This window comes from Ochotona curzoniae, unplaced genomic scaffold, assembly GCF_017591425.1.
Source record: "Ochotona curzoniae isolate NIBS_2020 unplaced genomic scaffold, NIBS_Ocur_1.0 scaffold_3208, whole genome shotgun sequence".
Classification (NCBI taxonomy): Eukaryota; Metazoa; Chordata; class Mammalia; order Lagomorpha; family Ochotonidae; genus Ochotona; species Ochotona curzoniae.
Window position 1 is genome coordinate 57,367,645 of NW_024467106.1, and position 288,358 is coordinate 57,656,002.

General features: G+C 44.7%; 3 protein-coding genes across 4 annotated transcripts; 2 read left to right on the plus strand and 1 right to left on the minus strand.

The window, feature by feature from the left end:
- Nucleotides 1-10,313: 10,313 nt before the first annotated feature.
- On the plus strand, nt 10,314-12,075 carry NFIL3 (nuclear factor, interleukin 3 regulated; the record flags this gene model as incomplete). The annotated part of the gene is made up of 1 exon (XM_040962982.1): nt 10,314-12,075. A coding segment is annotated over one exon (1,410 nt), but the record flags the coding sequence as incomplete, so codon positions are not given.
- Nucleotides 12,076-57,267: 45,192 nt separating this feature from the next.
- AUH (AU RNA binding methylglutaconyl-CoA hydratase) lies at nt 57,268-210,839 on the plus strand. 2 transcript variants are annotated; one of them, XM_040963423.1, is made up of 10 exons: nt 57,268-57,517; nt 75,010-75,077; nt 75,185-75,272; nt 100,976-101,062; nt 132,292-132,384; nt 134,205-134,261; nt 201,765-201,952; nt 203,193-203,243; nt 206,371-206,418; nt 210,363-210,839. In XM_040963423.1, the coding sequence occupies exons 1-10, from the start codon at nt 57,268-57,270 to the stop codon at nt 210,438-210,440; spliced, it is 1,008 nt and encodes a 335-aa protein (XP_040819357.1). In that variant the 3' UTR covers nt 210,441-210,839. The 2 variants fall into 2 exon arrangements, with proteins under 2 accessions (XP_040819357.1, XP_040819358.1); XM_040963424.1 differs by lacking the exon at nt 100,976-101,062.
- LOC121144850 (UPF0688 protein C1orf174-like) lies at nt 96,520-97,580 on the minus strand. Its single transcript, XM_040963425.1, has one exon. It carries the CDS (start codon nt 97,552-97,554, stop codon nt 96,868-96,870), a length of 687 nt encoding a protein of 228 aa, XP_040819359.1. The 5' UTR covers nt 97,555-97,580; the 3' UTR covers nt 96,520-96,867.
- Nucleotides 210,840-288,358: the final 77,519 nt, after the last annotated feature.

Here is a 288,358-nt window from a genome sequence, read left to right on the forward strand (position 1 = left end):
GCCGAGGTCGGCAGGGCCGGGGGGTTTGGGGGGGCACCTCTGGGGCCTGCAGGATGGAGCAGGAGAAGCGCCTCTGGGCGGCGGTCGGTCCGAGAAGGCTCGGTGGCCGGCGCTCCTCCCCGCCCCCTCCCCACATTCCTTTGTTCTGGCACGGGGGTCCTCGCGGCGCCGAGGCCCCGCTGCGCCGCCCACCCGGCGGGAGGCGGGTCTCGGGGAGGCGCCGTGTGTGGGGGGCGCGGGACCGGCGTGCCCAGGCCTGGGGATGTGGAGGGGGCCGCCCGGGAGGGCCCGGGGCGCTGGCCCCTTTCCTGACGCACGGAGCGTAGAGAGAGGCCTGGTCCAGACGATGGGCCGGCGAGGCTCTGCGACCCAGGAACGGACACCTTTGTTCCGGGAGTGCTCAGAATCCAGCGCTTCTCCCTTCCTGAAGTGGAAAGGCACTGGGATGGGGGTGGGGGCGTCCCGGGATTTACAGGGGTAGCTGTGGGAAGGAGAGAGGGGTGAGGGAGTTGTTGATTTCTTTTTTTTTTTTTAATCTTCAGTTTGTATGGTCAAAGGGGTAGTTCAAAATAAACCCAGATCAGAACGTCCACGGAGACGCCACCGTGCAATCTACCGGACAGTGCGTTCATTCCAGCTCGACAAGATCGAGTCGTGGAGACATCACACGTGTGTGCCGAGGGCGTGTCGCCATGCAGGCTCCTGATGGAACGGGCCCAGACCCCTTCCCCTTCTCCCCTCACCTCTTCTTACAGTACAGTAGGGAATGAGGCGGGAATCCAGTGGGGAGTCCCCGGCCCCCAATGTCCCAAATCCCATGGGCAGGCAGGGGAAACTGAGGCAATAACTCGCTGTGTAAATGGTTCTAATGTGGTTGCCCAGGAGCCAAGTCAGTCTCTCTCTCTCTCTCTCTCTCTCTCACACATTACTTGTGAAAGCTTGTGAGAAGTGAAAATAAAAGGATGATTTTATTTTGGTGCAAAAACTTAAAATTCATGGGGTTCACCTGCACATCTGTGCAGGGTTGCCTGGTAGGAATTGGTGTCGCCATTAAGCTTGCTGACTTTGTTCTTGAAGTCATTTTTTCTTAGGATGATGTTTTTTGTTTTGGTTTTTTCCTGAAAGCTATTTGCCCTTCTGATGGATATTGACTGTGGTTTGAAGGAAAGGCTTGATGAGTGGAATCTCAGAGCTCCCATATCTGTGGGTTATTGCCTTGGGGACCTGTTTGGGGGAATAGAGTTGAGTTAGTATGGTGCCCCACAACATGTCCCTGGAACTTTCTGTGGGCAGAGTTCTTCCCCCTGCACCATCTCTAACTCCCCACGCCCTGGCTGAGATGAATAGGAGCTGGGGAGACCCCTCCGCCCGACCAGGACCACCAACCCAAGTCAGCTGTATGCACTCATGGTTGAAAACGAACACCCAGCCAAGTGGAACTGTTGACATAGGACCCTTGGACTGCGAGAAGAAAATGCCATTTCCTTTTAACCGGAGGCGGGAGGTACTTGTGAAGGATGATGCTAGCTCCCCCCTCCACACACTCACACAGCCCTGCACCAGGCTCCCTCTCTTGAAGTGAAGTTAGGTGAGCCATTAGTCACTTGAGGCCAGGCATGACATTGAGCGCTCCGTGACCAATATATCCATTTTACAGAGGAGGAAATGGACGCTCAGAGAAACTGATCCACGTGGCCCACGTGCCAGGAGTCTGAAACCTACTTAGGCTCCCAGGTCATAGCCCCCATCACACACACACACACACACACACACACACACACACACACACAGAGCTTTTCTTCCTGTCTCTTTAATGAGTGTAAGTTCCCTGGTTTCTGAAACAGTTTCCTCTTCTGCGTTCAGGGCTTATCTTGGCAAGGTGCAATTATAACACAAACCTGATGCAACAACCTGGAAATTAAAACCTTTTTCTGAGAGCCCTTTCACACGTTGAGCAACAACGTGCCTGACTCACCAGCTGAGTGGAGTTTTCGAGTTGACCTTGCCGTGGTCATTAGAGTCAATTCCGAGATGTAAATAGCGATTGCAGCAGGGGTGGAAAAGGTGCCGTCATAGTGGCTCGCTGTGTTTCTAACCCAGTTAGAAAATCACACAGACTTCATTATTTCCATTGTAATCCAGATGGCATAGATGCTGTTAGAAGTTGTTTATTTTTAATCTGAGGAGTGACAGCACACTTGGGATTCAATTCAAAACCTAACAGAAACAATGTCGTTGAAATTTCCCTTAATGTCCATTTCTTGTTTTTGAGAGGTATGCCTGCGTTTCACAGGGTGAGCGCATTGTTTGGTATCCTGTTATTTTTCTCAATTATATTTGAGTTGATTTTTATCCAGCTCGAGGGCCCCTGGTTGTAGGAGAATGTCGAAAGATGTTGACCTTTGATCACAGGCATTACATAAGAGTTTTTCGGTTTCAAGATGAATATTTTATTACCACTACTCCCAATTAACTCTCAGATTTCCCTGCAAATGTCTTTCCTGTAAAACACACACACACACACACACACACACACACAACTGCTTCTCATCTGGTTTTAATTAGTGAGCATGCGCTTGTTTTTAAGTTTAGCGAGGGTTTACTAGATGCCATTCGGTAATACTGTGTGACACAAGGACTGTGCTTCATCGTAGTCAGTGACGTTTATAAGCCATTAAATTCTCAGAGGCACGGTGTCTTTTATGAACTGTCTAGGGATCTTAAACTGTAATGAAGTAGGCACTAAGTAAACACTGAAAAAGAAAAGATTAAAAAAAAAATCCCAGTCATCAAATAAATAACATTTGCAGTTCAGCCTGGAAAAATGAGCAAGACATTAAAAGGCCATGCTGGGGAGATCGGGGCCTGTTGCCCTAGGATCACATCTGGAACTTGGGAGAACTTTCTCTACCGTTCTCCCCACTCCTGAGCCCACACCGTCCTCGCCATCATTACACCATGTTGCGGGCTTCAACCAGGACAGACAGAGTGTACTCCAGTCAGATGTCTTTAGGATGTTGATATTCCTTTAAGATTTCAGAATCATTGCTGTGCTGATCAATTATCTTGTCAAAACACTTCAAGAATATTAATAGTCCCATATCACGGTTGCTGTAGATTTTGACCAGCACGGTCCTGCTGCATTCCCCAGCGCCCTCGCCACACCCGCTCTGCTGAGAGCTGTCTTCTGTCAAGCTGGGCTTGTTCGGCTGTTTGCATTTCCGGGCTTACTCTCTGCCCTCTTCAGAACGATTCCATTGTGCCTTGGGTTTGCAAACACAGGCCTCATAGAAAAGAAGGTCAAGTTCGACTGGTCCATGTTGCAGTTACTTCCATGACATCCATGCTGTAATAAAACGCTAAGTGATCATGGTCTTCGCTAGGTGCCAGTCCAGTGTTCAATTAGTTCTCTGTAGAAGTTGGGATATTTTCACTTATCATGGGCTCGATCAGACTTGGACACATATATTTACAGATTTCAGGCAATTAGATAAAGTAGGTCAGTATATTGATTATGATGACTTGCGACACCGTGTATGCGTGTGTGTGTTTCTGTCTGATTCTGGGGTTAGCTACTTACTAGACAGAGGATTGAGTTGGCCTCCCTGCAGGTTTACTGTGGCTTGCTTGATTGGGATGGCTTCACTTTTTCAATGTGTTTTGAAAAATCCTCTTGCATCTTTAGTGTTTTGTATGTTTGCCATCCCCAGTCTCCTTTGGTTGCGTGCAGAAGCTGCTGCTTTCTGTTTACTGTTAAATATTTGGCTCGTACTTGCCCGTAGAAAGGAGTAGAGTATTTCATTGATTTGAAGACCTTAGATTTTACTCATAAGAGGAAAAAGGAGGTTAACATTTGGCTGGCGCTGATAGTTTAAAAGTCAAAAGAGCTATGAATGGCTTCATTTTATTTAATTTTTTCCATGAAAATGATGCCTCAAAAACAAACAACTGCCTTAGGAGAGAACTGGTTTACAGTTTAACATAACTTAGGTCTAGGTTTACCTTGAAAAGTATTTTTCTTTCTTATGTAAGTCATATGTCTTAAAGTAAACAATATAAGGACACAGTAGAAACTTGGTCTTAAAAGAATTAAAAGATAAGTTGACTTCGGTGCAAAAAAATTGTTTTTTTGAAAGCCTAGCACGGGAAGGACTTCAAAACAGTTTGTGGAAAGTGAGTATTGTTAAACACAGATTTCAAAATCTTTGCTCTGAAAGAAACCTATCTTTTCATTCTGTTAACTGGGGACTTTTAAAGAAGTCTTAAAAGATTTTATTTTATTTTTATTGGAAAGGCAGATTTACAGAGAGAAGGAGAGACAGAGAGAAAGATCTTCTGTCTGCTGGTTCACTCCCCAAGTGGCCACAATGGCCAGAGCTGAGCTGATCCAAAGCCGGGAGCCAAGCGCTTCTGGGTCTTCCGTACTGGTGCAGGGTCCCAAGGCTTTGGGCCATCCTCGACTGTTTTCCCAGGCCACAAGCAGGGAGCTGGATGGGAAGTGGGGCTGCCTGGAGTGAACCGGTGGCCATATGGGATCCCAGTGTGAACAAGGCAAGGATTTAGCCATTCCACCGGGCCCAACTGAGGAACTTTCTTGAAGAACGCTCATATATTTGAAGACTGGAGGGAAAATGAGATATTTCCCTAAAAATCCAAGTCATTGGAGACGACAGTTAGTTCATCTTGTTGACAGAAGCTTCAAATCAAACTATGTCACAGAAACACAACTGGCAGCAAAAGCCTTTTCAAGGGGTAATAATAAAAGTTTCGAGTAGTAGAGTTCAGGATCAAATTACTGGTGCTACTTTAGATCCTCAGAACAGGTTGTTCGCTGTCACCCTTTTTGTGCAGAGGGGTGGAGCTGCCCTCTGTACTGATGTGTCTCTGGCAGATCAGGTGGCCAACGGGGGAAACCCAGGCCCAGGAGTGCCACCACTTGGCTGGCCGGAGAGAGCTGCTGAACAGTGAGCTCGGTCTCCGTGTTAGGCAGTGAAGTTGTTTTCTTTCGAAGTTTGTTTGTTTTTGTTTTTTTTTATCAAGTCTTACTTTGAATTAAAAGCGATATTTACGTCATCTGGACTTATTTAGGTCAATAAACTGGGTTTTGGAAAGACTCGCCTCTCTTGCTTGTAGTGAAAGCATGAGACGCTAGGAGAAGGCAGCAGGCAGAGATGGTACCTGCACACGTGCCGGGGAAAACCACGTGAGCTGGCAGGTGAGGACTCTGGCTCCCACATTTCTCTTTTTTTATTAGTGTTTTGAAGGAAGAAGCCTATCATCTAATGGGTGTAATGAAGTTCGTGGTGCTGCATGTGCTAACATCATGAAATTGGCATTTAGCGTCAATTATTCACCAGAAGAGAAACATAAGCAGTGACTAATGCAGCACGGCACTCACTGACTGTCGATTTGAAGAGCTGATGCACAGATGAAGTCATGGTTAATCATAAGGGAAAATACTGGGACTGAAGGTGCAGGCGCTAGGTTGGCGAAGGTGCTGACGCCTCGAAAGGCCCCGTCCACTCCTGGCATGGCTGCCACTGCAGTTCCTCGTGGAGGGAGCAAAGCAGGGATCCAGGACCCCGTCTCAGCTCTCACTTGCTGGGGGCACTTAGGAAAGTCGCTCTGACTTCACATCTTCTCTAACTCGTTCCTCATCCCTCTGCCACGTGAGAAGATGGATACACCCGTCCCCAACACACAAACGCCATGTTGAAAACATTCACTTTTGGTTTTGTTTTGTTTTTTTAAACTGCAGGCAACAAAGTCCACAGCTTTCTTTTCCTTTATTTGTCTTAATATAAATAAGACTTCCAGGAGATGAAAATTTTAGTAGAGCTGTGAAAATTATACAAAAATGGCTTTTCATCACATCTTGGGGGGAGGAGCAGAAAGGTTCTAGCTGGTACCTCTACTGGCATAAAGAAATTAGGATGACACTGACTGCCATCCTGTCCCCAAAGAATGAGGGTAAAAGGGTGTGTGGGGCTCAGAAAAGGGGCTGTGTCCCAGGGATACCAACAGCCCTGGGCATATCATGGGGACCCAGTGGGACCGGGTTCGTAGTTCTGCCATTTCATGAACTGTGCGACCTGGGCATGACAGCTCACAGCTGAGTCTCAGTTTTCTCGTCTGAGACTGATATTGTGGAGGTTGATGAAATAGACCATGTCCACTCTCATGGCCTGGGAGTTGCATAGTTGTTGTGTACTAAGTGTTTGATAAATGGCACCTGCTAGGATTGTTTTTCTCTTAGAACTAAAGCAAGAAAAAGAGTAACGTGGCTGGCAAGGAGCTGTGCTGGCTGGCAGAGCGTTCTTCATGCCCCAGGACACACGCCGATGGGACTCTGTGCTCAGTCTCCATCCCACCCTCAAGGTCCTGCATTACAGGGAGTTTGGGTTTCCCCTCACTTTTTAGAGGCTCTTGGCCCAGCTCAGTGCCTTCCATACCGTGGGTCTGCATATTTCTTGAATAAGCCAATTCGAAAAAAATAGCAGAAATTCTGTGCTTAAAGCAATCTATCTCCTTTCAAATCCATCCAGTACAGTAGTCTCCCCCTGCGTCTTGTTCCATTCTTCCACAACCCATCATCATCCAAAAAACTACTGTAATACAATAAGGAATTGAAGTGTTTTAAGAGAGAGAGACTACATGTATGTAACTTAGGATAGTGTTATTGTCCTGTTTTGTTAGTAGTTATTGTTGCCAGTATCTTAGTATACTGAATTTATAGGCTAAGCTTTATTGTTAATACCCATGAGTAGGGAAAAACAACCTTTAAGGTTTTGTGTTGTCGGCAGGCATCTGCTGGTGGGTCTGTGAACATGAATGGTTGAGTGTGGGAGGGGAAGCTACTGAATTGTAAATGAAGAAAAAAAGAAAGCAGGGAAAATGTCTCATTACCTTAGAAAGTTTAGTGGCTATTAATCAAATGTTGAGCACCTGATATCGTCAGTTTATGGGTAGAAGCATCCACAGATAGTTTAATTTCCTCTCTGAAGTCATTTGCAGTCTAGTCGGGTGTAAAAGATAAACGCATAGGAAGATACACAATGTACGAAGTCAGTACGTTATCTCACAATGCTGATCAACCGCGTGCTACACTGCAGGGTTATTTGATAAATATTAATACAGAAAATTATCCTGGCAGAGTGTGTGGTGATTTGCCAGTTGAGTTGCAGAGATGTTGAAGGTGTACTGAAGAGAGAAGTGTGGGAGAAATTCCCAGTGACACTCACACAGGAAGAAGCAGATTATAGAGAAGTGAGGTTTGAGAAGGCTGCTGTGTTGCAGCAGAGGTGTGGAAGTGATGAAGCAGGCATTGCCCTCGTTAGACACCAAGAAGGAAGGAGTTGAAGAATTGTTAAGACAAGTGGGCGGAAGTAGGACTCTTTTGTGTAAGCGGCGTGGCAATGTCTGCCTGCCCTCACTGGTACTAAAGACACTCTGAGCGAAGTTGCATACGTGTAAAACCACGGAGCTGGAAAGAATTTCCAGGCCCCTGGATGCGGAGTAAAAAAAAAAAATCATGAGAAGTTTAGAAAGGGTAATTCAAACTGAAGCCGTGGGACTCTTTCATAACCTAACTCTCAAAAATACTGATGAAATGTGGGGTTTCGCTGATGTTTGCTTTGTTAAAGACAAACAAGAAAATGCATGGGACAGAAAGATCCTCCAGTTGCTACCCATGATAATAGTGTGCAGGGGACCAGAGGATGTTGAGATCAAAGCTGTAAACGGAAGTGCCTGAAGATAGAACGGAAACTTGGAAGGCACCTTGGACAAAATCAGGTTCACCGTCAACTTTCCTCTGGGATTTCTCACTCTGTGTTACCACTCCTGTTCCTCTAGGGAATGACAGAACACAAACTGCAACCAGTGCAAACAGTCCACTCCAAAGGCAGAGGGTTTTTCGTGTCGGAGGACAAAAATCTGAATGGAAATGATAGAAAATTTGATTATGTGTAGATTTCAAAGGTTGGTGGGGGTTTTTGCACCAAAGTGAACTTAAAGACCTTTTGATTCCATTTTCCACCAACTTTTCAAAGCACCCTCACAGCACTGTGCTGTTGAGTGGTCAATAAAAAGATTCCTTTTCTATAACCTCATCGCCTGCCGGGTCCCACTCTCTACTCTGATTTCCCATTAAAGTCTGGTTATCAGAAAACAAACAGAAACTTGGAATTAATAACCACACATTTCTCCAGGTTGTGACTGGCTGGTCCCTGAACCATGCTGGTTCGATTTAATGGACAAAAACTTGGCATGAAACCTTATTCCTTATGATCCTGACATTATTACATCATTCCTCTTATTCCTTCTGGAAGAGACAAAAGCAGCCAGCAGGCCTTTCCCATTGATAAAATTAAACTCCGTTTCATTAGTCATGACACAACTATGCATAAGAAAGAGGCGGTGACGTAAAACAGAAACATTAAATCTTCTTAATATGGCAGCGCACAGCCACTCTGTGCTGAACCAACACTTGCTATACCGCATCTACTTTTTGAAAAGCATTACCAACTGGAAAATGAGGCAGACAGTCGGTGTCTAGAAACATGGATCCCAAACCACCATGAAAAGGCTGTTATTAGAACACAGTGTGAATTGATTATCTCATGTCAAGACAAATGTCAGGACAAATTCATACTATGAATATTCACCCGTGAGAGCTGGCTGATGACTCTATTTTGAGTTCTCATGTTTTATTTGAAACAAATGAGTAAGATTGAAATTCTTGCCATAATTATGTTCTCTGGATTTAAAATACTTTACGTTTCAAGGGTGAACTTTTAAAAAAAAAAAAAATCCCTTTGAATAGCATCTTTCTATTTTTAGTCCAAAGCCACTACATATCTGAAATGACCAAGGCAGAGTGTCCAGGGCCACCGCAGGGGTGGTGGGTGCTCCCACCTGGCGCGTCTGCTGACCCCGTGGGAATCGAATGAGGAAACGTTGCTGATCTCATCAGCACAGGTGCTTCTGTGAGGTGGCACCACGAGAAGGTGCCTCTGCACTCAGGTGTGGCGAGACGCCTGCAGGAATTCCCTGGGAGGGCAGCCCCCGGGCAGGCAGGGAGGTAGGGGCAGGTTTCTGTCCACATACAAAATGCTAGTCCAGACCGGCAACACCTCAGCTATTTGTGCGGCTTTTATGTTCATGTTTGTAAAGATAAAAATGTTGCTCCACGTGTGTTTTATCCCCTCCGTGATTGCAGGATTTGTTGGCTGGTGTCGGAAAAGTGTGTTAGGTAAGATTCCTTAAAGAGGCAAGCGCATAGAAACCTGGCATTGTGACTTAATGGGTTTAGCCAGAGGCTGCAACGTGCATCCCTTAAGGATACCTGTTGGAGGCCTGGCTGCTCCACTTTGAACCCAGTCCTCTGCTGATGCATCTAGAAACGTGGCAGAAGATGGCTCAAGTGCTTAGGCCCTGTACCCATGTGGGGTCTCTAGAGAGTGAACCAGTGAATGGACTCTGTCTCTCCCTTGCTCTGTGTAATTCTGCCTTTGAAATAACGCAATCATAAGATAGAAAGCAAGCAAGCAAGTTAGTGTGTTTGGGCCTGGCATACTGGCACAGCAAGGCTAAACCACCACTTGGATTTCGTACTGCTGGCATCCTGTATCAGGCCACTGGTTCCAGTCCACTTCTGATCCAGCTCCCTGCTAATGTGCCTGGGAGGCAGTGGAAGATGGCCCGAGTGCTTGGACCCCTGCCACCCATGTGGAAGGGTTAGGCGGAGTTCCTGGCTCCTGGCCCAGCCCTAGACCTTGCAGCGATTTGGGGAGTAAACCAGAGGACGGAAAAATGGTTGTCTTTCTTTGTGTCTATCTGTCCTTCGAATAAGTAAAATAAATTCTAAATAAAAAGCATTGTTTGATTGACAGTGATAGAAATGTTATGTGAGACTGGTCCCTGCAGGAAACCCATATCTCTGCTTTGGTGGGCTGGTTTTCTTCACTCTTCTGGACCATGTGGTTCCCTGCGCATGGGTCCCCACCTGTCCTACAAGACCTCAGAGTGTAGACTCTTTTGAGTCTTTCCGGGGTGAAACTGCACCCTTGCTGTGCCTTGCCCCAGTTGCTGAGCAGCTGAGCGTTAACTGGCCATTAACCGGCGAAAGCCACGTGTCCCACAAGTCACTAACTGTGCGTTTCTCTGAACGGCAGGTCTTGCACGCATCGTACCCCACGCAGACAAAACCGAACACGAGGAAGGCTCTTGATGGATTTTCAGCCAGCGTTTTCTGGGAGCTTGAGAACCCTGGGCGAGTGACTTGGCACACCCCTGCCACCTGAAAAAAAAAAATGCAGACCATCAAGAAGGAGCAGGCGTCGCTGGAGCCCAGCGGCCCCGCAGAAAAGATGACACTGCTCAACCCCACGCTGCCAGAGCTGCCAGGGGAGGAGCTCGCGGCGGGCGAGGAGCTGCTCCTGGGCGAGGGCACCGTGGGCAAGAGCAAGGCCGCGACGTGCCGGCGGAAACGGGAGTTCATCCCGGACGACAAGAAGGATGCCATGTACTGGGAGAAACGGCGCAAGAACAACGAGGCCGCCAAAAGGTCTCGGGAGAAGCGGCGGCTCAACGACCTGGTGCTGGAGAACAAACTCATCGCACTGGGCGAGGAGAACGCTACGCTCAAGGCCGAGCTGCTGTCGCTGAAGCTCAAGTTCGGCCTCATCAGCTCGGCGGCCTACGCCCAGGAGATCCAGAAGCTCAGCAGCTCCACGGCCGTGTACTTCCAGGACTACCCGGCCTCCAAGGCCGCGGCCGCCGCTGCTGCAGCCGCGGCCAGCGCTGCCTTCGCCGCGGACGAGCAGGACCCTGCCGCAGCCATGGCCACGGTGGGCGGCTGCGTGTCAGTCATCAAGCACTCGCCGCAGAGCTCGCTGTCCGACATGTCCGAGGCATCGTCCGGAGAGCACGCACACGGCAGCCCCGGCCAGGGAGGCCGCCGCAGCCCCGAGGACAACAAGTTCCAGGCCATCAAGCAGGAGCCCGTGGAACTGGAGCCCAGGGACGAGCGGGGCGCCTACGCCGCCGTGTCCATGATGTACCCCAACTACATGGGCGGCTCCTTCTCCGGCTACTCCCCTCCATTGCTGCTGCCCGTCACCAGCTCCTCCAGCAACTCCCCTCGGACATCGGAGACGGATGACGGCGGCGCGGTGGGGAAAGCATCAGATGGTGAGGACGAGCAGCAGGTGCCCAAGGGCCCCATCCACTCACCTGTGGAGCTCAGCCGGGTGCACGCCACCGTGGTCAAGGTGCCCGAGGGGAACGCGTCCGCCCTGCCGCACAAGCTGCGCATCAAAGCCAAAGCCATGCGGATCAAAGTGGAAGCCTTGGAGCCCGACTTCGAAGCCGCGCACAAACTGCCCTCGCCCGTGGACGCGACCCCCAAAAGACACTCGGACCCGGAGCAGCATGGAGGAGGCCCCGGTGGTGGCGGCAGCACGGTGCCTCCCGCCCTTCCTCCTTTCTCTGTGCAGGTGACGAACATCCAGGATTGGTCCCTCAGAGCTGAGCCCTGGCCTGCAAGGGAACTCAGCGGCCAAACTCAGAATGGTTTCAAGACGAAAGACGATGGCTATCCTGCCGCCACCGACCCCGAGAACTTGTACCTCAAGCCGGGCATAGCAAACTTATCCACAGAGGTGGTCTCCCTCAAGAGATTCATAGCCGCACAGCCCATTTCCGCCTCGGACTCCCGGTGAAGCCACCGCCGAGGGAGGAAAGCTGGGCGCTGCGCTCGGGCGGGTGTCCCCCCCACTCCAGCCACAGACCCGGACTTTTTTTTTTTTGTATCAGGCTTCTTTTTTTTTTTTTTTTCACTGGACCCGTGATGTCATTTCACTGTAATGTGCACACGTTATCTGTGTGGTGTCTTTTTTTTTTTGTGCACAGACCATGATGCAGATGCGGTTGTGTTCTCACTCTGCCTTGTATATATATAGTCAGATGCTCCGTACACAAGGCTGTATATATGGAACATTATTTTTGTTGTTCTGCGGTAAAGTGTGTAAGTTACCAGTTTCAATAAAGGATTGGTGACCAGCACAAAACTTGGGGCCCCCTTGCATTTCATTTGCAGGAAAAGTGATCTCAAAGGTCGCCACCCTCCCCCCCAAAAAAGATACTGAGGTGTCCTGTGTTTGACTTCTGTGGGGGAGCTTGAATAAAGGAACAGGGCAGTGTAGGTCAGCAGATGGTTCTTCCAGACAATGAAAACTTTTAAGGTTTTTCTGAAGAAAGAAAAAGAAGACATCCCAGGGATTTTTTTTTTAATTTGCATTTGAGACTAATGAAAAAGTTCTTTTTTTTTTCTCTCTCTATCTTAAGTAGAGAGATTGCAAGTTGTTTGGGATCAGCCTCTCCCGAGTCATCTCTTTGAAGGGTGACACGGGCATGCAGAGAGCTGAGTCACTGCCTGGCTTTATGAAATGAAAGGCTGTGTGAGAAGAGACCCAGAGGGAAGGTATTTTTAAGTTCTTTTCAGGCTCAGTTCTAGAGTGTAACAGTGCAGGGCATTCAGCTCAATCCTGCTGTTATTTAATTTCCAAAGTTTCAAATTACACGTCGGTGACCCCACATGCCCACAGAAACGCTCTGTGGCATGTACATGCTAGCTTTTTGAAGAAGCGCTAGATGTCAGTAATTAGTGGAAGCAGGCATGAGGCACGGAGGGGCTGTGCTGCTGCACGATGCGTGGCTGGTGTGTGCGTGGGCCCGTGGGGGAGAGGTAGGGCAAGTGTTTACCCAGCACGGTGCTCTCATAGCCCACACCTCTCCACAGCCCCGTCCAGCAACACCTGCTTCCGCACTGACCTCTTCCCTGTGCTAGAAGTGGGTAAAGATAGTAGGAAATCCGGCATGCTCTCAAACTATACTCACATTACCACCTTAGCGCAGCGTTCTGGCTTGACGATCTACCATCTTTATTTGGTCGCCCCATTTGGATATTCAAAACCTGATACTTGATGTGTTGAATGCCCTACACTAGTATGTATTTACACAGCATTCTGCTCTGAATTAGAGCCGGTGCCAGTAGCCCACACGCCATCCGTGTGGTCCTTTGGGCCATAGGCACCAGCTCCCTGAAAGGTCTTGGTCCCTGGAGCAGTGTGTGGCCAGACTTGATCTCCTCTCTGGAGGAGAGGCCGAGAGGCAGGCTCATCTCATCGGGAATGTAGTGACACAGATGAAGAAGGCTGAAGTACCAGGTAGAATCCAGAACCAGCAGCCCTTGTGTGACTTGCAGTGAAGAGGCTCAGTCATGCATGGAAAATAACAGGGACACATTGTAAAGTCAAGCTCTCTATGTTTAAAAAAAAAAAAAAAGACTATCAATTCACAACAAGGGGTGGGGAGCAAAGCAGTAACCACCAGGGGAGGGGTGGGAGCGTTAGTTCTTCAAGCTTCTTACTGAATCCACATGGGTGGACTGTTGGGGTTATGACAATGTCAGCAGTAACCAGAGCGGACACCACTGCCCTACATCCCTGGGACAAAACTGATAAATGCTCCCACTGCTGAAGACACAGCAGACCTGCAGCTGTGACATGGGAGAAGACAGTAAGGAGGAAATGTTGGCTTGTTGTTCAGACATGGGCTAAACCTTGTGCCCCCAGGGTGCCAGGAAAGGGAGAAATGAGAGCAGGTGGGTGACAGCCAGGAAGCCAGATCCAGAGCTGCTTTCAGAGCCAGCTTTGTGCCTCAGAGCAGAGCAGAAGCAAAGTGCCCAGCTCAGGCTGTGGCACTGCCCCCCATCCATTGCTGAGTGAACCTGGCTTTTCCCGTTGTCCACTGAGGACAGGCTGTTGCCTCTGCCAAGGTCCCCCAACGAGATAGAAAACATGGTTCAAAGTGGGAGCGTGGATAGCCGTATTCCAAGGAAAGGCCCAGAGTTCCTCGAGCCCTGAGTCTCTCCAGAAAGGTTGGGGATTCAGGGAAGCCCAGGAGGCAAAAGTAAATGAAGCCAAGCACCACCCAAACCCACAGCAGCTCACCCCAGTATGATGTAAGGTACAGAAAGTGCAAACAGGTGCCCCCATGCAGCCTGTCCTGCCACACATCCGTCCCAGGAGCTGGCTGTCTCATTGGGATTGGGTGCATTTTTTGTTTGTATCCACAGGAGATGCATTCTCTGACCGCCCCCTAGTAGACACCAGAAACCACAGGCAGGACCAAGTCATGTGTAGACTTTTCCTATACACACACACCTATGATTACTTAAAGATCAGGCACAGTGAGAGAGCCACAATAATAAAATAGAACCATTATAACTAATAAAATTTGTTTAACATTTTGGAACTTTCCACCTAATATATCCAGAGGACAGGTGAACTGCTGTGACTGAAACTACATGGGTTTCAGAGTGGAGGGTCTACTCACGCTGAGCAGCTGAGCAGCTGGTGGATGCCAGCCCCAAGGCCTAGGAAAGGGGAGGCCTGGGGAAGCTGTGACCAGGTTCTGGGCTCTTGCCCTGCAGTAACGTAGGGAAATGAGGATGGCAGGTGACTCCAGCCTGCAGGCGGAAAGAACCCAAGCAAGTGTCCAAATGGCCTTTCACTGTGAAGAACTGTGCAAGTCTACAGCTTCGTGCAGTGCTGTAGGTCTCTAGTGCCCATAGGTGTCTACACCTGTTACTTCTTTTCTCAAGCCGTTGTCCTTTCTCAAAGGGCACCTCTTTTCTACACAGCCAATATGAATTTAAACCTTTTTAAAAACTTTTTTTAATGGACTTATTTCAAAGACAAGAGATCTTTCTTCTGTTGGTTTACCTCCCCAAGTGACCACAAGGGCTGAGGGTCCAAAACCAGAATCCTGAAACTCCATCCAGGATTCCATGTGAAAGGCCCCCCAAGCACTTGGACTGTCTTTCCCAGATTTCCCAGGCACATCAGCAGGGAGGTGGATGGGAAGCAGAGCAGCCGGAACTTGAATAGATGCCCATATAGAATGCCAGCATCACAGATGGTAGCTTAACCTACTGTGCCAGACGTAATGTTAGATTTTTCTTTAAAGATTTTTATTTATTTCTATTGGAAAAGCAAACTTACAGAGAAAAAGATCCTCCATCTGCTGGTTTACTCCCCAAGTGGCAACAATAGCTGGAGCTGAGCTGACCCAAAGCCTGGAGCCTTCTCCAGGTCTCACACATGGGTGCAGGGTCCCAAGGTTTTGAGCTGTCCTCCACTGCCTTCCCTGACTATAAGCAGGGAGCTGGATGGGAAGTGGAACAGCTGGGACATAAATCCACACCTACGTGGGATCCTGGTGCTTGAAAGGAAGGAATAGCCAATTGAGCCATTGCACCAGGCCCCTTAATGTTAGATTTTTTAAAGTAATACTGATTTAAAAATAATAAAGAGCCTGATAGCTGTTGAGTTCATTTTCAGACATTAGAAATCATCTCTAAAAAACAAGAATTCTGGTCCCAGCATGATGGGCTAGTGGCTGGATGCTTGTCTTGCATGTCCTGGGATCCCATGTGGGCTCCGTGTCCAGGTGCTCCACTTCCCATCCAGCTCCCTGCCTGTGGCCTGGGAAAGCAGTCAAGGACAGCCCAAAGCCTTGGGACCCTGCACCCGCATGGGAGACCTGGAAGAGGCTCCTGGCTTAGGATTGGCTCAACTTTGGCTGTTATAGCTACTTGGGGAGTGATCAGCAGATAGAAGATCTTCCTCTTTGTCTCTCCTCCTCTCTGTATATCTGACTTTCCAATAAAAATACATAATTCCTTAACAAAAAATCCTTGGCAGCGCCTGCCTGGTTTGGTTTGATGGTCCAGGAATGAAGAACATTTCAGAAGTAGTATAGCATTGAGAAGAGACTTGTCTCAGGTGCCACCTGCACCACAAAAATCTGAATAAGAAAAATGCATTTCCCATCTCCTTAGTCCACTGTAATGAGCAACTATGTGAAGCTCCAAATACAATGAGCATAGGGAAATAAGAGAAAGTTGGGATTAATGAACTACAGTCTCAAAAAATGCAGGCTAACACATCTTACATCTCCAACTTGGTCCAGTTGGAAGTCATGGGCAGTGGCTTCCACAGAAGTGGCTTCCACTGATTCCAGTGAACAAAAGGAAAAATGTGAATCCAAGAACTAATGGAAATCAGGCGTATGGCAACAGAATGAGCCAAGAACATTTCACATTGGAAGGTGAAGGAAAAGCCCTGCTGAGTCATCAGGCCCCGCCCCTCAGGACTCTGTTGATATTTGCTAAGTATTGATGAGGTGATTGACACGATGGAGGAGGATTAGCCTCTGGAGGCTCACCAAGTGAACTGAGCTAAGTGATCCTGACTGGTAGAGGCTTCCGCTTGCCAGAGCTGCCTCTTACCCCTCGCACCTGCTTGAGTAAAGGGGAGGAGTACTTGAATAAAGTTCAAGGCCCTTTGGAAAAGGCACGTGGAGCTTAGGTAAAACCAGGAGGGACTGGGCGGGAGGGGGGAGCGGGGCGGTGCACTGGAAATCTTGAAGCAGTAACACACAGCAATTTACCAAAAAAGAGGATGAAACCTCTAAAGCAGTAACTGTCAAGGTAAGCATCTCAGGGCTAATAAGGTTAAAAAGAAAGTTGTTCTAAACGCTGTGTTGGACTTCCAGTGAAAGAGGGCACTTTCTGAGAAAGGTACTTAGGTTCTGTGCTGGGTTCACAGGACAAACCCTGACAACAGGGATATCTGCAGGTGCCTAACACAACCAGGTGAGTGGCTTGACAGAGAAAGTGAGAGGGAAGTTGGTTTGTGCAGCGGGATGGGGGAGGAGCTGAGTGTGGGGACAAGGTTTGAAAGGAAGAGGGTCAGGAGGGGACAAGCCAGTCACACCTTGTTCAGGGGCTCCCTTGGAGGGATCGGAGTGGACGTAGGCAGCCCCGGGACAAGAGTGGCCATGAATGGAAACAGACAAAAACAGTTATTCCATTTCCTCTCCGGACCAGAACTAAATTGAGCTCCAGCCTCCTGATCCAACACTGGCTACTGTAGGTGTCTGGAGAACGAACCAGTGATGTGAGCTCCTTGTGTATCTCTCTCTCTCTCTCTCTCTCTCTCTCTCTCTCTCTCTCGTGCCTGTAGTTGTCTTTCAAATAAAATGAAAATAAATTTAAAAAACACTTTTAAAACACAGATTTAAAATTAATGGCATCACTCTCATCAAACCCTATTCCTCCAACATAATAAATGAAGTCAGTAGGCTGTGAAGGAAAAGATCTTCTGCATACAATCCTGCTCAAAGGAATTAACACAAATGACAGCACAATGAACGCTTCTGCAGGGACCCCTGCCTCATAACTGCCTGTCCGGGCTCAGGCTAACATTGCCCTTGTTATGAATCCTGAAAGTCAGGGATAACCAATTCACAATGTCATGCAATCCTTCCTCATTTTGTCTTTATGAACTTCGCCTTGCCTCCAACTCTTTAAATAAGCGTGTACTTATTATGCCCCCTCTGCATCTCTGTATGCCAAACACATTTCTATTGCCAGTAAAACAGTTAACCAGGTTAGTGAATTAAAGCATAGCATTTTAAAGTTTTTATTTATTTATTCTCATTTTATTCGAAAGGAAAAGTGGAGGGGAGGGGAAAAAAGAGAGAGAGAAAATCTTCTACTCCCTAAATGATGCTAACAGCCAGGAGTGGGCCAGATAAGCCAGGAGCCAGCAGAGGTCCCAAGCACTTGGACTAGCTTCCTCTTCTTTCCAGGAGTGTTAGCAGGGAGCTGCATCAGAAGTGGGGCAGCTGGCTTTCTCAAACCCGTGCTGACATTGCATGCCAGGATCACGTGGAATTTCAACCTGCAGCACCACAATTCTGGCCTCTTCACAAACTTTTTGGACTACTTTTCATGCCACCTGCTCTGTTTTCTTCACTCAAATGTTAGAAACATGGGCTGACCCATTCTGGTCTTTGGACTCACACTCAAAGGCAAACAGAAGCTTGCTTCATTTCCCTTCTAAATTCGGGCCCAGCATGGTAGCCTGTGGCTAAAGTCCTCACCTTGCATGCCCTGGAATCCCGTGAGCGCTGGATCTAATCGCAGCAGCTCCAGTTCCCATTCAGCTTTCTGCTTGTGACCTGGGAAGGCAGTAGAGAACAGCCCAAAGCCATGGGAGCCTGCACCTGCACAGGAGACCCAGAAGAAGCTCCTGGCTCCTGACTAGCTTTGGATCAGCTAGCTCTGGCCATTATGGCTATATGGGGAGTGAATCAATGGACAAAAGATCTTCCTCTCTGTTTCTCCTCTTCTCTGTATATCTGGAGAATAAGAATAAATAAATCATTTAAAAAAAAATAAAGCTTAAACCATCTCCCAGATGATATGACAAGTCTTAGAGTTTGGCTCTAACTTCCCCAGATACATCAGCATCATTGAGAGCTCCAGCAATGAAGGGGCTGAGCCAGGGTTACTGACGAAGATGGATAGCAATGAATTGATTCTTAGTTTTCTACAAAGTTTGGTAAGAATCACAACAGGTTTGTTTCGCTTCCTTCATTTGTGGTTGCTTTTGTTTTGTACGTTCACATAATGCCCAGGATTGTATCTACATAGCTGCAGAACCAAATTGTGATAAGTATTTGGATAATTCAAGGGGAAAATTCTGATTTTTTTCATGTTGTAAATAAGTGGGTTTTTTCTTAAGATTTATTTTTATTGCAAAGGCAGATGTGCAGGGAGGAGAAGAGATAGAGACTAAGATCTTGTGTCCATTGATTCACTGCCCAAGTGGAAGCAAAGGCTGGAACTGGGCAAGTCTGGAGCAAGGAGCCTGGAGCCTCTTCCAGGTCTCCCACGTGGGTACAGGGTCCCAAGGCTTTCAGCCATCCTCAACTGCTTTCCCAGGTCACAAACAGGGAGCTGGATGGGAAGCAGGGCCGCCGGGGTTAGAACCGGTGCCCATAAGGGATCCCAGTGTTCAAGGCAAAGGACTTTAGCCACTAGGCTATCACACCAAGCCGGTAAGGGTGTTTTTAAAAATCAAGATAATTTTTTCTATTCCTCCACTTGACTTACCAAGAGCCCCCAATTGAGGCCTAAAGCTGGCGGTGCACAGAACACCTCCCCGGTCATGCAAGAAGGTAGAATAGGAAAAGCTTCCCTCTTCCCATTCATTGAGGTTGAAAGTGAATTCATCTCAGGCCACAATGATCTAGTTTGCAGAGAACTATGACATGATAACTGAATGCAACTAATGGTGGCCAAGCAGAAAACACCTGCTATTTTGTTTTTGTCACTACCTCACATTTTTGCCAAGTTCTCTTCTAAATACCATGATCAGAGGATCAGATATCAAACTTGGTACCCGACTTGGTAGCTTAGCAGCAAAGTCCTCACCTTGCACACGCCAGGATCCCATATGGGTGCCAGTTTTAATCCCGGCAATTCCACTTCCCATCCAGCTCCCTGCTTGTTGCCTGGGAAAGCAGTCGAGGACGGCCCAAAGCCTTGGGACCCTGCACCCGTGTGGGAGACCTGGAAGAAGCTCCTGGCTTCAGATCGGTGCCACGCTGGCTCTTGCCGTCACTTGGGGAGTGAAATCACCAAACAGAAGATCTTCCTCTCTCTCCTCTCTGTATATCTGACTCTCAAATAAAATCAATCTTAAAAAAAAAAAAAGACAGAAATGTGCTTTCAATGGGGAAAGACAAATAATGGGCTGACAACAGGCCATCCCCTGCCCAATTTTGCCTTTAGAAGTCCTGAAGCTGTTGTAGAAATTTAAGCACCAAGGCAAGAGTGCTAGAAGGATTTCCTGTGCATCCTCCTTCCTCCTCAGCCAGGATGCAGAAGCAGGTGACAGGAGGCCAGGCTATAGGCTGCAGATTCGGGACCCACTTCAAAGGCTTGTTCTGTCTGTGCAGAGGGAAATTGTCCTTCTCCAGGGAGTGAGCATGCGTGCCTGAGGAAGTGCTAGAGATCTTTAAAAAAAAAATCAATGGACAGTGCCCGGCGGTGGCGTAGCCTAGTAGTTAAAGTCCTCACCTTGAGCGCGCCGGGATCCCATATGGGTGCCAGTTCTAATCCCAGCAGCTCCACTTCCCATCCACCTCCCTGTACCCTGCACCCATGTGGGATGCCCGGGAGGAAGTTCCTGGATCCTGGCTTCAGATCGGCATAGCATCGGCTGTTGCGTGCACTTGGGGAGTGAATCATCAGACGGAAGATCTTCCTCACTGTCTCTCCTCCTCTCTGTTTATCTGACTTTCCAATAAAATAAATAAATCTTAAAAAATAAAAAAAGTCAATGGACAGTGTGCATATGAAAAAGCCATGGCATGCGTTTTGAAAAGTTTCTACACCAAAGTAAACTTACCTTTAATTCCATTTTCCACCAAGTTTTTTAAGTGTTCCCACATGAGTAGTCAGTCTGCCAGGGGATGCTTGGAGCTGCAGTGAGTACTATCCCACACGCATGGCTATGTACCGATTCTAATAGAGAACTAACCTTCAGCAAATTTTGTAGTTTTGAACCTATGCTATATGTTGGAGCTGAGGTCATGCTTGCTTCCTAAATTGCCTGTGACCTCCAAGTAAGCAGGAGAATGTGGAATCTGAGCCTGTTTCATTGGGCAGGGACATCTTCTACCACAAACTTTCCCTGCGCAACTCCATGAATTTGGACGTGGCCTTCATCAGGGGAAGTACTCTTGCAAGCTACCAGAATACCCCCTACGGAATAGAAGGCGAAGAATCTCAGCTCCCCTCTTCATAAAGTGACGCTGAAGCAGGCTTGGGGAGCAAAACAGCCACCTCATAAATAAAGCTTGAAGCTTCTCAGGATAAAACTTTTTGAGGAATGTCCATGTGGTTTTGATCTGTACAATTACAACTGACCTCAAAGTCATCGTGTTCAATAATGTTCTACCTTGAGTTTCAGCAGACTTCACAATATTGATAACTTTGATATTGACCATCTGGTATTGCTCATTCAGTCACAGGCTCCTGAAACAATAAAGGTATTAATTATTTTAAGTGGTACGTTTTTAGACTCCGTATCTCCTTTTATGAATGTCCATTAATGAATTCTGATGAAGTTATGAAGGTACGTAAGATCATTTATTGTCGCATTTTATTTTCTGTGAAATGAGAACAGCTTGTCTAGATTTGCCTGTATCATAGTAACAGAAGCTTCCAAAACATCTGCTTTAGTGTTAATGTCTAATGGGCCTTGCGTGGAGCAAGCTGTTCTTGTCTGGGTCTCAGCCACTACTCAAGCCCCTGAGAAAAGATGGCAGCGAATCAACTACTGCTGCTTTTGTTTACAGTCTTCTACACCGCCTTAGACTTTAAAACAACATTCATTTATTTTGCTTGAAAGTCAGAATTACATAAAAGGAGAGGGAGAGAAAGAGATCTTCCATCTGCAGGTTCACTCCCCAAATGGCTGTAATGGTCAAAACTGTTCTGGTCCAAAGCCAGGAACCAGAAGCTGTATTTTGATCTCTCCTATGAGTGCAGAGTCCCAAGGCGTTGAGTCGTCCTCCACTGTTTTCCCAGGCCACAAGCAGGGAGCTTGATGAGATGTGGAGCAACAGATGCTCCACATGGAATGTACCATAGGTGAAAGAGTAGCGTGCTACACCACTATGGAGGCCCCTCATTTTAGTTTTATTGTAGGTGTTCCATTATTGAGACATACTTGTTACTTGTAAGGTGTCTACTAAAATTCCACATCAAAACCTGAGACTGAAGTGTTCAATCAAGAAGAAACATTCCTAGTAAATTCAAAGGTGGCATGTTTTGCAAGTCCTCGTGGTGCTCTTGCCACTTGAGGAACTGTGTGTGCCATGAGTGGGAGCTCAGAATGCGTGGTCGACCTTTGCTAACCCACAGCGTGTCCGTCTGCAGGGCTGCTGTCGCAACAGGAGCTGCAGTAACAACTCACGGACAACCACTTTCCCGCCAGTTTCAGTTTAGCTGCTTTTACATTTTCTTCAACAACAGGAATCTGTTTTTTTGCTGTTTAGGCGGCTGGCAAATTCAAGACTGAGGTGTGGCCTGACTCAGAACCTGGGAGGACCTGGATCTTGGCTTGCCAATAGCCTGCCCTCGCTCTGATTTAACCCTTGGAAACCAAGACACGCTCAGGCCAATTTTCTTGCTTCTTGCCATGGATATGAACTTTTACAGCTCAGGATGTGGTCCTGGCTCCAACCACAAAAACATCACTCGGAAGCTGCTTGGAATGTCAACTGTCAGGCTCCTCCCAGAATGAGAAGCTACATTCTGATGTTGTTCCCAAAGCTGGTTCCTACATGCTCATTACAGTTTGAGAAGTATGGCCTATTAAATGGCCGCCATCAGTCCATCATGGAGAAATCAGTGAAAAAATGGAAATCAGAGGGCGCTTTCCATAGAGCTGGAGGTATTCAACTTCTTTTTATTTTTTAATTCTTTACTTTTCATGATATTGTTCCCCAAACTCAGGGATTTCCCTTTCTACCCTCGCCTGGAATCCCCCCACGAACTGATTTTCTCTATATTGTAACAATAGTTTAGTCCTTCAGCCACAGTCACAAGTCCGTCATTCTTCTGACATTATAGAGGTAGAGAATGGTGTAACATCCAGCATTCCAGTGTCAAGATATACTTAACAGTTTCATTGGGAGTCTGTTGTTTATTCAAAAGTGGATATACAGGATGTATTCAACTTTTTAAAGCTGACAATTAGGACTCTTCTATTATTGTTCCTTTTTAAAATTATTATTAGAAAGATAGATGTACAAAGAGTGGCCACAATGTCTGGAGCTGAGCTGATCTGAAACCAAAAGCCAGGAGATTCTTCCAGGTCTCCCACGCCAGTGTAGGGTCCCAAGGCTTTGGGCTGTCCTCAACTGCTTCCCTAGGCCACAAGCAGGGAGCTGGATGCGAAGTGGAGCAACCAGGACACAAACTGGTGCCCATATGGGATCCTGGCGCATGCAAGGCAAGGATTTATCCTCAGAAGCATTGAGCCAAGCCCTCTATTGTTTTTTTAATCAAATGGTGTTCACCTATAGATGAGAGTAGATTGATATTCTACCTTGATAAAATAAAAATTGTGTTGACCAGATGTCGCAAATGGAGACATGTTTGCTAGGTGGAAACTGATCTGTGGAAACGTGGTTGGTCCAAGAGGCTGCTCAGCTGACAGCGGTGTGCTGCTTCACCCTTCTTTGTCTCCATCTTTATGCAAAAAATAAGAACTTGCTCTCCCTCTCTGGACTGGAATGGAAGGGTAAATGCAAAGGATTATGGAAGATCCTCTAGACGATAAAAGCTAAAAGATTAAACATGTTGTTATACACATAGGAAGCAGCTTTCTTCACTCACTGGAGAGAAGCTGTACCCTGAGAGAGGCTCAGCTGTCTACATCAGTTTTCCAGGACAAAGCACTGTATTTTGGCAGCTGGGATGGGACAACATACCCTTAAGTTCTCGCAGCTCTGGAGACGGGAGTCACAGGTCAAGGCGTAGACTGGATTGATCTGTCCTCGGGCCTCTCTCCACGGCTTACAGATGGCGTCTTTTCTCTGTGTCCCCACAGGTTCATCCCTCTGTGTGTGTCTATCCTAATCTCCTGCTTGTAGAGACATTAGTCCAGATTCAGGGCCACCTTCATGATTATATCTTAACTGAACTTCACCTTGAAAGGCATTGCCTCTGTGTATAGTCATATTCTGAAGTTCCAGATTTTGGGACTCCCAGTCCAGGAACTGGAAGAAGAGAGGGCATAATTTGGGCCCTAGTAGTGGTTCATTTAACTTTGTGTGAGCAGCTGCCTTAGCCTGAGTAGAGCAAAGGTACTTCCTGTATGGTCTGTCCACTCCACAAACCCAGCCCTCAGTCATCCATTAGGGAAATACAAGACTATCAGACGAATCATGGTGAACGGAATGTGACTCAAACATGGCTCAGATCGATAAGGACGTTTTGAGGATATTCTTTTTAAAATAAATAGATTTTTATTGGAAAGTCAGATATACAGAGATGAGGAGAGACAGAGGGGAAGATTTTCATCCATTGATTCACTCCTCAAGTAGCTGCAGTGGCCAGAGCTGAGCTGATCTGAAGCCAGGAGCCCTTTCCAGGTCTCCCACGCAGGTGCAGGGTCCCAAGGCTTTGGGCTGTCCTTGACTGCTTTCCCAGGCCACAAGCAGAGAGCTGCTGGGAAACAGAGCTGCCGGTATTAGAACCGGCGCCCAGATGGGATCCTGGCAGGTGTAAGATGAGGACTTTAGCCACTAAGCTACCACGCTGGGCCCTGAGGATGTTCTTAAAGTCATCAAAATGTAAAAGGAAAATGCCACAAAACAACAGAAATAAAGTGCTTCCAATGAAACATATACCTCGAGAATGTGATACTAGATTTTCTACCCTTGACTATACCTACAGTGGCGTAATGCACTTACATAGCAGAATAGTAAACCTGAGACTGTTACGAAAGGACCATGCTAATGTAATAATATGGGGGAAATGGGGAGGGAGAAGGGGGAGAAGGGAATCCCCATATCTATAAAACTATATCATGGGGGAAAATAATAACAATAAACAAAGGGAAATTTAAAAAGAAAATGTAAAGGCTCCCTCTTCTCCAATTTGATCCTCCTAAGATGAACGATGGTAAATAGTTGAGTGTGTATTTTTCCTGCTGGAAGCATTTATTTATATTCAAGTATGCAAACGCATGCTGAAACATACACTCATATGGAAACTACATCTGGAGGTATTTCCACACTCTTTTTTACTTTTATCCAGAAGCCCATCATTCCCTCTCTCACTTCAGTCAAATTGCATTTAGCAACCCCAAACTGCGTGTAACCACACATTTCACCAGGAGAGTTGGTGCCAAATCATGTTTCCTTCCATTTGCTGGTGATCACAGGAAGCCCTCGTGCTGATGACTTGCTGGTGTAGACCTTGTCAGATGGCCACTGCAGTGCCTGACTGCTGTGTCAACCTGACATGTCTGAAGGATGCCTAGATAACTGGTATAATGTGATAGTCAGGTAGCACACAGTGACATTTCGACCCACAATGTATTGCACGTGTGATTGTGGTCCCATAAGATTACAGTAGAGCTGAAAAATTCCTGTCTCCCAGTAAGGTAGTGGCCATCAGAACATTGTGGCACACTTGTAATCTGTGATGATGCCACCGTGAGCACACTGTTGAGTTGCCAGTTGTATAGCACATCTGGTTTTATACAGTATACAACACTAGATTATGATAATAAACTGTGTTATTGATTTATGTACCTATTACACTATACTTTTAATCATTTGCTTGCAGTGTATACCTTCTTCTTATCATTATTATTTTTGCAACATACACGTGTCTACCAGCAGCAGCCATACAGAGGGGCACTTTAAAAGGTTTCTGGGAGCAGCTGGTCAGTGGTTGAACACACTGATCCTCCGTGTAGCGCTGGTATCCCACATAGGTGCTGTTGGCTCTAGTTTGAGGTGCTCCTGCTCTGATTCCTGCTATGGCCTGGGAAAGCAGTGGAAGATGACTCAAGTTGTTGGGCCCCTGCACCCATGTGGGAAACCCAGATGAAACTCCTGACTCCTGGCTTCAGATCTACTCTGCTCCAGCCATTGTAGCCATGTGGGGAGTGAGCCAGAGGATGGAAGATCCTTCCTCTGTCTGTCTTCACTTCTCTCTGCAAATGTGCCTCCCAAATAAAAAAGAAATAAATCTTTTTTTTTAAAAAAAAATGTTATTGGGAAAAAGAAATGATGAAATAAACTTAGAATAGCACTGTAGCTTGTGATGCCAGCACCTCATATCAGAGAACTAATTCAAGTTCCATTGCTCCACTTCTAATCTAACTCACCACTAACACATCTAGGAAGGAAACAGAAGATAACCCAATTACTTAGGCCCTTGCCCCCACGATGGGACACCATCGTTCTTAGCCCCTGGCTCAGACCTGGCTGTTGTAGCCATTTAAGGAATGAACCAGCAGCTGAAACAGCTCTCTCTTTCTTCTCTATCATTCTGTCTTTAAAATAAGTGACTAAACCTTTTTTTATGTAAAGGAATAAAGGATAGGGGTTGACAGTGTCCCACAGAGAATTAAACTCTTCCTGCCATGCCGGCATTATGTATGGGCAGTGGTTTAAATGCCAGTTGTTCCTCTTAGATCCAGCTTCTTACTAATGCACCAGGGAAAGTAGCAAAAGATAGCCAAGTTCTTGGGTCCTGCCAGCTACATGGAAGATCAAAATGAAGTTTGGGCCCTTGACCCAGTCATTGCCCTTGCAGCCATCTGCAGAGGACTGGGGACTAAACTCCTAAACTCACAGATGAAAGAGATTTCTCTCTCTCTCTCTCTCTCTCCCCTCCCCTGTTCTTCTTTCTGTAACTCTGCCTTTCAAATACAACAAATCCTTTAAAAAGTACAAGGTACATTTGTTTTGGTGCCAAAAAAAACTTGAACTCATGTATATGAACTTTTGCATAATATGCATTTCCCCACAAACTTTTTGAAGACCTCCTGAAATATCACATTTAACTGCACTCTCGATTACATCAAGAGTGCCTTGCAACATTTAGGTTATATATATGCCCTCTGGGATATTTGCACAACTGTGAAATCACCTAAGGACATCCTTCACTCTTCACAGAACTTACTCTGTTGTTCAGCACAGACTTGATTCTGGAAGATTTGGGAGCAACTGGCGTTTGAACTGGTGGACTGAGTAAAGAGAGCAATGTGCCCAGCGTGGGTATCTCCTCCGACCTACAGAGAGCATTGGTGGAACAGAAAGGCCCATTCACTCACTTCCTTGTGAGCTACCATGTTCACCTTTCGCTGTCCTTGGATTTGGGAGCTTTTTGTTCTCAAACTTATGTGATTGATGGGTTCCACCATTTAAACTGTGACTATGCCCCCTAATCCTCAGACCTTCGAACTCAAACAGCATCCCAGCACCGGCATTCCTGAGACTCCAGGTTTCGGATGGTGGAGTTCATCATTGAACTTGTTGGTTCTCCTACAGAGCCTTGACTAAGACACTGAGATTCATGACTCAGCAGTGTAATGTCTGCGGTTAAAGTCAGATGGTCTGACATCCTCTCATCCTCTCCAGAATAGAGAGGACAGAGCTGCAATGGCCAGGGCTGGGCTGGGCTGAAGCCAAGAGCTAGGAGCTTCCTCCTAGAGTCACCCATGTGAGTCCAGGGGCCCAAACATTTGAGCCATGCTCTGCTTTCCTCGGACATTATCAGAGAGCTGCATCAAAAGGGTTAGTTGGGTCTCAAACTGGTTCCCAAATGGGATGTTGATGCTGGAGGCCGAGGCTTAGCTTGCTTCGTCCATGGTGCCAATGTGGAACATGTTTTTAAGAAAATTATAAAGTTGTTCTACGATCTCAAGGCATGAGGGAGAAATAATAGATCATATGAAAAAAAAATCGCGTAAAGCACCTTAGGGGCCTGCGTTGTGGTACAGCATGTTAGACCACTGCCTGTAACACCACCATCCCATATTGGAGCACAGGTTCAAATTCTGGCTGCTCTACCTCCAATCCAGTTCTCTGCTAACCTGCCTTGATAGGCAGTGGAAGACGGCTCCAGTGCCTGGGCCCTGCCACCCACAAGGGAGAGCCCGATGGAGCCCGTGGTTCCTGATTTTGGCTGCCACAGTCTTGGCTGCTGCAGCCATCCCGGGAGTGAAGCCACAAATGTGAAATTGTGACAGAGAGTGGGCCAATGGCTGTTCTTCAGCAGCCTGAGCCTGGCCAACCCACTCAGCCAACAGATAGCCATGTTCGCTGATGGGCAGAGAACTCTAGATGACATCTAAGTGGAGGCTGTCTCCTTCCCTGGTACCAGCATCATTTGTCAACAGATGTGGGGAGGGGAAGACACAGAGCCCGGCCCATTTGGAAGGCAATGTCAACATTCAGTTGTGCTGTAGAAGACAAAACCAGTGGTCAATAGGAAACATTCGTGGCAACTCTAGGTGAGCATGTAATTCAAAAGGCATAGAGAATTCCCAAGATGGTTTTGATTTAGAAAGTGGTTAACAGACAGAGCTTGTGCGTGTTCAATTCAGAGACAAAGGAAGGGAAAGACTAACAGATACTTAAGACATATGGTTCTAACTATTCAAGAGACACTAAATATTTGTGAGATTTTTAAATTCAGCCACCCATTGATAATGCCCTTCCTGGCCTCATGGATCCTCTAAGAAATGCAAATAAAGCCACAGCTGTCCAGCAAGTTAATGAATATGCTGCAAAGGGGCCCAGCATCTTTGCCTTGAGGGAACCAGGTACCTCTTCTGATTGGCCTCAGGACCAAACCTCTATTCTGTCCTCATGGCATCATGGACTGGGACCACTGGTGTGACTGAGACAAACACAGTATGTGAACGCCTTCTCGCCAGGGCTTCGAGGGCATGGCCTGCCATCCTGGTGTACCACACTCTCCACTAACCAGTCCTCCCTGTGTGCTTTAGCAGGACTACATGAACAAAGCGCTCGGAGTAGTTTGATCCAGCCGGCCTTTCTGTTCTGTGACCTCCGGTACCACCTGGCTGCTGACGTCAACAGGGAGATCAGGATGGAATCAATATCAACTGAATTAACAGGAAAACAAGGTTGTGCTGCAGAAGCATTCACTGGCATTAAAGCAATGCTAGAAGAGGAAAACATCCCACCTCTGACTACGGACAGTGACTCAAGGTCTAGTGGAAAAAAGGCATGAAGCGAGAGATTTGGAACTAAAATCCAGATCAAAGCTCAATGGAGGCCTGACCAAATCCTGAAACCAAGAGCCTAAAGCCACGGGCAATAGCCTCCATCTTGCTGGTTCCTTTTAATGGTATGGATGAGAAGGGTACAGCCGAAAGCAGGCTGCTCCCAGCAACTGTCTAACTCCAGGGAGCTTGCTCTGGAATCTCAGACCATCCCCTCCAATCTCTGGATGGAGGATGGAAAGAGGAGCATTGGGTAGCAGGTGCTATGGCATGCTGAGTTTAGCTGAAGCTTGGGGTCCCCCGTGTCCCATCTCATCTTGGAGCTCCTGGTTCACATCTTGATTATTCTGTTTCCCATCCAGCTTCCTGCTCCTGCAAAATCTGGGAGGCAATAGATGATAGTTCAAGTACTCAGGCCCCTGCCAAACCTGGACGGGGTCCTAGGCTCCTGATTTGGTCCTGGCATTGCTGCCATTGGGAAGTGAACTTGCAAATGTAAGGCCTCTCTCTCTCTCTCTCATTCAGGTAAACATTAAAAAACAGAAGAGCCACATGCTCTACTAGTATCTGCTTCTGTAACCTGAAAAGCCAACCAATGGTCCTGTCACTCAAAACACCAAAATGGGAAATTTATATTACGTTAGGCTTTCAGCAAATAAAAACAGAATTTCTGTCAAATCTTAATAAACATAATGAACTGGCAGGAAAAAGGAAATGAAATTCTGCAGAGAGCTACTCTATCACTGTGCTTTTGTCTTCCCAAGACTGTCTTGTTCACGGAACCACCCAGTGGTTAAAGGTTGAGTCAGGTGTTTCTCAGTGAGCAAAAAGCCTTTGAGATGCTCTGAGCTGTGAGCATCCACAGCTGGCACCTCTTTCCTGCAGAGCAGGATCCCCCGGGACTGCGGAACCACAGCTCATTCATCCCGTTACTCATGGAAGGACACTGGGTTGTTTCCAATACTGGAGTATTGAAAGTCAAACTTATACAAGGTTGTTTGTGAAAAGGACTTTTCATTTCTCTATGATAATAACCCAGGTCATATGATAGGTGTATATTTAACTCTGAGAAATTGCCAACTCCTGTTCTGGAGCAGGTGCCCCACACTGCCCTCCTCAATGCGTGAGGATTCAGTTGCCCCGTGTCCTCATCCACACGTGCTATTGTCAGCGTTTTTCCTTTTAATCATTCTGACAGGTGACTAGTGGTTCTTAGCTGTCCCCTCTCTTTTTTTTAAAAAAAAACTTTAGGAATTTTGAGTTCATTTTAAGAAGACCAATTTTTTCATTACGATTTGAAAGAGAAAAGATAGGCTTGGAGGAAACATCCATATGACAACATGGCAATACAACTTTTAGGTGTCATCTCCAGAAGAGGCTTAGTACCAATTATTATGAAAAAAAAAAAAAAACCACTAGAAATAACAGCTTTTCTGTGCACAAAGCAAAGAGACAAAGCAGAGGTGAGTGCAGGCACTTCAGGGTGGAGGTGAACAGTGGTCTCTCAGTATCCCGGATCTCTCTGGGATCCCTTCAGACACCGACATGTGCAGAAACTCAATTACTCATATGCAGCAGTGTAGTAGTTGCTTATAACTTGGGCACTTGAAGTCACCTCTAGATGACTTGTGATTTTTTTTTAAGATTTATTTATTTATTTTTTATTGGAAAGGCGGATATACAGAGAGGAGAGACAGAGAGGAAGATCTTCCGTCCGATGATTCACTCCCCAAGCGAGCACAACGGCCGATGCTATGTCAATCCGAAGCCAGGAGCCTCTTCTGGGTCTCCCACACGGGTGCAGGGTCCCAAAGCTTTGGGCCATCCTCGATTGCTTTCCTGGGCCACAGGCAGGGAGCTGGATGGGAAGCGGGGCCGCCAGGATTAGAACCGGCGCCCATATGGGATCCTGGGCGTGCAAGGTGAGGACCTTAACCACTGCGCCACCACGCCGGGCCCATGACTTGTGATGTTTAGTACCAGGCAAATACGATGTAAATAGATGTTAACACTGTTTTGTCCAGCACATTATGACAAGAGAAGTCCATACATGTTCAGGATAGATGCAATTACGTTTGCTTGAATCAATCATGAACCTGCAGAGATGGGACCAGCTGTGTGGCTGCTGGGATATTGAGCCTTGAATGAGAACCCTAACCAAGCTCGGCTTTGAATCACAGAAATAGTCCTTCTTACCTTACTCCTGTCCTCACCGTCTACCTGGATGTGGCTGCTGCATGGCTAAGTGTTCCTGTCCCTATCTGACATCAGCAAGGAGGCTGTGGGACAGTGCAACTCTAAAATGTACATACATGTGTGTGTATAGGCAGAGCCTATAAGCCACGTGCTTGGACTGCCCTAAGATCCACCTTAAGGGGACCCTAGCTCTCTGACCCAGAGTAATCTCACAGAACGGCTGAGAACCTGTGTCATCTCTGATGAGCATACTAGGGTCTGACAACACTTTGGGAGCTTGGGGATGACCCTTGAGGAGAAGCCACTGGAGACTTGCTGTTTCAGGCAATGCTTAAATAAAAATAAAAATCAACTTGGGCTACTGAAGTGGCTCCGGCAGATTAAGTAGCCACCTGCAATGCTGGCATCACCTACTAGGGTGCCAGTTTGAGCCTTGGATTCTTTGCTTCCAATCCAGCTACTTGCTAATGCATCTGGGAAGGCAGTAAAAGATGACGCAAGTTCTTGGGCCCCTGCTATACACCTGGAAGATGTGGCTGGAATTCCTAGATCCCGGCTTCTGCCTGGCCCACTCTAGGCCATTGCTGTTATTTAGGGAGGGAATTAGCAGATGGAAGATAACTCTCTTGGGTGTTACTCTGCCTTTCAAATAAATAAAATAAATCTTTTTTTTTTAAAAGAAATCAACAACAAAATAAAAATACATGTGAGAATAACATACTTTAGCAAAGGTTCTGTGGTAGTAAAGGAAAAGATTGAAAGTGACCACATCCAGTCTTCCCATCTCTGGCTTCCACATGGAGGGAGAGAGTCACCCTCTTGGCTTCTTCTCTCTTCTCAGTTCTTTTGTTCCTCCAAGGGAGGAGGGGACATTCATCCAATTGGTTATTTGGGAAGATGGAATAGCCTGAGGCGAAATCTGTTGTTTAGCTAAAAGCTGTGTTCAAAGATATAATTGGTAACATGTTTCTCATTGATGCCTAAACAATGCCAAGTCGGGTAACCCCATTGGTCTGCAAATTGTCAAACTGCAAACTGAGATGTTGATGGCAGTAGGGTGGAGAAATCTAGCAAAGCAATCACCAAAATCCTCCATCCCCCAAAAAGGGCAGCAAGAAGGATAAATTAATCCTCATCTGAAAGGGAGTAACTGAAGCCACAACTCAAGAGACAAGGGAGGAAGTAATTCAGAAAATATTTGTGTTAATTGAACAAGAACAAATTATTCATGGAAAATAGCAATTTGGGATCCTGAAGCGTCAAGACATCCAGCAACAAATTCCCCGATAACAAGGATGATACCAGCACCATTGCTTTAAACAATGCTCCTGTTGTCACAGCTCTCCAAAAATACAATATGCAATGCCAATGGTATGAGGCTTTCATCCAGCGAGGAAGAAACTGCATTTTTGCTTACTTCTTTATTTATATTATTGGAAAGTCAAATATACAGAGAGAAAAAGAGAGAGAGAAGTGGTCACAACAGCAGAGTTGAGCCGATCTGAAGCCAGGAGCCAGGAGATTCTTCCGGGTCTCCCACGTGGGTGCAAAGTCCCAAGGCTTTGGGCTGTCCTCGACTGCTTTCCCAGGCCACAAGCAGGGAGCTGGATGGGAAGTGGAACAACCAGGACACAAACTGGCTCGCATATGGGATCCCAGGGCATGAAAGGCAGGGATTTTAGCCACTAGGTTATCGTGCCAGGCCCAGAAGCTGAGTTATTAGAGAAGATAAATGGGGCCAGTGAGAGAAGACAAGTTACAGACAGGTATGATGAAGAATCTTGTCATGAAGAAACGCCATTTCACTGCCATGACAAGTTCAGTGTCTGCCAAACGGCTGGATATGCCCTACTAGCCACTTCTTCAGGGATCCCAGCATTTTTCCAGATCACCTTCTGTTCACGACTGGAATGACCAGAGAGTATATTTCATGGTTAACCTCATTCAATAAAGGCCTTACTTGGGCTTATATATTTACTTATTCTAATAAAGTAAACAATAGGTTCTCATTTTTTTTTCAATGTTTAGATATTGTTTTGCTTTGCTTGCAAGGCAGGGGCAGAAAGAGCAAGAGCGAGAGCAAGAGAGAGACAACGCATGCATCTGCTGGTTCACTCCCCCAAATGCCTTCAATGGCCAGAGCCAAAGACAGAAGCCCAAAACTCAATCCAGGTCTCCCATGTGAATTCAGTTCCCAGTCACTTCAGCTATCCCCTGCTTCCTCCCAGGCATGCATGAGGAGGAAGCAGGAATTAGAGTTCAGCCAGGATTTATTTTTTTAATTTCACTTTCAATACTATTTACATGTCAAGAGGGATACACGTGCATGTTGGTCTCCAATTAGGGTGAAGAGGATAGGTATGGAGGAAGGCAGGTGGGACAGATGTTTTGATTTTTTTTCTCTTGTGTCCTCAGGGAGGAAAGAGAAGGGAGTTACTCCTTGCTGTCAAAGTACATCAGCACCTGGGATGGGGAACGGACATTTGATGACCCCCCTTGGAGACCACAATGTAGGGAGCAGTGTCCAAGAATGTTATTTGAGTGGTTTTGATAGTTTTGAGTTATTGTCAGCGTCATTGCTCCAGGGTTGAGAAAACCATTCCAAACTTCTGTTGGCTGACCAAGCGTACCTTAGTGCACCCATAGATGCAGACACTTGCTACAAAGCTTGGGCAACAGAGTAGTCCGACCTGTTCTGTTTTCCACCCTCTGACGAGACATTTGATATCCTCTGCTGCCCTGTCATGACCCCTGTGTGCCACTGGGCATGCTATCCACTGAATAAGCATCAGTAACTGAGGAAGCCCAGTCCCAACATGCACTCCAAGGTCAGACTACATATATTGTGATATTCCCAGTGGCTGGAGATTTGAGGCCAACCATCTAGTTGGGCATCTATTTGGAGTACCCCCCAAAAACCTCACCTGAAGTAACAGCTTGACTCTTCTGCACCAGCCAATACAGGGTCAAGTTCAGGCTCTCACCTGCACCAGCCACAGCATATACTGCTGGAAGCAGCTGTCTGATCAGTTCTGCTCCCAACCCCATAACCACCTCTGGGCCCACCCCAGCTCTGCTTTTTGCATGTGTTGGCATGTGCTATGGCCCAGCCTGGCCCATTACACATCCCATCCGGCTCTCATACACACTCATGGGTACTTCAGCTTAGCTCAGCCATACCCACTCCCAGGCCTTGTCTACACATATGTCAATAGGTGCTGTTGCCTTAACCAACCTGGCCTGCTCCCAGCCCTGGCTTTCATGTCCACCAGCAAGGGAGTGCCCACAGTTCCTTTACCAGGCCTGCTCCCAGCTCCAGGTATTGCTCCTGCCAGGAGCACTATGATCCAGTCTAATGTAACCCACATACATTCCTGGCATTTGCCAGTGCTGGCTTAGCTCACCTGTACCCATTCTGGCTCTCATGTGTACTAGCAGGTGTGGCAGCCTAGCCCAATCTGGCTCACTGCCAGATAACCCTGACCCACTCCCAGATAGCCTAGCCCCCAGTACCAGTTCTTACCAGCAGAAGCAGCAGCCCCTCTTCCTAGTCTGCTCTCAGCCCTGGGCCTTGCATGTGCCAGTGAGTACTGCAGCCCAGCCCAGCCTGACATGCCCCCATCCCCAATTGTCGTGCTTACCAGTGGGAGTTGTAGCCTAGTAGGGGAGTTCCCCAAGTTCCCTTACCAGCCCTGCTCCCAGCACTGGATCTCAATGTGTGCTGGTGTATGTGCAGCTGGAATTTCAATGCAGCCCCTCCAAGATGGGATACAGACGTCCCAAGCAGCATCTTAACTGCTGTCCCAGAAATGTGACCCAGACATGCGCATTGCCATGTGCCTTTTGCCTCCTCTAGAATTCCAACGAGGGGACTTAGATTATGTTTCTTTCACTAATTTAGCCTGTAGAGATTTAAGGACTTAAGATAAACCTAACATAATGCTGGAGTAGGTAACAAAACAAACTTCATCACTTTTCAGGATGCAAGTCTTTTAAAATCGTCTATTCTTTATGGATATGGTCAAGAAAGGCAACATAACCATGACTAGATAGCTGGATGACTAAATAAACCCAAATGCAGTAGAAATACTTCAAAAAGTCAGTACTTATAAATGTAATTTTTAAAAGCCATTAAATTTGGTTAGTAAGGATGGGCCCTGTGGAAAATCAAATTAAGCTACCACTTAGCATGTCTGAATCTCTTATCAGAGTGCTTCTTCTAGTTCCAGTTATTGTGGCTCTGCTCTAGTTTCCTGCTAATGTGCATGGTAGGCACCAAGTGATACCTCTGCTATTTGGACCAGTGTCACCCACGTGGAAGATCCAGATGGAACCCCTGGCTCCTGGCTTTGGCTTACCCAACCTTGTCTGTTGCAGCCATATGGGGAGTGAATTCATGAATGGAAGAACTCCTTTTCTTTCTTTCTCTCTGCCTTTCAAGTAGATGAAAATGAATGGCATAAATATATTTTTAAAATAAGCTGTGGTTGGTAATTTGATTAATATTGGCATGAGTAATATTCCAACATGAATGCTTGGATGAATTGCATTAGTTTGGCAATTCTGGCTTCAAAACCAGCTATTTTTCCTATTTCTAACTCATTATTAGATGCTTTCTAAATCTGCTACATTGGTTTTATGGATTAGATAAGTGGTCATTCTTTACAGAAAATACAAAAACATTAACATATGTGCATCAAAATTAAATAATAACTACTCTTCTGTTAAAAAGAAATTGTTTCTTGGTTCTGGTGCAGTGGTGTAGCCAGTTAATTCTCCGTCTCTAGTGTCAGCATGCCATATGGGTGCTGCTTCTAGTCCTGGGTGCTCTATTTCCATTCCAGCTCCCTGCTTGTGACCTGGGAAAGCAGTGGAGTGTGGCTTAAATCCTTGGGCCCCTGCACCCATGTGGGAAATCTGGAAGAAGCTCCTGGCTCCTGGCTTAAGATTGGTGTAGTTCCAACCATGGCAGCCATTTGGGGAGTGAACCATTGGATGGAAGATCTTTTCCTCTCTCTGGCTCTCCTCTGTAAATCTGCCTTTCAAAATAAAAGTAAATGAATATTCTTGAAGTTTTTTCCTGTAAGTTCTAAATAATAGCACAAGTTATTTTAACTTGATTTTTTTTCCCTGCTATTATCTGTATATTATTTTTTAAAACTTAGTTACTTGAAAGGCAGTTACAGAAAAAGACATAGAGAGAGAAAGATCTTCCATTTGCTGGTTCACTCCCCAAATGCCTACAAAACGTGGGGCTGGGTCAAATGTAAAACAAACCAAAAACTTCTATCTATGTCTCTTACGTGGGAAGCAGGGACCCAAGCACTTGGGCCATCTTCTTCTGCACTTTCAGGTGCATTGCAAAAAGCTGGGTTGGAAGTGGAGCCACCAGGCCTCAAACCTGTGATTTGGGATGCCAGTGTCTCGGGCAGTGACTCAACCTTCTGCGTCACAAAGTCAGCCATGGTACATGATATTTTCAAGCATTGCCCCTGTTATTCTAAAAATCAACATGATAATATCACACTTTAAGCACCGTTTGTGAAGCCCTAGAACTAATATTACACTCAATTAATGAACCACAATATCGGCTAAAATCCTCGGTGATTAATATGCACAACTATGCACAGAAGTGTACAGAAGTGATGGATCACGCAAGCACTCAGTTGCTTTTTAAAAAATTCCAGTTAACATGATAAACTTAGGTGTGAGGTATATTGCTTTGTAGAAGGCATTCATATTAAATTATCAACATTTATTTGGGAAGGCTGAGTCCCTTATTAGAGTACCTGGGTTCAAGGCTTGGCTTTGGTCTTGATGCCAGGTTCCAGCTGAAGAACACCAAGGAAAGCAGCAGACGAGGACTCCAGGACTGGGGTTCCCGTCACCTGCACGAGAGACCCAAGATGCGTTCCCAGCTCCTGGCTTCGGCCGAGCCCATTCTTGCCTGTTGAAGGTATTTGTAGAATGAATTAGCAAACGGAGTTCCTTCCTCTTCTTCTCTCTCCCTTTCTGCCTTTTCTTCAAGCATTTGAGAAAAGCAAAAAAAAAAAAAAAAAAAAAAAAAGGAAAAGAAAAAAAATTAAAATAAAGCTGAAATTAGAACTTAGGCAGTTTATGTAATAATATCAATGTATTTCCTTTTGTAAGTGAATGATTTATTGATTTGAAAGGCAGAGTGCCAAAGAGAGTGAGATAAACACGCACACACAGACACACACACACGGAAGGATCTTCCATCCTTTGATTCATTCTCCAGTTGTTCACAACTGCTGGGATTAGGTCAAGCTAAAGCTGGACACCTGGATGCAAAGTTCCATCCAGGAGGCAGGAATGCAGGTAATCTGGGCACCATCTGTTGCTTCCCAGGCACATTAGCTGTTAGCTACCTGGGAAGCAGAATAAGCACCTGTTGTGCCACTATACTCACCCTACAACATCTGTGTATGCAAACATACAGTGCAAGTGTTGAACTAAAGCTGATAATCCATTCATGAAGAAAAAAGACAGGTGTTAGAGGGATGTTCAACTGTCACGCAAGATGCCAGCATCTTCGTTACTCTGTGTCTGGTATAAGGGATGGTGACCCGAGTACATGAGTTTCTGTCACCTACGTGGGAGACCCATAGGGAATTCTTGGCTCCTGGCTTCAGCCTGTCGTGGCTCTGGCTGTTACAAGCATGTGAAAAGTGAGCCAGAGGATTTCTCTCTCTCTCTCTTTCTGTGTGTGTGTGTTTCTCCACCTTTCAAATATTTTATCAAAAGAAAGGAAGAAAGGAAGGTAAGGAGAAAGAGAGAAAGGGTAAGGACAGAGGGAAGGGAGGACGGAAGGAAGGGAGTGAACTAGAGAGCCTTTCCTTATTGGCAGCACAGTGGCAAATCACAGTGCTGCCAGGAATGTGTGCAAAGTTTGTTGTTGATGTTCTTTCGAGTCTGAGTTGAGATGCCCACTGGCTGGCTGACCGAAGAGGGCTACAGCACAAACAGCGAACGTTTAGGCAGAAGGCGGGCACTAGAACATGAACAGAAATTTGAGCTTGCTGGGCAGAGCTGTTCCAGGAAGACTTATTTCACAGCATTGTACTCAGCGAGCCAGACCACCACAAACAAGGAAAGCTGCCAGGGACCCATCTGAGTCAGATTCTTGAACAATGTACTGAGACTGCAAGAAGAAAAGGTCCCCCCGCACTCCCGTTTGTACATCCTGGGCATTCCTCCAACACTTGCCATACAAACTCTAGCAAGTCATTTTCTTAAAGGATGATAGCTTCCTACTTCTCTTTATCGCCAGGTAAAGCTGTCCTCTGAGCAGTTCCCAGTTCTGAACTGTTTGGGTGCTATCCCCATCTTGTGTCCGCTAGCATTGCTCTGAAGTTAAGGTCCTGAGTTATACCGCGCAGCCACCAGTGACACCGATGACTCATTTGTATCAGAAATTGACAAGTGGGCAGACTTCAGCCAGACAATGTGTACTAGGGGCTTGCACTTGAGCACAAGGGAGACAAGATAGGGTAGAAACATTCCACTAACTGGCTCCCCGAGGGAGCCAAATAGGTTTTTTAAAATATATATCAGGGGCCCGACGCAGTAGCCTGGTGGCGCAAGTCCTCACCTTGTATGCTCCAGGATCTCATATGAGTATCAGTTCTAATCCTGGTGGCCCTGCTTCTCATCCAGCTCCCTGCTTGTGGCCTGGGAAAGCAGTCGAGGACGGCCTAAAGCCTTGGAACCCTGCACCCACGTGGGAGACCCGGAAGAATCTCCTGGCTCCTGGCTTTGGATCGGCTCAGCTCCAGCTATTGTGGCCGCTTGGGGAGTGAATAAGTGGATTGAAGTTCTTTTCTGTCTCTCTTGCTCTCTGTATATCTGACTTTCTAGTAAAAATGAATAAATCTTAAAAACATGTTTATATATGATACATTTATACATATACGTCTATATAAATATATGAATGTGTATTTATGTATATGTCGGGCTGGAGATGAAGGGCCACCCTCCTGGGTCTCTGGTTCATCTTCCTCACCTCATATAGCACTTTGGTTTGCACCTGTTCAGTGCGCAGTTCCTCCTTTGGCACATGAGCAGGTGCAAAATGGTGGTGCTACTCACCCCTGGCCCTCCAGGAAAGGCCACCTAGTTCTCTGGACAACCTCTCTGGGCTGGGCTGCCTCATGGTTAGAGCCCAGCCACCTGCTGCCTGTGCTTGTTTTGGAGCTGGGCAGAGCCATCTCTCTGCGGTCTGAAGCTATCACATGGGCTGGTTGTAACTAGCTTGATTCAGTTGAGTCCTGTTTTTATCCTGTGTCACCAGGATGCATCATATTCTTGATGCTACAGTTCAGAAGAGACCTGGCATCCCTAAAGGTGAAACAGACATCTTTGTTGAGAAGATGATTGCCACAGGTCCCTGGGCATTGTCCAGGCAGAATCTCTATGTGGCAAACTCCTGGTGTGCAATGCAGGAGCTGTGGTTCATCCTGTTATGTGGAGCTCAAGGCTACAGGATCGTGGTATCTGGGATGCCATGAGAACAGAGGGATAAACTCAGAAAGTGTGTGGATATCCTGATGACCCATGATCCCTCAGTAATGACACAACGCTGTGTGCCATCAGCTGCCAAGACAGGGAGAACTGTGTGTCTGGGCTCAGGTCCTGTGGGTGCCCATGTGAGCATCATGGAACCTGAAGGCTAGTGGCGGCCACTACCCCATCTCAGAACACATGGTGAGGAGCCAGAGCTGCCAGTAATGCCCAGGAGTCCCCATAGCACCGTGGGGTCTCCACGCAGCCCCGTCTGGAGTCTGGATGTTGCTCTGTGAATTGTTTTAATACAGTCTTAGACAAGATAAGCTCACAGCTCATGTCTAGCTACAGGAGTTGATCTTGTGAGAGGCTGTTCTGTTTTGTAACTTTTTGCTGAAGTTTATTTATTTGAAAAGCAATTACCTCCCCTGCCACCGTTGACACTCTGCCCCCCACTCCCTGCAAACACACACATGCTCACACACACACACACACACACACACACACACACACACACACACACACACACACAAGGTTGGGAGGAAATAGAGAGGGAGAGATATTCCACCTACCAATTCCATCTCCAAATAGCTACAACAACCGGTACTGAGCCAGGATGAATCCAGGAACTCCATCTAGGTCTTGTACAAGAGTGACAGGGCCCAGCTGACTTCCTAGCTGCCTTCGTAGGCACACCAGTAAGCAAGCGGCCTGGGAGCAGAGTAACTCCAGGATTTGAACCGGGCACTCTGATATGGGGACGTGGTGTCAAGTAGAGGCATCATGTGCTGTACTGCATGCTTGCCTCTGCACATTCATTTCTAGAAAATATTTACTAGCATGCTTGATTTAGATACTGAAGGTTCTTTTTTTTTTTGGAGGGGGTTAATAATTTCTTGTCTTTGGAAAACCGTGACACACATTCATATTCTGATATGAGCAAATGTTTGACAGCACTGTTCCCCCCCCTGCATTTCCTTTTCCTAATTTGAGTTCCCAAATTTAACAAACCTGGACTAAAAAAAAATTAGATGAATCATACAGTGATAGAACATTTAGGATGCACATGTTTTGGAAATTATTTACTCTTAGATTGAACAGAAACTGTTTATGGTCCTGTTCAATGAGTGAGGCAAAATCGACAATGAATCGAGTATGCTTCTAGATTAAAATAAGAACAACAACACCTTAGGGGTCAGATGTCCCTCTGACCGGCTGCCTGCATGCCATGTTGGAGTGCCTGCTCTCCTGCCTTCAGCTTCCTTCTGATGCACAGCCTGGGAGGCAACCGTGATGACTCCAGGTTTTGGGTCTCTGCCAACCCTGACCTGGCACATCCCTGGCCATGCAGAGGTTCGGGGAATGTACCTGTGGATGGAACATCGATCTCTCTCCCCCCGCTCCATGAGTCATATAAACTTTAAGAACATGTCTTGTCATTTACATCAGCTCTTATATGCATACTGTGTGGATGATGGGATCTCTGCACAGCCATTGGTCTTCTCACTGACCACAAGGGCCTTCTCTCTAAATGATTATTGGCTAAATAAACCTAAGTAAGAAATTCTACATCTGTTTAAGCTAAGCATAATTGCAGAATCGTGCTTCTTTTCAGTCCTCTTACCCGTATGTTATGAACTGTATATATAAAAATTCTATTTTTTACAAGTGAGCAGGAAAAGAAGTTCTGACAAAGGGCAGAAGCAGGGACAGTATTAGAATTCCAAAGACTCTCTGTATGGAGCCAGAGCACTCCTTTCAGAAGACTGTTTAATTCACATTCATCAGCGTAGCTGACAAATGATGCTGACAACAATATCCAGGTAGGGTTAAAATAAAATTAACTCGTGATGCCATACCATAGATAGAAGTAATTCTTGTTAATGACATAGCTGTGATAATGGAAAATTCTTGGTTTCAGAGGCAAACATAGGAAAATATGTTTTAAAATCCTCAGAGAAATAGAAAAGACCAAAGAGAACAGAAATACGGTAAAATGATGTCCCAGAGTAGGAAGATATTCAGGAAGTACATAAGAAAAGTCTGCAAAGAACTCCTACAGATAAAGATGCCTGGAATAGGAATATTAACAAAATACTCCCAGAGAAGGGATTAAAATCTTGCATAATCAGGTGTGACAGTGCTCGGCCCTGTTAGCTGAGACACTTGCTGAGAAATGCAAATTTAAACCACAGTGAGTAATCATTTCATAGCTACCAGATGGGGGAAAATACTTTTGTACATATTATCTCTGGAGAAATGGAAACTTTCTTTTTTTCGCACTGATGATGAAATCATCAACTCACACAACCATATTAGGGAGAAATGTTCCAAAATCTTACGAGTACATGCAAATCTTTTGAATCGTGTCATGTTTTGCTCAGTGTTGGAAAATTGGAGGCGAGTGTGTACAGGAAGCTGGATAACAGAATGTCCACTGCAGTATCGCTGAAAATAGTGAGAACATTTGAAAACAACCTAAGTGTCCGTTAACAAAGAATGAACAAATAATGCTCTACCCACTTACTTAATTCCATCAATAAAAAGGAGAGAAGAGCGACATATAGCCAAAACGCTTCAAAATTAAGCTAAATGCAGCAAGCAAAAAGTACGCCAAGTTTTCATGATTAACAAGGTGAAAAACTTGCAGGAAAAAAAAAAGTGCATTTTTAAAAGTTTTCTCTAGGAAGGGACAAAGAGGAAGCAAGAAGATTTCACAGGGAGTTCCAATAGTTTCAAATCTAACACCATTGGCATAATTTTAGCTAAGACAAAATGCCAGCTTGTAAAAGCACTGGGTTATGAGTTCACGGATTCTGTTATGTTATCCTGTACGTTTTTTTCCTTAAAAAAGTTTTATCACAAAAATGCAGTAGAGGATTTTGTTCTCACAATAATTTCACTTACTATAATTTTCAAAACCGAATGTGGAATAAATTCTAGGCTTTTGTCTTTTATGCACTGGTACTTTGTAAGATTTCATTTTTTCAGGGTGTCCTTCATTTGGCATTTGTCCAATATTTTCTTGCGGTTAGAATCAGATCATTTAGATATTAAGCAAGTGGTGTGTCCCTCTTAGGGTGCAGACACGGTGACACATAATGTCATTCTTTGGTGACGCTGACAATGATCACCTCATCAGGCTGTGCCCAACTTCTTCATTGTATAGTTATCTTCCCGCTTAAACACAGTAACGAATTTGAAGGGAAATATGAGGATTTACTATTCATCACAGTGGCCTAGTAACCCAACTTATCTTCCACTGATGTTCTTTGATTGAATCTATATTTACTTAGACTACTATATTATGACGATTTTTTGACATCGGTATTCCTATATTTATCACTTGACGCTTAGCATTTAAAGGACGACAATGCAAATAAAGGTTTACCTTTATATCCGTTTATTTGCGCATGCGTCTAACCACACCTATCATTTACGCATTGATCCATCCGTTCTCCCATCCGTTCATTCTCTCCTCCATTCATCCATCTACCCAACAATCCATTTGTCACCTGTTTATATCTCTATCATCAGTATCATCATTCATTCCCATTTTCACACACCAATTTTGCTACTCAGATTATCTCAGATTTGTCTGTAGAAATCCCTGATAGCTTGTTTATGTGACAACTGTTCATCTTTTTTTTGGTCACTTTCTTTTTTTTTCTTGCATAACAACATATCCCAGAATCACCCTCTGTGTTTTTGTCTGAGTCCTGGCAGCTCCTGCTGTGAACCAGATATGCGAATCACACGGACACATTATTTTTCCTTTCAAAGTGATTGTGACATTCATTGAAATGCAGTTGGTCTCAATTTGCATTGAATTAGATTTATTTATTCCTATTTTTATAAGCTAATCTTTTGTTTTTTTCTCAGTAGGTATGGCATAAACATGCCTCCAGAGATCAAACTAATGTAAAAATAGTGTCACTGTTTTCTGTACCTCTTCCCTCACTCAGTGTTTCCTGGATTACACTTTTTGTGAATTTTGTTTGATTTTTAAAAAAAGATTTATTTATTTGTTTATTTGTTTATTGCAAAGTCAAATATACAGAGAGGAGAGACAGAGAGGAAGATCTTCCGTCCGATGATTCATTTCCCAAGTGAGCGCAACGGTCCAAGCTATGCTGATCCAAAGCCAGGAGCCAGGAACTTCTTCCGAGTATCCCACGCAGGATCCCAAGGCTTTAGCCCGTCCTTGGTCCTTGACCACTTTCCCAGGCCACAAGCAGGGAGCTGCATGGGAAATGGGGCCACAGGATTAGAACCGGCGCCCATATGGGATCCCGGGCGCATTCAAGGCGAGGATTTCAGTTGCTAGGCCATGCCGCCGGGCCCTTTGCTTGATTTTTGTTTGTGTTGCATACACATGTAGGTACTGTTTCTCTTCATTGTTTCCATTCCTCCTTATTGAAGATGTGGCAGGCAATATATGCCCATACTTCCAGCTTTTTTTTCCCCCACTTAAATGTGTGTCTTGGAACTCACATCCTCTATTCCAAGAGATCTTCCGCATTCATTCTGCACAGCACCCCTCTGAGCACAGAGCTTGGGAGCACTACAAAAAGAATTGATGGGTTGAGAACATAGAGGGGAGAGGGGCTGGAGACAGACTTTCTGCAGGGATAGAGAAAAGGGCTACTTCATTTACTCTAAAAGATCAGTCAGGGCAACGACAGTCAGTGTGCCCACTTGTCAGGACACAATTAGGAGGAGTTCATAGCTTCTCCATTCACTTTCAGACTTCTTTTGGGAGAGAGGAAAGGAAGCAAAAGAAAAATACACAGCCATCTGCTATCACCTTCTTCTCTTTATTACTATGGAATCTGGATTTCCAAACAGCAATTTGACGCAAACCTAAGTGTTCCAACACTTCATTCTTGGCTCAGGCTTAATAGTGTAAAACTTAAAGCCACAGTAATAAGGCCAACTATTTCTAATTTTTTAACCCTCCACTCCTCCCCTCTAAAATTTACGTTTACTGTACAATAACGTGGAAAAATATATCTATAATAACCCCTATACCATGGAATATTTAAAAAAATCACACTCTGCTTTGTTGTCTCTTGACATGGTGTAAGAGGTAAACCTAGTTTGGCTTCTTCGTGTAAGTTTAGAAGGGAGTCATACGTGCCCCTTCCATCATAATTAATTCTGTTTGTTGTCATCTTTCTCCCTGGAGAGTGAGGAGAAAAACTCTATAATTGTTATTGAGGTTCATGCTATGGAAATGAACCACCTGTGGGCTCCTGTTTGCTCCCCTTTCCTCAGAGTTTCACAGCACTCCGTCCTGTGAATTGGGCTGGCTCTCCCCAGCTCTATGAAAGCAGGGAGCCCAAGGGTGATGTCAGAGAAGCATCTGGTCCATTTATTAAGTAAGAACACGGCCATAAAGATGAGCCCATGTGATTATGGGAAGGTGGCCAGTGCGTTGTGATCCTGACTACTGATGGTAAGTGAGGCTGTGGAGTTCCGCCCTTGCTCGGTGATCCAGAGGGACAGCTTTATGCTCGGCAAAGCCAGAATGATTTCCTATTGTTTTGTTGAGCTTGCTTCCTGGGCACATGGGAATTATGAAGTGAGTAATTTTGGCCTCTAAAGTGACTTTTCAAGGATACCGCATACATGGCACCAATACCCAGGCTGTGTAAGAGCAGTAGTGCTCTGTAGCTGCAGAGAGCATCTGCTGAAACTAAAATTTCAAATAATCTTCTGGGCCCTTTTGAAAAGAAACTGTAGCTTAGGTGAGTGCAAGTTCGTAACAGTTTTTAAATGCCCTCATGCACTGTAGGAGAAGACTTTCAGAAAGGTCACAGAAAAAATCAGAAAATAAGTACATGTTGGTGTAAAAAAAAAATGCTGAAATCCGCGTGTGGTATTTTCCTCTGCAATGGTCACCTATCATGAACTTTGTGAGGGTCCTTAGGGCACAAGACAACAAAGCCTGAGAAGTTCTGCCTCCTCCGGGCGTACCTGAACATGATGGTTCTTAGTTGTGTCTTAACATCTTCTGGGGAGACTTTATAAATCCCTGTGTCCAGACTGCAGCCCAGAATAATTGTATCAGAATCTCTAGCAAAGGACTTCAGTATTTGAGCAGTCTGCTCCCAACAGGGGCTTCCGAAGTAAATGCAAGGACAGGAACCCCTTTCTCATCACCGCTACGTCTCCTTTCTGAGGGAGCCCTTGAGCAGATAACATACAGCTTCTGCCAGGGCTCTAACCCTGAATTCACTGTCCAGGCATCATGAGGGCATCATTGCACCTTCTCTACCCCTCGCTTCTCTCTGTCTCCCTTCCTGTGCCTAATTCTCTTTCCCCTCTCTCCTCTCTTTTCTAACTTCCTTAGATGATTCTAATGTGTAACTATGAAAGAATGGTCCCATTCGTGTTATAAGTGCACCCAAACACTGAAAACAGAAAAACTATTCCCAATATTAATTCTTTTTTTTTAAAAAAAAGATTTATTTTTATTATTTTTTCATTGGAAAGGCGGATATACAGAGAGGAGAGACAGAGAGGAAGATCTTCCGTCCGATGATTCACTCCCCAAGTGAGCGCAACGGGCCGATACTATGCCGATCCGAAGCCAGGAGCCTCTTCCGGGTCTCCCACGCGGGTGCAGGGCCCCAAAGCTTTGGGCCATCCTCGACTGCTTTCCCAGGCCACAGGCAGGGAGCTGGAAGGGAAGCGGGGCTGCCGGGATTAGAACCGGCGCCCATATGGGATCCTGGGCGTGCAAGGCGAGGACCTTTAACCACTTGCGCCACCGCGCCGGGCCCCCAATATTAATTCTATAAGCTGTAAAAATGGGGTTGAGTCCAGAGTCACTGGTGTCCAGTTTTGGCCACACAAAGTCGGGGGAGGCCATCAGGCGTGGACTTTGGTACCTGAGGTGTCAGATGAAAAGAAATATCAGCAAGACATTCCACAACCTACCCACTTGCATAATGGCCATGGCAACCTTATACAACCACGTACAAATACTCTGCAAAGATGAATATTCAGTAACTCTCCACATTGGCATGGGTTCCATCCTTGTTATTGTCTACCCTGGACACCACTGTTATTAACTCTAGTGGCCAAAGATTTTTTGTATCAATACAACTTGTTTAATTCTCCACATTCTGCCTTTAAAGATTCCCGCCCCCCCCCCACATCCCCGTTTTCAACCCCTTTGAAGAGACATGAAGCTTACTGTGGCATAGGAGTTCCTATTACTCCGCACTTGAGACTTGGGAGGGGCCAGTGCTGTGGCATGCTAACTAAGCCTCCGCATGTGGTACCAGCTTCCCACATAGACACCACTTCAAGTCCTGGTTGCTCCATTTTCAATCCAGCTTCCTGCTTATGACCTGAGAAAGCATCAGAGGACTGCTTGGGATCCTTGACCCACTGCACCTGCGAAGTGGAGCAGGAAGAAGCTCCTGACTCCTGGCTTCAGATAGGGTCAGTTCTGGCCATTGCAGCCATTTGCGGGGAGTGAACCAGTGGAAGGAGGATCTTTCTATTTCTCCTTCTCTCTGTAAATCTGTCTTTCAAATAAAAATGTTTGCTGTTTAGGCTGACCAAGTGATGTTTCCATCTATGTGGTACTCCTGAATTTGAGGCCTGTTTGCATCTGGGTCCATGAGCCCTATAAATCTACTTGGCAATTCTGTGCTTTTGCCTCTAGTTGTCATATTTTAACTCCAGCAGAACTTTCTTATAATGAAAGGGCACATTCTTGAATTAACATTAAGTCCTTTTCCAAAGAACATGGAGATCATAGGATTTAAGTTCATTGCACATATTTGTAGATGCAAAATTTGTAATAGGAAAATTGAAATTTGGGTCAGGTGTTTATCTTAGTGTTTAAGACACCTGTTAGGTTGCTTATTTCCCATGACCAAAGGCGCAGGTTCAACGCCAGAGTTGATCTCGTGGCTATAGCTACCTGCTGATGCAGACCCTGGAAGGTAACGGTGATGGTTCAAGCGACGTGGGAAACTTGCATTAAGCACTCCCTCTTGGCTTTGTTCTCAGCCTAGTCCCAGGTGCTGCAGACATGGAGGAGTTAATCAGTGGATGGGATCCCTCTCTGTATCTGTCTCTTAGATGAATAAGTCTTCCCCCAAATTAAAAAAATAATAATAATAACAGTAAACGAAAACAGACTTTTAGGTAAAATATCATAACATGGGCAGTTTTCCTACGTTTGTCTTCTGGAGATGGTGGTTTTCAGTTTACTTAAATGAGAGTCAGAGGAATCTTTTAGCTTTACGTGTTTGGAGAGAGAGAGAGAGCATGTGTTCCCATCTACCAATTCACTCCGCACATCTGCAAAAGCTGGGGCTGAAAACCTGGAGCTTGGAACTCATCCCAGGCCTCTCAGGTGGACGACAGGTGTCGTACTCCTTGGGTAGCACTACTCCCAGCATGTGGAATCAGGAGCTGGAGTCCGCGCGAATTTAGATGCCTTGATAAGGGATGCAGGCTTCCTGTTACCTTTAATCACTAGACCACATGCCCATCTGTATGTTAATTTCAAACAGTGCCATGTAGCCCATGGAACTCACTGAAGAAAAAAGAGGTTTGAAAATACAAGTAGAGCCTGGTGCAATGGCTCAATCGGCTAGTCCTCCCCCTGCAAGCACTGGATCCCAAGTGGATGCCATGTTTTTTTTGTTGGCTGTTCCACTTGTCATCCAGCTCCCTGCTTGTGACCTGGGAAAGCATCAGAGGATTGGCAAAGGCCTTGGGACCCTGCACACAAGTGGGAGTTTTGGAGGAAGCTCCTGGTTCCTGGTACAGCTCTGGTTGTTGTGGCCATCTGGGGAACAAACTAGCAGATAGAAGATCTTTCTGTCTTTCCTCTATAAATCTTTCCAATAAAAAGTAATAAATCTTAACAAAGAAATGCTATTAAACATGGGGTCAGCATTGTGAGGTGATGGGTAAGGCTACTGCTTGTGACACTGGCCCCCATATGGGCGCTGGTTCAAGACTTGGCTTCTCCGGTTCTGATCCAATTCCCCGCTGTACACTTGGGAAAGTCCTTGGACACCAGCTACCCACCTGGAAGATGTCACAGAAGCTCCTCGCTCCTGGCACTGGACAAGCCTAACTCTAATCATTGCAGCCATCTGGGGAGCAGCAAATGAAAGATCTCTCTGTCTTCCCTCCTTCTCTTTGTAAACTCTGCCTTTCAAATAAATGAATACATTAAAAAAAAAACAATTAAAGAAACGATGACTTAATTATTTAGTCTACCAGAAGAGGCCCAACAATAGCAGATTAGTATTGCTTGCTCTGTAATTCTAGTTGAAATGCCAGTTGTTTAGTCTTGATACACTTCTAAAATTAAATAGTAATTCGATGGGGTGGGGAGTGGGGTCTTTGTTCCTAGTTCTTACCGACTCCAAAGACAAACATGGATGCAACATTTTTGTATTGAACTAGATGAATGAAATTTGTTTGGCACACTTTGGAATGCCCGTATTTCGAACTGCGGTGCCTGATTTGAGCCTAGCTACTTGTAGCTTGCTAAGCAGCTTCCAGCTAATGCACCTGGGAATTCTGCAGAAGATGGCACAGGTCATTGGGATTTTGTCTCTTATATGGAGTACCCAGCTAGTGTTCCTGGCTCTTAGCTTTGGCTAGACCTACAGTTGGCTACTGGGGCATCTGGGGAATAAACCAGTGACTGGAAGATGCTCTCTGTCTTTGTCTTTCTCTGTCATTCTGCCTTTCAAAAAAATAAAAACTTTTTAAAAACCCATATAATAAACCCAGTAAACTGCCTAGAAACCAACAGTACTAAATAAATATTCGTGAAAAGCAACAAGCATTTTCCCAAGCAAGATTTCAAGCCTGAGTTTCTGTGCCAGTAGTAGTAGTACCCCAATGATGTGCTTATCTTAGTTTCATATTTAATAGGAAATGAGAGCAGCATTCTTTTTAGGGCTGAAAATGTGTTCTGGCTCTACAGGCCACCATACCCTGGAGCACTCACTGGCTTAGGAAAGAATCACTGTGATGAGGCAGACATGAGTCGTACAGGGTTCTGGGCACCACTCGCTTCTTCAGACCCCAAACAGTGAATACATCTTTAGGGTTCAGAAAAATAGTTTGTTTGATATGTATGTTTTTCTTGAGTTTCTTTCTCAGAGTTATTAAGTTTAATCTTTTGGCAAAATATTGAGCTGAACTGTAATTATGCGCTGCCTTTTTCTTTTTTTTTCATTTTTTTTTAAAGATTTATTTATTTTTATTGGAAAGGTAGATATACAGAGGGCAGGAGAGACAGAGAGGAAGATCTTCCATCCAATGATTCACTCCGCAAGTGAGCTCAACGGCCGGTGATGCACTAATCTGAAGCCAGGAACCAGGAGCTTCTTCCAGGTCTCCCACACGGGTACAGCGTCCCAAGGCTTTGGGCTGTCCTCGACTGCTTTCCCAGGGCACAAGCAGGGAGCTGGATGGGATGTGGAGCCGCCGGGATTAGAACCAGCGCCCATATGAGATCCCAGCGTGTTCAAGGTGAGGACTTTAGCTGCTAGGCCACGCTGTCGGGCCCACTGCCATTTTTTTTTTTAGAAAAAAAGAAAGGATAGTCTCCACTGTGTAGATAATTAGCCACAAATAGTCATCGCTCAACAGTGACAGATGCACAGGAAATGCAGATTTTTAAATAGGTTTCTTAAGTTAGACACAGGTCATGATCAAGTGACTCCAGATATGATAATATGTAGAGTACTTTTACTAAACACACCTATAGCTTAAAATAAGGTCTGACTCATTCCTGAACTATTTATAGATTCAATTTCTTAAAATAACACAAACATTGTAAGCAAAACCCCACACTTTCATTCAGTGCTACGGTTTGAAATTAAGCACATCCATGAGATCAAGTTTTTCTGGCCATACCCAAACATGGGCCTACACGGGCTACACCACAGGTAAGCATATCTTAAACAATAAATTAATGATTTGAAAATGTTTCATGTATTTCAAGAAGGAGATTTTACTTTGGGAATGAAATTGCTATAATAATTTATGTTTCTTTCTTTTTTTTAATTGAGTTTCTGAGACAACAGTCTCCATTCTCTTAAATCACATAGTCTATCAGTAAAAAGTGTTTCAAGGATGTAACTCCATGTATATGTAAATATGTGTGTTTGTGTGTATGTATCTATAGATACATATGTATATGAACACACATGAGTCAGAGTGGCAAGAGCCCAGTGGGTTAAGCTGATGCTTTAGACGCTTGCAATCCATTTCAGGTTGTCTGGATCAAACCCTGGCACGCTGCTTAAGATCCAGCTTCCTGTCAGTGAATCCTGGGAGTCCTTGGGTTTCTGCCACCTGAGTGTGAGATCCAGCTGGAGGTTTGGGCTCCTGACTTTGATTTGGCTCATCTGTGGCTGTTGTAGTCATTTGGAAAATGAGGTAGCAGATAGAAAAGTCCCTCTCTGTCCCTCTGATTTTCAAATCAATAAATAAGTAAATATTTTTTTAAAAAAATGCTATAGGAAGAGGGGAGATAGAAGCAGAATTCCTAGCATTTTCCCCTACCCTAGCATCATTGTATCGGATCAATGCTCAAGTCTTGTGCCTTCAAAGTAGCCATGAGTGTTGGTGCCTGCTGAATGTGCACAATGTGCTGTACTGAGGCAAACACTCTAGCTCATGTAACCTTCCAACAACGTTCCACATTCCACGGCCCGAGTGTTCTGTGACCACACTCTCGGAATCCGCCAGCATGGTGATTCTGGGATCATTCACCTGAGGTCTCTAGAGAACGTTGGGTTGTGAGAGGGGAGTGCTTGTGGAGGTGAGCTGATCAATAACTGTCAATCATTTAATCACTCAGGCCTAAAGAATAAGACTTCCACAAAAGCCCCAAAGGACAGGTTTCTGAGCTCTTTGGGGTAGCTGAACAAATCAAATTTCCTGGAGGGCAGCACTCAGATAATCCTCACTGACTCCAAATAAGAGGTTCCAGCTACTGCCTACTGGAAGAGATGCATGTCTTGTGTTCAGAGAATTAGCTGCCTGCCTTACAAAATGGAAAGGTGTTTCAGTGTCTTGATTTTATGAGGCTGGGAAAGCAATGTGCACTCAGTAGTACACTCAAGCTGGATGCGGAATGGGGAACCCTCCTGGGCCAGTGCAGTGCAATCCCATTTTTTCCTGGCAATACTGGGCAGCGACAGTGTGTGTGGCTTCCCGTCAGAGTCAAGGTCATGAGAGGAGTGAGTGAGGCTCTGCAGTGTGCTGTGCTGCTGAGCCAGCAGGTATGGGACCAGAGGGAGACTCAAGGCATTTTCCGCTTAAGTCATGAAGTCACAATGTAGCCTCATGTACTAGTTGTATAGAAATGGATCTTTGGGCCCGGCGCAGTGGCGCAAGTGGTTAAGGTCCTCACCTAGCACGCCCGGGATCCCATATGGGCGCCGGTTCTAATCCCGGCAGCCCAGCTTCCCTTCCAGCTCCCTGCCTGTGGCCTGGGAAAGCAGTCGAGGACGGCCCAAAGCTTTGGGAACCTGCACCCGCGTGGGAGACCCGGAAGAGGCTCCTGGCTTCGGATCGGCATAGTATCGGCCCGTTGCGCTCACTTGGGGAGTGAATCATCGGACGGAAGATCTTCCTCTCTGTCTCTCCTCTCTGTATATCCGCCTTTCCAATGAAAAAATAATAAAAATAAATCTTTAAAAAAAAAAAAAAAAAAAAAAGAAATGGATCTTTGAGTGTTCTCTCATTGTTATTTACAACCCTGAAAATCGAAGACTTCTTATTCTTGTACTGACAGATGAGGGTTTTTTAATTTATGCAGAAAGGCAGACTGATCCTTTCTTTTCAGGAACTCACATAATCTCATGAGGGCACAAGTAAAGAAATCTGCATATTCAGCATGATATTTGTACTCCAAATCTCTATTTAGCTGGATCACTCTTTCGTCAGCTGGTACAGATAGAATGAAAATAACAAACGCAAATGTGATTTGAAAGCATCTGATTGTGGGCACGTCTGCTGGTGATACTCTGGGACCTGGCCCACTTGACCCTGAGAGCCACCTGGCTGGTCCCACACGTACATGCAGGATCAGCGCTGCACCCTGTGCTGAGTGTCGCTGCTCTTGGAGCCTCTTCGCAAGGCTTATCGTGAACACTGGAGTGACTTTTTTTTCTCTCCATGGCACCAATGGGGAAAAAAAAAAAAAAACATTCTAAGAACCAATTATGGGGCCCGGCGCGGTGGCGCAGTGGTTAAGGTCCTCGCCTTGCACGCCCAGGATCCCATATGGGCGCCGGTTCTAATCCCGGCAGCCCCGCTTCCCTTCCAGCTCCCTGCCTGTGGCCTGGGAAAGAGACTGCCCAAAGCTTTGGGACCCTGCACCAGCGCGGGAGACCCAGAAGAGGCTCCTGGCTTCGCATCAGCATAGCATCGACCGTTGTGCTCACTTGGGGAGTGAATCATCGGATGGAAGATCTTCCTCTCTGTCTCTCCTCTCTGTATATCTGCCTTTCCAATAAAAATAAAATCTTTAAAAAAAAAAAGAACCAATTATGGCCCTGATATGAAAGTCCAAAAGGAACAGCACCGCAAAGGCTTGTGGCATGGAATCTACTTGGCTATTTTGCAGGGAGAGGAAAGATTTGAAATCCGAGAGTTGTGAATCAAAGAGGCCCACTCATAGTCGTCTTTGCTGTCTCTGCTGAAAGCACAGATGATCAGTTGATTAGTCACTGTCTCTTATTTGAGCAAAAGGAAGCACGCCACTCACAGGGCTTCAGCAATCCACGTGTCTTGCCTACGTTTGACAAAGACTCAACGAAACAATTTTACGTCCAGGGAAAACGAGTGCTAGAATCAAGGAGTGGGGGATGAGCTTCAAACGTGTTGAGGATTTGCTTAGGGACTCGTGGCTTTTTGGTGACGTGAACCTTTTTTATCTGAGGGACAGGGCCCTTGTCAGCACAAGGATAGGCTGGTGGCACTGCCTTCAGGTAGAGAGACTGCTGCAGGTCTGGGGCTGGGCGGGTGCCATGGGTGGAGAGCAGAGGGCAGCAGGATCGGTCACTACAAATTGAGGAAGAATGCTCTACCTGGTTATTCCCGACTTGTGTCACACACTGTCATTTCTGGCCAAAATTTGAGTCAAGCTTTGCATTCTTCACAACATGTAATTGCTGTAATCTGAAATGTCTATTTCATTAGTATTCTTGGACAGGTGTTGACTGCAGAGAGATAACATGGTGGAAAGCGAAGCCATGGGTAAAAGAATCAGTGTGCTTACCCTTTTCCCCTGTCTTGCTGGTGGTATCTCTTAGAGCAAGAGATGTAAGCCACGTGTTGGAGCATGGCAGAGCCATCCTACTCCCCCTGTACTCTTAACACTGCCTCCTAATCAAGCTGTCACATTCACAGGTGCCTTTAATACAGTGGCCCAGCCTCTGTGTCAACGAGTATAGTACTTTCTCGGTTTCACATAGAAGAGTTGTAAAACATATACTCACTGAAAGTCCCAAGTCTGCCCCCCATTCTCTGGGCTTGTTAGACTACTGGTGTCCTTGGTAACAGTTTCTGTTCAGGTGTGCATGGTAACACTTTCATTTCAGCTGTGAAATACAGGTCTCGTGCAGTGGAATTGTGTTTTAATCTTTCTTTATTTTCATTTTATTTGAAATGGAGAAAGAAGGAAGGGAAGTGAGAGAGAGGAGAGAAGAATATATATATATATAGAGAGAGGAGGGAATATGTTGAGATTTTTCCGTCCGCTGACTCACACCCCATTTGCCTGTAGCAGTGAGGGCAAAGGCAAGTCTCCCACGTGTGCTGCCGGAGCTCAAGCCTTTGAGTTACCACCTGCCGGCTCCCAAACGCTCATCAGCAGGAACCTGGCTTGGAAGCAGGGGATGCTGAACTGAAACCAGGAACTCAAGCTTGAGATATGGGCAACCCAAGTTGTAACCTAGCACCCAGGCACTGTGCCAAACACCCACTCCTGTGCTAACTTTTTTTTTTAAGACTTTTATTGAAAAGACAGATATACAGAGAGAGAGAGAAAGAAACAGAGAGGAATATATTTTGTCTGCTGGTTGACTTCCCAAGTGGCTGCAATGACTAAAGCTGTGCCATCTGAAGCGAAGCCAGGAACCAGGAGCTTCTTCAGGTCTCCCATGCGGGTGAAGGGATCCAAGGCTTTGGGTCGTCTTCCACTGCCTTCCCAAACCACAAGCAGGAAGTTGGATGGAAAATGGAGCAGCTGGAATTAGAATCAGTGCTTATGTAGGATTCCGGCGCGTGCAAGGCAGGGACTTTAGCCACTAGGCTACCACGTCGGGCTCTTCTGTGCTGACTGTTAAAAGTCAATTTCTATTACAGACCTTGGATATCTGTATGATTGTTCCAGACAAAGATGACAGTAACAAATGTTAGGAAAGGGGACAGTCCCCCCTTGCATTATTCCACCAAGAAACATGTCCATGCTTTCAGTGGGCAGTCTTGCCATCTGACTTTGTAATTTTGTATAATTCATGCAAGCTATGATCTCTCTACAGTTGTTCTAATCAGTCAAGTGTGTAAGACTGTATCAGTTTAAGTGGCACTGTGTAGGGTGTTCTATGAAACTCCCATCTTAAAATTTACAGTCTATTCATTAAAATCAAGATGTCAAAACACTAGAGACCAATAGAAATGACATCAAGGTGTCAAAACCAATTAAACATCAGTCATCAAATGACTGCGATTCTTGCAGTGGCTGAGCTGTAAAGAGAATTCACAGTTTTCCTAGCATAACAATTTCTCATAATTTTATGCTGCATCCATGTAGAATAACTTGTATACTAGAAGCAAGTCTAAGTCAGAGCTGGCAGCTTCTAATTCTCCCTCTCCCCCTTCATGTCGTCCATATTGATCTCTGTTTCATACAATGACCTCCTAGTGACCATCTCCCAGTGGGGAGAGCTGGGTACCATCTCCTTGACTTGTCATCCCTGATGTGGACAGGAAATGCCTCAGGAACCACCTTCAAGAGATTGGGTGATACTTTCTCTAAACGTGCCCATGGGACCCAACCCTCACCTCAACGGGAAACTGGTTAGGAAACACTGGGGTCCCAGGTAAGACTATAGCCCCAGCCCCAGCTGCTGTGTGAGCACTCCATTACCGTCAGACTTTGTACCCACCGTAAGAGAGAGCTCAAGACCAAACTGGGAAGAAAGTGTAAGAATGAATGCAATGCATGCCTGGCAGTCAGTGGAAGACCGCCACTAGAGGAGAGCAAGGATATAAAGCAGTCAATATTTCCCTTTCCTGAATGTTGGAACACTTCCAACTGGACGTTTTTCCAAAGATGACAAGTGCCTTCAAGGAGTTGCTACAAGCTGACCTGGCAAGAGGAATCCTATGGCTCTTTTTGTGTGTGACGTTTTTGAGCAGGAGCTGAGGCTGGGAGCAGGTGTTGTGGCGCAGTGGGTAAGGTTGCTGCTTGTGGTATCAACAGTCCTACGCATCCTGGCTGCTCTGCTTGCCATCCAGCTTCCTGGTAATGTGCCCGAGGAAGCAGCAGAGGATGGACCATGTGCTTGGGCTCCTGCACTCACAGGAGACCTGCAAGAAGCTGCAGCTCTTGGCTTCCAGTCAGCCCAGCCCTGCAGCCACCTACGAAGTGAACTCGCAGATGGAAGAGTTCTCTATGAATCCTTCTATGTAACTCTGCCTTTTAAATAAATAAAACACATCTCTGAAAAAAAAAACACACACTGAAGACATAACATGGAGAGAAATTGTGCTTACATTTTAAAAAGACAGGCCACTGGCAAGAGGATTCACAGCAGCACAATTTCCAAACGTTCTTTCTAAATACAGAATTTCCCATGGGAGAGCCGGCCAAAGCCAGTTGGCCTGGCCTCAGTGCTGCACACTGTGCACAGTACACCGAGTTCCTGCAAGAGCCACCTGTTTGAATCTCCGCCTCAGCCAATGGTTTGGCTGAACCCTTCCTGTGAGATGACAGTCCTGATCAAGACTCTGATGTCTTGGAGGGTCCCCTCACCCACAGGAAGGTGGCCATAGCTTTTTCTGGCCAGGCCTGGCCAAGGCTCTAAGATAAGGAAATAAAGCAGAGTCCCACACCTGATTGCCACACTTGCAACCAAACCAGTAGACAAAACATTTCAAGTCCCTTAGCCATTAGTGCAGAGACCCCAGGTGTACAGCCCAAGGAAGGAGGTTGAGATTTTTTTTTTTAAAGATATGTTTATTTTTATTGGAAAGTCAGATATACAGAGGGGAAGAGAGGCAGAGAGGACGATCTTCCATCCGACGATTCACTCCCTAAGTGGCGCAACGGCCGGAGCTGAGCCAATCTGAGGCCAGGAGCCAGGAGCTTCTTCCAGGTCTCCCGCATGGGTGCAGGGTCCCAAGGCTTTGGGCCGTCCTCCGCTGCTTTCCCAGGTCACAGGCAGGGAGCTTGATGGGAAGTGGTGCTGCAGGGATTAGAACCAGCGCCCATATGGGATCCTGGAGCGTGCAAGGTGAGGACTTTAGCCACTATGCTATTGCGCCGAGCCCTGGTTGGGATGCTTTTACGAAATACATTCCGTTGAATCCCAAAGCCTTGAGAACTCCTTCCCCGTGTGCACCGGGCACATCAGCTCAGACGGCTCCAGGGGACAGGTGCACCCACCGACCACCAACCAGGGCGGTGCTGCACAGCGCTGGAGAGCCTGCCTGCGGGGGCGTGGCCGCGGGGGCGTGGCCGCGGGGCGGGGCGCCGTGCGCGCACGCGTGTTGGCGCCGGCCGGGGGCGGAGGGCAGCCGCAGGCCCACGCCGTCAACACGCAACATGGCGGCGGCGGTGGCGGCGGGCCCGGGGGCTCTGGGCGCTCTGCAGGCGGGCCGCAGCCGCTGGGTGGCCGCGGGCTGCGCGCAGCTCGGCCCCGGGCTGAGGCTGCCTGGCTCCTGGGCGCGCCGGCTCGGGGGCTCTGCGCTGTGGTCACCTGCACCCCGGGGTGCCGCCCCGAGGAGGGGCTACAACTCTGAGGTGAAGACGGAGGACGAGCTGCGGGTGCGGCACCTGGAGGAGGAGAGTCGAGGTGAGAGGGGCGCGGGTGCAGGGCGCGGATGGCTCGGCCCTGCGCCTGCACGCGCCGTCCGGCCGGGCCCCTCCCCGCCCCCACCGCCGGCCACTGTGGGCGATGGGTTTTTTGCGCCAATTCGGGTCTGGGAAGACCTAAGCGTGTCCTGGTGCAGAGCGGCTTCCCTCTAAACTTGGCCGGCTTCGGCGCCAGAGGCTGCGATGCAGCGTGCGCCCTCCGCTCCTGACGGGCCAAGGTCACTGCCTGTGGTCGAGCCTTCTGCTTCCAGGTTTAGTTCTTGTGTAACGCCTTTCTGTCACCTCAGAGGGTCCAGGTGGAGTTGGAGCAGGCTGCCGTGGGGATATTAGGGTTTTAGGGTCCCAGCTCCCCCTGTCCGCTTTTGGCTGAGAAAGTTGCAACTGTGGGATTCCCGAATGATTTTGAACACTTGGTGTCTGTCCAGTACGAAGATGATGTTGCACTTGCCCTTGAGTCACCCGTAGTGGGAAGAGGCAGGTATATAGCAAGTCAATAAACACAAGATTCGGACTGAGTGCTAGGGAAGACAGCCTGGGTGCTTCCCCTTGCAGTGTTGGGTTCCTGGAGCGTGCACACACTGGTAGTTTGCCCGGTTTGACCCAAAGGACTGGTCATCGGGTTTGGCCGTGCATTTATTGAATACCTGTGGTCATAAAAGTGGACGTAAAAATGAGGGAATCACGGGGGGGCGGAGGGGGAGGGCTCTTGACACCAGCTGTTAGGGTAGAGGAGCCCCAGGTGGTTAGTAGGCTGTGCGGACTGGAAGGGCCTGGGGACAGCCAAGGGCTGTAATATCCTGAGGCTTTCGCAGGTGAGATAAAACAAGCCATTCTTCAAGCCATTCTTCAGTAAGCCAGCGATGTTGCAACCAGTGAAAGCCTTAACTCACCTTGTGCAAATCAGGAAAAATAACAACAACTTCATAGGATTGCCCCGAAGGTGCAATTCATAGGAATCTAGCCCCCAGGAAAAGGATGTTTTATTTTTTTTAAAGATTTACTTATTTTTTAATTGGAAAGTCAGATATGCAGAGAGGAAGATCTTCCATCCGCTGATTCACTCCCCAAGTGGCCGCAATGGCCAGAGCTGAGCTGAGCCAAAGCCAGGAGCCTCTTCCGGGTCTCCCATGCAGGTGCAGGGTCCCAAGGCTTTGGGCCGTCCTCGACTGCTTTCCCAGGCCACAAGCAGGGAGCTGGATGGGAAGCAGGGCTGCTGGGATTAGAACCGGCACTCATGGGATCCTGGAGCGTGCAAGTAGCCACTAGGCTACTGTGTGGGGCTCAGGATGCGTTCTTTTAATTGTTATTTATTATTTCAGTTGGACAAGAGCTTGGTCCATGCATGGGGGTGGGGACCTGCGTGGTGGATTTGAGAAGAAGAAGCGTAAGGCAGAGATGACTTGGCTGTAGTTTGTCAGCCAAAAAGCTGGAGTGCTGCTGTGGATTCCACGTTTCTTGAGTAAGCTTGATTATGCTGGAGTTTTCACTTGCATTAGGTGTACCGACAGTGTGATGCAAAGGAATTGCAAATACAGCTAATTGTAGTCACCATATTCTGTTGTTGTTTTGTCTTTGCAAGTTTATAACTTTAAAGGCATGCAAACCGAGATAAATAAAAAAATCTTGCAGTTGGGACCTGAATGGGCCAAAAGAGGCACAGAAAAGGTAGTTTAGTAAATTCACACGTTTTTGGTTTTGTTTTTTTCGCACGTGTGAGAATTTGCGATTAGGACATTGATCCAGGTTCGTTACAGGGTCGACAAGAATGACCAGGCAGACCTTGCCTTCGTTACTACGCAGTGCTGAGCTGTGGAGCCAGCTGTTAGCCGTGTGGAGAATAGCAGGAGGATATACGGGGGCAGCAGCCTTGTCCCAGGGAAGATCAGTCCAAAATTGATGTTCTCAGCAGCCGGAAGGAATGTGAGCACTCTGCCGGGTCCCGGGGGTCTCGCACTGGGCTGACAGCCCTGGGGGTGGAGGGTGGAGGTGCTGCACCTCGAGGCTCATCTGCTGACTGGGTCATGTGTTGCGATTTGTTACAGAGGTTGTGATGCCACTGAGTTTCTTTAGTGATTATTTTTTTCACTGTTGTCCATCCCACTCGGAGTGTTGTTGTTATTTTTTAAGAGATGTATTTATTTATTTGAAAGGGTTGGGGGAGAGAGAAAGAGAGAAACAGAGAGAGAGAATGATCTTCCATCTGTTGGGTCATTTCCCACACGGCTGCAGTGACCACAGTTGGATCCAGCCGAAGCTGCCAGGAACTTCATTCAGTCTCCCTTGTGGGTGAAGGGGTCCAAGGATTTGGGCCAACTTCCCATTCTTCATCTTCCCAGGCCTAGAGCCGGGAGCTGGATTGGAAGCAAAGCAGCTGGGACTAGGACGGCACACCCACACCCTCACCCAGAGTTCTAGAGCAACAACTCCTGGTCATGTCTTGTGAAGGTCTCATCCGGCCTTCTGTCATTCTCCTTCCCAGTCTACTTTGCATGTGAGTCCTGACTAAGACTCACTGCTCTGCTCTGTTAACAACCTCTCCTGGCTCACAGATGCCAGGCCCCACATTCCTCTCTCACCTGTGCCCTGCTCTTTCTGTGCCTGCCTTGCTGTACTTGCTGGAACCCTCAGTTGCTTAGCCTGTCTTCAGGGTTTATTCTTGTAAGCGTGTTCCCAGAGCTTCGGTCCTTTTTATTGATTGAATAATGTTTCATTGTGTTCATATACCACTTTTTGCTGATTCATCATCCATTGCTTCTGGGGTGTGTGTGTGTGTGTGTGTGTGTGTGTGTAGGCATTATGAGAGATGCTGCTTAGATCAGTTTGAAGTTTTGGTGGGAGTTTTATGAAGGACGTTTTCTCAAGTTATTCTCCCAAGTGGCTGTAGCACTGGAGTTTCCTGCCAGCAGCTCCGGCCGTGGTAATCATTCAGATGACACTGCTTGGTACAGTAGGTTTTTGCAGTAGGCAAGACAGATCCTGCTCAGTTCATTTTGAGTATCTTTTCATGTGTGTCTTGGTGAACCATCCCCTCAGATCCTTTGTACATTTTGAACTTGGGTAGTTTGTCTTTTTAGTGTTGGGTCGTAAGAGTTCTTTATATGTATTTTATTGGCTAAATGATTTGCCTGCATTTTTTCCCCAATCTCTGCGTTGTCTTGCCTTTTTTTTTTTTTTTGAAGTGTATTTTGAAGAACTAGCATTCTAAGTTTTGATGTAGTTCAGCTTATCTGTTTTGTGTTGTTGCTGCACTTTTGGGTCATGTCTGAGAAATTGGCCTCGCCCAGCATCACAAAGACTTACATCTAGATTTTCTTCCAACAGTTTTATGCCTACGATCTGTTTTTGAGTTGCGTGGTGTGAGGTGACGTCATTCTTTTGCTCATCTTGGCATTATTTGCTGCATGCACTTGTTTCATCATTGAATTGTCTTGGTACCTTTGTGGAAGGTTTATTTGACCGTAAATATAAGGGATTACTTCTGGAGGTTCACTTCTGTTGATCTACATGTCTGATTCATGCCAGTTACATGATAATTACTGCAACTTTGTTGTAAAATTTGAAATTGAATCTCATAACTTTTTTTTTCAGAAGTACTTTTGCTATTCTAGGGAGCTCTTGCATTGTCACTTGAATTTTAGAATCAGCTTGTGAATTTCTGTGAAAAACTGGTAGATCAGTTTGTGGAGTATTGCCCTCTTAACAATGTTAAGTATTTAGTTTACAAACTTGGAATGTGTTTCCATTCAAAATGCATTCTGGTTTGCAGTGTACAGATTCTGTGCTGCTTCTGATGGCCCAGTGCTTCTGACTCCTGGCTTCCGACCTGCCCAGCTGCAGCTGTTGCGGCCATTTGGGGAGTGAACCAGCAGATGGAGGATCTCGCCTTGTCCTTGTTCTGTGTCACTCTGCCTTTCAGGTAATAATAATAAAAATGCCACCCATGCTCATTTATGAAAAAAAAAAAGATTTATTTAACTTATCTGAAAGGCAGAGTGACAAAGAGGGAGAGAGAAAGCAGTCTTGGGTCCATTGATTCATGCTCCAGTGGCCGCGTGGCTGGGGCTGGGCTGTGTCAGAGCTGGCAAGTCAAGTGCTTCCCCTGGACCCGACACACACAGCAAGGCCCCCGTATTTGGGCTATCATCTGCTTTCCCGTGCGTGTTAGGAGGATGCTGGATTGAGAGTGGAGTTGCTGGGACTTGAACCGGTGCTCCTCTAGGGGATCCTCACATTGCAGGCAGTGGTTTAACGTGCTGCACCACAGTGCCAGTCTCTGAGTAGTGTAAGTGGACTTCTTAATATTCCTTGCATATGCAAAGACATGCAATTTATAAATAGTGGTAGTTTTAGTTTTGTTTTTATAGTCTGAATGCTTTTTTTTTCCCCTTTAATTTCCTTGTGTTAAGCTTCTGCTCTTGGGATATCAACATGCCTGACATTGCATCCTGCCTCCATTTCTGATGCTCCTTCTGTTGATGTACCTGAGAGGAGGGAAATATTCAAATAGCTCAGTGGCAGACACTGACCGCACGCAGTTCCTGGCTCCTGGGCTTGACCTGACGCAGTCGCCCCTGTGGGCACAGGGATTTGGGAAGTAAATCAACATGTGGAAGAGCTCTGTTTGTAGGCCATTCAAATAAATACAGACGAATAAGTGACACTAAAAATAACTATTGAAAGCCAGCACCATTTCCTTGTTCCTGCTCTGGGCGTGGAGGGGGGAGAGGTGAAGGGATTAATGATGACGTCATTAGTGATTTGGTTTTGTTGGCGGATACCTGTTATCATTTGTGGAATGTCCCTTCTTTTTGTTGTTTACTGAAGTTTCTTTACTGAAGCTGTCACATGCTTTTCCTGAGTTTATTGAGACGGTCGTATGCTTTTCTTTAGTCTGTTGATGTACATTAAATGATTTTTCAAGTATGGACTCAGTCTTGCATCCTTGGAGTCAATCCCTCGTGCCTGTGCTGTATGTTTCTGTACATTGGTGGGTTTGATTTGGGTTTATTTTGAGGGTTTTTGAACTTGTGTTTACGAGACATACTGCTCTTTGGTTTTTCTTTCTTGTAGTATCTCTGGTTTTGGCATGAGAATAATGTTAACCTCACAGAGTGAGCTAAAAATTGTTCCTGTTCTCTGGAAGACGTTGTAGAGAAATGGCGTTGTTTCTTCCTTGTTATTTTGGTAAGACTTGTCTGTAAAATCATCAGGTTCTGATGCCATTGGTTTGAAAGTGTGTGTGTATATATATATATATACATACATATAGATACATATGTATGTATACACATACTGAGCGAGAGAGGCATGTATGCTTGGCCTGGCTGTTTTAGCGCCCGCGGTGACTGGGCTGGGTCAGGCTGGCTGGGTCAGGCTGGATTCAGGAGCCAGTCTCCCCCAGGAGTGCTGGGATCCGGGTACTTGAGCTATCACCTGCTGCCACCCAGGGTCTCCATCAGCTTGAAGCTGCAACCCAGAGCTAATCCTAGCTTTGAACCCAGGCACTCTGAGTCAGGTTGTGATGGTCTTAGCCATGGTGCCAGATGCCTACCTTGTTTACTACTTGTTGATTCGACCTGTTGAACAGATACAGGCCTCTGCATTCTGTTCCTTTTTGTGTGAGTTGTGGTACACCAGCTCTTTCAAAGATTGATCCATTTAATCTAAATGATCATTTAGCTGCCTAGAGTTGTTCGTATTTCTTTATTGGGCTTATGCTCCCATAAGGAATGATAACTGGCTTCCTTAGACTATTTTAAAAAAATATTATTAATTGCATTCTCTTTGTCTTTTTCATGGTAAGTCTAGTTAGAGGTTCACCGACTTACTGCTGTTTTTAAAGAGCTTTTTTGATTTTCTCATTGATGTCCAGTTTTTAGCTGGATTGATTTCTGCTAAATTTTATTTCTTTTGGTCTTGCTTACTTTGAATTTAATTTTTTTTTACAAAGATTTTTTTTTTTTAAATTTCAGGAGGGAGCTTAGCTATGAAACTCCACTATTGTGCTGCCATGGCGCCTTTTAAATGATAATGTCCAGATCGTGGTGTTGCTTAAGCTGTGAGGAACCTGCCTCTAACTGTGCTACAGGGAGACACCAGTGGGACAGGGTGAGAATGGGGTCACAGTGTCATTTGCCTCAAAGCTTAATGTAGGAACTGATTTTCCTAGTTTATTTTTAACTCTATGGTACAGTTACATAGGCTACGTTGATTTTAATTTTTCCAGTTTTATGGTGGAAGCCTAGATGATTGATCTCTGGTGTTTTTATTATAATGCATCCAGTGGTCCATTTTTTCTTTTAACACTGCTCTTACTGTATCCTATGAATTTTGGTAAGTTATATTTTCGTTTTTACAAATTTCTTCTTATACTTATTTTTATCACCTATGCATTATTTAAAAGACTTTAAATTTCTAAATATTTTGACATTTCCAGCTGCTATTAATGGTTTCTAGTTTTTTCTTTTAAGATTTATTTATTTCTGTTGGAAAGGCAGATATACAGAGAGGAGGAGAGACAGAGAAGAAGATCTTCTGTCTGATGATGGTTTACTGCCCAGGTGGCCGCAATGGCCGGTGCCGAGCTGATCTGAAGCCAGGAGCCAGGAGCTTCTTCTGGGCTTTTTTCCCATACAGGTACAGGTTCCCAAAGGCCCGTCCATCCTGGACTGCTTTCCCAGGCTACAAGCAGGGAGCTGGATGGGAAGTAGGGCAGCTAGGACACAAACCAGCACCCATGTGAGATCCTGGTGCGTTCAAGGTGAGAACTTTAGCCGCTAGGCTGTTGCGCAGGGTCTTTTTTTTTTTTTTTAAATTGTGGTCTGAGAGCCCACTTGGTGTATGATTTCTTATAAATTGTTTAGTTGTGGTTTGATTTAGAACGTGGTCTTGGTGGGTGTTCACTGTGAGCGGGAGAAGCATGTGTGCGGCTGCTGTTGGATAGTGTTCTGTGATCGCTGTGCTGGACTGCTCAGTCAGATCTGGGTGATTGGCAGAGCTCTTTCAACTCTACCCTGACTATTTTCAGCTGGGTGAATCTGTCAATTAATAATAGGAGTGAGTTGAATTCTACAACTGTAATAGTGGATTCGTCCATTTCAGTTTGTAATTCACATGATTTTATGATCTATTTTTGGTGCAGGCACGTTAAGGATTATTATGTATTGCTGGAGAACTGGCCTCCCTTTCATTATGCAGTGTTCCTCCTCATCTCTGAGTCTTGTCTTTGCTCTACAATCAGCTTTACTCTGAGTCTTGTCTTTGCTCTAAAATCAGCTTTATCTGAGTGAATATAGTATTAAATAGCTATCCCAGCTCTCTTTAATTAGTCTATGTCTTTATGTTTAAAGTGGGTTTCTCAAATGTAACAAGGTATAGATAGGGTCCTGGGAGCATTACAAGTTCTGCTCGGAATGAGTTCTAGCACATTGACTGAAGAATCTTGATACTCAAAAGTAGGGGCTGACTTGCTTATAGTGGAAAATCACCATTTTAGAACACCAGTGTAATAATGGAGTGATTAATATGGCAGTATGATTATCTTTTATCTTTTTCCAGTTGCCATCTATTATCCCAACACAATTTATTTCTTTTTATACCACTACTTTTTTTTGAATGATTTATTTGTTTTTATTGGAAAGGTAGATTTACAGAAAGAAGGTGAGACATTCTTTGGTTCACTCCCCAAATGGTGGCAACAGCTGGAGCTAAGCTCATCTGAGCTGGCTTCCAGGTCCCCTCTCCTGCTTTCCCAGGCCAGAAGCAGACAACTGTATCAGAGGTGGGGCAGTCAGGACACGAACTAGCACCCATTGGGGTATTGGCGCTTATAGGTGGAGGATTAGTCTGTTAGCCACGCTACATCTGGTATACCTTTTTAAAGATTTATTTGTTTTTTATTGAAAAGTCAGATTTACAGAGAGAATGAGAGACAAAAGGTCCTCCTTCCACTGATTCACTTCCTAGTTGTCTGTAATGGCTGGAGCTGAACAGTTCTGAAGCCAGGAGCCAGGAGCTTCTTCCGGGTCTCAGTCAAATTGACCTGATTGATATTCAAGGGGATATCATTGAACTAGCATTTAAGTATTTAATGTTCTGTAGCTGTTGTCATTACCTTATAATAATAAAATCAACCTAATTCCTTCCTTCATTTCACTATCCCTTAGCACATCTAGCTGAGTGTGTTGTTGCTATTGTTTTGGGCAAATTTTTCATTGTGTCCTGTATTCCTGCTCCAATGCTTTTTGTTTTCTTTGTGGAGATCTGAGTGACTGACTATATAATTTTCGTTTTTTCCAAGGAGTTTATTGTGACATTTCTTTTATATGACAGGGAGGTCTCCTATAACAGTTCCCTCTGTTAAAATCTTTAAAGCATATACTTTCATTTTTTTTGAAAGACAGGAGCAGGAGGCCCCTCGGGGTCTCCCATGCGGGTTCAGAGTCTTAAGGCTTTGGGCCGTCCTCCACTGCTTTTCCAGGTCACAAACAGGAGGCTGAAAGGGAAATGGAGCAGTCAGGATACGAACCTGTGCCTGTGTGGGATTCTGGGCGTGTAGGCACTAGGCTACTGTGCCAGGCCCGGATGTGGGAATCTTGATTGGCAACTTACCCAGCATGCCAAGCATCTGCTTACTCCTCAGCTTTTATTTATCTGAGAAAGGCTTATTTTTCCTACACTTTAAAAAGGAGTTTTCCACCGTACACAGTTCTAGGTTGGTGAGTGTGTGTGTGTTTTTCCTGTCAACAATTTATGTAATAAGCATGTATCCCTTCCCTATGGGACACAGGCTGGGAGCTGTGTTAGATGGTCTGGTCATTTCACAACCATAATGGAATGTACCTGATACCCGCCAAGGCTGTGCAGTGTGGGTATTGCTTCTTCTGAAGGAGAAAAACACCACAAGATTGAATCGGGCTCATATCTGCCAGTAGGATGCGATCAAAAGATGTGGTGAGTGCAGGGTGCCTGAGGTTGCTTGCTGCCTGCAATGTACGGCATGTGGTTTTAGAGTAACTGCTTTATGTATAGGAGTGCACTTTCTGAAATTATGATAAAGGATAGAATAGTAAATACATAAATGGGCAACTAGTTTTATTATTGTCAAGCATTACATGCCGTAGTAATTGTATATGATATATATATATATATACACATATATTTTTTAAAGGTTTATTTATTTTTATTGGAAAGGCAGATATACAGAGGGCAGGAGAGACAGAGAGGAAGATCTTCCATCCGATGATTCACTCCTCAAGTGACCGCAAAGGCTGGAGCTGAGCCAATCTGAGGCCAGGAGCCAGGAGCTCTTCCAGGTCTCCCACGAGGGTGCAGGGTCCCAAAGCTTTGGGCTGTCCTTGACTGCTTTCCTGGGTCACAAGCAGGGAGCTGGATGGGAAGCGGGGCCGCTAGAATTAGAACCGGCGCCCAGATGGGATTCCGGCATGTACAAGGCAAGGACTTTAGCCACTACACTATTGTGCTGGGCCCATATGGTATATTTTTATATGACCAGTGCCTTTTTTATTACAGCACTTGCAAAATGTGTGAGTCGTGCCTTGTGTTGTGATAGTGGTACAGTGAATGACCATGTCATTAGCAGGTGGTGGGGATTTCTCAGCTCCAATATAAAATATCACTGCTTGACCAAAACATGGTTGCATGGTGCACAGCTGACTGCCAGCGGACTCTGTTCTCTTGTTTTGGTGTTTTCTGATGGAAAGTTGGATGTAATTCTTAAGTTGTTTTCTTGGCATTTGTCTTGCTTGGTCCCATCCTAGCTGAGAGGGGAAGTGTTAGTTTGGGGAAGCCATCAGCCATTATTGTTTCAAAGATTTCTTCCTTTCCCTTTTCTCCTTCTGGAATTCTCAGTAGGTGTGTGTTACACCTTTTATAATCGTCCTGTAGTTCTTGTCCATTAGTCCTCTTTCTCTTTGTTCACTGTGTTCCTGAGGTCTCCTCAAGCTCAGAGGTGCTTGTTCTCAGCCAGTGGCGAGGTCAGAATTTCTCCTTCAGAGCTTTCAGCAGTCCATCTGGACAGCTCGGTTCCTCACTCCTGTGTTAGGCCCTCAGAGCTTTGTGTTTGTGGATTTCTGCCCAGCCAGCCATGGATTCTCTATGTGTTTAAATTGCTCTCTCCAGGTTTGGGGGCAGATAGTCTGTCTTAGATTCTCTGACAGATCTAAGACTCTAAAAAGAGATGCTGTTTTGTTGTTGTTGTTGTTGTGTGTGTGTGTGTGTGTGTGTGTGTGTGTTTTCCAGGTTTGGGTTGAGGGCAGACTTCCAGCTTCTTACATGCTGAACTGGAAGAGACTTATTATTTTTGATGCTGTTGCAAATCAAGTTATTTTTAAATTTGTTTTTGAATTTATTGTAGCCATGTAAAAAGATAATTTTTAAAAAGATTTATTTTTACTGGAAAAGCAGATTTACAGAGAAGGAGAGAGAGGTTTTCAAATTACTGGTTCACTGCCCAAGTGGCTGCAGTGGCTGGGGTTGAGCCAAGGCTAGGAGCCTGGAGCTTCTTCTGGGTCACACACGTGGGTGCAGGGTCCTAAGGCTTTAGGCCATCCTTGACTGCTCTCCCAGGCCACAAGCAGGGAGCTGGATGGGAAGTGGAACAGCCAGGATTAGAACCGGTGCCTATATGGGATCCTGGCATGCAGGTCAGAGGATCAGCCAGTAGAGTGGTACCCCAGCCCCAGAAGCAGAGATGTTGATTGTAATCTCATCTTGTGGATTGTGACTTTGCTGAATGCATTTACTGCTAATGAGTTTGGGGAATTTTTTTTTTCCTACATAGGATTGTGGGGTTTTTTGTTGTTGTTGTTGTTGTTTATTTGAAAAGCAGAATTTCAGAGAAAGGGAGAGTAGGAGAGAGATAGAGAGAGAGAGAGAGGGAGAGAGGGAGAGAAAGAGATCAATTTATCTTCTTTACTGTGGTTCGGTCCACAAAATGCTGTAAGCAGAGCTCAAGCAGGCTGAGGCCAGGATGCCGCAGCTCTGTCTGGGTGTGCTGTAGAGGTGGCAGGGGCCCAAGCCTGGGCCATCTGCGGCTGCTTTTCCGGGTGCAGGGGGCTGCATGGGAAACACAGCAGCCAGGTGTTGAGATGTGGGTGTCACAGGAGATGGCTTAGCCTGCGGTGCCACGGCGCTGGCCCTAAGATTGTGTCCATTTCTGAGAGCAAGAGAGGGCGAGCACACACGAGCAAGAGGCAGTAAAGGACAAACAGACACAGGCCGTGTCGCAGAGAGATCCGTCATCTGCCGGTTCACTGTTAAAATATATCTGACGGTCGGGGCTGGGCCGGGTTGAAGCCAGGAACTGAGGACACAGTCCTGGTGTCACAGCAAGGTGGAATGGAGAGTGAAACCGCACCGGACACTCCAGCGCGGAATAGGTGGAATAGGCGCGTTCCGATGGTGTCCTGGGGCTGAGTGCCAAACGCCCACCTCCTTTTTCACTTTTTTCTAATCTGATGCTTGTTTTTTCCTTTTCCTTTGCCGAAGGGGTTTGACTAGCGCTGCTGCTCAAAGCAGACATTCCTTCCTGTTTATCTCCAGGGAAGGATTGTTAGGTTTTCTTTATTGAGCTGCTGGCTTTTCACAAATGCCCTTTATCATGCTGAATTGGGAAATTTCCTGTGTATTTCTAGTTTGTTGTGTGTGCTGTTCGTTTACTCTCTAGAGGAGTTTGGGTTTTGTCAAATGCTTTTCAGTTGAGACAATTAGATGGTTTTAAGAATTTTTTCCTTTATTCTAATTAATGTGGCGTATTGTTCCGATTTTTGTAGGTTAAAATTTTCTTTATTTTTGCATTCCTAGGCTAAAAATCTTACCAAGTCATGATGTGTGCTCCTTTTAATGTGCTGCTGCATTGGGCAGAGTCATTTCCTGAAAATCCGTTTTAGCTTCAAAATCATAAACTTTTTGAGCAGTCATGTGATACCAACAAGTCAGATACCATGCGTGAAAGGTGGCAGCCACAGTACAAATGCACTAAAAATATTGGGTTATGCATGGAATGTTTATGGATTTTGTTTAGTCTCATGTCCCATCCATAGATATGTCAATGCATATTCATGTTTATGCATATTGCATTCCATCATCTGAAAAATTTCAGAATCCATAACACTTTTGGTCCCATGCATTTATAGTGAGGGATATTGTATTTTGTTGTATAACCAAGTGATGAAATAATGGGAATATTGTCAAAAATAAGGAAATGTGTTATTTTGTAAGTGTCCTATACTGGATTTGCAGTTGTTACTGAAGTAAAGTGGCAAAGAGAATGAAATGAGAAATTAAAGCAACATTGGATCAGAAAATGTGCCTGTTGCTGTTACAAGGTATTGACTGATCATTTTCTTAGAAAATTAAAGAGGACAACTAATTAAACCTATTAACACTGCAGAAATTTGAAGAAAGTCCTAAGCAAACGTCACTCAGTTGTCCATACACTTGCAACATGAGATTAGGAGTGAAGTACAATTATGAACGTTCCGAAGAGCAACACAAAGCCTTCTAAGATCTGTGTAAGAACTTTATGAACAAAAGCCTGTCGATCTGTCTTCACTGACCACAAATCCAAGGTCAGAAGATGCAGAGCAAGACATCACATCCCGAAGCAGGAGGGGGCCATCTGGCCTGTGGGCTTTGAGATCTGCAGAATCGCCTGGTTTGGCCCTGCTGAGGCAGCCACATATAGGACTTGAAATTCAGTGAATCTACAGAAGGGCAACTCTTCAGCTGATTGTTGACTATGACCCATGAGTGATGTTACAAATATCCAAATGGCCCTTGGCAGAGAAAGTTCCCCACTGCTGGCCTAGAGGAAGAGATTTAACAGGCAAAAAATAGAATCATTAATTGTAAAAAAAAATAAATGTTTGTGGAACTTCATAGATTCTACCCTTGTTAAAAAAGTGGGGATGCAGAGTATGAAGTGACCTCACTTTCCTGCTTATGGTCAGATTCGTAATATTCAATGCTGAGTGAAAGACCAGCGGTTCTCAACAGCATTTCATTAAGTCTCTCTGTGGATAAGGCAAGCTGTTCATACACATCAATTTTTAGTTTTGGAAAAGATCATTGAATAGAATCCTGAGAAATCAGTGGGTGATGTTTTGTAGTAAAATAGTTTCAAAACTGCTGCAGGTCATCGTGGTAGAACGGCTGGATGACACTTCACATGCTCATCGTGATGTCAGCAGTGGCATCGTTGTGATGTATTGTGGTAGAATTTCAGTACTTACTCCATCCAAACTTCCTGCTAACGTCTGGCACTGTGGCACCAAGTGTTAGGCGGCTGCTGGCATCCAGTGGTCCAAGTGCTTGGGCTTGTGCTGTCCCCTAAGAGGGACCTCGTTGGAGTTTCTGGCTCCTGGCTTTGCCTAACCCTGAACAGGGGGTAGGGACTTGCAAAGGGAAAGTTAAGGGCCCTCCCAGAACACAGAGAGGGCAACATGGTGCAGCTAGTAGCTGTGTATGTTTGTATAACCCTATAGCAATCTTATAGTATTAAAGTACCCAGTTACAATGTATGTGAACAGGTAAGGGAGACAAAGCAGCTAAGGTTGTCATGTCAGGCTCTGTTCAGGGCTGCCTTTTGCATGTGGATCTACTATGCCACATGCCTGTAGGAGTGAAACTACTTCTTTGGTGTCATGGTTATCTGCCAAGAATTGTAGCATATCGTGGCCGTTTTGAGAGTGAGCCAGTCGATGGGAGAGCTCTGTCTCCTATGCCGCTTTGCTTTATAATAAATAAATTAATTTTTAAAAAGATTTATTTCATTTTTATTGGAAAGTCAGATACACAAAGAGGAGGAGAGACAGAGAATAAGATCTTCCGTCTGATGGTTCACTCTAAGGGTGGCCACAAAAGCCAGAGCTGAAGTGCTTTGAAGCCAGGAGCCAGGAGCTTCTTCCAAGTCTCCCACATGGGTACAGAGTCCAAAGGCTTTGGGTTGTCCTATTGCTTTCCCAGACCACAAGCAGGGAGCTAGATGGGAAGCAGGGATGCTGGGATTAGAACCGGCACCCATATGGGATCCCAGGTGTACAAAGCAATGACTTTAGCTGCTAAACTACCATGTTGGGCCCCGATTAAATTCATCTTGAGAAAGAAATGTTTCCTTGTCTGAGAGAACACCTAATGGCAGAAGATCCCGGGACAGCAGGAGGTTGGGAGGCCTTGGTGCACTGGAATGGAAGGCTGTGGCATCCTGGGCTACCATCATGGTGGGGCTCAGGGTCAGGGTTGAGGCCATGGGGCTCATGGAGGACAAGGCATGGCTCCTGTCCAGCTGGGCCTCCCTGTTCACCCAGGAGTCTGAGATCATTGACTTTTTCCTGGGACATCCCTCAAGGGTGAAGACTTAAAGATGGTGCCAGTGCAAAAGCAGTTGTAGGCTGGCCAGTGGACCAGCTTCTGGATTACAGTGTTCCTGTCAGGCTGGGTGGGACAGGTTCCAAGGAGGGGCCATCATCCTTGATAGGCTCTTGAGCGTGCCCCTTGGAGAGGCTACTGGGGGAACAGGATCAGCAGACCCCATCCTGTGCTTGACAAGGTGATTGTTCACCATACCCCTTTGCTGGTGAGCACGTTGCCAGTGCAGAGCTCCTGTCTCCAAGAAGTTGCTGCTGATGGCTGGTATTGATGATTGCCACACCTCAGCCAGGGGCTATACTCTGATGATTAACAATTGCTGCCCTCCACCCAGGCAACTTTGCCAAGCACACCTGTGATGCTGTCTGACTCCTCCCCAAACACCTGTCTGACCCTTAACCTCCGGAAAGAGGCTATGTTCATCAGGTATCCCTATCAGGAATGCACTGATTGCATTCCTGTGTCTGTGCAGGGGACCCAGGCTCTGGTCATGGTGTGTGACGTAGGTTCCTGTGTAAACACAGGAAAATAAGTATGTGTCAGAAGGGATGGTTCTAATGAGGCATTTGTGTTGTAAGCATTATAGGTATTATTTGATCTTCCCAGTACCAGAGAATTTGAGACTATTAGTGTATTTCAGCAGAGTGGGAAACGGGGAGTGAGCTGTTTAACTTGTCCAGGGTCAAATACCTGGGAACTGGCAGACCTGTATTGCAGCCTCAACAGACCGACCTCAGAGCCGGTGCTCTTCCTCTCTCTGGAGCCCCAGCTCTTAAGAGGCAAGTCCTAAAGGCACTTACGATTCACTTTGTTTCAAAACCCAACTCTTTACTCTCACTTTCACCATTGCTGTGTCTTAGTGATGCTCCGTTTTCTTTGTCATCTCCTTTGTGTGATTTTCTGAAACCAGATACCTGGTGTGCACTCTCAAATGCAGTCAGTCGTCATTCTACTCATCACTAACCAGTTCAAATTTTGCCTCTTGAAAAGCTCTTGAACCTTTTACTTCTCTTTATTTCTGCCACTGCCAGCATCCACCCAGACCTGTTACCTCCTTCCTGGACTGCAGCATGCACCTCAAAGTTTCAATCCCTATTCGCTTCAAACATAGACTATTACCCATCTCCTCCTCTCAGAGCCCTAGTGTTGTGTTGTATGTGTGTGTTTATACCTCCTTAATCTCCTTAGGATGAAGGGCAGACTTTGAAGCAGCACCTGCAGAATGCTGGCGTGCGCTAACCTGTCATCTCTCACGGACCACTGTTTTCCCTTGGAATGGCACTAGGTGTGGACCCGAGTTCCACCATCTTTGCTCACTCCCGTCTTGAAGTCCTCATCCTTCTTGTCTCAGCCTGAGTGGTTTTGTTTTAGATAAGCTTTCCCTGGCTGTCTCCCCTTGTCCTCAGACATGGCCAGCTAGGGCCACAGTGCTGTAACACTGTGTGTAGCACTTAAGACATTTTGATTGTACATTGTAATGATTGTTAATGTTGTCTTTCCCGCCTGGACTCTGGTTCCTTGAGGGCTGAGCCCCGTGACACATGTGAGGTATATTTGAGTGAATGACATGTGCGGTCTTTGCTGGTTAATTTTATCCTTGAGGAAACTTTCATTTTGTAGTATAGTTAGACTGCTGCTCAGTAGCTGCAGTTGGTGTTTAAGCTCTCCAGGGCTCCGTTTATCCCTTCACCTAATGGTGAAAGATTGAGTTCATGCTTGTAAAGCGCTGGGAGCCTCGCCTGAGCCTGAGCTGCAAGTGCTCAATATTGGAATCCACCCAAGGTGGTACTCTGGTTTTGTGCAAGAGCCTGCCATAGAAACCAGTTCTCCTTCCTGCTTTTTTTCCATAATGAGCTTATATGGAATTTTTGCAAATTTATTTTATTCGGAGTTGAGATTTTTGCAGTTTCCTTTAAAAATGAGTTCACACAGTTGCTTGCACAGAACCGCCTTGGGTACACGTTGTTGTCTTCAGTCTATTCCAGTTTCAAATAAGGAATGTGCCCACCCGGACTCAGGGAAGCAAACAGCAGAAACACTGCTGCAAGTTGAGAATTTGCACTTTTCAGGGAATCAGAGGTCTGAGAAGGTGAAAAAGAACTTTGCATGTCAAATTAAGGTCTTTGAATTCAGACAGGTTTTTTTTTTTTATTGATTACATTGTATTATGTGACACAGTTTTATAGGCACTGGGATTCCCCCCTCCCCTACCCAAACCCCTCCCCCCTTGTGGATTCCTCCACCTTGTTGCATTACCACAGTTCAAATTCAGACAGGTTTTTGAATGAAATAGTTAAAGGATTTTAAACATCAGGTGAATTCCATATACAGGAGTGAGTGTGGCAGTTGGAATGAGAATCCAGATTTAGAAGATGGTTTCTGATAAAAATTAGAGGAATAGGAGGGAAAGCTAGGTTTTGTAAGAGAGTAGTGAAGTTTCTTCTTTAGACATTGAGTTCGAACTGCAGACTGGGCTTCTAAGTGGAAGTGCTTCAGGGTAAGTGTGTGGGACAGAAGTCAGGAGTGATGGAAATCCTGAAAGCTGTGTGGTTATGACAGAAACAGGAAACAAGCTATTCACAGCTGGCTTACTAGCAGAAAGCAGGTCATGTAATAGGTCTTTGTGATAAGGTTTTGCCTGTCCTTACTTCTGTACAGTGTATATTTGAGGGTGATGAAACTACATTTTAAATAGTGTCTTAGAATTTGGAGTTTTTACTAAGTGTGGCCTTCCATTTAGTCAGTCTGATAGAGTGATGTAAAACCTAGTGAAATGTTTGCTTATGACTTGGATAATACATAAGAATAGAGAGATTGAAAGGGACCTTATGTCATGAACTTCTCCATGGAAAGATTGAAGGAAAGCTGTGACTGTTAAACACCAGGTTAGTTTTATAAATGTTGCAGACACTGTGTTAAGAGTAGGCTTGTCCTAAGAAAGGTCCCCAGACCAAGGAGGGAGAAGGGGCACTCCGTGAGGCGGCGGCTTTGTGGGTCCCAGGCTGACTAGAGCTGTGCTGTGGAGTCTGTTCTCTGAATATCTGATTAACTCAAGCGCATGCGTCCTTTTCTCCCCTTCCCTAGGAATTGTGGTGCTTGGGATCAACAGAGCCTACGGCAAAAACGCACTCAGTAAAAATCTGGTTAAGATGGTGAGTGTGAAGGTTAAACGTCTGTTTCTAATGTGAAGATACAGTGTTGATACCTACCTGAAATGAATTCTGTCTTTTCCTTCCCTACCCTCCGTGTTTTGGTTTAGCTGTCAAAAGCTGTGGATTCTTTAAAATCTGATAAGAAAGTGCGGACTGTAATCATCAGGAGTGAAGTCCCAGGGATCTTCTGTGCTGGTATGTAAATGACTTTCACTACAAAATTAAATTACCATTTATTGCTCCTCAAAAATGTCCAGTTTTCCATTAAAATGTTCTATGGTTTGACACCCGTTATCAGCTCTTCTTTGTCAGTATTAGAAAGTTCTGCAAAATATGGGTTGTTTTGCAAGTTGAAAATACTTGGAAAATTTGCTTATAGAGCATGAATGATATTTATGAAACAGTAGCTAGGGAGGAAAAACTGGGTCTCTTTTTACAGTGTTGTGTGCTGTACTTACTCATTACCTTGAAAATACTTTGACTAGTAATAACTGGCCCGTTTACAAAGTGTGAAGTATAGGTGTTTGCTCCAAAGATTGGGGGAGTAGTGTCCAGCCAAGGGCGTGCCCATGTGTTGTACAGTACTTTTACATTTGTGTCTGCAACAGTAAAATAATCGATTCACATGCATGTATTTTTTTCTTTGGGGTACGTTACGCAAAGCTAAAGATTAAGTCCGCTGGCATTGTCCATGTCTCAGTGTTTCTAAGCCATGATATTGAATTAATCCATTTGAACTAGCAAAAAATACAAATGATGAAGATAAGTACTAATGGCTTGCAGCTTCAGTATACCTTGTGAATAATCAAGTAAACATAGATATTGATTGACGCATGAAAAATAACTTTTAAGTAAAAATATCAGTGAGATAATTGCCTTGAAGTAATCAGAGTTTGAAGTAATCAAAGGGTGTGATGTGCGGTGTTTTATTCATTAAGTGATTAATCTCTGAGCCTTTTGAGTACATAACATCCAAAATTAATCTGAGAATATAAGAGAATATTTCTTTAGAAAACATTTTTTTAATGATGATTTATTTGAAAGGTAGAGTTACAGAGAAGGGAAAGACTTATTATGTTTTGGTGTACTCCCCAGATGTCCACGCCCACCAAGACGGGGCTGGGCCAGGGAGAAGCTGGGAACCACGCCCACCAGGACTGGGCTGGGCCAGGGAGAAGCTGGAAACCCCAGAGCTCTTCCTGTGTCTCCCATGTTGGTGGCAGGCACCAAGATACTTGACAGTTAGCAGGGAGCAGGACTGGAAGCAGGCAGCCAGGACACAAACTGGTGCTATATGGGATATGGGTGCTTCAGGTGGCAGCTATTCCTGAATGCTGCCCTTAAGGGCTCTTAATAAGCCTTATGTATGGCTTCTACCTTAGAATGCTTCAGAATGTAACAATGTTTCATGTTATTTGGGTAGATGAGTTCTCTGTTGGCTTGGCTAAGTGTATTGTAATATGTTTAAGAAGATAGGTTTTAACTATCTATGGGTGGTTCTGGAGGTTAACCATTTGTGCACTGTGGGTGGAGGCTGAGAGGCCCTCTCGGGGCTCTTATGGGCTGAGTGGGACCTGGAGAGAATGGTGTAAGGAAGGCCCACCTGTAGGAATCTTTAAAGAGGGATAAACTGTGATACCAGAACAACACTTCATAATTCAGTGTAAGTGATCATTCAGTAATTATCTTGTATACTTAGCTACTAGAATTCCTTTTATTTTTTTCCTGCATATCTATATTGGTAATATTAGCAATATTCTTTGAAAAATAAAACTTTAGTGCTTGCTTTGTTTTTGGCTGTTAGAGGTTGCCTTCTTCAGTATAGACCAAATAATAGGTCAAATGCTGCTTTTCATATTAATGAGTTAGCCTTGACTTTTTTCCAAGTCAGTAAAAATCTGTGCTTTTAAAATTTTTGCATCTTCAGGGTAAGGTAATCTGTGTTTTAACTCATAAGACTGGAGGTTCTTGTCTGATTTATAATGGAAATTGGCAAGTGGTCGATGTTCATCCCAGACGAGGTTTATTGAGGCTCAGAACCTCTGGCAATCGAAGCGCTACAGAGGGTTTTATCAGGATGGAGTGGCATAGCCATGCCCTCTGCATCTCTTCAGCACACAGTGTTTTAGTTTGCACCTGCTCAGAATTGTGCACAGGGATGGGAGCTCCTTTAGCGTGTGGCATGCTCAAAATGGCTGCGTTGCCCTCTGCTGCCTTCCCAGGAAGATTGTATTTGGGTTGCATTAAGCTGTTCTAGACTGTGCCCTGGGTTAGGGAAGTCCTTAGCAGGGCAATAGGAGGTAGCTATGGTCTGGACACTTGCTGTGGATGGGCTTTGAGCTGGACTTCGAGTCTCTGGTCAGGGATGGAGAATAGGTTTGATTGGTTGCAAGGGGTTTGATGAGTCATGTTTCTGTTTTGCACAAGTTATTTATATTGCTGTGTATAGTGGAACCATTTCCTTCAGATATTTGTGAATAATTGTCATACATTCAAATTAGGCAGGCTAGTAGTTGTATCTGTATTAACATGTACACTAAAAATATCCCTGGTACATCAAGTCTCTATATAGTTAATGAATATTTAAATTCTGCATATCTATAAACATACTCATTTTTCATCATATCACATTTATCAGTTGTTGAAAATGCGATGTTTTACTTGCTTAAGTTTAATTCTTATTCTGAAGTAGTAACATTCAGGCATGAATTACTCCAGAGCACAGCGTACGTGGTGGGTGTTAGACCACAGCCGATGCTGGGTGGGATGTGCGCACCCTCTACGGCAGTACCTGAGATCCTGCCCTTGCTTCTGATCCAGCCTCCTTGGGAGGTAGTGGTCATAGCTCAGGTGGTTGAGTGCTAACCACTCACAGGGCAGACCTGAAGGGAATTCCTGGTTGTCCGCTTTGGCCCAGCCCAGCCCAGCCCAGCCCAGCCCTGCCCTGCCCTGCCCTGCCCAGCCCTGCCCTGCCCAGCCCAGCCCTGCCCTGCCCAGCCCAGCCCAGAGCCCAGAGCCCAGGCTCTTTGGGACATTTTGAGAGTGAAGTAGTGGATAGAAGCACATATTCTGTCTGCCTTCCAAATAAAAATAAGTAAATCAAAAGCCCCACGTGTCTATTTGTTGATTATTGACACTTGTCCATCCTCCCAGAGTCTCTGATTTTCTTCCTCTTTTTTTGACTGTGCAAATACTTCTCCTCTCTGTAGATCTGTAGTTTGGTGGTACTGTGTTCTTTCCTAAGAAACTTAAAGCTTGCAGAGTGCTCTGACCTCAGATTTCTTGAGCATGGGCTATTCTCTTACTCTTTGAGAATTGCCTTTTGGGCTGTCAGAACACAGTTCATCATCGGGACGAGCTTTTCAGCAGCGCGTGAGGGTCCCGATGCTTTCTCAGGGGCTGCCGAGACGTATTACACAGTGGCTCCAAGCTGGCTTAGAGTCCTTTGTTGTGTGTTCACGGAGTCTCTGACCGAGTGCTTCCTACACTTTCTGAAATGCTGGGAACAGAGGTAATTAAGCACTGTTAAAGAGATTCTTAAATGGCATGGTGGTTAGGCCAGGTCCTTGTTTTCTTTTTTAATGATTTACCTATATGAAATGCAGAGTGACAGGAGAGAGAGATCTGCTGTGTACTTTCCAAATGGCCTCAACAGCTGGGACTAGGTTAGGGTGAAGCCAGGAGGCAGGAACTCAGCCTGGGCCTCACCAGTGGGTGCAGGGACCCAACGCTTGGTCTATGCTCCACTGCCTTCCCAGGTGCATTAGCAGGAACTGAATTGGAGGGCTATGGCGGCTTAACCAGCTGCACCCAACACCGGCTCTAGACCAGGGATTTTCCTGGCTTGACATTTAAATCTGTTGCTTAGAATTGGTCATCGTATTTCACTAAATTCTTAATTCTTAATCAAACTTCGGTTTAAAAAATTAGGGAATAAAAATGTATGGAAGGGTGTACCAAGAGAAGTCTTACTCTACCTTAATAAAAATGATTTTCATAATACTATTCTAGTGTTTTACTATTATGTATTAATATACACATGTACTCAGGGTAGCTATTTCAGATCATAACTTTGAAGACTGTTTCTGTGGTATGGAAGCTATCAGCCCTAACCCATGATTGTAAATGAAAACCATTTGCAAAGCAGCAATAATAGTGGACGGAACATTTTGCAAAATACCATTTTGCTAGAGAAGACTCATCGTGAAGCATTGGTCTGGATGTGTGTTGCTTCCCCTATGGCTTCTAGCAATTGTTTATTCATTTAAAAAGTGAATTATGTTTTGCATATGTACAGTGTTAATTTTTGCTGTTTTAAAATGTGCAAGTAGGCAGGTTTTTAAATGACTGCCTGAATTGCCACTGCACTAAATATAAATGTATCACAGCTATGTTTATGTTTGCTCAGCTATTCTTTTTTGTTGTTGAGATTTATTTTTATTGGAAAGGCACATTTACAGAGAAAAGGAGAGACAGAAATATGAATCATCCACTGGTCCACTCCTCAGATGGCTGCAACAGCCAGAGCTGAGCTGATCTGAAACTAGGAGCCAGGAGCTACTTTGGGATCTGCCATGCAGGTGCAGGGTCCCAAGGCTTTGAGTCATCTTCTGCTTCTTTCCCAAGCCACAAGTAGGGAGCTGGATGGGAAGTGGAGCAGCTGGGACATGAACCGGCACCCATATGGGATCCTGGCACATGCAAGGTGAGAATTTAGTCACTAGGTTGTCATGATGGGCACTGTTCAGCTATTCTAAAGCCAAGTAGCATGGTGCATATATATATATTTTTTAACCATAATGCCTCTGAAGTAGAGTTTTGTGAGAAATTACTGAGATTGATGATATTTTTCCTGTTGAAATTCCTAAAATAGGTGATAAAGAATTCTTAGTAATTGGTACTATTTGTAGAACTCTAAATTGAGTTTCACTGAATTAAACCAGTATGGACTTTTTTTTTTTTTTACAAAAAAGTGAAGATAGTTTTACTTCTGCTTTTGAATTCTAGTAAATTGTGTTATGACTACAGACTTCCAGCTAAACTCGTCAGAATACAGTTGTTGAACATTGTGTATACAAACTGTCAGAATGCATTGTTGAACACTGTGCATTGTTGACATAGATGTATACATCCTGAACATGGTCACATCGGTGGGAGCACACCAGTGACTAGTGGTCACCTGTTGAGCATCCTTTCAGAATCTTAGATGGTTGTGTTGAACTAAGAGATAACCACGGTTATCTTTGTATTTATTTGAAAGATTAAGATGGACACATTTCTCCCGTCTGCTGGTTTGGTCCTCAAATGCTTGCAGCTGCTGGGGCTGGGTCAGGGACAGGAACAGGGACAGGCTGGAGCTGGAAGCCTGGAACTTAATCTGGGCCTCCAAAATGAGTTTCAGAATCCCAACTGTTTAGTCCATAATCTGTTGCCTCCAAGAGGTGCACATTAACAGGAAGCTAGATTCAGGAGTCAGGCTTGAACCAGTGTGGGCTTTGGGTACTCCAAGTGATGCCTTGATTGCTCTGCTACATGTCTGCTCCTGTGATTTTCTCTTAGTTGAAAATATAGCGGTATAAGATTTTTTGAATTATACATAAGGCTTTGAAAAGCTTATTTACTTACTTGGAAATCAGAGTGAGAAAGTGAGAGAAGCAGATGCTCATGATTCATTCCCCAAATGCCTGCAGTAGTTCAGGGAAGACCAAGCCTAAGCCAGGAACCAGAAATTCCATTCAGGTCTCCCATGTGAGTGGCAGGGATGTATCATCTGGTAGTTTCCAGGATGAGGTTAACAGGAAGTTGGAAGAGAAGTAGAGTCAAATCTTCATCCCAGGCACTACTGAATTGGATGCAGGATCCACAACGAGCAGCTGAACCTTCTATACTGCTGTGCCTGTATGTGCCCTGCATGTAATTTCCAAACTGAAAAAAATATACATATGTGTGTGTGTGTGTGTGTGTGTGTATTTTATTGGAATGTGAATTCCTTGTCAGACAGTTTTGACATGTTCATGGACAGGATCATGGTATGGTCTGTGTTTTTACTTACAGGGCTCTTGTGTGTCTATCCTTACCCCGGCCCTGTAACTCATGGATCATCTTCCTGCACTGTAATTTTGCTTTTTCTAGAATTTCTTAGAAATGTCTGTCCCTATAGGTGATTGTGTCTAGCTAGCTTCTTTCACCTGACATAACACTTTGAGTTTGACTCATTTTATATTTCAGTAGCTTCATTTTATTGGTGAGCATGATTTTCATTTTATTGCTAAGTGTTGATTTTACGTGCTGAGCAATCCATTATATGGATATATCAAAATTTTACTTTTTATTTATTAACCAGGTAATAATTTCAGTTCTTACTTTTTTTGGCTTTTATGTATACTCTTTATGACTATTTACAAATATTCTTTTTTAGACAAATACTTATAAGTCAGCTGAGTTTAGTGCAGTATATATTTAGTTTTACAACTGCGAACTATTTGTTATCATTTTGTGTTCCCACCAGCAACATATATATATGTTTCAGGTTTTCTACATCCTTAACTACACTTGATATTATCAGTCTTTTTAAATTTTAGATAGCCCAGTGGATATGTAGTAATCTGCTCTTGTGGTTTTTGGTTTGCATTTCTCATGCTTCTTAAATTAATGGTTTTGAGAGTTCTCTTGCTGCCTGTTGCCTTTGTTTTTGGTGAAGGGTTTTTTTTTTTTGGTTTTTGTCTGTAAGTAAAAGACCTGAGAAGGACTGTTTAGGAAGGAAGCAGGCTGCCTCAGCTTACAGGTTGGTGGTCCACAGGCACTGCCATTGGCTGCATCCTTTGGTGAGACTGGAAGGTGGTGGAGGGATGATCACATGACAACACGGGAAGCCAAGACGGGAAGCACACCCTTCCTCTGTGTCCATATAAGGCCGTCTTGATTTATCCCAGGGTTCCACCCAGCAGCCCAATCCATTGAGTTACCCAAAAGGTCCCATACTCAGAAATCATGATTATATTAACCCTGAACACACTGAAATCACCCTTCACCCATTTATTATTAGTGTTAATTCATTAACTGTTAATGTAAGTATTGGAGTTTAACTATCCCTATGAGTTTGGGAGGCAAATCCCATTTAAACCATAACATGTTTATTCATATCTTTTTGTTTCTCTCTTTTAAAATTTATTAATTTTTATTGGAGAGGTCAAGTTAGAGAAGGAAAGACAGACAGACATCTTCCATCCTCTGCTTTACTGCTCAGATGGCCCCAATGGCTGGAGCTGAGCCAGTCTGAAGCCAAGAAGTAGGAGCTTGTTCCGGATCTCTCATGTGAGTGCAGGGGCCTAAGGACTTGGGTCAGCCTGCACTGCTTTCCCAGGCCGTAAATAGGGAACTGGATTGGAAGTGGAGCAGCCAGGACAGAAACCTACACCCATATGGGATGCTGGCACCCCAGGCAGTGGCCTAGGTAGTGCCACCATGCTTGCCCTCTCTGTTCATAACTTTATCCCACATTTCCTGTTGGAGTATCAGTATTTTCTTACTGAGTTGTAAGTGTTGGCATGTAGTCTTTGGTTTGATATGTTTTGTTAAGTATGTTCTTCCTCTCAGTGGCATGACTTCTCTATTTTGGAAAACAAAACTTTTTCAATGTATAACTGATTTATCCATTTTTGTTTCTTGATTTTTTTTTCTGCATGTGAATTAGGAAGTATTATCCCAAAGTCATGAAGATTATTTCTTATGTTTTCTTCTGCTGTTTTTACAATTATTATCTTTTATGTGTAGGCATTTGCTCCATTATGAATTAATTTGTACAGAAATGTTATAAGGGAAGGCTGAGACATTATGGTATAATAATATATTAAGCATTTGCTCTGGTTTTGGACACAGAACTCCTAAAACTGGGAATTTCCTGATGCTAAAGCATTTTACTTAAAAACCTGCGACAGGGGACCTACAGGTGGCTTCAGTGTGGGGCCCGGTCACCAAGGGAGAGAACCAGGGAGTTGGAGGAGTAGAACTTGGAGCATTCCCAACTTCGGGAGAGATTGAGTTCTTTGCTTCCTGGCAGTGTAAGTGGCATATCTTCTTAATTTCACTCTCAGTTTTTTGCTGGCTTGTGTAGACAGTTGATTGGTCTCATACCGCCTGTGAATTTGTTAAACTCAGAATTGTGGTTTTCTAGTTTTTTGGTTTTGTTTTTTAGATTGGGCTTTTTACAAAAGTAGAGTCATCTGCAAAGAAAGACAGTCTTGATTATTCCTTTCCAGTCTTTTTTTTTTTCTAATTATAATGATCAGGATTTGTGTTATAGTTTAGCTCTTGCTTTTCTGTTTTATTGACTTAATTTTTTTTTTCCATTTGTTTTTCCTGTAATTTACTCTTCCTTTCCTGGCTTTTTAAGCTGGAATTTTAGATCACTGACTTGAGGTGTGACTTCTTACTATTGCAATCACATTCATTCTCTTTATTGAGACTACCAGAGTTGCCATTAAAATGAGTCAAACTATTCATGCGCTTTCCGAGGAAGTGATAATTTGTTTCTGACTATATTTCCAGTTTTGAAAATCCTGCCTACATGAGGTGCAGAGGCTGTGTTCTTTTTTAGAGGTAGGAAATATGTGTCAGTAATGATCTGCTGACTCATCCCCTGCTGCTGCTCTTGCCCTCCCCACCGCACTTACCCAACATAGAAGCCCTAGGAACCTCCAAAACAATACAGCCCACGTCACCCTCTCCCTCAGCCAGTCCTCAGAAGTACAGCGAGTGGGAGGGAGAGTCTTGACCCTTGGAGCTGCCTAGTCTTGGGACCTATGAAGTTTACATGGAAAAGGGAACTTGGCAAGTCGAAGTTCAAGATCTCAGGATGGACAGATACCTCTAATGTCTCGGGTACTCTGTGGAAAGGTGAGGGTTCCTGAGAGAGAGAAGCAGAGGAGTCTCTGAGGGAGGAATGAAGATGGGAAGTTAAGTCCTGGAGCCTCCATGGAGTGTGCACAACTCCTGGAAGCTGGGAGAGATACAAGGAAGTTTGCTCTTCCATGGTGCCTTTAGAAGGAGTGCTACGCTGCCAATCCATTTTAGATACCTGACCTGAACTTAACTGTGTGCTTTCTGTAAGTTTAGAGTTGTTTGTGCAGAGCAGCAGGAAGCAGAATGTGAAATTCCACCTGTTCTGGCCACGTGATCTTGGCTTTGTTGCTGTCTCTCTTCTGTCTTGTCCATTCCTTTGAGTCCAGCAGCTGTGGTCACTCCCTACCAGACAAAGCTTGTTCTCCCTCATTGAACAGACCATTGCTCAAGTGTTCTCTCCTTACCAAATTGCTCCCTCGAACTGAAGTCAAAACAGGCCCTCAACTTCCCCCTCCTCTGTCATACTTTCCTATAAGCTTCATCTTCGCACTTTTCAGTTCCTGAATTTATTTTTTACTTATTCTATTATCAGTCTCCCTCCCCCACAAATGAGCTCTTTCACTGGAATTAAGGCAGGGGACTATTGTAAGAATAGTGCCTGACCCATAGAAAGTGCTCAGCAAGTGGGTCATGGGATGGTGACATGTGCAAATTGGATTATCGAGAGAGTGACATTGGCAGAGTGTCATGGTTAAGTCAGATATATTCTGTTGTATACAGAGCTTGTGTAGGTGACCTGTGTGACTATGAAAAGTAAGTTGTTGTTAAGATACCATCGGAGTGTTACAGATGGAAGGCTGTACCTGAAGTACCAGTAAATTCCACCATTTTCTTCCACTCGTGAATTCGAAGTAGGGGACCTGGGAAATGAAGACATCAGCTCTATCACTTACTGTTCACAGAATCTGAAAAATGAGATCTAGAGATATTCCCAAATGGACTTACAAAGTCCCCCCTACCCAGGCAAAGGATGCCTTGAGGAGCAGTGCTGCGTCTGGGGAGTAAGAGAGTGGGGAGGAGGGCCTGGGTCCCTCCGGCTCTGTAAAGCTCCCAGCTGCCGGGGAGGAGGGTGATGGTTGGGCAGCTCTTCCTTTCTGGAGGCCAGGGAAACATGCTTCAGCTCTTGACCCTGGGCCAGGTTTTATAGAGCTGCGATCTCAAAAGGCACAGTTGAGAAATATTAGAAAAAGATTAAGATTGTATCAGCCTACTTCTGGCGGTTGGTACCCAGCAGCCCAGTTTGCTTTCTTACTGTTTTCCTTGGCAACTGGCATTAGCCAAGTTTGGCGTCAGTAGACTTCCAGTCCAGGGTCAGATATTTGAGGCTTCCTAGGCCTTTTATGATCTTTGCCATATTTCTCTCTTTACCAAAAACAGTCCTTTAGAAAAAGAAAGGCCTTAGCTTAAGGACCGTGCAAAACTGGGTGAGAACAGCCTGTAGGTTGCAGTTCACTCACCCGTGTCTAGTATGGGTTCCTTGCTCTCCAATTTGCTTGTCCCAACTCCTTCCTTGGAAGCTGCCTCCTGCAGCTCAGGGAGTCTAGTTAAGGGGTGGAAGAGAATTTGGGAAGAAGCTTGAAGAGGCCAGGTTGTGACTGAGGTGACTCTGAAACACAGTAGATATCCACACTTTTATTTCGTGAGTGCGATGGTGTGCACACAACTGTGTACAGATTCAGTGATGTTGTCATTTAGGTGCACGGTAGATTGGAAGGCCAGTAGCAGTTAGTTAGAACACTCTGAGGTTTCGTTGCAAAAGTCCCTTGGTTAGCAATATCCACTTAAATAATACAGGACTTTTGAGGGTAAAGTAAGATTGAGAGAGACAGAAGTAGTCAGTAGTTTTATGTGTGCTAAAATAAAAGTGACATCATCAATAAATAAATAGTACTCATTTTGAAAGTTTGCTAAGTGTTGGATGATTTTCATCTTGCAATTTAGATGAGGTATCAATAGGTGGGTTTGTTGTGTGATACATGATGAAGCTGCTGTCCCAGAATGCACCAGAGAGAAGGCGCCTGCTACCAGGAGTCTGTCCAACCTGGCTGTGCTGCTGGTCCCAGCTTGAATGCCTTACTACCCAATATGGCCTCCAGCATTTGTGTAGATCACACAGCTCTCTGGTAGTTTGAATTTTGACTGTATTATGCAGGCTAAGATGACAGGGAAACCTACTGCAGCTACACCGTTTCTCTTTTTCCTGCAAACCCAGCCCCTTCAACCTTGACCATCTCAGGTTGGCAAGATCCACTCGGGGATTTCTGCCTGCACCCAACTGCCCATCCACATGTGAAGCAGCTGCTCATTGTGCTTTAAGGGACAGGATCCAGCACCAGTGGCCCCAGAAGAGCAAGGTCTGGGTTTCTGTGTGTTCCTTGTAACTTGGGTACCTTTGTTTCTGTGTTGTTTCTTGGGAAAGAACTAAGAAATGATTAAATAAATGTAATTATGTTTTATATGTGCACACACATTTTTTTAAATTTTTTATATATTTTTATTGGAAAGCCAGACATGCAGAGAGGAGAAGAAGGAGAGAAAGATCTTCCATCTGTTGATTCATTCCCCAAGTGGTCGCAGTGGCTGGAGCTGAGCCCGTCTGAAGCCAGGAGCCAGGTGCTTCTCCAAGATCTCACACCTGGGTGCAGGGTCCAAGGCTTTGGGCCATCTTTGATTGCTTTTCCAGATCACAAGCAGGGAGCTGAATGGGAAGTGGTGCTGCCGGGATACTAACTTTCACCCATATGGGATCCTGGCATGTGCAAGGTGAAGACTTTAGCTGCTAGCTACTGCACTGAGCTCATTTTCTTTCTTTTTCTAAAAGATTTATTTTTGTTTATTTGAAAGGCAGATTTTACAGGGAGAGAAGGAGAAACAGGAGGAGAGGTCTTTCATCCACTGTTTCACTCCCCAAATGGCCGAAGTGATTGGAGTTGAACTGATGCAAGACCAGGGGCTTCTTCGGGATTTCCATGTGGATACAGGGGCCCAAGAACTTGGGCCAGGCCATGCTGTACTGCCTTTCCTTGACCATAAGCAGAGATCTAGATCTGGAATGGAATAGCTGGGACCTGAACCAATGCTCATATGGGATGCCGGTGCCGTAGGTGGGGGAATTAGCTGGCTACACCACTGAATGAGTCCCAACACATTTTCATCTGTTCTGGTACTTACGTATTGAAAGCATTTATTCGTATGAATAGTTCACTTACAGTTCATCACCATGAGGTTTATTTTGATTCTCTCCCCTTCTGTATTTGTATTATCTGCTTTACTCTTCTACAGAAAACAGTTTCACAATTGCTGATCTTACCACTATGATAGGCACACCGATACAGAGCTCACTAGCAATTTATTTTCAGTAGTTTTAGCATTGTGTATTACTAAAGATAGTGTATTCATGATCACTTAAGTTCTTACATCTTGAATGTATGTGTTTTATACATTTGAAATAAAGTTAGACTTCCTTTCTTGTTTTATTTTGAATCTATAAGCTAATAGCATGACTTCAAAAGCCAAAACCGTACACAGAGACACAGTCATGAAAGTGAAAGACCCACTTCCTCACCCATGCTTCCCAGGCTCCTCCGCCACCTGCTTCCCACCCAAGATGGTGTGAGTGACGCTCAGTTTCTGGGTTATCCTCAACTTGTTTCTCTTTGCAGAGTTAAAGTTATGCTGTGTTCACTCTTATGTGCTTGACTTTTTGCAATTCTCAGTATATTCTAGAAATCATTCCACAGTAATTAGTTCACAGAGGTGATGGGAGCAGAGGTCTGTGAGGGTGGTGAGATGCTTTCATGGTGGCCATGTCAGCACAGTTGGCTAGCCTGTGCACCACTCTCATTCAGCAGGAGAGGAAGACATGGCATGGTTTTGGAGAGAAGCCTTACAATAAACTGGCAAGGCTATCATTGAATCACCAAACCCTTGTAGCATCAGATGCCAGAGCAAGTGCAGAGTTACTATAAAAGCTTGCTAGGAAGTTTTTTAGAGAGAGACATTTTGGGGTAAGAGATGGGTTCGGATCCTGGGTGAAGAGATCTATGTAAAAGTGTTAGGTTCTTATGAAAGTTCATGAAAAGTGCATATGTGGAAATGTTTTTGTTTTAATTAAGTAATTCATTTATTTATAGTAAACAGACACACACAGACCATGTTCCCATCTGCTATTTACTCTCACTTCTCAAATACTCAGTGTAGTCAGGAGACTGTGGGGTGGAGCAGGATTGGGCTGGGCTGGGCTGGGCTGAGCGCAGAACTCAACCCAAGTCTGCCATGTGGGTGGCAAGGATCCCGTCCTCTGTCAGGGCTCACTCAGTCAGCATTGACAGGACACTGGGGTCCAGATCTGGAACTCAGCATTGAAACCACGTGCTCTGTTGTGTGACCCTGACCTCTGAGCTAAGCCACGTGGCCTCCAATGGCTGAACTTATCATTCTCTTTTCCGTGAAGTTTTTAAAGCCACTCTCACACCTGAGAATTGGTTATATTACTGAGGATGTAAGGCCATAAGAATACTCGTGTCATACTAAGAAGGCAGTACTGCTGGTCTTCTTGCTATGCTGACCTTGACCAGAGATATCCCATTATCATTATGGCCAGCATGTGTGCCTCCATCAGTCAGAGACTAAGCCTTATAAACAGATGTAGACTAAGGAAGACCAGTTTTTAAACATTTGTAGTCATCTCATGTGGGAGGGAATTAATTCTCAGCTTCATGTAGCAGGGAAAAACTATCATGAATTGACTTAAACTCTAAGGTTAGTTTTTCTTGAATCCAGTGGTTCTGAAATCCCTTTGACTTGGCTTTGTTCTCCGTGCCCTGTTTACCTGCAGCTTGGGAGTTTGAGATCCCTCTAGCTGTGGGCTTACCTCCACACAGCAGCCATGTTGAGTGGGAGAGAGTTCTGTTCCATCGGAGCTGACACCTCCAGCTGATGAGCTCAGGCTAAGCAGGGCCCATCCCATCTCTTCATGTGGGGTCATTTCATCTTTCAAAGCACCAGGCCTGTGGGATGGGGGCAGGGCAGAACCAAGGCTACTGGTAGGAAGTGGGAGGAGAGGAGGCTTAGTAGATGACCAATATTTATCTCTCTCTCTTTTAAGATTTATTTATTTTTATTAGAAAGCCAGATTTACAGAGAGAAGAGACACAAAGATCTTCCATCTGCTGACTTACTCTCCAAATGGCTTAAAAGGTCAGAGTTGAATCCATCTGAAGCCCGGAGCTTTTCTGGTCTCCATTGTGGGCACAGGGGCCCAAACACTTGAGCCATTCTCCACTGCTTTCCCAGGCCTTAAGTGGAAGCTGGATAGAAAGTGGAGCAGCTGGGACACAAACTGGCACCCGTATGGGAGGCAGGCATTTGCAGGCAGATTAGTCAGTTGAGCCATTGTGCAGGCCCTCAACATTCAGCTTTTAAGAACTTTGTTATTTAGTGGTTGTGACTGCATGTTTTATTCATTAAATTCAGTAATTTTGGGGGAAGAGCCTGCCCTTAATTCTGTGGATAGAGTTGTATATAAAACAGAAATAACCTTTGCTCTCTTTGAGCCTCAGGAGGCAGAGACGCAGCATCCTTTGGGTTTGCTGAGAGGATGTGTGGAATATTCTTTGATCTCATCTGTGCCTGTGCAGTTACTTGACACAGCTTGTAAATGAAAAGTGTCAAAGGCAGATAGATATCAGAAATCGTAGGAAGGAAAAGGATGACATTGTAATAAAAGTAAATCATTGGATTGAGAATTCTTGCTGATATTTATAGATCTGTGAAAATATCTTGTAATTAAGGGGTGAAGAATATGGTGGCGCTGTGCTCAGCAAGATTGTGAACCGTCAGTTTTGTCAAAAACACTATGATTTACATTTCTAGTGCAAGAAAATCTAGAAGTAACCTTAATCTATTACATATATATTTTTAGTCTGTAATCACTTTTTAATAAAGCTATATGCAGGAACTACAAAAGTTTTATGGAAAATGAAGTTGAAAGCTATTTATTTTGGAAAAAGCTTGAAATCCATGCGTATGAAGGGTCTTCAGAGAGTTCAGGAAAAATATTTGCAATTGAAAAGCCACATGAATTTCAGAATATGTGTGTGTGTGTGTGTGTGTGTGTGTGTGTGTGTGTGTGTGTGTGTGTTGGTAAAGACTTATTTGAAAGGCAGAGTGACAGGGCAGGGAGAGAGGGAGAATGAGAGCAAGAGTGCTACTGTTTGCTGCTTGACTCCCCAGATGGTTACAACAGCTAGCTCAGGCCAGGCCATCTGGGAGCCAAGAACTCACTCAGGGTCTCCTACATGAGTAGTAGGGGTCCAAGGCCTTTTTTTTTTTTTCTGCTACTTTCCTTGTGCATTAGTAGGGAGTTGGATTGGAAGTGGAACAGCTAAGAGTTGAATTAGTGCTCTGAAATGTCGGAGTTACAGGCTGTGATTTAATGTGCTGTGCCACAATACTGGCTCCTTTTAAGTTGTTTTGCACCAAAATAAGCTTTGTGTCTTAATTCATTTTTTTCACAAATTTTTTGGAATACTTTGGTGTGTTTGAGAATCAAGCACGCTCATCACCAGTCATTGAAATGTAACAGCCCCCATTTTTTTTTCTTGACCCAATGGCTCAGTTGGTTAATCCTCCCCATCCAGCTCCAGGATCCCATATGGGCACGCACCCATTCGTGTCTCATCCAGTTCCTTGCTTGTGGCCTGGGAGAGCAGCAGAAGATGGCCCAAAATGTTTGAACTCTGTACTCATGTGGGCGACTTAGTGGAGACTCCTGGCTCCTGGTTCCTGGCTTTGGATAGGCTCAGCTCCGGGTTAGTTCTCGCCACTGTGGTAACTTGGAGAGTGAACCAGCTGATGGAAGATCTTTCCCTCTGTCTTTCCTTGTCTCTTCCAGCCTTTCCAATGAAAATAATACTAGATACTAGATGGTGAGGCCTCAGACAGACCAGACCAGTCTGCTGCACATACTGGCAAGTGCAGGAACTGGGGCATGGGGCAGGCCTGCTGGGGTTTTGGGGATCACTCCTTACTAGGTTGCATTTCCTACTGGTGTCAGTGAGGGTCGAATGTGTGCGGGCAGAGATGGGCTAGGCTGCAGCATCCATTGGTTTGCATATGAGATGGAGCTGGGGTCAGAACTGACCAGGCGACTGCAACCATCAGTGTGTGTGTAGGCTGATGTGGGTGAAGGACTAAGCCGGACCCCACACTGGCTGGCACACACCAGAATCACATCTGGGGTCACCTCTGGTGAGGTTTCTTTGCCTCCCACCCGCCCAATTGATACTGGAGTCAGAACTCCAACCACAGGGAAAATACAGAATCTGTGGTCTGATTGTGGGGTGCAAATATAGGAACTGGGTCTCTTCAGTTGTTGAAGCCTGTACAGTGGGAAGCATGCCCAGATGCTCATGGAGGACATGACAACCAATTCATTGAGTCCTGCAGAGGACATCTAGTACCATGGAAGGCAGAACAAATTGGACAGCTCTCCTGTCAAGCTGGGACAGTATCTGGGTAAGTGGAGGCTCTAAGCTGGACAGTATCTGGGTGAGTGGAGGCTCTAAGGTCAACCAGTGGACCTTGGAAAGATTTCTTCTACCTTGGAGCAATGAAATCAGCAGAATCTCAAAACTATCAGAACCACTTGAGCAGTTCCCTTGGAACATGCTCCACATTGGGGACCCAGGGAATGATACCCGGTGGCTGTCCCTAGATACTGTTGTAGTTGGGTTGCTTGGAGAGTCTCTCTCCCAATGTGTCCCCACTTACCCCAGACACAGGAAGAAAATAGGAGATTGGAAACAGTTGTCTGATCCACTTTCCCCCATTCCTTGACCGTCCTCACCCTGATCAGGGATCCACACGGACATGCATCCTTCTCAACTATGTAAACATTATCAAAAATAAAATGTCACTATACAGAAAAGAAAATCAAGACAAACAAATATGCAGCACTTTTCATGTAGGCTTATGAACGTAGAAAATCTGTTCATTTGTATTTGTGTATTTATAGCAATGTGTATATATACTTGATTTTACTAGCAAAAAATGTAAAAATATGGATTTGCTGCTGTTAAAGTTTCTAGTTTTTCGTTATCTTTATTGTTAAAATTATGTAAGGTAAGTGGGCATTGTGATCCAGTTGTTACACCACCACTCTTTGAGTACCTGCACACGCACTAGTTTGTGCCTCCGTTGCTCCTCTCCCAGTTTAGCTCCCTGCTTATGCTCCTGAGAAAGCAGCAGAAATGGCCAGAAATGGCCGTAGTGCTTGGGTCCCTGCTAACCCACGCGGGAGACCTGGGTGGAGGTACGGTCTGCCCACACATATTGTGGTCGTTTGAGGAGTGAATCAGTGGATGGAAGATACTTCTTTGTTTCTCTCTCCTTTTTGTAACTCTTGATTTTGCAGTAAAGAAATTGTAATTTCTTTGTAAAGTGGGCTTTACAATAAAATCAGAGTGAGCCACTGGTACCAGGTAATAGACAGGTAATACCAGGTAATAGACAGTATGGATTATTTTTCTACCCCTCTACTGGATGTAATACACCTGTGTGGATCATTGTCCGTGCTGGCTGATTTCTAGATGTTCGTTTCAAACACACATGGAATATTTATGAAAATTAACCATCTGCTAGGCCGTAAAAACTCCATAGATTTCAGAGCACTGCTATCACCCTGAGGAGTCTCTCATCACAAGCAGTTAATTAGAAGTCATCACACAAAGGTAATTAGAAAAAAAAAGTTCTCTGCATTGGGAAATTCAAGATAACTTCCAAATAACTTACAGCTCAACAAAGGAACCTTCATGGAAATTAAGAAAATATTCAGAACTATGTGCTAGCAAAACTGTTGCATGATACAATTAAGGTCGTGTTTTGGAAAAGAAGAAATGCTTAATGACAGCCACAATTACAGCGTAAATGTCAATAGGGCAGAGCAAGTGAACATACCCTGTTGACTTGTAAAGGAGGGTCTGCGGTGGAAGGGGGCTAGAACCCAGGCCTGGCTCTCCAACATCCAGTTGTCACAGCTTTGTCGAGGTTAATCGAGGGTGAGGGAGCAGAGACACACCACTCAGAGTGAAAAAAGGGAGCCCTAAGAAGAAATTCCACTGAGGTTAAGTGGGTTACACACATTCAAAAGAACTTTATACCATTCAGTTCAGGAATTTAGGTGGAATGCATAAATTACTGGAAAACAAAACCTAACCAAAGGTGATTTAAGAAATAGAAAACTTTAACAATCCCAGAACAGTGTGGAGGTTGAAGCAGTAGTGAAGTTCTTTCCACGGGAGAGAGTACCTGGCTGTGATTATTTCAGAGGAATGTGTTTCCCTATGCATGTGTGGGCCTGATAATTTCAGTTTTACATATATTCCTTGAGAAAATAGAAAAAGAGAGACCCTTTCCCAACTCTTCAGCTCTTTTTTTTTTTTTTTTTTTTTAAGACCAGGGCAAGCTTGGGACAAGGCAGACCCAAGAACAGCACCAGAAAGGAAAGTAGACTGGTTTCCTGAAGCTGGCTGGAACTTTCCCAGCAAACAGATCAAGTCCACACCACTCAGTGCCGCTTGTAGGCCGAGACGTGCATTTAACCCCTGGACATCACTGGTCAGCCTGACCTGATGCTTGGCCGGAATGGAGGGAATAAAAGCTTATCTGGAGCAGGACCAAGGATGGCTAGGGGCTTGAGTCAGCAACATATCACAAGCTGGAATAATTCAAACCGACGAGTTTAGACACTGTGCAATAATGCCTTTCAGAATTGTGAGGCCTTTCATCTTTCAGGAGTAAAGTGCAACTTGAAACTACTATTTCTCATTCACTAGATTGGCACCATTTAATGAGTGTGTTCGTGTTCTCCAGAGAAACAGTCGATAGGTTATGTGAACATGGTTGGCTCACAGACTAATGAAGGCTTCAGAGTCCTAGGGGCTGCTGTCTGCAAGCTGGAGGCCAGAACAATGAATTATGTAGTTACTCTGAATCAAAAGGACTGCCAACCAGGGAGCGCATGATGTAATTTCCAGTTCAGAGGCAGGAGAAGATGAGCTGTCCCAGCTGATGCAGTGAGGCAGGAAAATGAGGAGGTCTCTTCCTCTTTCCTCCGCCTTTTGCGTTGGTTGACCCTGAAGGAATTGGATGAGGCCCACTAGCAGCGAGAACACCACCTCCTTTACTTAGTCCCTGGATTCACACTTCCTGGCCTGGTGAAATTGGCACATAAAGCTAACCACCTCAGTAAGTATGGCGGTGCCATGCACTAAAGAAACTGTGGACCAGTACAAAGTTGGTGGCAGTGTGTGGGCCTGGAAGCACTTTGGAAAAACTTTCGACATCAGCTTTTAAATTAGTTAATTAAGAGAGCACAACACATGTGCTTCTGTCTTCTGGTTCACTCCCCAAAGACCCACAATGACCCCAAGCAAGAGGCGGGAACTCCATCCAGGTCTGCTGTGTCAGTGACGGAGGCCTAGTGACTTGAGTCAGAGATGATTAAGAAACTGTGAGCAGGGGCCAGAACCCAGAATTGAGATCCAAGCACTCTGATCTGGAAAATGGGTATGCCACTGGCATCGTAACTGCTACACCAAATGCCCACCCAGATACTGTTTTGAAGGTCATCATTGACCTTGTGTGTGAAAGAATGGAGGAAACGGAGAGGTGTCACCACCAACAGTGATTTTCCAGCCTGCGGTGGGAACTGCAGCTGGTCTCCGGGTTCAGCATTTTCCTTTCTGTGGTTATCTGTGTACAACGCAGAGGCTGCCTGAATTTTGCTTCATTACTTTCAGAAGGGGGAAAAGCTCCTACATGGTCAACATAGAGACCCTTAAACGTGTCAGCACTGAGAATTTCAGCTGGACTCCTGAATTTGGTAGCTTCTAGTATTTCACTTTCAATTTAATTCATAGACAGTTTACTAGAATCGTCAGGAGAATCATTAAATGTTTCTTGAGTTTGTGGCTTTTTGACAGAGTTAGCTGCAAGGTAATGGTATTGTGGAGGGTGAGATTCTTTTCCTGGTTTATGTGGAGAGGTTTTCTCAACATGAGTACCATTGATAAACTCTGCCTGTCTCTAGAAATAAATGATTTTCTTAGATAAGCCCCTAAAATGATGATGAGAAAGGAAATGGTCCCATTCATCTCATCAACATGCATTCGTAAAGAAGTTTACATTTCGCATTTATTAGTTATTGAATCTGCCATGTTTTATGTTTTAGTTTTGTACATGTAAAAAAAAATGTGTGAAAGAAAACATAAATTTAATGCTTTGTAGTTATAATGAATTTCACAAGCGGTAGATGTGTGTGTGTGTGTGTATGTATTTCCTTTTCCTTGAAGGAAATGTTACAGGGTGATCAATACAAGATCTTAAGCCATAAACACCAAGTGTGTCTAGGAAAAGAAACTAGAAGGCTGCTGTGGTTTGAATACAGTTTTCCTAAAGTGTTGAAATTTGATTGCCAAGGGTAGGTATTAGGTGCAGTGGTTAAGAGGCCCACTTCCCATATTGTAGTGCCTGGGTTCAGATGTTCGCTTCTGATTCCAGTGTTTTGATGACTCAAGTACTTGGGCTCCAACTATCTGCATTGAAGACCCAGATCAAGTTCTGGGCATCTGTCTTTGGCCTAACAGTCCTGACTTTTGTGGACGTTCAGGGAGTGAGGTGGCAGATGGAAATTCTTTCTGTCTGCCTTTCAGGTGAGTAAATAAATCAAAATGAAAACTCAGTTGTCATTGTGGTAGTGTTGGGAGGACTTTTCAAAGGTATTGAGTTCCTTCGGAGAAACCAATACCTTTTTTTTATGAAACTGGGACTAGGCTAATTCCCTGGTGATGGATACATTGCTTTTGCAGAGGTCTTGAATCTGTTTCACAGCATCAGTTTGTTACAAAGCTAGGCTCCCCTTCCTGTTTTCCCTCTTAGCTGCGTGCCCACTTTGTGCCAGCAGGAGCCACGCACAGCCCGGCACTGTGCTTCATGGCTTCTTCTACTTCAGGATCAGTTTTTCTGCGTCTTATTCCTTGATGGACAGTTTTGGTAAGGATCTTTACTCAGAAGAGGCTTGTTAAAAATGCACTGTGGTTGTAGATGGGATTTTTTTCTTTTTGCTTGTCAGTTTTTTTCTCTTGCTATTTTGGGTCATTTCTGTGTGCAGTGCCGGTTTAGAATTCATGCAATTTTTAGTAGATTATCCTCTTTTTTTTTTTTTTTTACTACAAAGTAACCCTCTAGCTTGAGTGTATTTTTTTTTCTTGCCTTAGATCTGCTTTGCCAGACGTTAGAATAATTTACCATGTTTCCTATGGGTTATCGTGCGCATCACTGTTACCCCTTTACTTCAGCCGTTGCGTGCCCACGTACATATGGGCCAAAACACAAACTGGTGCCCATATGGGATGCTAGTGCCACAGACGGAGGCTTAGCGTGCTATGCCATGGCACTGGCCCATGCCCTTGTATTTTATTTTATTTTATTTTTTTTTGATTTCCAAAATAATTTTATTTCTTTCTCATAAGTAGTTTGCAAAATTCCAGGGCAAATGTTAACTTCCTATACAGAAATAAAAGCAAGTCCTTTAATCATTGGCACAGCATCGATCACATGAATGATCAAACTCAGATCATGAAAAATACATCTGCATATTATAAAACTGACGCGCTTCCGCAGAGGGGCTCATTTTCATTAAGGCCTCGCTTACTGAAAGCTGTCTCGGAGCCGGCCAGGTCATCCTGGATGAGCACAGGAGCAGGCTGTGATGTTGGCATGGCCAGCAACGCCCAGCTGTCCCCGCGTGCTGCCCCGGCCGGTTCCAAGGCCTCACTCTACACTCTCAGGCAGACGCTGTCTGCTTGGCACCTGGCGGGCGTGTCCTCTACCCGTCAGCGCCATCCTCCTCCTCGTCCTCCTTGGCTCTGAAATGCATTTTCCTGAACTCTCGCCTGCTCATGGAGGGGCACGAGGAAGACGCTGGTGGCAGGTCCTGCATGAGCTCCACGTTGCCGAAGAAGCGGCTCACGGGCAGCGGCTGGTTACTGTCCTCATCTAGGAAGACACTGTTGTCCATGGCCAGCCCTGGGGCCCGGGCAGCCTCTGTCTCCGGCCCGGGCTCGGCCTGGGGGGCGCAGCAGCCCTGGGCATCTTCGTGGCCGGGCGCAGCCCCAGGCTGCGGCCTGGATGGGTTGTCCGCAGTCTGGGCTGAACGGGGACTAAGTGGCAGCCCGGCCACCTCCTCGTGGCCAGCGGCATCAGTCGCGGGGCCCGCCAGCGCTGCACTGTCCCCAGCGAACTCAGACTCCGGAGGGGTCCCCGGTGCCATTTTGGGCAAGGAAGCACCATCATTTTGGGGGACGAGTTTCTGTAATTCTGATTTCACAAGATGGCCTTTGTCACACTTGAACTTCTTGGAGGACCGTCTGTCTATGGCCTTGTGTGACGAGGAAGTCTGGCATGCTGTCTTGGCTGATGTGGCACCGGCGGCGTCCTGCGGGGCGGCCGAGCAGCTGCGGGCTCTCAGGCGTGCTGAACACCGCACCTCACCTGTGAGCTTTCGGCTCCTCATGGGGCTGAGCGGTACCCCGCGCCCGGCCCAACGCTGCTCGGCCTGCCCTTGTATTTTAAAGTACAGCTTGTAAGTGGTAGTTTGGCAAAATTTATCCTCGTAATGTTCTGTGTGAAGAGCTTGCTTGTGTGTTTCTTTTTTTCTTTTAAGACTTAGACATTTTTATTTACTTACCTTTTGAAAGAAAGAGGGAGAGAGAGAGGGACCTTTCTCTCTTCAATTCATTCCCCATGTGTTTACAGCAGGACTTTGCCAGGCCAAAGGTGTGGAGCTCGCAGCTTAATCTGGGTTTTCCATGTGGGCAGCAGGGACCCAAGTTCTTGAGCCATCCGTTGTCTGCTGCCTCCTAGGGTACCTGTGGGTAGGAAAAGGTTTGAAAGTCAGGGAGCTGGAGCTGCATGCACTGGGCTTGGGGATGGGGTTTCTCTGTGGCAGCTTAGCACTGTGCCAAATGCCAGGCTCATGTGTAGCTTTTGGGAGGAGCCGGCTAGCGATGAATTTAGTGTGCATGTGTGTATGTACAAAATCCTGTTTCACCATCATGTTTGAAGGATGGGCTTGCTTAATTGAAAATTGTAGATTGGTAGCCTCAGGGATCTCCCTTTCCCACAGGAGGACACGTGTGAGACTCTGAATGATGTTTGAATGGCTGGGTAGTACTGACCCCTACAAAGGAAACTGTGTTATGAGAATTATGCGTGTACTTAAAAATTTTGTACTAAAATGAACTTAATTCAAGTTCCAACTAATTTCTTGTTATTTTAAAAAGTTTTATGTACTTTGATAATCTGGTACCATTTGTTTTTAAAGATTTATTTTATTTTTATTGGAAAGTCACGTATGCAGAGGAGAGACAGAGAGGAAAATCTTCCATCTGATGATTCACTCCCCAAGTGGGTGCAGTGGTCATAGCTGTGCTGATCCAAAACCAGGAGCCAGGAGCCTCTTCTGGGCCACCCGCACATGGGTGCAGGATCCCAAGGCTTTGGGCCGTCCTCGACTGCTTTCCCCAGCCACAAGCAGGGAGCTGAATGGGGAGTGGAGCATGCCGGGATTAGAACCAGCACCCATATGGGATCATGGTGCATGCAATGCAAGGACTTCAGTCGCTAGGCTACCGTGCCAGGCCTGATACTATTTTTTTTTTTTAGCATTACTTATACGTAAAGTGCCATGATACACTTAAATAGCAGAATGTTGAACTTGTAACTGTTACTAAAGAACTGTACCACTGAAATAATAGGGGGAAGTGGTGGGAACAGAAAATAGAGATAAAAGAGGAGGGAAAATCCCTATGGCTTACAAGACTGTATCATGGCAAATAACAACGAAAAACTGAAAAAATATTTATTTATTTGAGGTAAGAGAGAGTGAAAGAGACAAGGAGATCTTGATCTTTTTGGTATTTTTAATTAAAATTTTTTGTAGTTAATAAACACACACACGTGTGCATGTTAGAAGAGAGAGAGAGAGAAAGAGAGCTTGTATTTGCCAGTTCATTCCCCATGCCTTCTACTGCAGGGTGCCATGACTGGGCCATGCTAAATCCAGGAGCCTGCAGCCCACTCCCCTTTTTCCCTCCCTCTCTCTCTCTTTCTCTCTGGGTTTCTCATGTGAGTGGCAGGGCCCTAAGAATGTGATTTTCGTTAGGGATTACTGTTCTTGAGTGTTTTTTAAAATGCCTGTTTGGCCATGTGAATGTCTTGTTTTGAGAAATACTCAAGTCTTTTTCACATTTTAAAATTTGGTTATTTGTTGTATTGCCATTGAGTTATTTGGGTTCCTTACAGATTTTGGATGTTACCCTATATCAGCTGTGTAGTTTATTAACACTTTGTTCTGCAAGTTATTTCTTCACTTTCTTGTTTGCTTTACTTTTAGTTTGGTTTAATCCTGTTTCTATAGATTTGATTTTGGCATTCTTGTCTCAAAATTTGTGTGAGTGGTTATTTTGAATATCTTTGTGTAATTGTACTTCCATTCAGTATTATTAGGTTAATCTGTGTTTATACTCTAAATTTTTATTTTTGTGCTATGTGTAAAATGTTCTGTTGTTTAAATTTGTCCTAGTTTTAATTATTCAGTTGGTGTGTGTTTTGTTTCTTTCTGTTTTTTCAATGTTGATGTCTAAATTTTTATTTTATTATTATTTGTATGATACAGTTCCATAGGCTCTAAGATTTCCCTTACCCACTTCCCAAAAGCCCTCCTCCCATCTAATTTCTTCTTTATTATTACAATAGTATAGTATGGTTTTCACAATCAGTCCTGAGTCCATTATTCTGCTATTTAAGTGTATCCTACATTGTAGGTATGGACAATGGCAGAGAGTCCAGCATCCTATTGTCAAGATATATTTAACAGTTCAATTGGGAGTCCATCTTTCATCTGGAAGTAGAGATGCATACTGCATTTAGTCTCTACTACACAGTTATTATACATTCCCTTAAATGAAGAGCTGTTAAACAAAATCAAAAACATTAAATGTATAAAGGATTTTCTTGGTGTATGTTTTAGAAATTTTTAGGGTATATGAGTATATAGCTGAGAACTGATGGGGGCTGCCTATCTAGCCTTGCTCTCAATGTATGAGATCAGAATGCTTTATCTGGACATTATATATCGTTGTGATTAATTTAAAACAGACTAACAGGAGAACACGCTGAGTGTATGCTTTTGACTATACTGTGATTTTACTTTGTTTATAAAAATGGGTGCCATCATTTTCTTGCACCTTTAATTTTATTTAAACAAATGTCTTTGTTGGTCTCAGAGCTAATGATCCTATGAGGAATTCCATATGTTTGCTTTTCTCTGTAATGAAGTCGTGATTATGAGATTGTCAGTTTATTCTTGAAAGTGAACTGTTCTCCAGTGTGGCTGTAGACCTCACGGAGGACAGTCACAATGGCACGGTGATTTTGTAGCACTGAAATGACATGGGCATTTGCGCTGATGGTCTGCACCGAGTTGTAGTTAGAACTGAGGGCATATGTATATATATATATATATTTTTAGGACAAAGGTAGGGGCCCAATGTAGAGACATTTTTGTGGATATTTGTATGTACTTCTAAATGAATAAATAAACATTTAAAACTTTTTGGGTTTCAACTTGTGATAGAGTAACTGTTGATTGATATGATGAAATGAAGTCCTTGTTTGTCAGCGTTTGAACAGGCCCTGAGGTCTGAAGAAGGCTTGCGAAACACTTTTTAAATTAAATGGCAAATGTTTTGGGCAAAAACAAAACAAAGTCACAAAACTTTACCTTGCTGTTGTTGTTATCAGGATAGTATAATTTACTTAAAAGATGGATTTAGCTAAGTTTCAAGTTATGTTAAGCTTCAGTGCATTTTTAATTATTTGCCTTACAGCTTTGTTTTTAACTAGAGTATATTTCTAAATAAAATACATTGCAGGTGCTGACCTTAAGGAAAGAGTCAAAATGAGTTCCAGTGAAGTTGGTCCTTTTGTCTCCAAAATTCGGACAGTGATTAACGATATTGGTAAGCATGAGTTCTCCTTTCAGCATGCTGACAGTAATCTTAAATGTCAGATTTTAGAAGTTACTGTTGTTTTTATGTATAGTTTTTTATCAAATAGTTACATAATTATGTAACCCTGATGCGCAGCAGTTTTTTTTAAGTAACACTTAATGCACATATTTGAAATATTTCATAAACTATTTTAGAATGATAAATATCTTCTCTGTGATGGTATGACATGTATGCGTACATATTTTAAAAGAGAATAGTTTGACCTAACCCTTTGACTTAAAAACACTTCTTCTTCAAGTGCATACAAACTTATGGATTTGAATTTTTTTTGTTTACTTTTACATAAATGGAATCATTGTTTTTCTGAAATTACTATGTATGTCAGTTTACTATTAATGCTTTATAACTACTGCATACTCATTCATAGTAATTTTTAAAAATTGTTAACATAGCACTTTTATTTGAAAGGCAATGAATGAGAGGAGAAATTTCTACTATAGCTGGGTCTGGGCCAGGTTAAAACCAGGAGTTTGGGAACACAATCCAGGAATCCCACTTGGGGATCCAGCTACTTGAGTCATTGACCCTGCTAATGTAGGAAATGCATCAGCAGGAAGCTAGATGGGGAATTGGAGCCCAGGTACTCTGCATGCGTGCAGGGGTCCTGAGCTGCGTGTTAATCACTACACCTTACCCACTAATTCACAGTGTTATCCAGAATATTGAGTTCTTTAATAATGAGCATTTAGCCATTGTTTTTGCTTTTTGTTCTTAAAGCTGTTTTGCAAGTTATATGAAAGTAGAGATTATTGTAGTTTATGAGGATGAATTTTTTATAAAGATTTGTTTATTTATATTGGAAAGACAGATCAGGTTTATGGAGAGACAAGAGGAAGATCTTCCATTCATTGGTTCATTCCCCAGTTGACTGCGATGGTCAGAGTTGAGCTGATCCAAAGCTGGGAGCTAGGAGCTTCATCAAGGTCTACCATATGGGTTCAGGGGTCAAAGGCTTTTATGCCATCCTGATCTGTTTTCCCAGGCCACAAGCAAGGAGCTGGATGAGAAGTAGAGCAGCTGGGACACAAACTGGCACCTATATGAGATCTTGATGGTTACAAGGCAAGGATTTAGCCATTGAGCCATCATGCTGGGCCCTAAGGATAGATCTCTAAGCATAGAGTTACTCTTCCAAGTATCCTGTGTTCATTTAGATTTTAACAAATCCTAGCAAATTATGTTCAAAGATTATAATAATTTGTATTCTCATTAATTAAATGTCAGTACCTGTTGCATCCTACTTCTGGCCTTCAGTGTTGATATTTTAAAAAAATATCAATTTGAAAAGCAGAGAGTTATGTATATAGAGTGTGTGTACCAGAGAGCGCTTCCATCTGCTTGTTCATTCCCCAGATGGCCACAGGAGTCATGTCTTGACCACAGCCAGGCACTGCTTCCTGGTCTTCCATGTGGATGCAGACCATCAGCACAAATGCCCATGTCATCCGATAGAAGATCTTCCTCTCTATCTCTCCTTCTCTCCATGTATCTGACTTTCCAATTATGAAAAAAAAAAAAACTTAAAAAAAATCTATTCTTTTCTAATACTCTGTTGGGATTGTGATTAAAATTTCCTTAAATATTTTGTGTGTGTGTGTGTTAATTTTTTTTGAATTTTTGAATTTTATGGTACAATTTTGTATAGAATGGATTCCCCTCCTGAAACTCCAACCCCCCGACAGATTTTCCCCATGTTGCTACAATAGTATAGTGCTTCATATGGAGTCATAATACATCAGTGTGTTACTTAAGTGTGTCCCGATATCGCTGGTACGGACTATGTCAGACAGTCCAGCATCCATTGTCTACACATTTCCAACAGTTTCATTGGGAGTCCATCTTTGATTTGGAAGCAGGGATGCATAGTGCATTGTATCCCCACATGTGGATATGGTAGTCTCTATTACTCCATCACTATACATTCCCATAAATGAGAAGCCATGAGATAAGGTCAAAAACTGGTGTGAATTAGAACAATAGCAAGGACAACAACAAAACTATAGCACCATGAAAAAAACGAGTCTCTGAGTAACACATGGGTGACAAAAAGAAAACACAAAAGTCTCTTGGGTAAAAGGATGCCACCATGTAATCCATGACCCAGCGATGAATTTAACAAGAGAAAAGAATGTATTTGGAATAAATGAAACTGAAATCGAAAGCATCAAAACATGGAATGCAGCAAAAAAAAAAAACAAACCCCAGTATGAAACAGGTAATTGAAGTAACACTTTGCATGATATTATCCTTAGATTAGATAGAACATATGATATGTGTTCTTTTGAGATTGACTTATTTCACTGAGCATAATGGTCTCCAGTTGGGACCATCTAGTTGCAAATGGTATAATTTCCTCCTTCTTAATAGCTGAGTAATATTCCAAGGAGTAGATGTACCATAGTTTCTTTAACCACTTTTCTTTGGACGCACATCTGGATTGTTTCCATGTCTTTGTTATTATAGATTGTGCTGCTGCAAATGTAGGGTTATGTATCCCTTTCTCACATGCAGATTTCACTTCTTTTGAGTATATTCCTAGCAGCGGGATAGCTGGGTCATATGGCAGATTTATTTGCAATTCTCCACTCTCCGTACTGATTTCCACAGTGGTTGTACTAGCCTACACTCCAAACAGCAGTGAAGGAGGGTGCGTTTCTCCCCATATCCACACCAGCAGGTGTTGTTAGTAGAGTTCTGAATATAGGCCAGTCTCACTGGAGTTAGGTGGTACCTCAACATGGTTTTCATTTGTATCTCCCTGATGGCTAGGGAGCCTGAGCACATTTTCATATGTCTGTTAGCCATTTGGATTTGTTCTTTTGAAAAATGTCTGTTCATTTCCATTGCCCATTTTTTCATTTTTTTTTTTTTCCTGTTCCTGGGTTTCTGAAGCTCTTTGTAAATCCTGGATATTAGTTCCCTATCACTTGTGTACTGTGCAAAGATTTTCTCCCATTCTGTTGGTTGCTTCTTCACTTTGTTAATTGTTTCCTTTGCTGTACAGAAGCTTTTTAGTTTGATGTAATCCCATTTGTTCATTTTGGCTTTGATTGCCTGTGCTTTTGGCGCCTTTTCTAAGAAGTCTTTTCTGTTCCAATGTCTTGGGGAGTACTTTCTATGTTTCCCTTTAACAGTTCTGAATGGTTTCTGTGTGTAGATTTAGGTCCTTGATTCATTTAGAGCTGATTTTTGTATAATGTGGCAGGCGTGGGTCTTGCTTCTTAATTCTGCAATCTGTTATCTCGTTGTCCCAACAGCATTTGTTGAATAGACCAGGCTTTTCCCCGGATTGTTTTCAGTTTTCTTGTAAAAAAATTAGTTGACTATACATGTGTGGCTCCCTTCTGGTGTTTCTATTCTGTTCCACTGGTCTGCTTCTCTGTTTCTGTACCAGTATTAGACTGTTTTGATAACCCTTGCTCTGTAGTATGTCTTGAGATCTGAAATTGTTATGCTTCCAGCTTAGTTTTTATTCTTCAGGATAGCTTTGGCTATCCGTGGTCTCTTGTGATTCCAGATGAACTTCTGTATTATCTTTTCTATTTCTGAAAAGACTATTGTTGGGATTTTGATTGGGATTGTATTGAATCTGTATATTATTTTTGGTAATATGTTCATTTTGATGATGTTGATCTTGCCAATCCAGGAACATGGTACGTTTCTCCATTTTTCAATGTCTTCTTGTATTTCCTTTTTTAATGTTTTATAGTTTTCATCATAGAGGTATTCTACATATCTAGTTAGCTTAATTCCTAGGTATTTAAGATTCCTCTCCACTATTTTAAATGGGACTTTCTCAGCCATGGAATTTTTTGTGTACACTAGTGCTATCGATTTGTGTTCATTAATTGTGTATCTTGCTACTCTGCCAAAGTCTCTTATGAGTTCCAAGAGTCTCTTGACTGAGTCTTTTGGCTCTCCTATGTAGAGAATCGTGTCATCTGCAAATAGAGATAACTTCAATTCCTCTTTTCTAATTTGGATTCCTTTAATTCTTTTATCTTGCCTGTTAGCTCTGGAAAGGACTTCCAATACTATATTGAAGAATAGTGGTGACAATGGACATCCTTGTCCAGTTCCAGATTTTAGTTTGAAGGCTTCCAGTCTTTCTCCATTTAGTTTGATGCTAGAATTGCGTTTTTCGAAAATTGCTTTGATTGTGTTGTAGAATGTTCCTTCTATGCTTATCTTGTTTGGGGTTTTCAGCATGAAATGGTGTTAGATTTTATCAGATGCCTTCTCTGCATCTATTGAGAGAATCATTTGGTTTTTATTTTTCAATTTATTGATGTGATTTATTACATTTATTGCTTTGCGAATGTTGAACCATCCTTGCATGCCTGGGATGAATCCCACGTGGTCTGGGTGAATGATCTGCCTGATGTGTTGTTGGATCCTGTTGGCTAGTATTTTGTTGAGAATCTTTGCATCTTTGTTCATCAAGGATATTGGTCTGTAGTTCTCTTTTTCTGTTGTGTCTATCTGGCTTTGGTATTAAGGTGATACTAGCTTCATAGAGAGTTTGGAAGCATTGCCTCTCTTTCTGTTGTTTTGAAAAGCTTGAGGAGGATTGAGGTAAGTTTCTGTTGAAACATTTGGTAAAATTCAGCAGTGAAGCCATCTGGTCCAGGACTTTTCTTAGTTGGGAGGGCTTTAATTATTGATTCAATCTCAGTGCATATTATAGGTCTATTTAGATTGTTAATTGCTTCTTGATTCAATTTTGGTGGTTTTTTGCATCCAAAAATCTATCCATCTCGTCTAGATCTTCTGATTTATTCACATATGTTTGGTTGCAATAGTTCCTAATGATTGTACGTCTGAGGTATCTGTTGTTACATTTCTGTTCTTGTCTCTGATGCTGTTGATTTGTATTTTCTCCCTCTTTTTTTTATTAGTTGGGCTAGTGGAGAGTCTATTTTGTTGATTTTTCTCAAAGAACCAGCTCTTTGATTCATTGATCTTATGAATGGTTTTGTGGGTCTCTATTTGGTTTATTTTTTCCTTATTTTGATTATTTCTTTTTAACTACTGATTTTGGGATTGCTTTGCTGTTGTTTTTCCAATTCCTTCAATTATGAGGTTAGCTGATTTACTTGACACTTTTCTGGTTTCTTAACATAAGCATTGATTCAGATGAACTTTCCTCTTAACACTGCCTTGAATGTTTCCCATAAGTTTTGAATTGTTTTATTGATGCCTTCATCTGTTTCAAGCAGTTTTTAAATTTCCCCTTTGATCTTCTCTCTAACCCATATGATACTAAGTTTGTCTGTTGTGTGATTAGTTTTCCTTTCTTGGGGTCATTGACTTTTTAACACTTTTAGGCAAATTGTGAACTTTGCTTTCTTTTGACCTTGGTCATGAATCTTTTTTTTTTTTTTAAAGATTTATTTTTATTTTTATTGGAAAGGCGGCTATACAGAGAGGAGAGACAGAGAGGAAGATCTTCCATCCGATGATTCACTCCCCTAGTGACCGCAACGGCTGGAGCTGAGCCAATCTGAAGCCAGGATCCTCTTCCGGGTCTCCCACGCGGGCACAGGGTCCCAAAGCTTTGGGCCTTCCTCGACTGCTCTCCCGGGCCACAGGCAGGGAGCTGGATGGAAAGCGGGGCTGCCGGGGTTAGAACCGGTGCCCATATGGGATCCCAGGCGTGCAAGGCGAGGACCTTAACCACTACACCATTGCGTCGGGCCCGGTCATGAATCTTAATGTAGTCACAGGTTTATTCCTAGTTACCTTACATCAGTTATTCCTTTGACTAAAATCTCTTTCTGTTGCTCTCTTGTTTTTGTAGGTCTGTATGTGCAAGCCAGCTCACAGATTGTCTTGTTCTTCTTCAGTTAATTTTTTTGTTTTCCAGGTGAAAAGTGTATCAGTAATTCCACATAAATAATGCACGTATTACCTTTGTCTTTCCGATGTTTTAATCTGATCGTGTCTTTTGTATTTTTTCCACATTGATGAAGGCCGTTTGTATTGATGAATACATACAGTACTCATTTGGCGAGGTGAATATGTTCAGTTTTAGTTGTGTTTGACTTTGGTATGCGCCTTTAACAGTCTCAAGAAGTTAGCAAGTTCAGAAAGTTATATTTCAATATCTAGGAATTAATTGCTGTTTTTCATTTAAGGATAAGTGTTAAAGTTTATTAAATGCTTTCAGAACATATAATTAAATGATAATTGTGTATATTTTTGATATGTCCATAAATGGGATTTCTTTCTGATTATACTTTTTTAGTTTGATGTTAATTCCTACTATTTTAGAATTAGGTTAAACTTTTTTTTATGCTATAGAAAGAAAGCATCTGATATTCGCAAGATTAATACAATTTGGCCATTAACACTTTTTAGGTTTTTATGTGGTTTTGTTACTGTTTTGTTCATCTTTTTAGAGCTAAAGGTTGAAGGATAAATGCTTTGATTTCTGTTATGTTCATTGAATTTGGTATGTGTCCTATTTGTCTTTGTATACTTGCAAAACTATGACAGCAAAAGGTAGAGACTGATGTTCTACCTGCTGGTTTACTTCAAGGTTTCCTCAACAGCCAGGGCTGGGCAAAGCTGAAGCTAAGAGCCAGGAACTGCATCCTGGTGGACCAGATACTTAGGCATTCTTTCGCTTCCCATTAAGAGGAAGCTGTATTAAGAGGAAGCTGTATCTGAATTGCACTACACAGGACTCAAGCCAGCTCTCTGTCAAGGAATTTCAGCCTGAATTCCTCTGTTAAGGGACATCTCAATTCTAGCTCCTACCTGTTTATACTATAGTGGCATAATCCAAGGCCTTTTTCAACTTCTCTTTCCAGCTTCCAGCTCATAATATTCAGATGTCCTGAACATGAACTTTGTTTAGAACTTGATCCAATTGCTTGTAGGAATATAAGTTGATGCTGCCTGTAATATTTTTCAGATTTTTTTAATTTAAAAACTTTAAAAAAATTTTTCTTTTTGATAATGCCCATGTGACAACCGAATAGGGTGGGAAGGGTTGAGGAGTAGAGGAAGTGGATGAAAACATTGTTTCCAATTTTCTTTTTCTTCTTTCTGCATAAGGGGTGGGGTAGGGATATCGAAACAGATGGATGCTGCAGCCCATCCCCACCCTGTCCACTCAACCGTCATGCACACCAGTGGGAACTGCAGCCCAGTTGGAGCCACCTCTAATAACCTCCCCTAGGCCAGCCCCCAGGCATGGTTCCTGCACAGAGTGGTGTGTACAACAGAGTGGTCTGGTCTGTCCTGCATCCCATTCTGTTTTTGTATACACCAGTAGATGCTGCAGCCTAGCTCAAACCAACCAACTCTACTTTCTAGCCCGTACTTACGTTGGTGGATGCTATTGCCTGTCCAGCTAGGCCTGCCTCCAGCCCTGGTTTTCATGTTTACCAGTGGGAGCTACAACCCATCAGAGGAGTGTCCACAGTTACCATACTAGAAATATGTGTTGTAGCTCTCCCTAGCCCAGTTCTCATGCTGACCAGAGGGAGCAGTGGGCCCAGCACGAGAATCCCTTCTACCTCCATATCAGGCTCACTGCCCACCCTGGTATTATGTGTGCTGGTGGGTGCTGCGGCCCAGTCTGGCATGGCCTGCCCCACCTTGGCATTTGCTTGTGGGTGCTGCAACCTGGCCTAGCCTGAAGTGCCCACTGTCCTGGTCCTAATGTGAACTGGCTGGTGTTGTGGCCTAACCGGCCTGTCCTGCACCCTGGTTCTCAGATCTGTCATTGTGTATATTATGAACTAGTCCAGCCTGGCCTGTCCCCAGACCTGACCCACAGGATTGCCAGTGGGTACTGTAATCTGGCCTGGTCTGGGCTACTCCCAGCCTTGAATCTTGCACTCACCTGAGGGGACTGCATCCTGATGAAGGAGTTCCCCAAGCTCCTCTATCAGGTCTCCCCCGAGTAGCAGATTTCTCACACACTGGTACATCCTTGGTCCAGACTGACTTAGTTCCCCTCTTGTCTTGACAGGAATAGTTGCCTTGCCTAACTGTCTCACGCCCATTCTGGTTCTTACTGTGGATGCTATAGTCCAGCCATACCTAGTCCATACCCAGACATAGCGCTTGTATGATTCAGTGGGTGCTGAGTCTTTGCTCAGCCTGTCCTACACCCACTCTGGCTCTCACAAGCACCAGTGGGTGCTGGAGTCTAGCCCAGTTTGGCACACCTCATACCCATTCCACACCCATGCTGAGGGACACTATAGCCATATCTAGCCCAGATTGCCACCCCCATTTTGGCTCTGGGGTTCACCAGTGGGAACCAGATCGTACCCGAAGCATCCCCTTAGCTTCCCAACCAGCCCTGTTATCCACCACATATCTTGCACATGACCTGACCCAACATAACCTATCCCCGTCTTTGCTTTTGCTATCAGATGCTGTAGCCTGGCCTGTCCTGGCCCTCCCCTAGTGCCAACTCTCACTGGTGAGTGCTGCAGCCCAGCACTGCCCAGCCTACTCCTATCCCTGGCTTTGATGTAAACTGGTAGGTGTGAGAGCCTAGTCCAGCATTTTCTGCTCCCCATCCTGGCTATTGTGCATGCCAATATGCTAAGGTTTGTACTGGCCTTGCCCCGGTCCACCCCCTTCCCCCCCAGAACAAACCCTCACTCTTGCTGACAAGTGGAGCTGCCTTGCCCAGCCTGACCAATACGCAGACCTGAATCACATACTTAGTTTTAGCTATATGAGCTATGGCCCACCAGGGGAGTTCCCCAAATTATCCCACCAGTCCCACTCTCAGATCCAGATCTTGTGTGTGCCAGTGGGTGCTAGGTCCTTACCTGGTGTAGTCAGCCCCCTCTGTCTCAGCCCTTGTATGTGTTGGTGGATATTGCAACCTGGCCCGCCTTTCCCCTATTCTTGGGTGTGCCTATGGGTGCTGCAGCCTGGACCACCCTGGCCTGTTCCCAGTGTGAAAGATCACCCCTGAATCTCTGTCTGCTACTTGGTGGATGTGACTCATGGCTAACCTGCCTGTGACCTGAAGCATGGCTTTCAGCTGTGCATGCAGAACGTGAGCGGTGATATGACTGGAGGGTCTAAAGGAATAGGTGTGCCTTCTAGCCAATGCCAGTGACATTTTTGGGTGAAGGAACCCTTCTGCCTTCCCCTTCCCTAGTCTGTACAAGTTTGTGTTTGCTTTACAATAAACTGACATGCCCCACCTGTAAGGAGTGATTTGAACATGCCATCTTGGACCTGGCACTATTTCATCCTCTTCACAGCTCACGGAATTCACGCCAGTCCCATCCGTCCACCAGTCAGACGTAACTTGGCATTTCACCTAAGAATTCTACCCCCAATCTCTCCCAGCCACTCCTCCAACACTGCCCACTTACCAATCATCCTTAGGCAATCATCTGTGACAGTCTCAGGCACCAATCCCCTGGGGCCTTGCCTGCAATCTTTCCCAGTCCCCACCCACAACACCTTGTGAGCTCACCTGAAACACAGAGTCCCCAGGTGCCGTGCTCTCCCTGTCTCTTTGTTGCTCTCCCACCACCTCCATCTCTTTCCTGCCCTGCTGGAATAAATCTCTAAAGTACCTCATGTCTGGTGTTTTGGCTCATGGTAAAAGAACTTGGCTGTGGGAATTAGGTGTGCATAACAACATAAGAACTTTATGTGCTTAAAAATCTACCACCACCAATCTGTCCCCAGTGGTTCCTGCAGCCAAAGAACAGCACCACCTCACCCCTCGATGGTTTAGGAGCCTGCTGGCAGGGAATTCCCCAAGACCCAACCCTAGTACCCATGAGTATTCAGGGTCAGGGGCAGGTTCTACATAACGGTCATACCTAGCCCAACTTGTCATCACCCCCAGCTCTTGAGCAAACCATTGGGTATTGCAGTTCCACAAAGGTGAGCCCGAATATCCCCCCACAAAATTTTCCCCCAGACCTGGTTTTCTCACATGCTGGTTAGTGTCATGGTCCAGCCTAATGTTACCTCATCCCCTGTTTCAAAACTCACTAGTGAGGTAGCCCTTCTAGGTAGGCTCCCAGCCCTAGCTTTAGTGTGGGTCAGTGGGTAGTAGTGACCAGTGATAGTCAATGCTAATTATCCCAGCTCAGGGCTCCCATGTGGGCAGGTTCATCAGTCTGACCCAGAAAGGTGTTCTAGCTTCCCTCCTTCCAACCACTCTGTCTCAGCCTCTTCACTTACCTACAGGCACAGTGACTATTGATGGAAGTCCTCCAAAAGTCGTTCCTCACTTGCAACATACTCGCTCCATGATCCTCCCTTCCATACATCCCCATTCTCCCTTCCCTGAACAATCCACAGTCCCTGCGCCCAGGAACGCATGGGATTCCCAGGCCAGTCTTTCCAAGCTCAGTCTTTTGGTGGAATGGCATGCTGACCTGAAGCTCTGCCCACCCATCAGGGACTCAAGATTGTAGATGGGCCCCCAGACCTGGTCCTCTGGTACACATGATGGCCTTGGACCTACCCCTCTACCCTCTTGGGACACGAGTGCTTGTGTGGACCCCAGGCCAGCCCACCAGCACACCACGCTCACCTGGGGCCTTTCCTCTCCGCTCACCACCCACCCTCGGCGCTGAAACACATGCGTGATCCCAGGCCTGCTCCGACAGCCTCCAGCTCGAGTCCCCATACAACAGAGATCAGGGAAGGGAGCTAAGCTGCTGGTAGCTCTGGCTCCACGTGGTGGAAGGAAGCCTCTGGGCACTCCAGCTCCTCAAGGCCATGTGATTTTATATGTATATGTTGGCAGGAATGGCTGAGATTGTTGCAATTACCTTGATGTTTCTTCAGAAGTCTTTCTGTTCTGTGAATGTTGAAAGTGAAAATGGTTTTAGGACTTGCTGTCTCTTTGCCATGGCATTTTAATTTTTCTTTGATTATTACAGTAACTTTTTCATTCTGGATCCTGAACCAGTCTCCCTAGTTCTTTGGTATTTGTAAATAAAACTTGGTACTATATTGTTATGACTTACTCTTTTTAAACTCTTTGGTAATGGTTAAAACTCCTGTAGAATCTAAGTATGTTAAAAGCCTGAGGCAGGCCAGCGTTTCTGAAGAGACACAATGTGATGTTTTAGACTTTCCAGGGCCCCAGGATCTGTGCTGCCGTTACTCAGTTGCAACGCTACACTGTAAAATCAGTCATGCACCACGTACAAACAAATAGGGCATAGCTCTGTTCTGATAAAACTTTGCTAATGCGTGTTGACATTTCAACTTAATATCCTTTGTTATATGTCATGGTATTTTATTTTTTAAAAATTATAAAAATGTACAAACTTGGATCTGGTATTGTGCCACAGTAAGTTAAGCTGTTGCTTGGGACCCTGTATTCTGTATCCCGCAGGAGCGCCTGGTTGGAGTCCCAGTTTTTCTACTGTTCCGACTGAGCTTCTTGCTGACACATCCAGGAGGCAGCAGACGAGGACCCACGTGTGAGGGCTCCTCTTACCTTTGCAGGGACTTGACCTGCAAGTCCAAGCTTCTGCTTTGGATTTGACCAATCCCAAGTGATGCAGGTGTTTGCAGAGTGACACAGAGAAGGAAGGGAGGTCTCTTGCCTTATGTCTCTGTCTTCCAAATAAATAAGTATCTTTTTAAAAGAAAGGTAAAGTTCATTCTTGGCTTACAGTTATAATAAAGCAGGCAGTGGGGGCTGATAGTCTTTCTGAAGTGTCGTCTGGCTTCCTTATGTTTCTCTGTTATTAGGGATTGGTTCTGCTCTTGTATTCTTTTTGTAAATAGGCAATCATTACCTTAAACAGTTAAGACTTGGAGGAAAGGAGCAAGGCAAGGATCAGCAATGAGTGAAGCAGATGCTGGAAGGACAGTAGCAAGATCAGCATTAGACCAAGCTCTTTGCATGAGTAAAGCAACTGCAGTAATCCGTGCTGCAGGTGACAGAGAACACATGTACAGATGTATGAGAAAGTATAGTAAGAAAACTTCATGCAGAAGCTGTGGGATTTCTGTCTTAAGAAAAACTATGGGCTGAAATAGTCATGTAATTACTGCAAAAATTGAGCCAGTGGTGATGTTATTTGATTTTATTTTTTACCTAAGAAAGCACCAGTCTCAGCTTCTAGGTGTTAAAGATGTGTGTTTCAGGTGTCTTATCTATCCTACGAAGAGCAGACCTGTGTAGTCTTACACAGATAATTCCATTCAATGTTAGAATCCACTGTTTTCAGACTACTATCACCTTTATAAGCACATTTGACAAAGCAGACAGATAAAGGAATATAGAGTTCATCTTCCTTTGAGAGAAATAAAGAGGGAGAAAAGAGAAAGACCTAGTTGGATTTTCTAAGAAATACAAGGATAGTTTCCATAATAAATCATGACAGAATTATGCATGATAAATGATGTAAAGTAATGGGTTCACCTCAGTAGTGTAAGAAAAAGTATTTGAAACGTCTGTTTTGGGGGAAAGCTCTAATTAAACTAGGGGTACAAGGAAATTTCTCTAGTCTGATGAAAACTGTTTTTTAATAGTTCAGTGTTAGAAGTCATCTTCTAAAATCAGAAGCAAGCTGAGAAGTGCCAATGTTGTCCCTCGAAATGGTCCTGAAGTCAAGACCATAAAAGGAAGGAAACAGAAATCAAACAAGACTGAAAACAAAGAAATAACAGTGTCCTTTTCGTGTAGTGTGATTGTCCATGAACAGGCTTAAAGGATCAAGAGGTTGTTAGAGATGAGAACAACACAAAATGGTAGGATATGAGATCTACATCAAAAAAAGGTCAGTTTCACTGCACCAGCAATGGACAAAAGATGTTGAGAAGAATGCTTTTTGCTAATAAGGACCAACAATGGCACTAAGCATATGAGCCGTGTATGAAACATTATGAAGGGTGTTTTAAAATTGAAGTGGGGATACATCATCCTCTTTGAATAGGAAACTTCAGTATCAAAAGATGATTCTCATAAATAATGTACAGATTCAATGTGATCACAGTTCAGTTCTCAGCATCCATTATGTGGAGGACTGGAGCAAAAAAATGACCCTCAAGTTGTCAAATACTCCTAGAGAGAAAGAAAATTCTTGCCTTATCAGTAATTAATTTATTTTAAAATTGTAGAAATTAAGGTGTAGATTATTGGATTAGTTTGGGATTAGTCATGGTGTCTAATGGGGCACAGTACCAAACCCCAAAGCAGACCCAGGCAAGTGGGGAAGCTGACACATGACAGAACAGCCTTTGCATGTTTCTGGGGGGTAGCAGTCTTATTCAGTTGAAGAAGCCAACATGTATGGTTTTGATGGGTTGAATGATTTTTTGAAATCCAAGATGCACCCCATAGAGAAAAAAAATTAGTATCAACGTAAGTTTAAGAATAGCTGTTTATTAAAGATATGGTGAAGCAGAAAGAAAAGTTAACAACTTTGAGGAAATATTAAAATAGCCAAAGCATATATGTCCATGCACAGGTAGGGTGTGTCTGTGTGTGTGTATACATGTGCACAGGTAGGGGTGTGTCTGCGCGCACAAGACGATAAAACATCACCAAAACCATTTACACCAGAAGGAAGAGAAGTGTGATAAACTTAGAAAACCAGGAGCAGTTCGTTAGTAGCCACGGAAATGCAGCCAGAGCCCTGTGGGATGCTATTGGGCAGGAAACACTTGAGCCAACACTTAAAGCTCAACTTTGCTAAGAGTTAGGTTTTAGTAGCTATCTAGGAAGGAAACTTTATACTCTTCAATTGTTATAACTCCTTAGGAAAGCAAGTTGGTATTGTCTTATAACTTTGACCATCCACTTTCCTTAAGACAAAGTACGTCACTGTTTCGTGGCATTTGCCTCTCCGAAGGGAGAGGGGTGACTTTAGGATTGTTTCTAGGATGCTCATAATTAAGAAATATACTCACAATTTATTCTAGTAAGCACACAGGAATCGGTGAATATTAAAATGTCAGGTTCCATTCTTGGTGCACTGTGGTCTGATATTTCCTGTTTCTTTAAGAAAAAAATCCTGGGGCCCAGCATGATAGCCTAGTGGCAAAATCCTTGCCTTGCATGTGCCTGGATCCCATGTGGGCACTGGTTTGTGTCCCAGCTGCTCCACTTTGCATCCAGTTCCCTGCTGGCGGCCTGGGAAACCAGTAGAGGATGGCCCAAAGCTTTGGGACCCTACACCCACGTGAGAAGAAGCTTGTGGCTCTGCTCAGCTCTGGTCATCACAGCCACTTGGGGAGTGAACTAGTAGATGGAAAATCTCTTTGTCTCTGTATCTTCTTCTCTCTGTAAATCTGCCTTTCCAATAAATCTTAAAAAAAAAACCTTTAAAATAAACCCTGATTTGACACTTTATTGCTGCTAGAATTTGAAATTGCATTATTTTGCAAATATTTTTTACATGCATTTTTAGAAAACTTGCATTTTTTCTTTATATTTAATTAATTCATTTATTTGAAAGAGAGAGAGAGGTCTTTCATATGCCAGTTCACTTTCTAGATGGTGCAGTGGCCAAGGCTGGGCCAGGATGAAGCCAGGAACCAGGACCTTCATCCAGGTCTCCAAGGTGGATTCAAAGTCCCATTCTTAGATCACCCTTCATTGAGTTCCCAGGCACATTTAACAGGAGCTGGAAAAGAAGTGGAGGAACTGGGACTTGAACCTGCATCCATAGGGGTTGCTGGTCTCGCAGGTGGTGGCTTTATGTGCTATGCTACAATGCCAGCTGTAGGGACTTAGATTGTTAATAATAACAAGCTGAAAACAACCAAATTTCAATACCTTGAGAATGGATGACTGTTTTGGTTTGTTTGTACAGTAAAATAGACAGCATTGCACGTCTAAGTAAATGAATAATGTACACCTGTAACAACATGAATAAAGCTCTGAAATACCACATTGAAATAAAAGCAGCCGGAAGCAATTTTTATAAAACTAGGTGCATGAAAAACTAAACTGCTGACAGTTTAGAGACATCTAACTGTGTAATCGAATCATAAAAATACAGGGGAAACAAGAGCATGGTCAACATGAACTCCATGGGCGTGGGCACTTTGATTTTGACAACAGAGGGCCAAGGGGTTAGTTCTAACCTATGTCTGCTTTGAGTGTTGCGTGTGTGAGTTTGTTACACTTCAGTAAACTTTTTAAGGATTTCTCCTTGTGCCACTGTCAAGTAAATTTTTAAAGGGTTCCTCTACCTCAGGTCTTGTCAACATTTCTATGTTGTGTTCTCTCTTTCTTTTTAAAGATTTATTTGCTTTTACTGTAAAGTCAGATATACAGAGAGGAAGATCTTCCATCTGTTGATTCACTCCCCTTGTGGTCGTGATAGCCAGAGCTGAGCTGATCTGAAGCCAGAAGCTAGGAGCTTCTTCTGGGTCTCCCATTTGGGTCGCAAGACCTTGGACCATCTTGTACTGCTTTCCCAGGTAACAAGCAGGGAGCTGGAAGGGAAATGGAGCAGCTAAGCTATGAACTGGTGCCCATATGGGATTCAGTAGCTTGCAAGGCAAGGACTTGAGCCACTAGACTCCTGTGCCAGACCCTTTTGTTTTCTTAATAGTTACCTTGCTTTTATTTTTTATTCTTTCTTATATTCAAGAACAGCCCAAGTTTGCAAGTTTGCAGATTTTAAAGTTTCTCAAAGGAAGCCTTTTGGGTACCTAACAGAATGGATTCATGGACCAAATATTACCACACAGCTTACTTCTTGATCCATTTCCCGGGTTTTCATTGTGTGTTCATCTTGTGCAAGAAGAGCTCCTTGGTTTATTTTTTCTATGCAAGGAAGTGGCTTGGCTGGTGTTGCTTCCTGTACAGACCTTCTGATAGGTGTGCTGGGGCTTGCCCACAGTCACTCAGTTACTTGTCAGATTTTCAGGCATTTGGCAGGGTGTCAAATCAGGGGATAGCCCTACCTGTTGAGTACTTCCACCTGAAGCCCTCGGGTACCATTTTGTCTCTTCTGCTTAGATACCTTTTTTTTGTGCTGGAGAGTCTCTCTCTCTCTCTTGGGTCTGAAAGGCATAAGGTTCGTCTTGGCCGTGATCTTTCTGGTTGTGATAATGTCCTGTTCTACGCTTGTTTCCAGAGCCTTTTTAAAGAAACTCAAGGATAGTTAATTCATGTAAAAGCTGTTTTGTTGGAATTGAGATGAGAAATAGGTTCTGTGTTGCATTCAGTCACTAAGTTGGTTTGTGTTCCTAGTTTCTTAGAAAGTCTTAAAGTGGTTACTCCAGAGAGCTGTAAAATTCAGTGTTACGTTTTTTTTTTTTTTTTCTTTTTCCTTAACAGCAGTCAGATAACTCTTTTGCAGGTGCTTCAGTTCAAAGGACAGAGTTGTACAACGTAATCATTGTTACAAATCCCCACCCCCTTTCAGGTATGCAGTGTCTAGTTGAAGTCAATGCATTAATTATTTTAAAATGTTGGATATCAGTAAGATGTGCAAACATGAAATGATCACACCCTGCTAGCTGTAGTTTTCTCATTTACCATCCTGTATTAGGCCTCAGGGTGTGCACATTGCTTCCAGGACTTGCTTGGGGCCCTGCTTAGGCCTACCACTGTTGCAACCTACATTGTGCAAGTTAGCAAGTATAGAATATGGGCACTGGCCACATGAGACGCCTCACAGATGGCATTTTTGTCTTTGATAGGAATTTGGATCAGATGTTTCATGAGAAGCTAGAACATATTTTTAGAATTCCCTCTGAAATAGAAACAATGGTGAGTAGGAGGGTTTGGGGCAAGTCTGCTTCATTGAGGCTGAGGCACTAAAGACCCACTCACTATCTGATAGGGAAATCCTACAGTAGGTTTGCGCTAGAATTTTAGATTGGATCTGGCATGAAAGGAGTATGATTTTTCCATGATTCCCCACAATATTCATTTAGTGCCTTGCATTTCCAACTTCTTTCTCCTTTCTCTGAGGAAATAAAACTGCAAAAGCTATAATTTAGGTTTGTAAATGTAAAGCTAAATTTGCATGGAAATACAGGTAATTAAAGAGACAGATGACACAATTCAGCTGCTGAAAAAAACATCTTTCTTCAGACTTTCTTATAAGGTTTTGTAAAAAGAAATAATTCAATTGTGGAAGTTTTCAAATTCTGTGGTTAGCTTTCTTTCATGTGATTGCAAATCTGTTCCTTGTGCTTTTTTTTTTGTCAGCGAAAGCTCTCTCTCTGGATCTAATAACAAAGAAGATATTTTTATACAACAGTAAGAAAAAAATTCTACATGAAAAAAATGTCATGTAAATTTTATGAGACAAACCTAGTCTCAGTGCTTCTCGTTTTTGTTAGTATGTTTTTCAGTGTTAGAATTGGGGCACATTGGAATTTTGGTCTTGAAAAGCTCAAAGTAACATAAAATTTGTCATTAATAAGTCTCAGACAAGCAGGACCATTACCCTATAATGGATGTGTACCTATATGTTAAACATTTCTCTTGAGAGGCCACCTTGCTGCTGAGGTTTTACAGTGGTGTGAGTGTTCAATGTTTTGGTAACTGTGTGCTAATTCTTTTTTTTGTTTGTTTGTTTTTAGCATCTTTAACTTATACTTCAAGTTACATTATATCACGTAATGTAACAATTGTCCTACTGTGATGTGTACTGTTGTGGAAGGTTATATTTTATACATGATCAGAATGTGATGAATTCCTGAATGGTTTTAGTGTAAGTTTGTTGAGACTTACATGGGCTGAACAGAATTTCTTGATGTGGACTTAGTAGATTTGGATTCTAGTCTTTCTGTGTCTGGCTCTTTGCTTCTCCTTCCCCATTGTAAGAACTGCAAATGAACTTTTAATTTTCTTCCTCTATACCTGCATGCAGCATTGTCACAGTCACATGCTTGGTAGCTACCAGATTGAAAGGGTAAATGGCCTGGTATCTTGTTGGTACAGACGCATCAGCCAAACTACAATTTGTTCCTCTTCTGATAAGTCCTTTCCCAGAATCCTTTTCTGTCTGTCTCAGTTTAACATTCCAAGAATCTGCTGAAAGTTGCCAGAGCCTGATTCTTTATTTTCTACCCTAGTCCTCCTCCCTGTTGCTTCTTGGTTGTAGGATGGCTAGGTGGAAAAGAATGGAGCAATTATATTGTTCATTGTGAGGCCCTGAGGACTGTGGCCCCTGTGCTGGATTAGGGTAGACAATGCAGTTCAGAAGGTCAGGTTTGTTTGACTTACAGCTCAAGGTAGTGAAGCTGAGTAGACATCCGTGTGGGTTGGCAGCTGGGTGGGTAGCAAGTTGGAGTTTACACAGGCAGTCCAGTCTCCAAAGGTAAGTTGGCGAATCATCAGAATGCTGATGCTGTGTGAATACCGCAACCCTGAGTGAGACATACGGGGACAAAGTATGGAAAGCAACCACTGTGAGACCTGTGAGCGCTGTGCCATGCACAGGCTGGGCTGAAGATGCAGCCAGAGTAGGGAAACAGGAAGAAAATAATGTGGTTTTTTTTCCCCCTTCAAGGTTTTATTTATTTATTTGAAGAGTGACTAAGACACTCACGGACACACACACGTGCGACACACACACACACACACACACACGTGCACGCGCCTTCTGCCTACCTGTTTGATCGCCATATGTTGCCACGGGCCAGGCTAGGCCAGCTGGAAGCTAAAAGACAGGAACTCAAGGGGCAGGTCGAAGTCCATGCTCCAGTGTGGGATGCTGACATTGCTTGCAGAGGCTTTAATCCCACCACACTACAAGGTTGGCCTGGAAAAGTGAGCTTCTAAAAGCCAAGTAAAGAAAATGTTTCCACAAGTAGCATTTAGACAAGTGCTGCTGATTAAGCAGATAAGGTGAACACTCAAAATTGGCTACTGGTTATCCATTGATGGCTTTTTTTTTTTTTTTGGCAGAGGTGTAAGGGTGTTAAAAGCTGTGTCCTTGTCTTGCAGATGATGAAAACGCTCCATTCCTTGGGCACTCACCTAAACCCCTAGTCTGACTGTGGAGGTGTAGGGCTGTTTAAGAAAGCACTTATCTGAAGCTTATCTTGGCTATGGACAAATACCTCCCATGACGTGGCTTCTTGTTGACCCAACATAAATGAGCGTGTTCAGAACACGTTTTTCATGTTCCCTCAAAAATATGTATGTACCTTCCGTAGAGAATGACTTCTGATGTATCATGGCTTGATAATCTTCTCTGACGTAAGATTCAGAGCCTTGGAGTATGAATAAGGCATGAATAAGTTTTTACTGAAATTTAAAGTGTTGTATTTATCAGTTGACACATTTAATCCTTGTCTTCATTTTAATTTCCCTGGAAGTTAAACAGAGAAATGTGCTTGTAAAGGTATAAATCTGTTTAAATGTCTTCCTTCTGTTCCATATTATGATTTAGAGATTCTAGAGTCGTGAATATAAAACAGTTGGCATAAATTCATATCCCTTTTAAGCTTCTCATTTGATTTGAAGGTATTTGGTGCTTACCAAAAATCCAGGCATGATTGATTGTTTATACTTTGTTTTTCATTGTTCGAGTTAAGTGTTTGCTCTTTTATATATTTTCATTTTGTTTTGCTTTATATTTAACTTATTCTGAAAATACTTAGATTTTCCACCACAGTGACTACCAATATGCAGTTGGAAAGATTGTATATTTAATGTGGACCATTTGCTTTTGTTTATATGTTGACTTGGCTTTTATTCTAGATATATTTTACTAAGAATTTCGTAACAAAGAACATTTGTAATGTTTCCGAGTTGTTTGGCAGTGTGCCAAAATTAGTTTATTTATGTTCACTGCAAGTTGTTTCTTTGAGGGTCAAGGAGATTTTCAAATTATTATTGTTGTCAAATTAGTTACAATTGAGCATGTATCTTCCCGATTTGAAGTTGGAGTGCTGAATGATGGTGTGAGAAAGATTGGTTGGTAGCACTCCCTTGTTAATTGTCTTTGTTTTCTGTGCAGTGACCTAGGGATCTGGGTTTTACTTTTCTTTATCCTCTTGCCAAGAATGATGGGAAATGAAAACGTCTGTAGGAGCCAATTATTTTGTCTTTTGAATTGTTAGCATCTCTTTCCTATTGAGTCGTCATTCAGTGTATCCTTGAACTTCATGGTTTGCAGTGTATGGTTGTCTCCTCTCTTTTTTGGAACCTTACTGACTTCGGCAATGTATGCTGGATGTTAATATCATTACGACTTGGGACAGTTTTTATGAAAATCATACTGTTTAAGCAAGAGCAGTGGGCATATCAACCATCTCTGTTACTTCCTCCAAAATCTTAATCTAGACTTTTCTAGAATTTGCCAAGACCAGAAGTGGAATTTACTTTCTTGAGGCCTTTCTGTGTTTGCTAGCTGTGGTTCCATGGGGAGCATCTGAGTATGTTCACTGTGAGCATTGAGAATTCCGCAGTGTTCCCTCCTTGTTTCTGTTGATTACATGAGCCATTATTCCTAATATCCTGAGTTCATATAATTACATACATATACATGTGGCCCTTTCTTGACTTTCATGTGAATATATTTGTAAGTAGAAGGACATCTTTTTTAAGATTGTGAGGTTTTGCTTTGTTTTGCTTTTCCATTGTACTAGATACCAGCACTCATCCTCTGCGTTTTCCATCTCTCCTTTTGTGTTTATCTGACATTCTCGTTGCAATTGGGTTTGGCTTTGTTTGTCTAGGTGGAGTTGTTTCTTTCTAGATGAATGCAGTTTCTTTCAGTGGACTGATGGAGGTGTTTGCTGTTAGGTTTGTCACTATGATTTTGTATGCCTTTTGATATCAGTGATTTTACAGTTTAAAAAAAAATCATCTTATGTATGCTTGACACTTGGCTGGTTTGTTCCATCTGTGGGTTAATTCCCAACATGTAAGAATTGTGTAACTATCTTTGTATCATTCAATATGAGTGCCCCTCTAGGCAGTTTCTGTTATCTTTTTTATCTTTTTCTGGTTTTCCAGGTCAGTTTTTGTGGTGTGAGAACAGAAGACCTGTGTCTCACAAAGGTGGGAGGCTTCCTGCTACCAGCAAATGGGCAGTCCTCTTTGCTTTGGGGGCATCCTCCAGTCAGCTTCAGCTCTGACGCTGGCTACTTGGAGATGGTGGCAGGCCCTGTAGGTGGCTCTGTCCCTAAGACTGCTTTTCCACTTGAGATTCAGATCACAGCCACAAAGAGACCTGTGCTTCTGACTCAGCATTACCTCTTCTTTCCTTTGTCCAGAGTACCACTCTGAGAAACAAGGTTCCTGGTTTATTAGAAAGATATAAGGGATAGAGGTAAGCAATCAGAGGACGAAGCCCCTATGGTGTGGTCCAGGGGTGCCCAGTGCAGGTCTGCCTTTGGGAATTAGAGTGCACCACCCTCCCTGCACATGGGTGTGTTCTTGTGCACCTTCCTGGAAATCCCTGTGTATTCAGCTACCCACAAGCCCTCTGAACTCCAAAGATTCCTATGGATGCTTCTTTCCATAGTCTTGGTTGATGAACTCATTGGCCATTGGTGATCAGCTTAGCCTTCAGCCTTGACAGTGGAATTGAAAGGCCCAGCACAATCCTCTCTTTGCAACTGCTGGGATTTTCATGTGGGTACTTGTTTGCGTCCTGGCTGCTCCACTTCCAATCCATCTCTTTGCTTGTGCCCTAGGAAAGCAGTAGAAAATTGCCCAAAGCCTTGGGACCCTGCACCCATGTGGGAGACCTGGAAGAATCTCCTAGTTCCTGACTTTGGATCAGCTCAGCCATTGCAGTTACTTAGGGAGTTAACCAATGGATGAAAGATTTTTTTTTCTGTCTGTTCTTTTCTCTGTAAATCTGACTCTTCCCCCATCCCTTCCTCTTCCCCCGCCTCCCCCCCCCTAAAAAAAAAGAAAAGAAAAGAAAGTCCCAGCCTCCTGAAGTTGTGACCATTCTCTGTCCTGAAGCTATCTAGGAGCTACCAGCCATCAGTCATCTAACTAGCAAAAGAAACAGTCACTTAGGACAGTCCAAGAATTTTGGAATTTGAGCCTCTAGAAATGAGAAGAAAGACCTTATACATATTTCACAGTATCGCAGTAGTGAGCTTGAGTCACCCTTTCTTTAGAAACTTCTGTTGTGCATACTCAGTTGCTTTGATAGTGCAGCCTTCTGGATAAGGCTGTTTGTGGATGTGTTGGAGACCTGCCACAGCAGCAGCCTCTCCTTCACGTTTTTCCCAAGGAAGAGTTGTGTGGTTGGGTGTTGGTGGAAGGAGATACTCCAGCATTGATCTTTCTTTCGTGGACGTTTGCTGGGGACACTGAGATAGTGTGGGCCGGGGGTCCTAGAGAAAACTCAAGGGAGAGCTCCCTTACAGTCAGCTGGCTGGTGCTGTGCCTGTGGTTCCCTGGTCAGACCCAGCAAACTGGTATTGCTTGTGGAGTACAAAACCCACCTGCTGCCAGCTTCCCTCGGAGTCCAGCCTCTCCCTTTGCTCAGGTGCCTGCTCACAGGGTCCTTAGTGAGAAGACCTTTCCTTGGTCTCTGATCTGGGATGGAGAATCAGTGATTGGCGGTAAGAATGATTCAGAGTCAGACCATGGGGCTTGCCAGACTACGCGTGTACAGATTGTAGTGGTCCCAGGCAGCCGATGACAACTCCGTGCCTTAATGTCTTGTAAGAAAGTGAGATGGAGTTGTCACTGTAACTCAGGTCTTGTCAGGCCAGTAGAGGTTCAGATATTGTATGAAAGGCTCTTTTTGGTGGTGACAATACAGCATAAGTGCTTTGTAGGGAACTGCTGGGTGCAGAGGTTCATAGCAGGCAGGTGGGCTCCTTTTCTCAGGTTTCATAGAGGTCACTGCAGCAGTTTCTGGCCTAGGATTTGACATCAGTACTCCCCACAGTTATGCTCTGCTGCTTCTCTGAAAGCCTTCAGCATGGAGCTTGGCTTCTGTTTGAAGCAGAGACTGACAGGAAGCAGGGACTTTGCCAGGATCTAATTTGTTGAAACACAGAAAGTATTGGCTTAGGCATAGTGCCGCCGCTCACTACTGCTGGATAGCGACTAGACTTGTCTCTGATGTTCTCGCTTAGGCAGTGCCCCTAATGCAGTGCTGAGAGTGTGTTCATGTGGAGTAGTGTTTTCAACCCTTAGTTATACCAAAGAAGAGACTCTTTTCAATAATGGGTTGCTTTTTTAAACATTTAGGTCTTCTCTGCTGGTTGGCTAGGGACATCCCCATCTGTTCATGTCATAGCAGGTTATTTGAGGCGCATTCTCTCTGGTTGTTCTATCGATGCTGATGGAATTAATGTCTTGATGTGATAGTAGTGCATTGCTGAATTTGTCCAAGTGTAATTTTACAGGGAAAACGGATGAAACTGAAGAGACCTTTTTTGCCTGAACCGTGTAGTATGCGTACTACACAGCATGCAGTCGAGGGTGTCGTCCGGTTTGTGTAGCTCAGTCTTAACCGAAGCGCGGTGTCCAGAAGTAGAACAAAGTGGATCCTACTTTGCTTTACCCACATTCCTTTGGTTTCAGTTCAAGAAGCTGCTACTTGCTTCAGTACACGGTTAGAGTACTTTTTTTGTTTTGTTTTCTAGTAAATAAAGAAGTAAATGTGTAATGTGAGCCATCACAGCCTGAAAGTAACTGTACTGGGCATTGTGAGGTCACATGTCAAGGGGCGTGCTGGCCTTCAGTGCTTGCTCTTGATTGGCCTGCTCCTTCATTCAGTAAGGAGTGCAGCTGCTATCCCTCTCTTCAGCACAACAATGTGTAGAGTTTCTGCACCTTGCTTGGACTGTGTCCTGGTGCTCAATGTGCAGTGTCATATTGAGAAGGAGTTGAGTTTGCTTTTGAACACGTGCTCTGTTTCAGGCTGCTGGGGCCCGAGACCTCGGCCTCGAAGGCTGAGCCTCCCGTCTCTGACCCCAGCTTCCCTGAGTGAACTGCAGGCATTGGGCTGCCTTCCCTGTGTCGGAGCCCAGACTGTGTTAGGGCTTCCTTTAGAACTCAGTGATAGGGATTGGGGAAGGTCTTTGAAGGCAAAGGTAAAGTTAGCTAAACTTAGGGATAAGTAGGAATTTATTATTGTCATTTTCAGCTGTTAAGGTTTTATTTCTGTTCTTAGTATTTGGATTCCCAGCACTCTCCTTGGGACATTTTTTTTTAATTGAAATATTTCTGTTTTTGCATAGTAAAATATTTCTGTTTTTGTTCTAGTAAAACCAAGCTTAAAAGACTGACATAACTGACATTGGCATTCTCCCATGTTCATTGAATTGTTTATATTTTTTCTAGAAGCTAAAAGATAACCAACATCATGTGTTGTAATCTCCTTGAGAGCTAAAAGTAGCTGCTACTGTCATTTTCCCACACCAACTTGTTGCCATAGACCATGCTGTCCAGAGGACTGCAGTACACCAGAGGCCTTCCTCTTAGCTGCTGTCTTTCCGTCTTAAAATAGAAAAACTCTTCAATTGTTTGCTTTAATTATATTTTTAGGAGCATTTCAAAGGATTATTATCTTCTTTGTCATACCTGGCTCATTTCCTGGTACAAAACTCAAAATAGCATCTGATCCTGTTGGTTGCATAACATTGAGTCATAATTTCTTCCTATTGCTGTGGGGACTAGCCACTGCTCTGAAATTTCACTTCCTGGTCTCATTCATTTGCACTCTTATATAACTGCCATTTTAATATTTCTTCAGGTCTTTGACATTAATAATCTGCCTTTCTGTGATGCCTTCTCTGATTATTAAGTGCTCCAAAGTAGTAGAAATGCTAGATGTAAAACAAGCATGTTAGGTAAATGTGAACGTAGCGGTACCGTGGGATGATACATATTTCCCTGAAAAATTAAAACAGGAAGACTGAGGCGTCCATGTTTTTGGGAAAATTTAAGAGTGTGAATTCTTTTAGTATTTGTAATAGTGTAAAGTGACTAATACTAGTTGAAGACTAAGCAAGCTGCTTAATTCTTTAGTAGGAAAAGTTTATAGATAGCTTTCTATGTTCCTAATTTACATTCATTAGTATTTAAAAGTACCAAGCAGCTAATCTATGTTAGTTTCCTGTTTTCCTTTACTCATGTTGTATAAGGACCCCAAATTCATTGTTATTTTGTGTTGTGTATTCTTTGTTTATTTGAAAGAGACAGACCGGAGAGAAGGGTGGGATCCCAGTGTGCTCTCAGTAAGCACTGTGGGCCAGGCCAAGCTTGAGCTCTCACCCGAGCAGAGATAGGACAGAAACCCAGGTGCTGTGATGTGGGATGTGGTGTCCTAAGCGGTGGCTTAGCTGTGGTGGCAATTGCTTGTTCTCTGATGATGCACTTCTTATAATGTTGAAGACTTTACCTTCCTTTATTTCAAACTATCAAATTTAAAAATAATTTCTGTCCCAGAGAGTAGAGACTATGATGAGAACATCTTATGTTCCAACTTTAGAATGTATGCCTTGGCCCATCATCCTATATATAGGAACATCTAGAAGGATTTAAATTGAGAAATAAACATACCATTTATGGTAACTTTGAAGTATTTGCAGAATTGGAAATTTGTAACTTAGTGAGTAAAGAAAACCTGAAGGTGAGCCAACTGCGGCCCAGATCCCAGGTCACTCCAGTGTTCTTGGTTCACTGCCCATCCTCTGACGCAGTGCAAAGAAAAAAAAAATCTTAGTGACATTTTATACCTAGGAAGAGATGATGTTAAGTGTCTTTTTTTAAGTGTAAAATTTATTAGAGAATATCAACGGAGAAATCCCATCAGCTCTTGGAGGCGCTGCCTCCCTTTGTGGTGTAGTGTTAGGGACACTGGAAATGCAAAGCCTCCTGACCTTGCTGTTTTTAACTCAGGTCGGCTTAGCCACGACCGCTCTTTGCAATTCAGTCAGGTTACTTCTTCACCCTTTTTTTTTCCCTACTTTGTATTTTCAGTACACGATACAGTGAAACAAAAATTGTCTCTTTTCCATATATATCACACTAATATGTTTCCATTTAGGGGAACAATCTAAGGAATGTGAGACAATACTTGTTTACTATGAATTAGGCTTTTTTTTTTGAAGCTGAAACTCGAATCAGTAATACAGATGTTTTAGGTCTGGGCTTGATTTTGGACACCATTTAAGCTCACTTGACTTTTTTATTTTTCTTGAAGGATTGATTTTAAACAACTAAAAGCACCAATATATTTTCTTCCTATTTTTGTATATCCTGTTGCAACAATAAAACACTTTTGTAGATGGATGTGACAGGGTTTCCCCTCACATACTGAGTAGGCAATTCTACATCAGCTTCAGTTCTGCCGCTTTCTCCTTAGACATCTTCAGGGTCCACCATGGACGAGCTCAGTCCCACTGGATGACTGGCCGCTGCAGATGCTAGCCCTGAATCGTAGGGTGGCACTTGTGCATTTAACTGATGTGCTACTGTAGGGAGAGGCCTACTGTACCCTTTAGTTCTTTTTTTTTTTTTTTAAGATTTATTTATTGCTATTACAAAGTCAGATATACACAGAGGAGAGACAGAGAGGAAGTTCTTCCGTCCTATGACTCACTCCCCAAGTGAGCGCCACAGCCGGTGCTGTGCCTATCCAAAGCCGGGTACCAGGAACTTCTTTCCAGGTCTCCCATGTGGCTGCAAGGTCCCAAAGCCTTGGGCCATCCTCAACTGCTTTCCCACGCCACAAGCAGGGAGCTGAATGGGAAGTGGAGCAGCTGGGATTAGAACTGGCACCCATATGGGATCCTGGGGCGTTCAAGGCGAGGACTTTAGCCACTAGACCAAGCCACTGGGCCCCCCCTTGTTTAGTTCTTGATGTGAGCTCTTTGATTGCCTCCAGGAGCCAAGCTGAACTTAAGGCTGATTAACAAGAGAAAAACACACCGATTTAAACAATTGTTTTTCCTACAAAGGGAACAGATTTCATATATACAATTTTAAGAACATGAAGTTACCAGCTGCCCTCTCTTTCTGCTTCTCTTGCTCCCACTCTTGCTCCTCCTGCCTTTCTTACTTTGCTTACAATTTGTCAATGGCATACTTCAATTTACTTTATGGTCAGAAGCTTAATCCTCCACTAAATAAAGCATTCAGCAGGAAGTAGAAGAGCCACTTCTGTTCCTCAGAAGTAGAGACAAGAGCCTTAGACAGTCATATCTCAAGGTGTCAGTTTCACTCGGACAAGCTATTTTATACACACACACACACACACATATACTTACACACGTATGTACATATATGAGTACTTATATACACACATATATATGTGTGTGTATGTATATGTGTGTATGTGTGTGCACTTTGTATTAGCTACCACAAATGAGAGAAAACATGGTATTTTTGTGATTGGCTTATTTCACTAAGCATGATGGTCTCCACTTGTGCTGGTTTTGTTGCCGTGTTATGGCTGCACACACACACACACATCACCTTTTCTTATCCAGTCATCAGTTGATGAACATTTGGATGAGTCTTGATCTTAGCTATTATAAAGTGAACTACTATGAACATGGCAGTACAGGTATCTCTTTCATATGTTGATTTCATTTCCTCTGTGTACCTTCCCAGGGTCACGTGGAAGATCTGTTTTCAGCTTTCTGAAGAATCTGCGTGTTGTCTTCCACAAAGGCTGTAGAGGTTGACGTCTCAGCAGAGTATTGGAGGGTCCCTCCTTCTCCGCAGTCTTGCCAGCATTTGTTGTGTTTTTATTTTTAGATGATAGCCATTCTCGCTGGGTTGAAGCGAAACCTCGTTGTGGTTTTTATTTCCCTCACGTTTAGAGATCCTGAGCATCTTTTCATGTGTCTTTTGGCCATTTGGGTTTCATCCTTTGAAAAATGTCTACTCATGTCCTTATAGTCCATCTCTTTCTTTTTAGATGAATATGGTTTTATTTTTACTCTTTTTTTAAAAAAAATTTAATGTTTATTTAAAAAGGTGAGGGGATTACAGACACATGTGGGCTGCAAATAAGGATGTAAGTGGGTTGGGAAGGGAAAATTGGGCGAAAGAAATGCTCAATCGGATTTTTTTGTTTTATTGTTGAATTTCTTGAGCTCTTTATGTATTCTGTATATCATCCCTTTATCAGATTTTTAGTTTGCAAATATATTTTTCCATTTTGTCAGCTACCTCTTCCCTGTGTTGGGTGTTTCCTTTGCTGTGCAGAAGTTTGTAGCCTGATGTAATTCCACTTGTCTATTTTTGCTTTTATTGCTTATGCTTCATGCGTCTTATGCAAATACCTTTGCTAAGGCCAGTTCCTTGCAGTTTTTCCAGTCTGTTTTGGTAGCAATGGTGAGGAGTGGGTATGCTTGTCTGGTTCCAGATCTTTGTGGAAAATACTTCCAACGTTTTCCCGTTTCATTATGCCGCTGACAATGAGTTTGTCGTATATTATTTTGATTGTGTTTATGTATGTTAATCTATATCCATTTGCTTACTTTTTTTATCATGAAATAATCTTACATGTCATCACATGCAGCTGTTGAGATAACCGGGATTTTATTATTATGTTTGTTTTGATTGTATCACGCTTATTAATTTGTATGTGCTGAATCATCCCTGTGTCCCAGAGGTAAATGTTAGTTGGGTGGATTATTTTTAATGTATTGTTGCATTCAATTAACTAGTATTTTTTATCTTTTTTTTTTTTACATCTATGTTTCTCAGCAATGTTAGTTTGTAGTTCTCTTATACCTTTTTCTGGTTTTAGAATTAGGGTGATGTTGCCATCACAGAAGGAGTTTGGAAGGATTCCCTTTCAGTTATTTTGAATAGTTTAAGAGTTGGGATTAATTTTCTTTAAATGTTGGGCGGAATCCAGCAGTGAAGGCATCCAGTCCTGGCCTTTTGTTTTTTTGGCAGCGTAGTTTTGACTAATTCAGTCTCTGTCTTGTGTGTGTCTTAGTGCCTCATTTTGGTCAGTGTTGTGTGTCCAGAAGCCTGTCCATTACATGTATACCTTCTAGGTTGTTGGTATGTAGCTGAGTGGAGCAGTTTCCTCATTATGGTTTTTATGTTCTGTGATGCACTATTCATTAAGGAGCATATTGTTCATCCAACCTCCATGTGTTTGTGTGTTTTCTAAATTTCTTACATTGCTAATTTCCAACATCATCTCACTCTGGTCAGAAAAGATACTTGGTTCAATTCAGTCTTTTTGAGTTTGTTGAGACGTGTTTTTTGGCCTAACATGTTGTCTGCCCTAGAGAATGTTCCATGCACTGTTGAAAGCTTATTCTGGGGCCCAGCACAGTGGCCTAGCGGCTAAAGTACTTGCCTTGAACACGCTGGAATCCCATATGTACACCGGTTCTAATCCTGGCAGCTCCACTTCCCATCCAGCTCCCTGCTTGTAGGTTGGGAAAGCAGTCGAGGACGGCCCAAAGCCTTGGAACCCTGCACCCGCATGGGAGACCTAGAGGAAGTTCCTGGCTCCTGGCTTCTGATTGGCACAGCACCAGCTGTTGCGGCCGCTTGGGGAGTGAATCATCGGATGGAAAATCTTCCTCTCTGTCTTTCCTCCTCTGTGTACATCTGACTTTGCAATGAAAAATAAATCTTTAAAAAAAAAAAGAAAGTTTATTCTGCTGCTGCAAGATGAGCTGCTGTACAGATATCATTTAGATTCACTTGGTTAATGGTGTAGATTATCTCTGTTCTTTGCTGATTTTTCTGCCTGCTTTATCTGTCCATTGATGCAAATGGGATGTTGAAGTTCCCCATTATTATGGTATTGGAGTGGATTTCTCTCTCAGTACACATTAGCATTTGTTTTAAATAGAAAGGTGTTCGAGCATTAGGTGCACATACAATTACTGTAATCACATGCACCTCTTAAATTTATCCCTTAATTAATGCATAGTGACTCTCTTTGCATCTTTTAACATCTTAAAGTCTGTTTGTCTGTTAAAATGGGTATTCCTGCTTGTTGCACTTTCTCTTAGCACAGCATTTCTTTTCCTAATCGTTCCCTTTCATTCTCTGTGTATTTTTGTTGATGAGGTTTCTTTCTTGTAGGCAGCATGTAGATGGATCTTATTTTTTAAACCACTCATCCCTCTGTATCTTTTAATTGGAGAATTTAGGCCTTTGCTTTCAAGGTTGCTACTAATATGTAATAACTTGGTCCTGCCATTTTTCTTGTACATGCATTTTTAACAGTTTTACATGCATATGGGTTTCTTCTCAGAGAGTGGAGTCCATAGAAATTACCAAGACATAATGCCTCCGTACGTTATTACTAAAGAATGAACTTGTGTAAGACTGTATGTGAACTAGAGCTCTGTCGCAAGGTAGCAAATTTTAGGGATATTGTTGACACATGTTTGAGGGCAATATGTAGAATTGAGTGGAAGATGAGAGTTGCTCCAAGGAGTGTGTTTATTTAGGTTCATGCAGCCAGTTTCCAGTGCTCCTGGGTAGGTTCTGATTTTGCTACGTGAGAGAACATCTTTCCATGGCTTACAGTAGGTGTGAAGCAACATGACCCTTGATGGAATTCAGTTCCTCATGCAATGATGTGTACACCAGCTTCACATTCTCATAGTAGAAAATAAAATTATTCTAACTTTGCTTCGTAGAATCCTTAATAATGTAATCACTTTCCAGCTAGTTATAAAAAAAGTCATATTTGTAATTTGTCACAATCCCAGTAGTAATACTCTGTTTCTGCTTTTGGGTTTTGAGAGAGGCTGGCCTTTCCTGGTCGTTCCTCAGGGCAGGGCTCTGAGCCTCACTTCTCTGGAACGTACAGCCCCGTTGCCCCTGACATCCTCCTCTGCTCTCAGTCGCAGTGTGTTGCTTTATCCAGGCAGGCTGGATGGCTGCCTTCTTGTTTGGTAGTGAGAGTCCTGAGCACTGAAGTAGCTCATAGAGGATCACAACATTGCCAGTTATGTATGTCATTTCACATTGAAATTTGTATGTAACAAGAATCTTAGCAATGGCATTAGGCGCTTAAGGTTAGTCATGGAACTGATATTCTGTTAATTTTGCAAAATATCTATGAAAGTAAGTATGTAGTAAGGGATGGCTTAAAGACATTATTCTATATTCATGTGATAGAATAGTATACTGTAATTAACTACATACTGCTTTGAAGGCTGATTATGAAAGTGCTTATATTTTGTTGCAGGTAAAAAAATCTAGTTCCTATATCCCATCTAGAAGTACATTCATGGAAAAAAAATATGACATGAATTACGTGGCACAATAATGATCTTATTGAAGAAACTTGAATTTTCTGTTTCAGCTAACCTTCCGGTGCCCACGATCGCAGCAATCGACGGACTTGCTTTAGGTGGTGGTCTTGAACTGGCTTTAGCGTGCGATATTCGAGTAGCAGGTGAGAATTCATATTGTGAAGGACACATTCCTTTGAAGTGGGTTGTGTTTTACTTTTCATGTGATTCTTAATATGTTTTGTCTCTCCTAATTGAGTGGAACGTTTGTAAAAAGATACTCGTTGGGCTTAATTGAGTCTACAATTTCTACCTAAGTCCTTGCTTAAGACCAGGGTTGGGCTAAGATGAAGCAAAATCTGCATCTTTGGTCTGGCTCTTGTCAGACCAGTTTCCTCTTCCCTGAAGGGGGGAAATGATGCTTGATGTTGTGAAGGTTAAGTGAATTAATCTTTTGCTGTGCTTCCTCTAAGCACTTAATTACTGTTAGCTCCAGTAATAATAACTTAGTGTCTTTGAAGTTCACTTTCTTCCTGAATAGCTTTCTGAGGATTGTGTGAGATGATTTTGAAAAGAAATGGGAACAGTCAGTGCCAGCCACTTACTGATTGCTGGTCCCAGATCCCTGTGCTGTGCAATGCCCTTGACATGATTCATGTCATTGCAAGCCTTGTACCTATGGTACCGGAGGAAACTGGGACAGAGAGAGGAGCAGGAACCAGCCTGCTGACTGAGCTGAGAGTGTGTGATGCGTGATGCTTGGCTGTGTGATATGTGCAGCCCACACTGCCGTTCTGTCCCAGCACACTCTGTGTGCACTCTTCTGCTCTGTTTACTGATGTGGACACCACATCCCCGAGTCTCAGCTCTGCCCGTGTCCCTGCGCTGCTAGCCTGAGAACCAGGCGAAGCATTGCTACTGTCCCCTGCTTCCCCTCTCTTCTGACATAGCTGCATATTGAAACTAGAGTCAACACAATTTGTGTTTTTTAAAAATTGTTGGTTTGAAATCCAGAGTGACAGAAAAGAGAGTCAGAGAGAAAAGGAACTTTATCTCCCGATTTAATCTGCCAAGGGTCACAACAGCAGGGCTGGACCAGGCGGAAACCAGGAGCCCAAAGCTATCCAGGTATACCACCTGGGCGGTAGGGGTCCAAGTGCTTGGCCATCTGTGCTACCTTCCCACGTGCTTATTAGCAGAACAGCTAGCACTCGAACCAGCACTATGATAGGATACATTGTATTTCATTGGCAGCGTAGCAGCACACTGTGCCCCGGCACTAGCCCCCATGAATCACTTTATAATACTCTTAGGTGGCTGATAGTTGCTAGTCTTTGTGTACATTTTCCTCCTTTCCACTTCTTTTTCGTTGCAGTGAAATTATTGGGTTTTAAATTGAAAAGATGAGGTACACCTAGTCTTCAGAAGAGATGCTGGTTTTGGGAGTTAGGATATGGAATGTTGTCTGACTGCATTTGAACAAATTTAGACATTGTAAAGACACCCTGAAAGCAGGTTGATGAGAGAAGCCCTGTTGTGCTGTCCATGGAGCAAGCCACGTGCGTGCTCGTTGGGGAGTGGTTGACAGGTGGTCTGTAGAAGCTGCTCTGTCTGATGTGATACGTGCAGTGTTGAACCCACGGCACCGTTGGGCTTGTCAGACACTTTCCGTCCTGATCCTGATGAATTGGTGGGATCTGAGCTTTCCAGTATGACTTGGCAACGAAAGTTCTCGTGAAGTGGACTTTATTCATTGAGAAGAATTGACCACTGGACCATTTGTAGTAGAAAATGTGTGTGAGTCCACTAGTGTGTCAAATGGCATGGTTTGTTATGTCAGGACTATCTTTTGCAATGATCCTAAAAGAAATTATGACAGTAGTTTAATTATTAAGCAGAATATTCTGATATGTCTTACTCACTTTTGGGGTTGTCATATTTGAATATGATGATATAGATGTTAATTTTCTTCCTTTCCTTTTAGCTTCTTCTGCAAAAATGGGACTGGTTGAAACAAAGTTGGCCATTATTCCTGGTGGAGGTATGAGTTATTCACACCCTTGGCTTGCTTGCAGAAACAGTGGTGAAGCAAAAAAACATGTTAATGGGAAAGGCAGTGTTTTGGGTATGAGTCGAGCTCTGTGTTCTTTGCTCCTCTGGCAGAGACCCTGTGGCATGTGTGCCCTTCTGCCCAGGCTGATGGGGAAGACATTGATCATGTATTGAGTGTTGGTTTCTCTTGATGCTATTCCCCCGTGCTTTTCTGTATTCTTTCTTAACTTATTTAATGGTTCTGTTTACATTACTATCACTGGATCCATTTTCTTTAAAGAATTAACACCAATTTTGAAACTTTCTCTTTTATGTATGTTCACACCTCAGGTAAATAAAGAGAGAGGGTTCCCAGATTCCGAGTACCCTTCTTATATTCCTGTGCAGTGGGACAGAGGTTGGGGTTTGTGGCAGCCTGAATTTGGAGCTGAAAAGGTGGTGTTTCTCAGTTCTTTGAAAAACATAGGTGACGACCTTTCTAGTGGAAGTTGTTTAAGAAAGTGCCTTCCTCACATTGATGTTGATCTTGCATTTCCTGATAAATCCAAATATTTAGCTCTTTGTCTCAGAGAATTTTAGATTGTATTTTGTAAAGGTTCTTTTTTCTTTCAGAAAACAGACTAAGAACACACACTTTAAACATATATATTTATTTGACACATAATCTCACACATACACATAAAGATGTCTCTGTGGTTCATGAGAGAATGATTGGTTGATTAGTTAATCTTCTGTTTGCTCGCTTACTCCCCAAATGACCATGGCAGCTAGGACTGTGCTATGCTCAGTGCAGGAGCCAGGCATGCCATTGGAAGTCCTACATGGGTAACAGGAACTCTGGTGCTTGAGATGTCATGTAGGGGGTGGGGGCTGGATCAAAAGTGGCGTAGCCAGGACTGACACTAGTAATCTAGAGGAAGCCAACATAAGTAGTCCTGTAGACAGCCGGGTCTTGCTTACCCCCATGATGATGTACACATTCTAGTAACTTTTCCTGGTAACCTTTACATACCACAGATACTAATTTCATGTACGAGTGAAGTAATAGTAATAATGTAAAAATTATGGTGCTCAAGATGGTGGACAGGTTTGTATGTGACTAGCTTAAATTGTATGTTTAACCTTATAGGAGTATTTTGATGAGAGCATGTGGGTAGAAATTAAAACATAAGTTAACAGTGCAATTGGAGACTGTTCAGGTCACAGTGTAAGACTCACTCTGTGTTTTCTATTTTGTTATTCTATTTTTATATGCTGTTACTGTAGGCTAAAAGCATTTGATATCTAGTTCTACCATGCCTACTTTTTCATAATAACTAATGTAAATGCTAGAAGGGTTTCTAAGAAAGTGAATCCACTTGAGGAAAATGATCAGATAAGTAATATGGGACGTAAACACAATTTAGACAAAGGATAACGTGACTTGTTTCTAAAATCTTTTTAAGAAGCAACCTTGTACCGATAATTAATGTCAGCTAATCCTAGAAGGATGGTGGCTGTAGTGGATTGCATAGTGCTCTTTTTTTGCCCTAAAATGTGTCGGCTCAGTACCTCTGGACATGGCCTTAATTAGAAAGGGAGTTTTTGGAAAATGTAATTTAGGAAACTGTTTTTCTTAAAAGTATCTATTTGTTTATTTTGAAAGGCAGAGTTACAGGGAGAGAGTCGGTCAAAGGTAGGAGAGTGATGCATCCACAAGCCAAGAAATGCTGCTGTTACCAGCTGTCATCAGAGCCTAGGAGCAGCGAATAATGGTATTGCTTATTCATTGGCAATAACTAGGAGAAAATAAACCCTGCCAACACCTAGGTTTTTGACTTCTGACGTCCAGAGCTGTGAGAGAATACATTTCTGTTATTCAGAGCTATTCACTTTTGGTCATGTTTTATAGCAGCCCTAGGAAACTAATAGAATCACTTTTTAGTGATGTAGAAAAGAATTGTTTTAGATGGAGAGTTAGTTGGTAAAAACTAGGGGTAAGAGAAAGAGGAACTTGTCAGCTTGTATATTTATTAGATACTGGATATGAAATGTTTTGCATTAAAACTACCAGAAGGTAGAATGGTTGCATGAAAGTAGCATTTGCAGTGATTAGATGAAGAAATGATTAATTATACCACAGAAATGAGGGTGGGAGCTATTTTTTAAGAAGTAGATAAATAGTAGGCATTATTTATTTATTTATAAGGCAGCATGGCAAGGAGGGAAAGAAAGGAGAAGGAGATGTGTCTGTTGATTTAATCTCCACATGCCCACAAAGCCATGTTTGAGGTGGCTGAGCAGGAGCTAGGAGCTCCATCTAGGTCTGTGAATGCCAGAAATACCATGTTTTGGGGCCATGATTTGCTGTCTTCCAGGCACAGCTGTAGGAAGCTGGATCAGAAGTATAGCAGTTGGGATTCAAGCTTGCATTCAGGTATGGGATATGGGTATCCCGAGTGACAGTTGAAGTGCCGTACTGTACATGTCTTCCACCCCCACAAGATGTAGCTTCCACTTCTGCTATGTGCTTCAACAAACTCACCGTGCCAGGCCATGTGAAGTTCAAAAGGTAGAATTTAATGCCCATTATCTTTAAGTTCTGTAGGTTTTTCTTCAGCAATGGATCCAGTCAGTAATCAGAAGCACTAAGTGCTATAGATTTGGTTGAGTTTGTGTTGTGTATTTTCATGATTCAAAAATAGAGGCCTAGAATCCTGGTAGTGGCAGATGGAGGTGGCCCGGTGTAGTGGAACTGCAGAGAGTGACCTGTGCCTGGAGGCCATTCTGGCGCACACTGCCTGCCATGAGTCTCTGCATCACCTCTGGTGCACTTACCCAACCATTAGCTCAGCAGAAGCCAGCTTACACTGGGCTTTGGTGTGATTTGCTGGGTTCAAGGCCTGGGCTCCTGCTGACCCTGACAATCATTGTTAGTACCCAGGTTCCGGTGTCTAATTATTGCCTCACTGACTGTGATGCAGAGAGCCCAAAAGTTTCACATGATGGTCCTTTCAGAAATTTAGAATCTACCTTCTACTCCTTCATGGAACTCAGTGATCTTGGTGAGCAGGTGTTGGATGAAAGAGAGTAGGTACTGTCATCCAGTCTAAACTTGATCATACCAACATGGATTCCTTCAACTCTGTCACTCAGGCTACCCAGACCTTTTAAGGGTGCAGGTTCTCTTACTTGAGACCAACAGTTTCTAGCAGGTGTCAGCAGTGTTGTTAGATCTGTTGCACAACTGGAGCCTCAATGAGTTTTGGTCTCACTTGACATTCCAGAAAGCACTTGGTGGCCTCATTGTTTGTCTCGGCAGGGAAGATAACCCTTACACGGAGTTATGGTTCTAGGCTCTGCCTGCGGCATCCCATCTCTCTGTCATGGCAGGCTGACCTGATGCACCTGATGGATATCATTGAGGGCCTTGTTGCTCATTTGGCCGAGTTGGGTCGTGTGTGCCTTCAGTTTGAAGGACTGGAAAACAGTAGTATTATCTGTGCCTGCTGCTTGGACCATACCTGGATAGTCTGGCTCTGCCACAGACGCACTCCTCTTCATTGGACATACCTTTTTTTTTTATATATTTGTTTGAAAGGCAGAGTGACAGTGGGAGAGTGGAAAGGAGTACAAAAGAGAGATCTTTATCTGCTGGTTCACTCCCCAAATACCTGCAATAGTCAGTACTGAGCCAGGCTGAAGCCAGGAGCCAGGAACTCTGTCTGGGTCTCCCGTGTGAGTAGCAGGGACCCAAGACTTGAGCCATCCTCCATTGCTCTCCCAGGTGCATTCACAGTGAGTTAGGTCTGAAGAGTAGCAGTTCAGCTCAAACTGGTACCATATGGGAGTAGCTGTAAGCTACTATACCACAACTCTGGCCCTGGAAGAACCACTATGAAGAACCCCCACCCTCTGGGGTGTGGCTATTGTGCTCATCAACTTCCCAGAGGAAGAAGCTTTGAAAGAAGCATTGAATGTCTTGCCGAAGAATAGTTCTACTCCAAAACAGGAAGTCCAGCACCTGTTGTGTGAGCCTGAGAATAGTCCCCTGGCAGCGATGTTGGATACACTCGCAGCCCTGATTTTTCTCTCCCTTGTTCCTGCTGTTTGCTCTGCGGATCCAGGTTGGTACCAGTGTCTCCAGCATCACTAATGCGATTGTTGCTCTTCTGGGAGATGCTGCTGTGCTGGGGCTTGTGGATGTTCCTCATAGATCCTGAAATAGCTATCTATGAAAAGATTGCTTTTTCTTTCTTTGTAAACAGGTGCTTTTGTCAGGATCTCTGATATGTTGTCTCAGGCCATGAACATTTCTGTTAACTGATGGGAAGATAGTTTTTTACAGCTCGTGGATCTTTGTGGTGGATCCCTTTTGTCTAAAAGAAGCAGCTTGCTCTGTTCCAGGTGTTTTGTGTAAATAGCTAGGGGCGTGATCTGCTGGGTGGGTCTGGCCTTGGCTGGAGAGTTGGGCGTCTCTGTCAGCTGCCTCTGCTCTTCATTTTACTCACACAGGAGCAACTGCGGACAGCGAAGAGACAGGTTGAAAATAAGTGAGGAAAGTTCAGATAGAGTTTCAATAGTATGAGAAAGAAATGCCTTCTTTCGCTTTCTGTTACAATGAAGGAATTAAGTATTTTTGAGTCAAATACATGAATTACATCCAGTTTCAAAAATATACGTGCTATAAGTTTGACAAATGAATGTTCTTATATGTTATTGCAAGTCCATGGCTGTATACTGGTCAATTTCAGTGAAAATTTGTCTCGCCATGTTAGTTCCCATGTGATGCTACTAGTTGTCCTAGCATCCTCTGCTCCTTTATGACAGCAGTTTACAGGGAAGCTGTGTGAGAATACTTCTAAAGATTTACCCCCCCAAAAAAAAAAGAATTTTAAAAGATGCACGTTTTCTTTGAACGGTGGGCCGTGGTATTAATCAGCTTTGCATTACTGCAACAAGATGCATGTACCAGGTAACTTAAAGAGATAAGATTTTTAGCGCAGTTTTTGTAGGCTCAGCTTAGAGATGACATGCAAGTGCTTTTGTCTCTGGTGAGGTGCAGTGTGGGCGACGGCAGATCATAGATGGCAGAGCCTGTGTGGAGGGAACATCGCCCGGTGAACGAGGTAGCAGAGAGAGGATTTGGACCTGAACCCTGTAATGAGAATTATCTTCTGAGGACCTAGACTCAGTGACCTCTGTAGGCCTCCTCCTGAAGGTTCCCTTCTCTCTGCAGGGACCATGCCTTTAGCATGTGACCTTAAAGGATACCCACGCTAATATCCAAACAGCAAAAACAACTGGTCAGAAACTGATCGAAACTTTGATATCCTTTATCTGAGCTGGAACCCAGATAACAATTTAATTACTTATAAGGTGTGTTTTATGAAATGAATAAGTTCAATTACAAAATAATTGTGTTTGAAGAGATAGTAATACATAGTGTAAATTAGAATTCTCAGTTTATTTTTATTGGAAAAGATTTTGTTTGCTTATTATCATGTGATTATTGAAAGTATGTAATTTACTGGAAAGAAAGGTACCAAGGTATGATATAAACATTAAAACATAATTGAGCTCCATTAAGTAATGATATCAGGTGGAACTAAAAGATGGGATGTAATTAACTACCAAGTACTGAAACAGGCATTTCAAACCAATTTTAAAGGTGGCAAAGCACACTTTATGTCCTGCATCAGGATCTGCGCTTCCACTGTTTCTCATTCCACTTCCCCAACCCTTCTCTCAGTGCCCTGTGTTTTGTTGTAGTGGGATACGCCACTGCCTGTGATGCCAGCATTCCATATGTGTTCTTACTGCCCCGTTTACGTCCACTTTCCTGCCGATGATCTGGGAAAGCAATGGAAGATAGCCTAAGATGGCTGTGCCCCTGCCACCCACGTTGGTGACCCAGATGGAGTTCTGGTGTCTTGGCTGTGGCCTGGCTAGTTGCTGGCAGTTGGGACCATTTGTGGGGTGAACTCCTGAATGGACCGTCTCTATCTGTTCTTTTTTTGTTTTTCTTTGTAACTCTCTTAAATAAATTACCATATCGTAAATAAAAGGTCCTCCTCCATCTTGGAACCATCCGACGTGAGTTGTGCTGTACATCTTCCTTGGGTACAGTTAGCCGTCACTGCAGTGGATAGTAGATCTGTTATTACCCATTCCTCCTGTTGAACGGAGGAATCACTTCCCCAGCTTTCCCACCCACCTAAACACTAACTTAAATTCAATCTTCTTATCTCATCTAGGTTTGTACATCCTGGACTTTAGTTACCATTTCCTCTGGTTAGTTTTAGGCTAAGAAATTGTGCCAAGAATGTTACACAGCTGTCTGGGTATGGCATGATGTAGCATTTGGTGTTAGATGGTCTTGCTCCTGGTCCCTTTCATTACTTGGTTGAGGCAGTGATTAATTGTATGTGCTTTTAGAGTTGTTCTAGCATCCCTACAGAGAGAACCTGGAGCGCTACGGCTTCAGAGAAGCAGAGAGGGAGTCCCCAGTTTTGTCCAGGAGTTCTCCCCTCAGGATGAGGACTTGGGATGTTACTGCACATCCTTGTGGGCTGTTTGGCAACAACCTAGTCTCTTGGCATATTTTCCAGGAACTCTATTTTAAGGTGTGTCTGTGAGGTGATGACGGAACTTTAAATCCTGTGAGTGTGTTGTGCTAAACACAGTTGTCATTTTGGAAAGCTTTGTTTGTAACCTTTTTGGAAATTCTCTTAGCATTTACATCAAAACTTGAGCTTTTTTTTTCCCTCTTTCTTCTTGAATATCCTCCACAGTGACTCATCTTTGTCCTGTGAGGATGAATTTGATTTTCATAAATAGCAACAGATCTTCCTGTGCCAATCTGATGAATAAGGTCAGACTATTTCAGGAAAAAGAAAGGTTTAACAAAAATAAGACTGATTTTCCTAAGAGGCTTGTATAACGCCAGACATTTCATCCCCATTTTGAACTGTGGGCAGCATTATAACGCAGTGTTTTCTGAGTAAGGGAAATGGGTTTTCTCTGTATTTGAGGTGACAGCCAGGAACCCAAAACATGAGAAAATGTGAGAGGGCAACCTGCTTCAATCAGAAGAGCTGTGGTTTGCAGAACGTGGGGCAAATCCTCATTGCCTTTCTTGCTTTTGTCCCGCCCGTGCTTTGGCCCTGGACACTAGCGAGAAAACCCAAGACATTGTGAGAAAATAGCCCTGATCTATAATAGCCAGGGAGGTGGTGAAGAGAAGGGACTTGGTTCAGAACTCCCTGGACTTGCCCCTAAGCTGTGCCTGTGTCAGCGATGCTCAGTAGCAAATAAAACACCCCGAATGGTTTGCTCAGGTCAGGCGAACAAACGTTCATCCTGGACAGGACAGAGGAATCAGAAACATATTATCCCTGAACTCGCAGTCCACAGAAGGCAAATTGGAACAAGTGGCTTTATTGCCACTGGATGCTAACACGAAAACAGTAAGGCCACAATCACTGTTTCAGCTGAATAGAAGGTGATAAAGAGATACCAGCCAATATGACGACAGGATTACAAAGGTTCTGACAGGATTACAAAGATATCCCAAGAAGTAAGAGTGAGGAGTGGGAATCTTATCCATGCCACCTGTTGGTGACAGACAGTGTTGTGTGCCCAGATTAGGACATGACATCAGACAGATGTGATCCTTTGGTAGGGAACCTAGGCTCAGAGCCCTGGAAGGCAGAGTGAGCCAGCAGGCTTGACAAGGAGGGTGGAGGGCCGCTTAAGTCCTTCAGGAGGGTGCAGCTCGCTTGTTTGGGTCGTTTCTTGGCTAGGAGGGAACTATAGCCTGCTACCCAGGAACAAATAGGAACTATGCCTGGTTTCCTTGATGAAGAGGGCTGTTTTGGAGGCATAGAATAGGGAGAGAAACTTGTTATACCACTTGTGAGCATCCTGATTTCCCCAGATGTTACAATAGCACATGCTAGAGGGCTTAAATATTAGGTTATATACCACATGTAGTCTTGAAACAGACAATGAATGAAAAATAAAGCACAGTTTGGGGGCCTGGCACAATTGCTCAGTGGCTAAATCCTTGTTTTGTAAGCACCAGGATTCCATATGGAACCAATTCATGTCCCAGCTGCTCCATTTCCTATCCGGCTCCCTGGTTGTGGCCTGGGAAAGCAGAAGCGGGTGGCCCAAAGCTTTGGGACCCTGTACCCACGTGGGAGACCTGGAAGAAGCTTCTGGCTCCTGGATTTCTGGCTGTTGTGGCCACTTGAGGGTGAACCATTGGACAGGAGATCTGTGTCTCCCTCTCGGTAAATCTGCCTTTCCAATAAAAATAAATCTTAGAAAAGAAAAAGGTACAGGTAGGATATTCCTTATAAAATTTCTCAAATGATTCAAGCAAGAAATGTTTCAGATTATGGAGTTTTTCAGGTTTTGAAATATATGTGTAGACTTTACCATTTAAGCATTTCTTTCCTGAAAATTCAGTTTTTCCAGTGTCCCTTTGTTACTTAAGATACTCTCAACTTTAGAGAATTTTGTTTATTCAAAAAAAATTATTTTATTTTATTTATTCCAGAGGACTTCAGAGACTGAAAGAGAGGGAAGGGAAGGAGGGAGTGAGGAAGAGAAGAAGAGAGAGAGACAACATGTTTCTGTGTGCTGGTTAACTCTGTACAAGCCCACAGAAGCTGGGGTTGTGCCTGGATCAGGCTGAAGGTAAAAGCCAGAAGCTCAGTCCATGTCATAAGTAGCAAGGACACAAATACTTGAGCCATCACTTGATTCTTCCCCATGCGTGTGTTATCAGAAAGCAGTAGGGGGCTCAGATCTAAGGGACCTGGGTACTCTGTGTGGAATGTACATATCCTATGAGATATCTTTTAAATAACAGGCCAAGCATCCACCTTGAATATTTTGTATTTCAAACGTTTTTAAAATTTTATGTTTTGTTGATTTTTACATAGTTGATTAGAGTATGAAGGGTCAAGGGCAAGAGGAAAGTGAGTGAGACCATTGTTTCCACTTTCTCTTTTTTCCTTCCTGTATCTGTGGGGAGGAGCGAGATAAGGGGAGAAGTCAAACCCAACTTCCCACCCATCCCAGGGTCCCTGATATGGGGCATGCTCTGAGGGTCCTGCTCAAGAGGTTTTGATAGTTCAACAGTTCTGAATTGCTGGCAATCTCACTACTCCAGTCACAAGGAAATGTCTCCAGAATCCACTGGCTGACATATCCACCTTAGAGTCTCAATTGCTCAGATAGTCACTGCCGACACTTGGCTGGGGTAATTGATCCATCTGTTCTCTTCTCCTTCCTCTGTAGTGGTACTAGATGCCCCCTGCAGATACCAGTGTAACTGGCATATCCTCCATGTGTGTGTGGATATGCTGTTCACTTCTCCGTCTATTCCACTGAAGAGTCCTAGTTCTGACACATGCACTCCACGGTCAGACCATGGAACCTGCAGTTCTTTCCCGTGATTGAAGTTCTGAATGCAACGATTCAGTTGGGAGGGAATCACCAAAGAAACTGAAGCTGAGGGGATCCCAGACCTAATGCTTGTGTGTGTTTGCCAATACAAGGTCTGGCATAGTCCGTTGCCCAAATCAGCTTACGCACATGCTGGTGGTTGCAATTGCTGGATCAGTTCATTCTTCAGCCCTGTCTTCTATGCAAAGCAATGGATGTTGGAATCCAGCCCAGTCCTGCCCACCAAATACTCAGCCTTCACACAAAACAGTGGGAGCTGCAGCCTAGTTAGAGTGACCCACAATAACCCTACCAGGCCTGCCCCCTGTCCTGGTCCACATGCTTTCCAGCATGTACAGCAGACTGGTCCACATCCCATTCAGCTCTTGTACATGTCACTGGGCATTGAAGCCTAGTACAACCCAACCATCCTCACTATTCAGTCCACACTGTTACCGGCAAGTGCCACCATCTGTCTAGCCATGCCTGCCCTTAGTCCTGGTTCTCATGCTCACTAGTGGGAGTAGCAACCCTAGAGGGAGGTACCCTCTATTTTCCTAATGGGTCCATTCCCACTCCTGGATCCCGCACTCTCCAGGTGGTTCTGCTGTTTAGCCTGAAAGAATTTGCCAGCATCTGCCAGCTGATGCTGTGGCAAAGTCCAACCCACCCATACCCACTCTGACTTGTACATGTACCAGAAGGTATAGTCAGCCCAGCCTGGCTTTCCCCGATCCAGCTCACATGTATGCCACCAGATGTTGCAGCCCTTCTGGCCTGGTCTGCCCATGATTCCAGCTCTCATGCTCACCAATGGGAATAGTGGCCCAGCAAGGGGGACCCTGCAGCCTCCCTACTAGGTTCACCACCCTGCCCCAAGTTCTCATGTGTGCTGGTTGGGCGCTGTGGTATATTTAAAAATTTTATATTAGGGATACCCCTCCCATCTTAAGAGTCAGAGGAAAAGTTACATTTTAAAACTGGGGAAACAGTAAATTGAATGACTGTGGATTGTTCATTAGAAAATACGTAGTTTAGAGTGAGTGGAACAGTATTTCTAAATTGGTGGAAGGAAAGAATAGTAAACTTAGAATCCTAATAGGGAAGTGAAGGTGAAATAAGAACGTGCTCAGAATAAGAGTGGTAGAATAGGGCCCAGTGCGGTCGCCTAGCAGCTAAAGTCCTTCTCTTGAATGTGCCAGGATCCCATATGGGTGCCAGTTCTAGTCCCGGCAGCCCTGCGTCCCTGCTTGTGGCCCAAGAAAGCAGCTGAGAATGGCCCAAAGCTTTGGGACCCTGCACCCACGTGGCAGACCTGGTAAAAGCTCCTGGCTCCTGGCTTCATATCGGCTCAGCTCCATCCATTGTGGCCACTTGGGGAGTGAATCAGCAGACGGAAGATCTTCCTTTCTGTCTTTTTTCTTCTCTGTATATCTACATTTCCAATAAAAATAAATAAATCTTTTAAAAAAAGACTAGTAGAGTTTATTGCTTATAGACCCAGTGTGTTTAACAAGATGATGCATTACCCCCAGTGTCGCCAACAGAATTCAAAAATAACCCTCAGAAATGTGGCCAGTTGAGTTTGACAAAGGGACACAGACCAGTCAATGATGATTCAGGACTGGAAGAACTAGACATCCATATACAACCTCAGCTTCTCAGTTTTGTCAAATTTCATTCCAAGTAGATAAATGCAAAGCTGTACAAATTTGTGAAGTTTCATGAACTTTGATGCAGCTCCTCTTGCTTCCTGGGGCGAAAGACTTTTGGCCTGGCGGCTGGTGGATGCTCAGTGCTAGTAACTGAATGTGTGAATTGCTGCTACTTTGAGCAGACAGAATGAAATGAACTTCAGCGTAGTTATACAAAGAAAGGAAAAATTATATTATGAGAATTTTTACTGTTTAGCTTCATATTTTCTCCATAACAATTAATTTTGTACTTCTCATGTGTACAAATTATATAATTGTTGAAATCCGATTAATGATTTTGATCCTGGATACTTTTAATGTCTTACAGTATTCCTTGTAATCTCACATTTGAATCAGTCTTAATATTTTTGGTCTGTGTTTTCTTACTCGTTTTATGAGCAGGGTTGTTACTTTCTAGTTTTCCAGCTGCAGCTGAGGCAGCCTTATTTGCATTTCAGTGTTCTGTGGTATTTCTTTCATGTATGAAGTTGAATAATTGGTCTCAAGAATCATTTGAATCATGTAGAAGGCAGATGTTCAGAGAGCTGCCCTCGTCTCAGAGTAATCAAATAAAATGGGTAGAAAGTTAATAACAGAGGTAAATTCTAAGTCTCAGGAAGCAGAGAAGTTCATTGTTGTCATGACTTAAAAATAAAACTGAATTCACTCTTCATAAATTACCCATATTTGTGACTGCTGTTTTTGTTATCTGGTGCCTGCCATGTAAGAAAGAGTGTAAGCTCTTCAGGCTTCCATCAGAGGGGTATTTCGGTGAGTGCCCAAACCATTTCTTCTGCAAATTTAGATGTGTTGTCTAATGACAGAAGTCTGACTTGAAATTAATTCTTTTTTTTATATAAAAATTAAATACGCATGCGAGCTCAGCAATAGTGTTTGTGGTTACCTATCTGATGATGAACTAAGCCTTCCTGTGTGAACTCTTCACTGCCCACCAACCAGTTAGGTTCAGTTTTTATTACTTCCTCACCTGTGTCTGATAGGATTAGTATTTTTAGATTTAGTCTTCCGTAGAGAGCGGGTTTTAGTTTGGACAAAGTCTAGTGTATCAATTTGGTGTTTGTTGTGTCATGCTGTTAGTGTCATGTCTAAGGAAAAAAAACCAGTTCGTTTACCAAAATCTCAGATGTTTTTTCCTCTGTTTTGTTCTGGAACTTTATTAGTTTACATTTAAGTCTGTGATTCATTTTTAAAGTGTATATATTTTTCAGTTCTGTTTGAAAGGCAGACAGAAAAGAGGTCTTCAGCCTGCTGGTTCGCTTCCAAATGCCTCTAACAGCGCAGCCTGTGCCGGCCTGAAGCCAGAAGGTTGGATTTCTGTTGTGTCCCATGTGTGTGGTGGCAGACACCCAAAGAACATGAGCTGTCATCTGCTTTCTCCCAAGATACGTACCAACAGGAAGCTGAACTGGAAGTAGAGTGGTGGGGACGGGAACTAGATGTTGCATCATGGGAGGCAGGCATCTCTAGGAACTGCACCAAACCTCTGGTCTCGAGATGGGATCCATTTCCTGTCAGCTTTTGTAAATGGTTCTTTTCCCTTGCAGACATCCAGTGTTCCACCTTCGCGGAGTGAAAAGGTTGTTCCTCTTGTATAGCTTTGCACCTTTTTCAAAATGAGTGTTGTCACATGTACGAGTTGCTGGCAACCGCTCTGTTCCCTTGCTGTGCTTGTCAGTCTTGATACCAGTACAGATTGCGTCTTCATTACTATGGAATGAGTCTGGAAATTAGGCAGCGTGATTGGTTTTCCTTGGTCAGTGTTGGTTTGTGTAATCCACATCCTTTGCATTTCTGTATCAATTTTTCAATCAGCAAATCAAAGCATGCAAATTGCTACCAAAAATTTAAGTTCTGAGACTTTCTTGATGAATTTCTGGAGCCTTGGCCTCCATTATTTTCAGCAAGTTTTGATGTTTTCTTGTTTGGGGGCACGTTCTAATAAATATGAGCTATATGGAACTAGCAGACAGTATTACTCAGCTTACCCGTGTCTACTGTTTTTCCCCCTTTCTCTCCCACCATTTATAGAAAGAGATGAATTTGACTTGCAGTTTGTCTCTTTCCTTTTTCTGTTATATTAGTGTTTCTAAGTGTGCTTTTTATTGCTACAATGAAATAGGTGAAATAACCTGAAACAGTGGCATTCTAAACAAAGGAGGCTTATAGTCTGTGACCTGCAGGCATTGTTGGCTCAGTGTGTGGTAATGGCCTTGTGATGGGGTCCCAAGGTGGGGCAGAGAGTCACAGGGAAAGAGAGTGTACAAGTGACTGTCTGTGCTCTGTGGTCTCATGAAGCCAGTAGACCTCAGTCCTAGGGAGTTTTCAGGCTTTGGTTACAAAACCTTTAATACACGTGCCTTTGCAAGATGTTCGGCATCCCAGCTAATGACCAGCTCTTAGCAATACTGAGTAAACATTTAGTTTGGTCATGTCTTCTTGGTTAATTGATCTATTCCTATTTATTGTTTGTTTATTCATTTGCGAGAATGGCTAAAATATCCAGGATAGTGCAGTGGCTGAAGCTGGGAGCCAGGAACAGAATCCAGATCTCTCTTGGGTAGCAGGAACCAAATTACATGAGTGGTCATGTCTCTCCAGGGTCTGCTTTTTTGTGTATGTACATAAAAAAGGCAGATACACAGAGAGGAGGAGAGAGAGGAAGATCTTCCATCCGTTGATTCACTCTCCAAGTGGCACAACAGCTGGAGCTGTGCCAATCCGAAGCCAGGAGCCAGGAGCTTCTTCTGGGTATCCCACTTCTGTGCAGAGTCCCAAGGCTTTGGGCTGTTCTCGACTGCTTTCCCAGGCCACAAGCAGGGAGCTAGATGGGAATCAGGGATGCTGGGATTAAAACCAGTGGCCATATGGGATCTCAGCATGTGCAAGATGAGGACTTAAGCCATTAGGCTACTGTGCCAGGCCTCCAGGGTCTGCTTTAGCAGAAAGTCAGAATAAGGAACTGGAACTAGAAGTTGGCCTAGATACTGCTGTGTGCGATACATCCTAACCATTAGATTAAACCTCTGCCTGTTTTATATCAGTGTAAAGTGTAGATATTGTGAGCTCTGGTAATCCTGTGTGCAGCCTGTGTCTGGTATTTGTATGGTAATTCCAGTTTTTCTTGGTTGGTGTTGTCAGATCCATACTTTGCTGGTTCACACTGAGTGCTTTTTCCCAATCTGTATTAAGCAGATAATAACATCTTACCTTAGACACTACCTTTAATTGAAATACTTGAAACATTTACATTTAGTGTGAAACTGGATTGTATTTAAATCTCTAATTTTCTTATTTTCTGTTTATTCCATCTATTATTTGGGTTAATGGAACTTTTTTGTGATTTTAGTTTGTTGATTTATGCACTATTATTGTTTTTATTTTGTTATTGCTTTGATTGTTTTAGGATTTACATTATACTTCTTTCATTGTGGCACTCTACCATCAACGGATAGACCATGTCACATATAATTATATTATAGTAAGTACTTTCTTTTTGTTTTACATGTTATGTACTCACATTGCATTACTATTTTTGTTGAAACATTCTTCAAAGAGATTGAAGGAATCAGGAAAAGACATATATTTAGCTCTGTTAATTGCTTTTGGCTCTTTAAATATATATATATATATATATTATTTGAAAGGCAGATTTTTACAGAGAGAGAGAGAGAGGAGAGAGAGCGTAAGTCTTCCATCCACTATTTGCTCCCCAAATGGCTTCAGTGGCCAGAGCTGAGTTGATCCAAAACTGGCAGCCAGGAGCTACTTCCAGATCTCCAAAGTCAATGTAGGGTCCTATGGACTTGGACCGTCCTCCACTGCTATCCCAGACCATAAACAGAGAGCTGCCTCAGAAATAGAATAGCTGGGACCCAAACTGGCACACATATGTGATGCTGGCACTTGCAGGAGGATTAGCTTACTATGCCACTCCTCTGGCTTCTCAGCTCTTTGTAAAACTTCTCCATGTTGATCCTTGTTTTCATCCTGTGTAATGTTCGTCTACAGAAAGATTTCCTTGAATATTTCTGCAGTTTACATTTGTTGGTGATAAACATTTGAAACTTTTATGTTTGGACAAGCTTTATTTTACCTCTCTACATCTGAAAATATTTTTTTCGGAATATCGAATTCTAGGTTAGTATTTGTCTTTTTCAATACTTTAAAGATGCTACTCTGTGGTCCTGGTGGTTGTTTTATTCCTTCCTGACAAGGAGTCTGTTTTCCTTTTTATTCTCTGTGTATAGTGTTTTGTTTTCATTTTCCCTGTGGCAGATTTTGTTTCTCTTTTTCACTGGTTTTGAACAGTTTCGGTTTTAATGCACTCTGGTGTGGATTTCTTCCTGTTCTTCTTGCATGGTGTTTGTGAGACTTCCTGATTGCTGCTCTGTGGGGTGGTTTTTTCACACCAGAGTCTTGGAGGGAGGTCCCCTTCAGACTTGGACTCTGTCCTTGCAGTCATCCAGGTCTCTCCTGTTCAGCTGAGCGGGACTATGGATGTGGGTGGGTTCTCCTCTCCATGCCTTGTCCTGGAAGCCCCTTCGACGCAGTAAGTTGGGGCACTTGCTGGGATCACCTCACTCATTTCCCATCTTGCACCAGTTGATTGCTTCCCGTCATGTGTGTCTTGAAACTAATTTTGGTTTTTCAGGCAGGAGTAAATCCAGTCTTCACTCCACCTTCGCTGGAAGAGAAAGCGTAATAATTACTTAAAGAAGTAAATGCATTTTCCTTTAGTGGCATTATTTTTATCAGGTGACTAATTGCTAAAGATTATTTTTTGTTTCATTGAGATTTACTGCTCACAGGTCAAAATATACTGAAGAGTGACAGTCTCTGATAAAGGCATTTGCCATGAGCAGCTTAAAGGTCTGTTCCTGTGAAATAGTTACCTGTTTTTTAGTTGTTTCTCTTTGAAAAGTAGGTACCATCTGTCAAAATTACGGAAGAAATGAAAAACAATCCTGAATGTTAAGGTTTCTTTTTTAATTGATTTATATATTTTTATTGAAAAGTCAGATTTATAGAGAAGGATAGACAGAGAGAAAGATCTTCTTCTGGTATCATTCCCCCAAATGGCTACAAGGACTGTAGTTGAGCTAATCTTTTTTTTTAATAGTTCATTTTTTTTTTATTACATTTCATTTTATGACACCATTTCATAGGCTCTGAGGTTTCCCCAACTCCTCCCCGTACCCTTCCCCCATGGTGGATTACTCCACTGTATTGCAGTATTACAGTTCAAATCCAGTCCAGATTCTTCCATTGCAAGCACATACCATGCATAGAGTCCAGCATCTTATTGTCCAGATAAATTCAACAGTTTCTTGGGGAGACCACCTCTGGTCTAAAAGCAGAGCTGGCAGAATATCGTCCCGACCGATTAAAAGCTGTAACATAACATCAACAACAATTTACAACATTATGGAGTTAATTGACATGGTATTGAGTGACCGTACTTAATTAGAAAATGCAAGTACTTAACCATGACCTGTGACTACCTAATTGACGTTTCTATTTTGGTTTATACATAGCTAGCTGCTATACACCTTAAAATGGCTATAGGGTACTATTCAGCTTTCTCGTGTCTATTTTCATTTTTGTATTTAGCAGTTTATTGTATTGAAGCATAATTTTTACTGAACTTGGCAGATTTTAGGATAGTCCAAACTGGCTTATAACTTTAACAAGGCATATTTCAACAGTTGAGGCACTGAGCAATTTTAGGCTTTCCTTGTTGTTCTCTATCTATTCTAATTTTGTTGTTTTGTTTTGTTTTGGGGTGGTGGCTCTGGAGTGACCCTGATGGTCATTGCAAGAGAGAGTGGGGATCCAAAGTTGGAATTAAGTAAGGACCAGAGAAAGCTCCTCTCCATAGTCCTGAAGGGAGTTTACTGTTCTTGTTTCTGCAGACTGCTCAGGGCTCCTGGCTGTTGTTCCGATGACATTGAATCCTGCGAGGAAGGATTTGGGCTTCTTCCATCCCATGTGGGAGATCCAAACGGGAGTGGATGACCTCAGAGTTCTCTGCCTCCGAAGGCACTCCAATTCCCTGTGGTCTCCTTGGCAGTTGGGATGTAGTCCTTGGTGCCTGTACTGATGATAGTCCTTGGTGAGGATCTGGGAGTCTAGTTGAGCTAATCTAAAAAAGCCAGGTCCTCGGTGTTTCTTCTGGATCTCCCATGTGAATCCTAAGTCCCAAGGCATTGGGCCATCCTCTACTGCTTGCCCAGGCTATAAGCAGAGAGCTGGAGGGAAGCGGACGAGCCAGGAAACAAACTGGGATGCTGCCAGTTAAGCTGATATGCTGGCCCCTCAGGCTTTGTTTCATTTTGTTTCTTTTTTTTCAAGATTTATTTTTATTGGAAAATACAGATATATATAGAGAAGAGGAGAGACAGAGAGGAAGACCTTCCATTTGTTGATTCACTCCCCGAGTGACCTCAATGGCCAGAGATGAGCCACTCTGAAGCCAGGAGCTCTTCTGGGTCTCCCACGCAGGTACAGGGTCCCAAGGCTCTGGGCCATCCAACTGTGTTCCCAGGCCACAAGCAGGGAGCTGAATGGGAAGCGGAGCTGCCAGGATTAGAACCGACACCCATATGGGATCCCAGCACGTTCAAGGCGAGTACTTTAGTGGCCCATCACAGTTTGTTTTTTTTGTAAAGTAGTTACACTTAGGCAGATGTTTTGTGTGGTCCTTCAGAGGAAGCTTGGGATGCCCCTATCTATCGGTGTGCCTGGGTTTTGTCACAGCTCTGCTTCCACTTGGTTTCCTATGATGTGCACTCCGAGAGGCAGCAGATGGTGGCTCAGGTAATCGGATTCCTATCACCTGTTTAGGAGACTTGGGTTGAGTTTCCATCTCCTGGCTCTGTCTACCCCAGTCCCAGCTGCTGTAAGCATTTGGAATTGAGCCAGTGGAAGAGAGATCTGTTTCTCTGCCTTTCAAATAATGTATGTATTTTTTAAATTTGATTTATCAATTTTTGCAAAAACATATTTTCAGGAATCTCTGTTTATTAGGGTATAGTCAAGTTTATGTTTTGTGCCAGGAGGGATAGCTCGATTTGCTCATCTTCCACCTTCAAGTGGCAAGATCCCATATGGGATCCAGTTCTTCTCTCTGTAAATCTGCCTTGCCAATCAAAATATATAAATCTTTAAGAATATTTTAATGTTTTACATCTGATTAATTATGTATGTCTTTATGGTTTCTGTATTTTTCTCTTGTGTCTGTTGATCTGAAAGAGGTAGATCAAGTACCCAGTGCTGGTATCTTTCTGTCACTTTCCTGTCTGTCACATTTTCTTAAATGTATTTTGATTTTGCATTTTTGTGCCTACAGAAGTCATTCTCATTATGTGGCTAATACCTTTCATGATTGCCTTTTTTTCCTCTCGACAGTAAATACTTTTACTTTGAATTCCATCTTAATGACCTTGAAACTGAGATTCCTGGTTCATTAACTTCTGTCTTGTACTTTGAGTTGTAAAGTGTATGTGAGACGTTACATAAGAGCTTTTAGACATGTTCTACAATGGGTTTCTACTAAGAGGCAGTTATTAATTTTTTAAATCACGTGATTTTGTTTACTTTAGGTAGCAAGCCATACAGTAAGTGTATTTATAAATAAGCATCCCCCAAACTCTGTGTCCTGTGAAGACTTGTCCTTGGGTTTTGACAGTGTATGTTTTGCCTGATTTTATTTCTGTGATTCTGCATGCAAGATAAATGTTTCTTTTTCATGTACATAAAAAATGCCCATTTAGGTTTTTAAAGTTTTGTTTTTCATTGCTTTTATTATTCTGTAGATATGTCACTGGAAAGTCATTCAGTAATCTTGGAGTTTTCTGAAACAATGCTGACCCTCTGTTGAATTTTTTATTTTGCATTGCTCAGAAAAGCGTCCATGTTACTTTATAAATATAGACCACGTTTTTGAGAACTCCCAACTGAAAACAGTTCATATATGCAGTATTCATTTTCATTCAGTGCTAAACATTGAAAATACTGGACAGTTACAGATCATTGGAAATTTTTAAAATTCTATTTCTTTTTTGTTGTTCAAATTTTGAAAATATAAATATTGTTATCAGAGCCAACATAACTCACTGGATACATAATACAAGCTTTAGTTATTATTTTTGCCCTGTGTAGGAAAATTGTTTAAGCCTTTTAATGCATTAAACTGGGCTTTGGGAAGTTATTTTGGTCCTAGTCTCAAAGGACAGATCGCTATTTCTTTCTTACCCTAATAAAACGAGGTCACTGATGCTTGGCACATCTTCATGATGCGAGATTTGCTTGACATTCAAGTGGGCTGTCTAGAAATAGTGACGCGGTGTCAGCAAGGCCACTTTTTATTTCATGAAGATAATTTCCAGTGCCCTGGCATTAATTTATTCCTTGACCTGTTAATAATGAGACTCGGTCACTAGTATTTCAGAGGCGGAGGAAGCCTTTGGAAACGACCACAGTCACCCTGTTAGGTAATGAGTTATGGGGTTTCTGTGCAGCTATGGGGTTTGGCTTGTTGAAGCGGTTGACGTTTTAGGAAAACAAAGGAATAAGCGTGTGTCTGCCCCATGGTGGGGTTCCCTGCCTAGAGTGCTTGAGAACACTCATGGGTCATCTCTGAGAGTCAGAGCTTGGAAGCTGCAGCTTTCACTTCCACAGAGCCAGGCGTCCTCAGAGTGAAAGTCAGCTTCCGAGTTGTTTCCATACTGAGCAGGTTCAGGCAGTTTTCTTGCCACTAATACTCTAAGCCACACAGAGCAACAGCTATTTACATAGTATTAGGTATTATCTAGAGATGATTTAAAGTGTATGGGATGGTGTGGACGATAGGTTCTGCGTGAACACTACCTCGTTTTAGATAAAGATGCCTATGAATTTGATTATCTACAAGGGTCCTGGATTCAGCCCCTCACTATCATGTAGGGACACAGGACAATTAAAGTGTTGAATAACATTTTCCCTTTAAATATGCTTAAGCAAGTTTCTTGTTTCATTCATCAACAAAAAAAAACCAGTGCTTGAAAAATAGGAAATAACCATGAGGCTCCTGTAAAATTAAATATGCATTGGTCTCTGTAATATCTCATATCTCAAATGGGCTACTTTCAAATCAGTCATCTGGTATTTCAAAATGACAATGAGAATGTTATCAACTATTATGAAATCATTAACCTAGCCCTTGTGTCTGGCGATTTGGGCGCATGATACAAGGCGCCTGGTTTGAATTCTCCCTCTCCGGCCTTGGCAAAGTGTGTTACCTGTCTGTGTGCCTTGCATGGTGAGGACAAAGGGAGTGAATGCGATGCAGACCTTTCAGAGTCCCATTAGATCCCATCCCGCTGTGCGGAATAGTAGCCAGTGTTGTGTCACTTAGTGTGTTTGGCAAATGTCTGGGAGTTCATTATTTTCTTCTCTGCCGTGAAGGGTACTCAATTCTATTTAATCTCCCCAACAGGACAAGTTTTAGGAAGAGTATCATTTCAAACTACTCTGGAAGGATAATTCTTGTAAGATTGACCATATCCTATGTAATTTAGCCTAGTGTAATTGCACAGGAACTTCCAAATTGTAGATTAGAAGGTAAAACTGCTTAAGGAAGTCAGTGGACTTGGGGTCTTTTCTGTGCTTCGGTTTTAGTAGACGTTTTTCCCTTCTGTTATTTAAAGTTCACTTACAACTTATTATTACTAAGGCGAAAGCAATTTACTTGATGCGGATTCTTTGTTATTCAGGTATGTAAATGAACTTGCCACTCTGATATTTACCACATTCCTTCATAATTTTCCTGCGCTTGGATTTTCAGTGATAAAATTTTCATCAAATATTAATTTGTAAGCCCTAAAACAACTGTTAGGAATTTGGTAGATAGTAGGTTTTGATAAGTCTAGCGGACTTGCATTTTATTTAGCATATTAAGAGTGAATCATTATTGAAATAAGAACTGGGTAAACACCCCGCCCTCTTCCAGGTTGTCGTTACATCTCTCCACCGTGTGGCCATGTCCTCCTGTCCTGATGTGTTCTGGCACTCTGAGTACCCCGAGGGCAGGAACCAATGGGATCTGTTGTCCCCTGTGTCAGCAGTGTCTCAGCCAGTGCTTGCTGACTGATTGGAGCTTATAAATGTGATAGGAACCGGAAGATTTTTGCTAACTTCTGCAGTTTTCAGAATTTTAGGAGGCACACCCACACGTTATCTGGGGTTGTTCCTGCAGATAATATGTATGTTTTTACATTTGTGTTCTGTTTCTGTTGTTTTTTTGGTAGTTTTTAAGTAGGCATCATTTCAGGGCCCCCTGGGAATACATGGTACACATTCTGAAGAATTTGTAAAAATTACTTCTGTGAATAACACAAGCCTTGAGAAAGACAAAAGAAGGATTAAGATTATTTTGTGGCTGCAGCAAGTGTCAGAGAGCCTCATACCTGTTTTAAATACGAATGACTGAATTTTCAGGAGTCAGTGATTGCTGTGGAATGGAGCCACCCCCTTCTCCATGTGTGGTGTTTGGGTTTTGGTGTGATTATGTTTTGCTGATTTGCCTCATGAATGAACATATATGCATGCTATATTTGATACCTTAAGTATTTCAGTTATGAAGACAGGGGGTTTCAAAAATACTTAGCTTGTATCTTTATTCTGTGCAAGCTTAACTAAATTGTGTATTTCTAATGCCAGTTGATATTACATAAATCTAAATTGCTGTTCAAATACATGAAATATAATGTGTTGGTTTTTCTGCTATTCTCACACACACTGCAAACTACCAGCCGACTAGCTGCAGTTTCACACTGGCCAGTTAGAGAAGAACCCTCTTGTCCTGTTCTGTAAGATTTTGTCTCTGAGTGTGCGTGGTGTTTGCAGTGAGTTCCAAGCCTCTCTCTCTGCTGTTTGCAGTGAGGGGTTTCTGCCTTGGCTGCACCTTCCCTTCCAATCTCTGGGTCTCTGCTCTATGGGTTTGGATGGCTGACTGCCCTTTGAATTGTCAGAGGGTTGGTCCCATTCGGTGTTGTGGTTCTATCGCTGTTGACAGCAGGCTCCTCACTAGAGGCAGGCTTTGTGGATGTAGTTTGAGGCCATCATCCTAGTTGTTGGTATCTCCAGCTTCCTGAAAATTTTTTTTAAAATTTTTGTGGAATTCTTCAGTATTCTGATTTTATTAAACCCTTTTTGATAAATGCCTTTTCTGTGTGAAGTAGCCAAAGCTGGTTTCCATTGCTGGCTGCTTGGAACCTTGGCTGGTAATAGCTATCCATTTTCTGCGCTCCTGAGTTCAAATCATTGAGTGTGTTGATGTTAAAGTGCCGTGTTCCAAAGGTTCAGAACTTTGCTCTCCTTGTTTCTCCTTTTGTCGTATGCCTAGTAAGTTTTGCTTTAATTTTCCAGTGAAACATTTTTGTTAGTTTATGCATCTGGGAGATGTGTGTCAGGCACTTACCTGTACCAAACGCTTGTACTTGGAAATACAGCAGTAAATAGAGGAAACAAAGACATTTGCCTTCATGCAGCTTGCATGCAAGGAAGTGTACAGATAAGTAACATGTTGGATGACGTTGAATGTGGTAATGAGGAAGACCGGACAAGGAAAGGAAGAGTATGAATCAAGAGACTGTTAGAATGGGGACCAAGTGATCTAAGAGGATAGTGAACCAATTCTGATGATCCTAAAACAGAAGTACAAGAGTGCTGGACCCAGTTCTCATTCTTGCCAGGATAATGCAGAAGGCCAGGTGGAAACAAGGTTTACAGCTTCACAATCCCTTTGACCCCTGACCTTTTTGAGGTCATCCAGGGTCTTGAATGGTCATGTAAAAGTAGCATCTAAGAAGAGCTCTGAGGATGGGCGTTTGGCTTAGTGGTTAGGAAATCATTTGGGATACCTGTGTCCCATTTCACAGTACCCAGGTTCCGGTGCTGGCTCCACTGCAAGCCTCAAGGATGATGCTTTGTGCCACCCTGCTCTTCGCAAAAGATAGCAAATGACACCCGAAGTCCTTGGGTCCTTGGCACCCATGGGGAAGACCGGAATGAGTGGCCCACTCTTGCTGTTGTCATCTGGGCAGTGAACCAGCCAGATGGAAGGTGTCTCTGCATTTCAAATAAGTAAATAAAACCCCTTTATGTTTACTCACTCATTATATAGGGTACTACCTATAAAAACTTGAATTGGACAGTATATATACTGCTTAGGGTAATTTTGAAATAATTATTGTACCATTGAAATATTTACAGAATTGAAACCTCGTGGTTAAATGGGCAGACAAATAAATAGGTGAGCAGCAAGCATGAGCAGCATGGAAACAGCCTGGGTGTGCTTTAGCAGGTATAGGTATAATGAGATTTAGTATATAATTGTAGAAATCAGCTTGTTAAAGTACATTAAAATTAACATTTTAAATACTATAAAAATCTGAGCACATGGTCTATTAAATCTGGGCCATATGCTTCAAAATGCTAATGTCTATTTCAGTTGTTGCACAAAGAATGTGCAGGAGCACTAGACTTTAGAATAGCCTAGTCTCCAGTGGAGCTGCTGCTGTGTTTCCTAATTTAACGTACAAACGCATTTGACACCTGATATGCACACACAAATGCAATCTGTGTGGAGAAGTCTAGGAATTACAGAAAACCAGAAGCATACTGGAGATTTTCCTGTTCCGTTACAAAAGGACTGATAGAATATTTGATTAAACAGAAAGGAGGTGAGTATTTGCCATCCCAAAAATCCTACTGAATGTTGGGTCTCCCTTCTTCACCTATACCTTTGACTAAAATATATTCTGACTGTTTATTTTTGTCTATGTGAATATTAAAGAAAAGCTAAATAGAAGCAGTCTTAATGTTGTGTTGATTACATTCCAGAAAAAAAAAAAAAAGGAAGAAATGGCAGAGCACTAGGCCTGAATGCCATTTGCTATAATTACCCTGTGTGAAACGTAACTGGTAGCTGTCAGGCTTTGATTGAAGCTTACTGAAGGTTGACACCAGCTGCACGCATTAATTGTTTCTGCAAGCAATGCACACACGGCAGTCACCATTTGGAAGCGCACTGGTTTCTGTTTAATTTGTTGCAAAGTATTTTATGATTGGGTTTGGATGAGTGCTACAGAGTGTTCACATTTATCTTTTGCTTTAGTTCCAGCAAACAAACAGAAGTTGCTTTAGCTAAATACTAAGTACCTCTATAAAAGTAGAATTTCCAGATTGTGTAATGCACTGGGAAGAGGGGGACTCATTACTAAGATTTTAAAGGAGAGTGTTGAACCATGTTTCTTTAAAGACTTAGATGTCTCTTTTAGACTCTTAATATTTATTTCTAAATATATGAATTCTGATTTATATATTAGTATCTGTGTAATAAGGCAATGTGATTATATCAGAGCATTTATTCTTTATTCTTTTTATCTGATAGGCGGCAGCATCTAGCTAATGTTTTTGTAGTCATTTATCATCTGTTTTTTAAAAGATTTATTTTATTTTTATTGGAAAGTCAGATATACAGAGGGGAGGAGAGACAGAGAGGAAGATCTGTCTATTGATTCATTCCCCAAGCAGCCACAATGGCCAGAGCTGCGCCATTCTGAAGCCAGGAGCCCAGAGCCTCTTCCATGTCTCCCACGTGAGTGCCGGGTCCCAAAGTTTTTGGCCATCTTCAACTACTTTCCCAGGCTACAAGCAGGGAGCTGGATGAGAAGCAGGGATGCTGGAATTAGAACCGGTGCCCGGGATCCTGGGCGTGCAAGGTGAGGACTTTAGCTGCTAGGCTGTCGCACAAGGCCTTGTAGTCATGTTACATCTTCATTAAGTATGAGCTTTTTGGAAAGCATTGAGGCATGCTTATTATCTTCTGTATCAGAGTGATGCATGTCAGCAGGGTGTTTGTGTGGGCCACTCACAAGTGCATTTCCGTGAGTGAGTGACCGCAGTGTTTGATCTGACAGACACCATGTGCAGCAGCAGGTAGCCCCACCACAGTCTGTCAAGTGTTACTTCCTTATTTGTATCTTTTAAAAAAGAATTTATACCAGTGTTTTCAGTTACAGATGCTTATTGCTGTTATTATTATCATTATTATTATCTATTTGAAAGACAGAGCAACAGGACGGAAGTGGAAGAGAAAGAAAAGAAAGAAAACCAGTCACATTATTGTGTGACACATTATTTGAGTGACAGAGGCCCAAGCACTTCAGCCATTTTCTGTGGCCTTTCTGGTGCATTACCAGGAAGCTGGATTAGAAGGTCAAAGAATATTTGTGTATTCCTTTATTGCCCTGCAGTGTCTTGTCAGTCCTATCGGAGCCCAAGCAGTGTACATTTTGCATTCATCTCTTTTTAGCCTGGGAAGCACTTCAGTGTCACTGGATGTTTCAGGCTATTCGTCGACATTTATTGGTTTTGGCCATGCGACATCTGTCTTCTTTGCTGCGAACATCCCAATGTCCACGGGGCAAACCTAGGGCCTGTTCTCACATGGGGGTTCGGGAAGCCCCAGAGTCCCTAATGTTTCGTTTCCCTTTGAGAGTGGCGCCTCCAGAGCCTTCCAGCAAGAGGCTGTGCCATGCTGGTTGGAGAGGTCTCTGTGGGAAACTCTGCCATCCCTGGGCATGACACCTTCCTCTTTCTGCCCTGTTGTCTTCCATCACTTCTTTGAGTCTTCCTAAAATTCTCCTTTTCCTTACGTTCAGCAGGGTCAATGTAAGTTGCCTACAACCTTCATAAGGATGTTAGTTGACTTAAGAAGGGAATCCTTTTAAAATCTAAAAGTAAAATGTTAATTTTAGCAGGAGTGTTCTGGCTCATGTTCCGTCAGTTGGAGACCAGTGTCAGTGCCATTGCTGGTAAACAGTTCCTCTAGGCCCCCGGATCAGCCAAGTGATAACTTTGTTTCTCTTTGCAGTTAGGTTTTGAAGATGTGTTTTCTACAGATATGGAAAGGAGGCCATAAAGGAATTGCTGAGTTTGCTTGTTAGTCATGTTGCCCAGCGCCTTAGCATTTGAAGCCATGGTTGATCCCGGCATGGGTTGTGACTTACAGCAGTAGACAAGCTGGAAAAGCTCTTAGTTAAAATTTTATCTTATGTAGTTTATTTATTTTCATTTGTTATTTGAGAAAGAGATGGAGAGAAATCTTCCATCTACTAGTTCACTCCCCAGAAGGAGTGATGCCCGGGCTTGGAAAAGGGCGATGGCAGATTCTGGAGCTCAGCCTGCATGTCTTGTGTGCGTGCCAGGGACCCAGGTACCAGAGCCATCCTCTGTGTCACGGGTGTGCGTGAACAGCAAGCTGGATTAAAAGGGGGAGCGGCTAGTATTTGAAGTAGGCTTTCCCATAGAGGATGCAGGCAACCAAAGCAGTGACTTCTGCACCCCAGTGTATTTTTACCAGTAAAAACAAAGTAAACATTTCCTTTTCCTTTGTATAATTGTAAAGTATCACTTTGGTGTAGAAGTTTAAGATGACTAAATTTATATTATTACATTCTGGAATTCACTCATGCGGAATAAAGTATATTTTTCTCCTGGAAAATGTTTCCTGTTGAAATTAAAATATTGCTAGAAGAATTCTGCGTTGGAAGGAAGTTAAGAGTGATATGGAATGAAATGGAAACTCAGAGGACTTACTTCGATCTGTCATTGCATAGTTTTTGCGTTAGCTCACTATTTGTTTCCATCCCAGCTTCTCGAGCTTTCTAGAGTTAGGCATTTCTGTACATTGATCTGTCTTTTATGAGGGAACTCATGAGGAATGATTTCTCAGGTATTTAGGAAATGTTAATTACCAAAATCCTATCACTTCATTAGGACAGACCTAGATAGAACAGTCATAACAGCATTTTGCCTTTATTTTGTTAAATATGTGATTCTGTTTTGTGCCATGTACAGTACATGAACAGTTTCAGGTTCCTGCTCCACTTCGCTTCCCATCCAGTTTCCTGCCAATGCACATCCTGGTGGGGCAATAGGTGGTGACTGAGGCACTTGACTCTCTGCCACTTATGTGGGAGACCCGAATGCAGTGGGCTCTTGGCTTTGTCCAGTCCAAGCTTTTGTGTGCATTTGGGGAGGGGAACTGAAAACATCAGGGTGAAAGGTCTGTCTCTATTTATGTCTCTATGTCTGTCACTCTGTCTTTGAAATAAGTAAAAATAAGTGAAATTTTAAACAGCTTGCCTCTGAAGTGCCTTTTAAGTGTGAGTTGGTTCTTCACAGCTGCACAGGTTTGCAGAGCCTGTCATTGGTGCCCTCTGACAGGGCAATGAGTTACCTGGAAGGAATTCATAATTCAGCATGTGCTTGTTCATGAAAATGTTACAGGAATCTCAGATAGAGCGAGCACCAAAGTCTAATTTAACCCAGAGTTTAGATGAAAAGGCAAAGAAGGAACAAGAACAGCACTTCCTTGCAGGTGAACTTTTCCTTGGCAGATAGCAGCTTGATTTGGGAATGTTGTGAGGGTTGCTGGTCCTTGAGGAGGTGGATTCCATGGCTTTCCTGCAGGGTATCCTTCTGTCCCCCGGAGTTGATGTTAGGAGATCTCAGGGGCCGTAAAGTTGGGAGTCACTGGAAGATTCTGTGCACCTAGAAGTAGAACTTCTGTGCACAGTGATGTCAACAGGTAGGACTAGAACCGGGACGGGTGCCGTGACTCAGCACTCTAATTTACCTTCAAGCACCAGCATCTCATATGAGCACAAGTTCGTGTCCTGGATGCTCCACTTCTGATCCAGCTCTTTGTGGCCTGGGAAAGCAGGGACCCTACACCCACATAGGAGACCTGCAGTGGCTTCGCGTCTGCACTCCACTTGGGAAGGGCCTGAAGGCCTAGCAGATAAGGGATAGAGGATTCAGGAAGTGCAGGCAGTTGAAGCCAAAGACTTGAATTGTATGAAGTGATTGATCTACTTGGCTGTTCCAGCTGTTGAACAAAAGCAAGACATCTTGTGAAGGAAGTAAAAGAATGGTTGAAAGGAAAGACCTGCCTCTTTCTCATGGTGTGGAGTTAATGCTTCATGCCTTTTGTAAACTGATTAGCAAGTTTGGGATGATGACAGGTTACCTAAGTCTCTGAATATTTCTCTATAAAATGAAAAGAGAGATGTTAGTTCTATTACAAAATAAACTACTTTAAAGAAGATTGCTTAATATGTTACGGAGTCCTGTGGCAGTGGCAGGTACCCCATGACTTTTCCTTTCCTGCTGTCGAGGCTGGTAATCACAGAACCTCCTGACTTAGGGAGCTGCTTTTGCTCCTAACTGTAGATTTGTGCTTCTCAAACTTTTAGGCAAAGCACATCTGAAGTGGAATACAGTTGCAGAGTAAGCAAGCAGTCAGTCCCATGTGCTTATAGTTCCCTGAGATGTCATTTTACTACTTGATGGAAAGCTTGCTTTCTGATGTGTGCAATGTGTTTATATGAAGCCATGTGTACCCTTTTAATCATCCATGCTTATGAGTAAGAAGTTAACAGGGGGGCCCGGCACGGTGGTGCAAGTGGTTAAAGGTCCTCGCCTTGCATGCCCCGGGATCCCATATGGGCGCCGGTTCTAATCCTGGCAGCCCCGCTTCCCTTCCAGCTCCCTGCCTGTGGCCTGGGAAAGCAGTCAAGGACGGCCCAAGGCTTTGGGAACCTGCACCCGCGTGGGAGACCCTGAAGAGGCTCCTGGCTTCGGATCGGCATAGTATCGGCCCGTTGCGCTCACTTGGGGAGTGAATCATCGGACGGAAGATCTTCCTCTCTGTCTCTCCTCTCTGTATATCCGCCTTTCCAATGAAAAAATAATAAAAATAAATCTTTAAAAAAAAAAAAAGTTAACAGGGACCAGTGTCTGTTGCCTGCACTGTCACTTGGTCGGCAAGATAGGGTCGCCTGAGTTTGTGGCTTCACCTTCTCCTGCTTGTAGGTGCACAGAACCAGCTGCTGGCCTCTTCTTGTTGAGAGTTGGATCCTGTTAGGCCTGGTGACCCATTCCTCACAGTTCTCTGTGAAACTGTTATAACAGTTAACACAAGGGATTTGACTTGATTACAAAATTAAATGATCTGACATGCTGATTTTTACAAATGAGTTTCCAGATATTGTGTAATTGTTACCCATGTAAGCCATTCATAGAGGGCCTCACTCAGAGTCAGTTATTACAGAAGCCACAAATTAACCCATCATTTGCTTAAAATGTTCTTGAGGTTTAGTCATTGGTGTATAACATTTCAGTGTAGTCTTTCTACTTTTGTTTGATTATAACTTTTTGATTATTAAAAAAAAAACTTTTTCATAACTTGAAAGGCATAGAGAGAGATCTTCTGTCTTCTGATTCACTCTCCAAATGGCTGGTGACCACAGCCAGGGATGGGGCCAATTGAACCAGAAGCCAGATGTCCCATGTGGCTCTGTAGGGTACTCGAATTTGAGTCCTCACCTGCTGCCTCCCAGAATACAATAACAGGAACCTGGATTACAAGTGGAATGAATTGCAAGTGAAATAGCCGGGACTGATATGAGATGCTGTTATCCCAGGCAGTGACTGCTCCACACCACCTGCCCCAGTAGCTTTCTACTCCAGGCTTGAAAATCATTAAAAAACTCAAGAATCCAGAAGGCAGACTGGGGCAGAACCTTATTGACCTGATGCCCATTCTAAGGCCTCATTGAAACTTAAACAGTAAAAGCGAAACAAACAAACAAGCAAACAAACAAAACCCAAACCATGTAATCATTATCTAGTAAATACCACAGACAAGGGTCATGAACAAACAAGCTTAAATAACATGTTTGGAATGTGGAGTTAACATCACAAGTGAGGGAACTGCAAAGTGCCAGCCTAGATGTCCTACCAGGAGACTGTGAGGACGTGAAGTCCACTTTCTCCAAGATCTTGAAGGCATTTGGAGGGTTGGACTAAAAGTGAGGTTTACAAAAGTGGGTTATGGTTGCAGAACTGTTTGTGAGACTGTAGTATGTCTAGCTCAGCCCCCTTCCCCTTTTCCTTTTGTGTGTGTGCTTGCACTTGATCTGAAAGCTGAGACAGCCTGCATCTATTCTCAGGCAAACTATTTTTAAAAACTGACTTTAGATGGCAAACTAAATACAGAAAATGAATCCTTGTGTGATGTGGGTTTGCCATGGGTTAACACTCTTCTTGGCAAGGGCTACTGATCTGTTCATAGCCAATCAAGTAAAGTTGAGAATTTCTGCCAAAGGGATGTACCTTCCCCAAACACAGCACTGGCATAGGAACCGAGGGAACATCCCCCGCTGTCCTGTAGCATCTGTTTAGGGCAGACCTGAAATAGAAGCAGCTGAGCCTTGAGGAGGCAGTGGCTGCAAAAGCAGGATTTCCACAAAAAACTGAGGTGTATTTTAAGAAAGGATTGCTGAAATGAAAATTTAAGAAGACATTTGAGAAAAGACAATGTCCTAAAACGTAGAACAAAGACCAAGAAGATGTAAGAAGAGATATGTGGGAAATTAATCTATGAAGTTTAATATTTAACTTGCAGAAGTTACAGAAAATGAAAGCAAAGACAGGAAATTAATGAAACAGTGAGGGAAGATAATTCCCAGAGATGGAAAAGGCATATGTTATTATATTTAAAGGCCATGAAGAGCCAGCACAGTTAATGAAAGGGAGTCACTTATTAGTGTATGCTTGTGAAACCGCCGTGTTTCAGAAGTTAAGACGAGGACCAGCGGTGTTGCATACAAAACTGAAAAGCAAGCATATGTTTTAACCCAGAGTTCTGAGAAACTGCCAGTCAGGTGTAACAGCAAAATAAAGACGTTTCTGTTACGCAAGGCCTTGAAAATTGGGGCCTTAGGGTTACCTTTGCCTGGGAAAATAGTTAAGCCATGCACTAGAGTAAACCAGAGGAATAAGTCGAGCTTCAGGAAATAGAAAAATCACTTACTTGAGTAGTTGAAGCAAAATCTTTTCAGGAATAGTGGTTGTAAATTGGATCTGAAGGATATCCACTCCAAACTGAACCAGAAATACAAAAGGTTTATGGGGTGAAGTCAGAATTGACAAGTTGGTGATAACCTGAATCAACCTGCAACTCCATGATAAAAGAAAGAAAGTCGCAGGAAAAGCCTGCTTTCAGGTCTCAGTTGGGTGAAGGAAGACCACACTTTTAAGCAATCAAGCAAGCAAAATAAATGTTTCATCTTAAAACTAGAATTTTTAATCTCTTGGATTGGTGAGGAAAGCATGACATTAGACTGGTAAAGAATGAAATGTAATTTCAGCAAATGCCTTAGTCTGGCATTAAATGATATTTACATTTCATGATTTAGATGCCAGTTGTTGCCTTTCGGTGCTTTGAACCAGCCTGTGATACAGAAGTCTTGGTTGCTGTTTATCTCCAGGTATGAGTGGTTGTATTCTCGATGCTGTTAAAGGAAAGTGGGTAATGTAAGGTCAGAAGCAAACTGTGTGGGGGTTCCAGAAGCAAACTTAAGGGTTTGACTTTAATGTAAATTAAAAATATTATCTCAGAAAATTTAAGAGTGGAGAGGATAGGAGCAAAGTATCATTATATTCTTAGAATTGTATCTATGACCTACAATGAATCTGTTCTCCTTATTAATATCACCTTGAGGATGATTAAGAATTACATTGTCATCATTATGCATTTGCTGTGACCTTGAGAATCAATAATTATTTTAAAAATGAAAAAAAAATTGAAGCTCTCTTCAGTAGTTGACATTGTGGTGCCGTGAGTTGAGCCACTGCTGGTGCTGTTGGTGTCACCTGCTGGAGTCCTAGCCATTCCACTTCTGAGCCAGCATTCTGCTGATGTATGTGGGAAGGCTGCAGAGGAATGCCCGTCTGTGGATCCCTGCCCCCACTCAGGGTACTGAAATGAGGCTCCTGGCTTTGACCTGCCCCATACTTGCCTATTGTGAACATTTAGGGAATGAACCAGCAAATGAAAAAATCAGCCCTTCTCTTTCCCTTTCTCTTTCTCTCTCTGCTTTCCAAATAAATAACTTAAAAAATTATTTATTTATTATTATCATTTTATGATACAGCTCCATAGGCTCCTAGGATTTCCTTTATTCCCTCTCCAATTCCCCCCCACCACCACCTAGTTCCTCTATATCATTACTAAAGTATAGTTCTTCATACACAGTCATATGTCCATCATTGCGGGCATGGACAATGGCAGAGAGTCCAGCATCCTATTGTCAAGACATAGTAAACAGTTTCATTGTAAGTCCATCTTTGGAAGTAGAGATGCATCCTACATTGTATCCTCACATCTGGATATGTTAGTTTCCACTTCACAGTTACTGTACGTCCCCTTAAATGAAAACTCATGATAAGAAACAAGAAACTTAACCACAGATCACCTGTGCAGGGAAAATCTTAAGGAGTCACTCAAAAGCACGATTGATTGTATGTGATGAGTGCATTTAGCACTGGTTACAAGGTCAGAATATAGAAGGAATTGTATTCCTACATACTAGCAAGAAACATGACAAAATGACGCTCGGAAAATGACTGACATTTACCATAGCATTGCTAAACATGGACTATTTGGAAATAATTTGAACAAAATAAATGTAAGATCTTGTATACCCAGAATATCTAAAACATGGCTGAGAGAAAAGAAAGAAGACTTCATTGCAGAAGCATAACATACTCATGGGTCAGATGGCATAAAATTGTGGTATAAAATTTCCCTCCAAATTGGTCAAGTTCCTAAATAAGACCCTAGCAACTTTTTTTTTTTAATAAAACAACAAGGTTTATAATTTCAGTGAAAATGCAAGAACGACATTAGCTGGATCACATTGTCCAGTTTCAAGGCAGCGTATTCCAAGTGTAAGAACGTGCGTACAGAGCAGTGCAACTGATTGGGTTTCAGAAGTAGGGCCACATGTGGATGTTGAGGGCTCATGCAGAAGAGGGGCTGGGATCTGCTTTTTCTCCTCTGTGCCTTCCACTCTGGGGAGTCCCAGGCTTGCCTCATTGAGGATATACCTCACCTCCTTTCCGGGAAACAGGATTGCCTGCAGCTTCGCAATTTTTAAAAGGAGATGAACTTCAGTCTCTCTAACGCCATGGTTCTTTATCAGCTCGGTAAATAATCCCCGCCTCGGCCATCCTAGAGGTTCCCTTCTGTCCAAGGAGCATTTGTACCGGGCTGTGACCCAGATGGCTCCTTAGTAATGGACAGCCTCACCACTACAGGAAGGGGCATGCGGCTGCCCACGGGGGTCACTTCCCACCCTCTCTCTTCTATGTTTCTTTTCTGCATTTGGGTAGACAGACAGCTATAACTGCAGGCAGCCTCCTGCTGCCCTGGGCTGAGAAAGGAGTGTGGAGGCAGAAGAGAAAGCTCGCAGCCCTCCTGGATAGGATGTGGGCCACTGTACTGTGATTCTCCCCATCATTACCTTCTGACTAGAAGGAGGTGTCCAGGGTGAATCTGGAGGCAGCAGAGCTGTTGCAACCACATCTTTGTAAGCCCTGATTGGAAGCTCTGCCATAGTGGTATGGAATTGGGGTACTTGGGACACCTAAATCTCCAGTTTGGGACCACAGGTAACTTTACCATGCTTGACCATGAATGCTCTTGGTCATAGTTTTATTAGCAAATGTTGTTAGGATAGATTTCATGAAATGTTATTTTCATGTTATTAGAAGCCTCTAAAATAAGCCATAAGCTTAATTGCTGCATTCTAGATAGACATGTATTTGTTTTACAGTTTAAGCCTCACTAACTAGTTTAATAGAACAGCCAAAAGCAATCGCAAATAGGTTTTGTTACAGATGATTGATCTCTGTTGTTTCTAAGTTGAAACTGAAGTAAAATGCTTATATGACATTATTGAAATTTAATTACTATAAAATGGAAGATAATATGCCAGAACTTAGAGTTTGTCCTTTAATGAGCTATTTTAAAAATACAACTGCATAACTTACAATGTCTCAATACATGAGCAATTAGCTTGTTTTCAAAATGAAAAAAAAGTCATTTCCAAGTCAGTTCACATTATATTTTTGGCTCTGAATAATAAAAGTCATTTGTTAGTTTAAAATGAAAATTCTATTTTATGACTATTAAGTTTTATATAAATAGCTTTTATACAAAAAATATGTGCATGTGCACAGGCATATTTAATCATTAAATATTGCTTGTCATGGCAGTATGGAAATGTCCTCTGTACCCATTTTTCTCAGATCTATTTCAGACTTAGGCATCTGTACTATATTTATCTTTATCTTAATCAGCTCTTGCTGCGAGGTTTGGTTATTTTATTACAAGCAGCTGTGCAAAGCCTTTTCTTTTAAAAACTACATTCTTTTGTAGTGCGGCCATTCCTCACAGATTACACATTTTGGCAGCAAATGAAGAGTCAGGGAAGAGAACTGGGTGGAATGTTTGATACCACTCTCCTTCATGCCTTCACAGAGCTACTATTTTGGCAGAGAAGTTTAAATAGAAGACATTTAAAAAAATGTTGTCGTAACAGAAAATAGCCAGTAATAGTGGATTCTTACTCTTTGGCTATTTTGATCTTGGTGCTTATTTCCTTCCATCAAGTTTGACCTATTTTGAGGTCTACTTACTAACTTGCCAACATTGAATTAGTCTACTTTCATGCTGAGAAAAATATAAACACATTAGCATATATTTTTAGCAACTTTGTAAGATTATCAGAAGTCTAAAATCTCTAGCCTATGTGCCACATGGGATTTATATACCTTTGTAAGGACCTTTGGGTGGCTATAGGATTTACACACCTTCGTAAGGATCTTTGGGTGGCTATAGGATTTATACACCTTTGTAGGGATCTTTGGGTGGCTATAGAAAATGTTTTCTGTATCAGGCTATGAACTGTATATTCAGCCAGCATTTGCGCCCATTTTCTGTGGCAGGTCCTCTACCAGAACAGTTGTTCCTTGTACTTTATTAACATTCTTCCTGCTAATTTGTTGGTAGAAAGATCTTTAAATATGCCAGAAAGGACTTTAGCTTTATATCTGCTCTAAGCAGTTAGAAATGCAGTTACTTTCCCCTCTTTTCTTACCTTAACAGATTTCTCAGGTTAATTTCCTCTTACGTATGTGTAGTTTGTCCCCTTGAATCATGCTATATTTCATACCATTTAAATACATTTTGTAGATAGAAGAATCACTCAACACTTGATGGTATGCAAGGATTGTTCTCTGCATACTGATGTATTTTGATAACCTTGGTAGTCTAATCAGAAAAGAGGCAATGATTGGTAATTGTTAAGGTCTGTGCAGGGAATAACTAGTTGCTTCCTTGAGTGTTCCTCATCTGTATGTCTCGAGCCCTCTCTCCTCGAGACACTGTGATTTGGATTCCAGAGGGGCCCTGAGTTCCTGAGAGCCAGCTCTTGGCACACTCATGAGAATGCTGGCCTGCTGTGAGCAAGGGGCAGTGCTGTGGGCTGGGAGATAGTCTGCTGAGTTCCCAGGAAGTCTGGGTCTCCTGAGTGAACGCTGGCACTTTCATTCTTCTTGGAGTTAGAGTTGTGCCCTTTGGTTTGTCTCGCTTCCAAGGAGGTTCTGGGAAACAAAATGTAATTCAAAGGAAGATATTATCTGTTAGATTAGTTTTTGGAAAAATGAGTCATGATTTATTGACAAACATGAATTTCTGATATCAGAATAGCTGATAAATTCCTAGAGTTAGTTATTTGTTCTTTTCATATTGAACTGTGGAGAAAGCCCAGCTCTATATATCCTGTTTTACCTGAGAATAGGAAATGAGAAATTAATTTCCTAAATTTCTCTTGAGTAAAAAGTCACTTATCATATGTTTTCTGAGCTTGAAGCATTTATTTGTCCATATTTTCATTTTGAATTTCTGGAAGATTATTGTAGAATATCAATAATCTTAGTCATTCCAAGCAATGAAAGCACTTTGTTTATGGTACTTTGTGATAAATGATTTTCTGCAGAGTGAGTAAACCCTACTGTGCTTTTTGAAATTATAAATCACATATTGAATTTAAAGGAAAAGATTAAAAAAAAAAAGATTTAAAAAAACCAGACCAGCGCATTTGCTCAACTGGAGGCTAATCCTCTACCTCCAAGTGCCACATTCTGTATGGGCACAGTTCATATCCTGGCTGCTTCACTCCTGATCCAGCTCCTTACCTGTGATCTGAGAGATAGAGGAGGATGGTCCAAAAGCCTTGAGATGCTCCTATACACCTACGTAGGAGACTGAGAGAAAGCTCCTGGCTTCAGATCAGCTCTGCCCTGGCCATTACAGCCATTTCTATCTCTTCTTCCTATAAAATCTACCTTTCCAATAAAAATAGATAAGTCTTCAAAAAAATGAAAACCCACTAATATTAAAATTATAAAAGAAAAAAATTTTCTATTCTCATTAAATGTAACACGTGGAATTACAGCCCAGTAGTAAAGTTGGGAAAGTTAAGAGATTTGTTGGATACCTCCACCTTGAAGGCCATGGTTAACATCTTGGCTTATGGGTTTCATGATAGCTTATCCCAGTTTAGTCAAAACATGTGGGAATCCACATCCAACAGTGTCTTGTTCTTGTAGTGTACTTTAAGCGTTCTTTTGCTTTTGTTTTTTCCATGTCTCCCTCCTTGGTGTGTCCCCTGCGCATGTACTCCCCCAGCTGGCACTCATGGCGGATGGCCTCTGTCCCTGTGTACTTGGAGACAGAGGAGGCAGCATAGTGGTGAGTGCGACTGGATTCCCCAGGGCTGCCTCTGAGACTGTATGCCAGTCTTTGGAATCCCGCTCTGAGAGTGGCTGTAGATACTACCTGGGTTTATGCAGTTCACAGAACAGGACCTAGCACATGCAAAACCCAGTGACTGCTTCCTTCCTTCATGCTAGACATTCCAAGGACCAGGTTGCCATGTAGTGATGGCAGCATCACATTATAAAAGCTTAAAAATGTGAGTGCCGTTTCCTTTAAAAAAAATAAATAAATCAAATACATATTGATTCAGAGATAAATGGAGTTCCTCATGAGCTTCTGCAGCCCTGCCAAACCTAGAGCATTATTTGCCAAGAGAGGACTTTGAAGGATTTGGAGTGGAGAAAACGTCGACTCCTTACCATGTCATCATTTGCACATGCCCCCAGATGCTCAGGTCCTTATATAACACACGCGGTGTTTGCACAGAATGTTAGCGAAACTTTCTGCTTATTGTCAGTCATTTCTAGGTGACTCAGACCACTTGATTACCTGGAAATGCTATGTAAATAGTTGGCATGCTGTATTGTTTAGGGAATAACGAGAAGAAGGAAGTCTGTACGTATTTAGTACGGGCCTAGGTTCACCCCCTCCCCACCCCCGGACGGCTTTGATTCTTTGTTGGTTGTTCCTGTGGATATGGAACTTGCAGGTAGAGGGGCTTGGCTGTCGCAGGATTGTTTGCTTGATGAGTGTAGGAAGTTTTCTGGAGAGCTGCGGGACAGATTATCAAAGTGAAAAAGATGTTCAGGCATACCTAGAGAGCTGCCTGTGTGTACTTCAGGCTTGGTTCCCACTCCCGTTCCCTTCACAGGCTCTCAGTGGGCTTGTCAGTGGAAACCTCAACTTCCCATTTGTGGATCCTTGGATCAGCACAATTGATTTGTACTTGTCATTCCCAGCAACCAAGCTCTTCATAAGTAGTGCACTCCCAGCATGAGCAAGTCACACTCTGTAAACACACAGCACCGGCCTAAGTTTCACCCTGGTATCCCTGAACCAAGGAAGGACCTGAGAGGAGGTAGAACTTCTTTATTGGAGAAGAATTGGCCTCACATTGGCAGAGAAGAACTATTAGTGTCGTGAGCATTGCAGGAGTATCACTTCTACACTCAGTTGCTGGTGAAGAGAGGATATGGACTCCCACAGATTAATCACTCTAGCAAGATCATTCTGCCTTCCTTACCCAGTAGATAAGGAAACCAACATTCATGAAGCTGAAAGGTCAGCTGTATGGATTGCACTCCTCTCCTGCCAAAGACAGCATCCTAGTGACTGCTCTTTATGCAGAGGGCATCACCAGGCTGTTCATGGGTGATTTCTTCTCTGTATCTGGCATCTACGTGCATTCACAACAGCCAGAAAGAATTAGTGCATGTTTGTAATGCTACATCCGCTATAGCAGGGGTGTGTTGTGTGAGAGATGTTACTGTCCTAGAATAGAGGAGTGTGGATGCAACATGTTACATTGCCCTAGAGCAGGGGTGTGTATGTGTGATATGTTACAGAGTGTTCTAGAGCAGGTGTGTGGTTGAGAGAGAGATGTTAGAGAGTGTTCTAGAGCAGGGCTGTGTGGGTGAGAGAGAGACGTTAGAGGGCGTTCTAGAGCAGGTGAGACATTAGAGAGCGTCCTAGAGCAGGGGCGTGTGGGTGTGATGTGTTAGAGAGTGTTCTAGAGCAGGGATGTGTATGAGAGAGAGATTAGAGAGTGTTCTAGAGCAGGTGTGTGGGTGAGAGAGAGATGTTAGTGTTCTAGAGCAGGGGTGTAGGTGAGAGAGAGAGATGTTAGAGGGCGTTCTAGAGCAGGTGTGTGTGAGACGTTAGAGAGTGTCCTAGAGCAGGGGTGTGTGGGTGTGACATGTTGGAGAGTGTCCTAGAATAGAGGTGTGTGAGTGTGACATGTTACATTGCCCTAGAGTAGGGGTGTGTGTGTGTGAGAGAGACGTTAGAGAGTGTTCTAGAGCAGGGGTATGTGAGACGTTAGTGTTCTAGAACAGGGGTTTGTGTGTGCAATGTTAGAGAGTGTTCTAGAGCAGGTGTGTGTGAGATGTTAGTGTTCTAGAGCAGGGGTGTGTGGGTGTGAGACATTAGAGTGTGTTCTAGAGCAGGAGTGTGGGGAAGGAACATGTTACAGTGCCCTAGAACAGAGATACGGGCACTTGGCCAGTTGCAGGCTGATAGAGGCTTGTGTTGGAGGTGACTGACCCCTTGCAAGAGATGGAGAATGTTATAATTCATTAGGTACTGAAAAGTTGTAAGTTATTCTACTTAATGAGCCTTAAAATTTTTTAAGTGGCTCACTTAAAAAATCTCAACAGGCTAATTCTCCACCTTCAAGCTTCAGCATCCCATATAAGTGCCAGTTTGTATGCCAGCTGTTCTACTTCCATCAGCTCCCTGCTTATGGCCTGGGAAAGTGGTGGCCTGCTGCACCTTCTTGGGAGACCCAGAAGAAGCTCCTGGCTCCTGACTTCAAATCAGTTCAGCTCTGTCTGTTGTGGCTACTTGGGGAGTGAACCAGCAAATGGAAGATCTTTCCTCACTGTCTCTCCTCCCTGTAAACCTGTCCTTTGACTAAATATAGATACATCTTCGAAAAAAAATACGCAGGTGCTGTTTTTCAGAGAAAGAGGCCATAATGAACATGCTGTCAACATTTCTTAAAGATTTCTAATTTAGTTGCTTTAATGATGGAATAGGAAAGATCTTCATGAACCAACATTGTGATGCCGAGGGTTAAGCCACTCATAAATGAAGCCAGCATCCCATACGGTCCCTTGTTTGTGTCCCGGCTGCTCCACTTGAACCAACTCCCTACTCATGGCCTGGGAATAGCCACAGAAGATGGCCCTAGTACTTACAGCCCTGCCACCCATGTAGGAGACCCAGAAGAAGCTCCTGGCCCAGCCATGGCTGTTACAGCCATCTGGGCATATGGAAGATCTTTCTCTCTCTCTCGTCTCTCCTCTCCTCTGACTTTAAAAGTAAATAAATTTCTTTTAAAAAAAAAAAAGGCTATTCGGAATACCAGGTTGCACTGATTAGAAATCAAACACTAGCCAAACACCACCATAGCCAAATGATGTCAGTCTGAGGGTGGCTCTCTGGGGACACTGTGGCTCATCTACATAAAGGCCGAGACGCATTTCTCCTATGTCACCGATCCCACACAGGACCCCTGTGCTGTGCTTGCTGGGCGAGACATGGGCCTGACAGGCCCTTTGCTGAAGGGTGATGATAGAGGGGGTATTTTGGAAGAGGGAGAAGAGCTTGGGCCTGATGCAGTGGCTCACTTAGCTAGTCCTCCCCTGGCAAGAGTTGGGATCCATGTAGGTGCCAGTTAATGTCCTGACTGCTCCACTTGCCTTCAAACTCCCCACTTATGGCCTGGGAAAGCAGCAGAGGAAGAACCAGAAACTGTGGAACCCTGACAGTCGTGTGGGAGACCTGGAATAAAGCTCCCAGCTTCTGGCTCTGGATCAGCTCGGCTCTGGCCATTGTGGCCTTTTGGGGCGTGAATGAGCAGATGAAAGATTTTTGTCTCTCTCTGTAAAATTAGCAAATGCTTAAAGAGGGGGGCAAGAGAACCCTGTGCCCCATGGCAAGATGGGACAGGTGTGTGTGGAGTAGGTGAGGTGGGTGCATGCTGAGGTAGTGGCCCTTGTAACAGGGTGGCCTTCACAGCGTGGCAGCTCTGGGTCCCCAGTGGCCTGGGCACTCCCCAGAGATCAGTCCCTGCCCTTCTACATATGGCCTGAAATGAAGACTGAAGACTTCTGTGGGTTCTTTTTTTTTCCTGCCTTACAAAAGAAATTAGTGGTGAACAAAGTTTTTCCAGGAGCTGTTGAGTTTTTTTCCCTTTTAAATAAAAAAAAAAGTCTTTTGTTTAAAATTAATAGTTGAAAAAAACTTTTGAACATGGTTTTCAAGTTCACTTTCATCTATTATATTCATAATCCTGAGCAAAGGTAGAAAGGACATATTTGAGCATTAAAGCACGCTCTTAATGTATTTCTTCTGCTCATGCTCCTACGTTCCTGCTACTACAAAGATCTCCTGAACAAACAGCTTTTGTGTAATCAGCTGAAAGAACAACCGCAGGGGTGAGGTCACAGGAAGGGGGCTTGACAGGATGATTTGTGGGATATTGTTTCCTGTGTCATCCCAGAGGCACAGTGGCTCTCCGTTCCCGGAGCTGCCTCCTGTAGCACTCCGGGTCTCCGCCCGGTGCCTTGCTTGTGTTTGCGCTCTTGTCCTCGGCTCCTTCCTTTGCAGGGACCCACTGCAAGCACAGAAGCTTGGTCACACTGATGACGCCGTCATGCTGGCCTGCCAGGAGTAGTGACCTGTGTGTAGACCACTGTATTTGAATGTGAAACAGTAGGGATAGAAACTAGCACCAACTCACAGAGGTCATGGAAAATGCATATTATTTTTTTTTAAAGTGTGAATCATGAAATTGTTTTGTACCAAAATATCTTTTGTTTCCGCTTTGTGTAGAGTTTTTTGAAACCCCCTCCTGCGAATCTTAAGGTGATCAAGAATAAGGCTTGCCTGCCAGCTCTTCTGAAAAAAAAATTTTTTTTTTCACAACCCAACAGCTGTAAAAGTGCCTAGGTCACATGCTCCCCCCCCCCCCCAGGGCCTTGTCCCTTCCAGAGGGCCACCACCCATCTGTTTTTTATAATGGTAGTCATTTTTAGAAAGTAGGGGTGTATGTGTTTTGAGATCCGGTAAGTAGGTTTCTTAGAGATAAAAATAATCATGAAAATTAAGACATTTAGAAATCAAGCCTGATATGAAGCAGTCCATTGCAGGAGCGGTCTCTTTAGCTAGAGACAAAGCAGAAAACTTAAGTCTGTATCTTCATGTGTAAAAATGAACCAAAATGGCTCACAGACCTAAACATGACTTCTAAAGATTTATTTTTTTATTATTTTTTTCATTGGAAAGGCGGATATACAGAGAGGAGAGACAGAGAGGAAGATCTTCCGTCCGATGATTCACTCCCCAAGTGAGCGCAACGGGCCGATACTATGCCGATCCGAAGCCAGGAGCCTCTTCCGGGTCTCCCACGCGGGTGCAGGGTCCCAAAGCTTTGGGCTGTCCTCGACTGCTTTCCCAGGCCACAGGCAGGGAGCTGGAAGGGAAGTGGGGCTGCCGGGATTAGAACCGGCGCCCATATGGGATCCCAGGTGTGCTAGGCGAGGACCTTTAACCACTTGCGCCACCGCACTGGGCCCCTAAACATGACTTCTAAAAGCACTCCTTTGATAAAGAGGAAAAAAAAAAACAAAACCTTTCAGTCTAAGATGTCTTGGTAAGACATATCAAACAGCATGATCTATAGAAGACAAACACGGTAATATGGAACTTCATTGAAAATAGAAATGTCTTGTCAAAAGACACTGTTAAGAGACTGAGAAGACAGGTCTCGGCCTCAGGGGAGATGGGTACAAATCATATGTCTGTTAAAGGACTTGGCTCTGGATTATGGAAAGAGTACTCAAGAGATAAAAAAAGAGGTGAGGCAATGTCATTTAAAATGGTTAAGAAATGTAGTCCTTATTCCGCTGAAGAACGATGTTAGACGGTGAGAGATGACTCCAGGCAGGAGCAGCGTGCAGTCGGTCTCGCTGGGTGATTCCCCTTTACCTGCTGGCGGGCATGCATCCTGCCAGACTGCGGGTGATGCCCCTGGTGCTTGGACCCCTGCCAACCCTGTGGAAGGCCTGGGTTGGCTTTGGCTTTGGCCCGGCTCTGCTCTGGCTTCGGGGATATTTGGATAGGGAATGAACTAATGGCGCTCTATACCCTCCGTCTGTCAGTCTCTGCCTCTCTACCTTTCAAGTAAAGTCAAGGTAAAAGCAAGTAAAAGACTACAAACAAGCACTCCCGTGAGATACTACGTAAAACCTGTTGGAATGATAAAATTTTAAATGCTGCATTGGTGAAGGGTACAGAGCACCTGGAACTCTGACATACCAGGATTGTAAAGTGTCTCACCGTCTAAGTGGTGGGCGTTGCAGGATACTGGGTTAAACTGCTGCTTGGGCAGTCCATGCCGCCTCTGCTTCCTGCTTAGCTGCCTTCTAATGTGCCTGGAGGCTGCAAGTGATGGCTTGCTCTCCTGCCACCCACACTGGGGACTTGGATGGAGCTGTGGGCACCTGCCTTTGGCCTGGCCGATTCCTGGCTGTCATGAGCATCTGGGGAGTAACTGGTGCGTGGATGATCTGTCTCTTCTTCTCTGTCACTTTGCCATGCAAATAAATAAACCTTTTTTTAAAAGCTGGACATTTTCTTCAAACGCTAAACATGTATCTGACATGACTCAGATGGTAAGACTTGAGAGCAGTTTACATATCTCTAACACATTTTATTTTTATGGTTATATAGATGACTCATTTTTCTCCATTCTGTAGATGCACTATAATCCACTAAATTTATCCCTTGTTGATAGACATTTCGACATGGTTTCCTCTTTCATTTCACATAATATCGCAGTGAAAAATCTTGGGTGCCTAGATGATTTCACATGTTTACCAGTCTGCATTCCTGGAAGTAAAGTAGCCAGCTGAACTCCTGGGGCTTGCCTGTAGCCCCCAGGGCTTGTAACATTTTGCCTTCCTGCCATCCCCACTAACAGAACCAATACAGTTGGGATACATGATAGTTGAGCAAGGGCATGTTGAAGCTGTAGAGCATGCGTCTCTACCAAAGTCGATAGTTCTCATGTGTTTAAGGGCCATTTTTTGGGTCAAGATTTGTTTATTCATTTGAGAAAGTGATCAGTGAGATTAGGCTAGTGCTGGGGATCAGAGAGAGAGAAAGAGAGAGAGCTCTTACATCTGCTAATTCACTCCCTGGATGTCCTCAACAACCAGGTTTGTACCAGGCCAGAGCCAGGAGCCAGAGACCCCATCTTGGTCTCCTGCATGGCTGGCAGGGAAGCCTTCCGCTGCTGCCTTTGCAGGCCTCTTACAGGGAAGCTGGATCCGACTGGCACTCCGATGGGGGAGGCTGGTGTTGCAAGTGGCAGCTTACCTGGCTGTGCCATGGCACTGGCACCCAACCATTTGACCTTTTTTAAATTGTTCACACAGTGTTTGCCCTATTCCCCTTTTTAGCAAGTCTTCAGTCTCAGTTTTTTGCAGCATATTACCTATTAAGAATTAGTTCTTAATGTGATTTTTTTCTAGTTGGAAATATTTCTCTTCATACTATGAGTTCTGATTTTTGCCTCCCAGTTTTTTTAATTAATAAGAAATGTTAATCTCTTTGATTATCTGTGGGTGGTGACAGAGACTAATCCCAATGGTGGAGATTCCTATGGGCCCACTCACATGCCTTGATTCTTGGCCAGGGTGCCTGGTACAGGATAAAACTTTGGGAACACCAGGTGACTCAGCCTCTCTCCACATGCCCTTTGCACCCTGCAGATCGGCAGTGTGCGAGGACACCTATAAGTATTGGCGATGCCGCTGTGTTGTGCAGTAGCAGCTGGGGCTAGGCTAACATGGCTGGCTATACTAGGCCACAGTACCCACACACTGAGTATCAGAGCAAAGGATGGGCCATGTCAGGCTGTGCCAAAGCACCCACAAGAATGTGAGAGAACTGGATCTGGGGGCTAATTCTGTAGGGGGCTGATAGACTTGCATCTGTGGAACTGCAGCATGCACTGGTTTGCATGGAAAGCTGGGGGTGGTAACTGGCTTAGCCAGGCTGGGTCACTAAACTCAGCTGACATTCACTGGAGCCAGGGTTGGGAGGAGGCCAGGTTGCACAAGGCATCAGCACCCACTGGCACATTCAAAGGCCAGGACTGAGGGCAGATCATGCCTAGCAGGGTTGTGGCACCTGCTGGCACACTTGAGAACTGGGGCTGGGAATAGTGCTAATAGGAGAACATGGGGAACTCCCCTTCTGTCAGATCCTGATGTCAAGCACAATAGCCAGAACTGGTGACGGGCCAGACCAGACAAGGCTGTAACACTCATCAACATTTATGTGGACCAGATTTGGGGACAGGCTGAGCTGAGCCAGACTAGGCTACAGCCCCTGCTGACATGAAAAGAACCAGGACAGGGTGTGGGCTCTTCTCAGCTGGACTAGGTTGCAGCCCCTACCAGCAAGAGCTGACACTGAGAGTGGACCATGCTAGGCTGGTCTGAAGTACCTGCCAGCTCTCGCAAGGTCCAGGGCTGGGAATGGGCCTGATAGGGGAACTTGGGGGACTCCTCTGCCAGGCTGCAGTTCCCATTGGTGAGTACAAGAGGTTAAAGGCAGACTGTATTGGGAAAGGCTGTAGAATGTGTGTGGGATGGATTTAGGGGTGGGCCAGACTGGGCTAGGCTGTTCCACAACCTTTTTGGTGTGGGACAGGCTGGGCTAGGCCATGGAACCTGCAGTTCAAGTGAGAACCAGGTCTGGGAGTGGGATAGGCTGGGCTAGGCTTTAGTGATGAAAGCTGAAATGGTTGTGGGTCAATCAGGCTAGGCTCCACTAACCACCAGTGGGTGCTAGGACTGGGGCCAGCCATGTCAGCCTGGGTCTGGGCCTTGGTACCCACTGCTACACACAAGATCTGGGGCTGGGAGCAGGCTTCATGGAGGAACTTCAAGGAACTCCCCCTGCTGAGTTGCAGCTCTCACTTGTGAGTGTGAGAGATGGGCTGGGGCAGACCAGGTCAGGCAGGGGTGCAGCACCATTGACATATATGGTCCAGATCTGGAGACAAGCCAGGCTGGGGGCTGGTCCACAGGATACACTGCCATGAACAAAAGCCAGGACATGTGCGGGCTAGGCTGGGTTAGACTTCAACACCCACCAGTTCACATGAGGGTTAAGGGTTAGCCAGGCCCAACAAGAGCTGGCACTGGGGCTGGGCTAGGTTGAGTCAGATTGTACCACCGGGTAGTGAATGCCGAGACTGGGGTGGGCCATCTCAGACTGGGCTACAGCATACAGTGGAACACGCAAGACTTGGGGCTGGGAACTGGCCTGTTAGAGGAACACTCTGGACTTCCTTGCTGGGCTGCTGCTTCTGCTGGTGAGTCTGAGAGCTGGGACCAGAGACAGGCCTGTGTGATCAGGGCTACAGCACCATCAACTGACATGTGAGCTTGGTCTGGTTGTGGACCAGGCTGAATTAGGCTGCAACAGCCGCTGGCAAGTGCTGGAGCTAGGTGTGAATCATGTCAGGCTATACCTCAGTGTACCTGACAGGCACAAGATCCAAGGCTGGGAATGGGCCTGATGATGGAACTATAGGCTGTATACCTCCTGCTACTGAGCATGAGAGCCAAAACTGGGGCTGGGCCAGATCTGGGGGCAAGTCAGACTGAACTAAACTGCAACACCCATGGTTGTGCACAAGAGCCAGATGGAATGTGGGATTGACCAGGCTGGGCCACAAATTAGGCTGCACACACAAAAACTGGAGCTGCAGGCAGATCTGGTGGAGTTCTTGGGGGTTACCCCAACCAGGCTGCAGCACCTACTGATATGTATGAAGACTGGGCCTGTGGTGGGCTGGGCTGGAGAGCAGAACTGACTAGGCAGCTGCATCCACTGAGTTGTGTGTTGCCAGTGCAGGTGATGGACTAAACCTGACCTTGCACTGGCTGGCCAAGGCTCACAACTGAGGTCGCCACAGGTGATATTTCTTGAGAGACTTCCCAACCAGATGATTGGACTCAAACCCCAACCACAGGGAAAATCACAAGAGTGCATGTATCAGGACTGGGCCTCCTGAGTTGCTGATGCCTGTGCAATGGACAGCGGATGCACATGAAGGACATGATAACCAGTTCATCTAGACCAGCAAAGGATGTTGAATGCCTCATTAGAATATGGAAAGCAGAACAAGTTGGACCACTCTCCCGGTCAAGCTTTGCAACATGTTCCTGAGCCTGTGAATACACTAAGGTGAACCTGGTCAATCAATAGACTTCGGAAAGACTTACTCAATCCTGATCCAACAAAGCCAGCAACATCTCAGAACTATCAAAAGAACCCAAGTAACACCCTCGTAGCCTTCTTCCCCCATGCACAGTCGCTGATGTAGCTTGACAGCAAGGAGTGATCTCCTCCTCTCCCCAACCTTGCAGACACAGGAGAAAAAAACAGTTGAAGCATTTGGCCCACCACTTCATTCCTGCTTCCTCCCTGCCCTGATTGGAGACCTACATGGCTGCACATCTCTCTCTACTATGGAAACAATATTGAAAACAAAATTTTTTAAAAATTGAAGTAAAACAAATCTTTTACTCCATTCTTGGCTTTGGTGCAAAATTGGCGGTTGTAAATGTGCTTTGTTTTGAGAGAAAACTTCTCAGAAATATTTTTAAAAAATAAGTTAGAAATAAAACAATGAGTATTTTCTATTCACGATTTTCCTTTTCCTTAGAGAAGTTTCTTAGACATGTTGTTCTCCTGACACATCACTTGCTGCCATCAAATTTACAAAACATATGCATTCAGTTATTATGAAATGAGAGGTGTTGTTACCAGGTGGACAGGCAGAAACATCACCCTAGAAATGGTGGTTTGTACCTTTGTGGTTTTTAGTGTTAGGCTTCTTATGAAACCCTGAAGCCTGTGTCTTTGGGCCTCCTCATTATGAGATGGACGGGAGCATGCTTACAGTGAGAGGAAATGGGGCCTGCTTGCAGAAGGGAGCACAGGGAGAACTCTGACAGTAGGTAACCAAGAGCATGGTTGCTGAGGACACGGAGATGATCCACTCCCCAACAGAGAAACGATTCTTCTTTCCTCTGACCTGGGAGCGACAAGGAGGGCAGGATGAGATACGACCTGGGTTGGAGGAGAGGCCATGTGTAAGGACCAGACCCACAAGACAAGAGAAGGAATGCGAGAGGGTCTGCCGTCTGGCAGTGTATGGCCACACACAGACCAGGGAACTGCGGTCCAGTGCAGGGGAGCAGCCTGCTTGGGGCTGTGGAGCCTGCCGTCCCCAGGCCTCTCTTGACGAGGCTGGACTCGGGACGGCAGGGAGCACACAGAGTGGCAAAGGTTTTCTGCCACAGTGCTGGTGCTGTCCAGATGGAAAATCAGAGAAGCACAATGGTGTGCATTGTTGAATTTGCCAGTCGTGGGTGCGCGCGTGTGGCAAAAATGAAGGGAGCATCAGAGGTGAGCATAAGGCAAAGTGAAAGCTAAGGATACAGGTTGGAATGCAGCCGAAGGGTCAGGGTGTGGGGAAACAGGCAGGAATGGGAGGGAAGTGAAAGTCTGAGTGGGCTGAGGGACTGTGCGGAGTCAGGAGGCAGCTGCAGCTGCACTGCGGAAAGCTCAGCTCGCTTTGGTTCACACCGTTCTGAAAGTGGGGAGGACACCTTCTCACGTGGTCTCCAGAAGGCCGTGCTGGGGAAGCTGCTAGCCCCAGAGAGCATGAGTCCTTTTGGGCAGCCTGCTCTTGTTCTTTAAAACAGCACTTTTTCCTCCCAGTCTCTTTTCTTATTTATACTTGCAGATCTTCTAACTTCTTCCTGTGTGCACATTACTCTCCCCCCCGCCCAAGTATTTTACCTTTATTGTGAATTCTGTCTTCAGGCACACTTCTGTTGTAACACAATTTCTAAATCATGTATTAGTTCTGTTGGCCCTGAATACTTTTTATAGCTCTGCGGTACAGCTTTTCATTTCAGTCTCTTGGTCTATCATCACCTCTGAGTTTCTCATTGATTTCTTGTCTTCCTCCAACTTGTTTCCTGGTAAGAGCTCTTGTGGGAGCCCTCCTCTAATTACCGCATTAGGCTTCCTTAAACACAGGGCAGTGTCCAGCATGCCAGAGTCTCTGTTTTGTTTTGTTTTGTTTTGTTTTTCAGGCAGAGTGAACCACTTGACATGGTTTAGTGGCGTTCCAGTGCTGTTGTGTCTTGCACAGGGTTTTAGCATAAGCCGTTGTCAGGACTTGGACCTGACAGACTTGGGACAGTTAGGTCTCTGGTGGTCCTGTTGTTTCTGTCCTCTACCTCCTGCAGCCAGCACCACTGCCAACATAGGAAGAATACTGACAGTTCTTGAGTGTGCACAGTGTGTGTGTTGGAGGGCGGGAACAAGGATATGGCTCTCTAGAGTGAAGGACAGGACAGCAAGAGCTATATCAGCTGTCCAGGCCCCATGGGGCCCTGCCTTAGTGCCTCTGTGTCTCTGTAGATGGAGGGTAATGATAGTCCCCAGGACACAGGGTAGTGTGGGATTAAATGAGATGCTATTTATAAGCCAGGCAGCACTAAGAGTTGACTCCTCTCAGCAGGTGTCAGCTCCAAGAATTGGCCTTTGACAGACCTCTCCCTTGGCTGCTCAGCTGTCTTGGTCTTGCTAAGCTTGTCTCACTTACCTTCACTTTGGCCTTATTCTTTCAGTACCTGCTTCATTGTTGGGGGTGGCTGGTGATTTTCTCCCTGCCTTCTCCAGCTTTCCTCGTCAAATAAAAACCAGAACCCGTATGACCATCTCCTCATTTTATGGGACTGCCTGATGAGAAAAGGGGTCTTGTTCCTCAAAGGAGGTCTTGATTTTTGCATCTCTAAGTGGGCTGTCTTTTTTCCTTCCAGTGTGGGAAGGCGGGCCATGCTGCTTTCCTCCCAGGTTCTGGGTTGGGATAGAGTCCCAAGACCCACCATGCCATGCCCTGGTTCCTGCTTTTCAGAGATTGTGTCATGCGATATTCCACTCCTATTTTCCATGCTTTCTGCCCTACGTCTTCATCCCTTCCTTCAGTGAATTAACAATTAGCTTTTGTTGCTTTTCTTGGCTTTCAAGAGAGTTTAGGAATGGCTGTGAGCTAACTAAATATACCCTAGAAAAATCTGAAATATACACTTTGAATTTGTAATCAATTTTATGTTTTCAGTGTTTAGAAAGTTTTTCTTTTAGAATACGATATGACTCATTTCCTTTTAAATTTTGTGGTACAATTCCATAGGGTCTGGGATTCCACCCCCCGCTAAGTTCCCACCCTCATCTGACTGATTTTCCCCATATTACAATAGTATAGTCCTTCGTAAGGAATGACTCACTCTTAATCTCTGCATGTCAAATAAGTTTTCAGAGGAACACTTTGGTGAATCCAATATTGACCTAAACTATGTTTTGTGTAATTTCAGGGTGACTTTTGCTGTTCTTGCTAGGGTGGAAATCAATGCCCATTGTGCCCAAAAATTATTTTCACATGTCCCGCTGGAACAGGGAGAGACCAGAGTTCACCCCTCGAGAGTCTCCCCTATGGGCAGGGAGGTGGAAGCGTGCAGGCACTGGGAAGCCCCAGAAAGGGCGAAGGAGCCCTGCCTTGCTGAGCACAACCCACGGCTCAGCAGTGTCTGTAAGAAGCTAGTTGTGCAATACTGGCGGGGAGGAAAAGTGTCAACACTTAGGTTGATTTCAAATATGATTTACCTCCCACTGTGCCTTAAAGCAATTCAAAATATGAAACTCTAAAATCTATGTTTAAAAAAACATGTTTATTAAGCCTGAAGCTTAAGTTTCTATTCGTTTATGAGCAAACTGAGTAGGAAACCTGCAGGTGGCCAGTGTTGCGGGGTTTCCCCAACATCTTATTATGATAGCTTGGGCCCACATTATTCTAGAGGATTTTCTGTTAATGTAGTTGTCTCTTCTTATGCTTTGGAGAGTACGTTCCAAGACTCCCAGCAGACTGCTGATACAGCAGATGGTACTGTACGTAACTCTATGTTGTGTTTTTTCTTATACATACCTTTAATAAAATTTCCTAAATCAGACACAGGAAGAGGCACAACAGCAAAAATGAATAATAGAAGAGAATTATTATGACACTACACTGCTATACAAGTTACATGAGTGTGGAGGCCCTCTGAGCTGCCATGAAGTATGCGTAGAGCGCTGTTACTCTCCTGGGCTGGGAGGAGCAGCACGGCAGGTGGATGTCATCACATGGCCCAGCATGGCCCTTCGTGAATGTATGAGTTGTTTAGCTCCAGGATTTCCTGAGAAGGTTTTTGGTCTGCACTTGAGCACAGATAATAACTGAATCCAAGAAAAGCAAAACCAAGGATGAGGGCAGTGTCCACGCAGTGCACACTGAGCATTTTCCAGTCTCTGTTGAGTGGTTTTTACAAGCTACCCAAAAGAACCTTAAAGAGGAGGATATGCTGATATTGTTCAGTGCTGTGGATAGTTCAGAAGAGGATTTAGCTGTTTGATCCTGCGTTTTGTTCTTATTTTTGTTGAGGTTAGGAGTAGCTTGCATGCTTTCTGCTTCTGTTTCTCTTGAGAAATGGCTTACGGTCTTTTGAAAAATGACTAGATCCGGGATATATTTTACAAAAATTTGTTCCCAGTAAGTTAGAGTTGCTTCATCTTGGCTTGGCTGTGCTCTGAAGAATCCCTCATCCCACTTCATTAATATGAAACAGTTGTTGACTAGCACCCTGAGTCACAGAATCTTCTCCTGTTGTCATTTTACAAAATTTTTGGTGATTTTCCCATGGAGGAATAATGCTAATGAGCTTCACCTTCGTCTGTTTTAGGCACCATCAGATATCATGCTTGCTTTAGCTGTTTTCTGGTGAAAGGTTTCTACTTTGTTTTATTTTTAGTGGGCCGCTGCGCACAAGCTGAGCCAGGAACCTCAGAAAATGGGGGGCCCAGCAGCACTTTTACAGAGGTCTGTGGTCAGTTTCCCATTCATGCCAGCAGCCTTCTGCAGCACTAGCTTGGTGGTTGGAGTGGAGCTGGAGGTGGGCAGGGCGGAATCCCAGAGCCAGTGTGCTGTACCTTGCCTGGGGCCTGCCCTGTGGCTCACTGCTTCTCCAGGGCCAGTTGCCCCTGGGAGCTGATGGAGGTGTGAATGGGCTTTGAAGCTTTCTGGCCCTGTTACTGCTTCTAACAGCAAAGATGGGTAGAGTCTTTCCCTCTCTTCTGTTCCAGTTACCCAGTTAGAGTCTTAGTCACTTTCACTCTGACTGAAACCTCAAGGGAGAGCTATTTAAGGGCTCTTCCTGCCCCTTCCCTGTGGATGAAGGTAACTGGTAATCAGAGAAGCAGCCGAACTGTCAGGTGGAACAAAGTTGACACAGCCCTGGGGTACGGTGCGTGGGGCTGGGCAGACTGCTTCACCTTTCGGTGTCTCTGGTTTTCTGGTTTGTCTAGTGAGAGAAATAATAGTAGTGGCCTCATGTGATTCTTGTAAACATTTTAAGGGATCATATGTTAAATGTCATACTTTAATACTTTCTTAACAAATGGTAGTAATCGATTAACAGTAGAGCTACTCTACCAGAATTTCCCAATTTTCATCACGTATTTTTAGTGAGTAAATAAAAAATGCTTTTGTCTTGTGAAGGTTACTGTTTGGTCAGTTTTAGGAAACACCAAATGTGTTTGCATATTATTTCCTTTATCATAAATAACACATAATAAGCTATGAAGAGTGCTTGCCCAGATGTTGTGTGCTTATAGCTGAGAGAAGACACCTCGATGGGGAGTTTTCCATCTTCAACCCTTCATTAGAACCCTCACTGATGGGCCTGGTGCGGTGGCCTAGCAGCCAAATTCCTCACCTTGCATGTGCCGGGATCTCATATGGGCCCCGGTTCTAATCCCGGCTGCCCCGCTTCCCATCCAGCTCCCTGCTTGTGGCCTGGGAAAGCAGTCGAGGACGGTCCAAAGCCTTGGGACCCTGCATCCGCATGGGAGACCCAGAGGAGATTCCTGGTTTCTGGCTTTGGAGCAGTGCAGCTCTGGCCATTGAGGCTGCTTAGGGAGTGAATCAACAGACAGAAAATCTTCCTCTCTGTCTCTCCTCCTCTCTGTGTACCTGAGTTTATAATAAATAAATGAATAAATCTTTTAAAAAGTGCAGCCCTCACTGATGAGAACTTCAAGGTTCACTTTATAAATTACATCCCAGAGTGCCCAGTCTGCCTTTTGGCTGGGGGTGGGGGTGACGGAAACACAGAAAGAAGAGACAGATTCCTGCCCACTGATTGACTCTCCAAATGCCCAGAACGGCCCAGAATGGGTCAGGGCTGAAGGTGGATCGGGAGTTCCCACCTAGATGGGAACCATGCCATCATCACAGTTTGCATTAGTAGGAAGCTGGAGTTAGGAGCTGGTGCTGGCTGTAGAACCAAGGCACTCCTGTATGAGGTGTGAATGTCTCAGTCTCTAGACTACTGCCATTCATGCTAACTCTTTTTTGTTGGTACAGTCAATACCTTCTAGCAAAGCAAGGCAGGCTGTGATGTGTGGAAGACATTTCTTCCTGACTGAAGCTGACAGGTGCCCTGTGTTTCATGATATACGCTTTCCAATGGGATAGCTGACATGGCATTGTCCTTGTGGTGGGCAGCATCTGGCTTGGCCGCCTGGTGCTTGCACTGTGTAACTCACTCGGATGAGAAGCTGAAAGGTGATGGGAGGTCCCTTCCCGGGTGGTTGTGGAGACATGGTTGCTACTGTCCTGTGCTGTCTCTTGAATCCAGCATGGCGGAAGCCAGAGGCAGGCGTTTATCCCTGGAAGTGATCTGTCTCACATGCTGAGTGCAGGAATGGTATAGTTTATCCGTTAGCGTCTTCACTGTCCGACTGGGAGGTACTCTCAACATTTAGGAAAGTGGGTTTTGTTTGTTTGTTTTGGTTAAGTCAACATGGTAAATACAACTCACAAGAATGGCATTGGAGTTGGCAGTTCAGTAAGTCTGACACTTGTGCGATGCTTTCTCTAGGGAAGCAAGTCAGATGCATTGTATTGTCAGAAATACCATTGCCTTAAAATAGTCAAGACAAGAATTTCCTTTAAAGATGGCTTATGTGTTCGTATTTGTCTGCTATTAGAGTTGTATTTATGTTATACATACATAATTCATACTGCAAACACACACCACAAGACCAAGTACTCCCCAAAAGGAAATGCCCAGCCTTGTCAGATTTGTGAGTTAGACACTAATAAGACTTTGAAATCAGTTGTCTCTTTATTTATGGTGTATGATATGACATACATAACATGCATTGCATAAATCCCTGGGGATTAAAACAGAAACAGTACAGCGCAAGTGCAGAACAGATGTCATCATCACTGCATTCTGACAGTGTAGGAGGTTCCGTTGTCTGATGCGTGCATGCCCTCTCAGAAGGGTCCTTGGGGTTCGCTGGGTGATCACTTGAGTGGGCTTGGGTTGAAGTCTGTTAATAAGAATTCAGTTTAGCTCAGCTTGTTGATGGCGCTTTCCCTGCACACAGGAGAGCTGTTTTGAAGGATGAGCATTTGGTTTCTGAATGACTCCTTTCTCCCCAGGTCATTTTCTGTGACCAGCGTAACCCAGATGGCGGAATACAACCCGTGCCTGGCATCAGCTGGCTCTTTCTCCTTTGTGCTAGGCATTCTCTTACCTACACAAGAAAACTGTGGAGTGTTGTGCAAACACTTCACCTCTAGTATGGCATCGACCCAAGCCTAGGGTATGCTGAAATGAACTGTAGGGCATCTGAAAGCTGCTTTGGTTTTGCAACAGAAACTAACACTACAACCAAAAGGGAGCTCCCCGGGGGGATGAGGGGAGCAGGGGCCATAAGAACTCTCTCGGTAGCAGGAGACTCTAGACCCGTGCTGTCTTGTACTGCAGCCACTAACCACAAGTGGTTGTTGAAATTTAAATAGATTAAAATGAATTGAAATTAAAACTTGAGCCCAATCTTGTTAAACATCAAGTGCTCAGTAGCTACCAGTGACTCCTTTTCCAGCCTAAGAGGACCTGCACCTCTACTCCCATCACAGCAAGGGTCAGGACAGCTTCCCACCGCTCCCCTGGGGTCGGCATCCACATTTATATGCACAGCCATTCCTCCCATTTCAAGAGCTGCTGTACAAGGGTGGACGCGTTGGTGTGGAATGGCTTGAGTGATTTGCCTAGCACGTGTTGCCTTGGGATAGGTGGGAGGTTTGGGCATAAGAAGTGTGTAGAAATCCTCTGGACCTCTCAGCATGCACCCTGTGTTTACAGCTCTTGAGACCGCACACACAATGGCACAGGGGCGAGCAGTACTGTTGGTGGACAATGTCGGCCCAAGGTATACCAGAAGTGTCTTAACAAAAATCGCTTTTAAAAGTATGATTTCATCTAGCAGGTAGTATGTATCAGTGGTATGATTCAAAAGGTACAGCAGTGTTTTAGAAGATAGTTCTTATTAAAAAACCACATGTAACTTTTTAAATAGCTGTTTTTAAGGAATAAAACTTTGATGCATCTGTTTCTTTAGCAGTTTGTAAGGCAATTCGGTTTTCTGCAGTAAGTGTTGGCGAAAGTTATGTCACAAAGGGTTTAGTTCATTGCCGGTCTTTATTTGCAATGGGAAAGCATATTTAGTGATCAAGGTCTATTTCACTGCTCAGTTCTTAAAAGTGTTTAAGTGTTTGCTAAATATGTCTTTAGCGCAAGCCACTTACAGTTCAAACTAATATTTTCAGATAGGTTCTGTTCTGATAAAACCTCATCTATTCTTTTTTCTTTATCTCTGTGGGTGTGTGTGCACGTTGTTTTGCAGCAGCTAAAAGCCTCAGGGAACAGATAGTATTACAACACTTTAAACAATGGTCACAAATTGAAGAATAAGTATTTTTATGGTTTTGCAGGATTGAGTCACAATCTGTTGGAAGGCAGTAAACAAATTGTGCTTGTTCACATAGCTCACTCCCATTTGACCCTGCTGCTTTCTGTGTGAAAGCTAAAGGAAGTCAGCTTTGTGAACATCCAGCCCTGATCTGTCCTGAAAGCTCTTGCCTAAACTCTCTGACGGCACGTTCCGCAGGACTCGGTTGCAAAGGTCACAGTGATCAAAGCTGTTGTATTTCTTCTCTCAGTTCAAGGAAACAATAACCTTAAATGGAGCTTTCTGATTACAGGATAGAATATGTAAGTGATTTCAAAGTGATATTTACTTCTAGAAGTCAGAGATCATTTGTAATCATATCAGTGCATCTGTGTCATTTTGCACTGGAAGTGTTTGTGTTGTCTTTTATTACTGAGGTTTCTTTCTCCGGGAAGCCATTAGAGAGGGGAAAAAATGAAGACTAGATTAAAGAAAAAAAAATTTTTAACTCAACATGTTCCATCTGTAGCATGCCTTGTAATCCAACACTGTAAATTACGATCAGTGAATTACATAGGACATTACAATTGATTGTGTCAAACAGAGCTTTCCGTGGGTTTAAAGCAGGCAGTGCTTGGTGTTATTTTGCCCTAGAGGGCTGTGTTGTGATACAAGGGCTGGGGTTAGAAGGTTGCTGCCTGCCCCCCCCCCGCAGAGGCCCCCAGAGTCTGCAAGCCCAGGAGACGGCAGGAAATCCAGGGAGGGGGAGCAAAGTGGATGGCTTCAGAGGTTTTATTACAGCCTTCTCTGGCAAAAGCTGGCTGTGGTTAAACCTTTACTGATAAGAGTTTGATACTTCAAAGTCAGTTTATTTTAAGCAGTATAATCTCAGGAGACTGTTATCTAGGGAAAAGAATTCTTTATGGGAAAAGAATTCTTTATGTCTTGGGATATTTGATTAAATGATGGGCAAATCAGTAACATGGATAGGACATTTCACGTGTATTTTCATTTGATTCAAATAATATGCAAGCATGAAAATACGGTCACATGATTAAATCTGTTTTGGCCCTAGCGGCTGCTAATTGCCTTCCTTTAAAAAATGTTTCCCTTTGTTGTAGAGTCCTAATTTTAGTCTCTGTGATGCCAGAAAACACTCAGCAAGCGGATGACTTTTTGGAGCCTCCTGTGACTACCTGTGGCCAAGATCTGTCAGTGAGACGTCAGCAGAAATGGTTGGCTAGTGCTTGATTCATGGCCAAGAAAATGGAGTTTTCTCCTGCCCTTCCCCTTTCTTCCTTCCTACATTTTGGTTTCTGGATGTGACAGTAAGGCTTCAGCAGGAGAGTGCGGGGGCCAGAGTGGGGGCTGCGTTCTGCTCTGGATATGGCTCCAGTCTCCCTTGGCACATGTGTGAACTGGAGCTGGGCACACCAAGCTGGGCTAGATGCCAGCACCATCATGTGCTCTGGAGAACCTGTGTGGATGTAGGATGGACTAGGCTGGGTCTCTACCCTTACTGAGCTGTGTGTGAGCAGTGTCTGGGTATGGATAAGTCTTGGCTGGACTGAAACATTCAACATCAAGAACTGGAATGGATTGAAGGCCAGCAAGGAGGAACCACTGGTACACGCAAGATCTGGCATAGGGATAGGTTCTGATGGAGGAGCTTGGGAATCTCCGCAGTCAGAACACAGTCCCTACAAGTGAGTGCAGGAACCACGATTGGAAGCAACCCAGACCAGGCCAGAGGAAGATAACCACTGGCATAGGTCGGGGGTCAAACCCGGCTAAACTCGTTCACATCACCTGCTGGTAAATCCGAGCACCAGAATAGTGTGTGAGTCAGGCTGGGTTCAGTCGCGACACAAACCAGTACACATTATAGAATGCCAAGGTGGGGTGAGCCGTACCAGATGTGGTTACAGTGTCCAACCAGCACATGTGAGAACCAGGGAAGGAGGGAACGGAGCAGGCAGGGGGAATGTGGGCTCCCCTGCTGAACAACCACTCCCACTGGAAAGCGTGATTTGGGATGGGGCAGACCAGACTAAGCAGGGCTACAACACTGGTGGGCCTCATGAGAGCTAGATCAGTGAAGGGCCAGATTGGGCTGAATGTTCCGACTGGTATATGCAAAAATTAGAGTGGGTAAGGGTTAGTTGGGCTTTGCCGCAGCACCAGCTGGCAGAGGCTGGTACTGGGAGCTTAATCTATCAAATTAAACTCCAGAACCATCTGGAGAGTGCACAGTCCAGAAGTTGGAGTGCCCTAGCAGGGAGATAGTGGGCACCTCCCTCTTGGGTTACCACTCCCACTGGACAGCATGAAAACCAGGACAGGGGCAGGGTGGCTAGACAGAAAGCCACCTGCCAGTATGTGTGTGGGCTGGATAGTAGGGTTGGTTGGGTTGAACTAGGCTTCAATGCCAATGAAATGTATGAGAGCTAAATGGGATATGAAAGAGACTGAACAAGCCTGCAGTTTATATTGGTAAGCATAGGAACCAGGGTAGGGGGCAGGCCTGGTGGAGGTTATTGTGGAGTCACCCCAACTAGGCTGCAGCTCCCACTGGTTTGTGTGAGGACCGAGTATGAAGTGGGCAGGATCGGGCTGGACTGCAACACCCATTGGTTCATGTAGAAGAGCTAGAAACAGAACTGACCCAGCAATTGATATGAGCAGCATGTGCATAAGCTAATTGGGGTGACGGACTGTGCCAAACCCTGTACTGGCAAACACACACAGGAATCAGGTCTGGGATCACCTCAGACGAAGTTTCTTTGGAGATCCTTCCAAATGAAGTGCTGATCTCAGAACCCCAACCTTGAAGAGACTGTCAGCCAGTGGATCCTGAATAGATTTCATCGCTATTGAAATGGCGAGATTGGCAAGCAATTCAGAAGAGCAGTTGTTTAAGAAGGAAGTTGATTTAGGCTCACGGTGTTGGAGGTCCACAGTCCAGGATGGCAGCACCGTTGATTGGCATCTGATGAGGGCAGTAGATGGCAGAGTGTGGGGACAGAGAGGACCCCAGGAAGCAGAGAAGGAAGTTAGGCCAGAACCAGTCTTTTGGAAAAAGTTTTAAAGATTTGTTTATTTGAAAATCAGAGTTCCAGAGGGCAGGGGGTATGAGAGAAATCTTTGACTTGTAAGTTCAGTCCACAAATGGGTGCACTATCTAGGGTTGAGCTAGGCTGAAGCCAGGAGCCTGCAGCTGCTTCTGGGTCACCCCTGTGAGTGCAAAGGACCATGGGCTTGGACTGCCTTCTACCACTTTGCAGGTGCATTAGCAGGGAACTGGATTGGAAGTGGCACAGCTGGGGCCTGAACCGGCATCCATACAAGATGTCAGCACTGCATATTTAACCATGTGAAAGCTTGAGAACTACCTTTAAAAGGCAAGCTCCCAATGACCCATCTACCTCCCCTTGCCCTCTCCGTCACTCTAATTAGATTCAACTTCCACCTTCATTAGTATCATTAATTTATTACAGTGGGATTTTAAACATCTACATGGATTGGACCGTCCAATTCCATTCACTCTATGTTAGTTGCTCCTTGGCCAGGCATTAAAACAGGAAATGTATTCTAGAAACCGTGATTTGTACCTCTTCATTTTCTCATCCTGGCCACTGCACTGAATTTCAGCCAACTGTGATCACCTGCAGAGGTCTCCTCCTTGTGTCAGCCCAGCAACCCTGTGACCTCGATGACACCCACTGTAGCTGCTGCATCTCATTGCAAGACCCCAAGTGTTCAGTTCTCCACATACCCTGCGAGCTGCTGGGCCCATGAGCATTGTTAATTCTGTCATCTCCCTCCTTTACCCTAACGTAATCCCCACATCTGGTTAGATGGCACCATCCTTTCTAGTAACCACGTCCTTGCAAATGATCTTAACAACCCCCTATAGGGGGAACTGTAAGAATTAAATGGACTTGCTTTTTACCCATGAACTGCTCGAACAGTTTGTCCAGAGACATGTAGTACCAATGTGTCAGCTTTTACCTTTGCTTAACTTTTCCCCAGTTAAGCTGCTATGCACATAGCTATCAATTTCTGGGGACAAGGGAGGGGGAGCTGGCAGGGAGAGATCTGTGCTAATCCGTTTTCTGATCGCATGCTGAAATGCGTAATTAAGTTTGTCTAGCAGTCCTATTATATTTCTCGGATGTTTGCTTTTCTACTTTACAAAATGTGTGTTCAGTTCTCTTTCCTTAGTCCAGACATTCATGGACAGGAATAACAGGAGACCCCATTTCAGCTGCCTTAAACAGTAAAAAGAAAAAGAAAAAATCGCCTGTGATGTTTCCAAAGCCACAAAGTAAGGCACCATTAGGATGGGTAACAGTGGCAGCTTAGTGACGCCCCTTTTCCATGCCTGTGTGAGTTCATTCATCCTGGTTGCAAGGTGGCTGGCGTGGCTTTAAGCGTCACATCTTGAAGGAAGCTGTATGTTTTCCAGGGGTCTTTATTTCAGTAGACAAATTATTTCCTGGAAGATCCATGCAGTCTTTATTGTCCAGTGTGTGTGTCACTTTACTGTGGTAAAATGATCCCCTTTACCCTGCCCATCCCTGTTCACCTCCCACTTCGCCCTCACGTGGAGCTGTCCTCCTCTTGGGTATGCCACTCTCAGTGCCACCTCCAGGCCTTCACCCTGTTTTTTTTCCTGATTCCTGTGGCTGACGAGTGCTGTTTGTGTGTTGGCTGTGCTTTCTTTCCTGATCACTGGCCTGAATGAGCCGTGGATGAGCCTAGGATGCTCTCAGAACTTTGTCCTGCTGGAAAATCCCTCCACAGCTCTCCCCACAGTCCGCTGCTGTCCTGTCTGTGTGCTTGCTTCCTGCTTGTTCTCTTCCCTCCCACCTGTAAGATGGTCTGTCTGCTTCGCTGTGTTCAGCACCTGGGACAGTACCTGCCACGTACTAGTTTGTACAACCAATAAATAGTTAATGGTTGTGTTTCAAATAAATAAAACAAACACCCACCCAGCTTGATTTACTTTCTGGAGATAGGAGAAGCTCATTGTGTTGTTGAGTCATTTGTGTTTAATGAAGTACAGGTCACACAATGGAAGCCAGGCATCCGAGACAGCCGACTCATCACTACCCTTTCATTACCCATGAGTCCAGCAGGACCCATTCAGGGCCCTTAGTGCTGGGAAATCACATCAAGTAGTGGGGACCTGACTTGGGTGCCTGCCCAGCTATGTCACATCCAAGAGGAGGATGTCCTCTGTGCCCACCCCTGCATCAGTCCCCCACCTTGGCCTCAGTTGCAAGATCCTCTGTGGTCCAAGCCACATACAGTAGGAGGGAGCCAAGAGGTATCAAAATCAAAACCTGTATTTTAATGGGGGAGGAGGAAGACCAAAACACAACAAACATCAAGAACTTTGGGAACCTTGCCTTGAATTTTCCTTCTGAGCTTGTTAGGGCTGAATACAATAGCATAACCAGCTAACCTTCATCTTCTGGCTCATGACAACCTTAACTTTTTCTCAGACCCAAGTCTTTGTTAAAGAATGGCAGTCTCCCCAATGTTTTTTTAGCAAATACTCCCAACTGCCCAGTGTCTTCCTGTCTCCCAAAGAGTAAACCCAGACGATCACCAGCGTCTAGTACGACTGTGCCCTCCAACAGTGCTGGCCTCACTGTGCCCTGTGAGACTTGTGCACCGGGTGCTTTTCCTGGAGATGCATCCCCAGACCATGTGGGACTCCTCACTCCTGGACTCCATTTCAGAGTCACCTGCTCCAGAAACCCTCTGCTCAGTGCCCACCCTTCACCCATTAGTCTGCCCTCTTCAGTCAGCACGTATCTGTTTCTCTGGGGCTTCCCTTGAGAGTGCACAACTCTAGTGGCAGGGGCTTGTTCTGTGCACAGCTGCGTTAACATCTAGTACATGCGTGTTGAAGGAACAAAAGCGGTGTCATCTTTGAAGTCGGTTCCAAAAGAATTCCAAAATGATCCTGCATAACAAGTTCACAGTGTTCGAGGCTTTGATTGCATATCCTCACTGAGTTTTGCAGATTGTGTTGCTTTATTTAAAAAGAGCCATCTCTTACCTCATTTTGTAAGTGCCCAGTGACAGATTCCCATGTGTCTTCAGCTGAATGTTGGAGTCTGTTAGAAATACTAAGCCTTATACCTGCATCGTGATGCAGTCCATGAAGGCGCTGCCTTCCACACTTGACCCATTTGAGTTCTGAATCTTTCCAACTACTCCGTTTATTTATTTTATTTTTATTTTATTTTTACTTGAAAAGCAGAGTTACAGAAAGAGGGAGAGACAAACAAATAGGGGAAGAGAAAGAGGTCTTCCAACCACTGGTTTTCTTCCCAAATGGCCTCAATATCTGGAGCTGTGCTAGTCTGAAGCCAGGAGCCAGGAGTTTCTTCCAGGGCTCACACATGGGTGCAGGGGCCTAAGCACTTGGACCATCCTGCTCTGCTGCTTCCCCAGGCACATTAGCAAGGAGTTGAGTTGCAAGTGGAATGTCTGGAACCCAAGTCATTGCCCCTGTGGGATGCCAGCACCAGAGAGACAGTGGCTCTGCCCTTCAGCCACAGCACTCTGTTCCACTTCTGATCTAGCTCTCTGCTGTTACACCCAGGAAAGGGGTGGGAAATAACCCAGTTATTTGGGCCCTTGCCCAATATGAGAGACCTGGATGGCGAGGCAGATTCCTGCCAGGTTTTTGTTTTACTTTAAAAGGCAGGAATACAGCCTGAGATACCGCCTGAAACTCATGTTGGCAGAGCCAAGACTTAAAGCCTTAGCTTTTATGGCTCACGTGTTAGGACCAAATGTAGCCTTTCTTTCTAACACAGGGTACAGATGCAGGACTCAGTTTCTGCTGTTGTTCTGGACAGGTCTCCTGTAGGTCACAGGACACCATAGGATTCTGTGCTCTGAAGGGCAATGGGGCAACTCACAAACAGTTGCTTTTATGGATGAAAAATGTGCTAAAAATTCACTACTCATGAAAAAGATTTGAGGTATTTGTTTTGTTATTTCCTTTTTAATAGGCAAAAATTGACTATATTTATGGGATAAAATGTGATTCTCTGGTCTGTGTAAATATTGGTGAAAGATTCAGCCAAGAAAATTAGCATATTCATTACATCACTAGCTTTTTTTCTTTTTTTTCTTTTTTTTTTAACCTTCGAGAGAGCGTTGCGAATCTCATGTTTCCTAGTTTTTGCAGTGCACAATGCATTGTCGTTGACTGGTGGCTGTCTAGCACAAGCCTTGTGAACCATCCTAGAAGTTACCAGCTCCTGGTTCACAGTTCACAGTCCTCCTGGGACTAAGTAATACTGCGGAGAGCTTTGTGGGAGTGTGGGGGCAGTGTGATCCCCAGGTGTGTAGCTGATGGCTTGGGGAACTGCAGAATCCCTTCTGAACACTGTTGGGATGCTTGGGTGTGATTTTGAGTAGGTTCCTGCGGAGCTTTGTGATCCTGAATGACAAATTTAGTGGCAGACCAGATGCTTCCCATTCCGCTGGACATATGCATAGTTTAAATTCTGCTGCTCAGTTCCATCACTCACCAGTGTTATACCTAGCAATCCTGAACTCAAGAATACCCGAGGAGCCAGCACAGTGGCCTAGTGGCTAAATCCTCGACTCATGCACACCGGGATTCCAGTGCTAGTTCATGATCTGGCTGTTCCACTTCTCATCCAACTGACTGCTTTCCTCTGGGAAAGCAATAAAGAATGGCTTAAAACCTTGGGACCCTGCACTCGCATGGGAGACCCAGAAGAAATTCCTGGCTCCTGGCTTTGGATCAGCTCACCTTCAGCCATTGTGTCTACTTGGGGAGTGACCCAGCAGATGGAAGATCTTTCTCTTTGTAAAATCTGCCTTTCAATAAAAATAAATAGATCTTTCTACAAACAAAAATTCAGAATTATTAAAAATAAAAGACTACCTAAGAGAACAAAGCCTGGCACGTGAACTGTTAAAATACAAAATCTGGCTGACTGAAATATGACACACTGTCTTCATTTTTATTTCACTGTAATACTGGAGTATATTTTCAGAATTAATAAAAGATAAATTAGAGCATGTTTTTCTCTAGAGTCTTCTTTGCATTTGGAATGTGTAATCTGATGCTTTTTTGTCCACACTGAGGCTCCAGAGGCATGGCTTGTCTTCCAGATAGGGAAGCAGTGCTACACTGAGCGTGTGTGTATGTAATTATGGAGATGAAGAATGAGTTCCTCTCTGCTGATTCTCTCCCCAAGTGACTGCCACTTCTGAAGTTGGGATGGGCTGGAGCTCCAGGATTGGGGTCCAGGAACTCAGTCGTCTTACGTGAATGAAAAGGACCCGGTTACTTGGACCAACATCACTACTGCCTGCCAGGGTCTGAATTAGCAAAAGGCTTGAGTGAGGAACCAAAGCTGGGTTGCCTAGCGACTTTGGTGTGGACTGCAAGTGTCATCTTAACTGCTGCCCCAAAGGCATGCCTCTTCATTTCACCCTAACTTCCATAATTAGCAGAAGTATTGAGTTTCATTTACTTCTTAAACACAAAACAACTGTTTGTACTTGCTTTTAAAGTGAAGGAAAATGTTGGAATTAGATCAATTCTGTTTAGAGTAACTATTTCTGTGATATTTGTTAGTGTTGTGGTTTCCCTATGAGTCATGTTTAGTTTTTTTTGTGTCATGTTGTACTGTAACTTAAATTTGTCACGTTATACTGTTACTTCAAATGCCTTTGCTCATTTGGTCATTATAAAGATAAACTCGAGATCATGTCACTTTGTAAGATTTGAAATAATGAATTTTGTATTCCTGAGGATAGTAGGGGACACTACCCTCAGGTCCGTAAATGTAAATTGGGAGTACAGGCCCATCCATCTTAAGTCTTCAATCTCTGCATGCTGATATTTATGTATTCATATCCACAACAGCTTCATACATGATAGCCGAAGGGTGAGAGCAGCTCAGATGTCCAAATGATTAGATAAACAAAATGTGGCATGAGGGTATGCGGGAGGTGAATAGAATATTTCTCTTTGAAAAGGAATGCCATGTTGTTAGTAAGCCTTGAGGGCGTGATCCCAAGTAAACCCACCCAGTTACATACAGACAAATGCTGTGTGACTTCATGCGCACAAAGTGTCTGGAGTTGATGATGTGTGATGTCACTGAAAGGTCAGGTCTGGGATGGAGTGTTAGACGGTGAACCAAGTTGAAGATTTTCCTGTGCATTGTTCAGTGTGCCATTTCCAATATGTCAGAAAGCTTTCTGCAGTGCCCTGCCTGTAACTTCCACACCAAGGCCTTCTGGAGACTTCTGTAGGAATCTTCTTCAGAAACCAGTGAGTTGCAAGCCATTCATTTAAGGGAGTAAATTTTTTTTTTTTTTTGGTCTTGTTGGTTTTCAGTTATAGAATGTGACTTTGTTAGATATTTTTGCAAAGTCATCATTCCTGGAGATTGATATTATGAACGGAATGATGGGATTAATGGAAGCGTATTTGATAATCTTGCAAGATGTTGAGCTTTGGTTCAATATAAAGTACAACACTTATTAGTAGTCAAAGTCAGGGCCAGTGCCATGACATAATGTTACTTCTCACCTGTGGAGCCAGCATGCTGTATGGGCACCAGAGTGTGTCCCAGCTGCTCCACTTTATGATCCATCTCCCTGCTTATGGCCGGGGAAAGCAGTCTTTGGGAGATCCGAAAGCTCCTGGCTCCCAGGTTCGCACCATCCCGGCTCTATCCATGGTGATCAGATACTGACCAGAGTGAGCCAGAGACTGACTCTCCATATCTCTCTAATTTTCACTTTTAGGTAAAATAAGTAAAATCTTACAAAAAAAAAAAAAAAGGATAGAAGTCACCTTTGTTGGTTTGGCCAATCTGCCTTAAGCTTTTCGCAGAAGCCAAAGAATCCTTTGCTAAAGTCAGTTTCCTCCAAGTTCTCACGAGCTCTCTGAGTAGATGTTACCTGGATCATATTTGAGGTCTTCAGGAGGCTCATGGAAAATATGTGTTATGAAAAAAAAATGCATGTGGACTTCAAAATATCTTTGCACCAAAGCAAATATGTCTTTTTACTGTTGATTGAGAGTTAGAGGCGGCGCGAAATGTGCATGAGGACGCGCGTGCGTAAACACCATCCTTTTGTGAGAGAGTGAGAGCGCGGAGAGGAGAGAGCGAGAGCAGTAGGTGGTGGGGGTGAGACACTCACACACTCATAATGTTCTCTATGTCTGTATCCTCATCAGCCAGCTATCAGAAATATCAAATCACTGACGGGATTGGGCTGCAGGCGGAGCTGGCCGGCCGCGGAGGGGGTGGAAAAGCTCAGACTTCTTAGTACAGGCTTTAATATGGGGCGGTCGGGGGGGGGTCGGGGGGGGGAACGGTTCATGGGGGGAGGGGGTCCTTCTGCCGATGGGGGTCAAGTGAACAGGGGGGGGGGGGGGGGGGACTGAAGGGACGCGGCCCATCTGTAATTGGGGGGGCAGGTTTAAATGCCAGTAAAAATGTAGGGTGTGGCCCAGGAGGTGTCAGGGGGGTCATTCCTCTGGTAATTGGGGTCAAAACAGGGGCGCTGTGAGAAATGGAAGATAAGTCCATGTCCCGGGGAAGGGGGCCAACGTGTAATTGTGGTATGGTATTTTTATGCAGGGGGGGGGGGAACGGGGCAATGATTTTGTAGAATAATTGTTAAATGAAGGTGTTGGGGTTTAGGGAACCCGGCTAAGGAACCGTGGAAGGTGTTAATTGGTATTTTGAAGGAAGGAAAAAATTGAATGGGGGGGGAGAGGATATGGGAGGTAATAGTGTATTTTTAATGAGTGGATGGTAATAGGTTTAGTGGTGTGTGGGGGGTGGGCAAGGTGAGGGGTGGTTGGAGGGGTGTTAGGGTGGTGGGGGGTAAGATGATTGATGGAGAGGATGGGGGGGAGGGGGGTTATGTGGGATAGAAGGGGGGGGGGGGGGGGGGGAGAGGGGGGGGGTGGGTGGGGGGGGGGGGGGAGGGGATGGGGGGGGGGGTGTGAGGGGGGGGGGGGGGGGGGTGGGGGGGGGGGGGGAGGGGGGGGGGGGGGGGGGGGGGGGGGGGGGGGGGGGGGGGGGGGGGGGGGGGGGGGGGGGGGGATGTGGGGGGGGGGGGGTTTTGGGGGGGGGTTATTGTGGTGGGGGGGGGGTGGGGGGTGGGGGGGGGGTGGAAGGGGGATATAGGGGTTGGTGGAGTGTGGGAGGTTATTGTGGTGAATGTGTATGGAATATTTATGGATGAGGGGTGAGTATGGTTATATAGGTAATTTGGGGGAAAGTTGGATGAGTAGGGGAATAGGGGGGGAGTGGAATGATAGATGAGAAGTGAAAAATTATTGGTGGTGGGGGAATAGGATTGGAATAGGGAGAGAGGGAAAAAGAGTGTGGAGGGAGGGAAGTTACTCACATAAGGACAATGGGTGAGGGTGTATTTTTGTGAGAACAACTTCAGTGAGCAGAAGCTGGGAGGGTCCATCAGGACACTGAGGACAGTAATTGTTTTTTTATTATTATTAAAATAAAAGCACTTTATAATTCATTCACCTTTGGGAATTCTCTAGAAGGATATGAGTTAGAGTTTTCAGAATCTGTAAAGTTTGTCTGAGCTGAGGCATAGGCTGAGTGCAGTGCGACTGGGTCTCTGGTTCCTTGGGGTGGCACTGTGCTGTCAGTGCTGTTGGCCTCACGGTGCCAACCTGGGCGGGACCGCAGGTGGGATTCTGCAGCACACCAGCTACATTGCCAGCAGGTTCGGTGCAGCAATCAACTTTGTGCTGCTCTCATGGAATTTTTGATGTTATTTTGTCAATGAATTAAGAAGCTCTGTTTTGAGATAATTTTCTGACTGGCAATTTTGTCGGGTAAACTTTGGTCCCTGATTTCTTTTTCTCCGTGAAGAAATGTAACACTGAATTACTGAAGCTTAAAGGCACGAGATCATGGCCTTCCTCTCCTCTGTACCCCAGGGGGCACCCAGAGATTACCCCGTGCCATCGGAACGTCCTTGGCCAAGGAGCTCATCTTCTCCGCACGTGTGCTGGATGGCCAAGAAGCCAAGGAAGTGGGCTTGATCAGCCACGTCCTGGAGCAGAACCAGGAGGGCGATGCTGCCTACAGGAAGGCCCTGGACCTGGCACGCGAGTTTCTACCTCAGGTGCGTGTGATTCATTTCTCATCACTTCGTGACAGAGGGAGTAAGATGCCATCACCTCATACACCTGAGCCTGGTGACTGTAAAACCAGGGATCCTGCGTTGTGTTAGTATTTAGATTTCTTTTTTTTTTTTTTCAAAATTAAAATTAGGATTCTAATCTTTTGTTAGTAACGAAAATGGAGATGAGAAACATATTGATTTTTGAAACTCGCTTGATTCTCAGGAAGGAGTTGGTCCCTGCATTTGCCACACACACGGGGCGCATAGAGAGGTACACCTGTATTCATTAAGTGCTGCAGCCTGGGAAAATGGTGGCCTCCAGGAAAAACGCTGGCAAGCATGGGACTTAGGAAGGAAATGTAGATAGGGCAAATTGGTCAAAGAATCACCTCAGGGAAAATGACATTTTTTGTGCATTAAGCTGTCTCTCCATTCACTTGTTAGAATCTGTTATTGTATGTGGTATTTAGAGCTTGCCCTGTGTTTTTACTCAGGACCAGTCAATTCAAAATGCAACGTTGATATCACATTTCCTCATCCTTAAACAATATGTTGGGAATTTAAAGTAAGATCAAATAACCAAATTCTGCCTGGGCCATTGTGGCTTTTCTCTAGGGCAGTTAGCAAGTTTGGTCTCCATAGTTTGGTGTCCATATCACACGCTAGTACTTCCTTTTTGCATGGGGATGTAGTTCTTCCCCCCATGACCCAAGCACAATTTCGAATGACTTATTCAAACTTTATCTGTGCTGTGGGAGCCTTGCCGAGGGGATACATCTTTCTTAATCCACATTTGTGGTGGCTAGGTCTCAGTGCTAATGGAACAAAGCTGTGGAGTCCGTGTGTGAAGTGGCTGACACTGGATCTCCAGAGACTCATCTCCAGCTCGAGTTTCTGTCATATCCCCTGGCTAGCGTGGCTGGAGACAGTCTCTGCTCTCCTTTCCCTTGTTCTTAGGGAGCAGCAATGAAGAATGATAAACCTACAACTAACCTGCTGACCTTTGAGAATCTAGAGCTTTGCTGTGTGATGCAGTACTGTGGAATCTGATATGGTTATTACAATTACTGGTTAATTAACAATTTGAAAGGTTCAGTAAAGAAATCTTCTATCCAATGCCCCAGAACCATTGTTGCTGGTACTATGAGCCCAGCAATAGGAATTTCTGGGTTTTACTGAGATGTAAATCATTGTTTGTATAAATAGTAATTAAAAATCTTGTTTATAATTTGCATTTTAGGGACCTGTTGCAATGAGAGTGGCAAAATTAGCAATTAATCAAGGAATGGAGGTAAGCTCCTTAATATTTAAAGCTGTTGTTGGAGTGGATGATGGAAATTTAATTTGAATGAACCACATTGAGTTGTGTACTTGACTTTTCATTGTTCTAAAATGAAACTATTTGAATGTTAATATTACTGAAAGCTATTGAAATTCCTTCTAATTAATCATTGATTTTATTCTGCTGGTAATTATTGCTAATTCACTGTCACAGCCACAGTTAAATAATTCCACCAGTGTCCTGCTGCTTATGACATGCTTCTTAGGTTTTTTTAAGATTCATAATATTTATTTGAAAGACACCAAGAGAGAAATAGAGCTCTGCCATCCTCTGGTTCACTCCCCAAATGCCTGCAGTAGCCTGGTCTGCTTCAGGAATAAGGCCGCATCCTGGAACTTAATCTGAGACTCCCACAATGAGAGTACTTGGATCATCGCCTGCCTACCCAGATGTGCATTGGCAGGAAGCCCAAAACAGGAGCCGAGCAAATACTCAAAGCCAGGCATTTCTGTGTGGGTTGTAGGTATCCCAAGGACCATGTTAACTATTGTATCAAATACCTACCCCCTCAAAAATGCTTATTTTTTTATAGCATTGATATAAGAGATTTATTGGCTAGTAGTTTATAGAAAATACTTTCAAAGTGTGTTCTTAAAATCATTATCATGTTACAGAGAACTTTCAAGGAGGACTTACTAGCTCAAAGCTGAGTCTAACTCTTCGACGTTTAAATTCTCTATGAGCCTTCTGCTAAGAGACAGATAAGCAAGGTGAACCTGTAGGGTGCCTAGGGATTACCCTAGGACGTGACTCCAAAGTCTATGAGAGGGAAAGCAGTGGAGACATCCTGGGTACCCATTTCCTTTGAATTTTTAGCTGCAGTCATTAAATTTTGGTTGAATTAAGGGAAGTTTGGAGAAAGACACTTGTTTGCAGACTGGGGAGTTATTATGTCTTTCTGTGCTAAGGAGAGATTGAAGAGACTGAGTTTGTTAGCAGCAAATGCAGTTTTATGTTTGCCAAGTATTTGGTTGGTCCATGTAAATACTTAGAAAATAGTAACAATAGTAAGTTAGCTACTTTTAAAAAATAATTTTATTTTATTTTTGATGTTGTTTATATATAGTTGACAAGGATGCATGCCCACGAGGACCACTGATTAGGGTGGGGAGGGTCAAGGCATTGTAGGAAGATGGGTGTGAAAAATGCTTCTGATCTTCCTTTTTTTCCCATATCTCCTGTATGTGAGGAAGGGAAAGAAGGATATGGGCGTACTGTCAGCTGACAACTATATCAGCACTCAGGGATGGGCAGTGTCCGCTTGATGTCATTGTAGAAACCCCAATGTGGAGAACAATATTGAGTGGTTTTGATAGTTCTGAGAACTTGTTGATTTTGTTGTTCCATCATTGAGAAAATCCTTCCAAGGTCCATTGGCTGACAGAGTCCACCCCAGTGCATCCACTCACCTAGATACTTGGCTGCCAAAAGACTTTTCCAACCCTTTCTCTTCTCCATCTTCTGACGTGGCACAGAACTTCCTTTGCAAGCCTAAGTGAGCTGACCATCTGGTCCCCATATAAACCTGAGCATGCAGTCCACTGCACAGGCACCAGCAATTGAAGAGGCCCTGTTCTGAAACATGCTTGTGGTCCAAGGTCAGATCACAAATCCTGTGGTCTTCCTCATGGCCAGAGTTTTGTGTCCAGTGGTCCAGATAGAGAATCCCCCAAGAAAACTCACCTGGGGTGATCCCAGACCTAACTTTTGCATGTGCCAGCCAGTGCAGGATCCAGTTCAGTCTGTATCCTACACATCCGCCTGTGTATATGCCGGTGATTATAGAATCTGGTCCGTTCTGTCTCCAACCCCATGTCATATGCAAAGCAGTGGGTGCTATGGCCCACCCTAACCCACCCTGCTACGTATACCAGGGGGAACTGCAGCCTAGCTGGGATGACCCCCACTTCACCCCATCAGTCCCACACCTGCCCCAGTTCTTGTGCATGCCAGTATGTACAGCAGACTAGTCAGGTCCATGCTGCATCCCAACCAGGCTCTCATATACATCTGTGGGTATCGCAACTAATCTCAGCCCTACACATGACCCAGTCCACATGTATTCCAGCGAGTACCACTGCTTTTTCTAGCCTAGTACACCCCCAGCTCTGATCATGCACTCCAGTGGGAAGTGCAGCCCAGCACAGGAGTGCCCACAGCTTTCCTACCAGTCCCACTTCCAGTCCCATATCTTGCACTTTCCAGGGGTAACTATGGCCCACCCTGACACAGTTTGCACCCTGTCCTGGCACTGCCATGGATGCTGCGGTAAAGCCTGGCATGGCTTAACCCAGCTCTCCCCCAAACCCAGTTCGCATACAGGTTAACGATTGTTACAACCCTGCCCAGCTAGGACTGCACTCAGCTCTATGTCTCATGCTCACCAATGGAAACAGTGACCCTGCAGCCCACCAGCAGGTTCACTCCTGGCTAGGCATCTTACATGTGTCTGTGAGTGTTGTGGCCAAGTCTGGCATGGCCCATCTCACCTCAGCATTTGCAGGTGAGTGCTGCAGCCTGGCTCCTCCTAGCCTGCCCCTAGTCCCAACCCTAATGTGAACTGACAGGTGTTATGTCCCAGCTTGGCATGGCCTGCACCCTGTATTGACTCTTGCATCTGCCAGCAGTTGTAAACTGGCCAAGCCCAACCTGCCACCAGACCTGACCCACATGTATGCCGATGGATACTGCAGCCGAGCCTGGCTGGCCTGCCCCCAGCCTCGGTTCTTGTACTCACCAGCCAGAGCTACATCTTAGCAGTTAGCTGCTTCGTAAAGGTTGCTCTTGATGAACCCATTTCATCCTCCTCATATCCCCATTTGGTGAGAAATGGGTCTCTGAAACAGAGTCGTTAAATAACCATCCCCAACTTACACAGCTCCCAGGGTGTCAGGGCAGGGCAGGGTTTGAACCCAGGAAACCTGGCCTGAATTTCCTGTTATTCAACTTGGAATCTGTTGTTCCGTAATGAAGGGTTCTGGTTTGGTGGGGAGCAGGGTTATTCAGTTTGAATTTGTGCTGCATGTATTTTTAAAAGTTAATTTGTTTCTGAAAAGAATTGTGTTTTGCTCCTCAGGTTGATTTAGTCACAGGGTTGGCCATAGAAGAAGCTTGTTATGCCCAGGTATGTAAGAGCATCACAGACTGAAAGGGGATACACCCTTACATGTTTCATAAAGTATAAGTGAATTACTCTCGTGCCCATTGCAGAATCATTACAAACTGGCTCAAGTTGTCTGTGCCATTCTCTTGTTACTAGTTCCTATAACTGATTCAATTCCACAGACTGATGGCAGTATTCTACATAACCTAGAAAGCTCTTGGGATCACTTAGTAGCATTTTTGCTCAGCCATCCCTCTGGGTGTCTGTGATCTTCCATGGGATTTGGACTGGCCCTCGCTTTGGTGTGCAGAGGTGACCGGGTGGGCAGGGAGCGTGAGTCCACCGTGCAGTGCCAGTGGTGGAGGCTGACTGACGACATTTCCTGAAGTTCCAAGCCTTCTCTCCTGCCCACTGAGAGAGCTCACTGAGGAAGTTATGCTTTTTACATATATATAAATCAGTAGGTCTTTCTACACAGGGACAAGCTGTTTTTTTCTTTTTCTTTCTGAAATATACAACTTAGTTTTAGGGCATCTAAAAGAGCAAAATAGTTTTGGCCTACTCTTCCTGAGTGTTAGAAACTACATCAGCTTCTGTTGAAGCATGGCGGTACTGCGACCTAGCAACAGCGTCTCAAGTGTTGCTGTGTGCCCTGTCTCTGTGTAAATCGGTGTGCGTTCTTGACGAGCACACATCCCGAATTAAGTTGATTTCAACACGTAAGCAATTAGCAGCCTCAAAGCACACATAATCCCAAATCCAAGAGAGCATGCAGTGTTCTGTCAGATAATAGTGTAGTTAAAATAAACATCTACACAAAGTCCCAAATATATCAGGAGATGAAATGTGTTACCATGTGTCAAAGAATACTCGGTAAACTTTTAAATATTTTGAATCAAACCAAGGTGAAAATATAACTTTATCAAGATTTGTGTGATGTTTAAAAAAAACAGTGTTTGGAGAGAAATCTGTAGTATTGAATGTAAATAATAGAAAAGAGGTAAGATCTAAGATCAATAAACTTCCACTTTATTATAATGCTATAAATGGAGGAGCAGATTAAATCCAAAGTAAGCCAAAGGAAAGAAACAATATGCATTAGAGCACAAATCAATGAACTGAGATTGGAAATAGGAAAACAATTCAGAAAAATCAACAAAGCCAAAGGTTGTTTCTTGTTAAAGATCTGTAAAATTGACAAGCCTTACCAAGCTAACCAAAGAAAAAGGAGAGAGGAATAAATATCGCTGATACTAGTATAAAACAATACAAGAGAAGCTGCCTTTCCTGATCCCATTAATATTAAAGAAATAATACAGTGAACAGTATTTCACCCACAAATTTGATAACTTGAAGGAAAGGGGCTGTTATTTTCCTTGTTAGATTTAATTATTCGGTTTATTAGAGAGAAAGAAAGTCACTGTAGGACACGGAGAAAACTCCCATCCCCTGGTTTGCTCTCCAGAATGCAGTGAGCGGTGCTGGACCTGGCTGAAGCTGGGAGCAGAGAATTCACTCTAGGTCCTCCAGGTGTGGTGGCAAGGACCCAACCACTATAGCCATCACCTCAAGCTGGGAGCAGAGAATTCACTCTGCGTCTTCCACGTGGTGTCAGGGACCCAACGGCTTTGGCCATGACCTCTGCTGCCTTCCAGGGCTTTAGCAACAAATGGCATCAGAAATGGATCTGAGACTGAAATCCAGGCACTGTCGCCTGGGCTGTGGCATTCCAAGTGGCTTCTTAACTAGTCCAGTAGGACACCATCTTTCCAAGTTCACATGAAGGGAAATATATAATCTCAATAGTCTTCCTTGGAAAACATGCTGAGATCGGCAATTAACAGCCTTTCAAAACAGTAGATACCAGATAAAAATAGTTTCACCAATGAATTGGTGAAATGATGCCAATTCTGGATCTGTAGATCCAGAAAATGTATCTGACCGATTCCCACACTTAATCATGATGCAGACGCCGCATAAGAAGAGAGATATTTCTTCAACTTTATGAGAATTGTCTAGCAAAACTCTGCTCAGCACTTTATTGATTAGGTACAAAGCACAAGGGTGTTTCTTCTCACAGTGCCTTTCAAGCATCCTGTGACTCTTTGTCAATGTGGGAAGCCCCCAACCCAAAAAGAAAAAGCAACCCAGCAAAAGTCTTATAACAAGATTACATGAAACAAGGTTAATACACAAAAATCAATTTTTTTCCATGTTTACCAGCAGTAAAGAACTGGAATTTTAAATTAAAAGGCCAATGCCACTTTCATTAGCACACAAACAGTGAAAAACTTGGGTGTGAAATATAAGATCTACAAGAGGAAACTACAAAATTCTAGTGAAAGAAACAAGAATTAAGTAAGCGGAACAACATAGGGCATGCTTATGGAGAGGAACCCTCCCTTTTGTTGAGAAGTCAGTCCCAGTTTGACCTACACAGTTACTAGAATCACATAAATATCCAAATGAATTGCTTTGTGGATATTAACCAACCAACTGCAAATTCTTATCCGTATTCTGAGATTCAGAATAAGCAATGTTGTAATACAGAAGAAAAAAGTTGAAAGACTGACACAACTTGACTTCAAAGACTTATAAATCTGCAGAAATCAAATAGTGTAGTTTTTGGTGAAAGCAAAGATAAATAGACCAATGGGGCAGAATCGAGAGCCCTAGAAGAGACTCACGTAAATAGATTCAAGTGATAATTGACAAAGCAGCCAGCTGAGGTCATTGGAGAGAGGATAGTCTTGAAGGTGTGTGATGGGAAACATCTGAACAGACACATGTAAGAACCATTGACGAACATGAATCTGCGTTTTCCCAAGACTGAACTCATAAAATTAAACTCTTATAACTCACAGGACAATTGGCAGTGACGTAAGGTTTGGGTTGACCTTTCAGGTAGTTTTTAATTCCATTCCCCATTCACTTTTTGTAGTAGCACAGATGGCAAGTAATCATTTGAAATAATGTCAGTAACATGTCAGTAAGCAATAGCAAATGGAGCCGTAAGGTGAAGGTTGCATTCAGCGAGTGCTGTTGAGGGTGTGGAATGACCGACTTCCCTGCACTGCTACTGTGAATGGCGAGTGGTTCAGCCACTTCAGAGGGAAACTTGACAGCTTCTTCGAAAGCTAAATACAATCTCATCATGTGATCCAACAGTCAACTTCCTTGTTATGTACACCTAAATGAATTCAAAGCATCATGCAGAAACCTGCACACCAGGCTCTGTTCACACTTGCCAAGACTGGAAGCCAGAAACATATTCTCCTGTAGGTGAATGGATAACCTATGCAGTGAAATGTTTCCTAGTGATAAGACATAGAAGCTGTCTTCCCAAAGACAGGAACAAAACTGGAACACTTTTTACTGTAAGAATTGAGTCCAGTAGGACTGCACACAGTTGGTTCCAAGTCAGTGACAATCTGCTAAAGGCAAAACTGTAGATACAATTTTGAGGGAAAGGACACATGGAACGTAAGGGATATTTGGGGCAGTGTAACTGTTCTGTGTGATTCTGTGATGATGGACATGTGTTATGATTTGTCTGTCAAAACCCATGGGACGTAAAGTAAAGCTCACTGAGAGAACGTTAATGGAAACTACTGATTTTAGTTACTAATGTTTCGGTATTGGTACGCATCTGCAAGATGTTGCTAACAGGGGAAATGGCAAGGTAGGAGGATGTGTGTGGGAACTCTTTTCCACTCAACTTCTTTTGGTAAACTTGAAATTGGTCTGAAAAATAAGTTCTTTTAGTGTTTATCAGTATATTTGAAATAGATGAAAGAGTTATATTTGGAATAGGAATGATCAATTTAATTTCATAATTAGGAGAGTTTTTCACATGTGGCTAGTAGATTTCGTAACTTTAGAATAAGCGTCTGCTTTGCTAGAGAACTTGACCTTTTTTTTTTTTCATCTTTGGATTATGTCATATAATGTTCTGTTTTTCTTAGATCATTCCAACAAAAGACAGAGTTGAAGGGCTTCTTGCTTTTAAAGAGAAGAGGCCCCCTCGTTATAAAGGAGAATAATAGAAGAAAGAAGAATTATGAAAATGCCACTGTAATACACGTGCTTCTGGAAGTATCTTTCAGACCCACTCTGTGGCTCAGCACATGGCATCTCAATGACCAAAGTGAAGAATGAGTAACTCGTGTAATATATGAAACACCTGGAATGGACACATGTGTGGGTTTCATTCTAATGTGTATTATTTCATCCTCATTCAGATTTATAAAGCTAGTAGTGTATATTGTCAAAAACAGACTCAAAATAGATACACATTTTTAAATATTTCCTGCTTATGAGACTTTCTGTTCTTGATTTTTTTAAATGTGAATAATTTATATATTGCACATTCTAGGGAACAATACTGACTGTATGTCTACTGTGCTGCATTAAGAAAATAAAATTATTTCTGTATACCAAAACTGAAGTTATACCAAATAAAGTTTCTCAGTGATTACATACATATGAACAAACAGATCTATACATCTCAACCTGAAACGTGAATTGCATAAATATTCTGAGCGAAAACTACCTAATACAAATAAAATTAGTGGAAAACAAAAACTTGGGAATTTTTTCTTTTACCCCATATATATATATATATATATTTTTCAAACTGGGTAAGTTGTTGCACATTGTGTTTTAAAAGGCACATTCCCACGCTGATTCTATCAGACAACCTCTTTACATCGTCCTAGAATACACAATTGAAGGTGGAAAATTAATGTAGTCGGGCCCGACACAGTGGCCTAGCGGCTAAAGTCCTCGCCTTGAGCGCGCTGGGATCCCATATGGGCGCCGGTTCTAATCCCGGCAGCTCCACTTCCCATCCAGCTCCCTGCTTGTGGCCTGGGAAAGCAGTCAAGGACGGCCCAAAGCCTTGGGACCCTGCACCCGCGTGGGAGACCCGGAAGAAGTTCCTGGATCCTGGCTTCGGATTGGCATAGCATCGGCCACTGCACTCACTTGGGGAGTGAATCATTGGACGGGAGATCTTCCTCTCTGTCTCTCCTCCTCTCTGTATATCTGACTTTCCAATAAATAAATAAATCTTAAAAAAAAAAAAAGAAAAGAAAATTAATGCAGTCAGAGATGTCCAAATTGCTTGTGAAGTCCCTGGCCTTAGATACCATTGTGCTTCTAGTGCCTTCTCCCAGCTTGTAGCCTGGCTTCCTGGCCTCACCAAAGCCAAGCTAATTCACAAAGACAGAATACGGGATAAGTGTGGCTGGACCGCTGGTCAGCATCCTGGATGAAGAACAAAGTGGAGACTGTTCTGTACTTCCTCGCCTGCAGCTGATTGCATCCCATCGAAAGCAAAGGGGGTCAACCCAAGAACCCCGTGTCCTCCACTGAACACACCTGCCCCCTGCACAGGCCAGAAGCTCTGCAGTGTTTGAAGGTTCTGCAGCCAGGATGCGGACACGGGATATAGAAAGGAAGGAGAGCATTGTCATACTCTCAGTGAACTTGAGGGTATTTTATCCAACTGAACCGCTTCTGAGCCTGGCGCCACTGGTGAGCCGGGGAGTGCTGGCTTCAGGACCTGTGCATGGCATGTATACGGCCTGGACACCACCGCAGGCAACTTCCTGCCCTGTGGCCCAGTGCCTCCCTCAAGAATCCCCTTCTCCTCTGGCTGTGGACATCCTTGTCTTAGGGACCTCCTTGGAACCTCCTGCTTTAGTGTGGGAAACTGAAGCATGAATCGCAATCCTTGAATTCCTAGGAGAGACAAGCCGGAACCCGCTGTCAGCTGCTGTTTCTCCTGCCAAGGTGGACAGCCGTCTGCGATGCGCATGCGTCCAGGTAAGCATCACCCCCGATGCAGAGTCTATGCAGATTTGTGACAATTGCTCAGCTGATGAGAGTAATACACAACGGACTTCTCAAAATGCATGTTAGTCCTCCTGGTAATTATCCCGGGTGACCTGCACACTTGTTTACTGTTAAACTTGCTAAGCTGTTCTTTTCAGGTGTGGTAATTTGCAGATCAAATGCTGGTGCTTGTTTTTACAGTCAAAAGGTTTCAGGGCTAGTTTGTCCCCTTGGTGACATGCTAAAACGCCACTTCCATTTTTACTGAGTAGGAAATAATTATGTTAATGGCGAAAACATTATTGAGTGTCTAAATGACTGCTTGCGTATTGTGTGTTCCTAGTCTAATCTGCTATGGCTGATTGCCATTTAACTTCTAGCAAATGCTTACTAAGTCACTGGAGTATGTGAGGGTACTTTTAAAAAGTTCATGGAATTAGGAAATAAGTTTGTTTTGGTGTAAGCAATTTTGAAGTCCTTGCATAGTCTTTTTATAACATGCATTTTCCATGAATTTTTTTGAAGACCTCTAGTTCACAGATTTCAAAATTGGCAAATGGGGAGCAGGCTTTTGTCTCAGCAGTAAAGTCGCTGCTTAAAACACCCACATTCTGTATAGGAGCGCCTGGTTTGAGTCCTGGCTACTTTACTTCTCATCTGGTTTTCTGAACTGGAGTATCGGTAGGTGGATAAAGCACTTAGGGAACTGCCTATTCCTATGCGAGACTTGGATTGAACTCCTGGTTCTTGGCTGTGACTTGTGTCCAGCCTTGGCTCTTCTGGGCATTTGGGAAATGAACCAGTGGATGGTTCATTATCCCTTTCCCAATTCCCTTACCCTTCAAATGAAAAATAAAATTTAAAAATATTTTTGCCTCATAATGAATCCTTACATTTTCGTGCTCTCATATCTGAAAGCAGAGTCTCGTAGTGATTTCAGATATTGTAGACTTGATACATCATTGCAAGGGAAGTGTCCATTCTCTGTACAAATGTTTGCTTTTCCCTTGATTTTTTTTTTAAATCAACTCCATGTTCTGGGCCTTTTTAAAAGTTCATTCATTTTGATCTCTCTTATTTGATAGTCATCTTCCACCCACCAATCCACTGCCTACAACAAGCATGGTTGGGCCAGACCAAAACTTCTGGAACCCAGAACTCAGTTGGAGACCCAAGTACCAGAGCCATCCCTTGTTGCCTCGTGGGGTACACATTAGCAAGAAGCAGGGTCAGAGAGGAATTGCCCAGACTGAAATGAGGCGCCTGGTACAGGATGCAGCATCCTGAGTAACAACTTAACTACTTGCACCCAACACCCACCGCTCACTTGATTTCTTTTCAGTAGAGTAATCTAGGTGATGATGACTTAAGTCCCCCCTTAACTTGCAGTTTCATTTTGCAAATTTTAGTTACCGTGGTTAACTCATATTCCAAAAACTTTAAGTAGAAAGTGCCAGAAGCAGTAAGGTTTCTTTGTTTTGCTTTGTTATAAGATTTTATTTAGTTTTTATTGGAAAAGTAGATTTACAGAGAGAAGGAGAGGTAGAAATATCTGTCTGCTGGTTCACTCCCCACGTGGCCACTTTGGCCAGAGCTGAGCCAGTCTGAAGCCAGGAGGCATGAATCTCTTTTGGGTCCCCCTAAAGGGTGCACCGTCCCAAGGATTTGGGCTGTCCTCTACTGCTTTCCCAGGCCATAAGCAGGGAGCTGGATGGGAAGTGGAGTAGCCAGGACACAAACCAGTGGCCATGTGGATTCCCAGCAATTGCAAGGTGAGGATTTAGGCACTATGCCACTGCACTGAGCCCAGCATTGAGTTTTAAACAGCTTGTATTACAGTATATTGCTGTTACTGTTTTTGTTCTTCTCTAATGTGCCCAACTTACTTTGTCAAAGTACGTATTGGATAAAACATAATGTATGGGATTTGGTGCTGTGTGCAATTTTAGGCACAAGAAGGGATGGCTCTGGGGATTGTTCTCACCATCTGGGAAGGGCCCGTGCCACTAGGGGAGGGCTCACATCCTTATCCCTTCGGCCTTCCTGCTCCCACATTTAGCAGTGTGAGTGTATGCTCAATCCAGGCCCCACCAGGGTGCCGCAGGCTGCCTATGTCTCGGGTGCAGCCTGCGTTTAGATGAGGTCCCAGAAGAAACTCAGGAAGGCTGGCTCATCACTCCAGGTTTCAGCTCAGAGGACACAAACAAAGAAAATCACTTGACTGGGAGCTCTAGAGCTGCTGGTTCTGACGTCTTTGTTGCTGGTTAATGTGTAACTTCCCCGTGAAAGGGAAAGAGTGTTCTAAGGCACTCAAGTTTGAGGTGAGGGAGGAGCTCTGATAATGGCCCCAGTAGGAACTGAAGTTTCCATGATCCATTTCGCTGACTTTCAAAGATCATCTTCATTGGATTTGTTTTTCAAACTGAAGGAGCTGATTTTTGCATCCGTGGAGTCATTTGTTTTCTCTGCTAGCCATCAGAGGCACCAAGTGTTGCTTTCCTACCAGCTTCATGCTTGGGCCACGGTAGTGGAGTGTCAGTTCATGAAGCAACGCTTACTGAAATGCGTGTTTTCATAATAGGTTGGTAGCTGCCTGGCAAGTGGTGCTTTTCCTCCCTTGTCCTAAATTTCCACTTATGGTTGTGTGCCCTACGTTTGTTCTTATTTGAGGTACAAAGGTCCTGGCAGGCAGACACATTAAAAGAGTTAATCATGCCATTATTTGTCTGCCAGCCTGCTTAAATATTAACTAACGTATATGTCAGTGTTCATTGGCTTTACCAGATCACAGTACAAGTTTTTGTGTCACAGTCGATTGAAAAATAACTGTATGATTGGTATGCATGTGTTTTAAAAATGCATAAAGCTTGCTAAATTTATTACTTAGTGGCTGATATTTTTTGTAAATGCACAATAGCTGTAGGATGGAATCAGGAATTAAGCTTAGAGCAGTTGACCTTTTCATTACTGTTAAGCTTGCTAACAGCCAAACAGCATAACCAAAGGCTGCTAGGTATGTTTTGCCCACAGTGTTCTTTGTCCTGAGTTCAGCAATGTCCTCGTGACCTGGGAAGATATGGGATACTTATCAATGAATCTGATGATACAGGCAAGCAGGATGACAGTCGCAGTTAACAGAGACTCCATGCTGCCTCGGTGCCAAATATTATCCATACTTTCACACACTTAATACAAAAACCTTGGGAAGTAGGTTCACGACACTGAGGCTGAGAGCAGGACTCGTGCTAGCCATTCTGTGTTCAGGGTGTCAATGATCAATGATTGCACCGCCAAATACGCAGAGCTGGTATTGGTGGGACTAAGTGGTGCATCAAGTGTGTCAAGATCCTGGTAGCAGTGGATATGACCTTGCAGTACGGGTCTCTTTAAACCGTGCTACCCAGGGTCTAGAGGAATTGCAGCTTGAAGATACTTGTCAAAAGGAGCAGTAAGCCACATGAGCCATGAGCATCATGGGCATCATTCAGTGAGGGGGACAGATGTGTTGTTCTCTGTTGGCCCTAGTCAGACTAGAGTACTCTACCCAGTTCTCAACATCCCAGTGCCAGGTGGTCATGGATTCCCCCTTGTTTCCTTGTAAGCACCTGGGAGCTCTTGGGGCAGGTATTGACTCCCCTGAAACCAACAAGAGGCCAAAGTTCGGCATTTCAGTACAGAACAATTGGGACAAGGATGTGGCACTCAAAGCCAGGGATTGTGCACAAGAAGCTGGGTGCTTCACCCTGGGAAAGCGACATGCAGCCATAGGGAAGAGCTGCCTGCCATATGAAGGTAGGCCTTCAGAGGTTGCCACAGGCTGCGAAGGAGCCACACAGCTCTCACCCCTCCCGCTCTACCCCCTCTACTTGCTACTGTATGCTTGACAGAGATATAATGTGGACTGAACCAGCAAGGAAGGCTGCTTACACTCCCCTGAGGCCAGCAGCTGTGCCCGCCTCTGAATGTAAAATGTACCAAGTGGGTAATTGTGGGGGCAGCGCAGGTGCTGTGGGAACTGGCAGAGGTGGAGCTTGAGAACACTCCTCAGCCCTTGGGTGTTCTGCATGTCTGACATGACAGCAGCTGGCCCCTCTTAGGCACTGGCACAGACCTGGTGGATGCCCTGGTCATCGAGCGTTGAGACTATGGGGCAAGGAGAGCAGTTGTCTGCTTTGGTTGTATCTGGCTAACTACTTTAGTCCTTGGAATAATCCATAGTGTCAGGAGTTTCAATTCCTTTAATATTTCAAGAAAAAATATTGATGCATCTGTATGCCATGTTTATGGCACATTTGAGGGGCCATAGTAGGATTGCCCTGTGTAAAGGAGCCCATTTTCCCATCACCTGGCAGGTTTTGCATAGCTGCCCACCTCTTGCAGTTCCATCCTCACCCAGCTGCTGGGGAGAGGACCACAGTAAGGTGATGAAGGGAGCAACTTAATGCCTAGGCTTTGCTTCTTCTGACCCTGTGTTGCCCAAGAGTCTTTAAATGGCTCAGCTCCTGAAGCATTCAGAAAGAATGTCGTGTTGTGGCCAGCGCTGTGTATCACCTGCAGCACTGAACTCCCATAAGGGATCTAGATCATGCTTGTGTTCTGGCTACTCCACTTCCAACACGGCTCCCTGCTTATGGCCTGGGAAAGCAGTGGAGGGCAGCCCAAATACCTGGACATGGACTCCAACATTGTGGAGACCTAGAAGAAGCTTGGCGGTTTCCCAGCTTCAGACAAGCCCCACTGCAGCCATGGTGGCCATTTAAGGAAAGAACCAAAAGATGGAAGAACTCTCTTCCTCTCTGTAATTTTGTTTTGCAAATAAAGAAATAATTTTTTTAAAAAAAGCAAACAGAAAAAAGACCATGATCACAGTCCCTTGTGAACGTATTTCCCAAAGCAGGTGCTCCAGCAGTTGAAAGCAGCAATGACCTCATGCTGTCGCACAATGCAGCCGGAGGCAGTGTGCACAGGAAAGCGCCTCAGGACGTAGTGAGAATTGGTAAATGCACTTTCTTGACCTTTTCAAAAATAGCCTGAGTCACTTTCACTTTCAGCCTCTGCACCGTGTGTTGAATGAGTTCTTTGTGCGGTTTACAGAAACTGAAGAACTGTTTGGCATGCGAGAGAAATTCAAACTCAGCCTCTCTTGCATTGAGTAACATTCCTCTTGAGTTGCCTATTAACACTTTCCTGATGAAGCCTAGTATCTGCTGGTGAGTGTCCATAAGTTGAATGCTTTAAAAATAGAAGTGCAGGATCCCATGCTGAGGCATTGTGGGCTCAGCTGCTACCTGCGAGGCTGCCACTTTGAGGTCCTGGCTGTTCCACTTCCAACCCAGCTCCCTGCTAATGCACCAGAGAGCAGCAGATGGTCACCCAGGTAACTGGACCCCTTCCCCCACGTTGGAAACCCACGTGGTATTCCTAGCTCCTGGTTCTGATCTGGCGCAGTCCATTGGAAAGTGAACCATCAAACAGAAGATCTCTTTCTCCGTGTCTCTCCATTTCTTGCTGTCATCCTTTCAAATAAACCAAACCTTTAAATATATATGGGTATATTTATGTAGATATATGCACACACACACACATATATATACAAAAAATGGCAAGATTGCATAAGAAAAAAATGACAGCACACATGTGAATTAGTGGAAAGAAAGCCTAGCTATTGCAGATACTCTGTTACCTGGAATATTTGTTCTGAACAGCTGTCTTTTGCTCTACTGTTGGTGAGAAGGCACAGTGTTGCTTGTGATTGTGAGGCCTCTCAGAAAACTGACAGTGTTTATCTTTCAGGGCTGTCTACCTCGAAGTTACTAGGTGTCATGATCGCTTTCTGTTTAATGATTGTGACCACTTCAAAACTGGCCAGAAGCACCATTGCTGTAACCCAGCAATGTCTGAGCCCAGGTTCCAATTTTTCCACAGATTCATTCACACTTATTATTGACCTTCTTTTTGATTAGGATCATCCTAGGGGATATAAACTGTGGTTTACTGGGATTTTTGACTTACAGTTTCCTAGTAACCAGTGATGTTGAAGAGCTACCCGTATGCTTGTTAGGGATTTATGTGCTCTCTTTGAAGACATGGCTGTGCAAACCCTTGGCCATTTGATTATTGATTTGTTAGTATTTTTATTATGTTCTGGATATAATTGCCTTATCAGATATCTCATTTTCAAATCCTTCCATTTTTTAAAGATCTACTTATTTTTATTGTCACTAGAAGTCCAATGCGCTATCCATTGTGCTTCAGAGCCTATTTATTTTTATTGGAAAGGCAGATTTACAGAGAAAAAGGAGACAGAGAGAAAGATCATCCATCCACTGGTTCACTTCCCAAATGGCTGCAGTGGCCAGAGCTGAGCTTTTCTGAAACCAGAAGCCAGAAGCTTCTTTCATGTCTCCCACATGGGTGCAGATCCCAAAAGCTTTGGACCTTCCTCCACTGCTTTGCCACGCTGTAAGCAAGGAGCTGGATAGGAAGTGAAGTAGCCTGGACATGAACCAGTGCCCATATGGGATGCCAGCTCTTGAACAGACAGAATTAGCCGATTGAGTCATCATGCCTGGCCCCCATTTTTTCATTTTCTGAATCATCACTTAATGTTGGTTACACTTTATTTGCTGTTTCCTTTGTTCCTGGTACTTTTGGTATCATGGCTAAGAAACCTTTAAGTATAACTTAAGGTATTAAATTTTTATTTTTTTAATGTAAGGTATTAAAGGTTTATTTGTTATGCAAGTTTTTAAAAATTATTTTGTGATATAGTTCTATAGAGCTCAGGGAGGGAGTTACCCTTCCCCCTCTCCAATTCCTTTTCTCTCACTGATTTATATTATTGCTATAACATAATCTTTCAAAAACAGTCACAAGGCCATCATTCTGCTGTTGAAGTGTGTCATGACATTGCAAGTATAGACAGGTAATGGCAGCAAGTCCAGCATCCTCTTGTCAAGATATGTTTAACAGTTTCATCGAGAATCCATCTTTGACTCAGGAGTAGAGATGCACACCGCACTGTGTCTTCTCAATATGATGGTCACTCTTACACAATTCCTCTAGATGACTCTGCATGTTTGCCTCTCTGTTTTGCTGGAGTTTTAGATTTTACACTTAGGTTTTGATCAACCTTAATCAGCTTTTGATCAACTTGGATCAGCTTTTGTAGGCGATTGGAGTTACAGGTCCAGCTTCATTCTCACATTTGCATGTAGCTGTCCTAGCGTGATTACTTGAATGTCGCTGGCATTTTGTTCAGAACCATGGTGTGTGTTCAGAAGGACATAGCTTGTTGTTTCCTTGTGATGTCTTTGTCCACTTGGAATAATTTTAGGAATGTTTCTTTCTCCTCTGTCTCCAGAAGAGTTTGTGTACAGTTGGTGCTAATTATACTTTTGTAGAATTCACCATTGAAGCCATCTGGCCCTGGTTTTATCTTTCTTGGGAGAGTTTTGGTGGCTAACTCAGTTTCTTTGCTTGCTATGGCCCGGACAGACTTTCTGTTTTCTCTTGAGTCATATTTAATTAGTGTGTGTCTTTTTAGGATATATTTTCCTGGATAGTTTAACTAATTTGTTCACATGCAATTTTTCATAATATTGTTTTAGGATCCTTTTTATTTATGTAAAATCAGTAGGAACATCTCCCTTGTATTTTAGTCTAATTTTAGTTAAGTTTATCAATGCTGATCTTTGTGATGGACTAATTTTTAATTTAGCTGATTTTTCACTATTTCTTCTTTATTTTGTTATTTTTGTTCTAATATCTGTGACATCCCTCCTTCTGCTTGATCTGGTATTAACTTGCTGTTATTTTTTCTAATTTCTTAATGTAGATGTTAGGTTGTTGGCTTAAAGTGTTTCTTTCCTCTAGTACAGGAATCAACAGCAACACACTTCTCCTTAAGCATCACTTTAGTGGTGTCCCATGTTTCAGTGTAGTGTGTTGTTTGCAGCAAGGAAGTCACATAGCAGTCCCAAACTGCTGTCCTTGGGAAACATTGATGGTAACAGTGGCCTGTGCCTGCCTGTCATTTGGTTGAGTCCCACCCATTGCTAGAATTGAGAAGCATTTTGCCTGAATTGCTGCTGCAAATCACATTTATGTCATACATTCACTTTCTTGCTTGGGTATTATTCACGTACAATTTGCATACATGGCTGGCCCCCTGGACTCTTGTTGGTCCTATTTCACAAAGATTGCCAAAATTCTTTCCCCCAAGTGGATCCTGTGTGACTCAACTACAAGATGTCCTTGGGAGGTTTGTCAATGATGTGTGTTTGCCCTTTGCTCCTTTGCTTGGCAGCCTATGGCTGTGCTACTTCCCAGCTATTCATATGAGAATATGCTGAATCCTTTGAGTTTTTCCAATGAGTTACCCAACCTGAATGTGGTCTTGGGACCTGGTCTTACCACATGGATCTTTACATACGTGTGTGTGTGTGTGTGTGTGTGTGTGTGTGTGTGTGTGTGTGTTTTGCTTAGTGCTCTGAGTTTGCTTGCTTGTTTGTTTGTTTTTAAGGATTCTATTCTTTAACCCACATATATGTGACTTTCCCTTTCTAAAAATTGGATTTCTGATTTCATTCTGTTTTTGTTGGCTGACAAACTTTATGGGATGCCAGCCTTTTTTTTTATTCGTTGGGGCCTGGTGTTTGCTCTAACACAGGCTCTATCCTGGAGAAGACTGCAAATGTGCGAGGGAGGAATGTGTGGTCTGTTGTGGCTGGATGGAATGTTCAGTAGATGTCTCTTAGATTGAGTTCATTTACAGTATTTTAAACTTTGTTTTTTTTCCTTGTTGGTCTTCTGCCTAGTTGTTCTATCCAATTTTTTTTTTTAAGATTTATTTTTATGGGGAAGTTAGATTTACAGAGAGAAGGAGAGACAGAGAGAAACAGCTTCCATCCTCTGGTTTACTCCCCAAGTAGCTCCAATGGCTGAAACTGAGCTGATGCAAAGGCAGGAGGCAGGAGCTTTTTCTGCATCTCCCATGCAGGTGCAGGGTTCCAAGGCTTTGGACCATCCTTTATCGCTTTCCCAGGCCACAAGCAAGGAACTGGAAGGGAAATGAAGCATCTGGGACTTGTGCTGGTGCCAATATGGGAGAACTTTATCCACTAGGCTAATGTGCCAGGCCCTATCCACTTTTTGAGGTGATATTTCAAAGTCTGCAGCTGTTATTGAACTGTTTGTTGTTTCTTTCACTTCTGTCAGTTTTTGCCTTGTGTATTTTGCGTGGCCCTTTTACTCCTAGACATGTGTGTTTATAATTTCTGTGTCATCTTAATATATTAGTCCTTTTAACAGCATTAGGTATACTTATTTCTGTAGTAACTATTTTACTTTAGAATCTATTTTGCACAATGGTATCTCAGTCCATCTATCTTATGGTCATTTTTTACTTTGCGAATTTCTTGGTAAATAATTGTTTGACATATTTATGTCTCTGAATCCGAAATGAATCTCATCATTTCAGCATAATGTTCGGTTTTATTTTTTACAAAAATCTTTCTCCCATATGATACTGTTTGTCTTTCTGCATCCAGACCAAATGTGGACTCCCAGTGAAACAGTTGAGAATATACTGACAGTGGGATGCTGGAGTCTCCAACATTGTCCATGCCTACAATGTCGGGAAACATTTCAATAGTGGTGTGATGGACCTACAACTGTTCGTGAAGGACCACCCATTGTAACACTAGAGGGGAAATCAGTGGGGGAGGGGGAGGTGGGAACTTGGGGGAGAGGGTTGGGAAATCCCAGAGCCTTAGGAACTGTACCATAAAACCATAATAAAAAATAGTTTAAAAATCCTTTCTTCCTTTTGATTAGATTGATGATGTAATTTGTATCTATCATTTCACACTCTGTTTTGCCTTTTGTTTTTCTCTTTTTCCATGTCATCTTCTTTGTGTTGATTAGAGACTTTCCAGTGTGCCACTTAAATTCTCGTGTCATTTCTCTTGCTATATATTTTTTAACTTCTTAATGACTTCTCTTAAGAATTCTAATTGCTATCTTAGCTAATCTTTGAATTAATGCCAACTTGATCTTAATAGCAAAATCTTTGTTCCTGTGTATATCTCTGTGCCTTCCTCCATACTTTGTGTTAGCGTTGGTATATAAATTAAATTTTATACATTATAAGCTCATCAAAATAGCATTATAATGGTTGTTTTGTGAAGTTGTCTTCATTTGGAGAACAAAGTTACAAATGACAAATGCATTTACATTTTGCTCCCCCCACACTTCTTTTTTCTCTTTTTCATGTGGATTTGAGTTACTCATTAGTGCCTTTTCACTTGAGCCTGCAAAGACTGCCTGTAGTGTATCTTGTACGGCAGGTACACCAGTGACAAAGTCGGTGTGTTTTTTTAATTTGTTTTGTTGTTTTTGTTGTTGTTGTTTTGTTTTACAAAGTCGTCTTTGTGGTTTTCTTGGGCTACCCTGATTTTTCCTCCATTTATAAAGGATGCTTTTGCTAGTCATGGGTTCAGTCCTTGGCTGGCAGTCCTCGCCCTGTTAGCCTGCATGACTGCCTGTGAACTTGTAGTCCTGACTGTGACCAGCTGCAGCCCTCTCCCTGGTGTCAAGATCCTGTGTCTCCGACATTTTGATGATGATGTGTCTCTCTGTGGATCTCGTTGGATGGGTCCTATTTCATTGGTCTTCCTGGATATGCAGATTTGTGTCCTCAAATCTGGGAATGTTTTCTCCATTATTTGCTTCATTGTTGTTAGTATTCTTTGTACTTCTCTTTCCTGTCCCTCTGGGATTCCCATTAGCTTGACTTGATGACACCTCGCACGTCTCTGAGGTTGTTCATCTTCCTTTGACTTGTCTTCCCCCCTATCTTTTGATTTGACCATTTCTATTGATAAGTCTTTGAGTTTCTGATTCCTCCCTCTGTCATCTCAAATCTGCTTTTGAGACCTTTTTTTTTTTTACTATAGTTACTGTATTTTTGGTCTTAGAATTGTCTTTTTAAAAAAATCTTTATAATAACTCTGAACACTCTTTAAATAGCTGATTTAAAATATCTTCTAGTGAAGTTCAACATAGACATTTTAGGAACAGTTTCTATCGAATGTATTTTTTGCTTATCTGAGTCTTACTTTCTTGTTTCTTTGCAAGTCCTGTAATGCTTTGTTGTAGAGAAGAAAAAAATTTTTTTTAAATCTCAGAGGTGAAACTGGCTAACTTCCTCCTCCCATTCTTTTTTTTTTCCCCTAAGATTTATTTATTTTTATTGGGAAGTCAGATATACAGAGAGGAGGAGAGAGAGAGAAGAAGATCTTCCATCCAATTGATTCACTTCCTAAGCAACCAACAGCTGAACCAATCCAAAGTCAGGAGCCCTGAACCTCCTCCGGGTCTCCCAAGTACTTTCTCAGGCAACAAGCAGGTAGCTGGATGGGAAACAGGGCTAGCAGGATTATAACCAGTGCCTATGTGGGATCCTGACGCATGCAAGGGAAAGACTTTAACCACTAGACTAGTGTGCTGGACCCATGGAGTAAACATTTTAAATAATACAGTATAGTAAATCTGAAAATTAGATTCCCCTCCCCATCTAGGATAAGAGTTGCCCTGAATTAGTATTGTCACTTGTTTATGTATTGGCTCTCCTGGGTGGATTCTGTGTTCTTTGTTGTGTATGACCACTGACATCTCTGTTTGGTCATCTTGGTAATGAAATGACAGTTCCTTAAATGTTTTGCTGAGGGGCTCTGTGAGCATGCTGAGGTGTGAGCTGGCAGACAGCTGTCCACTCTGCCTTAGCATTCTTTTCCTCCTTATGCAGAGCCTGAAGGGCATTCAGTCATGAAATCTAGGACCTTCTAAGGGCTTTCCTGAGTCTCCACACAGCCCCATTCATGCACATGGGCCTTTATCACTCACTTTCTCTTCTTCAGTTTTTTGTCCAGCTGTTATCACTGCCTCAGCTGGCTTTCATATTAAGTAGTTGTCCTGGATGACTGAGTACATGGGTCCAGTTTAACACCCAAATAAAGACTAGCCCAATGAAAGGAAGTTTGCTCTTTAGTAAATCTCCAGAGGACTGGCAGACAGTTTAGGTAGTGACAGGTGTTTAGGTTTGGGGCTCTTGGGAGGCTGTCCGTTTGCACAGTGCCTTGGTTTGGATGCTCCCTCCAGAACTCCTGTGGAACTTTAACTGTCCCTTGTTAACAATATAAGGAGGTGGGACCTTTAACGTGTGGTTAGGCCTTGGCCCACGGACTAGTGTCACTGTCACAGGAGTGAATTGGTTCTTACAGAAGTGGCTTTGTTACCCAAGTGCTTGCACTCTGTCTTGTACCTTCTGTCACTCATATACTCTCTTGCCATATGATGCTCTCCACCACGTTATGACATCAGACCCCAGATTGCAGGAGACCCTCTCCAGATGCCAGTACCCTAAGCTAGACTTGTCAGCCTTCAGGAATGTGAGAACTCTCTCTTCAGTTACAGACAACCCAGTCTGTTGTCTTCTGTTGCAGCTCTAGGAATGGACTGAGACACACTACTATGACGATTGTGAGACAGGGTTGGAAAGAGAGGATGGGACGGAGCAACTTAAAATGTCACATGCGATCCTGACAGATTCAATCCTTAAAAAAAATGATGCTCAGACTGGTGTCAGTCTTTGACTGATTTCTGCAAATCTTGGACAGAATTTTCTGGACAGTTTTTACAACTGCTGTCATAGGTATCTACGGAAACCCAGAGGTGGGAAGGAGTGTTGCTCACAGCAGTGTGTCCGTACCCCACCGTATACTGGCTCTAGTGCAACCATGTGTACACACCGCAAGCTGTGATGGCTAAGTAAGGTACGCAGAGCAGCTTGTTGACCTCTGGTACGTTGAAACTGACATATTTTGAGTTATACTTTACTCCCCAGATATCAAGTGTAGCGGCAGCCAAGGGGTAGAATTTATGGCTGTGTTGTGTTCCAAGTGTGTGTTGTAAGGAAGGGTCTAGGGAGACTGCCCTGCCTTGTCATCAGGCTGGGTGGTCCAGGATAGATCAGTCCCCAGTGGCCAAACCAAGAGCCATAACCAGAATAAGTCAATCCCGACATGAAGCGTTTAAAGAATAAAAATCCAAAATTAATGATTGAAGTCCTTGCATCTGTTGTGTTTTGCACAAAGTTTTCTTCCTTCCTCTTAAGTTCATGCTCCCTCATAGAATGCTTATGTGATGTTGACAAAAACGGTTCATTCATCTGAGCTTGTCAGACCTTGGACGGGCTATCGAGTACAGTAAATGTTTGCTAATGATGGAAACTGAAAGTCCTTTTCTTTATTAGGTGAAATTTGATGATTTATGATTTCCAGTATGCAGTGGGAAGCCAGACATGGTGGTGGGCTCCGAGAATGTGTAAGGGACTGAGGTTAAGTTTCAAAAGAATTACTATGCTCAGGTGTTACTGAAAACAACCCTGGACACGGTGACCACTCTGTGGGAAGAGGGCCACATGGAGTCACCCCACCTCCTCTCACACACAGGGCTCATTGTTGCCGCCGTGGCTAATTACCAGTCGGCTCCGAAAGAGTTTGTCTTGATGTTACACAAACAGTTTATGCTACACAAGCTCTTTATTCATGTCATAATTACAGCATATTTGTTTTACGTATTTCGCAAGTGTTCTCTTTGGATAATACTGGCAAGATTAAGTAATTGTTTCTCGCTAACAGGATTGCTCAAGAACATCAAACATGCCGGACCAAGAGTCGCTGCATTGAGCTTCGATGTCTTTGGCTCTCAGCCTCGTTTGGCCTCTTGCTTTTCTTCTGTATCAAGTCATTTCACTGTGAGGTCGTGTCTACTGCGGCTTTTGTCTAGCCCCAGAACACCAGCAACCACTCATGCAAACTATTTGATTTCCATCTTAAAGGATGGGTTTTCTAATGATCAAGAGTGTTGTGTCCAAACCAGCCACAGCCCCGTGCCAGAAGCGAGGGACTTCAAAGCAGCTTCCTTTGAGAGCTCTGAAGGAACTGAAATCTCTATTTCTTCATATCGTCCAACTTAATTATGGGCAATCAGAGTCTGCTGGCGAGCAGCACGCATCACATGGTTCCAGTTCTGCTTCAGCAAAGGTCAGCAGAGGCACAAATCCTGGCTGGCATCATGCAGCCCTGTTGTACTCTGATCCCACAACACGTGCTTCGGGACACATTTTGCAATGTCGCACCACTGATTAATAGCCACTTGCACAAGAAGTTTTTCATTACCCCAACTGCAACCATCCTGGAAATGATTACCTCTGTGACATAACTCTCATCACACAAATATGGGAGACTCAAACCAGGCTTCAAAAGCCAGTGCTTCAGAAATAACTGACTGTTTTGGCTTCTTGATACGGACACAATTAGCAATTGTGTTAAAGCTACCAAGCACAAGAGAGAAACTTTGTTTTCAAGGAAGGAGGGTTCATAGGAGTTTGTTTCCTTTGTGAACACTTCATCTACCTCATTTTTATTTTATCTTGGATATGTTCTACCTTGCTGCTGAAAATGTCAGATTCACTGGGCAGTGTTTTATCTTTTGAGCTGGCTACTGAATTTATTGTTGACTTGGTTAAATATTTTTGGAACCACACACACACAAACAAATGACTTGTGGCCAGTTCAGTGGCTCAACAGGCTAATCTCTGTCTGCTGTGCTGGCATCCCATAGGGGTAGTTCTAGTCCTGGCTGTTCTATTACCATTCCAGCTCCCTGCTTATGGCCTGGGAAAGCACTGGGTCAAGATGGCTCAATACCTTGGGACCCTGCAACCACATGGGGGACCCAGGAAAAACTCGTGCCTCCTGGTTTCGAACCAGCTCATTTCTGCTCATTGCAGCCACTTTGGGAGTGAACCAGCAGATGGAAGAGCTTTTGCACTCTCCTTCTCTTAAATCTGCCTTTCAAATAGAAATAAATAAGTCTTTAAAAAATATATATATATATATATATATATATGACTCTCGGAGTCTCACACACAACAGAAAAGTCCCAGTTTGATTGTTCCTGTGTCTGTACAACTAAAAAAAATGAACTAAATGCTTCTGGGTTCAGAGTTTCAACCCAGCTTGAGAACGATCAGGAAGCTGAGTTCATCGCTCAGGAGTGGAGTTGGCAGCCATGGCTGGGCCTGGGGTAGCAGGGAACTCTCCAATCTTCAGCACACATCCTGCCTGCTGTGGCCAGGGTCACATGTCCCCAAAGGCTGACTCTTGAAGTGGCGGCTCCCAGCCACATACCTCAGCTCCAGGGAGGAAGGGGGTTCCCTTTGCTGGGCCCACAAGTTCGCAGGAGAGATCTGCCATGGAGCCAGCTGCCATTAGAGGTACGTGCTGGGGCCAGAGAGGTGGACAGCTGACCTTGGGTAGCAGCCAATCTCTACCCAATGAAATGGCCTTCTATAAAACAACCCCAGCCCCCAGCTTGTCAAACAGATCCTTTGTATCCCACCCATACACAGTCCATTCCCTCCCTGTATCCGGCCCCCACTTGCTCCTGTGGTTTCCATGTGGCCCCATTCACTTCCCTAAAATTTCATGAATTGGAATCTCGGTCCCCAGTGTAGCAGGACCACTAAGTGCCAGGGCCTGGTGCCAGGTGGTTTGGGCCTCTGAAATCCTGCCCTCCCAGGGATTGTGTGGCACTCTGACCAGGTACCACAAGAGGGAGCTTTTGCAGAAAGAGGCAGTCTGATCCAGCATTGTTAGGGCAAGGAGATCTCACCCCTCAGGGTGCACTCTCCTAAAATGGTGGTTCTGCGTACTCTGAGATCATCTGCAGGCGAGGCTGAACAGAAGGGAAGACCTGATCTTGGAGTTTTAGCCTCCAGAACCATGTGTTACATAAACTTCTTTATAAAATCTCCAGCCTTGGGTATTTTGTCACAGCAACCAAGAACAAACTAATACATGTGTCTTCATCCATTTCCCCCTCTCCAGTCACAAGTGCCAGTACCCTGTTTGCTGGGTAGCTACCATGGGGCTCCAAGGCAGGGCCTCCAGGTCCCAGTGTGGCTGTGCCAAGCAGTGTAGCCTGTGGCTTAATGCTATTGAGTTGGCTTGGTAACTGTGTGCCCAAAGAGGGAACCCACTAACAAAGGGATAGGGAGCACCCTGGGGGCCCCAGAACAGCCAGTCCTCCCTGGAACAAAGGGACTGATGGTACACAGGGCTCAGAACCTTCCGCTGACCGATTCCCTGACAGTCTATTGAGGTCCTTGGCTCATGTTGCTACTGAAGTTCTTACCGAAATGGTTTTCCCCAGAAGGGAAGTTGGAGGGAATTTCTTGGCTGGAATCTTGACTGCCTCGTTTGTTGGTTCATGTGCCATCTCACATTTGTGTCTGCAGATTAGGGGGTCTCAGTTGCTGTGTTGTAGGCTGACAAGAGACCCCTTTAAACTTCAGTTGGCTTTCCACAGCTTTGATGCCGGTAGCACACCCACTGTTTAGTAGTCAGCCATGTGATTCGTGTCCAGTGACTGGCCTGGGTGGAGTCCAGTGGGTGAAGTCTCTGCAGCTGGCTCAGAGTTCTCCCCAGCCCTAAACTTCATGGAATCCACCTAGAGCAAGAGAGGGCATGGGGCAGAGCGACAGTTATCCCAGGCAGAAGGGTGGGTAACTGCCCCCACTCTGAGGCCAGCAGGGGGAAAGGAACACGGTCCAGGCTTGGGCAGAGCCAGTAGAGGGGAGGAAGGACTCCATGGGCCCATAGGACAAGTCGCCGTGAGGCACAGGACTGGGCTTGCTTCCCTGTCTGCTACCCTAGGGGCACCTCCCGGCCTCCCTTCCGCTCCTACTTCACTGGGGATTAAGTAGCGCTTGTAATTGGAGTCAGGTGGACCGATAATGTGGCGCTGCCCATCACATTATTTGGTGTTTGAGTCCAGCTGACGGCACTGTGTGCCTGTCCATGCTTCACAACTTCTATTCCCTCTGCACCAATGTGGTGACCCCCAGCGTGTGGCTGCTGGACCCAGGAGCCCCCTGGCTTATCCCTAGAGTCTTCAGAGCCCTGCTGCTTGCCACCTAAGTAGATATGTCCGTCACAAATATGGCACCATTTTCTCCTAGCTGTGAAAGTGGACATGTTTGATAAGAGGTTGACCCATGTCATTATCATTCATGTCAGGTTTTGGTCATCTGTTTTCTAGGAAGGTAAGACATATGCAAGCATTCCCCAACAGTCTGATATCCACCAAGTGGGGAAAATGGGAAGCGGTTTCCTACTGGCTCCCAGCTATGAGATGACCAGCCACCCAGGCGAACTTTGCAAACCTGTTTGTTAAAAAGTTTGCAAAGCAGAGGACATTGGCTTTTTCCTTCTTTGGAATGGTTGGCCTCTGCTAGGTGAGACTCTAGGTTAACCCGCAGCACGACCGACCAAATGTTCTTGGGGAGAAAAAAAAGAGGCAAAAAGCCACAGGCCACCACTCTCCCCGCTTCCTAAGCCTAGCTTGCCAGTTCTTTCCTTCTAAGAATGGACTTTGCAATGACCTTGTTTTCTTAGTGCTTTTGATAGCTTTGTGTAACAGAGCTGGGGGAGAGGGCAGGGCGGGCATTGTGCCGTGTGAAATTCCCGGGATGGCCTGTGGCTCGGATGGCGCCTTCTCGCCTTGGCTCCAACGTGCAGGGTGTTTGGAAACCGGAGGACGCCTGTCCCTGGCCCCCTTCTCACGTCTTGGTTCCACCAGACAGCCAATAAAAGTGGTTAAACATTGACTTGGGAGCGGACCTGCGGGAGGCTGAGTTCCTGCGGCCACCCCACCTCCACCCCACCTCTCAGTTGGAGCCCAGGGAGGGAGGGAGGGCCTCCCCGAGCTGCGGCTGCTGCCTACGTGCGGGCACTGACGACAGGCGCGGCCGCTTCCCGGAATGGGACGCAGATAAGAAGCCGCTGGCCGGCTCGGGTTTCACGTGAACTTCTCCACCGTTAACAAGCCCTGTGTCATGTTGCACTTAGCAATTTTCTAGGGCTGGCTTTCTCGAGGACTATGGGTTTGGAGAGAGAGAGAGAGAGAGAGAGAGAGAGAGAGAGAGAGAGAGAGAGTGGGTCCACACCCGCGATTTTCTTTCGCTAATTCTTTTGGAGACCCCTGCTGTGCCGTTCCACGCCCTACCCCGCCCCCCCCCCCCCGCAGGCCTGGTAGGGACGAGGATGAGTTGATTATCTTGTTTGTGAAAGTTTTACTCAATCAGATCTTCCTTGCAGAATTTTCAGACATGTAAAGGAGGAAAAAAAAAAAAACCCACACACACACACACAGCCTGTAAGACAGGTGATTTAAGAGGGAGGAATTAGCTCAGGCTCTTGGCGGCTATAAATAGCTGCAGGCTGGCACAGCTGGACAGGCCTGGGATAGGGGTTGGGGGGAGGCTCCCCGGGTGCAGCCCTGCCTCTACCCACCCTGGCCAGGGGAACCCACAGCCTTCAGCTTTGTGGGTGAGTCCAACATAAGTGTGAAATGTCATTTCCCCCGAGGTGGGGGGCAGCTATGAGCTACTCATATGTCAAATTCCCTTTCTCCAGTTGTATTTCATGCTTACAATTCCCCAGAAAAGTGAGTCACCCCTGCCTGAGGGGCTGCAAGAGGGAGCAAGCAGCCAGCAGCCACCGGAAGGCAGAGGTGGGGCAGGGCCCTGCTTATAGCTCTCTGGGCAGGCTTGCTTTTCCATAGGTTAATTTTTTATCTTAACAGCCAAGATAAGCTTGGATGACTCCTTTTTTGTTGTTTGTTTGTTTCAAAGAAACCTATTTCAACACAAGGAATTGTTTGAACTTGCTCTTTAAAAAGCCAAGGGTGTGTGTGTGTTTATAAATAAGCCCTATCCATGGTTGTGTAATGGGCATTTCAAGCGCCTGCTGCTGCTTTTAGTGCGTTCCCTGAATGCCACCGGTGGACACAAAGCACCCTCCCCTTTTTTGCTTCTCCTCCCCGCCCCCCCAGGGGATTGCCGCCTGGGACTAGGTCAGCCACGCGCCCAGCTTCTGTCACCAGCCTCTGTCACGGAGCTTGGTGCTGCTGGGAACAGATGGGAATTCTCAAAGGGAGTGCTATTCTGGTGCACTTACTTAGGAAACACATCTAAAAATAGCCTTGAATGAGCATAACCTGCAAAAAGAAGTTGTCAGCTTCTTTTTACTCCTGCGGGTGGCAAACAAAGCCGTCAGCAATTTCCGCGAGCGGAGGAATCGGTACTTTCTTATTTTAGAGAAAGCGGCTCCGCGGGGCCTGTAATTGGGTCCCTCTAAGTGATCATAAACCACCATCTGTGGCTCCAGAGACTGACACGGATCAGACCTGCGCTGGGCCTGGTGCCCAGGCGCCGGGCATTTGTCCTGTTTGGCAGCCAGCCTGAGAACTCGCTGATGCAGCAGCAGGCCGGCTTCCCATCTGCCTGCTGCGGGACCTGGGGCCACAAGGAGCCCAGACAGCCCAGGCTGCAGGCCCCTTGGCACAGAACAAATTTCTGCTGTCTGAGGGTTCAGGCCCTCCTGTTGACTCTGGTGGCAGCAGTGCGGGACACGAGGCTCCGGGCAGCCGGTAGCACCCTCAGGCCTTTCCAGGGTTACTCTACACTCAGCACCCTGGAGGTTTTGCAACCTTAGGGTTTGGTTGGGTGTTACAGAAGTGACTGTAGCACCCTGGTTAAGACTAGCAGGGACACTCCCATCTAGGGATGTTTGGAATGCCGAATCACCCTGACCTTGGCTGTGTACAAAAGTACCCAAGCTACACATCACATGCATATGCAAAATGAGGAGCTCTAGCCCTTAGGGGCCTTTTCCCTCCCACAGTCACCCTGCCATGTAAAAGTGGTCCCAGGCTTTCTCCCACCAGGGAGCAGTCTGTCAGACTCCGCTGATGAAGAAAATCCTTAACCTAAACTAAAAGACTTTCTCTCAATTGCTTTTACTTAGATTCAATCAAGCACAGGTCGGGAATACCAAAGACATTCTTACTTGGAGTGAGCGGGCAGACAATTTCCTGAACACCACAGAATGATGGCTTTCACACGGCAGATGAGCTGATGTGAGTCAGAGGATGTGCCTGGGCGCCATGCAAATAGAACACCTGTAAGGTAAGGGACACAGCAGCCTAAGGTTTTGGCAGCCACGCTGGGAAGGGTATCCTGTTACCAATCTTTCATACATACTGAAGGACAGCTGGTCTGGGAACCACCTTCTTGTTGCGGAAGAAAGTGATGGGAACAGCTAGGGGCTATTGCCCCAGCCTGGTATGTCGACACTGCCTTCTGTGCATGGGACAGGAGAGAAGCCGTCCTTGCATTTTGAAAATGAGTTCCTTTGAAGATGGGAAACCACACCAAGATGGAAATGGCTGCAGAGTGGTCCCCAGGATTGGTTCCCTTGGATTGTGGAGACCTGAGCCGTTCCAGGCTGGCCCCTGACTGCCTCCAGCTGGAGCTGTGCTGGCTCCTGGCTATCTTTGCATGTGCCTCAAAGCCCCGGAGCTCAGTCACTGCAGGCCCTGCAGAGACCATGCTTAGCCCACCAGGTTTGCTCAAGCACGGCCTCTGGCACCCCTCAGCCAACCTGTGCACCAACAGGGCGCAGGACCTGCTGCCTTGTCAAACCTCTCCATTCAGTGTTACTCTATTTTAGCCTCCTGTGCTTCCTCAGAGTGGAAACAGGTCCCAGTCCCTACTTGACCGTGTCTGTATGCACATGTGCCCGTATACACACACACACACACACGCACGCACATGGGTGCTTGATTGGTGAGCGTTTCTCCCAAGTCAGGGATGGTGACTTAGGGACTTATCTAAGGACCAAAGGGGCTGGGCTTTCCCTGGAGGGAGCCACCCTGGGCCCCTCAGTGTCACAAAGGAAAAGCGAGCCCTCTAAGGCTCCGGGAAGCCCCAGCCTGGCTCTGGAAAGTCATGCGGTGGATCCAGGGGCCCAGGAGATGCCTGTCAGACTTGGACAGCAGTGGTGCTGGCTCCTGCTTTTTCATATGAAACTGTAGGCTAGAGAATTCAAGTAATTGTGCCTGCTTGTCGGAGGTGCTGAGGAGAGCAGCTGGCTGGTGGCCACTCAGCTAACTTTTCCCAGGAGCTGAGCTGGGATAAATGCCTACACATGGGTCACCCAGTTCCACCCTCTGACTCCCCAACCCCATGCGTAACCATGGCGGCACGGGCAGGAGCCAGTGTCCTGGAAGACCTTTTCTTTTCTGCATAATTTCTGAGTGTTGCAATGTCATCCCTTACATATGAATCCAATATGACCACTTTCCCATGTTGCACCTGCTTCTCCTGCACCAGGAAGGAGGTGCTATGGTGACCATGAGGAGACACCACTGAATCCTCAGAAAGCCTCAGTATGCTAAGCTCTGCTCTGCAGATTCAGTTAGGCCACCACCCTCTACTCCACAGAAGGGACTGCACTGTGGGCGGTCCTTTTGATGCACTTTGGCTTCTGCACCTTGTTGGTCCCTCTCTGACCTCCTTCCACATGTTCTTGCCGAAGGGAGCTCTCTGACTCCCTTATGACAGGTGCCTCTCTGTGTGGGGTGGCCCACACTCATGCATGAGTGTGTATTCACCTTCATTTTTTTAATAAATCCCACTCTCACACTACTTATGCCTCTACTTTGAATTCGTGTCTCTGTGCAGGGCAACAACATGCAATATAATAATTTGGATCTATATTCCCAATGTGCACACACAAACACACAATTAAAAAATTACTTAGGGGCCAGCACAGTAGCATAGCAAGCTAATTCTCTACCTGTGCTGCCAGCATCCTATATGGGTGATGGTTTTTGTCCCTACTGTACTTCTGATCTGGCTCTCTGCTTATGGCCTGGGAAAGCAGCCGAGGATTGGCCAGTCCTAAACCTGCATGTGAGAGCTGGAAGAAGTTCCTAACTCCTGGCTTCAGATCAGGTCAGCTCTGGCCATTGTGGCCATCTGGGGAGTGAACCAACAGATGGATCTCTATCTGTCTCTCCTTTTCTCTGTAAATCTGCCTTTCAAATAAAAACAAATACATTTATTTTAAAAGGCTTATTCATCTATGAGAGAGAGCAGAAAGTGACTTCTGACATCTGCTGGCTTGCTCCTTGAGTGCCTGTCACAGCCAGGGATGAGCCAGTGCAAAGCCAGGAGGGTGTAGCTCTGTCTAGGCCTCCTACCTGAGTAGCAAACTCCCAAGTGCTTGAGCTATCTGTCTAAGGGTATGTACTAGCAGGAAACTAGATCAAAAGTAGAAGAGGCGGTGGGGGGGATGTTGGGGGGATGACCAGCAGTGTGATGTAGTACGTTGCGCTGCTGCCTGAGGCACTAGCACCCCATAGGGACACTGGTTTGAGTCCTGGGTGCTCCATTTTCAATCCAGTTCCCTGCTAAAATGCCTGGAAAAGCAATGGAGGATGACCCACGTGCTCCCTGGTGGGAACCCTGGAAGAAGCTCCTCACTCTTGGCTTTAGCCAGGCCCAGTGCTGGCTGTGATGGCCATCTCAGAAGTGAACCAGTGGGTGGAAGACTTCTCTCTCTCTTTCTCTCTCTGTAACTCTACCTTATAAGTAAGTAAAATGGGTCTTCTAAAAAATTTGTCAGATGTCACTGGCCATAGGAACCAAAGGACTTCAGGGTCCTAAAGCATGGTCTACCTAACTTATAGTGTGAGGTTCTCCAGGGAGTGGGAGTAGGTCTGGGGACAACAGAGCATTGCCATGAGAATGATTGTGTCTTAGTGACCTGTGTGCCTATTCAAGGAGACCAAGGCAAAAACAAGGAGGATCACGGGAGAATGGGCAGCCACCATCACTGGCCACCAGGACCAGGAACCGGGGTGATGCTTGTCAGGGTTGAGAAGGCAGTTGTTGGGCAGATGTCCTTGCAAAGGCCCTTTCTGGGTAAGCTGGCAGCATGCATGTGCCAAGCTGTGGCTCAGGGCATTGCCATGGTTGCCATCATCAGGCAGGCATGCTGCTAGGCTCTAACTAGCATTTATTGGAGACTTTATTGTGACCCTGACAGCTGTCATAAGTTGTTTTGTTCACCTGTGCTTCCAGCAGGTGACCCAAGTAAAGATGAGAGTGGTGAACTTCTGCCCATGTCTGTGGTCCAGCCTGTTCTGCAGGCCTAAAGGTATCAAAGAATTGGAGTCAAAATTATTTCAACATCAGTTAAAAAGATGCTGTCACCAGGTCCAAGTCCCATATGCATCGTCTTTAGAGAAAATGAAATTCTACAATGGAGTAAAAGAACATGATAGATGAAAAATAAGAGGGGGTAGAGAGGGCATTATGACATGGTAGGTTAAGCCACCACCTGTGATGCTGGCATCCCATTTGAGCCATGGTTAGAATCCCAGCAGCTCCATTTCCCATCCAACTCCCTGCAAATGTGCCTGGAGATAGCACTGGAACATGACCCAAGTGCTTGGAATCCTGCCACCCATGTGGGAGATTGAGATGGAATCCTAGGCTCCTGGTATCAGCCCAACCCAGTCTTGGCAGTTGCTGCCACCTGGGGAGCGAACCAATCTGTGGAAGACCTCTCTCCACACACCCTTATCTCTTTTTTGTAACTGCCTTTCAAATATATTTTTTCAAAAAATGGAATGGAACAAGGCAAAGTTGATGTCTGCTGAATGCTTCAAGAGGACATCTTGGTGTGAGCCAGAGCAGGACTTACCCTTGGCTGCTCCATATCCCAGCTCACCCACCTCTGCCCAGGGCAGGGGCATTGTTGCCTCCACAGAGTAATCCTCAAGAAAAACAGCTGGCAGAGAGAGGCGTGGGGAAAACTGCCCACCATGAAACAAGCAATGCCACCAAGGCCCCTGGTTACAAATGCATGCTGCTGTCCAATCTACAATAACAAAGACATAGAAACAACCCAGATGCTTGTTGAAAGAGGGGTGGGTAAAGAAATTGTGGTACATCTATTCCATGGAAGACTACTTGGCCATTTAAAAGGACGAAATTCTACCATTTGCAACCAAATGGTCCCACTTAAAGACCATTATGCTCAATTAAATAAGTCAGTTCCCAAAGGACAAATATTATATGTTCTCTTTGATATAAGACAACCATCATGTAAAATATAAGATCAATACCCTGGGCCCAACGTAGTAGCCTCGTGGCTAAAGTCCTTGCCTTGCATGTGCTGGGTTCCCATATGGTCACCAGTTCATATCCTGGCAGCTCCAGTTTCCATCCGGCTCCCTTCCCGTAGCCTGGAAAAACAGTCAAGGATAGCCCAAAGTCTTGGGCCCCTGCACCCACGTGGGAGACCTGGAAACAACTCCTGGCTTTAGATGGGCTCAACTCTCGCCGCTACAGCCACTTGGGGGAGTGAACTAGCAGATGGAAGATCTTCTCTGTCTCCCCTTCTCTGTAAATTTGACTTTCACATAGACAAATAAATCTTTTAAAAAATTATCAATATCCATTCGAATACTGTTTTTGCTGCTCTCCTGGGTTTTCTGTTCTTTTCATTTTTAAAAATAGTTTCTCTTATGAATTTCTTCACTGACTCATAGGTCATAAAGTAGCATCATTTTCTCCGAGAAGGTTTTTTATTTTCTTTTTCATTTCTTTAGTGACATATTGGTCATTTAGTAGTATGTTATTTAACATCAAGGCATTGTAAATTTTTAAAACTTCTTCCTGTTGTTGATTTTGTTTTATGACTTTTCATTTAAGGGGATGTGTAGTAACTGTGCAACAGAGACTATCTTACCCAGAGGTAAAGATATGATACATTATACATCTCTACTTACAAATCAAAGATGAACTCCCAATGAAACTGTTAAATATATCTTGACAATAGGATGCTGGACTCTCTGCCATTGTCCATGCTCGCAACGGCAGGATACACTTAAATAGCAAAATGATGGACTTATAGCTGTTTATGAAGGACTATACTATTGTAATAATATAGAAGAAATCAGTGGGTAGGAGGGACTTGAGGGAGTAAGGGAAATCCCAGAGCCTATGGAATTATATTATAAAATTGTACAAAAGGCCCTGCTGTCATGATAGTGACTACAGTCTGCAATCGTCTGCTTCAGTCCTGCAATCGTCCTGCTGCCGTCACTGGATTGCTGAGACCCCATGACTTATAAAGGAATAGAAGGTTTACTTAGCTCTGGAAACTGGCAAATCCAACAGCATGGTGCAGGCACCTGCTTGGCACAGATGAAGGCTTCCTGCTGTGACACCACATGGCAGAGGACATCCCACTGCCAGCCAGAGTAAGCCTTCCAGACAAGTGTCATTCCACAACAAAGCAACTCTCACTGTTTCGATGGGAATCCATTTCACATGTATGTGCAAAGCCATGCATTTTTTAAAGGCAGATATACAGAGAGGAGGAGAGACAGGGAGGAAGATCTTCTACCTGTTGATTCACTCCCCAACTGGCCACAATGGCCGGTGTTGAACCGATCCAAAGCCAGGAGCCTGGAGCTTCTTCCTGGTTTTGCATGTGAGTTCAGGGTCCCAAGGCTTTGGGCCATCCTTGACTACTTTCCTAGGCCACAAGCATGAGTTGGATGGAAAGCAGGGCTGCAGGGACATGAATCAGTGCCTAGATGGGATCCAGGATTGTGCAAAGTGAAGACATTAGTCACTAGGCTACTGTGCTGGGCCCAGCAATTTAAAAAAAAAAAAAAGGGTCTTTAGAGTCTCCATCCTTTGGCAAAGCAACTCAGTTTCCAGGGACTTTTTCTAATCAAGGATATGCACATAGAATTTGGATCCCTGGGAGGTGGGATTAACCACAGGAAGGTGAGAGCACAGAGTTCGAATACTCTTGGGGAAATGTTCACCAGATATTGAAAAGTCAAGTTGCCATTTATTAGGCTCCATGTAGTCCTGTTTTTATGTAATATGTAATCAGTCTTTGTGTGTTCCACCATTGTGGATTCAGCTACCCGAGGAGCAACAATGTTCTCAAGATTTCGTCTCCACTAGACAACTACCACCTTTCTCCTCATCACTATTCCTAATCAATATACCGTAACAGTTACACAGCATGCGCATTGAATTAGGTACTCTGGGAAACCTGGAACTGACTTGAAGCATGCAGGAGGGTGTATTAGCTCCCACGTAAATGCTACATCATGAATACAAGGACCTTGAGTATCCTTGGACTCTGGAAGCGCAGGGATTCCTGAAGCCAACACCCTGAGGATGCTGAGGGATTACAGTGTGTATGACGCATGTGCAGACTCCACGTTTACAGTTGTGTTTGTTTTCCACGGGTGCTATGGCACACTTCACCAAATCAGTGTTCTCAACGGTGTTGTGTCATCTGACAGCTCTGGAGCTCTGACGGCTGAGGAGGCTCTCACTGGCCTAAAACTAATATATGGGGCTTTATTCCTTCCAGCACTGCAGAGAGGCCCGCCCTCCCCTTGGCACTTGCTAGAGGCAGCTTGACCTCTCATCTTCGTCTTCACCTCTGAAACAGTAGTGGTTGCTTGAGTTCTTCTCATGTGTCTCCAATCCCCTTGCCTGCCTCCCAGCTCTCAGGGCAGGACCCCTGTGATAATGTTGGGTTCAGCTGGGTGACCCAGACCATTTCCCCATTCAAGGTGGCCTATCTGCCAGTTTAATTTACCTCTGTAGCTTCCATGATTTCAATGTGTCCCGCAGAAGTTAGTGAGTGGAAGTTTGACTGCCTAATTCCTGTGTTGACAGCAGGTGATTTGGGTTAGACAAATTGTGAGAGTGACGTTCGCAGCTTTTATGAAAAGAGACCCCTCTTCTCTGCTATGGGATGTTGTTGCCATGACATGGTGCAGCAAGATGCCTTCCACTGATGCCAAGCAGGTGTGGTTGCCAGATTCTTAGACTTCCAAGCCTATAGAATCAGGAATCAAATGAAATTATTGTTTTTAAAAATGACCTTGTCTATAGGGTTCAGTTACCGTAACGAACGTGAACTTCTTTCGGGGATAACATCCAGCTCACTGCAGTTGCCTGGAGGTTCTATAATCAGTCAACAGGAGTCGGGAAAGTCAGGAAAACTGCACTCATTTTGCATTGATTCTCATTTCAGCTGTGAACACTCACCTTCTTTTCTATAATCTTAATTGCTACAGTTTCTTGCTTTTAGTTCAATTAACTAGATCACATTCATTTCATACATGGCTCTTCCATTTCTGTATTCCTGACTGATCCAGCAATTTTGTTTTTGTGATATTGGAAGGTTCTGCATTGAAATATATTCATATGTGTCTATTAACTTCTAGCAGTGTGATGACTTAGTTGGGTATAAAATTCTCACGCCTGGTTTCCACTCTTCTCATCCTGGAGACTTTGTAAGAGGTCTAAGAATGACTGATCACAGCAGCTTCTGTATAGAATGCTCAATTCTTAGCTACTAGGATGGTTTTAAGAGAAGACTAGCGTGGCCACTATGTTAATAACCCATTGTGGGATTCTGTAAGCGCTCTTCTGTTCCAAATCAGGCTTCGGTTGTTAGAAGCATGCACTGTGCTTGTACACCTGGGAGCTCGCTGCCTTAAGTGGACTTTGTGGCTTCACATGATGCGTCCACCTCCATCTCAATCTAGATATGACTTATCAGGGTTAGAAAGGACCCTTCAAAAGAGATGCCCACTGCTCCTGGGGTCACTCAGGGTCCTGGCCTTGTTTTCTTCCTCTTTTTATCTTTGGAAAACAAGATTTAATGAGGTAAGATTGGTCACTCTCCAGTCATCTTTCTTACCAAGGAAATCAGATGTGGAGCCCTGGCCAATTGGAGATGGAGTTTCTGATCTAATCAAGGGTATAGCTCTCCCTCTAGGAAGGTCTTTTTGTGTCAAGTGGCCTGGGCGTATCCCTGATCTCTGAGGTGCTCTGCAGGAAGAGTGGGGTGTGCATGGAGTGGAAGAGGAGAAGAAGCCGTGCGCAGAACCCACGCACCTTCTACAAATTGTCTCGAGACTGATGGTGTGGGATTGAGCCCAGGATTTGTTTTCTTTGCCATTGTCCTTCTGTGAAGTTGCTTTTGTATGGCCTATGGGAAGAAGTTTCTGTGGGCTTCCATCTCTCTGGGAGGTCTCGCTGAATGTAGGACCTTGTGTTCTTCTGCTCACAAGAAGACAGAAGTTCATGGCAATGTGTGTTATGTGTGGGTTTCAGGATTTTTATACCAAAATGTATTTATCCCAAAGTCATGAACTCACTGCATCAAAGAAATACCTGCTTGACTAAGTTTAGAGCAGCAGTGTTCACAAGAGCCAATGTGGACTCAACCAGAGTGTCCATCGTAGCTTAAAGAAAATATGGTGGGCCCAGCATGGTGGCCAAGCAGTTACAGTCCTCGCCTTGCACATAACGGGATCCCATATGGGTACCGGTTCTAATCCCTGCGGCCTGGCTTCCCATCCAACTCCCTGCTTGTGGCCTGGGAAAGCAGAAGTGGATGACCCAAAAGCTGGGACTCTGCACCCGCATGGGAGACCTGGTAGAAGCTCCTGGCTTCTGGCTCCTGGCTTTGGATTGGCTCAGCACCAACCATTGCTGCCAGCTGGGGAGTGAACCAGCGGACAGAAGATATTCCTCTCTGTCTCTCCTTTTCTTTGTATATCTGCCTTTCCAATAAAAATAAAATAAATCATTTAGAAAAAAAGAAAACATGGTGTATTACACAATGGGCTACTCTTCAGCTACAAAAAAGAATAAGTTTCTATCATTTGCCGCAAGATATTTTGACCTGGAGGACATTTTGTCGAGTGAAACATGCTGTAGAGCTGTGGGCACTGCAGGCAGAGTCAGGTCCTGACATCACGAGGCAGGTCCCTTGTCAGGGACACACCATAGGGGCACTGTACAGAACCACCCCTGAGGGCACAGCATTTAGGAGATCAAGTGACTCCATCTCTTACATGAATTTATGAATCACTTTGGGGAGTTTTTCTTTGTTATGGATTCTTTTAAAAAAAAGTGTATTTGAAGTCTTAATTTACTGTAACATCTCTGAATTTTCCTATTTTTGCTCCATAATTTAAGGAATTGAGCAGATTTTTCCAAAGATTTATTTATTTTTATTTGAAAAGCTTACTTATAGTGAGAAGGAGAGGCAAGGAGAAAGGTATTCCATCTGCGGGTTCATTCCCCAAATGGCCACAATACCTGGAGCTGAGCCTATCTGAAGCCAGGAGCCAGCAGTTCTTCCAGGTCTCCTATACAGATGCAGGGTCCCAACGCTTTTTTTTTTTTTTTTTGCCATCCTCTGCCGCTTTCCCAGGCTATAAGCAGAGAGCTGGATAAGAACTAAAGTAGCTGGGGGCCCGGCGCGGTGGCGCAAGTGGTTAAAGGTCCTCGCCTCGCACGCCCGGGATCCCACATGGGCGCCGGTTCTAATCCCGGCAGCCCCGCTTCCCTTCCAGCTCCCTGCCTGTGGCCTGGGAAAGCAGTCGAGGACAGCCCAAAGCTTTGGGAACCTGCACCCGCGTGGGAGACCCAGAAGAGGCTCCTGGCTTCGGATTGGCATAGCATCGGCCATTGCGCTCACTTGGGGAGTGAATCATCGGACGGAAGATCTTCCTCTCTGTCTCTCCTCTCTGTATATCCGCCTTTCCAATGAAAAAATAATAAAAATAAATCTTTAAAAAAAAAAAAAAGAACTAAAGTAGCTGGGACACAAACCAATGCCCATGTGGGATACTGTTGCTTACAGACAGAGGATTGGTCAGTTGAGCCAGCACGCTGGCCCTGAGAAGTATTATTTTTAGAGCTTCAACCAGTGAACAGACAAAACTTGTTTCCTATCATTTCTTCTTGAAGGCAAAGCAGGCAGTCTTAGAAGTTATCCCCTCACTGCTATGCCCATTAATACCTATGGGACTTTGGGAAAATTTTCAGGGACACTTCAAAAGTCACATGATGAACAGTTAACATGGGGAAGGGAACTACCTCTCAGTTTCCAGAAGGATTGTGTGTGTTTGTGTGTGTGTGTGTGTGTGTGTGTCTTTCTTTTCCTAGGTTGCTGGGCCAGGGCTGAGTTCCAGGAATCATGGAGTAACCTGATGTCATTTGAGTTATTGCTGAAATGTTAAACATATTATTTTTGCTCTTGCAGTTCTGTGGATCAGAACTGGGACAGGGCTCAGCTGGGTGGTTCTGCTCCACTGCTCTGTGACTTCATTCGGCTGAGAGCTCTGCCTCGCAGGAATGTACACGACGAGGTGCACCCTCCAGGGCTCCACCACCCGGCACTAGATTAACATTGTATGTGGCGTGGACATCTTCCTAGCATGGAGGCTGGGCGTTCAGGCAGATGAAGTAGAAATGCAAAGCTCAAAACCTGAGCTTTAAAAGACATGAGGTCACATCTAACATTCTGTTGGACAAGGGGAACAATGAGTGCATTCCTGGTAACTTGGAAGTAAATAAGACATGTTTATTGGGCCTGGCACAGTAGCCTAGTGGCTCTCTTTGCATGCTCTGGATCCCATACAGATGCCAGTTCTAATCCCAGTTGCTCCACTTCCTGTCTAGTTCCCTGCTTTTGGTATGAGAAAGCAGCAGAGGATGGTCCAAAGCCTTGGGACCCTGCACCCACATAGGAGACCCAGAAGAAGCTCCTGGCTCCTGGCTTTGGATCAGACCAGCTCTGGCCACTGTGGCCGCTTGGAGGAGTGAACCAATGGATGGAAGATCTTTGTCTCTACTTCTTTCTGTACTTCTGCCTTTCCAATGGGGGGAAAAAGGTGATTGTATGGCTGGGATCCTTTAGCCATTGTTTAATATTCATGGTACACATGCTTTGAGCCTGCCCTGTCATCAGGAGCAGAGACTCACCACATAGAGATTGCTTGTGAATGCTGGCCTAGGCATGGCCATTCAGGGAGTGGAGGGTGGGCCTGACCAGACATAAGCATCCCCTATGCCACCTGCAGAAGAGAGACAGATCCTGGCCCAGGGCTCTGCAAATCTCTGAGGTGACACAGGACCTTTAATCCCTCAGTACCAGGTGAATCTCTATGGGGTTGCTGTTCCTACCCTGCCCTGGGATGTGCAGCCTGGATCTGCCACCTTTCCTCCTGCTTTCTTCTGGCAGGTGCATTTGGAGGCAGGATGGTTTTGCCAAGCTAAGGACAATATCACATCATAGTCCAAGGTCATGAGTTGTGGAGAACACCAAAGTGCCCAAATAGTGCAAGGGGTCACCAGTATTGGCAGGCGTGCGGCTGATACCATAGACTCTACAAGCAAATACACATTTGCTTTTTGAGCACTTTTTAAAAAAAGATGTATTTTATTTTTATTAGAAAGGCAGATATACAAGGATGAGAAGAGGCAAAGAGGAACATCTTCTGTTTGCTGATTGACTCCCCAGGTGGCTGCAACAGCCGGGGCTGAGCTGATCCGAAGCCAGGTGCCAGGAGTTTTTTCCGGGTCTTCCAAGGGTCCCAAGACTTTGGACCATCCTCTACTGCTTTCCCAGGCCACAAGCAGGGAGCTGGATGGGAAGTGGAGCATCCAGGATGTGAACCGGCACCCAAAAGGGATCCAGGGTGCGCAAGGCGAGGACTTAAGCCACTAGGCTACTGTGCCGTGCCTTGGGGACACTTTTTAAATGTCTCTTGGAATGCTTCTGCAAAGGGAAATGGAATCATGTCTTCTCCTGGACACTTGATGCCTCTGACCTCTTTATTCCACGTCCCCAGGTCCTTGAAGTCTATGAAAACCATGCTGATTTTAGTCTGTAAAAGTAAAGCAGCCTTCTTAGCCCCAACAGTTTGGCTTTATATAATAATTCAGCTTCCTTATTTTAATCCAGCATACTTTGAGTCTCCTGTTTTGGATAGAAAATGCATAGTCTATAAGCATGTGTAAAAAAATGAAGGTGAAAGCAACGCCCAAAATGTTTGCAAGAGAATTATGGAAGAATAGCTGCATACATGGGACATAAAAAGCAGGTACTAGATCATGGAATATTTTGCACATTGCACAAGTTTGGATTTTACCATGCATGTCACTAGAGAAATGTTTATCCTCAAGAGGTAAGACCAGCGTTAGACTTTTAAAAGACTGTTCTATCAGCAGTGTAGTGATTGAGCTAGGCAAGGACTTAGATTAATATTCTTTTTCCAGTCTTGTCTAAGTGAGAACTTAAGGCAACCAGAATGAATGCACTGCAAAACAGAAATGGAAAACAGATAGTGCAAAAGAATAATTCACGTGGATTCATCGGATATCAGGGATGAGAGAGAAATGAATTTAAGATAATTCTTAGAAAGGAGTGTATTGGTAATCCAAAAATCTTTAGGATATAGTTAGCAGGGATGTTTGTGAATTACCCAAGTAGAGCTATTCATAAATATGTAGAACTGGAACTTAAAAAAAAAAGGAACACCTGGGTAGAGGTGTTGCACACCCCCTTCTTTTTCGGTCTTAAAACACCACACTCCCTCCGCCTTCCCTTTTCCTCGGACTCCCTTATGCATGTGTTTCTCAGGGCTTATCTAGGCACTTGCTGAGTAAGGGCAGCTTTCCCAGGCTCATTGCTGTTGCTTGTGACAGTAAATCGTACTTCTCCCTTGACAGCATGCTGCGGAATCAGGGGTGGGGCATCTGGGGGCAACTCACTGGATCCAGAAAGGCAAGGATGTGCCCTGGAGGGAGCAGGTCTGCTCAGGGCTGATGGAGGTGCCAGGGAGATGTAAAGAAAGCCTGTGGGAGACACACTTCCAAGGGCAGATGTTCATTCCAGGAGTTGAGTAAGCGGTTCTGACTCCTAACAGGGCAATACAGTCACCTGGGGGAGATTTCCAGAAAGTCCCCTGCCCCAAACTCCTCTACCCCAGGCCATTTAAGCCACAGTCTCCAGGGATGGAACACAGGCGTGGGTAATTTTTGAAAACTCCCCAAGTTCCTGTCATAGGGCAGCCATTGACCAACACATGGGGTGAGAGTCACTGGCTTAGTAAACCCAAATGTACTTGATTTCCATCAAAGAACACTTTGCAGAACCCAAACTATAAAGAAAGGTATGAGTGCAAGGGCATTTCATTTTTTATTGGAATGAAAGATTTACAGAGAAGAGGTGAGACAGAGAGAATGATCTTCCATCTGCTGATTCACTCCTCAAGTGGCTGCAACAGCCAGAAAGCCAGGAGCCAGGAGCTTCTTTCAGATCTTCCACATGGTTGTAGGGTCCTGAGGCTTTGTGCGCTCTTCTGCTGCTTTCCCAGGCCACAAGCAGGGAGCTGGATGGGAAGTGGAGTAGCTGGGACATGAACTGGCATGGCACCACAAGGAAAGGATTTAGCCACTGAGCCACAAAGACACGTTCTATAGGGCTCACAGCCAAAGCCTCCCTGGGCCCCTGAACCTGGCTGTCTCCATTCACACTCCTTACAAGCAGGTGTACATGTACTCAGCACATGACACAATAGCCTAGATTTATCCAGTCATTAGCTAAACACACAACTTGAGATCAAACGTCTGGACTGTTAGAGATCTAACTCCAGACACTGTGGGTGGCTCAGGGCCCCTGAGAGACAAGGAGCAGCCGTCTGGACTTGTGCAGCACACATTAAATGTGACACCAGCATTGGTAGTGTGTCCCAAGAACTGGGCAGAATCTGTTGGCATCCCTAGTTTTGGCAGCAGAACTGAAAATAGAATTCCAAAACCAAGAGACAAAGAGAGAGAAGATGAAATGGAAGAGGAAGTGGAGGAGAAGGAAGAGGAAAGAAGGGAAGAAAAGGAGAGGAGAAAGGAGAGAAGAGGAGAGGAGAGGGGAGGGGAGGGGAGGAGAGGAGAGGAGGGGAGGGGAGGGGAGAGGAGAGGAGAGGAGAGGAGAGGAGGGGAGGGGAGGGGAGGGGAAGGGAAGGGAGAAGAGAGGAGAGGAGAGGAGAGGAGAGGAGAAGAGGGGAGGGGAGGGGAGGGGAGGAGAGAGGAGAGGAGAGGGGGAAGGGAGGAGAGGAGCTGAAAGGGATTCTTATAGCTTCACACTCCAGGTGGAAAATTGAAGTCATGAAACCAGACAGTTCTCTCTTTCTTTCCCCTAATTAATCACAGGTTGTAAAGTCAGGGTGTGAGCTGGGTGGATCTCTGCTGTTTTTCAAAGTCATGTTTGACAGCGCTCGGTGGAGGGATTGCATCACCACCTCAGGTGTACTCTAATTGTGGGAGCCACGCCCAGCAGCCGTGCTTGTGCAACTCCGTGTTGCTGCAAGAATGATGCTGCCCACTGAAGCCCACGTCCACAGTCTCACAGACAGAGGAGGAACCCCACAGCACAGTCTCACTTTAAGAAAAATATGCGGCTACTCTGCATTTTTTAAAAGTAGTAACCTTAGAGATACAAATTACCAACAAAAATGTGGAAAGCGCTGACAGCCCCCACTGGCCGTTGTCCAGCAGATGCCTCACCCACCTGCAGGATTCTGAGCTATGCGAGCACAACAGAGTTGTTCGATCTTGGATTTCACACAAGGTTCTCTGGCTTCACTTGGCCACTTCCTGCCTTAGTGTGGGTGGGCACTTCCTGCCTTAGTTTCCTGATTTGTGATATGGAGAGGACAACGCACTTGATAGAGTTATTTTTAAGATTTATTTGAAAGGCAGACTTACAGAGAGATGGAAGGAGATCTTTCATCTGCTGGTTCACTCTCCAGATGCCCACAACAGCCAGAGCTGGGTCAGTCGTCCACTGTCTTCCCAAGTCACAGGCGAGGAGCTGGACCAGAAGTGGACAGGCCAGCATAGGAACTGGTGTCCATATGGGAAACTCGCATTGAAAACAGAGGATTAGCCTGTTGAGCCATAGTGCTGGCCCCTCACTTGATAGAATCGTCATGAAGATTAAATGCATTCCTAATGTAAAGTTCTTTTCACTATGCCTGACATGGTGGAAACCAGTATTGCCACGTTCTGCCAATCCCATGACTCTTCCTGATGTCTTTCTGTGCTTGTGAAAGCTCACACACATTTCAGCAAGCTCATGCACACATGAACATGCCTGTGTATAGCGCTCAGCAACCATGCACACACGTACACAATGCATGCAAGTTCACATTTCAATGAGCCCATGAATCTGTGTTTGCATACACAAGTGTGCATCCACAAACATGCCTACATGCACATAAAGGTGTGCACACACACCCTTTTCCACAAGTCATAACGTCAGATTGTGCATGGAGTTCTGCAGCGTGGGCTTGGCCTCTTCAGAGTGAATATTTTCTCCCAGTTATAGCGTTTCTGAGACCACTATTTGCAGGAGTTCTCTGCCCTGATGAACATGTGGTGACTCTGGGGGGTTGACTGTCACCCTCCGTGTTGGGCATGTGGCGTTTTAGTTCTTTCAGCTACTGTCAAACAGCTTTGCAGAATTCATGCCAATTTGCTTTCCCACTGGAGTGCACCCTCTCCATCCTGGCCAGGAGTGGATGAGGACCTTGAACCCTGCCCATCTGGTCATGTAGAAATGCTTTCTTATCGTTTTTGCTTGCGATTCTGTCATCACTATTTACAATAAAACTTCTGCTTTGCCTTGTGCGATGTGCAAGCTCTGTTGTGAGCAATGTCACTGTAATCGTTGGCTCTAACAGTTTGTCTTCTATCTGAAGCCACATGGACAAGCAGTGAATGTGCTCAGCAGTCCACAGCATGTCCCAACCGACTGTTTGCCAAAGGAGCATGCGCAATTGAAGAAGTTCGAAACTCAGACATTTCACCTTGCTCTAAATGGCTGTATCCGCAAAGCTGCTCAGCCTACAAACCCAGATGAAGTCATTCATTCAAAAGCATCTACTGGCTACTTTCTCTGGGTCAAACCTTCTTGGATCAGTTTCACATGACTTTTCTAAAGTTTTTGAGTTTTATCAGCAAGCAAAAAATGTTCTTATACAATCTTCTCCAGGGTAGAATTTGGATCTGTCCCCAGTTACGTCCATATTGGGGTGACACTGATGAAGAGCATGTGGTAAGTGGTGACTACTGTAGACTGGTACCCTCAATGACCCAGGCCATACAAAACTGATGGGCAGTGTTGTACATTTCTGATATCTCCGGGGCCCAAAGGGCAGGACCAGCAGGAGGCACCCCTACACCCTCGATGGGATGTGCACCCCAAAGGTGCCCCAGTTCCTGTTTGAAATATCTCAGGAAAGGGCATCCGTGGCTCCTGGCCAGCTGAGGGTCTTGCCTCAGAGCCATGCAGCCAGCCCAGCTGGGTGGCAGCTGTCACTGTGCCAGCCTTGTACAGGGGCTCTCCTTGGGCTGGCCCTAGAGTCACACACGGGACTCCTACTCCCCAGCAGTTCCCACTGACCGGTGTGGCCAGGGAGGGTAAGCAACTCCCCAGACCCTCAGGAACTTCTCCTAAAAGGAAGTCAAGTCATAGGCAGCTTTGTAGAGGTGATGTGTGAGCAACAGGGTTAGGACCAGACCTGTGCCATTTGATGATTCAGATACGTGCTCCACTGCAGGTGTGTGGTGATGTCCTGGCAGACAGCTGCTCTGTGGGAGGAATCAGCTGCATGCATTGGGGCTATGAGGCCATGAATGAGTTTCCTGTGGATGCTACCAAGTCCTTAACTTGGTATTTTAAAGTGCCACAGATTGTGTGTATGTGTGTGTGTGTTGGTAGTACGGAGGTTTCCTCTGGGTTGCTAGAGCTCCTGCTGTATTCTAGGTGTAGGTTGAAACTTTTGCAGCTGTTTGCTCTCATTCTATCTCTGTGGATCACATCCTTTACTGTGCAGAAGCATTTTGGTTTAATAAAATACCATGCACCTGCTCTTGGTTTTGTTGCCTGTGTGTATTTGGCATTCTGTAGCCCAGGAGGGTAGCCATGGCTGCAAGCATCTAGGATACATTGTAACATCACCAGAGGAGTCCAAAGGTTCCCAACATAGAAATGATAGAGGGAGAATCGGAGGAAAGGCTCATCAACCTGATCGATCCTCACACAGGAGTCAGGTGCCTACTGTGCTGTACCCATTCGATAGGTGCAATCATTATGTGCCAGCCTTTAACCGCAGTGCAGTCTGGATGCTGGAAGTCCAACATCAATCACACCCAGTTGACCTCAACATGTGGGAGGGGCTGCTCTCATCTAGAGGCTGTGGGAGCTTTTAGCTTCCAGAGAAGACTGCTGGTCCCTCCCTCTGTTTTCAAGTGTGTCTATCACCTCTTTGTTTCTATTGCTACATCATCTGTTCTCTCTCATGGCCTTCCCACTTGCAAGGATCTGTATTCATGCTGCATCCCTAAACTGAAACAGACTTAGCCTTCCAGGGCTGAGGACAGGCATTAGCAGGTGGGAGGTACCTGGGAGACTGCTTCCCTGGGCAGAAGTAGAACAGAGTAGGTGCAGGCATCAGGAGTGTACACGGATACTGTGGCTTCCTCCAATCCAGGGAGTCTGGGCCTGACCTGTTATCATGCCTGGCCCAGATTTGTGTTCTGTGATTCCCGGGTAGTGCCCATTGAACACCAGGCTTCTAGGTTGAGGGACAGTGTGGGTCCTTGTGGAGAAGGACAAATAAGCCAGGTTACTTGGAGTGGGGGACACTTGACAGATGACCATAGCAGAGGGAGGAGAAGGGTCAGACCCTTGTGTTGCAGGGGAGACATCTGCCTAGTTGTAGGGACAGGGAAGGCAGCATGGAAAAGGCTGCGAGCAAGAAGGAGGAGGGCCTCAGGGATTTGAACTCTACTCTCTTATTGGCAAAGGGGTGCTTATGGAATCAGGATGGAGGGCAAAGATATTTCTCTCACCCAAGCCTCATGGGAGTTAGCCCAGGTCAAGTCCTCTGTAGGCTCTGGGGGCTCAGACCCTGCCCTGTTTTTCTTGTTTTTCTTGTTACTTCCCTTATTTAGCATGCACCTGTAGAGATGGATTTCCCATTTCAAGCCCTTGGGGACCACCTCCACACTTAAGTGCCCCAGTGGCAATTTCTGCCTTCCCCCTCTTCCCCCCCTCACCTCCCAAGCTCCATAGGGGTCATGTCTCCTCGCCACAGGTGGCTGTAGAGGGCAATGATTCCAGACAGCACCAGGAGGCCCATGAGTGACCTCTTGTCTTCTATTCAGAACTTACTTTATTGATGTTTTAATTTTAATATTTTTCATGCTATAGTTCCATAGGCACACAGGGATTCCCCAATTCCATCTCCCACCACTGTTTTCCCCTATATTATTATAATAGTATAGTCCTTCAGCAGCAGTTGCAAGTCCATCATTCTGTTTAATGTGTCATGACATGGTTGGTGTAAACAATGATAGAAAGCCCAGCATCCTATTATCAAGATATATTCAACAGTTTCATTGGAAGCTCTCCTTTTATTTGGGAGTAGGGGTGCATATTGCAACATATTTATTTTACTTACAAAGTCAGAGTTAGAAAGAGACAATTTTTCCACCCACTGACTCACTCCCCAAATGGCTGCAATGGCCAGAGCTGGGTCAGTTGGAAGCTGGGAGCCAGCAGCTTCTTCCACATGGGTGCAGGGGAAAAGGACTTAGGTCATCCTGTGCTACCTTCCCAGGCAGTAAACAGGAGCTGAATGGGAATTAGAATAGCCTGGACATGAACCTGTGCCTGTATGGAATGCCAGTGCCAGCAGGCAGAGGATTAGTCTGTTACACCATGCACTGGTCCCTCAGGCTTATTTTATACCTGTGCCCATTGAATGTGCCTGTGTCATGTCTATTAGGAGATGCTGATTTCTACTTAAAGCTACTTTCCTTCCACTGTGGACCTTGGGCTGGGCTACTCCTTGTCTGTCACAAATGGGGTGATCCCTTATCACAAGGGAGATGCTTCATTCACTGGCCAGTCACGTGAAGACCTCAGGCTTTGAGCAGAAGTGGGAATCCACCTGCCTTTTGTGAGATGCCCCCGTGGTGTGTGTGATAGAGCCCAGGTGAGAGAGCCGGTCATGGAAGGGAACACAAGGACACGTCCTGGGGTCCTTACTCTTGTGTTGCTCTGGCCACCTCACACCCTGCACAGCTCAACTCTGCTGACCCTGGGGGACAATACAGCCATGGGGTGATGAGCACGATGGAGGCTCTGTGGGCAGGACTGTACCTGGGTTTTGCACAAGGCTCCATGTGGGTCTTCTAGCCAGATCTCTCTCTCTCTGCCGACTGTGGTGTTTCCAGTCCTGGTCAGTGGTCTCTGAGCCGGGAGAAGCTTCGAATGCCCTACTCTGCACCCTTCTTGCTCGACAGGACCCTGCAGTTCCCCTTTTCCTGAGTGCATCTGGCTTGGAAACGTGCCCTGCCAAGCCACAGAAATGACACACAGCTTGTTTCCTGGCAAACAAGCCTCCCGCAGCCTGATCTGACTAGCCACAAGATGGGTTTCTTGTGAAGTCAGATATGACAGTGCATTCATTGCCTTGTTGGATGTCTTGGTAGAGTGCGGGAAAGTAGCGCTGGTGCATATCAGAGCTGTGTGGGCGGGACGGTGCCTGCTCACTCACTATGTATCAGCAAACCTTTGGGGAAGATGAGTGAGCCCCTTGACAGAGGCTGTGAGATCACAGCGCCCTGGGGCTCCCAGTGCATGGTGGAGACTTCCAAGGAGAAACACAGTGTCATTCCAGGGTGCACCTGTACGTAACCACATGTGAGTGAAGCAGGGAGCTGAGTCAGAAAGATCAAGAGGTTTCAAGCACTTTGGCCGGCTCTGGACTGAGTCCCGGCACACCTGCCAGCCACGCAGCTGCCCTGCTGCACCCAGTTCTCTTGGTGGGACAGAGTCATCTTCTCCCAGCCACTGATAACAATCCCCTCCCCACCTTCTCACCAGTCCTGGAATGTTCTGACTGTAAGTCTGGACACCCAAGCACACTCTAGATTTCAGCATCTCCTGGCACATTAACTGGAAACATTTCTTCTTCACTCTGAAGGTTGAGAGACGGGAGACCCAGACCGGAGCAGGGGCAGCAGCTTTGGACCCATTAAAATGTCAGGAGGTTTAAAAAGCATCCAGAACTGTGTCCTCAGGGGCTGGGGACCTGCATCCCCTGCCAGACAGAAAGCATCAAGCCACCAGACCTGGAATAGCATGCTGCAAGCAATCTCCTGGGAAAGGCCAGTCTGGCTGAGTTTTCCCTCGCTGACTTGTAACCATCAGGAACACAGTCAGTCTCGCCCTGACACGTGGCAGGCATGTGGAGTTATCTAAGAGTTCTGTGTGCGTCTCTCCCCAGGGGCGAGGGCATCCGTGACCTTGTCTGGGAGCAGGCTCCACTCTGAAGTTCCCAGCAGCCACAACAGGACAGCACAGGCAGCTTAGGTTGTCCGCACTTGCTCCTGCTTCAGCTGGAAATCATCTTTCTTGCTCCTGTAAACTACAGGTGCTGCCACACTGGCATCCGAACATCCTTGGTCAGACCATGTTGGCTGAATTTCAGCCACCCCAGCTAAAGCTTTTTTTTTTTTTTTTTCCGCTATCATGGTTCTCCTGAGCAGGAAGGGCCCTCAGCTACGGTGGAAACCACAAGCCTTCTTCAAAGAATTCACATGTATATGTTTGTAGCATTCTGTACTGCACGCCTGCAGACATGAGCATGGGCCAGTGTCTTTCATTGCCTTCTCCTTGCATCATTGCACCATTGCTTTTCCATACACATGGCTTTTCCAGGGTCCTAGTCACTGCACATGGTCACTACTAAGCCAGCTGGGGTTTTTTTTTTTTTGGCCCACATTTAGTGTTTTCTTTTTGTAAACAAAATTTATTATCAAATTTGACAAGCTCTGAAAATGCAGCAAGGCATGAACTTGGATGTTACAGAGTTGGGGTTTGAACTTTGAATTTTCACTGGCTCATAGGAGTCATTTCCGTTACAATGGTGCTAGTTCCCACTGTGGGACGCTCTTGAGAATGTGAACTTTTTAATTTTAGTGCTTTGGAAAACCTCCCTTTTTTGGGTGGCTTTGTTATGTTTTGTTGTGAGGTCATGATGGTCTCATAAAACATGCTGGGGTATGCCCCCTCCTTCACTGCTTCCCAAAGTGGCTTGTGTACCACGCGTGGCATTACTTCTTTCAACATCTGGTGGAACTCTGTGGCGCCATCTGGGCCTGGAGTTCCTTTGGTTTAAAGCAACAAATGCAATTTCTCTAATGGATATACAACCATTACGATTTTGCCTTTCATCTGAGGTGAAATTTGGAAAATGGTTCCTTTCAAGGAATTTGTCTCTTTCATTAAGTTGCCAAATTGGCTAGCACAGAGTTGCTCTGCAAACTGAATTCTCCCTTTCATATCTGCACTATCTGTAGTGATAATCAGTCTTTCATTTCTCATATTTGTGTTGCTAACATTTTTTTCGATCAGCTAATTTTCAGTTTATAGATTTTGTTGTTTTCAAAGTACTAGGATTTAGCTTTGTACTTTTTAATAACAATTTTTAAGTTTATTTAATTCATTTGAATAGGAGAAAGGTGCGATGGGGGGAGGTGAGTAAGAGAGAGAGAATCTCCCAAATAAAACCCTCTCTCTTCAAGTACCCCAAACAGCTTTGACTGGGCCAGGCTGAAGCCAGGAGCCAGGAATTCATTCTCATTCTCCTACCTCCTCTGTGCGTGGTACAGACCGACCACTTGAGCGATCACCTGTTGTCTGCAAGATGCGCAATGGCAGGAAGTTGGAGCTGGGAGCAGAGCAGGTGCGCAAACCCAGGTGTTCAGTATGAGACATGGCTGTCCCAAGTGCCTGGCATTCACTACTGTGATTTTTCCTGTTGTTTATCTTCTATTTTGTAGATTTCTTCTCTTTCCTGCTGCTTTGAGTTCACTTTGGGCCTCCTTTTTAGCTTTTGGAAGTGGGTGCTTTGGCCCTGGTTCTCGGCCATTTCCTCTTTTCTCATGAACACTTTTAAAAGTGCAAATTTCCCTTCTGGGACTGCTTTAGCTGCCTCCCATACATTATGATGTCACATTTTCACTCTCAGTCAATTTCAAATATTTTAAAAATTCTTTGTGATTTATTTTTTGAAACATGGATTATTTATAAATGTTTAGTCTAATCTTTAAATAATAGGGGCTTTCCTCCATATGTTGCTGATTTCTACTCTAATTCTACTGTGGTCAAGAGAACTACTCTGTGTGATTTCATACATTTAATATTTTGGGGGAGTTGACTTTAGGACCCGATGTGTGAGAGCTCTTCAAAAGTTCATAGAAAACACATATGAAGAAAAATTCTTGGGTTTCAACTTTGTTTTAGGTCCCTAAATAAACTTATGTTTTCATTCCCCTTTTCATGAACATGGAATAGTAAGCTGTGCGGTTTATCCCAGGGGATTTTCTATTTGGAATTGAAAGAACGTGTGATGTTCCAGTAGCAGCTGATATTCAGCTCCGTCTTCTACATGTCTACTCGTGTTCTTTCCAATGGATTAATAAATTGCTAAGAAAGGAATATTAAGTGTCAATGTGATTGCAATATTCTTTCTCCAACAGGTTGGATGAAGAAAGGGCCTTATTTCTTCCATCTGATAAAGGACACCTGTGACAAACCCAGAGTTAGTCCTTTCTCTTTAGGATCAGGAACAAGATAGGGAAGTGTACGCATACACCCTCTCATCTCTTCTGGCCAGCACTGTGCTGGGAACACAGCAATAAAATAACAGAAAGATGTAAGAGGCATAAACATTGAGGAAGAGAGAGAAGAACTGTCTCTCTTTGAATAAGATGATTGTTGATATGGAAAACCATAAGGAAGCTACAGAATCACTAGCATAACATGCAGGGTACAAAAATCAACTGCATATAAGAAAACACCATCAATCAGTTAAGAGTTACAAACCTCTGCTAAAACAGACATTGAGAAAGACCTGGTTGCATGGAGAGACGTTGTTCCAAATCTCAACTGAATTGGAAGACCCAGCAGTTCTAAGATGTCAGTTATCCTCAAACTGATCCACAGTTTCAATGAGTTCCGAGTTATAACCCAGCACGATTTTGTTTAGAAGCTGAGAGACTAATTCTAACATTTCCTAGAAAATGTGAAGAATCCAGATGAATCCAAGTACTTTTCAGCAAGCTGGGAGGCTGGTAACACTCACTTGGTTTCAGGAGTTCCTGCAAAGCCACAAAGATCACGTAGTGTGATGCTGCTGAAAGGAGAGGGGCGGACTCACAGAACTCCGTCCATAATCATGGTCAGAGACAGTCATTTGATGATCAGCCAGAAGGCCTACTCAGGTCAACAGGGACAGAAATGTACTTTCAATAACTAATGCCCAATGCATAAAAACAAACAAACAAACAAAAAGCCCGCCAGCTCTTTCCCTATTCCATGCACAAAATTTACGTGCTTACTCAACACTTTGTTCCCAGAGAAAAGTAGAAGAGAAAATCTTGGTTATCCTGAGTAGGTAAACATTTTTCACCTACAATATAAGAAACATAAAGTATGAATTGGACTTTTCAAAAGTACTGACAGTATGAAAAAAATCTCAGAACCATTACACAGGGTGGGAGAAGCTGGATACACAAGAACACATACTGTATAGAACACATACTTTATAGCTTGTTTAATAATACAAGCTAATCTAGGTGACAGAAATTGGGTGAGTGGTGACCAGGAGGCCTTGGATGAGAGGAGGGTTGCCAAGGGTCCTCAGGAATCCTCTGTGGGTAATGAAGATGCACTACTCAAGAAAGAGAGAGAGAGAGAGAGAGAGAGAGAGAGAGAGAGAATTTTTTTGAAAGGAAGAACAGAGAGAGGGAGGGAGGGAGGAAGAGATCTTCCCTTCACTGTTTTATTCCCTAAATGGCCACAAAGCCAGGTCTGGACAAGGCTGGAGCTGGGATCCAGGAAGTACGTCTGGGCCTCCCACATTGGTGTACCTTCCCAGGCACTTAAGCAGGGAGTGCAATCCGATGCAGAGCAGTGGGACTCCAACCAGCACTCCAACGTGGGACACCTGCACCACAAGCTGAGCGTTAACCCACTGTTGCCTCAGGCCAGTTACAGGGCAGAGATTTTTGCGTTTGCACACGTATATCAAGTATGCTACATTCTGTAAAAGTGTAAATGGATGCCATTTATGGGATCTAAATCATCCTTTTAATAAAACATTTAAAACGGTGTCACTTCTGCTTGGGGTTAAGAAGGGCCTGGAGTGCAGAATGAGGAAACATGAAAAATGTATCCAGCTAATGTGTAATTATGTCTAAAAGGGGGCTTCAAAACATGCTCGGAAAATGAAATCAAAAGATAAGTTCATTGTGGTGCAAAAAATTACTTGAAATTGATGCACAGTTTAAAAAATACTATTCATTTAAATAAACTTTTTGAATACCTCTCACATGCTCAGGTATAGACATGGTTTGTGTTAAAATAAACGTCTTTCAATTCCATTCTTCTACAAAATTTTTGAAGTATCCTAGTACTATTCATCCTTTAGTGAGAAGGTAACTTCTGAGAGTTTTATAAAAAAGATTCAATCTTTTTTGTAAGGTAAAATCTGTTCTTTCCTTTTCAGAAAATGTATTTTCAAGGCAGCTACAGAGAGAAAGGGAGAGACACGCAGAGAGAGATCTCCTCTCTGCTGGCACATTGTCCAAATGGCCACAAGGACTGGGGCTGGGCCAGGTTGAAGCCGGGAGTCTGAAAGGGCAGGTAGGTCTCTCACGTGGGTGGCAGGGGCCCATACACTTGGTGTTAGATGATGACTGCCAACTGCCTGCTGGTGGAATAATATCAGCAAGCTGTCCAAATTCGTGATGAAGCTTTGTTGGAAAATCTGCTCCTGGGCCCCCTTCGCACAGAGTGGAGGGAAGAAGGAGGAAGCAAAAAAGGTGGCTGAGATATGTGTTGAAGAGTTTTATACTGGTCTAGACATGGGGGCTGGCAAAGGGGCCCAATTAGATAAGGGATGTCTGTTCAGGCATGTCATTGGTCAGCTGGAATCCTGCCAGGCCAATGAGGTAACTGGCTCCTGTGCCCCCTCCTGTTCCGGTCTGAAGCCTTGGTGACATGCCCAGGTCTGGAGTGGACCCAGCCCCTGGCCTCCAGTGCCCTGGAGGTAGCCATCACTCGGGTCATCTTTTGTGGCTTTCCAAGGCCATTAGTAAGGAACTGGGTTGGAAGTGCAGCAATTAGAGCTTGGATTTGTGCTCATGTGGGATGCTGGCAGCCAGGAGCTTACCGCACTGCACCACATTGCTATCCCCAAAACTTGTTTACTTTGAAGGTTTTATGCGTTGGATATGTTCAAAATGACACAAACCATTCGTAAAGAAAGGAAATGAGATCTACTCTTTTTGCAATTGATGCTCGGTGTGTCACGGAATGCTGGCATTAAGCCATGTCTAGCTTTTTCTGTAAATACTCCTGTAGGAAACTGGTGCCATAGAAAGTAATGGTACATAGGAACAGTTGAGCTTTTGCTTGGGAGATGTATATACTGAGTGATGTTCAGATGGTGTTGCTCAGATTAAGTATTTTCAGGCCACAGACAATAACTGTTTGTCGTTTGGCATGCTCAGTTTGTTCTAGGAATAATGCAGATTCATCTTTGAATTGCTAAATTAAGAGTCCTTCCCTTTTCTGAACCTGGCTTCATAAATCCAGCCTAGTGGGAAGTTGATCTCGGGCTCTTTCCTGATGAAGTGAGTAAAGGTCACTTCTTCCATTGGTTGGTTAGCAGTGTTTGTATTCCCGTCAGTGTTTGCCTGAGGCACCTGATTCCAGATCCCGAGAGAAAGGATTCCAAGGTGGGCCCAGTGGACTGAACCCCCTTCCAAGGCCGTGTGAATTGGCCACGCACAAGGATTTGCAAGTAGAATTTGTCTGTTGATGTAACAATAATGAGATGATCTGGGGAGGTTTAAGCTACTCGTGAGCCCTTTAGAAATATTGTTCCCTCTGGCTGGATGCCAAAAGGGAAGTTGGAGAGACCTGACACCAGGACAGTTCTCTTTCGCTGGGCTGAGGCAGAGAGGCCATGGGCAAGGACCTGAGAGTGACCTGGGGTTGCTGAGAACAACCCTGGCTGGCAGCCAGCGAGAGAAGGGCGAGTGCACGATCTGTGAGGAATCATGTTTGCCAACAACCTGGCTGAACCGAGAAGTGCATTCTTTCTCTGAGCTTCCAGATAGCAAGCACTTCACTTTGGCCTTGGGACAATCTCAGTGGAGAACTGAGTCTGGACTTTTGACCTACAGAAGAGTGAGATAATAAATGGGTGTTGCCACGTGCTATAAAGTTAGCTATGCAAATAATGGAAGTTTATTATTTGTTGTCTAGTGATTGAAAATTAATACATGACCATGATAGCACAATCTTAGTAGTAGACTATTTGATCTTTTCCCAGTTTTATTTCTGTTTCCTGGAATCATGAGTGTGATAATATATATATTCTTAATGGTGGAGGTCTCCATTTTCTAAACTATACTGAAAGATCAGTTCAATGATGGTCTATCTTTTGAGATTATTTTGCTGAGCTCTTTTTAAAGTAGAGAGAAAGAGAGAGAAAGAGAGAGAGGCAAGGGCTTCCATGCACCAGCTCATTTCCCGAACACCTGTAGCAACCCGGGCCAGGCTAAAGCTGGGAGCAAGTAGCTCCATCCAAGTTTCCGACCTAGATAAAAAGGGGTCCAAGCACTGGAGCCATCACCACTGCCTCCCAGGGTGCAGGCTCACATCTGAAATCGGGAGTAGTGCTGAGGCTTGAAGCCAGGCAGTCCAGTGTGGCATACTCTATTCCAAATTCCCTTCCTGCACTTTGTTCCTGTCACTCAAGGTGTGCTGTTTGGGTCAAGAGCATTGGCCATCCCAGGGAATCTGTTAGAAACACCAGGTCTTGTTGCCTGCCCCAGCCCTGCTGCTGTGGAAGCCACACTGTCCTTTAGTCCCCTTTGTTGTAGGTGTTCCAGGCTGCCCTGAGGGCTGCGTAGTGTGTGCTGATGTTTTTTTAGCCAGAAGTGTCACCTCTGAGAACAGATCTGGAGCCTGCACCTCTTGCCCTGAGGACTGGGACCCTTGGCTTCCTAATTCTGGATCTCTGGCCAGACTAAGGACCTGTGTTCTGTTGGGTTTCTTCTTGCATATTGAAGCCTCTTGTAGGATCTTTGTGCATACACGATGAACAAGCAATCTTGTGCCTTGAGAACGGGACCTGGCCACCCTGCTACCTTCATGGCTTCTCCCTAGGGAAACTCAACACCACCGTCTCAGCTTTGTGTATTTAAGGAATTCCTTGTAAGAGAATGGCAGGTGAGGCTTGGCTCCAGCTGCTGCCCCTTGTGACTCATGGAGGGCTGCAGTCAGAGACCAGCAGGCCCTCCGTGATGGCTTCCAGGTTTTGGGGGGTGGGGCAAGGCACTGGGCATTCTGCTGCCCTGCTGGAGGACTCAAGGACAGAGTAGGTGACTTTAACCACATGGCAAGGCCACCCTGGTGGGGTTCTTGTCAGCATCCTCTGGCACAAGCTCATCTTGGCTGTGATGTGGTCTCCAGCTTTCTTCTTGGCTGTCCTCTTCCAAAGATGCCTCCCTGGGACACACACGTCTTCCCTTGGACTCAGCACCTATGCTGATTTCTCTACCAGTCATCCACCTGCTCCTGTGGCATTGCCTAACCGGAACCCCAACTGAAATACGAATTCCTGCATTCCCTCTCCCACCACAGCAGGGAGGAGCCCCTGATACATTCACTCAGCATTGGACCACTATTGAAGCACCAAGCCATCCTGCATTCAGTGACATCATAAATCATTTTCTGCTTTGCTCACAGCTCCACAGGCTGGGGATGGCCAATCCTCTTGGCTGGGTGTTGTAGCCTAGGGCTGACCACTGTCCACACAGCCTCAGGTCAGCCAAGAGAGGTGCATTCATTCGAGATGGTGCATCAGTGTTGCTGGGCAAGGATGCAAGTTGTTGGATGGGAGCTCAGATGGTGTGTGAGTGAAGCATTTATACCAGGCCTGTCTCTGGCTCAGGCTTCCTCTTGGCATGGCAAGAGGCCCATCTTGACAGCAAGTGCTATGGCTTGACTGTGTTCCCAAAAGTTCAAATATTGGACACTTGGTTGTCCAATTTCTATCTGATGAGTTTTGGAGATGCAATCTTTGGGAACAGACTAGGATTAGGAGTTTTACAGTCCAAAACTCTCACACGTCATGTGAATTGCATTTCTGTTAGCTAAACGGGTCATACAAGGCAGCTGGAATGCAAGGAGACAGGACCCAGACCCCTGATGGTGTCAGGAATTGCATAGAACACACAGCCACTTGCTCCTTCTGTCGCACGTGGCCTTTGACCTCCTCTCTTGACTCTCTTCCAGCAGGGTTGTCTCCAGTTGCATGCCTTCCTTCCCTAGTACCAAACACAGCAGGATGCAGCCCTATACACATATGTTTGCGGATGGTGGAATGAGCAGAAACAGGACTCAGCAGCAGGGTGGAGGGCAAGTGGCAACCCCGGTGATACCCAGGAGCTCCCTGGCTGCAACCTGTGCTTGTTGTGCCTGTAGTTATGCAGGTGGTAGGTACAGAGTGACCCACGTGAGGGTCAGCTGTCAGTCTGAGCTTCTGTTTAAAAAAATAAAACAAAATCCATAAGCTCTCTTAGTAGCACCATTGGAGAGGCAGCAGGCAGTGGGCAGTAGGGGCACCTTCCATGCCACCCTGAGTAGGGAACTGGGTCTGTTTACTTGTTGACCAGGGAGCAGATTCTCTAAGCTCAAAACCTGGAAACATCACCAAGAAGACCCCCAGACTCCCCAGTGTCAAATGCATCTCTGAGCCATGAGTCCCACTGAGTTCTTGGGGGGACGGGGGAGCAGCTGTCCTGCTCATACAGAGACCGAAGAAGCTTCTGTAGCCCTTGATGAAACTCCCTCATCTGCAGGTCTTTATTTACAGCAAGATGTTGGCTGACATGCAAACATTCTGTTTCACTGTTCTACCCACCTGGAATCAGCCTGTGGTTTTCAAGCATTGGCTTTGCCCTCCCTTTTGCACACTGGCATTTAGGTCCTGCTCTCCTCTTTGGTACTCATACTTGGTCCTGGCCTCTCTGGACAGAGGTATGTCCCAGCATAGACATCCCAGACAGAAGGAGCCTCACTGGATAGCTCTCTGAGCACAAAGGGAAACTTGGGTATATAGGGGCAGCAGGCTTGTGGCAATATGATGCTTGCCACAGGGCACATCAGAACGTCTTGACGCACGGATCTCCCTTGAGAATCTGCAAGGGCTGAGGGAGTCCACCGTGTGAACTTACATTGCCAGATCTCTGAGACGATAAGAGTGGCCAGAGAGGATGATCTTCCTCCCCCTCCCTAACAGCTTCTAGAGGTAGGGACCCAAGGCGGGCCACCGTGTGCCAGAGGTAGCGAGCAGGGCTCCTGGGCAGCCTCTGGACAGAAAGACAGATATTGTCCATCAAATCCACAACACAGTGCTCACTACAGAACGACTGGCATCTCTCATTCAGTGATTTTTGTAATAAGCAGGGGTTAATTTCCACGTGTATTTATTTCATGGTTGAGATCTCAAAGCTTCCCCCATTTGGAGCTTCCCTGCTGGCTCTCAGCAGTGTCAACAGCTGTGTGTGATGAGCTGATTCACCCCGCAGGATCCTGGCAGTTGAGCCCGGCCCTGGGGCTGCCTCGGACCATGCATTTCAGGATGTTGCTGCCATCATATACCCGGAAGTGCCCTAAATGCCATGCAGGCCATTCAGCATCTTGCGGTCTAGCTTGTCCTTCCCAGAACTAGGACTTGTGCTGGTCACGGAGTTGTCTTTGATCAAAACCCTTCACGCATGTGATGTCAAATGACCACTTACGGAGAGAAGCAAAAGGAGAAAAGCTTTTTTCTTTTGCTCACTAGGAAGGTTTGAGTCCCCTAAGGTGCAGAAGGGTGGGTGGCTATCACATTTTGGCTCACCAAAATGATTTCATCCTGCTGGCATGTACGTAAAGTTTACTTTTGAGAATACTCAGTTTCTGGTATTGGAGGATATAAACAAACCCACAAGCGGTCTGTAACACTCAGTGACTCTCAGAAATATGAGTGACTGTGGTGACCTGAGGCAGAGGTGGATGCAGGAGCCCAGCCCCGGAGCAGGTGCACCATAGCAGAGCCAATGTGAGGGGACCCCTGGGGGCCTTGCCTCTTCTCTGGGGCAGGGCCGTCCCAGCTCCCATCATCCTTCATCTGGTGTCAGTCACACTTCAGCGACATCTCAGTTTCCGTGGACCTCTAGGAGGGAAGTCTTGGATTCTGCTTGCTGAGGTAAAGAGAGACTGAAGATAAAAGGCTGGGCCTGCTTAGAGCACACTGGGAGGGGTGCGGGAGGAGGGGATGAGATGAAAGCTTTGATGTTGATGCCACCTGGACTGGCAGAGGAAAGGAGGGTGCTGGCTGTGGCACTGGCTCCTGGACTCTGAGAGATGTCAGAGGAGGGGTGCCCGTTGCCTGCTGCCCACTGCAGGGCTTGCTTGTCAAAGCCCAAATGAGCTTTGTCTGATGCCCAATGACAGGAACCCCATTGTTATAGAGAATTGAGCTGAGGGTCTTTTTTTTTTTAAGATTTATTTATTTATTGGAAAGTCAGATATACAAAGAGGAGGAGAGACAGAGAGGAAGATCTTCTGTCCGATGATTCACTCCCCAAGTGACCGCAGCAGCCAATGCTATGCCGATCCAAAGCCAGGATCCAGGAACTTCTTCCGGGTCTCCCTACAGTTGTGAGTCACTGCAGGTGGTTCTCCCAATTCACCCCTGCATGTTTGTCCTTTCCATCCCACTCAGCAGCATCTCTATTCTGTCAAATTTCTGCTACAACATCTTTCCAGCTCTACCTTGGAAACACACTTCCTTTGCTTCTCTCCTGTATCTTCCCATAGTCAAAATCGGCCCTGAATCAACTTGGCTTTCCAATTCTGATTGTCCCATCTGTCATTCTTGATCTAACCTGTCTTTTCCTTTTTGTGACGTGGAACAGCTGAGGCCTGCCTTAACTGTGTGTTGAGTGAAAAGAGCAGGAATGTTAGAGCTCGGTAAGGACGCAAAGGGATGCACTTCATTGAGTGTGGAGTTTGCTATTCCCCAGGACACGACTGTAGGCACTCACATCCTCTGGAGGGATATATGCACCATTTACCAAATACACTGGAAAAAAGAAAGCATGCAGAAGATGTTCAACTGTGTCACCATCCCCAGCAGAAGGTACGTTCTCTGGCCCTTGCTACACAATGGGGTCCCAAGGACAGCCACATCTGTGCCACCTGGGAACTTGTCTGCAAAGCAGCCTCTTGGGTTGCCTGCTCATCCTGTGTGTCCACCATGGTGGCTGCTGGTCGTGCGTGGCTGCTGAGCAACTGTAGTGGAACTTCCACTTGAGGAAATGATGATATTTTGGGTCTATTAGGTAAAATGAAGTATCCTCATAGTGCTCAGTTCGCTTGTGTCTTTGAACTTGCAAAGAAAATGTTGGCACCAGCAAATCGTCAAGGGCACAGAGGACTCCCAGTAGATGTCTGTTGGGTAGAGTTGCCTTAGGACTGCATTTTAAGTAAGAGCCTCAAGTGTCATCCCTATCCTGCTGTTCTAAAAGTCAGGGATGGCTGCTGTCTATGCACCAGATCCAGCTGCTGTCTGTGCTTGCCAACAGGACTGTATTGGAACACAGTCAAACGTTTTGCTTACAGAAAGTCTGTGGCTCTTTGGGGCCTCAGTGATGGATGGGAGTAGCTGCGATGAAGCACCGCAGTGCAAGACAGAAGCAACTGTTCTTCCAGTGTTGCCCAGCAGAGTCTCTGCCATGCTCGTGTTGGGCAGGTGTTCAGCTGAGGTGCCCACTGGGCAAAGTGCTGCTGGAGTTTGCCTTTTTCCTGGAAGTCACAGACAAGGCCAAAGATCTTTTGGCTTTGTGATGGAAAAGATTAAAAGACGATTGCAGGTCAAAGGTTCTGAGTCACTTTGGAAAGGCCCTATGAGGTCACCGGGTTCTCTCTCTGTCTTGTGTGCTCATGGCTGCAGACGATGGTGTGGCCACAGGGACTGCTGTGCAAGGTGGGCAAGGTTTTGTCCCCTTGGACCCAGGCTTGGTTTTTTAGTTGTGACGGCTAATGGACTGTGCAGTTTGTGATATAACCTTCCAGAAGACTCCTGCTTTTTGTGTCAACCAGTAAGGAGACACAGATTTAGAAAGACCAGACTGAAGCATGCAGCTATTTCTTGTCATTGCTGGGAGCTTGTCAGAAACGTACAATGTCAGACTGACAGCATTTCAAAACCATTGCAGCCACCTGGCCAGAACCTTCAGAACATGTTCCATTGTGACCCTGGGTTGATATCGGGTGATCTTTTCCCATCCTTGGGTTCTGGCATGGTAGAGAGGATGGAAGGATGGATATAGCCTATCTATTTATCTTTCCCCTCCCCCCAGAAATGGGAAGAAGAAATAGAAAGCTTGGAAACAACGATCACACCCACTTCTCCCTAACTCTAGATCTTTCCCTGATTGACTATGTAAACATCATCTAAAATTTTAAAAAGAAAATAAAAATAAATAGATAAATAAGAAAAAATGTGCAATGTCAGGGTTGATGCTGCTGTAGTGCAGTGGGTAAAGCCATGGACTATAATGCTGGCATTATATGTATGTGTTCATTTGAGTCCTGGCTGCTCCAATTCTGGTCCAGTTCCCTTGCTAATGTGCCTGGGAAAGCAACAGAAGGTGGCCTTAGTGTTTGGACCCCTGCATCCATGTGGGGTAACAGCAAAAACTCTTGGGCTTCAGGCCATCCCAGTGCATGCCACTGCGGCCTGTTGTGGAATGAATCAACAAGTAAGAGGTCTCTCTGTTCCTCTCCCTCTCTTTCAAATCAGTCAGCCAACCTGCAAAGAAGAAGGAGGAGGAGGAGAAAAAGAAAGAAAGAAAGAAAGAAAGAAGGAAAGAAAGAAAGAAAGAAAGAAAGAAAGAAAGAAAGAAAGAAAGAAAGAAAGAAAGAAAGAAAGAAACAAAACAAGCAACGGATGCACAAACTCCACCGTGGTAACATGGTAACATTACCTGGGCAGGTTCAGAATTCTGACACCTATACTCCACTCCAGAACTTTCTTGAGTAGGTTTCTGGGGGGAGGTCTAGGGCTTCCATGTTCAGTGCAGGCAGGAACCTCAGTCTGGTGAGCTCTCGATTGCTCTGAATTTCCCATAAGTCCCTGCGTTACCTACCGAGGTGGACTCACTGGGACCTTAGTTCTTAAGCGAGTCATGATGCTCAAAGCTACCTTCTCTCCTCTGCTGGGGAGGGTAGGGCACCTGTTCCACTCCGTGTGCTGTGGAACTTGTGCAGAAGGTTCTGGAAAGTGTGCCAGGTGTGTCCACAACAGCAAAAGAACAACCGGATGAGACGTTTTCCTCCCAGGAAGCTGCGTGAATGTCTGGATGTTAGACAGGAAGTTGTTGTATAGAGGTGTGACTTTTTTCAAACCTATGCACAGTGTGTTTTAGCTGTGAAACACCTGTGTAAAGAGCATCACTGAGGAAAGGCACTGACCACTTGGCTGGTATCAGCTCCTGAAGTCCTCATGCAACCCTGGCAGGCAGACAGCTACCTCTGCCTCAGAGGGGTGGATTCAAGGTCTCCTCCAGATTTCTGGCCTGTGCCAAGGACCCAGAGGACAGATGGTACAGAGAAGTGACACCCTGTACAGTGAAGGAGGTGGAAGCTTCCTGCCGGCTCTCTGGAAACTTCTGGAGGCCCATGACACTGTGTGATGTGACTACCCTGGATAGCAGATCTCTCATGCTGTGGGCAGCCCCAACTGCCCAATGCTTATAGGTGTGGCAGACTGACACCTGCCAATCTTCCTGTGTCATCCTCTATCCACCAAATTCCAGCCACCAGGTACCTTTGTATGCCATTGGGCATGGGGGCCTATGGGGTGGGAGCCTGAGTGTGAAGTGGATTCAGGTTTGGGACAAGAGAGGCAGGGGAGGGTGGCACTGCCTCAGTGCTCACTCAAATTGGCTATCACCCAATTTTCAAGAGGAATCACAAATGTTTTACATAAAAGCATCAAATGATTTAAAAAATAAACTTTTGATCTCATGTACCTGAAAGGCAAAGGGGGTGGGGGTAGGGGCGTTGAAAGAGAAAGCGGTTTCTGTTTCCTGCTGGTGGTTCACTCTCTGCATGCCTTTACCATCCAGGGCTTAGCCAGGCCAAAGCTAGGAGCCTAGAATACAGTCTTGGCCTCTCACTTAGTCTCTCACATGGCAGGATTTGAACCAGGCACTCTGATATATCCTCAGCAGTGTCTTAGGTGCTGTGCCAAATGTTTACCTCCACGTTTTTAATAACGCTTTGCAGGTAAAATATCCCCAGGGCAGGAGTTATCAGCCCTAGCTCATGTTGCTCTCCCAGGCTGGGATATGGAGCATAGTGAGGGTGCTCAGGAAACTCAATGGCTGTGACGTAAAGTGGCACCAGGTGTAGCTTCACCCCTGCAGAGCCACCCACTGAGGGGCTGGGGAAGGTACAGCCTGATTCTTTCATTGATGCTGCTTCCCATCACAGCTCACCCAACCTGAAGGATGGACTTTCCAGCAGGGGCCATGGAAATGGGTACCCTTCCTAAAATAGCCAGTGTTGGTCACAGCTGATCTGGCTGAGGCCCTCTGAAATCAGACCAGGCTCTAGGCTCTAGGCTCTGGGCTCTGCTTTTGGTTACCTCCCCACCCCACTGGCCTCCTCAGAGTGTCTTCTTCCTTCCTCCCGGATACTTGCTAAGCATCTCTGTCAGCCATATCCCTGGGCAACAGCCCGCAGTCCTCCCTCAGGGTTCTTTTGTGGACTCTGCACACCATTAGCTGTATGTAGTTGGAGAACTGATGGCTGGGTCTGCCCAGTGCACTGACTTAGGGGTCATAGAACACAATGAAGAGTATCAATTCACAGCCTATTTTGACTAACTGCTGTGCAACAGTTCCATTCTCCAAAACCACAAATTTGCCCATGAGGGGATACTGGAGGTCTCCAGCATCCATCGCAAACACCCACAGGTTAGCACTACCAGGCCAGGAATTCTGCTACTGGGCCCTCCTTGGCCAGGGACCACCATTCCTGAGGTTGGGTGAAGGGAGCTGCTCTTAGCACAGCTGGAGTGTGACTATGTGAGGGAGTGTCTTAGAGATAATTAGCAACAGAATGCATCTGAGCCTGTCCACTCCAAGAGCTAGGTGTGTTTTGAGCCATGATGATTTCAGCTGAAAAATTTCTCATCTTCTTCAGGACTTTACTTAAGGGGCTGATATTTTCCCCACGAGTATATCCTGGTTAATAATAGGATTTTTAAAATGGTTGTACCTGGGGGCACAGTACCCATTGGCCACGGTAACCTAGCAGGGACCCGCCCTCTTCACTCAGCCTCAGTCCCCTTCAGGACTCAGGAATCTCTGGCTAGGGATTAAGTGGGCCATGAGTTGCCTTGCTAGAACATTATTCTGAGTGTGGAAGATGTTTCTGAGTGACATGAGCACTGGAATCTGTGGACGAGGCAGGTGGTCCTCCCTGTGTGGGTGACTCCATGCTATCTGCTCAGGACCTGGAGAGAACAGAAGGTGGGCAAGGAGGGGGCCTAGCTGGCTGCAGAATGGGAGCCTCTCATCTCATGTTCTCTTGTCCAGATGGGATTTGCAATAGGAGCTGCCACTTCTCGGGCTTTGGACTTGGTCTAACTACATCCTTGGCTTTCCTGGGTCTCCAGATCTTGGGACTTCTCCATCTCATTCATGGATGGTGGTAAATCTCTCATGGTAAACCTCTGTTCTCTCCATCAACCAGTTCTGTTTCTCTGATTGACACTGATCAACAGGGCATAGATGGGCAAAGAAGATGAGCCAGGCTGTCTGGCTGGGCTCCTGCCTTCCTTAATCTAAGTAATCCTGTGGTCTCCTGAGCCTTTGGGGGACAAGTGGGGAGAGAGAGGGAGAGAGCTGGCAGGGAGCTGTGAGAGTCTGAGGCCCAGTGTATAAGTGTCAAAGACAGTGATTTGTAGACCAAGAATGCTCTACAGATAGGTAGGGGAATATGGAGGGAGCGCAGCCGTTCACATGGCTGAAGAGCAGCAGAGCTATCCTGGAGTCCCGGATTCATTGCCTGGGCAACAGCATCCCTGAGCTGCGGATTCGGGTACAAAAAAAAAACGGCCCATGTCAATAGACCATGAGGTGTGGCAACTGCCCTACAAACCCTGAGGGACAAGCTAGAAAGAAAAAGTAGAACATTCTAGAATGGGAAAGCAGAGAGGAAAATTCTAGAATGGGGGCAGTTGGGTAAACAACTGTGGGCAGGCAACATCTCATGGAATGGGTGCCAGGACAAGGGGGTTGGTCCCCAACTCTACTCAAATACAATTTGTTGGTTGATCTTTCCCAGGCGAACTCACTCAGTCCTTAGGCACAGCTTCATAGGAACCCGAGACAGTAGTGCTTCCTAAATCACAGTTTTGCATTGGGTTTATGTGGAAGGAGAGGACAGGATCATGAACGGTGCTTTTGCCACAGTCTGGTTTGGGATGGGTTGGGCAGATTTTGCTCTCCTGGAGAACTGACCTTTTCCCCTGCCCAGTTTGAAAGTGTCCCTGGGGTCCCTTAGGTGCCCCCTTCCTCAGCCTCCAGTTTTCTTTACTGGTTACCAAGTGGAGGCTGCCACTTTCTCCCCACGTTGTGTTCGCGCGTTTAAACCAGCCACAGTGCCCCAAGCCCTGTTCTCTGGAGCCTGCTGGGTAGGCATATTTGTGACTCTCAGAATCCACAAGGCTGAGTCCTACCAGGTTGGGACACGTGGACAGTAACGAGGTCTTGGAGGTGAGTCCACTGCCTGAAAATGCCACATGTTTCCTGGGAGCCCTGGCATCTGCCCTTTCAAGCAGAACTTCTGTTCCTAAGGGAAGTGATGGCTTCCATCCCCAGCCTCCCTCACAAGTAGGTGCAGCTGGGAAAATGTGACAAGTGGGATGGGTTCTGATAGTCCCTTTCCCTAAAGCATTCATAGAACTATGACTTTACAATGAAAAAGTATTGATACCACCGCTGGACTCACAGCTGTCTGTTGAGACATCCAGGCCTTTTGACAGGACAGTCGTGTGTTTTAAAGAAGAGAGGGCAGGCATTCGGGGCTTGAGTCCACAGCACGGAGAGAATACAAAACGCTGAGAAGTTTCCACCCTGGGGGACCACTCGGATTCTCCACTGGGTTCAGAATGATAAGATTCATTCAAAAGGCAAAAAACCCACAAGCTTGAATGTGGTCAAACTGTTGCAGGCAGTAGGGGTGACGTACAAGGCGAAGGAAGCAGAAGGCTTGTGGTCCGCTGTGGGTTTCATGATGACTTATGCTGCTTCTCCAGAAAAACTCTGTGGTTGATCACGCTGCGCAGTTGGACAGCCTGGGGAACGAATCCCGCCACAGTTTCGTGTCGAATTTTCAGGGATGCTGTGTCTTATTCTATCTTCACAGTCAAAGTCTAGTGATTTTTTTTTTTTTTTGAGGCTAAGGGGAAGAAAATAGGGAGTAATTTTCTAGTGTTTGCTGTGTGCAATTCACCCACCCCCCTCCCCAAACATCGTAGCCTGGAGCGTTGTTTCAGTCCCCCAGTTCCCTGGGTTGCCTGGGATCAGGATCATGACTCTTGCTGGGACCTGTGGGGTTTCTCTTGCTGGCAGCTAAATACCATGGGGCTGTGTCACCTGTTGCTGGGACTGGAGCAAGCAACAGCTGCTCCCCTCTCTTCTGCAGCCTGAGGGTCCTTACATCTTGTCTTTCTAATAGGTGGATGGACTTTGAAAATCAGAGGTTTGGCTAACTTTCCTGGAAGGGGTTGAATAGCCGAGGTCTTGGAGACCGTTGCTGTCTCTATCACACGTACTCTGGTCTCTACCTCTCCAGTGTGAAAGGGGCCAAAGACAGTGCATAAACCAAGGGGGCGCTTCTGGGCCTCAGTGTGCTCAACGATGTCTCACATGGAAACTCAGTGCTCCGAAGAGCATTGAACAGACACTGCCAAACCCTGTTAGGCCGGAATGAGCACAGAGTTACCAGCTACATTTTGATGACCAAAGTTTGTCAGAGACTCAGTTCAGATGTAGGGTTGGGGTGTAGGGTAAGCAGAAAAATTTTTTTTTCCTTTACCCTCTTAGGGCTAGTGTTTGTAGCATCACCAATTAAATTTTAAAAAGGACAGATTATTAAGAGATAAAGCATACGTGCTTTATGCGATGTTAATGTTGTGTACATGGTGGTCCAAATAGGAAGTGAAGAGAGGGGAGGAGAGGAGAGGAGAAGGGAGGAAGGGGAGAGGAAGGGGAGAGGAAGGGAAGAGAAAAGAATGGAACAGAGTGGAGGAAAAGAGAGGAGAGAGGAGGGGAAGAGAGATCTTCTGGGACTAGGCAGGCAGAAGCTAGGATCTCCAAATTTCAGCTGGTTTATCCCATGCAGGTGGCAGGTGTTAGGTTTCACGTTTGTTAGGGTTCTAAGGGGATAAGGGAGTGACTAGTTAGAGCAGAAATGGCTTTTATTGAAGACAGAAGAGACATAAGGATTACGTTAAGACAGCGAGCCCACCAGGGAGTGGACAGCACCTGTGTATGATGTTTAATGCGAGGAACACTTGTGGATGTGCAAGTCCCCACACCCACTGTAACAAGGTGGCTTTGCACAGGGAGAAGACTCCCTTGACGCGTGCTTATCAAAGTCAATTATTCAAATCATGCTAAAACATTTGTTTATTTGAAAGGCAGAGTTACAGAGAGTTGGAGAGGGAGAGAGAGAAGAGAAGTCTTCTATCTGCTGTTATATTCCCTGAATGGCCGCAATAGCTAGAGCTAAGCCAATCCAAAGCCAGCAGCCAGGAACTTCTTCTAGGTCTCCCAAGTGGGTGCAGGGGCCCAAGCACTTGGGCTATCCTCTGCTGCTTTGCCAAGCACATTGGCAGGAAGATGGATGGGAAGTGGAGCAGCCAGAATTTGAACTAGCACCTGTATGGGATGCCAGTGCCTCAGGGTATAGCTTTGCTTACTATGTCACAGTGCTGCTCCTCCCAGGTCAACAATTTACATTGCATTTTTTTGTCTGCTGGAGACACTCTTACCAAGTGTGCAGCTATAAGAGCCGGAACCAGCGGAATCATGGGCCAGGCAATCCCATCAGGACATCCTGAATTGTTCTTAATGAGGATGCAGTTTGCCAGGCGTGCTGTTACCTCTTTGTGTCTCAGTGCCTCATAAGTTCTAACAAGGACCCAAGTTCTTGAACCATTGCTTTCTGATTCTCAGGATGCGCAAGAGTAGGAAACCAGAATTAGAAGTGGAGCCTGGACTTTGACTACACACTTCATGGTGAGATGCTCTACTGGATGCTCACCCCCATGGAGTTTTTTAGTAAGGTTTATTTGTGCAGACTAAAGTCAGGGCCGCCTCCTCTTCCTGGTGGAGATGGGCACTTTGACCAGGGAAACGAATGCCCTGCCCATGGTTTCTCATCATATTCATCTTGAAAGAAATATCCCGATGTATTTAGGAGGGTGTGTTCTGACGCCAGAGGGGCAGTTAGTAGGCATAAGGGTTCATGGGGCCAGCTTTGGAGAGACACTCTTGCAGGAAGTGGGAGGTGTCAGGTTACGCTTCAGTGTTGGTGTTCTGGGAAATGTCAATTTGTGCCAACCTAGTTAGATCAACAAATCTTTAGAAAGTGAGGGTTTTGTAGGCCTAAGGTGGGCTTTGCTTACGGTGAGCTACTGGAGCCAGAAGAGGAGGCTTGGTCATTTTCTGTAAGTGCTGCTCCACCAAGGTTATTGATAGGACCTCAAGGTGAGGATGTAGGGGTGGGGATGTATGTCTTCTCGGCCCCCTCCTCTTCCTTCAGCGCTTTTGTGCCTGGGTGCAGGAAACAGAAAAGCCACCTGCTGTTCACTGTCAGAAAGGGGAAAGTGTGTGCGTGCTCTCCGTACCTTCCTGAAACGCGTCCTGTGAAAGTGTTTGCAGATGAACTTGATAGCACATGCTTACCTTCACAGAGTGCAAGAGAGAAAACCGAGAACTGCGAATGATCATTTCTGACTTTCAAGACTCACCTTTTGCCTGGTGAGCAATCTGGTGCCTGGTAGAAATTTCTGATATGCGTTCCCAAAGTGTTTTTGTTCCCATGAAGGAAGATGTGTGTATATTTGTTCAGCTATCTACATGTGTGGGTGGTGCATGTGTATATGTGTGCCATACATACATACACACGTACGTGTGTGTACTTAAGTATGTTGTATATGTGTGGTATACTTGTATGTGCATGTGTATGAGCGAATGCAAGTGTATGGGATACATGTGTGTGCTGTACTTTTGTGGTGCATGTGTGCATTGCACAAGTGTGTACTGATGTATGTAGTGTTATGTGTGTGCATATGCTTCAGCAGCAGCAAACAAGTCAGGACCCCAGACTCTGTGCTGCTTTTTATTTCTCTAGAACTCTCCGAGGAGTCCTTTAGAATCTTCATGAACTTTAAGGACAAAATCCAGACAGACAGCTGTGGGGAAGCAGTGAGAACTTCCTAGTGGCTATATGTTAACAAGAAGGCCTCCTTGCATGGGTTAGAGATGGTGTGAGTTCTTTTTTCTGTTTGTTTTAATTTTGCATATGGTGAAGATTGGCCAGAGTTGCTTTGCAGGTGTGACAGGTGTCGGGAGGAGTCAGAGCTCTTGGGGACAGGCACTTAGAGCGGGCTGGGGCAGGGGGTGACATGGCCCGAAGGACAACATGTCATCCCCATGAGAGCTCAGGCACACTTTGGGTATGTAGGACACACCAGCTGCTCTCTGCAGAAGGGCAACATAAAGGTATTGCTTCACTTAGGGAACCACGTGGATGTGTGCTGCTGTTCTGGGGCTGTCCCTTCTATGCACACCCTTCTGGGGGCTGTCCCTTCTATGCACGGACACTCATTTGCATCCCCTCTTCTGCTCAATGGGACCAAGGCAGAGGACTCACCTGTCTCTGTTGACTTACCCACAAATGAGAACGGTGTCCACAGTTGGAAGACACAGGAGCCACTTGATGTTTTCCAGATTACAGATTGAGATTTGTGAATGAGCAGTGAAATTAGTGTAGTAGAACATGATGGAATGGACAATTTCAACAAATGAAGGGAGGGATTGTCATATGGTTCAGTGTAGGGGAAAATTGTGCTGGGGTGTCCGACGTGAGTTCCAGATCCTCTACTTCTGATTCAGACAATTTATATTTTGTCTGTAGGATGGACAGGTGGATGGTTGGATATATAGATGTGTGAATGGGGTATATGTATGTATGGGTGTGGATGTTTGTATGTATTTACTGTTTGATGGTTTTATTGTGTGTGTATGTGTGAGTGTACCAATGTATGGATAGGTAAATGGATGGTTATGTGTATAGATAGGTGAATGCATGCTCAGCAGGAGTACACACAAAAAGCATAGTATAGAAAAACATGCGTGGACTTAAATGTTGTTTATGCCCAAATAAGCATCTTTTAATTTTAACTTCCAGAAACTTTTTGAAGTATCCTCATATGTCGAAATGTGAACTGAAAAAGCAATAGCTATGCAGCAGTGTTGTTAATGGTAGCTGCCCTGATTCCATTATGATGTGACAGCCCCGCAAAGTCCTGAGGGCCTGGAAATTAACTGAATTCCTCACCAGAAAGAATCACCCTGTGATGGAGTTGAGGTTCAGACATGAGTGGTGAGCCACATTTTTCAAGTAGGCCCACAGACTTGTTTCCAAAGAAAATGATTTGGTCCTAACACCATTGCATCTTGACATCAGTTCAAGCATAACCCACTTAAGGGGTGCAGGAATCAGGTCATTGCCTTGGGATTGTGTTTCCTGTTGCTTTCTGTTAAAATCTTGATTCTGACTTGCAGGGCTGAGCTACTCAGAGACTCCAGGATGTTCTAAAGATTCATCTGGAGCTTTGTGGATAGTTGTGTATTGGTGTGGCCAGCAGGCAACTGCCCTTTCTCAGCCCCTCTTGACATTCTCCCATGCCTTCTATGGCACTGCAGTGTGCTGCACTTACCTCTGGCTGACACCAATCACTTTATATTGCAGGGGACTCCCAGCTTGAGAGAGGGGCCTCCTTCTGGGGAAATGCCTGATGAATTCTATGACTCCAGCCTCTCTATGCTAGAATCTAACTCTTCCATTTTGGGCTAGCCAAGATACACTGAAGATGCTGGGCTGAGAAGCAATTGAAGAGTCTTGGCTGCTTGCGATAGCAGATGTTATTTTGTGCCCTTGCCACACAAGCACCACAGATTAGCCAGGGAGAGGGCTTTGGTCGTTGCCACAGTCAACCATCACCTAGGCTGGTGGGACTGATGTAGTCTCAGAAGGTGCCATGGCAAGAGGGTGGGGTGAAAAGCTGTGGGGCACCGCATTCTGGCAAGGAAATGCTCTTCCCAGAAGTGACAGGCAGCGTTTGACTCACAGCCCATAGGCCAGAGCAATCATCTATCCTGACCAATCAGAAGAGACCAGGAAGTGTAAACATTCATGTGCTCCTAGGCAGACAGCATTTGGCAAACAATATGAGTCCCTACTGACTTATTATATCTTAGAGACAAACATGTTATTGGCAACAAGTAGATTCTTAGCATATAACTTAATACATGAGCGCCTCAGACTAGAAAATGAGAGATTTATAGGTATGGCTAAAGCACCTAGCAAAATGTCTGTCACTTAAAGAATGTTCTGGAAGTTGTTGAGTAATTGAATGAGAGTGAATGCAAAATGAGCTTTTTAGCAATACTGCTATTTAAAATGACCACTTGGAGTATTCTGTGGCTTGCATATTGTTTGTTTCCTAAGGGTTTGAGTGTTGGAAGCTTGAACTCCAGTGTGGCTGTGTTTAAGCGTTAGCTGGACCTTAGGAAGTAAAATCTAATGGGAGATCCCTGGGACCCTGCTATGGGAAGGCATCAAGATAGTTTTTGTGAAAATCACCCTGAGTTCCTGCAAGAAGGGTTGTTCTAGAACAGTGAGCCTGGCAGTACTACTCCCTTTCTGACTTCCTGTGTTGCCATGTGGTTTCTCACTCTTGAACTCACTCTCATCATTGTGATGCTGTTGTTATCATGAGGCTCTTGCCAAAGCTGAATGAACGGGACTGATCCTAGCACTGTGCCCTGGATTATACAGAACTGAGAGCAGAGCAAACCCCTTTTATTTGTAAAACACTCAGCCTCAGGCATTTCATTCTAGTAACAGAGTCATACACAATGTTTTACTTAAAAATGTGTATTTCTTTGAGAGACAGATCAATAGATGGAGTAAGAGAATTCCCATTAACCCCACTTCACTTCCCAAATATCCCCAAGGATGGGGCTGGGCTGGGCAGGGCAGGGCAGTGCAGGGCTGGGCAGGGCAGGGCTGGACAGGGCAGGGCTGGACAGGACAGGGCTGGGCAGGCTGGGCTGGGCTGGGCTGGGCTGGGCTGGGCTGGGCTGGGTTATAGCTTGGAGTCAAGAACTCCATCCAGGATGGTAGGGGTGCAATCACTGAACCATCAGCATTGCCTCCCAGGACTTGCTTTAGCAGAAAGCCAGACTCAGGCATCAGAGCTGGGTGTTGAAGTCTGGTACTCTGATAGGAGATGCTGATGTCTTTATACGTTTGCATTCAAATATGCAATGGAACAAGATGGCTGGATCTATATTGCTTACCTATATGTTCCAAGAGGCTGTGCAGCCAGGATGAAATGATCTTGGTTTCATGTTGCACTTCTGCCCTTTCTGTTCAGCGCTGATGAACTGCTGAGCCCTTGGAAATTCACTCTGCGGCTGGAGAAGCCACTGCTGGCACTGCTTGCTGGTTGTCATCCTGTGATGCTATTGAGGCCAAACATTTAAAGGTAAGGACACTACTGCCTGTGAAAGCTCCAGGAGAGGACCCTTGCTTGCCTCACACCTGCTTACGGTGGGTGCTGGCCGCTCTTGGCATCCCTTGACAGCGCTCCCATCTCTGCCTCTGTTATCGCTTGTATCTCTGTACCTGTGAAAAGTTGCTCTTCCTGGAAGGGTACTGCTGTACTGGATGCAGGGTGTACCCTGCTTCTGTGTGACCTCAGTTCAACATGACACCATCCGCAAATACCTTATTTGCAAATAGTCATAATCACAGGCACTAATTTTTTGGAGGACACTATTTACCTTCATATCAAGATTTTGCCAGAGAACAAAAAGGCCTTTTTCTTCATCCTCCTGCCCCCAACACACACACACACACACACACACACACACACACACACACACACACACACACACAGAGCTCATCCCATACCAGAGGTTGCTCAGGAAGCAACTATAGCTGTCCAAGAAATGTAGTTTTCAGAACTTTAGTATCCTTAGCTAAAGAGTATATGATGATTGAAATTGACTTAAAGTTACCAGATCAGTAACTGGCCCCATGTGGTAGGTTCTCAGATGTCACAGGAAATAGACCATCTTTACTATCTTCTAAGCTCCTTTTCAGAAACTTGTGAAACGTATCTGGCTATGTTATCTTAATATAGCATCGAATTGTTGAACAAACACTTGTGTGTATTTTCTCGTTTACCCTTCAAACATGCTCACAGGTGCCTGTCTGATCAGTATCTTCTTTTAAAATTTATTATTTCATGATACAGTTCTATAGGCTCTGGATTTCCCCTCCCATTCCCCTGAATGTTCTCCCTAATACCAGCTTTGCCTCTATTTTAACTCATAGTCCTTCCTAAGTTCATAAGTTCTTAGTCCTTCATAAGTTCATTCTTCCATTAAATGTATCTTGCCACTTTAGGCATGGACAACGGTAGAGAATTCAGCATCCTGTTGTCCAGATATATTTAACAGTTTCATTAGGAGTCCGTCTTTAATTTTTAAGTAGAGATGCACACTGCATTGTGTCTTCACATCTGGAAACAATAGTCTCTATTATACAGTTACTGTACATCTCTTTAAAAACACCATACATCCTTTTAAATTAAAAAAAAAACAGATGTAAGAAAATTTACAACATGAAGTTAATTTTTAAATTAAAAAATTATTTATTTTCCCCAGTTGGCCACAATGACCAGAGCTGAACTGATCCAAAGTCAGGAGGCAGGAGCGTCTTCTGGATCTTCCATGTGAGTGCAGGTGCCAAGGCTTTGCCCCATCCTCCACTGCTTTTCCAGGCCACAAATATGGAACTGGATAGGAAGTGGGGCTGCTGGGATTAGAACCAGCACCCATACAGGATTCCAGAGTGTGCAAGGCGAGGACTTTAGCCACTAGTCTACTGCATTAGGCTCCGACATAAAGTTAAATACCATGTAATAGAATGATCTATTTGTAGCTACAGAAATGAAAAAGAAAATAAGAAACCTTCCGAAAAAGACTATGCCACTGTATGACCTAATATGTCACTGAGAAAGTTGATAAGAGAAAAAGAACTTTTTCTTAAAAGAAATGATCATAAAAATAAAAATATCAAACAAAACCCATGAAATATAGCAAAAACATTATCGAAAGGAATATTTATAACATCAGGTGCTTACAAACAATCAAAATGTCTCATATAATTTATTTAGTAATGCATCTCAAGGATTTACTAAAAAAGAAAAATGGACAGGAGGTAAGAAATGAGGAAAATTCACAGCAAAAATAAATTGAATTAAAACTAAACAACTACAAGTTACAACAGGAAAGAGCCGCTTTTTCAGAAGCTGAACAAACAAACTTTCAGCCATATTAACAAAGAAAAACACAAGGGAAAAACCAATTAAAATTAGAGATAAAGAATAAATGACTCCAACTTTCTGTTCTTTCCATGGGTCATGACACTGTTGGCCTAAGACAATGGTAGAAAGTCTGATATTCTGTTGTCTAGGTGTATTTAGAAGCTTCTTTGGGAGCTACTTTTATTCTGTAGTAGAAGCATTCTGTCAATTTTCATTGATTCCTGGTACTCTGGTCTCCATTATATCCTTTGTGAGGTTACACGTGTGTGTATATTTACTTTCATTTTTTTGTTTTGTATTTTTGATGGAGGTTGTCTTATGTTAGAGTGAATATATGACATTTGTTCTTTGGGGATTGTCTTATTTCACTTAGTATAATGGTCTCCAGTTGGGACCATTTGGTTGTAAATGGTAAAATTTCATTCTTTGTAATGACTGAGCAGTATTCCTTAGAGTGGATGCACCAAAGGTTTTTTTTTTTTTTTTTTTTTCCAGCCCTCCTTTAGCGGGCATCTAGGTTGTTTCCATGTTTTTGCAATTGCTGACTGTGCTACAATGAATGCAGGAGTGTAGGGTGCTTTCTCATACGTATGCATCAGACCTTTTGGATATATTCCCAGGAGTGGGATTGCTAGGTCATACAGTAGCTGAATTTTCACTTGCCTGAGTATTCTCTGTACCGACTTCCATAGTGGCTGCACCAGTCTGCAGTCCCACCAGCAGTGGAGTGGGGTACCTTTTCCCCCCACATCCTCACCAGCAGGTGTTGTTGGTAGTTTTCTGTCTATAGGCCATTTTCACTGAAGTTAAGTGTGGCTTTTACTTGAATTTCCCTTTATTGCTAGGGAGCTTGAGCATTTTTTCATATTTATGTTAACCACTTGGATTTGTTCGTTTGAAAAGTATCTGCTCATTTTCTTCACCTATTTCATATATATATATATTATATATATATATATATATATGATGTGTTTTTTTAATTATTGATGATGCTTACATAGTTGATCAGGGTGGGAAGGGTCAAAGATCAGGAGGTAGTGGGTAAGACCCTTGTTTACACATTTTCTTCTTCTTCCCCTATATGGAGGAAAGGGGTTACACGAGAAGTCATGCCCAACTTCCTAACCACCGCATTACCTCGAGGATTGGGGAACTGCCACCCAGTGTCATCGCCAGGTCCTCATTGTGGAGCGTCTTCTGAGGGTTCTGATCATGTGTTTCAACAGTTCTGAGATGCTGCTGATATCTCTGTTCCATAGATGAGGAAATCTTTCAGAGGGCAATTAGCTGTCATAGTCGGCCTCTGAGTCTCAGTTGGTCCAGAAATTTGCTGTAGAGCCTCATGGGGGTAGTTGATCAATTTGTTCTGTTCTACATCCTCAGCAAACCAATGGGTATTGTGACCCAGCTAAGCCCTGCCCGCATGCTCGGCCCTCATGTACCATGCAGCTCAGTCAGAGTGACACCCCAATAACTCCTGCTGCACCATCCCCCCAACTCTGGTTTCTGTGCTTGCCAGCATGAGCAGTAGACTGGTTCAGTCTGTCCCACATCCCATTGAGACCTTGCATACATCATTGGGCATTGAAACCTGGCTCAACCCAACCAATTCCACTCTCCAGCACACACTCATGCCAGCAGGTGCCACTACCTGTCCAACCAGGCCCGCTCCTAGTTGTGGTTCTCATGCTCATCATTGGGAGTTGAAGTTCATCAGAGAGGAGCCCACACTCTCCCCACTTGACCCACTCCCCACCCTGAATGTCACACTCTCCATGTTGTTTTGTGGTCTAGCTTGACAGGACTTTCCCCAGTCCCAGCACTTGCCAGTTGATGCTGTGACAAAGCCTAACCCACCTGCCCTTATTCTGACTCATGCCTGTACCAGTGGATACAATCGGCTACCCCAGCCTGGCTCTCCCTCTAACCCAGTTCACATGTAGGCCAATAGGAATGTAGCCATGCCCAGCCTGGCCTGACCCCATTCCAGGTCACTCTGGTTGGAACTCCTGCCTAACCTGGTGCAGTCAGTCCCAAGACCCGACCCTAATATGAAATGGCTGATGATGCGACCTGACCCAGCCTGTCCTGTACTCTGTCCTGGTTCTCAGATCTGCCAGTGAGTGTTATGAACTGGCCCAGCCTGTCCTGCCCCCAGAGCTAACCCACATGCATGTTGGCAGGTACTGTAACCTGGTCAGCTCTGGGCTACTCCTTGCTTTGGTTCTTTCATTCACATGCAGGGACTGTACCCCAACAAAGGAGTTCCCCAACCTCGTCGTCTTTCTTGTGCATACTGGTAGGTCCTTGGTCCAGGCTGACTTAGTCCACCTCCTGTGTTGGTAGGAACAGTAGCCTTGCCCAACTGGTCCATGCATAATCAGATTCTTACTGTTGGGTGTTACGCACAGTCACATCTAGTCCATGCCCTGATGTGGCCTAGTGGTAACAGAAACCTAGCTCAGCCTGTCCTATACCCACTCTGGCTCTCACAAGCACCAGTGGATACTGGAGTCCAGGCCAGTCTGGCGTGCCCCAGAGCCTGTCCATAACTACGCCAAGGGACACTGCAGCCATGTCCAGCCCAGGCTACTGCCACCATTCTGGCTCTCATGCTAATTAGTGGGAACCCCAACCCAGCCGAGGTGCCCCCTAACCTCCCCAACCAGGGCTGTTACTAGCTCCAGATCTTGTGCTTGCAAGTGGTTGCTCTGACCCAGCTCTGCATAGCCCATTCCCTGTCTTGATCTTTGCCACTGGATGCTGCAATCTGGCCTGTCTTGGCCCACACCCAGTCCCAACTCTCTGGCAAGTGCTACAGCCTGGCCCTGCCCATCTGGTCCCATCCATGATTCATACAAACCAGCAGGTATGATAGCCTAGCCAGCGCCTTCTGGGGAGCACGAGAGCTGGGACTGGGGGCATACTAGGCAGTGCAAATCTGTAGCATTCATCAATGTTTGTATGGGCTAGATCAAGACAGGCCAAGCTGGGCCAGGTCTTGGCACCTGTTAGCACACAGGAGAGTCAGGAAAGAGTGTAGGTTCTGACTAGCTGGGCTAGGCTGCAGCACCCATCATTGAGAGCCATACCTGACTGGGTTGAAGCACCTGCCAGTGCATGCATTCCTGAGGCTGGGGATGGGTCTGGTAGGGGAACTCTGGGGACTCCCATGCTTGACTGCAGCTCCCACTGGTGAATGTAAGAGTCAGGGTTATGGGTAAACCAGGCTGGACAAGGCTGTAGCACACACTGGCATGCATGTGTGCTGGGTCTTGGGGCAGGCCAGAGTGGGCAAGACTCCTGCTGGTGATTGTGAGAGAACCAGAATGGGTGTGGGACAAGCCAAGACAGGCTGTGGCACCTGCAAGGTTAAATAAGTGCTGGTTGTGGGAGTGGACTCATTGGTGTGGGCTAAAATGAATGTGAACCGCTCAGGCTAGGCTGCAGTACCCACAGCTGAGTGCCAGGACTGGGGGCCAGCCATGTCAGTCTAGGTAGAAGTAGCCGCTGGCACACTGCTGGGTGCAACCTAGTAGGGAAACTTAGGGAACTCTCTTGATAACTATAGCTTCTGCTGATGAGTGTGTAAGTTGGGGCTGGGAGCAGGCTAGACCAAGTTGGACTGCAGCACCCACTGGTGTATGTGTGAATTGAGTCTGAGGCTAGACTATGCAGGGTTGGTCCGTAGCACACATTGGCTTGAGTGAGAGCCAGGACAGGGTGTAGGCCAGTCCATGTCGGACCAAAGTGCCACCAGATCACATGAAGGCTAGGGGTGGGCCAGGCTGGGCTGGGTTTCTGCACCCGCCAGCAAGAACTGGGACTGAGGGCAAGCTTGGTTGAGACAGGCTGTAGCACTTATTGGAAATGTTGAGCCTGGTGGAGGATTATCTCTTCAGCACCTGCTGGTACATTTAAGACCCGGGGCTGGGAGTGGGCCTGGTAGGGGAATTTTGGAGACTTCCTTGCTGGGCCACTACTGCAGCAACAATTGGCAATGGCTGCATCTAGGTGTGAGTCGTAAAGGCTTGACTGCAGTACCCTCTGGCACGCACAAGATCTGGGCTTGGAACACGCCTGAAAGGGAAACTGTGGGCGCTTCCTTGCCAGGCTATGGCTATCCCTGGTGAGCACAAGAATCAGGAGTGATGGCAGTTTAGCCTTAACAACGCAGTGGCACCTGTCTGCCTGCTTGAGGGCTGGGTTTGGGACAAGTTAAGCTGAGTTAATTTGCAGCACCCACAAGTCTGCACAAGAGCCAGAAGGAATATGGGTTGGGCTGAACTAAGACAAAAAATTAATTTTTTTAAAAAAAAGAACTGTCCATAGGTGGGGATATTATTATTTTTTATGGCAACAAAAGACCAGAACTTCATAAGTATCTGTCAATAGGATTCTGGCTGAGTAAGACAAAGAACAATCCTTGCATAGAATATTGAAATGCAACATTGAGTAACTCAATGTCGAAGAAATGCCACCAATGAACTGTTAAGTGAACAAAGCAAGTTTCAGACCTTCACTTGTGATATGACTGCACTTCTTCCTACAGATGGGAGAGAAAGCCACAGGACGCTGTGAGCCTGTATTGGATGAGCAGGGATGGGTGTGGGGCAGCCTGTCTGCCCATGGCTCACAATGGTTGCTTCAAGGGTGGGAATGAGTTGTGGGAGGATGAATCATGTCCTGCTGTTTTCTTAATGAATATTCTTTCTTTGACTCGCTACCATGAGCACGTACAACTTCTATTTTTTAATAAAATCCAGAGCTGAAAAACCCTGCAAATACCTCCTCTCCTGCAAAATCAAAACCAAAACCCAAGGGTCTCAGTTCTGTCTAAGATGGAACTTCAGAGGTTTCTGCTTCCCCATGTTAGCCATTGGGCAGGACCCCGAGGGACAGAGGGAGCGGGAACAGTGGACACAAAGATTCAGGCTAGAGCCACCAGATGACAGAGCTTGCCTGATTTGCCTGACACAGGTGTCTTTATTTGTGCTGACTTTATTTTGATGTCATTTTAGATGTATAGGAAGTTTTCCAAAAGGAATCAGACTCTATAATCTTTGTCTCTCAAAATTAAGGAACAACCTTCATGCTCTGTTGTTAACTGTGCTACACACCTTGTTCAGGGCTGCCCGCCTCCCAGTCAGGGTTGTCTATCCTGGCATTCGATCCTGGGCCCCACATTGCTCTGGCTCCTGCTTCTCAGCTGCCTTCCCTTCTTTGAGTGCTTCTCAGTCTTTCCCAGACTCTCTTGCCTTTGACCTTTTGCAAAGCAATGGTCTATCATCTTGCAGAACATTCCGTTTTGGTTTGTCTGAAGCACACTGATGCTTTCATTGAGGGTGTGAGGAAGAACATCTCAGAAGTGATGCTGTGACCTGGTAGCACATTAGCATAAAGGGACCTTAAAGAGTTCATTAAAAATGCACATTATGAAAATCTATGCTTAGATTTTTGCAATTCTTTGCAACAAAATAAATTTTTATTTTTAAATTTGAAGGCTAGAGAGAGGGGGTGGTGGGATGTTCCCACTCACTGATCTACTCTCCAAATGCCTACAATGGCTCCTAGCAAAAATTGAGGTAAGCAGTGTGAAGAACTCACCCAAGTCTCCTACAGGAGCTGCAGAAAGCCCATGCCTGGAAACGTCACAGCTGCACTCGCAGAAAGCTGGAGCCCGGTATAAAATCCAAGCACTGCAATGTGGGGTGAGGATCTCCTGACTGGCATGTGCAGCATCGGGCTACGAACCTTCTCCTGAATTTCTGCTTTCATTCCGTTTCCCACCAACTTTCTGAGGTGCCTTATATCATATGGGTGTTACATCAAGAACGCATGATGGAACTGTGATTTTTGTCAACTTTGATCTTTAGAGTAGGGTATTGCCTTTTGATTTCTTAGTGCGGAAATAGGAAACATTGAAGTAACTGGCCGTAAGGAATGTAAGACGTGTTAGTGAATGTATGAATGAGAACTGGTGACTGTATGACTTTTGCCTTTATAATTAATCAATACCTTGGCGGGGGTGCTTTGAGTCTGCTCAAACGAGTGTTGTGTGTACTCACCATCATCTGGAGGGTTGTTCCTAATGATGATTCTGTGTTTTCCTCACTCCTTTTGCAAGTACTAGTAAAATTTCTCTGCAAGAGTAAGCTATCTCGACACCTATTTTTTTTTTATCTACTCTGCTTATTTATGTTAGTATAAAATCAGGATATTTGTTATATTCTATGTGATATGGACATCTTTGTGGTTGTTAGTTCATGATGGTGATTTATATTTATTTTTAAATTTTGTTTTTAACATTGTTTACATAGTTGAGACAGATGTATACCCACATGGGCCTCATTAAGGTGTGAGGATTCAGCTGTGGAGCATGGTGGCTGGGATACGTGTTTCAGGTGCTTTTTTTGTGTGTGTGTCTACAGGAGAGGAGGGGCAGGAGTCACTCCTTGTTGTCAAACTACATCAGCACCTTAGGAAGGGGGATGGTCACTCGATGACATCCTAGAGACTCTGGCTTGGGAGTGTTGCAAGGGTGTCACTCAAGTGGCCCTCTATATAGTTTTGAGAAGTTGGTTTCATTGCTCCAAGTTTGAAAAAAAAAGCTTTCCAAAGTCTGTTGGCTAACAAAATTCACTTGAGTGCATTCACAGACCCAGGAACATGATGAAAAGCTGGGCCAGGACAATTGACTTCTTTTGCTTTCCACCCTCTGACAAGGCAGTTGACTTTCCCTGCTGGCTTATGTGAGCTGGTTAACATGTCCCCTATGTACATCTGGACATGCTGTCTACCACACAGGCGCAAAGGCGTCAGCAACTGAGAAAGTCCAATCCCAATGCATGTACTCCAAGGTTGGGTCAACATCCTGTGATTTTCCCAGTGGCCAGGGTCTGACGCCAGCGGTCTAGTTGGGGAGTTTCCCCAGAAACCTTGCCTATGCTGACCTCAGACTTGACTTTCGTATGCACCATCCGGTGCAGCCTCAGATTCAATCTGTCACCCACACCAGCCAATGCGCATACTGGTGGATGCAGCTGCCTGGTCAGTTCTGCCTCAGCTCCATATCAGACAAACTGATGGGTACTTGTGGCCCAGCCAGCCTGGCATAGATCCCGTCCTCATGCAATGCCAGCAGGTACAGTGGCCTAGTTGGGGTGACCCCCAACAGTTCCACCAGGCCTGCCTCCAGCCCTGATTTTCGTGCATGCCACCTTCTTCTGTGGCCTAGCCCAGCACAACCATGACATGGACCTCTTATGAATCCCTTAATTAAGAAACAGATTCATGGTGGAGAGAGAGCAAGAGAGAGCAAGGGAGAGCGAGCTGCTGGCTCATTCTTCAAATGTCCATAATTGGCAAGAGTATGTTAGACAGAAGCCAGAGGAACTCAGCCTGGGATTCCCACATGAGTAACAAGCATCCAAGTACTTAAGCCATCACTTCCGCTTCCCAGGTTGTGCACTAGCTGGAAACTGGAGTCAGGAGTAAAGTGTCGGAACCAGGAACTCTGGTGTGGGATGCAAATGTCCTAGCCAACATCTGAACCATGAAGTCTAAATGTCTGCTCAGAGTAAAAGTTATTAACGGCATGTTTTACAGCTCTGTTCATAGTTAGACTTTGGGATCTGTGCACATCTCCATCCAGTCATTCCAGGCAGGTGTATGGGAACCGTACGTTGCCAAGCGAGTCCCTACCTCACACAGGTCTCAGGTGGATAACCCTGCCAAATAACAGCTCTAGACTTGGCATTCGACCTCCATTCTGTGCTCTTTCGTCATGTGCCCTGCAGAGTGGCAAAGCTGGGAGCTGCCTCCAGCACCGCCAATGTGCCTGTGTGCCTAGGACTCAGAGGCTCCCAGAGCTTGTCTGGGACTGAGCATTTTGCTGCTGGTACAGGAAGGGGCAGTTTACCTTGTCTAGACACTGGATTTGTGAGATGGGACAGAAGCTCTCCTGCAGAACTGATCACATGCTTCACAGTGCTCATACCAGCTCTGTCAATCTTCGGATAGCTTGTCATGTATCATCTCTACCTACTCGGAGGGGAGCAAGTGAATTCTGGGCTTTGCAGGTGAAGTTGAATGGGCGCCATGATGGCCTTGGAACCTTCTAGCAGCGGTACAAAGTATATACATCCACCAAGTGGGCACTTCCACTAAAATACTGTCAAGACAACGGCATTTTTATATAACCTGCCGATTGTGGACAATGATCTTGGTAGCATTTACAATGGAAATAAGCCTCCTCTGCTGAGGCAGCCTGTGTCATCAAATAGCTCATAAATGTAATACTCAGATTTCTGTCTGACTTCCCACAGGCAGCAGCTCCAATTACACAAAGTACTGAATATTAAGTCATAATTAAATTTTATAATAAGTCAAGAGGAAAGAAGAGCTTGGGGAAAGAGTTTATAACTCATGCCCACTTGGAAAATTGATGCAATAGATGGGAAGAAAGTTGATTACGATTTTAAAAAGACATTAATATCATGGGTGATGTGTAAAGAACAATTTTCTCTATGGATTAGAAAGCAATTTAGGAAACCGATACATAAATATGAGGAATAGATATTTTTTCCTTAAGAAGAGATGTTAGTCTGAGCCTCCCTCCCTACCCCTGTAGCTGCCAGCCACCTAACTGAGTTGTCTCGGGTTCTTGTTTAAATGTGATCCACATTTGTCAGATTTGAGTGTTGCCAGAATTGTGTTGCAGAGCCTCTTGAGAGATAAGTACATTCCAAACAGTTGCCCTAATGTAATATTTATGCTAATGTAAGCCCTAGAAGGACTGCTGGAACATCCCATCAGACATTGTGTGAACGAGAACTAGCATGGCAATACCTGACAATGATCGTGAGAGATTTTTTTTTTAAAACCAAGAATCAGATACTCTGCTTGTGCCCTGACAGTGCATAATATCCCCCTCAAGACACACACATGAGCATGCGTGTTTCAACACATGCTCATTCACATGCACACAGGGTCATGTGAAACATGAACATGCATACATGAGGATGCACACACATAGACCCTTGCATACACACACATGCAGATGCTCCTTGAATTACACTGTGATGGAGTTACATCCCAACAAACATCAAGTCAGTTGGAAAGACTCTTAACTGAAAATGTATTAGCTACACCTCACCTTCCAACATCTCAGCTTAGCTTTTCCTGCCTGAAATGAGCATGGAGTACAGGCCTCCACCTGCAGCTGGGCATCGCTGCCCATAAAGCCTGTCTTATAGTCAAGTGCTGAATGTGCCATGAAATTTATCAAATAGTGTACTGAAAGTGCAAAACAGAATTGTTGTATAGGCACACTTTCTTACCACTGTGAAGTTGAAACATCCTAAGCTGGGGATGCCTATATGTGCAAACACATGCATGCAACATGACACACATGTAAACCATATAGTCACACACATAAGATATGAACAGCCCCTCCCCTCCACCACCCAACGTGGAGCGGATCTGTATACCTTCATTTTCCACATCAGTAGACAGTTATGTTTTCAAATGTCTGTTTACTTAAGTCCTCATGCTGCTCCTAGGGGTCTTCTAATGATGGAAGAATCCAGGCTTCCTCTTGGAATGTGACACTTGTCAGAAGGATGCTTCCCAGGCATCACAGCAGGAGGGGATGCATGCCGAGTGCCAGCTCTGGTTCTGAGCACTGAGCATGTGGCTTAGTTATCACTAGGAATTCACAAACACGTGCTCTGTTTCACCAGCTGGGGGTAAGGACGCACAGTCTGGAGAGTTCATTAGCTGACCCTTGGTCATACAGGGGGAGTGGACGTTGGTCCTGAGTGTATGACCCATTTGGCAAGGCTCCTTCAGACCTCTAACCCATGGGAATGTGCAGCTTGATACTTAGAGCCATGGAAAGGTCTCATCCTCATGGGGTATGAGTCGGGGTAAGGGTCCCTTAGTTCTGATACCTTCTCTAAATAACTGTCCTGATGTGCATCTAGAAGACCACGTTTTTATTGACCAAAACCATTGCCTGGGAATGGGATTGAGGTTGCTCATTGGGGTAAAGGTTCCCTCTACAGATCTTTAAATCTAGATGTCAGAGCTGTTGCACATTATACCTGACCCACTCTCTGGGTGTGATATGCATTGACTCTGCATCCTTTATCGAGGCTGGGGATGTGCTTAGTAAAAATGTATGTCTTAAATGATGCCAGAAAACGATCCTCATAAGAAGGGGTATAAAACATAGCCCTGGCAAGGAAAGAATACCCAAACCACAGTCAGTAAGCCCTTAGTGGAAATGGAGTCATTGGAAAGTCATCATTGCCCCGCATTTCTAAAGAGCAAACTGTTTACTGTTAACAAGTTTTTAACACCGAAGTATGATGACAGATCA

Excerpts from the sequence above, each read along its gene's own strand:
- AUH (XM_040963423.1), top strand. The coding sequence starts at position 57,268 with ATGGCGGCGGCGGTGGCGGCGGGCCCGGGGGCTCTGGGCGCTCTGCAG. Across the intron at positions 75,078-75,184 it reads GTAAAAATCTGGTTAAGATG|CTGTCAAAAGCTGTGGATTC; the intron begins GTGAGTGTGAAG and ends GTTTTGGTTTAG. Across the intron at positions 134,262-201,764 it reads GGCCATTATTCCTGGTGGAG|GGGGCACCCAGAGATTACCC; the intron begins GTATGAGTTATT and ends TCTGTACCCCAG.
- LOC121144850 (XM_040963425.1), bottom strand. The coding sequence starts at position 97,554 with ATGAGGAGCCGAAAGCTCACAGGTGAGGTGCGGTGTTCAGCACGCCTG.